We start from the raw sequence: 264,646 nt of genomic DNA on the forward strand, positions 1-264,646 counted from the left end.
ACAAGGAAAATAAGCTGTCATGAGAAGAAAAATGGATGGAATGGAAATAAACAGCTTTGTCCACTACAGATGGTGACACAGAATAGTTCAAGGGCATGGGAGAAGCAGCAGATTTGGTGAAAAAGGATGAATTCAAATAAGCATGCTCACATACGCTTATACATTCAGGAATGTGTGTGCCCTGCTGGACACATCCATTCTCCCTCAGCCTCACCAGAGCAGTGGACAATTATCTTCTTTCTTGGCTAGTCCAATATACACTCATTTATTTGCCTATGAAACTACTTACTTTTCTTCTGCATAGGGTAAAAAATGACTGGCAGGTATTGTTGCACTAAACTTCCTTTCATCCATCCATCCAGCCAGCCATCAGCCATCCATCCACCCACCCACCCACTCACCCATCCATCCATCCATCCATCCATCATCCATCTACCCATCCATCTACCTACCCACCCATCCATGCATCGTTTTCATCCATCCATCCATCCATGCATCCCTCCATCCATCCATCCAACAAAGGCTCTTCCTGTGGATGGATTACTTGAGCCAGGGTCTCTGAAGGCCACTTGCCTTAAATTATCCATCCTCAAGAGGAAGGCATGATATCAGAAAAGTGATAGCTAAGACAGAGACAGGAAGGGAAATCTAGGGAAGAATTGCAAAAGACACAGGATAAAGCAAGCCTACACTTAATGTCTGTGACTGGAAAAAGACACGACTCAGCAGACAGAAATGGGCTGTGGTGGGAGCAGAGAATCAGCGGATGTAGGGGCTGCATTGCTTGTTATAAGGGAAAAGGACAAACCAATGACTGTAGAATAGCTACGGTTAGAACACACGCTCTTTTTGTTACTCAGACTCTAAAATCTCATGTTTTCTTGTCCTGCAAACTAGGAATATAGTTAAAATTGTGTGTGTGTGTCTGTCTATGTGGTGGTGAATTGGGTTGAGGCTGGAAGTCCCTGGAATGGAGAGAGGTGGGCAGACTCCCCCTCTGTACCTGTTCACATTTCTCAGGACCCCAGTTTTCTACTCTGTGGCTTGGTTGTTGTGCTTGGATCAGCTCTGGAGCTGGAGGCCAGGGTGAGAAACAATGAGTGTTTCTCTAGAAAGAGGCTGCCAAGAAGCAGGTAAAATGTGAAGCTTCCAAAGAAAATTCCACATGTGGCAGCAGGAAGGAACCTGGCTGGATTTTTCACCAAAATGTCACTCCTGGTTAAGGATACTTCTTCTCTAAAACAAAGCCAGTAAGCAGGACTTCCCCCAAGGTCAGTCTCAGAAGCCAGGGTGCAACTTACCCACTATCCCCTCCCCCTCCAGGACCTGGAACATAGTCTGATTCCAGGGTGGGGGCACAGGCAGCTTGGAAATGCTGAGGAGTCCCTCTGCCACGTGCTTTTCTGGTGTCTCTTCTTGATGTTCTCAGCTTCCGGGAAGAGAGGCCTTGACAACAGACCTGGGCCTCGAAGATTCTGAGCGTCCCAATCTCACAAAGAAGAAATAAGGGCAACTTGCTGAGAGCCCAGTCCGCAGCCAGGGTTGATAGGCAGTGTGAGCCAGGCAAGTGGGGAGATATTTTCATGTTTTAGGACCTGAGGCTGGCATAGGACTCAAACAGAGAATGGTGGTGGTTTGTTTGCAAAGATCTAATTAGCCAGGCGGCAGGAAGGCAAAGGTAAGCACAGCAAAGTCAAGTGTCCGCAGGATCAACAGGTAGTTCATGAGTTGCAGGCGTGGGGTCCGGAAGTCTGCCCAGACCCGAGATGCCCCTCCTCCTGCCTTTCCTTTATATGAAAACAAATCAAATGCACCATAAATCACTCCATTTATTTCCAAGGATAACACACAGGCATGCAGACACACAGCAAAAGGACCAACGCGGATACAGCAAGATGATAACAAGGATGATTCTAGAAAAGAGGGAAGGGCCTGGAAGACACAGTAAAGAGATGTTAGCTCTACCCATGATGTTGATTTTTTCTAAACAAATAGCATGTATTTGTCCATTGTTACTTGATTATCAATCTTAAAAGATCTTTTTTTTTTAAAGATTTATTTATTTGTGCATACAAAGCTGGGGTACAGGCCAGAGGTGTGGGGGGTGAGAGGATTCACCAGAGATAGAGTGGGGAACAGAACAGGCAGACTGACCAAAGTACACTGCTGAGGGGAGCAGCAGGTGAGTCAGGAGAGGTCTGCTGCGCCATGTGGGTAGCTCCCTGGTGGCTGGGGGATTGAACTCATGATGCAGAGGCTATGGTTAGCTTCATAGGTTGCATCCTAATCCCTTGCGCCACCAGGGAGGCCCAAAAGATCTTAATCTTTAATGCAGTGGGAAGATGTCAAGCTGGGTAAAAACCATCTCATAAGGAAGGACAGCAAGGAACACATGCCTAGCACATCTAACGATGTGCCCCTCATCGTTAGAGGTATTTATGGTGCCAAGGAAGCCAGGTAATGATCTTGGGCTGGGGCACGTTGTGCTAAACCCTTTGTGTCATCTAAATTCAGCCTTAAGACCCTAGGACTTGAGCACTATTGACTCATCCCATTTACAGATGAGAAACTGAGCTCAGAGCGCTAAGTGAGGGCACTTGCCCAAGGCCAGGACGTTGCTGGTTGGGTTTCCAGGCCACTGCCTCTGCTTTTAACTACAATGTTATGCCACCTAACAGACTCCCTCACCTTCCACAATGTTAGGAACGGTGGCTGGGGAGAGAGGGAGGTGCAAGGGAGACAGGGGCCAGAGGAGAGGTGCTGGGGTGAGCTGCCAGACCCCCGAGGGCCGCGCTGGCTGTGGACCGGCTCTGCTGCGGCCGGAGCAGTGTTGCTCAGTGGCTGGGAGCCCAGGCTGGGGGTGGACTCGCCCCAACCCAGCTCTGCCACTTGGTAACCGGCAAACGACACGAGGAAGCCAGAAGCACCTGTTGCTCCTTCTCGATTCCATCTCCGCAGCGGCGGCCATGGCAGTGGTGGCTGCGGTTCATTGCCCACCACGGCTCTGTGCCTGGGAGCGCTACACCCTCGAGGCGACCTGCCCGGGCTGGTCACCCGGATCGAGGCTCAGGCAACCTCCCTGGGGGAACCTCCTTCCTCCATTGGGGACCCACTGCCCCTATTTGAGTGTCCCCGCCCCAGACTCAAGACAGCAGGAAGCCCACCAAGGTCAAGTTCCAAAAGGTGCTTTGCAATATTCACCTGCCTGCCTGTGTCACCAACCAAAGCAGAGCCTCCTGTTGGGGTAGGAGTGGGGGGCTGCAGTCCCTGGGGAGCCTCCTAGTGTCCCGCCAGGGGCCGGCCTCTTGTACCTGACTGGCAGCTCAGGAGGGGAGGGGCTTGGCTGTTCTGTTCCCTGGAGCCATGTACCTGGACCAGCGCCCCCCACACATGAGCACTCAGTTATTTTCATAGGAGAAAGAAGGGTGCTCAGTTATGTTTCAAGTGTGAGCAAATAAATGGAGACTTTTCTGAGCCCACACAAACTCCTTCTTTGGCGTTCTCCCACAAGAAGGCAAGTCTGAAGGCTGCTTTCTGGTTTATCTGAGGCACCTGCCGTCATCTCTGAAAGTGCCTCCACAGCACCACCTGCTCCCACTCGAGACAAACTGGCAGAGAAACTTGACAGTTCACGTGTTTATGTCCCTCCCATACCTTCTACATAAATGCACTGGAAAAAATTTTTTTCAAGATGAATTCCTGATTTACACACATGGCATGTTCTTGAGGAGAGTTAGAAATGCCGGGCGCGAAACCCTGATTTTGTGAAAATAATATGCAGGTGGGTTAAAATCACCAGAATTGAATTCATGAATTTTGCATCCACCTTCATCAGAGAAATGGTCTGCAGTATTCCTTATCTTATTTTTAAAGACTTTTTATTTATTTTTGCATAGAAGAACTGGGGTACAGGCCAGAGGTGTGGGGGGTGAGAGGATTCACCAGAGACAGAGTGGGGAACAGAACAGGAGGATCTACTGAAATACGCTGCTGAGGGGAGCAGCAGGCGAGACAGGAGAGGTCTGCTGCGCCATGAGGGTATGGGTAGCTCCCTGGCGGGGAGAGAACTCAGGCCACATCGATGACAGCACAGACACTTAACTCCTAGGCCGCCAGGGAGGCCCTCTGCAGTGTTCTTTTTCTGTGCTGTTTGTGTCACAACTTAGCAATAAGGTCTTGCAAATTTCATAAGATAAACTGGGAAGTTTCCATTCTCTTCTCTGATGCAGATGAATCTGAATTTTGGATGATCTGTTTCATGAAGGTCTGAAAAAACCTAGACCTAAAACTCCCTGGGCCTGGAAACTTTCTTTGAGAAGGAAACTTAGAGAAAATGGAGACAGCTCTTCAGAGTTCAAGTATTATGTGATTTTCTGCTTCTTTCAAGTCCATTTTAATATTTTAATGATTCCTTGGAAATGGCAAAGCATTCGTCTATCCAGATGTTTACTTTTATTAGCCTCGATGTTTCCGTAGAATCCTGTACTAATTTTGAAAACTCCAAGGCTGGGTCTTTTTCCCATTCCTAAGGGTTCTTTTTTTTGGCATAAAAAACAATTTTTCATGCATTTGTTCTTCATCTTTCCTTCCTTTTTAGATTGGTTTTTTAGAAACTGACTTTTCATTTTAATTTACAAAATTAAAAAATGCAATGAGATGCATATAAAATAAAATCGACCCTTTGAACCAGGTTCTGTGTTGGTCTGCGGCGTTAGGCCGGTTCACAGGACGGCGCCCCTCCCTGCCCTCCTCTCTGGAGTGCTAGTCAGGTTTCGGGGCTGAAACCCTTCCCCAGGACCCAGTGACTCCCCAGTCTCCAGCCCCCCATCCTCTCCCGCGCCTGCTCCCGGCACCGCGGAGACCAGGAAGCATGCCTGTTTTCCTTTCGTGTCTCGTTTATTCCACTGAGCTTCATGCCAGGGCTCCTCCGCGGGGCAGCCTGTGTCAGGGCGGATTCCACTGGTGGGGAGGCTGCCCGCCATCCCCCACGTGTCCATACCACCTTCTGTCTGTCATTTACCCGCCAGTGGGTGTGAGGGTTCTCTCCACCTTTCGTGCACGGTGCAGCGTGCTGCTGCCAGCACAGGTGTGCACAGGTGGAAGCTGACTTGCGCAGCCCCGTCTGCCGTGGGTGTGGGGGCAAAGAGAATTCCCCTTCTGGTTTCTGGGGAATCAGGATTAGGGGGCTCATTGGCTGGAAAAAGACATTATCTTCCATAGATGCAGCAAAGAAGCTCAGAGAGGCTGAGCAACCTACCTGAAGTCACACAGCCAGGAAGAGGAGGAGTCAAGATTCACACCCAGGGCTAGGGCCTGAGGCTCTGCCTCCCAGCCACCTGCCACTCTCTGCATCCCTGGCCAGAGCCTCTGAGGCTGCTAGTGGCTGCTCAGGGATGGGTCTGCCAGTGGCCCAAAGTGATCCTGGAGAGGGCTGCTGCTGGGGCTGGGGGAGCTGACGTGGGAACCTGAAACCCATTGTGTTCATTACCAATGAAAAGCAGATGTGATTTTAAATGTTGTGCTGCTGCTGCCAGTGCCGGGCAGAGCAGGCCCCTGCAAGCAGTCATACCAAATAAAACATATTATTTAGGAGTGATTGGAAGGCAGACAAGCTGAAAACATTGTGCACGGAGGGCTACTGCTATCTGCTCATGACCATCAAATCACTTCCCCAACTCGAACGTGGATTCACATTTAGGGCAATTTCCTCATGGGAGCGAGACTCCATGAGTGGGTGTGGGTTTGTGGACAAGCCATTTACTAGCTGAATGAATTCCAGCCTCTGAACGGGACTTGGCTGGGCTGGGCTCCCCCAATCCTGCCCCCAAGCTGCCTGTGGAGGGTTATCTCAGAAGCAGCTCCTTAGCACCCAGGCCTCATCTTCCCAGATTCTACTGGGATGAGAAAGGTGGGCAGAGCCTGGACCCCGAGCACTGGCTGGGCACCGACTTCGCATAATAACTAGCACACACTCCTCCTGGCCTGGGAGGAGCAAATCAGGAAACTGAGGCTCAGAGAGGCGCATATCCAAAGTCACACAGCTCCCCGAAGGAGCTCCTCAGTGCTAGAATGACGGACCTGGCTAGCAAGTGCAGGCTGTGTACTACCATATCCCCGGTGTAGACATTTAGGAGGAAGCAGCATGGCTCCGCCCAGGTGATGGCCTATGAGTTAGGGGGTTCCCAAGCCCTCTAAAGTCAAATCCTAGAAAGGTGCCTTAGAGCCCTCCATAAGGACACCGCAGCTGGGTTCTGAGACATGGCCATAGGGCGGGGATCTCTGCAGTGAGAGCTGGCACATATTTCTTATGCTGTGGGTTATGAGCAAGAAGAAGTTTACAGAGGCCAGGAGCCATCAGCCTGAGGTATCCCCTGCCAGGACAACAGTTGAGTGATGCTTAGAGAAGGGATGTGAGCACTGACCCAAGAGCCAGGCAGACATACAAGTGCCCCCAAGGGTCTGTGAGTTCACACTCTGGCAGGAAGCAGTGTGGCGCACAGATGTACACCATTAATCAGGGCTTATTGAGCACCCTGCACTGTGCTGAGCACATGGAGAGATTCACTGTCCCATCCTCACCAGAGTCCAACAGGGAGTGTGCTCACGAGAGCAAGCTAACTATCTTAACAAACACCCCCACAATACGAGCGCATTTCCTGCTCACCTCACAGTACATTTTGTGGCAGGGTGTCAGTTCAGGGCTCTGCTCCAAGACATCATTATAGCACACTCCAATTCAGGGCTGGGGCTCTGCTCCACGCAGTCACTCAGGGGTGCAGGGAATTTTAGGACTGCTAGAAGTGGTGGCATCACTTCCTCTTATAGTCCATTGGCCAAAACTCAGTCACATGGTGCCTGCAGGGACACTTGGGAAATGTAGTCCAGCTGAGAAGGGCTGCGGGACCAGGTGTTTGTTGGCCTGCTTCTTCCCTCATGGAAATGGTTGTGGTGCATGAGGAACAGGCCCTGTTATGGGTACTAGAATCCACAGGCTCAGCCCCCCAGAGGGCGAGCAGAAGGGGGAGGGAGAGACTTCTGGCGCTCTCTCAAGCTTTCTCCATAACCTTGAACTAAGCTCCACCTCCTCCCTGCTTCCGTGCTCCTGTGCCCTCCCTGCACTTGCCCACCTCGCCCCCACGCAGTGTCCCCTGGTCTGCAGGAGCTGGCCCCGATACGGTCTAGCCCTCTAGCTGCACCCCTCAAATTCCAATCCTGCTCAATTTTGCACACTTTTCAGAACGTGTTGTCTCTTGTCCCCACACGTATTAGTCCACTGGGGCCGCTGGAATAAAGGACCATGAGTGGGGTGGCTAAAGCAGTAGACATGTATTGCCTCAGTGCTGGAGTCCAGAAGTCTGAGATCAAGGTCTCCAAGGGCTGGTTCCTTCTGAGGGCTGGGAGGGAGGCCTGGCCTATACTCCTCCCCAGCGTCTGCCACTTTGCTGGCTCCCTGGCATTCTCCGGCCCATAGAAGCAAATTCCAGTCTCTGTCTTCATTGGCACGGCCTTCGCCCTGTGTGCATGTCCAGTCACGTTGGGCTGGGCGCCTCCCACTCCAGTGTCTTAACCCATTACATCTGCCAAGGCCCTCACTCCAACTAAGGTTGTATTCTAAGATACTGGGGTTTAAGATTTCTACACAGAAATCTGGGAGGGGGACATAACTCGACCCCTAATAACACCAGGCTTTGCCCAGCCGGTTCCCTCTGTCTGGAATTCACTTCCTCGAGTCATCCAGCATCCGGTTGCTTCTGGAAGTTAACACAAGCACCATCCTGGTGCAGGCCCTTCTGTAGCTGAGCTGGAGATGCCCCTCCATTTGGTGCCCCCCCTGTCGCACAGCCACGGGCCAGCACTCACTCTTCCACCAAGCTATCTGCTAGACGTCTCCCCAGCTCTGCTGGCTTGTCTTCTCAAGGCAAGGCCTGGCTGCTCGGCGTGTCCCGCGCCCTGACAGGAGGTGACCTTGGGTCTACACCCAGCAATGAATGCCTGAATCGGGAAGAGCAGAAAGATGAGGGGAAGAAGAGCAGGGAGGTGGTGCACCACTGACACTTGCGCCCCAGGGCCTGTCCGCCAGGAACCCCCTCTGTGGGGAGACTTCCATGGTCCCGTGGCTTCTGTAGAACCTCGAGGACTGACATGGTGTCTGAGGCTGGACTTTCCCCAGTGGATGATCAGGAAGCAGGGGGGATGGGGGACCGAGAAGAGTGTGTTTGGAGTTCCAGGGGCTCAGGGTGGTGGAGCTGGGGTGCACACACGGGGGACGCGGTGGGGGAGGGGACGTGGAGACCTGCAGGGCCAGCCCCAGCCTCCCGCAGGCGCACACCTTGGTCCTTAAACACTCTCCAAATAAATGTAGGCTATAAATCTGGTTTTGAAATAATAACAATAATGATAAATAAAAAAGGGGGGCGGATTGCAAGAGGGAGGGAAAGGGGCTCAGGCGGGCCCCTCCCCCGGACACCAAGGGGGGACAAGCACAAGGAAAAATTGAAATTAGTTGTGACAGCTGAAATTCTCCGCTCTGCAGACGACATGTGACAGGGTGCTTAAAAAAATAATAAGAAAAGGGAAAGTGGTTTGGGTCGCCCGTGCAAGGGGGAGAACGGGGGATTTCAAGTGACACAAGACGCATAATTCAAGCTTCTTAGATTGCAAAAGCTCTTCTTACCTAAGGGGCCTGCTGCCTTTATTTTTATCCAAATGGCTCAATTACCGCAAAGCCCCACAGAGAAAATTACGGATGTTTGCCTCTATTTTTCTCCTCTTGTCTCGACAACTGTAGATATTTTGTTTTCCTTCTTTCTCTTGCGCGCTCTCTCTCTCTCTCCCTCTCTCTCTCTCTGTCTCTCCCCCTTTGGTGGTTGGGGGTGAAGACAGAAGGGGGGTGTTCAGATGGGCTCAGGGGCCAGAGGCTTTTGAATTGCTCTGGCAATGCAAAGCTGGCATCACACACACACACACACACACACACACACACACACACACACACACACTGGCCTGTGTGTGTGTCCATCTGGACACCTGTCTGTCCACCTTCCACAGTTGTCCCCACTGCTCCTGTCCTTCGCCTGCCTCCTCTCTGGACTTGTCCCTCCCTGACCCCCCGCTCACTGCTCCAGTGGCAGCAGCTTCTTTGGGGTGCTTGTCCTCTGGTGGGCACCCCCTCCTTGTTCTCTTCTTTCATCTCCGCTATCTCCAAACCCTGCAATAGACACAGGGAGGCGCAGAGGTGCCCATTTTCCAACCTTCTCATTGGCTTCCATTTGTCATTTTCGGAATTGGCGCTCCAGGGGGGCCGGGCCCGGAGGCTGCTGCTCACACCTGCCCACTCTGCCAGGCGAGATTCTGCACCCCAGAACCTGCAGCGGGCTCCAGAGAAGTCTCTCTGGGAGGCTCTGTTGTGCCAGATAACAATGTCTGAGCACCGGGCCCCTGGACCCTCATGGAAGGGCACGGATGGGGAAGGAGTGACTGTTAGCCCTTTGCACGCATCGTGGGCCTCTGGGTGTGCTGCCCTCTGCCCGTCCACCCCAAGACTTTGAGCTCGATCACCCTCACCACCTCTGCCTGGGACGAGGCCATGCCCGGCAGTTCCGCTCTCCTCCCGGTCTCTTTCTATCCCTCCCACCAAGCCAGGCCCCTCCTTTGCCTAGAACCCCCTCTGGCTTAATAGTCTTGAGATAAATGCCAGCTCTTTTCCCCAGGAAGGTCTGCTGCGCCCCTCCAGCTCTATGGGGAATTCTCTCTAGCGAATTCTCTCTAGCGCCTCCCTGGCCAGGACCTTTGCAGCTGGGAGGTCCCACCGTGACTTGCCTCTCTCTCCACCCACCCAGCCCTCACGCAGCCTCAGCGTCTGGAGATGTCCCTTCCTCAAGGAACCTCTCAGCTCACTCCTTCCCCATCGGGCCAGGCCACCTTCAAAGCTTTCATGGCACATGGGGGTGATATAAAGGATATTGCCCAGTCCCAGGAAACAGGTTCAACTAGTCAGAACAGGTGCTGGCTGCACACACTCCACCCCCCACCCCTGCAGGCCCCCCAGACTGGGGAGGCCTAAACCCTTTAGCTGGTGGGTATGGGAGACATGCATGGTACGACCCGGGCTAGGGAAATGACACACGCATGTCCCAGGGGTTCATCCACTACTGCTTCGAGTGACCATCTACCTGCCTGCCCTGTCCTGCAGGTCTCCACCCTCACAGCGCTCTGTCTGATGTTCATGACCTTCAGGGCTGCAAGCCCCAGGTATGGGGAATGTACTTTTCAGTCCATGGTTGCACCCACAGGGTGGAGCACACAGTAGGTGCTGTTGACAGTGCTGACAATGGCTGTCACAACTGAAAGGCCCTTGCTGGGGACCCCTGCATCCTGCACCCGTGCATCCCCTGCTATGCCTGCATCTTCTGCTGTCTTTCTCCTGACCCCTACGTCTGCTCTTCCTGATGGGGTGCCCTCCTGCAGCCACATGGATCTTTCAGCTCCCTGGGAGGTCTGGAGCTGTCTTACCTCTGGGCCCCCACACTTGCTGTCCTTCTGCCCTCAGAGGCCTCTGCCTTCCTCTTTCTGGTCCACTGTTCCCTCTCTTCCAGCTCTCAGCCTTGGCTTAATCCAGTGTCAGGGTCGCAGTCACCCATGGCCTCAAGGTCACTGGCCTGGAACTGCTGAGCCAAACCAGGAAGCGTCCTGGGGTGCAGGGTCGGAAGGGGCCCGCCCGGCAGTCACTGGGCCCGGCTCTTCTGCAGGGTGATGGCTGTGGGGACCACCGCCCCCTGAGATGCATGCAACAGGAGGTGCCTGCAGAGCAGAGGGAGAAGTGTGCGGAGCCCTCTGGGAGTGGGCGTGAAGAGAGATGTTGGGGGAGCACAGCCCAGCCATCTCTAGGAAAGGTCATAAAACCCATAAATGGGACTGGCAACAGCCCCGGGTAGGACAAGGCTCCTACTGGTTCCGGGAAGGGGGCCCAGGAGCACAGCAGAGCACATGGGGGGCACAGGCACTCTGGATAGATTCCAGCCCCACATGCTGGGATGAGAAGTACCCACAGCCAGGGGCAGGGGTCCCCGCAGAGCTGGGACACAAGAGGGGAGCCGAGGTGCCGCCATGTGGAGCCAGATGTGGGGCTACAGCTAGTCTGTGGGTCTCAGCGTGGCCGCAGGGCCCCCAGGGCAGGGTCGGGAGAGTGCCCGCAGGTGGAAACCAGACTCCAGCTCTGAGTGTTAACACCTGAGCCTTCTCCCGCACCAAGGCTTCCAGTCTACCTGGTGAGTGGGTCCTGGGCAGAGCACTGGGAGCACAGGCAGGGAGCACTAGGCTGGAGGATTGGGGCTGGAGGGCCTGGGCTGGTCACAGCTACTACAGGCCCCGCCCCTGCCTTCTGCTGGGACGCGATGCACCGAGCTCCCCAGGCGCAGCCCCGTGCCCCGTGCCGGTCCTGCCTCCGATGTTTAAAGGCCGCGTCCTATGCAGCCGACCTTACTGCAGAGACTCAGTCTTTCCACCTGTGAACTAGGTGCTTGTGAAGATTCCAGACTGCCTGAGGTCTGTTTTGGAAGCCGCTTGCCCCAGAGCAAGCTGGGTGCTGGTGGTGGGGGCAGCAGTTACTAAGGTTTTTAATTGCAGCCTGGAGCTCGAACTTGGGCAGCCCTGGCGACATGAAGTCCCCCAGACAGGAAGGGCTGAACACACCCTCTGGGAGCCTGGGCTGGGTGGCTGAGGGTGGGGCAGCCCAGGCTTTGAAGAGCAAACTTGTAACAATCTGGTCCTGTCGCTCTTGGCTGGAAACCTCCCCGGCCTGCAGGAGCAGTTTCAAACACGTCTGCTGCAGGAGTCCTCCAAGAAGGCGCGCCCGGTTCACCGCGTGGCACCGGGAAAGCGTGGCTTCCCAGGCTGAGACCAGCGTGGGTGCCGGATGCAGGGTCTGTGTGGGGTACTCTGGTTTCCCTTCCTCCAGCATGCAGGGGCTCCTCTGAGAAATCCCTAGAACTCCAGGGAGCTCTGTTTGAGTCATTGGCCTAAAGCTCAAGCCCAAATGCCTGAGCAGAGTGTATAAAGTGACTCGTGGTGCAGCCACCTGTCACCCCACTCAACCTCACCTCCCCACCACCTGTGCCCTGAGCCATTCACAACAGCCCTGTGGCTGTCCTGCCCCCACTGCTCACGCCTCTGACGCACAGACTATTTATTTCCCCCCCTTGAATGCTCCTCCATGTGCTTCAAAACTCACCACCTCCTCCAGGAAGCCTTCCAAGACTGCTGTGGATGATGGCATCGTCCTCCCCGTCCTGACCAAACCTTGCTGAGTGCGTGTACCGCCTGCCTTACACGACCAAGGAATTGGCCAAGGAGGCAGTCCCATTACAGGACCCAGTGCTCCTGCCTTGGCCCCAGAGACAGGTTCAAATGGTAGCTCAGCTCACCTGCTGTGGTTCCCAGGGCACGTTCCAGCCCTGGCTGTGCTCGTTTTCCTCATTTGTAAAGCGGAAGTGCTGACAATGCCCATTCCGAGGACTCACGGGTGAAAGGGCTTGGCTGGATGCCTGCAGCAGGCCCGGGAAATCCAAGGGATGGAGGGGGGAGCAGGGCAATAGGGAGACCCTGCGCATCTGCCCTCAAGGAACTGACAGTCCAGGCAGGGGAGACATGGGGTGCGGGCGTGGACAGAACAGCAAGATAATGCAACACCCGCTAAATGCAGGCAGAGCCGGGAATTCATCTGGCCAAAGATGCTTGCTGACCACTGAAATGGAAGAACGGAACACGGAAGAAAAGAGCCCATGGGCTGCAGAGGTGGAGGGAGGCTTTTGGGGAGCAAGAGCCTGAGCTGGGATCTAGGGGGTGGGGAGGAGGTGGGTGAGCGAGGGGAAGGCGTCACGGCTGATGCTGCTGAAGCCAGAGGACAGGCCCGGCTGGCAGGGCAAAGAGGGAGCACCCCAGTTTCTGAAGAGAGGGCCTCCTATGACTCTAAGTGGCTACAAGCCCCTGGAGGCGGCTTCAGAATCATCTCATTGTCTCTCTCCTCTACTTTTCCTTGTTGTCTGGCTGTTTTCCATAATGAGCTCGTGTTACTTTGAAAATCAGAAAAAAGCAATTAAGTTATTTTCATTGGCAAGGCTTTTTCTTTTTCTTCTTAAATCATGGGCACAAAAGACAGTTAAAATAAAGTTTACAAAGAAAAAATAGAAGAGGCATCACAGCCTGGAGGCCGGGGGCGGCAATTTCCCGGGAACCTGGGAAGACGGAGTTATTTTGACAAAGGGTTCACTTTGACTTTGAGCTTCCAAAGATGAGGCCAAAAGGAAACTGGTAGAGGCGGGAGATGGGGTCATAAAAATAACCCACACCTTGCAGTGTGCAAAGGTGGGGCCGAGGAGGTGGGTGCTGGGCACCTCCTGGAAGCCAGTGGCCCCTTGGAACACCACGCCCCTCGGCTTGCTGAGAAGGGGAACCGGACTCGGGCTTCAAGTGTGCATCAGAGGTCCCGGAGCAGGAAGCGGGGCTTCCAGGCTGGGCTGCAGCCCCCTGAGCTCATGCGTGCCCACCTGTGCCAGCTGCGCCCCGGCACGCCCGCCTCTGGGGAAGCGGCAGGAGGCGGCTGCAGCCTGAGCCAGGCCGAGTGGTCCCCCGGAGCGGGAGGAGCGGGGGTGAGGGCTGGCCGCCCTCGAGACCACTGGCCTGACAGCTGCAAGCTGCCGCCTGGGCCTCCCTAATGGAGTCCTGAGACAGTGCACCGGTGACAGTTGAGCCCAGAGATAGCAGGGTGCGTCGGTGCCTGTGTGACAGAAGGGACAGGCCACCGGCAAACCTGTAATCCTCTGATTTCTGCGAGGTGGTGGCACTTAACCCCTGCCTCTCCAGGCTGGGCAGCGGCCTGCAGCAGGCGGCCAAGGGAGGGAGGGGTCCTGAGGAAGCAGAGCATGGAACGCGGCCCCGGCTCTTTCCATTCCAGGGCACGGGGCACGCTGCCGCCCGGCCAGTGCCCACTCGGGCCGTCGGCAGCAGAGGGAGAGCTCTCTGCTTCTGCTCCCCAACTCCTCCTCCACCTGGAAGCCTGGAGCATTTTTTGAAAAAGAGAAATCTTGTGAGAGTCCTTTGCTGCTCTCATCATTTCCAGGCACCCCCACTGCTCTCGGGGTCATGCCGCGCTCCTCCCTGGGGCCTGCAGCTCCTTATGCAGGCCTCCCGGCTTCTCCAGACTTGCCCTCTCCTCCAATCCAGCCCTGCCTCAGGCTTTTGCGTAAAGCCCCTGGGCCAGCTGTGATGTTGTACCCTCCAGCTCATCCTTCAGGTCTGTTTAACCCTCTCTGTTTCCTGAGACTGGGCCAGGGTCCCCGTGGGGCCCACCAACCTCACCTTTTGGGCTGCGACCTCCTGCAGGGGCGCAGGGCTGCAAGGTCCAGACAGCCACCTGCTCAGGAATTCCCAGCACCCGTGGAGGGAGACACTTCAATCATCTCATTTTCCCCAGGAAGTTAATGCCCAAGAGGAGTAGAGTTGGGATTTGAACCCAGGTCTGTGGGTGCTTCTGGAGCACCACAGCAGGCAGCCTCGGAGCTGGAGGGGAACTTTGAAGCCACAGTTCAAATCGCTCACAGGATGAATGAAGAAAGGGGAGACCTAGAGATGGGCAGAGACCCTCCCTGCACCCCCCACCGGCCCCCGGCCTGGGGTCCATAGCAAGCTGGGGAATTGGGAAAGGATCCTGGCCGAGTGGGGGTCCTCCACCCCCCACCCCCCGGTCTACACTGCCCCTTCCCTCCCGGTGGAACCTCCTGATGGGGAGACAGGCAGGGGGGCAGTGCAGTGCCCCCCCAGGCGCCCTTCCCCCAGGTCTGCTGGCGGTTGCTCAGCACAATTAGCCAACAAGTGGCTGTTTTGTGGAGTTACTGCTGATGTGTTTTAAGTGGCTTTCTGAGTGGGAAATGTTGGGTAGGAGAGGGAGGCAGACAAAGGGGAGCGAGTGCATTAGGTTTTATGGGTCTGTTTTGCACACATCTGACATCACTCTTTGAAGCAAGTTCTGTTCAGCCCTGGGAGAAGGATAAAGAGGCGAGCGGGAGAGCGCAGACAGGCAGGCGTGCTCGCCCGCTGCCCCGCACCGCCCGGCCTCCGAGTGCAGGCATAATGGCTGGAGACACTGGAGCGAACTGTCCGACAGATGGGGCCCGTCCTGCTCCGAAGGGGAGGCTCCCGCTGCGATGAAAGTCTTCAGGTGAAATAGAATAACTGAATTAGCCAACCATTGTGCGGTGAGAGGGTAATGCGTCTGCCTCTGCCTAATGGCCACCCAGCCCCGTGAATGAAACCTCTTCTGGTCTCGCAGACGATCCAAGGACAAAAGTCATGGACAGAGAGAAGGCAGAGGAGCGGGAGGAGGGAGCCCCCACCTGGGCTGTAGCGCGGACAAAGGGCTGTCTCCTTGCCAGCCTCATGCCCGGGGTATTGGCTCCAGTTTTGGTCAAATGAAGCGTGCTGGGAAGTAGCTGTGTAAGGAAGATGCTGGGGTGACGCAGGGGTCCTGGGGGCAGGGATGAGTGTGACCCCAGGCAGTAGAGACTGGGGCAGGTCTAGAGTTAAGGCCTTGCCCTAGTTTCAATTCAGTGCTGTCATCCTCACCAGTCCCCCTTCCTCTCCAGGACTTAGTTTCTGCTTCCATAAAGGGGGGCAGTTTGATTTAACCATTCATCCAGCCATCCATCCATCCCCCTACCCATCCACCCATCCATCTACCCACCCATCCATCCATTCATCCACCTGCCCATCCATCCATCCATCCACCCACCCACCCACCCACCCATCCATCCATCCATCCAGTCATCTATCCATCCATCCATCCATCAATCCATCCATCAATCCGTCAATCCATCCAGTCATCTGCCCATCCATCCATCCATCCATCCATCCATCCATCCATCCATCCCTCCATCCATCCAATCTACCCACTCACCCACCCACCCACCCATCCATTCCATCCATCCATCAGCCCATCCATCTGTCCATCATCCATCCATCCATCTATCCATCCATCTGCCCATCCATCCATCCATCCATCTATCCATCCATCCATCCATCCATCCATCCATCCATCCATCCATCCATCCATCCATCTACCTACCCACCCAATACACTATCCATCCACATGGACAGTCATTTGTTTAATAAGCATTGTTTTTGCAAAAGGAGTGAAATGTTTTACTTCGCCACACATACAGCTTTGAGTTCCAGAAGGTGCCATGTGTCTCCACCCTCCATCCCAGTGTCCACGGTGAACTCTCCTTGGAAACCTCCATTTCTCCATTTTGCTTATTGACATTTGTCTCCTTTCAAAGCCCATTTTGTATGTGTGGCATCTTTCCAGCTTTACTCATCTCTCTATGATTTACATATCATTTAATAAGTATTTTTAAGGCTCTGATTATGGGCCAGGCGTCTGCTAGGGGATGGGAATGCTGAAGTGAATGGGCAGCTCCCAGGCTAGCAGGGGGCAGGTGATACATGCAAAATCCAGGTAGAACCACTGACTATAGTGCTCCTTGGAGAAGCCGCACCAGCCTGTAGTGCACCTTGGCGGAAGGTCTGGAAGCCCAGGGTCTTGGGGAGGGGGTGTCCGGGGGGGCAGGGTGGAGAGGAGTGAGTGGTTCCAGAACTCTGAGCCCTGAAGGAAGCTGAGCCTCAGGTGGGCAGAGAGGGAAGAAAAGGAGTGTGGGTGGCAGAGGAGCAGAGAGAAGGCCCATGGGGGGATGGAGCCCTGAGGAGCGGGTGAGGATGCAGCATGGGCACGTGAGGCTGGGCAAAGGGACGGGACCCGGGGGTCTCAGTTCTCCAAGTCACAGCTGGAAACACCAGCGGTGATGGGGCGGGGAGGATGGGAGAAGTGTGGGATTCTTCTTGTCTGGGAGGAATCACCGGAGGAGGGAGTCAGTCTGGACTGGGAATCCAGTGGATGGTGAAAGTGTCCTCTTTTCATGAAAAGCAAGAATTTCATCAAGTCACCCAAACCTTCCTGCTGCCCCTGGTGCCCTCGGCGAGCAAGACAACAGGGACCCTAGTCCTAGAAGCTCAGGGAGCTGAATTCTGCTCACAACCATGAGGTCCTGGAAGACACTTCTGAGTTCCAGAAAGGAATGCTGTGCACCCAGCGCCCCGAGGGCAGAGGGCCAGTGGGCACCCTGACTCCTGGTCCCCCGGAGCTTTGAGATCATAATTGGCTGTTGTGTCAAGCTGCCGGGCTTGTCACCGCTCTGCAGCAGCAGCAGTGGTCACCCCACACTACTGCAGGGGGCGTGACAGGGAGGGGACACTGGGGGCTCTAGGAGGCCGGAAGTGCTCTAAGTCTGGGTATGGACGATGGTCACGTGGTTGCACGATCCAGTACAAATTCGTCAAGCTGTACCTGGAAGGTTTGTGCAATTCCCGTATGGCCCTTCCTTCTAAATTTAAAACCATTCCCTGGATCACGTGCTGGCTTTTACCCCAGCCTCCCTCCCTGCCCCGCACAGTTCTCTCACCTTTCAGGCATGGGGTGCACCTCCTGGAGCCTCAGGCCCGCCCTCTCCCCTCCCCACCACTAGTCCCTGCTTACATGAAATCTCAGTACCCAGGGGCATTTAGAAAGCAGAGGCCGCGGCGCTTGTCAAGTGAACGTTTTTCCAAAAGACAAATCGGAACACGTTGTCTCCATTCAAAATCCTCCAGGGGCCCAAGATCCTCTGTGACTGGCGAGCCCCCCACCCTCGGGCCACCCAGCTGCCACCCTGGCTCCTCCTGACCCCTGGGATCTATTGTGTTTGTTTTCTTTCAAAGAATTGCCCTTGCTGTTTCGAAGTCATGGGGAAGTTTCTGCACACAGGTGGGTCTCCCCACCTGCTTCTGTAAAGATTGAAAGTTGAACATGCACGCAGGCCCCCACACTGCTCTCCTGCTGTCCTGAGGACCCCCACTTCTCAGACCCTAACATGCATATGAAACCTTGCTTGAACGGAGATCCTGTGGGTAGGTTTGGGGGAATGGGCCCCAAGTCTGTGTTTCTTGCAAGTTCCTAGGGGACCCTCTCGGTCCAGGGACCCTGCCTGTGTAGGGAGTTTGGAGGGGCCTGCTTTTCCATCCCAGGCTGGGGTGCTGACAGGTCACAGGAGGACCAAGGAAAATTTGGACTCAGGGGCCCCCAGCTCTTGGTAAACTTCCTCCTTAAACAAAGGCTGCTGCTCTTCTTGGGGCCTGGGGGTCTGCGCACAGGGCGGCTCAGTGCCTCTGCTTCTGGCCTCCTTGCGATGTTACCCCTGGGCCAGAAGATCTGGTTTCTGCCTTGCATGGAGTCAAGGCAGGGAGACTCACCCTGGGGCAGCTGGGTGCAGCCTGGAGGCTGTGGGAGAGGCCACATGACCGGGTGCCACGAGGACAACCATCCTCGCAGGAAGGGGTGCAGAAACCAAAGACCTGAACAAGGAGGGAGCCCTGTGGGAAATCAGAGGCCTCCTTGAACTTGCTCTATGACCTTGAGGAGCCATCTTGGCCTCAGTTTCCCCATCTGGACTCAGTAACCCAAACTCCTGCAGGCTCATGCCCGGGACATTTTGCTGGGACGGTGGACAACCCCAGGGATGGCCCAGGGTGTGCACACGGACCCCTGCTCCGTGCGGTCAGGCGGGGGCTGGGGGAGGGGTCCTCTGCTGTCCCCATGGCCCACATGGGCTGTTTCCCACAGCACATTGATCCAGTGAAACCAGGGAGATGCATTACACCCGCTCCCGGGGTCAGGGGTTGGGCAGCCCAGCTGGTAAATCACCCCGAGGTGGTGTTTTAAAGCCCTGCCCTGTGTTTTGGCTCCTCGGGGCCTGGCTTGGGAGCAGCGAGGCTGCGGGAGCTGCTGAAGTCTGATCCGGCTCTGGGGGCCTGCGGGGCAAAGGGCTCCAGCCAAGGGAGGGGCAAACGGATCGATGGGAAACCGCCATGACCTCGTGACCTGAGAGGGCTTCAGACCCGTCTTAACATGTCCTAGTAAATCTGGGGTGGGCTTGCCTCCCCGGGGGCAGAGGGGATGGTGGGGACAGGGGCAAGGGGATGGCAAAGAAGGGGAAGCCAGGGACGGAGAGGCCGCTGCCCCAGCAGGTCGGGCCAGCATGTCCTGGTCGGCTGGGGTGCTCCGCTCTCCAATGTGGTCTTTCACCTGGGGTGCCCCAGGCTGGGGTTGGAGCGGACATGGGGTGTCTGCCTGTGCCCACTGTCAGCAGGTGGGCAGACCTGGCCCAGCTGGGGGTGTGGTGTTCAGCCCAGGGCTCTGCCTGTCACTAGCTGGGCTGCTGTAACCAGGTAGGCTCAGCCTTTCTGGACCTCTCCATCTACAAGGCTGGACAGGGTGACAGTGACCAGCTGGGTGGCACCACCCCACGCCCCAGGGGAGGCTGTTGCCACCATCCATCAGCCTTTCTGACGCTTCCCTCCAGCTGGCCCTGGACATGGGCCCCAGATCCTACTTGAAACTCCTCATTAGGAAAGGCCCATCTTCAATGGTTTCATGCCCGCTGTCTGATGCCTCCCAGGACAGAGAAAGGGAGCAGGCGCGGGGGATCTGGTTACAGGCGCCCCGGCCTTACCTGCCTCCTGGCTCCCGCAGGGCAGGGGCTGCACAAAGGGCAGAGTCACTGACCGCTTCGACAGTGACCAGATTGCAGGGGTTGGGAGGGGGCGCGGGCGCCTGTGTAGCCCTCTTGTCTTCCTCTGGGGCGGGTCATGGACAGGCTGCTCCCCCAGGGCACCCTTTTGTCCCAGGTCTCTGTGTCTGCAGCCCCAGGAGCCAGGACTGAGGCTGCTGCCCAGGCCCCCATGCCAGGGCTGGCCCCCGCTTCCCAGCAATCTGGCCCGGGACACAGATAAAGCTGCCTTTCAGAGCAGGGTGCACGTCACTGCAGGGGGCCTGAGGGGGGAGCCGTGGGGTCCTTGGAGTGGTAGACAAAGGTGCCTTGTTGGCAGGGCTCAGCGGGAACAGGGACCCCAATCCCCGGCAAGACCCTTCCCCTCTAGGGCTCTGCAGGGTGCACGAGGTCAGCTGCTCCCAGGAGCGGGGCCACGGGTGTCACTGAGCCCCCGGCACAGGCACAGGAGGGGCAGGAGGGTGGGGCGAGGGGTCTGGATCCTTGACAGCAGGACTCCTGGGTTTGGGGGGTGTCCTGCCTGGCTTTCCTCTCAACCACAAGAGACATCTGTTGCTTCCTGATGCTATTAGCATAAACCCAAGGCCCAGGAACCCCTGGCTCACTTGCCTGCCTCCCCACCCCTCCGTCTCTCTCCTCCCAGCTCACTCACTCCTTTGATTCCTTGAGCCTCAGGCCTTTGAGTGTGCTGTTCCCTCTGCCTGGAATGCCCTTCCCTGTGCTGGTTACATGGCTGCCAGTCACCAGCCTCGGAGACTGCCTGACTCCCCTATCCAAATGCTCCCACGTCCTGCTGACGGAGCTACGGATGGCTGGGTGGGCTCCCTGTGCACGGCTGTCCTCAGGGCTGCCCCTTAAGGCAGGGACTATTATTGAGCCCATTTTACAGATGAGGAAACTGAGACTCAGATGAAGTGACCGGTGCTAGGTCACCAAGCTACGGTTTTAGATCCCGGCTGTCTGAGTTCTGATGAAAACTTGTGAACACTGGGCTCCCCAAGAGTCCCCAGGCAGCCCCCCAACTCTGCCGTCGTCCCCAAGGAGGGTGGCAATATGGCCGCTGTGGGGCGAATCTGCACAGTCCTGGTCACCTGGTCTGCCCCAGGCCCCACAGGAGGGGATGAGGAAGGAACTGAGCCAACCCCAGGTCTCGCCCCCTGAGCATGCGGCCGCCTCCTCTCTCCAGGCCTGTGGCTTCCAAATCTCCACGGGCATCACAGGCATCCAGGCAGCTGGTTAAGCGGGTGTGTTTCTGGGTCCCGGATTGGGGGGGCTTCCTGTTTATCAGGAAACATCCCAGGCCCTGCCCTTGCTCCCAGGTGGCCGACAGAGTCCCACCACTTCACAAGTCCCAAAGGAAATCAGCCAGAGCCCTTTTGCTTGGGCCTGCCTGAGCGCGGCCAACGCGCAGACAAGTGGGCCGGGACCCGCCTAACGTTCTCTGGCTTGGGAGCCCCAGAGTCCCTGCGGAGGCCCCAGGAGGTTTACAAGAACACGGGGGTGTCCTGCTGTCTCGCAAGCCGGGAAAAGGTCATTGCAAAGAAAGGGAACCTGAAGTGGTCAGGTCCGAGCCCGGGTTTGAGGGACTGACCGACTTAGCTACACATGGTTTCCCAGGTATCGCCGAGGCTGGTGCAAGTACCTGCAGGGCGGCTGCAGCCTCCGGTCCTGGTCCCTTGGACGCCACCTGTTGAGCGGCCTCGGAAGGACTGAGCAGGTCAGCGAGTCCTCGTGGATCCTCATCCCAAAACACCCCAGTCCCTGCACCTTCTCCCGGCTTATTCCGGAAGTGATTCTCTGGTCTCCGAAGGCGCCTGAACTGGTCCTTTCCCCTCGAGGCCCTTCCTTTGCGCCTCTGATCAAGTCGGCACACACCCAAGACTTCCCGGGGCGCTGGCTAGAGTCACTCTCGTGGGTGCCATCTCCACCTCTGGTTCCACGCGACTCTCCGGTGTCTGGAAGAGCCGTGAGCGCGGCGGCTGCGTCCGGACCCGCGTGTTCTCTGAGAGAAGAGCGGGAGGCAGGAGCCGGGGCCCGCAGGCCGGAGCTCTGCTGCTTCTGTGGTTCGTTTGCATCATCTGCAAAGAGAACCCAAGCCCTTTGCTTTATATTGGGGAGACCAAGGCCCCAAAAGGCTAAGGGACCAGCTTCAAGTCACACAGCAAGTTAGTGGGAGAGTCAGCCTGGCAACTTCCAATGACGTCAAGACGCTCGGGGTCACAGGTGGTTGGAATTCCACCACAGGAGGCTCAGGACTTCCTGCCGAGTCCTTCCTACTGAGGTGCACGGGAAGCCATTAAAATAAAGGGCCCGTGTTAACGGGGCTGATGAGTCCCCAGGGCCTGGAAGGGAAGCTGGCACAGAGGGGCTGCTCAGTTTTTATTTTTGAAATGCGCACCAAGCATCATCCACAGCAGTGGGCAAGAGAGACAGACTTTGGGGTCATGGGGCTCATAGGCCATCAGAACTCCAGGGCCTGTGAGCCAGAAGGAAAACTGCTCGGGGAACCCCCTTTTCCAGGAGAAGTGGCTATCCTCATTCTCTTCGCTTTGCCTCAGTTTCACTGATCCGGGGTCAGATGGGTGATAGACTAAGTGCAGCTGGGGGCGTGTGAGGCATCAGGGAGTGGGAGGGACTGTGGCCAACATTGATGATGTAATTGTTTTCTTTTTTTCCAAGAACAATTGAGCCAGCCAATAGAAATCTCAGACATACTATGCGGCTGAGTTTGGCCAGTGGCTATGGGTTTGCCACTAGCCGTGTTCTGTACAGTAGTGGCTGGGGAGCCTGGAGATGGCGCGCTTCTGCATGAGTGTGTGACCTTGGACAAATCACTGGCTTCATTCTCCCCATCTGTGCTTAGAACTGGGTCTTGGTCACCCCTGAAGCTTTGTGCCAGGAAGCTGTTAGGAAACCAGGACAGACGCCAGCAGACAGTGGGGCTGCTGTGGCTTTAAAAGTGCCTGGATGGCTCTAGTGGCAGCAGTGAGCGGCGTGGCCACCTGCGGAGCCCTCCACAGCTGGGAAGATTAGTCTCTTCCACTAGACAACACCCATTACCATGTTCCAATAGCCATCACTTCCGCTAGGCAAGCTGCAGATGAGATATCGATTGCACTGACCCCAGGCCAGCCCTATCCCCAGCCTGAGAGGTGTGCAGATCAGCTCTGGACCTGGCCGGAGGCCGCCAGCGCCCGTCAGCCCGGTCCCTACTGCAGCTGGGAGCTTTGGGACCCAGATGAAGCTGACAGCACCCCAGCAGCTGGGCTGTGCAGGGCCTGGGCTCTGAGCACTCGGTTCATGTGTGCTTGGCTTTCAAGGAGGGTTGGGAGGGGGCGTTTCATCTGAGCAAAGGTGAAGGTGTGAGGGTACAAAGGACAGTCGCGTGGAGGTGGTGCAGGGCTGGGCACGGGGAGCGGGAAGAAGTGGGAGTCAAGGCTGCGGGAAGGCCTGAGGCCAGCATGGGGGTGGGCAGTAGGAGTTTAAGGGCCAGGAGGTGATGGAACTCAGCACCCCATTTACTCCTGGAGGCGTGGGCTTCCACCCCAGGCAACCTCCTGCTGACAGCTTCCCAGGGTCTGCGCCTCCTCCCTCTGCTCCAAAAGGAAACATGGTCTCCTCAGACCTGGCCCTGAGGGTGGGCTGTGTGAGGGCAGTGGTGGTGTCTGCCCGCTTGCCCGCTTTGCCCTACCACCCCGTGGCCCCCACAATGCGGGGCCGGGCACACTGCCCCCTGGGAGCAGGACTATCTTAGGGGAAATCAGACCAGGGCAAGGAGCAGAGGCAGGCGCAGCCCCCATTGGTGCACTCACTCACTGGCCCAGGGCAGCCCAGCGCTCTCCTCACACCGGCAGGAGACCCTCGTGGCCCCTGCTGCCAGGGCTGCACAGGGCGGCCCCGCAGGCTTTGAGCTTTGTCCACTTTGCCTGAAGTGTTCCCATCAATGCTGGAAAAGAAGGAAGGCATTCTCCTTTTTGTCTTTTAACCCTATGGTGTCTCTGTACCCCAGCGAACCTTCTGGGGAACTGGAATGTTCCCGAGCCTCACCTGAACAGTGGTTACTGTGTGTGCATGTGAGTGTGTGTATGTGCATATACACCATGTGGGAATGTGTACGTGTGACCCTGCATGTGCACAAATGTGCATGCAGCTATATGTGTGCACGGGTGTGTGTGCATGCTCATGGCTATGCGTGTGCACACAGGCATGTGCACATGTGTGGTGCACACAGGTGTATACTACATTGTGCCTGCCACATCAGCCCCATCTGCTGTCTTGGAACAGGAATGTTTTGCTTCTTCCAAGGAGGCAGGCGGGGCCTGGAAGGTGGGGACATGCTGGCTGGCTGTAGCTCAGACCCCTGCATGTCTCCTCAGTCCTAGAAAGTGAGAGGCCTAGGGTCCCTGCTTGGACTTTCCTGCCGAGGTCCAGGCTCCCAGTGACTGACTTCTTAGGAATTCCAGACAAGAAACCCCGCATCGTCTAGCTATGAGCCCCCACCCCCACCCATGAGGGTGGATTTAGAAATGATAACCTGATGGGGCAGAGACTCCCTCACTCAGCACAGCTGAGACCTCATGTGTCAGAGCACCTGCGCCACGTGGGCAACACAGCAGGGGGTGCCACAACCTGCTCCCTGCTCTCAGGATGCTCGCCATGTGCAAGGCGAACCCATCCTGGGAATTCAGGGGAAGCTGGGGGATGAAGACCTCAACCTCCAAGGCCGAGGGAGTGGCCCTGTCAGGACCCAGGCTCACTGGCTCAGAGGGTGTGCGGCCAGGGGCCCTGAGGTGCGTGGGCTGTGGGCCAAGTGCATGTTGTCCCAGTGGGCGGGGCAGGCTGCACGCTGTCCCAGTGGGCATCGGGACAATAAAGGGTGGGATGTCTAGCTTCGACTTGGTGTCTGGAACAGTGAATCCTGCTGGGCTCAGGGTGAGTAGGTCTCCGGGTGGGAAATGGCAGACAAGAGGCCTGGTCCCCCACCTTGATCCCCCTGCTAGAAGGGAGACAAGTTAGGAAACTGGACTATTTAATGAGGAGGGCTACCCGAGGAGGGGGAGACCTGTGAAGCTTGTGGGTGCTCTGATGCAGCCAGAAGTGGAGAGGGATAAAGAAGGTGTCCAAAGGGCAGCATTTTGCCCTGAAAGGTTATAAGACTTCCAGCCTCTGAAGGTGGATAAGCCTGGACTCACAGAAAGAACCCAGATGTGGATCCAGAGGATCTGAGTTTGAGACCCACACCCTACTCCTGTGCGAACTTAGGCCAGTTGCTTTACCTCTCTGAACTGCCATTCCCCTTTACTAAAAAAAAAAAAATCTTTTTAATTATGGGAAAATTTGTAAAAACAGATTATAATGAACACTAACTTATACACGTACCCCTACCCAACCCCTCTTTTAGGGAGGAGGGACATATTATGATTCCATCTCCAGGTGGAGAACAGGCTCAGGGATGAAGACCTAACCCAAGCTCTCCCAATGACGGAAGCAGCCAGGGTTTGGGACGGGCAATGGACGACTGCCTGGGGGTAATTCCCAGGCTGCAGAATGGAGATAGGAAACCCTGAGTGCAGTGATCTTGCTGAAATGAGAATACAGATGGAATTTGGGGAGGCTAAGGCAGCTGAAATATATGGTACTGATGATCAGAGGGAACTACTAAGAACTCCAGCCATCAGCACAGGTATCCAGTTGAGCCTTTGGTGAAGGTCTCTTCCAGCAGAGAGAAAGCCCATGAGGTTTCATAGTAACAACTTTCATGGAAAGAAAAATTGCCAGGAATTAAAAGCATCCCATCAAGAAAATTCTAGGCCCAGATGTCTTCACGGGTGAATTATATCTAGGAAAAATTACCAATTGCATACAACCTCTATTAAAAAATTGACAAGGTAGGGAAATGCTTATTATGCTGACACAAAAACTGTACAACGATATCAAAACAGATAAAGAAAATTATAGGCCCACATCGCCAATGAATATAGACAAAAAAATCTTTAGCAAAAATTTAGCAATACATTAAAAGGCTAATATAGCATGACCTAATGGTGTTTGTCCTGGGAGTGCAAAATTGCTTTAACATTTAGAAGACCAATTAATTTAATTCATCATATTATGATCATCTCAAAGGATGTCATAAAAGTATTTGCCAAAATTCAACACCCAACCATGATATTAACAAAAAATTCTAGGGCCTCCCTGGTGGCACAAGGATTTAGCACCACGCTATGAAGCAATCCGCAGCCTCTGCAGCACAAGTTCAATCCTGGCTCACATGGCGAAGCAGACCTCTCCTGTCTCACCCGCTGCTCCCCTCAGCAGTGTATTTCAGTCAGTCTCCCTGTTCTGTTCCCCATTCTGTCTTTGGTGAATCCTCTCATTCCCTTCCCCGCATCTCTGGCCTGTACCCCAGCTCTTGTATGCATAAATAAATAAATCTTAAAAAAAAAAAATTCTCAGCAAGCTAGGGATACAAGGGTCAATGTTTTCTACTTCAGATCAGAAATAAAGTAAAATGTCCCTACTCACCACGTTTTTGCCATATTTTATAGGTGATCCTAGACTGTGCGATAAAACAAGAAAAGCAAATATAAAAAAATTGGAAAGGAAGAAGTAAAACTGCCTTATTCATAGATTATATGCTTGTGCATGTAGAAAACCCAAAGAAATCAACAAAAAAACACAAGAACTAATAAGTGAATTCAGCAAGTTTACGAATAAAGATCATCAAATTGAATTTCTATGTACCTGCTATAAACAATTAGAAAATGAAATTTAAAAAAACAATTCCATTTAAGTCAAATAGAAACCATATGCTTTGGAACAAATTTAACATGAGATGTGTGAGATCTATGCTTTGAAAACTATAAAACATTGTAGAGGGAAATCAAATACAACCTAAAGAAATGGTGAGATATATACCATGTTCATGGATTGAAAACTTGATGTTATGATGGGCAATTCTAAAATTAAAGACTTAATGCAATCCCAATCAAACATCCCAGCAGGCTTCTGGGGAAGAAAGTGATGAGGTATTTTAAAAATGTAATGGAAAGGTAAAGGATCCCAAATGACCAAACAATCTTGAGAAAGAATAAGGCTAGAGAATTCATGCTGCCTAATTCAAGACTTTCTCTATAGCTAAACTATAATCAAGTCAGAGAATGTGTGGGCATATAGATCAATGGGGCAGGATAGAGTTCGGAAATAGGCTCATACTCATTTGATCAATTGATTTTCAATGAAGATGCTAAAGTAATTTAATAGGGAAAAGATAGAGGTGTTAACAAATGATGCTGAAACAGCTAGACATCAATATAAAAATGAACTTTAACCCTTAATCACAACCCACACAAAAAACAAACTCAAAAATGGATCAAGGGTCTAATTGTAAGTGCTAATAAAATGATTTCCAAGAAACAAGAAAGCTAAATGAACTGATGCCAAAAGACCTGTGCTACAAGAAGTGAGATGGGGAGAGGCTTTACCACGTGCAAACAGGATGATGAATGCCCCAGATGGCAGCACATGTGTGATCATCAAACACATTTTCTTATTTTAATCTTTTAAAAATAATATTTGATTCCCTAAAGTCAAAGTAACAGCAATGTTTTACGGGGGTTTTGTAGAAGTAATGCGTATGGCAGCCAAAGCACAAAAGGAAATGTTCTAAATTTATGCAGTTGTGAGATTCTTATACATGCAAAATGAACCGAAGGTAGACCGAGGTAAGCTAAAGAGATATATACACCCCAGAGAAACCACTAAAAGCCAAAAAAAAAAAAAAGAAAAAAAAAGTGTCACTACTAAACAGACACTCAAACCCAACAAAAGCCAGGACAATAACTTAGGATGTGGAAAAAGTAACAAACAGGGAAAGTTCAAGTTTAGAGGGTCTTAATGGAATGTTATGTCCTTGTTGAAAGTGAGTTTTTATTGATGTGCGGAACTGCTAAAATTTTTAAAGCAGATGTATAACAGCTACTTTAAAAAGAGTTTAATCTAGATAACGCTGCAAAAATACTTATAAGCATAGAAAAACAAAACTGAGAAGAAATATACTATATATAGGCAGTATTCGTAAGCAGGTGCTTGTTATTTCTAGAGGATTTTTCCTTTATAGTAAGATGCAGCGACCGCCGCAGCCAAAGACATCAACACAAACACCCCTGGGCTGAGTGAAGTCAAGAGTTTGGTTCTGGCTTGTCACTTGAGACCTTTGGCAAATCAATTTCCCTGCATCTCAGGTGCCCACTCTGCAAAATGGAGATAAAAGCGCCCACCTGGTAGTATTACTTAAGTGGTAAGTTGTTATGAGATCACTGGGGTATCACAGAGAATCCAGGTCAATAAGTGTTAGCTCCAAGCGCCTACCTGGAAGGGGCTGGGCTTCTCACCTCTCTCTCACTGCCTTGCTTCCTTCCGCCCATGTCCCCCCAGCATAGGACACCCAGCGAGGCTGGCCAGGTGCTCTTCCTAAGAGTGGCATTCTGATTGGCCCAGGTGAGGCAGTCATGGTCCAATCAGATGTGATCAAGGGGGCGGGGCCAAGGGACAAGCAGGTGGAGGAACTGTAGCTGGAACTTGCAGGCTGGAGGATGCCCCCCTAAATGCCCACTGCATCCTGTATTTCTTGTTTGCTTTGTTCCACTCATGTTTCTCATTCAGTTTCTTCCTCCTTTAAAAATTAGGCTACTTTTGGCTGTTCAAGCTGCTCAGCTGTGGTGGGGACGCCTTCTGAGGTCCTTCATGGCTGTCATTCTCAGGGCTCCCCGTGGCAGGACAAACTCCCAAGTATGTCACCCACACACTCCCTGCCTTCCCTGGCACGAGCCACTGGGCACGCCTGGAGGCAAAATCCCAGGCTGCTGGGCTAGGGTCTGACCCAGGCGGGCACTCTGGATTCCTTTTTTTTTTTTTTTTTGCTTGAGGAGGGAGGAGTGGATGTTTCCAGATAAACAGGTTGTCTGGCAAAAGGTGGCCTTCAGGAGCACTTAAATCAGACAACACAAAGGTTGGTCTAAGAAAAGCATGATTGACCACGCACGCGCGCGCGCACACACACACACACACACACACACTCTCGTCTTACCCTTCTCTGCAGAAATGAAGAAACAAAAAACTAATGTATCTTTTTTTAATTGTCATTTTACAGCTCCCCATTGTAGCTGCCCCCAACCTTCCCTTGGCTGACCGCTTTTGCAGGCTACAGGGGATCAGGGAACAAAGCTGGGGCCTGGCACCCCCACTACGCTGCCAGCCGGGAGAACAAGTCACAATTACAAATGATCACAACAATTAGCGCCGGTACTTGGGAGATGGGCGAAGTGAGGAGGCCCAGCTCCTCCTCATTGTCAGCCGGTCTATTTGGCGGTGACCTTGTTCTGGACGCGATGATATTCCTTCAGCCTGTAAAACAGAGTCAAAACAAAGAAAAATGTAAATTAACAATAACAACATGTACTCAGTTCAATTAATTCAGGCGGAACCGGGGTGGCGAGGGCAGCTGTTTGTTAAGATGTGTGTGAAGTTGTCTTTTTTTCTCCCTCTCTTTCCCTCTGCTACCCCGGCGCCTCCTGCCCTCCCAATCAGGAGAATGTAATTAATTTATCTTAGGAGGAAAGCATTGCTTGTCATTGTTGAAGACAAAGCGCTTAACTGGCAATGGGAGAATGAAGAGGCCATTATGAAAACCCGGTGTGTTCGGAGCCATTTAAAAGGGTTTATAGAGTCATAAAAACAAGCAGAGGCCGGAGGAGGCGGGAGGTGGTGGGGAGCGCGCCTGGGCGGTCAGGCTGGCTCCAGAGGCTCGCCCAGGCCTGGCTGGGGACCCGAGGCCGAGCCTGGGAGAGATGGAGGTTCTGTGTCCAGGGCATGAGGAGTCGGGGATGAGGGGACAGACAGGCCTTCCCAGCTGGGTGATGGCAGGCAAGGTGCTTAACCACTCCGGGCCTCTCTCTGGAGTTGCAAGTTTATGAATGAAGCAAGAGAAAGGAGCAGAGTCCCTGGAAATGGCTCAGGCTGGGGCAGCTGCTGCCAATGCCCGACGCCTTCGCCCCGTGCCCACGCCCAGTCACTTCTCTCCCCGCAGTGGGGGTCTGGGCTGTGTGTACCCTGATTTCCAGAGTCACGTGGAGACGAGCAGGGCCTGGATTTGAGCCCAGGGTGGAGTGATCTCAGATGACACGTGTGACCCCACTGGAGACGCCTGTGGCCAGGGTGGTCTCTAGCTAGACCCGCAGCTCAGGGACAGTAATGGGTGGGCCAGGTGACCCGCCCAGCTCCTTCCTGCCCCTCAGCACCTCCCTTCTAACCTGCGCAGGAAAGGGCTCCTCCCCGCCCTGGGGAGGGTGGGAGTGGGTGTCGGGGCGGGGAGGGAGGGCTGGGGCCTGTCTAGTGCTAGGTAGTGGACAGAGCACGCAGGCCCCGTCTGGGCGCCAGAGCTTCTTACCTGAGGGAGTTGATGTTGATGAAGCCGGTGGCGTCGATTGGCTCGTAGTCGCCCTGTACGTTCATGCTGTGGAGAGAGCACAGAAGCCTGTCAGCGTCTCCCAGCCCTGCCACCTGCATCCCCACCCAAGGTGCCTCGGCAGGAACAGTTCCAGCTCCAGACCCCACACATTGCCCTGGTCCAAACAATCCCTGCACTCTGGCTTTGCATTCTGTTTCTGTCCAATGCGGGCGCCTGGTCTGGGCCAGGCACTGTGCCAGGACGGGGCAGCAGGAAGCCCCATCCCTGCTACACAATGGGCAACCCCCAGGCGGGTCCTGGCTCAGCCAGTGCCAGCCTGGTGAGAGCCTCCCAGGCACCCAGCACCACTCTTTACTGAGTACACGCTGGGAGACTGCTTGGCCGGAAGGCGGTGCCCAGGAGTGTCCAGGAGGAGCTGCTGAGTGCCTGGCCTGAAGGCTCCAGAGCGGAGGGTATACACAAAAGCAAGCCTGCACTCTCCAGCTCTCAGGGCAGAGAGGCCTGGCATTCAGGGCCAGACCATCCTCCTTGTCACTTAAACCTTGAGACAATTAAACCATCCTCAAGTCAGGGTGCTCGCCCCAGCCAGCTGCTCAGGGGAAGTGCCTGCTGGGCCACCACCGACTCGGGCAGGTTCTCCCCGTCCAGCCATGCCTTCCAGAGCCAGCTTCTTTGGGGTTGTTCTCACCCAAGTGCCCTCGAAGCCCTTCCCAGCCCCAGACGGGCAAGTCCAGGCCCGAGTGCGCACCTTGGCTGCCCCCAGCAGAGGGCAGGGGCCAAGATTCCTGCTCTTGGACAGAAGTTGCCCTGCGTGGGGATCTAGGCATTGAGGCTGGTGCCTGGGAGAGCACACAGCTGGCACCTGGCATGCCGTGAACGCTATTTGTAGCGTCATTTCTTATTCAGGTACTTATTAAGCACCTGCTGCATGCCAGATGCTGGGGAGGCAAGAACAGCACTCGAGAGGGGGGCAGACGCAAAGCAGCCGTCACCCTCCACCAATCGTGACTATGCTGAGCCGTTGGAGTTCTGGGCACTGCGGCCTCAGATCTGACTCCACAAGGCCACTCTCGGGGCCTCTGTTTCTCACGGGCCCCTGTCCAGGTCCTGCCCTGAATCAACCCCTTGTCTTGTGTCTGGAGAACTCCAGCCCGGGGACAAGCCGTCTCAAGGTTCAAGTGACAAGGAGGCAGCCTGTCCCCTCAGGAGCCTCCTCCAGAGAGGTGAGGCTGGAGAGGGGAGGGCAGAGCCCCCGAGGCTGTGCCTCTGACTGGCTCTTTGTGGCCTGAAAAGACTTTTTAGAACAACCAATGGGGTGTCTGGGCCCCACCCCGCGACTTGGTCAGGACTCTGCCCCCCTGTCCATGCCCTCCCTGTGACCTTCGTGGCGCGGGAAGCTGGGGCTCCCACGCTCCCACCCTCCCTCTGCTCCACTCTGCTGGGCCTCCGAGGCAGGCGGCTGAAGCCACCAGAAGCCGGGCAGCGGGGGTCAGAAGGCCCCGCAGAGCTGCCCGCGGCTCCACGTGGGGTGGTGGGTGGACCCAACAGGCTTAACATGACGCCCTCCACATACCACCTGAACCTCAGACGAGGCTCGACCGTCCGGCTGACCCCTGTCCCAAGGCCCGGCCCGGGGGAGGGCCCGTGCTCAGCCCTCCCCATGCGCTCGGGCCCTCCCTGCAGCCCGCACACTCCAAACCAGCCCCCACGGCCCTCCCGGAGCCCCAGCAGCCCCTGCAAAGGGAGGCCCACGTGCAGGGCCACGCTGTCCCACGAGGCTGCCGAGGAGGCCCCGGAGGTGTTTCGCCGGGACCCAAAAACCTCTTTTGAAACCGTGGCCGGGGTGGGGGGAGGAGGTGGAAAAGAGTTTACAATGATTTTTTTTTACCTCCCCTGACGGTCTACAGAAAACCTCTGTGCTTTTATTTTTGTTCATTCGAGTGGCTCTGACCTGCTCTATAATTACGTTACTTTCTACCTACTGTGCCGCGGCATTTCCAGTTCTGCTACCTCTCGCGGCTTCCTCGCTGGGCCCTGTGAGGCTGTCACTCACGGGCTTTCAAGCCAGCGATGTAGAAATCAAAAAGAAAAGGGAAATGGTCGGAGACACAGTGAGAATAAATGCTCCTGCTTTTCTCTCTTTTTTTCTCCTTTCCCTTTTTACTTTATTCATTTAATCTCCCCGAGTGAGGCTGTAAGGCTTAATGAAGGGTTGGACAGATTATTAGAGGCTGCTGATTTGGAGGGGGAGGGAAGAAAGAGCCAGAAAGAGAAAGAGAGAAGATAATTTGACATTTACCCCGACTGATCTAAACTGATTCGGTTATATTTATGGCTTATAAAGTGTTTAGAAAGATTGAAGGAGGGTGGGGGGGGGAGCTCAACGTGGCGGGGAGAAGGGAAAGAGGAAAATAATATTGACTGCCAAACAGAGCTCGCACTTTAATTCCAACCGGCCTGTGGGAGGGAAGCGCCGGCCTCATCCCGGCTCCGCCAGGCCTGACTCTGGACTTGGTGGGGCTGTCTGTGCCCCGGGGGGCTGCCCCCACCTCTCGGTTGGCCAGGGGACCTCCAAAAAGGGGTGTCATCCTCCGTGAAGGCCACTTTCTCCTTCAGGAGGCCAAGGCCTGTGGAGCACTGTGGGGCACCTGCTGGGTTTGACCTTTGACCCAGCCCCCCAGGGCGCTCCTGCCTCTCCCAGCAGGAGGCCTGCTCAGCACCCTCGCCTGACCTTTCTCTCCTCCAGGGCAGCTCTCTGCCATGTCTTCCACACCCCCTTCCCCTCCCTGCTAGCCCCAGATGGCCAGCAGCGACCAGACAGTGCCGTCCACCTCAGAAAACTCATCCTCAGGAAGCCCAAGTCCCCACGCTAGATCCTTCCTGGCGCACACTCCCTCGCCTCAGTGACGGCCCCGCTGCTCATGCCAGAACAAATCAAGCAAAACCCGGTGATCTGGACTCTTCTGTCTCCCTGCACATCCAAGCCCCTTCGAGTCCCTCCCCAAATGTTTGTCAAATCCGTCTGCTTCTCTCCAGGCCCAGAACCCAGAGACCTGGTCCAGGCGCCAGCATGTCCCAGGGTCTGCGTTTCCACCCTCACCAGCCCCCTCCAAAGCACCCTCCGGGGCAGCCAGAGGAACACGGATCGGATCCTTTGCTGCCCTTTCAGGTCTGGCTCCAGGACTCGCCCCTGCTATTCTTGACACGCCTGGAATGTTCCGGGCTCTTCGAAAGCTCAGAAGCCGTGTGCATGGCACAAGCCTCTGGAAATGCTCCCGGGCCCATCCCACTGGGCACCTCCTTTCAGGCTTCCCTGCACCCGCGACTGCGCCCCGCAGCGTCCCGTCTTGCCCAGCAGCCGGGCCGCCTTTCCCGATTCGACATCCAGGCGACGGTGGCGCCAGCGTGTCTTTACGGAGAGGCCAGTCCGAAGGGACAGCGGACGTGAGGGCCCGTGCCTGGCCGGGGCAGGCTGGGGGCACCTACCTCACCAGCTCCTCGTTGTAGAGGGACAGCGGGGACTCCCGGCCGAGGATGTACACCTGGCCCTTGAAGACGGACACCTGCACTTTCCCTTCCACGCGCTCCTGGGACTTGGCGATGCACTGGCGGACAAATTCGCACTCAGGGCTGTGCCAGAAGCCTGCGGGAGGAGAGGAGCGCGCGGATGAGGACCCCCGAGCCCCAGGCCAGGCGTGGCAGGCGGAGGTGCAGGCAGACGTGCAGGGGCTGGCCTGCTGCCCGCGGGGAGCTCAGGCTGTGAGGAGCCGACACCGGGCGGGAGGCGGCCCCCACTCCGGGCTCGCACGGTCCAGGGCCCAGCACGGGCCGCCTGGTGCTGGCTTGCGGGTCGGGAAGACCAAATGTGTGGCCTTCTCTCTGGGCCTCGGTTTCCCCATCTGTTGAGTGGGGATGACCTGGGGTTCCCCTCGGGGCCTGGGCTCAGGGTGTCTGGCTGAGAGGACCCCCCCCTCCGGGTCCCCTTGGAAACCAGGGCACCATCCTTGACGTGCTGCTCGTATTTTACACATTAACCTCAGGCCCTGTGCTGAGTTTTCACCCTGATGAGCTCTTTGACCCTAAAGCGCCCTGGGAGAAAAGCCCCAGCCTCTCCGCCTCTGGGTGGGGCAGTGAGGGGCAGGGAGGTGGTCATCCCACGGCCTCGCTGGCCACAGCTGGTAGGGTTCTGCTTCCTTGTACAATCTGGGCGCTTTCCTGCCAGGGCTGGGTCACCCCCTCGCCCAGGCCAGCCCAGGCCCCGAGGCAGGAAAGGCTTGTACTGGCCGGCCGGCCCCTCGCAAGGCGCTCAGACCTGTAGTCTCTGCTGAGGGGCCAGCAGGTGGGCGCTGGCCAGGCTGGGGGAGGGGCAGCGCGGGGGTAGGGTTTCTCTGAAACGGAGCTGGGAAGGTGAGCCCACCTGGGCAGCTGGGGGGCCAGATGGTGCGTGATCTCCTGCCCCGATAAAGGGCCGGGTCAGCCCTGGGTCTTCGCCTATTGTTAGAGACCCAGGCCCCCAGGGGCACCTGCGGAGGCCCTCCGTGGGAAAGGGGAGCGGGCCTGCCCGGAGGGGTCCCGTGGCTGGCGGAGGCGGGGGAGGACTGGCCAGGTTGGTCCTCGCTCCGGCAGCCGCTACTGCACGTGGCAGCTGGGGCCTCTGTGTGCCTTAGCTTCCTCGTCTGCACAGCTGTCCAGAGGGGACCCAGAGCGGGTGAGGAAAGGGGGTGAGTAAGGTGACCCCCACGAGCACTTGCTGTCCCAGAGCCTGCTGAGCCTGAGCGCCCCTGCTTCAGCGGATCCCCAGCGAGGGGGCAGATGCCCCGCCCCACCCCGCGTCCAGGGCCAGGCCGCTTCCTGACTAAGTTGGGGTAATTACACCATTAGGTCCCCAGGCTGCAAGACAGGCAGGCGATGGAGCCAGAGATAGGGGCACAGAGACCCCGCAGGAGCACCTGGCCTGGCTGTATCTCTGGATCTCCTGCATCCACCGTGGGGGGGATCTTCGGCTCAGATTTCTTTCCCAGCAGACCTAACCTGGGGCAGGGGACAGTGAACCTGGCCTGATGCTTGGGGGAGACCCCGCACATCCTAGCCTGTGGATGCACTGGGGCTGGGGCCTGGGGCCGGCCCAGGGTCAACTCTGCACAGCCACCCTCTTCACATTATACCCTTTTTACTGCTGAAGAAACTGAGGGCACAGGCAAGGAGGTGAGCCACGCCTGTAAATGAGCTGCTTCCCTGGGCCCCTTCGTGCCACGCCTGTCCTTGACAAATACTCTCGCACTAGGAAACAGGAGTTACTATCTTCACGCTTCAGATGAGAAACCAAGGCTCAGGAGCTCAAGAACTGGCTCAACTCCTGGGTTGTGGCATTTGTGTCTCCCTATGGAGAGAAAAGGCATCAGTAGCCCCTCCGAGCTGTTGGGGGCACAGGCTGGCCCCGAGGCTGACCTTGACATCTCTGGGGCCTGGGCATTAGGGGCTGGGGAAGGTAGCTCCATGGGAGAAGCCCCCACGCCCCTGCTTCTTCCCCTTCTCACCCCGAGGTTCTGCTCCTCGTAAACCTGCAGACCACTAACTCTTGGGGCTCCAAGAACTCTGGTTATTGGCTGATGTCGCGTCTTCCCCCATTGTTCCCAGCAGCCACATGCCCTTCCCAGGGACAGACAGGTGTTCAAATACCACTGTCTTCTGCCAGTGCTCTTGCTCGGTGGGCTCATGGCTGAAGCGTGGTGTGGGTTAGAGTAGGAGCGCCCAGATGTGGGGGCTGTGGGGAGGGTGAGCACCTGCCCCAGGCAGACCCTCCCCCAGGGGGTCCCTAGCAGCTCCCCATTGAACAGCTGCGGCTCACCCTGCCCTCCGCAGCCAGGTGCTGAGCTGGGCACTGGTGGGTACTACCTGATCTGAACTGCCAAAGGGGCGGAAACCAAGGCCCAGGCAGGCGAGACTCTTGTCCTCCGTTTTAGGACTGATGAGCGAGGCTTTAAGCCCAGGAAGCCAGCGCCAGAAGTCAAGTTCTTGGCCTCTCCAGCAGATCCCAGGTGCTGGAGGGGTGGCGGGGAAAGAGGGTGATCCAGGGCAGGACGGCACCCGCAGGGGAGTCTGCGGGCCTAGAGTCTCCACACCAGAGTCCCTGGGCTCAGCCCTGCTTAGCCGCCCGCCCAGCCCTCCGGATGCCAAGACGGGTCACAGGGGCAGCAGGTTCACAAGGAAATGAAACCTCAGCGAGGAGGAGGGGACAAGGCGAGGGGCGTGGGGGCTTCTCCCAGGTCGCTGCTATTGTTATTATTAACTTTCTCCATGCCCCTGATCACCAGGCCCCAGAGGCCAGCCTCAGGGGCAGCCTGCACCCCAGCAGCCCAGAGGGGCTATCTGACGTCTCTCACGCTGGGGAGAAGTGCTGTGATCGGACAGTCCAGTCCCTTCACTCTGCCGCGGCCGCAGAGTTGCTGTGCCCAAGACCAGGGCACCAAAGCTTGATTTCCTATCATTTTCATGTTACAAGATGGTACTGTTGAAAAAAAAAAAAATCCCCCAACCACTTAAAAATGTGAAAGCTGCTCTTAGGTCCTGGACTGAAAGAAGAGATGAGGGGCCAGATGTGGGGGTCCTCTGTTTACAACATGAGGGATGGATTTGGAGTTGGGGCCTGGGTTCCGATGCTGCGGCCACAGGTAAGCTCACCTGTGAAACGGGCCCCACCCACGCCAGGTGCTAATGTCTCCTCCCGTCACACCTTGCGCGCTGGGCCTGCAGCCGCCGCTGGTGTCCGTGGAGGACCAGCCCATGCAGCACCCAGCCTGGGCCCAGGGTCTAGGTCAAGGGCCTCTTTCCCCTTTTTGGGGCCATTCATTGATAGCTCCAGGTTCTGCCTGGGGACAAACCCACTTCTGGTTGTGAGACTCTCCAAGCTCCCTCTGCTCTGAGCCTCAGTTTCCTCATCTGTCAGAGTTGCTGAGGGCAGGAAAGTTGGGCGGATGCCTTGGGGTGGTGCATGTCCCCCTGCAGGGCCTGGAGTCACACAGACTATGGGTGGGGGAGGCTGCCAACACCGGTGCGGGGGGAGCAGGCTGTGTCTCCCTATACACCCCATAAACTGGGGGATCCCAGCATCCCCTCCCCTCTCCCTCGTCTGTTCTTTCTGGGCTCCCTCCAACCTGCACCCCTCAGCACCCGAGGAGGATGGCGGTGGCTGGGGTGGCCGTGGGGGGGCAGCTTTGGGGTCTACGCACCCGTGTACACCAGCTCGGCGAATTTCAGACCCAGGCCCTGTTTGATTTTGCGCACTTCCCGATCCATGGTGAAGGCCTCGATGTCTAAATGAGCGTGGTAAAGGATCGTCCCTGCTGGGGTCTCGTAGATACCTAGCCATTTTTCCAGGCAGGGGGAAAAGGAGAAAAAAGAGAGAAACGCATGAAACCCAAACTGTCAGCAAATGACAAAAAAAAAAAAAATAATGACTCGTCTGACAGGAGACAAGCCGGTCGGACCCATTCACTCCCAGCTTGCTGCAAAATGCATCTGTCATTATGTTCATGCTGGGGCCACGACAGTCCACTCTGCGGCTTGTGGAGAAAATGTCTCGATGCCCCCCTTTGAAGAGGCCCTCAGACGTTGGAAAATGACAGGGTTTCGGAGCCGCTCCCCCTCCTTCCCAATGCATGCCCACCGGCCCGCGGCTGAAAACCTGTAATTAAACCGACGACGACGACGGTGGAGCCCAGGCCCCCAAATATCCCTTCCTCCTTCCACCAGGAGCCGGGAGGGGTGGCTGTGCACACACACGCACACGTGTACATGCGAGCACACGCGCGCCTGTGGCGCCGAGAGCTGCGGGCACCTGTGCCGACCCTACCGTACAGATGGGGAAACTGAGCCCCAAGGACTCGGGGCTCGCCAGACACGGAGCTTGGAAGTGGCCCCGAGCCCCTGGACACTCAGCAGAGCTCTCTGGCGCTGGGGGTCAGCCGGCCACACGGCCCCCACTTAGTGGGGTACGATGGTCTTGAGACATCCCCTCGCCGCCCCTCAAGCCCAGTTCCTCCATTTGCAATGTGATGCTTGGAACAGACATGCCGAAGTCGCTGGGGGATGCCTGGTCCCAAGCTCAGCCTGGTCCTAGGAGGAAGGGAGCACCGTGTAGACTTGGGGCTACCCAGGCACCACCAGGCAGGACCACCCTGTGCACAGGGCCTGATCCCCTCCCCCCAGCAGTGCGGCTCGAGAATCAGTCCAGGTGAGCACTGAGCTGACCCTGTCGTGATGGAGGGGTCCCCCCCTGAGATTGCCCCCCAGTCTGCCCTCACCCCCAGGCTCCTTTCTTCCCACCACATAGACCTCGGGTGAGGTCTGGAAATCCCGGCCCCTCCAGGCACGGGGATCAGAAATGTGCGAACTCACTATCCAAACCCGTGGCAGCCTTGGGCCGTAGCCCAGCACACAGAACAGACAGCCAAGCCCATCGTGGGGCCTGGCGGCCCCTCGCGAGCCCCCCGCCCCACCAAGTGGCTTTTCAAGGCCTGTCTGGTCCTCACACAAGCAGACAGGAGACTGAGGTACCAGGAGGGATGTGACGCCCAAGGCCAGCGCCACCAGCAGCCGGGCCTCTGCTCCAGGCAGTCTCTCAGGGCTTCTGGCAAAGGGACAAATTCTCCTCAGAGCAGGAAGGGAACATGCAAGTGGGAAGAAGAGTGGGGCTTTCGCTGTGACTCCCAGGGGTTCCCCACAACCCCATCCCCCGCAAAGCCCTGATATCCTGGTCTGGGGGATGGGGGCATTCACTTCAAAGCCCCACCCAGACACCAGGCACTGCCAAAATGCTTACAGGGCACTGAGCCAGAGCCTGTAGGCTGCCGGCGGGGGCCCGACTCTCCTGTTCTGCATTCAGCCGTGACTCTTTGGGGCAGGGATGGCCCCTCAAGCAGGAAAATACCAAGATCCCCAAGTTTAGGCAGGAGGCCCTAACCTTAACTCTCTGGGGAGTCCTCAGACCCTGCCCCCCGTCACCCCTCTAAACCAGTCCAAACGGGAGCCCTCATGCTTTCCTAAAGGGGTCTCAGAACCAGCAGGAGGAAGGGGATGATGGCGGGGAGATGGCTGGCTGGGGGGGAGCCAGGGCTGCCAGGAAAGGGAGGTGACGGGGAAAGCCCATGACAGGGGCCAGAACTCAGCACCAGGGACACCGGGGGGCACAGACAAGGGGCTCCAGATGACCCCGGGGTCACGGAGAAAGACAGCTCCGCAGTCTGTTTACAAAGACGTGCACGGAACATTCAGACAGATCTGCCCCCAGAATGGCAGCAGCAATGGCAGCGATAAAGAGGCAACTTTTCCACTCCCCTGAAACGTGCTCACCCAGGTTAGTTTCCCACCAGCCACTTAGAGCAACACACTGGCCAGGCCGAGCCACAGGCCGGCCCAGCAGGCAGCACTGCACTGGAACTTATCCGGTGGGAATCAGCCCTGCCCATAACTCGTTCTGCCACATTTTGGGAAAACTCAGAAACATACAAAACCAGTTCTTGTATTAAGAGACATTCACAGGGGGCCTCCCCTGTGGTACAGCGGTTGAGCGCTGGGTTGCGAAGCTGCCTGCAGCCTCTGCAGCGCCGGTTCAATCCCCGGCTGCTCCCCGGCCACCGGAGGAGGGTCCCACATGGCACGCAGACCTCTCCTGCCGCCCGCTGCTCCCCTCAGCAGTGTACTTTGGTCCTTCTGCCTGCTCTGCTCTCCCCTCTGGCTCTGGTGAATTCTCTCACCCTCCCGCGCTTCTGACTGTACCCAGTGCTTGTATAAATAAATAAATAAAATCTTTTTTTTTTTTTTTTTAAAAAAAAGAGAGACATTCAGAGGGCCTCCCTGGTGGCATGAGGGGTTAAGCACAGCACTATGAAGCTGTCCGCAGCCTCTGCAGCATGAGTTCGATCCCCGGCCAGGGAACTGACCCACGTGGCACAGCAGACCTCTCCTGTCCACCCGCTGCTCCCCTCAGCAGTGTATTTCGTCAGTCTGCCTGTTCTGCTTCCCACTTTGTCTCTGGTGAATCCTCTTACCCGCCTCCCTGCCCCTCTGGCCTGTACCCCAGTTCTTGTACTCATAAATAAATCTTAAAAGAAAAAAAAGAGAGACATTCACAGCAGCGCCATGCTGGTGGGTCAGCACCAGGAGCCCAGTTTCAGTTCATGGAGACCTGGAACATTTTGATTTCCTGTTCTCAGCTGGGCCAGCAGCAGGGCACAAGCTGAAGGGCCATGCCTAGGGACCAGCGATCCCATGTGACTTACACCTTTACAGAGAGTGCCCAGCTCAGCTTTGCTGTGTGGCCTTGGCCCATCTCTGCACCCTCTCTGAGCCCCAGGGACAGAAAAGAGGAAGGTTGCAGGCTTTGGCTACTTTTCCTTCTAACTTCCACTGAGACATGCCTGAAAGGGAAATCCTCGCCCCCCCGCCCCCAGAGACCTTACCGATGGTTTTATTTTGAGAACACTATAACCACCTCCAAAGCACGGCTGCCACCAGAGCCGGAGCTCGGGACGCGAGCAGAATGTGACCGGCCGCCTCTTCCTGAGCCTCAGAACCAGCCTCTCGGCTGCAAGGCAGCTGCAGGGAGAGTCGCATGAGGCTGGGAGAAAACATCGCAGCCATAAACACAAGGAACAATTAATATTCCTGCTCCTTTTCTTGGAAGGTGTTAAAGTTAATTGTGACTGATCAAAAAGCCTGTTTTCAGGTTGCTGTTGTGTTTGTGCGAGTGTGCGAGTGTGTGTGTGTGCACGTGCGCATTGCAAAAAGCCCCCCTCTCCTCTCCACGGGGGTCAGGGTAGGGGGTACAGATGAGTTCTGTGTGTTTCTTCTGCAAAAAAAAACCCGACTTTAAAAAAACTGGTGACAGAAACCTGATGCTAAAAGACTGGATTTGGGGCTTTTGACAGTCGGCATACAAACCACTGCGCAAAAAAGGAGGAAGTGACAGCTGAGGCTCCGAGTCGCCGGGGATGAGACAACAGACACCTTCAGAGTGACACGCACAGCGGCTCCAAGTGTCTATTTTCATCTCCCCGTGTTTACAGGGAAAAGACAGAGGTGTCAGCAGTTCTCCCCGGAGCAGCTTCAATCACACCATAATTACTGCCAAGCGGGGTGGGGGAGCAGGGCGAGGAACTGGGGGTGGCCGCATGGGGCGAGTGGACGGAGGAGGAAGAGGTGGGCACCAAAACAGCTGTGGCCGCTTAAATTCCTCCTCCTCTGTTCCAGGGCTGCCTGTAGTCGCTCCGAGTGACCCGGCAGAACTGTTCGATCCGCCCAGCAGCCGGGGTCCGGCGTGGGCTGGGGGTCAGGACTCCCGAGCCTTGGGGAAAGCAGTATCCAGAGGGCAGGTGTGGTTGGGCCAGAGAATGGAGGTGGGCTGGAGCCCCAGGACTCCCCTCGTGGGTACCAGGGCCAAGGGTGGAGGCGGTTGCCATGGTGACAGGAAGGCGCATCCGGGTGGGGCTTCAGCCATCCTCTATGCTTCGGGGGCCTTGTAGGCCCCACCCTGTGGATCACCCCTGGGCTCTGGGGTGCAATCCGCCCTTGCTTCACCGGCCTCCCTCCACTCTGTCTGGAATGTTCCCTCTGAGCAGCAGCTCTGAAAGGCCCAGACAGTGATGGGGAGGGGGGTGAGTCCTGTGCCTTCTCAGGCAGGAAGTGGAGGCACAGGAGGGGACGGGAAGATGGCCAGGGTGGAGGGCAGGGCAGGGCGGAAGAGTCGACTAAGACGGAAGTGGAGTGAGGAGGAGGTGGAGGGAGGCGAGAGGGAAGGAAGCAGGGAGTCAGCCAGAGAAGGGGCAAGTGGAGGAGGAGGAGGGGTAGAGACGCGGCAGCAGAGGTGAGACCCGGGGGCAGGGCTGGGAGGAGAGGAGCAGGCCGGCTGGAGGAGGAGGGAGGCCGAGGAGGACCCTCGTGCTGGCTCTTTCCCTGCTTCCCTCCTGCCTGCCTCACCGCCCCCCCTCTCCTCCCCACTGATTTCATTTACTTCACTTAATTAGCCCCCCTCCGGAGTTAAAAAGATAATGTGATAATGACGATGTCAACAGCCACAATACAGCGAAAGCTACTCCATCTGCAGCTTCCCCAGCCCCTGCCCCCTGACCCACGGCCCCTGGAGCTGCTGCCAGGCCGCCCCGGGCCCAGGGCACCAGCACTGCCCAACTCCCTGCCCCGCCCCCCCTGCCCCCGAAAAAAATAAAAACAAACGCTTAACGAATTCCACTTACGAGCTTTGTAAAATCAATATAAATGACATTTTCCCCGACACGACACGGAGTTCGGACAATAGCTCTTCCCTCAATATAAATGACAATTAACAGCTTCTCCCATTACCATGACTTAATCAAAACCTTGTCAAAGGGGGACTTTACAACGCCCTGATTCACTGCTCCCGCTCTCTCTCAAAATGAATTATTTGGACTGGGGGAAATAAAACAACATATCACCCTACAACGACAAAGAAACTTTCTTCTCTCCTCTTGCCCCAACCCAAGTAAGAAAATCATCTCCAATGGGACATGACAAGTTCACCTAGTCTGGCGCCACCTGGGACAACTGGAGTCTCAGAAAGGGAGGGCAGCTTGCCCAAGGCCACACAGCAAATTCTTGGAGTCAGAATCCTGATCGTCTTTCCCCAAGACCAAACACTCTCAGGACTAAATTCTAACTCTGGGGGTACGCGCAGGGCCTGGGCAGAGTGTAGTCTGCCCCAGGACACTCTGCCTGGGCAGGTGACACGTCAAGGGAGTCAGAACTGATTGTTTAGCTCGTGGCTCTGACCTTCAATGGCGTGACCCCCGGGTCTGGGAAGGAGCGGCAGGTCTACCACCCAGCACAGCACCCCTGCCTGGGTCAACAGCTCTCTGCTGCACCTGCCAACACATCCCAGAGATGAAGTCAAGCCTCAGGGAGGCTAAGTTGCTTTCTCAAAGGAAATAGTCCCAGGATGGCGGTCCAAGTCTGCGCCAAAGTCTTTTTTGACCGTTGACCCAGCTCTTCAGTGTGCCTCTCCCAGGTCTCCAGGGGCTCAGTGCTCATCACACCCAACCTACCACCTGGGGCGCCTCCTACCTTCTTTACCACTTCCCAGGCAATGTCTCTCCACATTCTACCAAGTTGAAGCCTGTTCTCTTGCTGCCTCCTCCAAGCTGTCTTCCCAGATAGCCCCGTTCAGGACGAGTTTGCTTGGCTCTCCCCACTAGCCATCGCCATTTCACAGAGTGACCCCAGGCCAGTCCTTATCTTTCCAATAAGGGAAGGCAATTCATTAGCACCAAGTGCCAATCCTGATTCATTGCTAGTGACTGTCTGCAGCCCTGAGACATACCCGTGATCAATTAGTGATGCCTGCACAGAGTTCAGGCTCTCAGCGTCTCTGGGTCAGTTCTGGTCCTGCCACTGATCCCCCCCTACCCCCCCTGTGACTTCCAGCCTTGGTTTCCCCTCCTATGGAAGGAGGGTGCAGGCCTCCGGGTCCCCAAGGTCCTTCCCAGGTCTGCCTTGGAGGATTTACATTGTGCTGCCTCCAAGGGCAGACAGACAAAGGGACATTTAATCAACGTTAATAAAGGTAAGAGACAAAAATAAGTGAGGATAAAAGGGAGCAGCTAATTAGCAATATTGTTCTCACAAGGCCTTCCTGAGAGAGTTTCAATTAGCTTGTTTCTCTTGGATAATGGCTTCGCAAAGAGGAAAGAACCGGAGGAAAGAAGCCGCTACCCCCCACACCTTTCAAGATAGATCCAAACAGGTCAGAGCAGGAACGACGCCACCCTTCCCCCACACATCACACTTGGGGAAACCGAGGCACAGAGCGGCTACATTCCAGGTCATCGGGACAGAACCCAGCGTCCTGCCTCTTGCCGGCATCCTCTCAAACGACTGACCCCTGGCCGTCCGCTCTCTGGGCATTAGCACCGTAGCCCCCAAGTCCCGAAGGACAAGGCTACAGCTGCTCCCCGGCCTGCTTTGATTCGACTGTGCCATCTTTAGGTTGACCCGGAAAGCGACCGGAATGCCTTCTAAAATGGGGAACCCCGACACCACCACAAGGACTAAAATCTTCAGGTGCCCGATTCAGGGGCGCTACCTGCTCTGTCTCGGAGCTCCTGAAGAGCACAGCCTCCTGGTCACAGGGCGGCCGCACGAAGGGGACATGGGGGAGGGCGTGGTCAGGGTGATGAGGAACCGACACAGGGAACCCAGGCTCTTGTCACCACCAGGAGACAGAGGCACCTGCTCAGGGACCAGCCTCTCCTCTCGTACCCATGCGGCCCAGCCTAGGCCCCACAGCCACGCCATGCCAAGACCGTGTCCCGTGCCACACCTGACCTGAGGGCAGGCACACAGCGCCCACGCCAGGCAGGATGCCCGCCCAGCCCACCGGCCCTCCTCCTCAATGCAGGCTTAATGACCACGAAATCAGGCCTGCATGGTCTGCCTCCAGACCCGGCCGACCCGCCCAGGGTGCAGGGGCCCTGACCTCCAGGTCTGGCCCTGCCCTCTCCTCTCCCCCGAGCGCCTCCTGGACCCCCACGCCTCCCGTTCTCAGGACCACTGCTCCATAGTGCCCTTGGGAGTCGGTGGCAAAGGGTCCCTTATCCTCCTGAGCAGGAGGGGCACTGTATCCGGCAGGATGCAAGGACTAGCCGAGAGTCACCCACGAAGCAGCAACACTGGAGTGGGGGGGCACGCCCCCAAGGCTGGGGAGCAGACTCACCTCGGGACTTCATCCCAATGAAGCGGTTCTCCACGATGTCGATGCGACCCACGCCATGCTTGCCCCTGTAGGGAGGACGGTCACTTAGAGTGAGGGTGACCACGGGCTTGAAGCCGAATCTGCCCCCACTGGGCTCTCAGCGGCAGGCCGTGCCCACCCGGAGCCACGCACAGGGATCGAGACACAGAGGACATCCGAGCCAGGTCAGCTGGTTCCGTGTCTCAGCAGGGAAACTGAGGCCCAGAGAGGGAAGGGATGGCCTGGGTCATGGTGACTTCAACTTGCCACTTTCGCCGGCCTGGCCCTGGGCCTGGCGGGGCGCTGGCCCTCCCCACTGCTCATCTTCCCTGCCATGCTGGTCTCAGACCCCTCCAAGGCCTTGCAAGCCCGACTCGACAGTCCCCAGGGCAGTAGCCCCTGGAGCTGTGACCTGCCAGGGCCGAGGGCCACCAGCCTCTCCCCAAATTCAGGGGCTGAGCCAATATTGCCTGTGGGACCCAGGCCAGAGCCTGCCCTGGAGGGTGACCCCCTTAGGGGCAGAAGTGGGGGGGTGCGGACACTCACGCGACTTCATTCAGGTACATGAAGAGCTCCAGGGACGTGCGGTGGGTGGTGCCATCCTTGTTGGTCACCTTCACGGGGACCCCTAGGGCGGGAGGAGAGGGCGGTGGGCCCGAGCCGAGCGAGACGCCTGCGCCGGCCTCCCCCTCCCCGTCCCTCCCGCAGCAACGCCTTAAATGGATGTGACAGATATGGAGTCCAAGTGACTCCGTGAAAGGTTGAGGCCTGCTCAGGGGAGAGAAGGGGCGAGGAAGCCCCCCAGAATGAAAGGGAAAATGCAATAAAAACGCTCTCCCCCACCCTCCCCATTCTCTTTGCCCCTTTTGCATTTAGGGGCTGTGAAATTGGAACCAGGCCCTGAACTAATTGAATTTCACGCTCCACCATTGTCTTATGCCCGGAGCGCCTTCTGTCCCACCAGCTACCCAGGGGCCGCCTGGCCGAGGTGCGGCTGAGCTCACACACACGCATGCACACACACACACACACACACTCACACACGCACGCACGCAGGCACGCACACAGCCCCGCCACGGCTGTCAGGCCGGCCCCGAGTCCTGGCCCCGCACCCGGGCCCGCACGCCGCCGTCGGGCTGATGGGCGTGAAACGGGGCCGGGAGTGGCCGGCGAGGCGGCGGAGGCACCCGTGAATCCTGAGCGGCGGGGTCTGGGGTGGCAGGAGGGCAGGAGGGAGGAGACGTGGCTGCTGGGGCCGGGAAGGGCCGAGTCCAGGGGGGTGGCGGGAGGGGGGCGGTGGGTGGGTTCGGGGTTGACTCTGAATAGCAAGGGGCACTTTCTCGAGCGGTGTGAAATGAGCAATAAATGTATTAGGGGCTAACAAGAGAGCTGTAACAGTGACAAAGAAAAGCTGTTCAAAGTTGGCGACTAATCCCCCACCCATCTGCCCGGCTCATTACCATGTAGCCGGCGATCGGGTGCCAATCAGGCCTCAATAGCGGCTTTATTAGCCAGGCGCCGCTCGGAGGGCTGCGCTCACGGCGCTGTCAGCCTGGCCATTCTTAACCCCCATTTCCAGGGGGTTTATAACTTGGTTGTAAATTGCTATTAAATGTAAGTCTGTCCAATAATGAACCTTAAGCCCCCCTCGCCACCCCCCGCCTGTCCCCACTCCCTTTCTCTCCCTCCCGGTCCTATTATGGCCGTGCTGGGGCCGTGGGGGGGCCTGGCCCAGAGAGGGCTGACATTGTTGGTGCTGCTGCTGGAGAAAGCCGTAGCCTTTAAAATAGTTAATAATTAGATTAAAACTTCAAATAAATTAACTAGTGGGTGAATGGGAGTGGATGGGACAGTTCCTCCCGTCTGTTTTTTTCCAGACAGCCCCGGATCATTAAAATGGATCAGTTCCCTCGCCGGCTCAGCCCATGCCAGGGGCTGCGCTGTCCCTGGAGCCCGTGTCCAGGACCCTCCGCTGCCTCAGACCGGCACCGCTCCCCGGGAGCTGCTGGGGCGGGGGTTGGGTCTGCGCCCCCCATCTTTTGAGAGATGTGCCCAGGACCAGGCACTTAGTGCTGAGCTAGCTTTAGGAGCCTCAGATCAAGGGCCCTTTAAAGGTCGCCAAGTGGTGTGAAACTCAAGGGTTTCAACAGATGAGGGGCGCAGTGGAGAGGCCCAGGCTGTTGGGGCAGACCCGGGAGAGCTGGCCCAAGAGCTCTGCACGAGTGCCCGCACCAACGCCATCCTGCCTGCGGCCCCTGTTGGCGGCTGGTGGACCTGAGGGACCCCGGGGGCTGGAGTGGACGCCAAGGTCCTTGCCTGCTCTCGGTCCCCTCTCAGCCCCTCAGCACCCCACCCTCCAGGAAACTCCGATTTCTGCAGCCTCATGGAAAGGTTCCCTCTTGGGTACCTTGGGCCCTCACGCTGAGCCTGCCCTCCTGGTACAGATATGCCTGGCCTTGCCCTCCACCCTCCAGGGCAGGCTGGCGGCTGGGCACTCAGGCCAGGCCAGCAAACACTTGATAGTAGCAAAGACGAGGCGGTCAGGGCACCCACCCGCCGCCACACCACCCGCAAGAGAGGCAGCAGCCCTGACCCGGGTGGAGATGGGGGTGGAATACTGAGCAGCCGACTGAGGACCCAGTGAGGTGTGGGCCTGTGGGGTCCCGGCCCTCTGAGGCCAGCTCTCTCTCGGGCTGCTGGTGCCAGAGCCCAGTGCCAGGTGGCTGCTTCCCACGCAGACCTCCTGTGCTCCAAAATGCCGCCCGTGGGTGCTCTCTGATGCCGTTTATAGATGAGGAAACTGAGACTCAGGAAGTCCCCAAAGTCCCAAAGCTGTGGGCAAGCCCAGGGCCGGGAGGCTCTCCCTCAGAACCTGGTGTTTATGAACTGGGGGCTGGGCGGCCCGGGTGCCACCCAAGCCCAGGGGCTTCCATGGACGGCGCCATGGGCCAGGGCGACTGGGAACCCCAGAAGCTACTGCCTACAGGCTGGCCGTCAGAAATGCAGCTGGAAGCGGCTGCCCAGGCTCCTAGGTGGGGTCCCGAGAGTTCCCCCAGGTCCCAACAGGTGGGCACCTACCTTTCTTGAACTCAATCTCCAGGATGTCAGGGCTGTTGGGGGCTTTGGCTGGGTCCTGGGTCTTTGTGTAGAGACCTGGAGGAGCTTGGTTCTGACAAGAAAGAGGAAGAGTTTGGAGGATGGGGTGCTAGGCCAGCCCCTAGTCCCCTGTACCCCACCCCCTGCAGAGGTCTGCCCCCTCTCTCTGGGACCAGGGGGATGCAGGCCCTTGGCGCCAGCTGGCACCGTCCAGCGGGCCTCCCCGCCCCCAGCCCGGCACCAGCCCTGCTTGCCAGGGGCCTGGGAAACAAAAGACTCAAGAAAATCAGACAATTTTTCCCCTCAACTTGATCTCATCTTTTTCTTCGACGCCCCCACAGCTGGAGGTAGAATAGCAGGAGAGGAGCAAGTCAGGCAGGAAAAGTGCGACTTCGGAGGAGCGAGGCGGCGCCTTCCGCGGGCTTCCCCGGCGCGGGCGCACCGCTCTCGCAGGCGCCGGGAATTGGGGTTTATTCTGCACTGACCGCAAAGCTAATGACTACGCGTGACCCCAGCAGGTGCTCCTGCGAGCCAAGCCGTCCCCGGGGTCCCCGAGGTTAATACTCAGCCGGAGGAAAGAGAAGAGCAAAGCAAAAACCCATTTGAAAACGCACCCACCTTTATGTATATTTTTTCTGGGGCGTGTTGGAAAATGGGCCTCGCGTCTGGATGCGGCGGTGGTGGAGGCCCCCCGGCGGCTCTCCAAACCCCTCCCGCCTCCTGGGCCGAGGCTCCCTGGGCTGCCTGGGGGCCCGGCCATGCCAGGTCCTGGGCCTCTTAGGCCTCGCTCTTCCAGCCCTTCCTGTGGGCACCCCGGCCCCACCGTTGGGGTCCTCCTGCTGACAATCCCATGCCATGCAGTCCCTTAGATCCTCACCTTCAAAACCCTGCCAGCATTCACCTGTCACGCTGCCTTCTCCGCAGCCCCGTCTGGACAGAAGGTCAAGCACGGTTACCCCATTGAGGACATGAGGAAAGAGGCTGAGGGGGAGGGCTGGGTTCTGCATGGCCTGGACCGCCTGGCACAGGGTGGGGGACCCATGGGCCCATCCACAACTCTATGTTGGGTTTAGAGGTGAAAAGTACCGTCGAAGCCAGGACCCACAGACCTGTGGGGCCTTGGGGCAAGCGGTTTTGCCTTCTGGAGCCTCAGTTTCCTCATCTGTAAAATGGGGTCAGTGGTACATGCCCTTGACCGTTGTACAATTTAAGGGTCTGGAGGTTTTTACGTATCTCATGGGGCATGAGGCAGGTGCAAGCTGCCACCTGCTCTTCCCTGGGGACAGACCTCTGCTGGCCCCCAGGGAAGCCCCTCCAGAGCCATGCGGGCATCACCTGCGGTCACTTTGCCTGTCGTCTCTACTTTAGGGGGAGCAGCAGCCCTGAAAACCTGCACCCCGAGAAATCCCTCAGTGCTGGCTCTTCCTAGTCATGCTTCTGGGTGCAGAAGGGGCCCGTGATGCCCTTGCACCCTGCAGTGCGGCCAGCTGCAGCCCCTCTCCATTTCCACTTGTGGGGCAGGAACAAAGACACTGACCGGGGGATGTGGTGGGCCTGGCAGGCCCCAGCCTGATGCCTCCAGGGACCAGGTGGAAGACCGAGAGGCAGAAGAAGCAGATTGTTCAAATCATACTGCCCATCCCCACCAGGGTGGCAGCCGGCCCAGGGGCGCTGGACTCCCTGTCTAGTGCTCTTTCCATCACCCCGTGCTGCTTCCCAGCTGCCTCAGTAGCCTGAGGGATGAGCAACTGCATGAGGGAGTGGCCAGAGGCGGCCACTGGGCTGGGCTGGGGGTGGGGGGTCACCACAGGGGCTGGCTTCAGAGAAACACCTGGCTGCCCGTACCCCATAGGCCCTGGCAACACGGAACCTCCTGGGCAGAGGCTCCAGGGCCATCCCCAGCCAAAGGCAAAGTGTGCCCGGACTTGGGAACTCTGCTGGGCTCCTGGGTCTCTTTTTACCGCCCAGGTAAGAAGCACTAGGCCTGCCCTCCACCTGAGCCTCCTCCCAGCTCCACCTGCCCGGCGCCCCACGCTGGCCACTCTCCCGACACCGCTCAAGAGCTCCGCACGCGGGGTGGACACAGTCGGGAGGAGAGCGAAGGTGGGAGACCCGCGGGCCAGGGTCCCACACGCCACCCCACCCACCCCACCGTGGCCGTCAGAGGCAGCTGGAGACGCTTCCGACACCCTGACAGCACCGATTAAATAAAATAACTAAATAGAAATAAAATGACATTTGCTTTGCATTCCGAGGTGGCTGGGCGCCTGCCTCCTCTTTACTCTCCCTCCTAAAAGCCCAGTTCAAATGACAAATAGTTTGTTGCCGAGTATCAATACCGCCTATTTATCCATCCCAGCGGGAGGGCTCACTTCCAATGTCACGCGGGGAGGGGGCGCGGGGGAGGGAGGGGAGAGAGGGACGAAAAGGAGGGCGGGGTGGGGGTGGCGGGAGAGTTGGAAAGAAAGCACGAAACAGGGCCAAGAAGGAGAAATTGGAAGCAAATGGCCCATGAACTAAACCATGATGTAGAGGCATGATCGATGCCGCAAATGGTTTATTCATCCATCAGATATGGCGGCCGGGACTGAATGAACTCTTTCACCGGGGGCCGTATGAAGTTAAAGCAAGTAAATTTCTATCTTTCTTCGCATTAGCTGCCTCATTGCCCTTCAATCAGCCCTCACGGAGGCAGAAAATGGCTCCGCCATCTGCCTGCAAACCCTCCTTTCGGCAGGTCTCGGGGCTTTTTTTGGAGAGGGGGAGGGGGCACGGGGTCCCTTAAGCTGTCTCCCCAGTTCCCCTAGGGGCCCGCGCTGCGGGGTGGTGTCCCCAGCATAGCGGTGGCACCCTGGGCCTCCCTGGGCCGCGCTGGCGCTGCAGCCTCAGAGGACAACTTCCCCCTGGGCGGGCCAGAGATGCAAGGGAGGGTCCCGGAGTGCAGCCTAGGCCCCCTCAGCGGGCAGGCTGGGAAAGCAGGGCCAGAGTGGCCAGACCTGGAGTCCCTCTGCCTGGCCCCACACTTACTGAGAATGATGTCTCCCTGGACTCACGCAGCCTGGCGTTTCCTGTTTGATGTCAGGGGCCCTCCCTTCCTCCCCAGGAATCTTATGTGACCTGAGGGACCCCCTCAGGTCCCCTTATGTGACCCTCCCGCAACCCCTGCCAGGACACGGGCCAAACCCTTCTGACGCCCCAGGAGGTGCTATGGTTTCCCACTGTTTGCGTGAAGCACTGGAGGCTCAGAGAGGTTAGGTAACTTGCCCCAGGTTGCACAGCAATAGGAAAGAGAGTCACGATTTAGAACCAGGTTTCCCCTCTCTGGGGCTAGCTGTCTGGCCTTGACAGGGTGCCACAACCCTGCCACAGACACTCCTTGCATAGCCAAGGAGCCCAAGAGGGCAGGGGGCCTGCCCTGTCACACGGTGGTCTGCACGCCTTCCCACAGAGGGGCGATTTCCCCTCTGCCCCCCAGTCCTGTGTACACGCCAGCTGCTGGAGAAGGGGAGAGGGTGGTTTCCCAGGAGGTGGGGTCTAGAGGCTGGGAGGACACCCCACCTGGAAGCCACTCTGCAGGGCTCAGAGTCCCCGCCCCCCAGGCGCTGAGTGACTGGCTAATTAGGGGTGGTTGGCCTGAGTGCCAGGGGCCAGCGGAGCATGAACTGGAAGAACCTGTGGGCAGCAGGCAGCAGCCCCGCGGGGCCATCAGCCCCCAGGGGGCCAGGGAGCCATGCTCTTGAGCGATGCGGTTGGGGAGGGGGCAGTGGGAGATCCACAGAGGCCAGAGGGTCGGCTCCTGAGATGGGGCGGCCCAGGCACCAGCCCTGCTCTCCCGCTGAGCAGCTGGCACCCTGGGATGACTCAGTTCTCAGGGCCTTGGTTTCCTCACCCGAAAATTAAGATGTGCACAGCTAGAGACCAAGGAAAGTCGGCCGGGAAGAGGCTGATCAGTCTGGCCCCCCAAACTAGCACAAGTCATTGTCTTCCACCAAGAGGCCCGGGTCCTTTGGGGCGCCATCCCTGGGCTCCCGACGGGCCTCCAGCTCTTCCCACTGTCCCCCAAACCACCCGGGCATCCTCTCCTCCATCTGGATCCCCCAGGCCCAGCTGTCTGAGTGCCCCCACCCCAGCACACTTCTTCCCAAATGTCAGACAGCAGCCCACCCCACCCCCAAACCAGCCGCTGGGGTATGGGCTGAGCCAGGGAATGAGACACATTCCCTCAGGGACAAAGAGATTTTTCTCTTCCCAGGATAGAGTTCGCCCTGCCTCCCCCACTCCACGGTGGGCAGCGGGACAGACAAAGGGAAACCCCCCGGGGACAGAAACCCTAAACTTGGAGCAGGACAGAGGGCCAACCTGCGAGGCTGCAAACCGGGGATGAGGGCGCTGCCTTGGGCGTGGAGCGTGAACCCAGACAAATGGGTCCTGGGCTCCGGCCTGGGCCACCACCCCCTTGTCGGAGGCCTGGGAGCCGGTGGGCACAGGCGGGTCCTCCCACAAGTGTCTCATCTGCCTAATTGCTTCTTTATTGTCAGCACCCACACTCCCCCGCCCCGAAACATCTCCGTCCCCTATTCATCCCGACAGCAATTAGAAAAAGAGGGCCAGGGAAGGGGGGAGGGGGGTGGCTCTCAAAAAGCAGCGCAGTGGCAGGCAGAGGGGCCCGTGGGGCGGGTGGGGAGCACAGGCGGGGCTGGCCCCAGCCCCGGGCCGGCCCCCCGTGAAATCTCAAATTAGTCTACAAACACCCCGGCGGGTCCTGGTGCGGAGCAGCAGCGGCCGCCCAGGCGGGTGGAGGAAGTGGGGCTTACCTTGGGGTTCTCCAGGATCCCCGCCTCGTAGCTGCAGGGAGGAGGGCAAACAGGGGTCAGTAGGGGGGACCCAGATTCGCCCTGCACCTCCCACCCCCCAACACGGGTCCAGTCTGCCCTTTCCTCTCTGCAAGGCAACTGCGGCCAACCCCCCCCCCCCCCGGAACATTCTGGATCCACCAGAGTCGGCTGTGGGAGCTGCAGGTTGCAAGAGAGAGCTGGGGCCAACCCCCAGTCTGCCAGGGCACAGCCCGGGGCTCCACGGCCGGCCGGGGCCCCTCCGTCCACGCCGTTCCCTCCGCTTTGCAGCCCCCCACGCCCTGGGCCCTGCCTGGCTCCTCCTCATCCTCAAGGTGTTCCTCTCAAATGTGACCTCCACAGAGAAGCCCTCTCCGATACCCCAGCCGAGACTGGGTGCCCGCCATGGCCCCCACCCCTGGCACCCAGCAGCTCTTGAACGAGACTGAAGTCACTGGGTGGGAGGTGGCCTGGCCCCTCGGCTCGGGGCGGGGACCATGGCGTCAGCCCCCACGCAGCCGGGGGTCGGCAGGCGGCGGCCTCTTACCTGATGTGCATCAGGTTCTCATCCATGCTCCACGGGCTCTTGGGGGTGACCGGGATGGGGATTCCGTGTTGCTGCAGGTGAAGGTGACACGGGCAGGTGTGAGGCAGCTGAGACAGAGCTGGGCCACCTGCAGACAGCCCCAAGCTCCACCCTGCCTGGGGGGGGACCTGGACCACCCTGGCCTCCTCCCCTCTCCTGGGCCACCTGGGGAGGGAGGGGGGCCCCACTACCGGGACCTTGTGTCCCAGTGACTGAAGTTGGCCTTGGAGTTTCCTTCCAGAAGACTCTCTGAGCCCACACTTTGAGTGTGCCTGGCACTGGGCTAAGGGTCCCCCAGCACCACTGGCTGGCCCCACCTCAACCTGATGAGCTGGGCTGCAGCAGACTCAACCAAGACACCCCACCCACGTGGGTGCCCGGTGTTGGCCTGGGCAGGAGAGACACCCACGAGCAGGTCCAGCTCACAGCCTGGCTGACCAGCCATGGGGGCACGGTCTGGGAGCCGCCTTTCTCCCGCTGCTGGGCACAGCTGCCACACACATCACTCTGTAACCCCCAAAGGGCAGAGCCCAGGCTGACTCCGTCTTCCTCGGTGGTTCTGGTTGGAGTCTGCTTTGGAATGACCCGCTCCATTGCTCAGGGCGGGTATCTGCCCACACACAGAGCCAGCGCCCGAGGGACTGTGGGTGCCCCTTTGGGGGCCCACCTTACCAGCTGCCTCCGCAGCCTCTCGGCTGACCCAGGGACGGGACCCTCCAGCACTACATTCTGCCTCTCCCTCCCGCACTCACTGCACGAAGGCAGCCTGGCCTGGCTCCTGGTAAGCCGGGAGGCCCCCACTCTGCCTCCCAGGCCCTTGGTGCCCCAGAACCTCACTGGGCCAGCCCCACTGCCTCATCCAGCCTCTGGTGATGGGGTTCCCGGCTCAGCTCTCATCCTAGAAACTTCCTCCAGGGAGCCCGTGTGTCCTTCATCAGCACTTTAAAATTTCAAAACAAATGAGGCTAAAACCCTCTGGGATTTTCTTTTTTCAAATTTTACCAGGAGACTCTTTATAAGGAACAGCCCGTGGCGTACTCTAGACTCTGTCTGCTCTGCAATTTAAACCACATGGGCGAAGGGCAGCCCCTATGTAGAGGCTGCTCAACACTAGGGGAGCAATTTATCCCCTCAAAGTTGCCCAGAGTCAAATCCACACGCTGGCCCCGTGTTCTCTCCAGGTGGTGAGCCAGGTGTGACCCTAACAGGGTCAGAGAGGGGCGCTGACACCCCCCCATTGCTCCGTGGCGGAGGGCCAGGAAAACCAGCAGGCCTTGGAGCCTTTGTTTTGGGGCTGGTTTGGAAACTTCTGCTTCCACTGGAGCCAGGAGAGGAGAAAGCAGGGCCGGGGAGGGGCCCGGGTGGCAGCCTCTCCACCAGACATTTCTGTTGCCCCACCCCTCTCCGTTCAAGGGTCCCCCAACCGCACCAGCACAGATCAGGGCAACTGAGGACAGGCCATAACACCAGCCCCGGGGTGTAGGGGGCCCTGAATTGCTTCCCAGCACCCTGCCTTGTCACACGGCCCTAAAAAATTAATTACAGTGACAATAGGATGGGGTGAGGCCAAGGTTTTCCCTTGGATGATCGACTTGGCGGGGGGTGGGGGGGGCGCAGTGGAAAGTAAAGCAAATGCACAATTTTTTCGACTCTCCCGGCGCCTCCTGGCCTTGGCGACTCACCGGTCTTGAAAGCAGGGGTTTTCAAAGCCCCATTGATTTTTGTCTCAGCTGAATCAGATCCTGCCTGGCTCTGATTTTTGGACAAAGCCTTGCTGCTGCTCAGTTATTCTGGTCATTTCCTGGGTGCAGAAACACTGCCTCCCGCCTCCAACGCGCTCCGTTTCCCGGGGCTCGACTCTGAGGCCAGACTCCCAGGGAGGGTAGGCGCCCAGGGGTGTGGCGGGGGGGACCCAGACTCTTGTTCTCAGCCCAGATTTCCTGTTCTTGAGCTTATTCGACATAGATGCACCCCCCAAAACTGGGAAGGAGAGACAATTGCTGGGGAAACCGCTTTTGTTGGGGGTTGACGGAAACGCCACTAACAGAGGGGTCACCCCGGTCCCGGCCCCCTCTCCAAGCAGGGCTGCTGGAGGAGAATGTAGGCGGGGCGGGGGCTCCAATTCATTATTCTTAAAGATGAAATGTGCTTCATTTTCTGTATCATCAAGGAGATGAAGGGGGGGCACCTTGCCAACCCAGCTCTCTTAATCGCTCTGCTATTTGACAATTTGTTTGGCAACATATGGGCTTGCTCTTGTAAACTCCCCTCTTAATAATAAAACAACAGATGGTGGTGCGGGCCTTTCCTCCCAGCTCTCCAGGTCTTAATGGGATGCTGGCGGCAGGGGCAGGGCCGTGTCCCCCCGCGTCCCCCCGCGTCCCCTACCACGCGGCACCTCGGCTGCAGGGCGCGCTCACAGCCAGCCCTGGCGACAGCTATTTAAAAACCTGAGCAATTTTCTGCTGTGTGCACCGGCTTGCTTTTCCCTGTCTGATTGATTGAGGCTGTTTGTCAAGGGCTGCCATCGAGTCGCTAAAAAGAAAGGTACCCTGGGGAGCCGCTAAGGATCTTGATGCAAAACTTCTAATATGTTTTATTGCAACTTGTACTTCAAAAGGGCTGGCGGGACAAAAAAAAAGCCTTTGTCTGGTGCTGCTGCCGACCTTCTACCTGTTCCTGGGGGAGCTCTCGGGGGATGAGGAGCGGCCAGGTAACTGGGGGAGGGGCGGGGAAGGTCGCTCACACCCCTGGCAGTCTCCGGTGAGGCCTGCGCTGAGGTGGCAGGAGAGCAGGATAATGGAGGCACAGGGAGCCCGGTGCCCTCGGGCTCTGGGCTGGGGACCCCGGAGATGCTCTGCCCACGCAGGCAGCACGCACAGCTCCGCGGCCGGACGCCACCAGGGGCAGCCGGGCCAAGGCTCAGGCCCTCGTGGCCTGGGGGATCAGGCCCAGCCTGGTGCCACTGAGCCACAGCCGTTGTGGGGGTGTGGCGGGAGGGCAGCAGGAGGGGTGGGGTCCTACCTTGGCATACTCCATTAGGTCGTTGCGGCCCTGGAAGCGGTTGTAGAATTCGGGCATCCTCCAGGGAGCGATGACCTGGACGCGGGACAAGGAGTCAAAGGAGGAGCCCAGTTGCAGAGCTAGGTGCTCTGTTGAGGGGCCCAAGGCCCTGATGACCCCTTGGGGGTCTCCTGCTGTGTTCCTGGAGAGGATGCAGGTCGCGAATGGCAGGGAGCCCCACCGGGCAGGAGACGGCTGTGGAAGGCCCAGGCTCCACGGGGGAATGGCCACGTGGCTCCAGCTGGGTCCCCCTCTGGGCCTCTGTCTCTGCCACTGAGACCTGAGGCTTTGAACTAGTCAGGCCTCAGGTTCTCACAAGCGCCACCAGCCAAAGCCCACCAGGGGCTGAGGGAAGGTCCGTGCTATGCTCCAGACGGTGGGGCAGAGAGCAGCATGTGTGCCCAAACCACTCCCTGGCTCCCTCCCTCATGTCCAGAACAGCTCTGCACAGGGAGGGGGTTCACGGGTCCAAGCCTGAGCGAGGGGATGGAGTTTACCCCACTGGGGCCCCACCAGCTCCAGAGGGTCAGAGACCAGGCCGCAAGAAAATGAGCCCCTGCTCAGCCCTGGAGCCCACCGTGCCAGGCCCTGCCTCTGCCACCAGGACCCCCAGTGCACGGGATGGGGTCAGCTGGGGCAGAAGGCCTCTGGCCTCATCCCGGCTCCTGGAGACCCAGCTTGGGCCCCGGCCCTGGCCCATCCTTCCACCCAAGATTTGGCCTCCACAGACAGAGACCAGAAGTGGGACCCCCGTGTGGCCGCAGGCTTGACCGGCCTGGGGCCCAGGGCCCGGCATGGGCGTTCAGGCAGCGAGGACAAGCGTGCCCGTGGCTTTATGTGGATGGATGTTGGCGGATACCATTTGGGTGCTCAGGGGTCAATAAAGTATGTTATTAAAACTATGTCACCTGCTGCTGTTGATCTTATTTCTTTTACATGGTCCCTAGAAATCATGCATTTACCCCTGGGGCTCGCACTTGGTGTGCCCTACACGGCCCCGCTCAGCCCATGCACCTGCCAGCCAGGCTGGAGGTGAGGGCCATGCCGTGAGGGCAGGGAGGGGCCTCGAGGGGCCTGTGGGGGGTAGAGGTGGGTGGTGGCTGGGAGGGGGTGGTGGGGGGTGATGGGGGGGTGGGGGGTGGTGGGTGGGTGGAGGGTAGTACATGGGTGGGCAGGTGGATGGACACGGGCCCAGGCTCAGGCCCACCACAGGCAGCAGGGGCAGCAGCTGCAGGTGGCTGGCCCTGGCATGTGCTCTCTGGGCAGGATGCCAGGCAGGGGCGTTGCTTCCCCAAGACCCTGGAGATCCCCATTCCGAAAGGAGATGCTGGGGCCAGGACTTTGTCAGTTGGGGGTAGGGTGAGGACCTAGCTGCGGGGGAACCTCTGCTGACACCAAGTGGGGCTGGAAGGGCCGTGATCAGCTTAGAAACTGGCAGCCACATCCCCGGAGAAGGCGGGCATGGCTGAAGGGCGGCACTGCTTGTCGGGCCGAGGAAGCAGAAATGGCCGGCAGGTGGCGACGCGCCCCTGCGGCGGGTGGGAGCGAAGGGAAGGAAGGCACCACCCACCACGAGAAGACTGAGGAGTGGCGTCCCAGTCCATAGAACCTTCCAGAACCCCATGCCCCACCCAACAGGGGACTCAGCACCCAGTGCTCATACCCAGAGATGGGCAGCAACGTCTTACCTTAATCTGAGGGGCCAGAGAGTAGCAGGTGAGCTCAAACCGAATCTGGTCGTTGCCCTGGAACACAGAGCGGGAGCTGGTCAGGAGCTGGTCAGGGCAGGCCGGGGCTGGCCAGGGGCTGTGCGGCCATGGCCAGCACACAGAGGGAGCTCAGGCAGGCCCCGATATGGTCCAGCAGCCCCCCCAAGGACTGGGACCTCTGCTGATCCCAGATGAAAACTGTGGTGAGGAAACAGCTCTGCCCACAGGGGCGGTCAGAACCAGGCCCAGGACAGGTCCAAGCACTGAACTGGGCAGTGTGGGCCCCCAGGTGTGTGTCCACCTGTAAGGTCTCACCAAGCCTCAGTTTCCCCAGCTGTACAAAGGCTGGTTGCGGGGAATGGGAAGAGCCAGCTGACCCCTGGGGCCTGGGTGCCTCGCTGTCCCCTGCAGAGAAGGGCCCCGTCCTGGGTATAGAGCCTGGCCTGGGCAGCCCTGCCCCACCGCCATCTGCGGTGCCTCCGCCGTAGTAGGGACGGCCGTCACCCCACCGGCCGTCACCCCAGGCCCGGGTGCGGGGAGGAGGCCCCGGACAGCGCAGCCCGGCCCAGAGACAATGGCCGGATCGGCCGCCACCAGCAAGCAGGCCCGGAGGCTTAAGCGCCGCGGAAATAACAGAGGGGCCTCTCGCCTACTGTGAGCACTGCAGGCGCAGCCGGGCGCCGTGGGAATGACATGTTATTTTCCAGAGTCTTGTCAGGCGAGGTGGAAATACAGGTTTCAGCCCGGCTATGTGGAGCCGGTGGTGGAGGGCGGGGGTCGAGACTGCTCCTCACCACCGGGTCTCCTGGGGCCTGGGCCGTGCCCGGCCAGCACCCACCCCTTGCACTCTGCCCTTCCGTGGGCACCTACTGGGCACTGCGCCTACTGGGCGCTGGCTGTCTGGGGAGAGCGGGCAGGCGACACCCCCATCTCAGAGCTCACACCTGGAGGCTCCCTGATTCTCTGCGGCAGCCCCCGAGAGAGAGGTTCTATGAGTGTCCCCAGTGAATGGGTGGGAAGTGAAGTACGTGGTCTAGTGGGGCTGTCCTCGCTGCTTCTCCCCATGGCTTCAAGGTCCCTCAACACAAAGGGGCTGTGCCTCCTTGGCGGGGGGCAGGCTGGGCTGGTGCCGCCCACCCTCACCTGCCACGGGGATGCCCATTTGCTCCCAAGTCAGAGGCCCTCGTTCACACCCTGCCCCAGACCAGAGCCGAGGCCCGGCCGGTCCTCAGCCCTTCTCAGCGCCTGGCAGCTCCCCGGGGTGGGGGTGTCATGTCCACACCCACATGCGTGCCACGTGCAGATGTGTGTGAGTGCGGGCGCAGCGCCCACCAGGACTAGAGGGGCTGGGGTCTCCCATCTGCTCCGGGTTAGTCTATACAGATGGCACCACTTACAAAACTCCCCACGCCCCTGCCAGAGTCTCAGGCTCATATTTCCAGGCCCTTCTTCCAAAACTGGGGGGAGGAGGTCCTGGAAGGCTCACCCCAGCTTCTTTGCAGCTCTCTGCCTGTTGCGGCAGGGCTTTGGGGCGACCCCAGCGCCAACTCAGCCCCAGCTGCTGCCCGGCTGGGCCCTGGGAGGAGCCTGCAGGCCTTTGCACCGTCTGTTCCTGCATCCTGAGTGCCTGACCCCTTCTGTCCCCCCACCCCATGTCTCAGTGTCCCCATTTCTGCCCCCTGCTGGAGGCCGCCGAGCCCCTGTACCTGTCAGGCTGGTGACTCAGCAAACTCACAAGGCCTTACCTGTGCCGGGGCCCACAGAGGCCCTGGTTCCCCCGACTCAGGAGAGGGAAACTTCCCAAGGCCAGAGCCTCAGGACTGGCCACGCTGGGGCCTCCCCCTCCTCAGTGAGGAACACCCCCCCAAGATCTGCTCACACCCCAGGCCTTTCTCTTGGTGTGAACGGCCCTACCAGCCCTGCCTCTGAGGTTGCCAGCAGCCCTGGTCCTGCCTCCATCCACCTCCTGCGTGTGCCCTGACCCCCCGCCACCCAGACTCCAGGCCCCGCTTCCAACTCCACTGATCAGGACCCCACCCCAGCTCCTGGTTCTCCTCGCTCACAGGCTCAGTGCTAGGAACGTGTCTCTGGAGGTCGCTGGGCGATTCCCCAGGTTCTGCAAGTCAAGGTAACTACCCCTCAAACCCCCCGACCCCCTGACTGGGAAGCCCCAGGTTTTGGGTCTGGCCATGTCTCCTTTAGACACTCGTGTGAGCGATAGGGGCACCCCCAGTCCCAGCAGCCGCACACCCTAGCCCAGGAGGAGCAGGCAGGGGACACAGGACCTCGGGGCCTCCTTCCCTGCACTTCCTCTGCAAGCAGCCCTGAGACCGCAAGCCCAAGCCTTTGCTGCCCTCTCGCGGCCAACCCGGCAGCACACGCAGCGGCTACCAGCTCTTTCCAGCTCCAAGTGGACTGCTGGGGAGTGGGGTCCAGAGGGTTGAGGTCGTCTCCTTATGAACCCCAAGAACTAGCCAAGCCATAGCCACCATACGCCCACTCACTCCAGCGGCTGTGAATGTGACCCACCCTGTCCCGAGAGTGCCACCAGAGGGAGCTTCTTGGGGGACGAGCTCTTCTAGAACACCCATCTCCAGACCTGGGCTGGAATCGCTACGGGAGTGGGGAGCTCACCGCTCCCCTCGCACATCATGGACCAGCCCTTTACACCTGCTACCAGCCACTGAGCGGGAGCCCAAGTGGATGAGTGAGTGAATGGACGTGGAACTGGGGTGGGGTCCCCTCTTCGCCATCGTGAGTGGGGCCTAGTCCCTGCCAGCGCCCTGGCCAGCAGGAGTGAGCGCCCCTGCTCCAGAGGTGCAGGGCCTGCGGATGGGGGCTGGCGAGCTGCGGGCTAGGCCATCCTGTGTGGTGGCCATGCACCCAAGAGCCCTGGACTGGCCAGTCCCTCTGTTGACTGACTGTCCGCAGCATCGGCAGGAGCCTCGCTCCCTGACCACAGCCTCGCGCAGGCCTCGTGCCTCCTGCCCACAGGGCCTCCCAGTCTGCACTATACACAAACCTGCAAGTGGAGGGTGTTATGAGGTGAAGCATGTCCCCCCAAAAGTTCACTTGAAGCTCTAGCTCTCAGTATCTCTGAATGGCACCTTATTTGGAAATGGAGTCTTTACAGAGGTACTCAAGTGAAAGAGGGTGGCAGGGGGGCCTGATCCAGCAGGCTGATGGCCTTGTGAAGAGGAGAAATTGGACCCTGAGACAGAGGAAGGGGTGGGGGCCGCAGAGAGAAGACATGGTGCATGTGCGGAGCAATGCACGTACAGCCAAGGAGGCCTGAGCTGCCTGGATCGGCTCTTCCCTGGGGCCTTCAGAGGAATGCAGCCCCGCCCACACCTTGGCCTTGGCTTTCTGGCTTCCAGCCCTGGAAACTAACACAGGGTGTTACCCCATTTTGCACTTGAAGTGAGGCTGGGGGAGGGAAGGGATTTGCTCAAAGGCATGCTCAGGGCAACTGCTGGGGTTCACCTCCTCTGCTAACTTGGCCCCCCCCCCCCAGCCCTCCGCTCGAGGCATGGTGACTCACACTGTGACCTTGGCCAGTGGCGATGTCCCTGAGTCCAAAACTCACATCCACCTTTGGGGTGACTGTTCCCATCACAGCAGTACAGACATCCAGAGCTCACCGCACCAGGGCTCCCTATCCCTGACGCTCACCACTCCCACTGCCCCTCTTATCCACACCCAACCGGTGGCCCAGCCACTGAGCAGTTCTGGGCTCAGCCTCCTGGTGCTCAATGACATCCAGCACCTGGCTGCTGCACGCCCTTCACCTGCCGGCTCCTCCCTCTGTCCAGCCCACTGGGCCCATCTGTCTCCTCACCTTTCCTGTGGCTCCATGAGACACATACTTGGCTCCCTCCCGCTTGGCAATCTCCACTTGTTTGCGGGCAATGCAGGGCCTGGCAAGAGAGGTGCCCAGGAGGTAGCGGTCTTCGTACAGCGCGCTGGACTGGACAGCGGGCCAGATGAACTCCTCCACAAACTCCTTGCTGACATCCTCGATGAACACCTACGGGGAGAGGAGCCCATGGGAGAGGGCCTCAGCCAGGGGGGCTGTATTCTGATAGAGCCGCAGGGGCCTCAAATGACCTGCTTCTAAGGCAGACATGGCTAATGGATCCCAGCAAGCTGTGCCTCCACAGTTCTTGCCACACCTGCGGTAGACATCACTAATCCATCCTAGCACATACCATTATGTGCACCCATGGCAGACACTGAGAATCAATCCAGCACATACCACTGTTCTCCCTCCTGTGCTACGGCAGACATTGCGAGTCAGTCCCAGTACTCCATCCAGCTGAAACTGGATGTGTCCTTAAATCCCTCCCAGAACAGTGTGCTGGACCCAACTCATGTGCTGGCTGAAGCACATTCTCATCTTCAACACTCAAGTGTCCCGACACTTCTGGGCTCCTGCTCAGATAACTCCTCCTCACCTGACCAGTTTATATGATGGCCCCTGTGGTGGGGCGGACTTGGGCCTTTACTCCCTCACATGTTCATCTGAACCTGCTGACTGAGCCCTTTCTCAGTGTTGGGTGTGTTTTTAGGTCTGGAAACCCAGAGGAGTCCTGCAGAGGGAACCAGTTCGACTAGACGTGCAGGCTGGTGACCTCTCTCACCATCCCTGTTCCCCCAGGTGTCCCTGTAGGAGCAGCTCACACTTCACACCCCAGTGGCCCCACACAGCACAGGGCCTGCCTGCCACATGATCAGATGCTCAGTGGGGGCACTGCACTCAGACTTTTTATTCGGTTGAATGGCTGGAAGGATGGGGTGGATGACAGAAATAAGAGGGATGAACTGGATGGTGATAAATACATGGATGGATGGATGGATGCATGCATGACAGTTGGGTGGAGTCTGGATGGATGGATGGATGGATGGATGGGTGGATGGATGGATGGATGGATATGGGTGAGAGGGTGGTTGGTTGAATGGATGATGGTCGGATGGATGAGGGAGTGGAAGGGCAGATGGACAGAGATAAAACTGGGCGGGTGGACAAGTGGGTGGGATGGATGGATGGATGGATGGAGAGGTGATCAGTGACTGGGTGGAAGAGCAGTTAGGGGAGGCAGGAAGACAATGGCATTCACACACCCCAAAACGGGGGGAGTTGGTCTATAGTCTAGAAAGCAAGAGAACTTATTGGAAGAAATGCAAGGGATAAGGAAGAGGGAACCCCTCCCTGTGTCAAAACCCCACTTTCAGCCCCAAGCCCTGCCTCCCACTTGGTACCTTTTTGGCCCCAAGCTTCAGCGCCTTCTTCCTGGCTTCCTCAAAATCTTCCTTCTGGCCGATGTTGGCCTGGGAAGCAGAAGCAGAGAGGCCCAGTCAGCACAGAGGCAGGAAGAAGAGGGCGAGAAGCCCCCAGGGGGAGCCCTGGGCAAGCCCCATTCACACACACACACACACACACACACACACACACACACACACACACACAGATGCCCACAGGCGGCTGGGCTTGTGGTCAGGAGAACGCGCAGTGGGTCTGGGGATACTGGACTTCTCCCTGGGCTCACGCTTGAGCCCGGGCTGGTCGGAATCTCTGTGGCCTGGAGGGCTGGCGGTGCCAGCTGTGCTCACTGAGTCTGGATGCAACATTTCTTGGCATTGCCTTGAAGGTCTGTTTTCCCCTGAATCCCTTGAGCTCTTCCCACCAACACCCCCAAAGTCAGGACAAAGGTTGGCTTGTCAGGAACTGCCTGACCCCCTCCCCCACCTCCATAGCCAAGGGCAGCGACTTGACTTTCCCCAGGAATCCCAGCCACTGAGACCAGGGCTGGGCCGGCACTGCCCAGGTCCTCACTACTGGAGCCCTGACCTCTGGCCCCCCAGCCCCCCGACTTGTCAGGGGCGAGTTTCTGCTGCTGCACTCTGGCCTGCTGCCCAGACGGGGGCCCTGCCTTCTGGCAGCAGACCCGCTCAGCTCAGCAGACTCGGGAACCCGCCCGGGGCCCAGCCGCAGGTGCTTCTCTGCAGTCAGCAGCTTTTTTATCTGCCCAGGGGTGGCTGAGGCCCAGGCAGCCAGATGTGTGATCTGGGGCATGGCAGGCCTGAGGGAGGGCTGGATCGTCACTTCCAGATGGGGAGACAGGGCAAGGAAAGAAGTCTCCCTGAAGATGGGCTTGGAGAGGGTGTGGCTGGCGTGCAGGGGGACCGCGGGCGGGATGGCAGCAGGACTGGCAGGTAGGAAGGCAGGCAGGCCGGTGCCTCCTCACCAGATAGGCGATGACGTCATAGCCTTGCTCCTTCAGCCACACCAGGATGCAGGAGGTGTCCAGGCCGCCACTGTAGGCCAGGACCACGGAGCCTTTGCTGGACATCTCGTCTGGGCGGAGGTGAGGGAGAATGTGAGTGCCCTGAGCCAGCCCATCCCCACCAGGGCAGTGGACAGCGTAAGCCCTGGGATGGGTCTGTGGGGAACTGGATCGGAGCTTCCTGCAGCCACACGCTGGGGCACCGGGAATGCTGACAAGGGTTTGGGCTGGGTGGAGGAAGGGCTGTCTTGGAGGGAGCCCCCACCCACTAGGAATGCCTGGGCTGAGCTGCTGGCCCCCAGGCCAGCACACCTGCCCTTGCAGAGCTCACAAGGGCCAGACATGGCCCTGTGGCCTCGCGCACAGTCCTGCCTGCCCGCTGTGGCCCTGTGGGGCCTGCATTGCTGAGCCTGCTGGGGACGGACACGGGGCTTAGTGGGGTCAGTGGCTGGCTGGAGTACCAGAGCGGCGCCCCCCTGGAGCCCCATCCAAACCCCACACATTGGGATTTTCACATGGAAGCCCCTGTGAGGAGACCCTGAGCACCCACTGAAATCAACTGAAAATGCTCCACTGAGAGGCGCTCGGGGACAAGCGGTGGGTGGGGAAACTGAGGCCCAGAGAGGGAAGGAAAGAGGCAAAGGTAGATCCTTCCCCGGGGACATGGACCGGGGTCCGTCACTGTGCAGCTGGGACAGATGTGTCCTGCCCTTCCCTCTCTCAACTACAGTGAAGCTTCTAGAAGCACCAGGGCCTCCATCAGCTTGCCCTGCAGCTCCCCGTGTGCAATGTCTTCCCCTGAACACGCAGCTCCCTGACGCTGCCTGGACACGCGTGGTCTGAGGGCAGATCCTGCTACAGGGCCCACTCTGCCGAAGAGGAAACCGAGGGTTGGAGGTGAGGTCACTTGGAAGGGGAGAACGCTTCCTGCAGCAGTGAGGGGGGATTCTGATGGGCACCCGCAGCTATCCCCTCCACCGGGCCACCTGCCAGATTCTGCCCCTCCCCACCCGGCCAGCTGGGCTCTGGTGACTCAGCAGGACTTGGCCCTGGAGCCCCCAGAAGGGTCTGTGGGAACCGCGGCCAGGCAACAGGGCCCCCAGGACACAGGGAGGGAGGGGGAGCTGGAGGACTGAGGCAGGGAGCGGTACCTGGGATGGGAGGTGGGGTCCTTGCTTCTGGAAGCTGCCTTGGCGGCTCAGCAAACAACTCTGCAAAAACAAAGGCTGCTCAGTGGCCTGCAGGGCGGCTGGGGTGCAGCCAGTGACCTGGACCAGCCTTCCAGGCCCCCCACCACCTGAGCAGCTCTCCGGCTTGCGTGGCAAGCTGGCCTCCTGGCCTCCGGTCCTGCATGTTGGGGGACAAGAGGGCTGGTGGCACACGCAGGGGGGGTGGGCTGTGCATGCTGTCGCAAAGGTTAACGACGGCCCAGATGAGGGGTCACGGACAGTGAACGACGCCTACTTCAATGCCCAGGTTCATAGGTGTCAGCGTGTGTCTACACCCCAAGCCCACCCCAACCCCATGTGAGCCCTCGCCTGGCAAGGCTACTCCAGAGACCAGGAGCGTACTTGGGTTCAGGAGCCCTCTGGACCCTGCCTGGCTGCTGGGATTCAGACTCACGGGGTGAGGGACCAGGCTCTGGACCCCGCAGGCACCTCAGACACCCGGGGTGGAGGCGGGCTAGAGACGGGGCAGGTGACGTGGCCCAAGGTTTGCCCAGTTCTTACAGTCACCCACTCTGCCGCCTCCCTAAGGGACCTGGAGCCGAGGGAGGGTCCCAGACTGTGGGAGGGGAAGTTCCATGGAGGCAACCCCGCTGCGCCTGCTCTGCTCCGGGGATCCCCCACACTGGTCCCCCACACTGTCTGAGGTTGTCCCATCACCACACATGACCCTCCTGTGCCCCTGTCCATGGGACAGGGACAACCTCACACAGTGCCCAGAATGTGGCTGGCGCTCAGAACAGCAGGCTGAGTCCACCGTCTGGAGATCAGCCCTCACTTGTGCGAAGAGAGAATTTAAATCCTTTCCAAGCCCGGGATTCCAGGCATGCTCTCAGCCGGAGCCAGCCAGCCACCAGCCTGCAGGGCTGCACGCACGGGTGCCACTGAGACCTCAGCCTCTGGGCCCGGGGAAGGAATGTGGGCCCCTGGGAGTGCGTGCCTGAGTACACAAGGGTGCCTGCATGCACTTGCACACATGCAGTGCCTGCCTGTGCACACACATGTGCCTGCAAGCACACAAGTGAGTGTGCGTGTCTGGCCTTCTGCTGCCCAGGGTTGAGGAAGGAGGCCATCGGACTCTGCTCAGCTCCTGTGCCCCCAGCACTTTTTCCTCAGCCCCCAAGGTCCCTGGGTGCCATGACGAGGCTGAAGTCTGGGCAGAATCAAAATGAAACGGAGGCCTCAGTTTGAGGGAGGTAGAGAGGGAAGAGCAGCTACACAGTGTGGGAGCACTGGACTCGGGCAAACTCAGCTGTCCATTTGCAAAATGGGGAGAGAACAGGCCCCACAGTGACCCTGGGAGAGAGGCGCCAAGTCCCCTCACCACCGCCACTGCTGACCCGGGCAAGTCTCGATGTCACCATCCACACAACGGTCCCAAAGCTCTCGCGGTTCTGACACTCAGGACACTGGGCTTCCTGCCCAAGGAGGCATCTAGCAGGACTCAGCTGCCCCCTGCCCTAGACTTGTCCCATCACACCCTCCAGACTGCACCCTGGCACGTGCCCAACCAGACTTCACCAGAAAAGGGACACCTGGGAGAAGGTGGCCCCATGCCAGGATGCATGCCAGCCTTAGTTGGCAAGGCAGTCAGAGCCGGCCAGCAGCTTCCAGGAACATGCCAGGCCAGCCTGGGTGCTCACTTAATGCTAAGGAAACCCAAGGTGGCTCTGAAAATCTTAGCTGGAACAATGATAAAAGCAGAGATTCCATTCAGGGCCACATGAGCATTTCAAGGCGGGGACTGTTATTACCCCTTTACGGACCTACAGGTGAACCTGAGGCTCAGGGAAGTTCCCAACTTGCCCATCACAAGCTTGCAGGTGGCAGTGCCAGGCTGGAACCTGGGCTGACTGTAGACCATAGGCTCTCTCCTCTCTAGGCCTGTACCCTCTCCTCCAGGAGATGCCAGAGCCTCTCCTCCTGGCTTTAAGCATCTTCCAGAAATCAAAATCCCCAGTGAATCACCACCAATCACTATTCCATTTCTCTATCTATCAGGGCTACCCCCATGTGGATGCTTCTCTGCACCCTCCCCGAGATTCTAACTCAGTTGAAAAAATCCACTTAGACCACAAAATTTCTTTCCCCTTTGGATTTCCTCATCCTAGAATTGGCCACCTATCTCGTCTGTGTCTGATAGAGCAAGGTTGCAATTTTGCACTTTGACCAGGAGATGTTGCTCTGCATTCATCTGACCTCTTGCTTCACAGACTCAGCTCTTTCCAGGTGCACATCTCCCAGGGTGACACAGGCAGGGGAGGGATTTTCTTCCCAAGTGACAGGTGAGGAAGCTGCCTAGGGGGCTGCCTAGGCTACACTCACTGAACGGCTGTGGGATTCCTGAGGTCTGAGAATCTCATCAGGAACACTGGGCTCTCTTGGGGACACAGACGCTCCAGCAAACGTTTTCCACCCAGGGTTGGGGGTCATTTGGGAGTCTGCGTGGCTAAGGAAGGTTGAGTCTCCAGTTTTGACAAAAGGCCCTGAGGTAGGGAGGGAAAGGGAATCTCGCTAGGCTTCCTGAGAAATTTGCTTATGGAGTTTGAGCATTCTCCTCAAAACTCTGAAACATCTCTGCGAGCTGGGTCTAGCCCAGCCTGGGGAGGGTGCCTGCCCCACAGGCGGCAAGTGCAGCAACCAGCGCTTTAGCCCCTGAGTTCCCCAGTTATCTCTTTTCATGAGCCCAGAGGCAAGGCGTGAGCCTCGGGCTGTGTGCCGTCAAGCGAAGGCATCTGGCTGTTCTGGCCGGGAGCCCAGAACCCATGGGGCAAAGATGAGATGGGGCAGGACAAAGCGCTTGCACAGCAGATGAGTCTGGGCCTCCCCTGCCTTCTCCAATCAGGCAAAGGGCCTGATCCCCCACTTTGAATCTAGCCCCTGGGCCCTGAGTCTGGGGATATGGTTACTATCAGAACCAACTGGTCCCACAAGCTCAGAGAAGGCAGGCAGCCGATGGGGGCACGGCTGAGTACCCAGAGGAGCTGTGCAGAGCGTGGGGGCCTCCCTCCTGCACCCTACCCCTCGCCCGGGCCCAGCTGCAGGTGGGAGCAGGATCATCACTCAGCCACCTGCGGGGAGCAGAGCTGGAATTGCTTTTTCAACAGAGGGTACAGGTGGCTCCACCTGGCACAGGACCCCCATCCCGCCGCCACCCCGTGGCTCCCCTGACCTGGCTGGAGCGGGGTAGGGACCCTGGTGAGCTGGAGGTGGGGTTCAGAGTGGAGACCTCTGCAGTTCCAAGCCATCGCCAAAGACCCCGTCCACTTATGGCATCTCCTGCCTTGTCTCCTTCCCCCACCCCTAGCTAGGGAGGGTGGGCAGGAGTCCCAGTGCGGCCAGGTGGGGCACTCCCAGTTGATGACCCAGGCTTGGCTCTCAAGAGTCTACAGGCCCTTCTAGAATCTTTCTTGAGCCCTGAGCCACCGCCTGCTCTGACAGACGGAGCAACTGAGGCTGGGGGCTGGTGACCGCTCTGTAGCTTAGGTGGGCTGAGCCCAGCACCTGCCGCCTCCTGTCAGCAGCACCTGGCTGGGGTGGGAGGGGTCAGAGCCAGTTCCTATTTGAGCCATCTTTGGGGGGAAGAACAGGTTTGGTCCTGCCTGAGATGCGAATCCAGATCCCGCTCCGGGGAGACACCCCACTCCGCAGACGGGGAACACCGAACAGGCACCTCCCCTGCAAGACCCTGGGCGGGATGGGCGGATTTTCCTCCATTTCACAATGACCCTCCGGCCCGAGGGCGCCGCACTGGAGGGGCCAAAGGCAGCAGCAGCCCAGCCCTCGGCCATTTCCTGCGGCCCCGCCCAGGGCGCAGGGAGCCGGGCAGCCGGGAAGGGAGCGCGGGAGGGCCCGGGGCCAGTTCCCTGGGGGCGGGGAGGGCCTGGGGGGGTGTTTGGGGGGGAAGGGGCAGAGCCGGACTGCTGACGCCCCTGCAGGTGGGGGAGACCAGTCGCCCCAAGCCGGGGTCCCCAGCCCACATGCCCGGGTAAACTGAGGCTGGGCCCGGCGCACCCAACCCGGGGCGAGCGCGGAGGCGGGGCTGGAGCTCCCGGCCCCGCGGAGGGGAGGGGGGGCTGGGGGGCCAGGGAGGGGCGGGGGACACCGGGCCCGGCGCTGTCACCCCGGGGAGGGGCTCGCGCCCGGGCGGGCTGGATCCCGGGGAACCCCGAGGGGACCTCGGCCCGACCCGCCCGGCCCCCAGCAGTAGGAGCCCCGAGGGGGCCCCCTGCCCTCGCGCCCAGGCCCCATCTGGGGCGCGGCCCCCCGGGGCCACCCCCGCCCCTCCCCACCTGCCACGCGGAGGCCGCCGCGCCCCGCGCTCGGGGAGGCCGGGAGGGCACGAGGCGGAGCGGGCGCGGCCTGGGCCTCGGCGGCCGGGGGGCGGGGGGGGCCTTACCGGTCTCTGGGCGCGGCGGCGGGCAGCGGAGCAGGGCCGGTTGCCGCGCGCAGCCCGGGTTATAATCGCAGCGCCGGGGGGGGCCGGCACCCCGACACGTGGGGTGGGGAAGGCGCGTGACAGGCCCCGCCCCGGCCCGGCCCCCTCGCTGAGCCGCTCAGCGCCCGGGGCTACCTGCGGGGGGCGGGCCTGGGGGGCCCCTCCTCGCCCCGCCCCTCCCGCCCCGCCCCCGCCGGACCCGCGCCCCCCCAGACTCCCCAGGGCGCTAGGCGGGGCGGGGCGGAGCGCGGGGCGGGACTCCCGCCCTGGCCGCGGGCGGCGGCTCTTCAGAGGAGCCCGGGCTGAGGGCGGGCCGCGGCCACTGGCCGGCGACCAGCGGGTCCTCCGCAGACTCGGCCTGGCCGGGGAGCCGGAGCCCCCTGCGCACCTCGCGGCCCTTCCCCAAGCGGCCCCTGCGCTGGCCGCGGAGCCCGGGCCCAGGGTGGGGCGAGAGATCCCAGCCGGGGGCCACGCTGGAAAGTCCAGTCTCGCCCCTGTGTCCAGGGCCGGCCTCCGGCTGACTCACCAGAGCCTGGCGCCTCGCCAGCCCCTTGGGCTCCCCGCGACAGTGAACAGCAGACCCGCTGCCTGCGCGCCCCTCGGTCTTCCGGCAAGGTTGGGGTGCACAGGGGGAGCTTTGCTTGCAGAACAGGAGCTGTGACCCCACTCTGGCCTTTAGAAGCTTCCTTCCAGCTGCCTTTACGGGCCCCAAGTCACCACTCACTACAACCACAGCCGGTAAAGCAGCAGGTCCCGTGGGGTTCGCAGCGGCCATGGTGAGGGCGGCCGTCCAGATCCTCCCAGCCCCGAAGCCAGGACGTGGTGTAACGCTTGGGCTGCCCCTCTCCCTGTCCTATAACAGTGGGAGCCTTGAGTTGTCACTGCTGGAGAAAATTTGGGGGGTGCCAAGGGGGAGTCGTGTGGCAGGCCCCTTCCTGTACTGGGAGCCACCTGAGAAAGGGACCCAAGGGGAGGGGCCAGGTTGCTGGCTGAGCGACCCCCAGCCCCCTGACAGCCAGTGGGGCTCACACTCCCGTCTGCCCACTCGAGCTCATGGGTGTCAGTCAGAAGCTGCGAGTCCTTTAGGGAGAGAAAAGGCTCTGACCAGTTTCAAGCTAAGTCATATTTTAAAGTCCCTGGAAGCCCTTAGTCTCTGGCCCCCAAACCCCAGCAGTGGGCGTTGATGGCAGGGGCTCCTGTGACCCGTGAGGTGACTGTGGGTGACTTGAGGGGTGGAAGGGATGGCAGCTGTCTCAGCCCCATCACGGGGCCACCTCCCGGCCTCTCTGCCTTCCTCCCCAGCGGGGAGTGAGGAACAGCTGCAAAATAAGACACAGCAGCAGACCTGCAGCCTCAGTTTCCCCAGCTGTTGAACTACCCCTGGCTGAGTCCTCATTTGCTGGGTCCTCATTTCTTCCTTCTCACTGCCTCCGGAGGAAATTGGGGAGCAGACGGCTCAGTGGCTTGGGACCACTTCCTTGGAGTTACTACAAAGGAAGTGGAGAGGGAAGCAGAGGCAGTAAGACCTGATGATTCCCCCAGAATCTCTCCAGTTAGTAGTGGCTCCAGTACCATTAGAAAGACGCCCCATTACCCAGACCTTAGAAAGGGGGTGAGGTGAGGGATGAGCCCCTGCCAGTCTAGGAGGGGGCTTGGGATGGAAGAGGATGTAGGGTCAGCACCCCCTAAGCATCTGGGGGTGCCTGGGCCCTGTTCATAGCCCTTCTGATTCCCACCGAGTCACCTTTATTCTCCTTACATTCATGGAAGCCCCCAGGCCCACCCTGTGCTACTTCCATCCCCACTGTGCAGACAGGAGCTGGCAGCGAGGGCTCCTCCCCAGGCCTGCGCCGCAGGTCAGTGGCCGAGGGGACTAGGGAGCCATCTCTGAAGCTCTGGCCAGACCCTCGGCTGCAGCTGAGTTGAGTTGGTGGAGGAGACAGCGCCTCAGTCCCAGGGCCTCAGGCTGTGGCCGTGTGACTCCCTGCTGTAGAAATGGCTCCAGCCCAGGGGATTGTCTCTTCCTGACACACAGACACTGGTGACATGAGGGACAGTGAGGTCACAGCTCTTTTGAGAAGAAAACAGGGGCCTGACTGCCAGCAGGGCCCTCCCACTGAGCAGCAAGGAGATGACTGCCAGAGGCAGAGATCAAGGTGAGGGTGGCCTGGCTGACTCCAGGGTGAGCCGCCTCCTGCTTGCACCCCTTCCTCTGCTAGGTGTACATCTCCCTCGTGTTCCCGCCCTTATCCTGCAGAGTGCCCTGGGGCCCAGGCCTGGGACACAGTGAGAGGGGATCCCCCACCTGGGGCCGAGCGAACTTGGTCTTTGTCTCTCACCCACACCTCAAGAGGCCTGCGTACCTGCCAAGTGAACGACCACTTCTAAAAGCACAGCAGCACCCAAGCCTGGCTGGAGGGAGAAACTGAGGCACTGGAGTTTGAGGTGTTCCAACTGATATCCAGAGTCGGCCCCTTTCTCCCACCTCCCCCACCTCCCGGCCCCCACACTGATCTACCACCTTCTGCTGCAGAGAATGTAGCCTCCTCCATGGTTTCTCTACTTCCCCAGGCCTGCTGCCCGTCCTCTCTCCATCCGACAGCTTGGATCAGAACACATCACTCCCTTCTTCCAACCTGGCAATGGCTATTCCCCTGCCCTACGCATTTCCAGTTGTTCTAGCAAGTTCAGTTGCAGACTTTACTTTCTTTCTCCACTGAATTACGTTGGCACCTCGGTTGGTAATTAGTCGACCATGGAAGTGTGGCTCTGTTTCAGGTGTCCCTGTGTGTTGCACTGATCTGGTTATTTACCGTAACGCTCACGCCACACCATTGCTTATTATGGTTTTATGCTAAGTCTTGGAGTCAGATAGTGTATATCTTCCAAGCTTGTTGTTTCAAAATTGCTTCAGCCAATCCAGAGCCTTTGCATTTCCATATACAGAGTAGAAACAAAGGGTCAGTTCATAGGAAAAAGGCTGCCAGGAACTTGGTTGGGGTTGCATTGCATCCCCTTAGTCTAGAATCCTGATCCATACACCATCTAACAATACTGAGCATTTCTGCCCTTGCTCATGGCATGCCACTCCATTTATTCATATCTTCTGAAATTTCCAGCATTTATTAAAACCTAAAACTGTGTATTCAAAAGAATTCATTGCTGCTTACATGAACCACGAGAAAGAAAACCAAGTAGGTCTGTCTGCAGGAGTTGCCTCTTGAAATGACCTTCATTTGTCATAAATGTGACTTTTGTTTTAAGACTTTTAGAGAGAATTCTATCTCTAAGACAGTGTTGAAACATATGCTCTTGTGGGTCACAACACAGCTCCTTTGATTGATGTGAAATCCCAGGTAAGACTCTTAGAAGGACAGAGACTTGCAGGACCTAGAGCTAGAAGAGCTGGCCTGTTCCCAGGTCCCCGCAGGTGATAAGGTGCTCCAAATGGACCAGGTGGGGTTGGGGAAGGATGTGTAGTTACTGTGGCACAGGCCTGGGGTCTGTAGCATCAGGGTGAACAAAGTCACTTCTCATTCTAGAAGAGATGGGATTTCTTGAGGTCACAGGTGTGGCTGCTCCAGTGCCTGGCTTTGAGATAGATACTTTGTTGCTTACCTAGGATGACCTGTTGGGTAGAGGTCTATTCAGGCAAAAGCCCAAGTCTTATTTTAGAGAAAATCTGGCAGGTGGGAGGTATGAAGGTCCTCAGTGTCAATATGAATGCCAGAAGATCTGTCTTGACCCGGATGCCTGAGTAATCAATGTGTTACAGTTGAAGGACATGGCTGTCTTTCATTTAATGTATTTCCAAGTAATTTTTTTTAAGACTTATTTATTTATATAAGAATCAGGGTATAGGCCAGATGTGTGGGAGTGTGAGAGGATTTACCAGAGACAGAGCGGGGAGCAGAACAGGCAGACTAACTGAAATACACTGCGAGGGGAGCAGCAGGCGAGACAGGAGAGGTCTGCCGCACCATGTGGGTATCTCCCCAGCCGGCAGGGATCGAACCTGTGCTGCAGAGGCTGCAGCGGACAGCTTCACAGCACGGCACTCAACTGCCTGTGCCACCAGGGAGGCTCTCTAAGTAGTTTTTTAAAATTCAATACTATTGTAAATAATATTTTAAATTTCATTTTCCAATGCGTTGTTTCTATGTGGACATTAACACTCTCTGTGAATAAACAGTTACACTTTTCCCTTTGTTATCTTCGTGCCTTTTTTTTTCTTGCCTGATTGCAATGGCCCAGGTCCTGGGACCGTGGAATAACTGTCATTGCTGTGTTCGCCATCTTAGGGAAAAGTCTCCCCCACATCAATCCCTTGTCATTTGCTCGTTCTCATGTTGACATCCAGTAGGTGCTCAAAGGTTCCAGCAACAAAACAGAGGCATGTGCGGCTGGGGTCTCCTGCTCCCTACTGCTGGCTGAGCTGAGTCCACTGTTGCCTGTCACCTGTGCCTTGCAGGGCACCCGTCAGCTGTCAGCTGTCTTCCTGCGGTGTGACCGCTCCCCTCCCCCACCCTCCACCTGCGGCAGGGCTCAGTTGGCTTTGACTGTGATGGGCTCTTGTCTGAACTGCTGAAGGGCAGCTTGATGGACGTGATCTCATTCAACCCCCAGCTCCCGTGCACCTGACCTGGAGGAGACCCCTCCTGAGCTCCATGTCTCTGCGCCAGTCAAGGGCTCTATACCCACTGCTCGTGGAGGGGCCTGGGTCTGTAGAGACCCTGACGCCTTGCCCTGCAACCGCCTCATGGCACTGCCCTGGGCTGGACGCCATCCCCAGGAACAGAGAGTGTCCTCCAGGCTGGGCCCCAGGTTGCGAGTCCCAGCCCAGAGAGAACACAGAGTCCAGTTGCTGGATTCTTGGAAAAAGCCGCATCAGGGAGTTTAATGAGTGACCCCACAGGGCTGTTTTCCACCCCTGATGTTTCAGAACACCCCAGAGGTCAGGTGCCACCAGGGGCTGGGCGGCTGGATGGGGCCCTGGCCAATGACAGCGGCAGCTGGAAAAGCCAGAGTGAAAAACACCCTCCGGAGCTGGTCTGGGCCACGGCTGCCTTGAGAGGCAGCTCTGCTCCCAGGGCCTCCTGTGCATGTGTGCAGGGGCGGGGAGCGCTGCCAGGAGGCCAGGCTGGAGCCCAGGTGCTGCAGGACTCTGGGCCAGCGCTGCTTTCACCCAGCTCCATTTCATGCCTCAACCAGGAAAAGGAAGGGAAAGCAGGAGGGGAAAGAGGTCGGACTGAATGTCACGGCCCCCCTAGACGGCCTCTTCTTCCCCCCTGACCCCCGCCCCCCGCCCGCCTCCTCCCCTCTTCTCTGTCCTGGGAGAGTGGAGGCAGGTGGGCCTGGAGGCTTGGGCCTCTGATCCCTGTAGTCAGCAGACGAGGGGGGAGTCTTTCTCCTTCCCGCAAGCCGTGTGAGCTCGGACAAGTGGCTCCCCTCCTGGGGTCCCGCTCCCTCCTCTGCGCGGTGGGCACACCTCGCGCGCCTCTGGAGCTCCCGGGAGAATTAAATAAACTCAGGTCCATCAAGCACCAGACTTTTAGGGAATGAGAAGGTTTTACAAGCAGGAAGGGCCGGGGGAGGCTGGGGAGGGTGGGCAGGACTGAACAGGCATGAAAAGTTGCCCAGCTTCCCCTCTGCAGGTCTCGCCTCTGCAGCAGCCCCGGGGGCTGAGCCGCAACTGGGCTGCGGAGTCTCCGGCTCCATAAAAAATTAACAGGACTCAAGGCTCAAGTTGCGGCCCATGTCCCTGGGGTTGCACAAAAAGGTGAGGCGTGCTCAGCCCGAGGAAGGGCCTCCCAGGCGGGTGTGGACAGATGAGGTCTGGAGGGGGGTGAGGAGGACCTGGGGAGCGCTTCCCCCCACTTCCCCAGCCAGCCTGAAACCCAGCATCAGAGACAAGCAGGGCTGTAAGTGGCTTTGCCAGGGCGAATAACAGCTCCCACCTGTTTCCTTAAAGCCTGCAGGCTAAGGATGGTTTTTGCATTTGTAATGGTGGGGGAAAAAAAGAATATTTCATGGCAAGGGAAAATCACATGAACTGTAGGTGTCCGGGAATCCAGTTTCTGGGCCGTGCTCATGGCCCTGTGCTTGGCTGTGGCCGCTCGCGCTCTGCCAAGGCCAGGGACGTGGCTCCGCGGGACTAGGTCTTTGCAAAGCCTGAAACCCTCCCTCTCTGGTCCGTCACAAGTGCAGGCCCCTGACTCGAAAGAAATCAGCTTTAAAAGTGGACGTATCCTGGGGGGAAACGAATTGGAGCTTCAGGTGGGAGTCACCATTCAGGCCATGACTGGGGGGGTCCCTTCTTTGAGTCTCCTTTTCCCACCTGTAAAATGGGCACAGTGATTTCCCTCCGTTACCCCAGTGTTGCCAGGAGGCCCCCCTCGCATTGGCACCCACCCTGCAATGGGCAACTGCTCAGCGTCTCCCGTGCGCAGGAGAGAAGGAGGTTGCTGAGGGAAGGTGGTGAGGGTCACCCTCCTCCCAAAGCCACGTGCAAAAGAGACAGCCTCTTCCTGCCCGGGCCGTGTCCCCGCAGCAGGTGACAGGACAGTGGCCGAGGCAGGGGCCAGTCTGGGGGGGAGGGCAGGGACCGGAGGCGGGGAGGGGACGTGCGCTGCGCTTCTGCTGAGCTTTGCTGCGCCTGCTGCCCCGAGGCTCGGCCCAGCCCAGCACATGGACACACGCGCGTGCTCACGCGGGTGCTCTGATGGTGTCCCTCACCGGCTCACTCCGTCAAAGCCAAAGTCCCTCCGGTGACCCAAGGGCTCCCCCTGGCCCACCCCTCTTACTTTCTGATGGCACCCCCGTCTCCCGCTAGACCTCCGCCAGCGAGCGCTGTCCTGCCCGAGGTCTCTGGCATTTGCTGTTCCCTCTGCCAGGACCGGCCTCCCTGCAGATGTCTGCCCAGCTTTCTCCCTCGCCTCCTCTGTCCCCCTCACCAGCCCCTAACCCCGCCCCCACCACCCAACTTGGTGCTTCCCCCAACGCCTCACTAGCTCTGGGTGCACACTTGACTCCCCATTCCCCTGCTGGTTAAGCCCTTGGCCACTAGAATGTGAGCTCTCCAGCGCGAGGGTGAGGCCCTCTGCCCGCCACGGGACTGCTGAACTCAAGGAATTCGTGAGAAATAACAGGAACTACCTTGGCCTTCGCGTATGGCTGCCAGGTTGGACCTGTCAGGCTCTTTATTTCCCTCACAATCCTGGGGAGGAGCCTATTGGCATATTCATATTTTTGGATGAGGAAACTGAACCCAGAGAGGTGACCGGGTTCCCCTGATCCTAAGGAGCTGTGGCCCCTACCCGCAGCCCCCTGATCCTAAGGAGCTGTGGCCCCTACCTGCAGCCCCCTGATCCTAAGGAGCTGTGGCCCCTACCCGCAGCCCCCTGATCCTAAGGAGCTGTGGCCCCTACCCGCAGGCCCCTCCTGACTACAGCCCTGTGAGCAAAGCAGAAGAACTGGATGAAGAAATCAGGTTGGGTAAAAACAAATGTTTTTATAGTGGACACGTGCACACATGGGCTTCAGGATGAGGGCGCCAGCGTGGGCGGGTGACCACTTCTGCTGTGGCACAGGGCAGCGGCTGCCGCGCCCCTGGGGCAGGGGGCAACCTCGGAGCAGCTGCTGGGCGGACCTGCAGGCTTCCCTCCAGCCCTGCCGCTGACTCTGTCGCTTTGGGTCAACTTCTGACCCCAGCCTGAAGCTCTGCGGCCTGGGGTGGGGGTGGGTTGAGGGAGAGCACCGTCCTGGTTGTCCTGAGGTCAAGGCTGCCTGCGTGCGCACAGGGTCCTGTTTGCCGAAGGTCTCAGTGACGCACGGGAGCGGGAGATGACCTCGCTTGCCACAGCTAGTAGTGTGGACCAGGGCAGGGCCACCCGGTCCTGCTCCGTCCCTCCAGCCTGGGTGGTGGGGCCTGGGTGGGCTCCTCCCTGCGCCCCATCCATAGAGGTAGCAACCCCACAACTCCTGCACACGACGCCCCCCTCAGTAGGGGTAGGGGGACACGGCGATGAGCAGGACGTGGACGCTCTGGTGGCGCGGCGCCACGGCGCGCACGGTCATCCGGTAGAGGCCTGCGCGGGTGAGCGCGCGGCGGGTGTAGACGGCGCCCAGGCCGGCGCGCAGAGGGCGCAGCCCAAAGGGGCTGCGCGGGTCGGACTCCAGCACGCTGAGCTCCGTGCGGTTGGCAGGGACGCCAGCCTCGGAGAAGGCGGCCAGGCGGGCCACGTCGTGGTGGGCGCGCACGCCCAGCGGCAGCGGCAGCAGCTTGTACTGCAGCGTGGACGGGCCGCCGGCGCGGCAGTCCTGCGAGCAGCGGCGGAAGCATGTCCTGCGGGGGGACAAGCGCCCACCGGGTTACCCCAGCGAGGACCGGCCGCAAAAGCCCATCTCAACTCCCCTGGGCACCCCCGCGCTGCCAGACCCCACCCCGGTCCCTACACGCTTGTCTGCCAGCGCCACCGTGAGCCCACTTCAGAGAGGCACAAACTGAGGCCAGATTCGTGCCCCTTCCCGTGGGAGTGGGGCCCTCAGCAGGCTCTCCCCGCTCCTGCCCCGGGGCAGAGGGCACAGGGCTGACAAAACTTGGAGGGGGATTTGCAAGGGGTTGGGGTGTAAAGGGTACTCGCTCCCTGACCCCAGCCCGCACAGGCAAGTCCCCCGCTCCCCGCCAGCAGACGCTCTCCCTAGGAGCCGCTCAGCTGGCGCCGGGGTGGGCAGGGCCGCCTCTGTTCTTCTGTGTATCTGGGCCTGGGCCCTGGTCTTGGGTTCTGAGAGGCGTTTGTGTCTCTGCGGGTTCCTGTCCCGGGTTCATGCCTGTGCTATGTATCCGGCTCCCAGCCCCCACCCCGCCCCCCGGTTCTCTTCCCATCCCTGCCTCGCCCGGCCCAGGGCTCAGGAGATGAGTGTCTGGCGAGCTCACACCCGCACTGGCTGAAGGAAGCGCTGGTCTTGCGGGCACGTGGCCCTGCGGCACGGAGGCCTGTCCGGCTCTGGCGGGGCGGCCCCACCCGTCCACGAGGGCTCTGCCGAGCCATGGCCGTCCTGGACTGGGGGTCTGGCTACACGAGGGCCAGAGCATCCGCCGCCCAGCCCCGGGGTAGCACGGCCACCCTGCCCCAGGCCTGCCCCGCAGGGCCCCTCACCCTGGGCTGGAGCCTTGCCGGTAGGTGGCAGGACACGGGGTGTCCACACACTGGTAGCTGCCGCGGGTGTTGAAGCACATCTGGCCGGGCTCGCACTGGATGCCGTCCTCCTCGCACTCGTTGATGTCTGGGGCCGGGGAGAAGGGGTGAAAAGATGGAGCCCAGGGAGGGGCCGCAGGCAGAGGGAATGCGTGTTGGGGGGTAAGTGGGCAGGAAATGCCTTCAGAGCCCCAGCGAGGTGGGCAGTCCTTCCTTTATCCTCAGCAACCCTGACCCCTGAAGCCCCAGCCAGGGGCCCCTAGCACCCCCGTGTCTCCCCCAGGCATGGCGGTGGGCGCCCCAGGGGCCTCTTGAGCCCAGAGCTGGGTTGGAGCGCCTGGGAGAGAGGAGGGCTGCCCCGGGCCCAGGGGACCCACTGCCCCTGGACAGAGCTTCTGACCACTGTCCGCCCCGACAGAAGCCACATTATCCCGAGGACAGTCGTGGAGCCCTGTGGCAGCAGCGGGGATGGAGACGGGACGGCAGCTCGTTTCGCACTTTGGGGGGTGGGAGCATGGCGACCCCCGCCCCTGAGCACGGGGCAGCAGTGCACTCAACCTGGGACTGAGGTGGGTGGACATGACCACTACCCCCGCAGCAGCTGTGAGCCTGCTCCTTGTCCACCTCCACGTGCCTCCTCCAGCCACGGGAGGCCCAGAGAGGTGATGGGCCCAGCGGGGATGGGCCTGCCCGTGCCATCTCTGAGCTCCCGCTACAGTACTGGGGTGGTCACTTAGCCCCTCTCAGCTCCTATGTGGCCCTGCCTCCCCAGGGGTGTCGAGGGGGCTGGGGAGAGCAGAGGGTGCAGGATGCACTCGCTCACCCTGGCAGTTCTTTCCGCTGGGGAGCAGGCGGTAGCCGGCAGGGCACAGGCACCGGTAGCTGCCCTCGGTGTTCCGGCAGGCGTGCTGGCACAGGCGCCTCGCCCGGCACTCGTCCAGGTCTGGCCGGCACGGGGTGGAGGGACCGGCAGATACTTGCTGAGTCACAGGCGCCCAGGTAGCCACACACCTGCCCTCGGGGCTCGGGGCAGGCCAGGGACGTTCCCTGCTGGGCAGCCCACACCTTCCCCCACCCTGCCCCACCCCACCTTGGAGTCAGGGAGCTGGGGGGAGCCCGGGCTTATTGAGAATGGGGGTCCTGCCCCGCTCACCTCATGTCCCCCAAGGCATGCAGGGGGAACGCACAGGCCCCTCTGCCCAGGCAGGAGTGCTGAAGCCGGCCTGCCCCAGGCTACTGCCCCTCACCCCACCAGGAACCCAGCACCACCCTCCGCAGGGCCAGGGGCCGCCCCAGCTCCCCACCCGTCTCCACCAGTCACTTTCTCCTGGAACATTCTCCCTCACTTCTGAAATCTCCCTCCCTCCCTGACTGTTCACCAATGAGCGCCAAGGAGGGCTCCTTTAAGTTGGTTTTGGGGGACTTTTGCCCAGGGACCCCCTCCGACCAAGTGCCCGAAGTCAAAGGGTTTGGGAAAAACTCCACGCCATCTCGGAAGCCCTTTTGCCCGTTAGCACAGCCGGATCCCTGTAGCCCGCCTGTGGGCTCGGGGGTTCTGCACCTGACGTGGTGCCAAACCCTGGCCCGGGAGCCCGAACTGACACAACGGGCGTGTCCCCCGGGGGGGTGGCTGGGGCACGGCCTTACCTGTGCACACGCCGTTCTGCCGGATGAAGCCCGAGGGGCACCAGGCCCGTCCCGCACCGCCCAGGGCTCTGGAGCTTGGCCGGAGGGAGACCCAGGCACGGTAGGAGCCTCCCGGGACAGGGCCTCGGGGCCGCAGCCAGGGCAGCAAGGGGCCCCGGTAGCTGACAGTGGTCACATTCTCTCCGTTTGCCTCCAGCGGGATGCAGGTCTTGCCATCGGGGAGGAGGGTCTGGCCCGGGGGGCACAGGCAGCGGTAGGTGCCCTGGAGGTTGTGGCACTGGTGGGTGCAGGGCCGGGGCAGCTGCAGGCACTCATTGATATCTGAAAAGGGCAGGGGGGAGGCGCTGAGGGAGGCGGGGGAGCCGCCTCTGCGCCTGCTCTGGCCTTCTCTCCCACTCTCTGGTCTCCCCAGGATGCAGCAGCCTCCGCTTCAAACCTGCCCTCTCTTGGACCAGCCCAGACTCAGCATTTGCTCAGCCCCTCCCTCAGCCTTTGCGGCAGATCCATTCTACCCAAGCCTCTCGGGGGCCCCCCCAAGCCTCCCCCTGCACCCAGGAGCACAGGGAGGGTGACCTTGCAGGGTGGCAGGGAGGTTGGGCACCGTTAGGCAGGGGCCCGGCGGGTGGAGGTGCACCCTCAGCGTCGCCTGCTGTTCAGGTCAATCACGAAATCAACGTTATCCTTGGCACAACCGCTCGCTAACGGCGGGGGTCCCGGCCAGGGAGTGGGGCGCCTACCCAGGCAGGGCAGCCCGGGGCCCTGGGCCCGGTAGCCCCTGAGGCAGCGGCAGCGGTGTCCGCCTGGGGTGTTCTCGCACTGCTGGTTGTGGTGACACTCGTCCGACTGCTCCAGACACTCGTCCACATCTGGGGACAAGGCAGGAGAAGCCCCAGTCATGAAGTCACAGAATGACAGAGCGGGAAGGACGCGGGAGGCCACCGTCCGGAGTGGCACCAGGCCTCACCGCAGCCAGAGGCGGCTGCTTGAGAGCGGCGGGTGGAGAAGCGGCAGGGGCCGCCTCCAGGCTGGGCCATGAGCTGACACGGGCAGCCTGCCACCCCTGACCTGGTCCTCCTCCACGGAACAGGCGAGGCTCCCGAGGCCCCCCAAAGAGAAGACCCCGTCCCATGGGCATCCAAGTGGCTGGTGGCAAACCGGGCCTCAGAACCCCGGGCCAGCTATGGCTCGCTGTGCTCTGCTGAGAGACTCCTGTCCCTTCGTAGGCCCGGGGTCCGTGACGCTGCACCCCTCCCTTGACAAAAAGCCGCCCCTGGGCCCCCGCAGTAGGATAGTCCCACAGGGTGCCGGTCACCTTCACAGCTGGCCCCGTCGGCGGCCACCCGGAAGCCGGGCCTGCAGCCAGGGAGGCAGCGGTAGGTGCCCCGCAGGTTCACGCAGCGCTGTCCTTCTCGGCAAAGGTGGGCGCCCCACAAGCACTCGTCCACATCTGGGGGCACATGGGCGGGGGCGATGTGAGCACACGTGTCCTGTGTCACCCTGACTCTGGGCCCAGGCTTCCCCTGGGGCTCGGCGGGTCCCCGCCTGCCTGCTGGGTCTCTCTTCCCTTGACCCTGCCCCACAGCCCAGAGCCTGAGGGAGCCTTGGCCCGCAGTGGCTGACTTGAGGTGCAGGTGGTGTCCCTGGGGCTCCACTGGAGGGAGTGGAAGGGCAGAAAGGGGGGGATCAGTGTCCCAACAGTGTCCCAGGGCCAGATTTGTGGCCCAGCAGCTTTGCTGAGAGGACCAGGGGGCAGGAGGGCAGGGGGTGTCAGCTCGTCTCCATCCCCGTGGTTGGCGATGGCGTCCGAGTGGGGAGAGGCTTCTGGGCTGTGTCCAGGCTCAGCAGGGAGGAGGCCAGGAGCACGTGAGAGCCACGTCTGTCTGGGGAGCCCACCACCCCAGTATTCGAGCCTCCCCATCTGCCACCCTCAAAACAAGCTGTTCCCAGTGGGAAGGGGCGTCGGAGCCCTGGGGCCAGTGTCCAGTGTCCTTAGGCACCCACGAGGTGTGTGCCCGCGGCCAGGGTGCTGGTCCAGAAGCTCCCGGCACACTCCTGGGCCACGGCCAGCCTCTACCGGGGCTGCTCACCCCTGCAGCTCCTGTCGTCCTTGGCCAGCGTGAAGCCGGCCGGGCAGGCGCAGGAGAATGGCCGGGCGTGTTGTGGCAGGAGTGGGAGCAGGGGCTCGGGTCGTCTGAACACTCATCCCTGTCTGGGGGCGGGGAGTGCTGGTGCTCTGCCCGCACGGGCCCCGGCCAGTTGGCCAGAACCCACCATCCATCACTAAACGGAGAGGCCTCCCTCCTCCATGCCAGGGCGCGAAGAGGGCGCTCACCCACACAAAACACCCCCTCGGCGTCCAGTTCAAAGCCCTCGGGACAACCGGCTTCGTTCTCTTCTGCAAGGCAAAGGGGACCAGCCATCAGGACGTGGCACCGGGGCCAGCGCCGAGACTCGGAGCTCCCTCTGCCAGCTTGGCCAGGCTGCGCCCCCCGTCCCAGCTGGGTGCCCAGGCCCAGCCCTGAGCAGGCCAGTGCCCAGTGGACCACTGCCAGTCCAGGCCGCCAGGGCATCAGCTGTGTGATGTGCCTCCTGGTGTAAGTGCCCCCGGGGTTGGGGTGGGCTGGAGGCAGGAGAAATCATTAGCGAGCACAGAGCCGGAGGGGGCACCTGTTGAAACGTGCTCCTGAAACCCAGGGGCGACCCGGGGGAGGACATGGGCCGGCAGTAGCACTGAGAGGACATGTAGGATGGCTGGATATGGGCGGGGACTGGGCAGTGGCACGGGTGGGGTGGGGGGTGGGCAGGCTGCATTCTGGAGGTGCAAAGGAGACCAGACGTGCTAATGGTGAGGACAGCACCCTTGATACCGCAGCCGTGGGCACCGGGGGAGGGCTTTGGTGGCAGGCAATGCCCTGCCCATTTGGCTGATGGGCACACTGAGGCTCAGAGAAGGCCCCACGGCTGGGAGGTGGTAGGCTGGCCTGACCTTAAGCTGCCCTCTGCCTGCCTTCCCGTGTTCGAGGCTAAAAGCCCGTGGGGACCTCCGATAACAGTATCGGGTGCCCGGCCCGCAGCTCGGGAGAGAATATCTGGCATGTCCTCGTGAGCATGTCCAGCACTGGCTCCCGGCCCCCTGGAGGGGTGTGGCTGGACCACCCCTTCGGGGCTCTGGTGGGTTTGAACAGGAACCGTGAGTTTGAACTGGAGCTGCGTTCCTGCCGGGCGGAGGGTTGGAGCAAGGACGGGCCGCAGTGGGGGGATGGGAGGTGAGCTGTCTCTGTCCCCATCTGAGGCTCACGGTGAGGGGACAGGGTCACCTGGCTTTGAGTCAGGTGCTTCTGGGCCTCGTCAGGTGGGGCAGCGGGGTGGCCTGGGCTGGATAAAGGTGGGGGGGGCTCACCGGCTTGCAGGGCTGTGGTGAGCTGGAAGTGCAGGGCCTCGGCCTCGGGGTCGAAGTCGCTGTGGACGGCGGAGGCCCGCAGGTGCTGCACCAGCTGGGGCTGGGGCCCCCGGGCCGCGTCGTACCGGATGCTGTGGTTGCAGCGCAGGATTGCTGGGAGGCCGTCCTGCAGGAAGCCCTGAGTGGAGCCCACGAAGAGCTGGCCAGGCCCCGTCTGCACGTAGTGTTCCTGGAAGTCCTGAAGGAGCAGGGAGTCAGTGGGAGGGCATTTGGGTTTCGACTCCCAAGGACCTCCCAGAGCCCCCCTCGAGGGGTGTGTGGATGCTGGGGGAGGAGAGCCGGGGGGCTTTCCTGATCTTCCTCCACCAGCTGGGTGCCCTGCAGCGGGTCACTCCTCAGTGTCCCTGTGGGTAGGGTAGAGAACACCCATCCTAGAGAGGCTGGGCCCACAGCGTCCCTGCACTGCGCTGTGAGTCCTTCCCGAGTCCAAGGTCGGGCCACGCACGCCCCGGCCCCAGCAGCAGGGTCAGGAAGGACAGGGGACCCGGCTGCTCAGGCACAGTCGGGCAGGACATCTCAGTCTCTCCCACCCACCGCGCACTCCTCAGCTCCCGCCCCTCCCACCTGCACTTGGAGGTCTGCATCAGCCAGGCTCTCGGGGACGACGCCATTGACCTCCACGTCGAGGAGCAGGAAGCCGTCAGGATCCAGGCCCCGGGCCACCTGGGTCATGGTGAGTAGCTCTCCTGCAATTCATCCCCACCCGGCCCGGAGTCACCGCGGGGAGAGGCCCTGGGCGCAGGCCTCCGCCCCACCTGGCCCACCTGCGGGGAGACCCACTCACCTGTAGCAAACTCCACGTGCGACTCTTGCCGGAAGTTGCCACCCGTCAGGGAGTGGCCATTCAGGGTGTCCCCACTCTCTCCAGTCAGGGCCCAGTAGACGGGAGCGATGGTGGCCACAAGCACCCGCATCAGAGGCCCTGGCAGGGTGGGGTGTGGAGACGGCTGAGGGCTGGCTCCCGAGGGCAGCCACTGTCCTGCTCAAGGCCCCTCTGCGGCTCCCTAGTGCCCTGGGGAGAGCTCAGCCCCGTCCCTCCTGCCCCTCCCAGTCCAGGGATACCTGGGCCGGTTATTAGATCAGAGCCTGGGGAGTGGCGAAGGCAAATATCCACTTGATGGAATCGTGACAATAACAAAATACATTCACACGAAGACCTGCATGTAGCTTCTTGATATTCAGCCAGTTCAACAAACACCGAGGCTGTCGGGCGACCTCAGAGCCCAGGGCTGCACGCACCTATCACGGCTTATTTGCTGGACTCAGTTGATAATCAACCAAGTCTCCTTCCAGAAGAGCCGCAGAGGAAGGGCCGTTTGTAACCACTGACTGACAAAGAGCCAGAATTGCTCCAGGGCCTTCGGGTGATGCCAGACCCTCCTCTCAGGGCCAGGGGGCTTCGAGCTGGGGTCAGAGTGGCCTGGCTCCCCGGCTCCACTGCCAGCTGGTGGGGGCGGGGGGCGGATCCAGGCTCCGGGAACAAGGGGCCCATGGGGGCAGAGCCTCTGGACCTCGGTGCGGGTTTTGACCAGACAGAGCGGGGCCCGCCGGGCTCAGGGCCAGGCTCCCCTGAGCCTGGCAGCACATCTGGGCAGAGTCTCCGGTCACCTCCCTGCTGCCTGCGCTCCCAGCGGCGCCCATACCCGGGCTGTGCACACAACGGCAGCCAGTCCAGACTGTCAGTGCCACCCTCACCTGCGGGGCATGCAGGGACCCCTGCGGCCAGGTCTGCGACATCTCTCCAGAACGTTCCATTTGCTCAGGACACACCATGCTATGAACTTGTTTGCAAGTGGCCACGCCTCCTAGCCCATTTTATTCTCCACATATCTCCCTCTCTGTGCCTCCAGTAACCCCTTCATTTTTCGAGCTGCTCTAAACTGGGCAAAGCCTCACAGCGATCAGTGGTTTCAGGTAGCATTGTCTGACTGTCTGGCTCCCAACGCAGCTATGTTGTGCGGGGGAGTGGGGGGGTTGGGAAGGGGGAGGAAGGGTGAGCACCTAAACTTCTCGGACTGGAGTTCAGCTGTTGGAGATGCTGGGTTTCCTCTGGGGTAAGGTCCCAGGGGAGCCTCGAACATGGGCTTTGCTCCTCCCGGGTCCAGCCCTGGTTGGAGGCCCCCAGGCTAAGACCACGCTCTGGCCCCACTTACCCACGTTGGCAGGGATGTGGCTGATGCTGCTCCGGACGGTGGTGCGCCCAGAACGCGCCTCCTGCTGCACGCTGGTGTTGAGGGCGGCCACGCCAAGTTCCTGGCCGTTAATCACCCCTATCATGCTGCCCCAGCTCCCCCGGGGCTCCCCTGTGAGGAAGGAAAAGAACAAGAGTGACACGGGTCGCCTCAGTATACATAGGGACCTTACCTTCCCGGTTGCCAAGGGTTAAACAGACTCAGAGGAGTGAGTGAGTTGCCCAAGGGCACACCACTAATGGTGATGGACTCAAGGCCAGGGGACCCTGGTGCAGAGCAGATGGGAGGCTTTCGAGAAGAGCCTGCCCTGGGATGAGGGCACCAGCCTCTAATTTTACTTCTGCCATCACCTCCCCTGGAATCGCGGCAAGTCAGGCCCCAGGCCACACCTGAGTTGCTTTATCTGTCAAGTAAGGAGGTGGGACCCCAGAGGGTCAAGGACCTGCTGGGTTCTGAAATGCCAGGAGCCCATGATGGCAGGGGCTGGCATGTGGGCAGAGCCAGGGCACCACGCCAGGTTTGGGATGCTGCTGCCCGAAGCCCCCCATTCCATCAGTGTCCTGGCTCCAGCTGCTCTGCAGCTGGCCAGCTGGGGGAGGGGCGGGTGGCTGGATTTCCAGCAGCCACAGGCTGTCTGCAGGCAGACGCTGTCCAGGCACAGTCAGACGGACGCGTGCCCAGGGGTTGCTTCCTCTGGCTAATGGACCAGCTGTCTCCTCTGGACAGATGGCATTCCAGTGGGCAAGAGACAGATGCTAGCCTGGCTCTCTCTGCTCACCAGCGCTCGGGGGAAATTAACAACAAATTGCCCATGATCTGTCAAAAAAAATAACATAAAACATACAACTGCCAGGATCCTAAGTGGGTAAATCAGGGGGCAGGCTAGCTTTGGGTTCCAGGAAGCATGCCATTTCCTGCAGCCTGTGGCTGGGTTTGATGAGATTTTATACCCATCTGGGTTGTCTCTTGTCAATATCTGCTACTCTGGGGAGGACTAACAACTATGGGTTTATGGGAAGGACAGGAGAAGGCCATGAACTGACCGCCGGAGTCGGGAGCTGCGGAAAAGCAGCCTGCTCTGCACAGCTTTAGGAGGAGACAGGAATTTGGAGGCCAGGAATGACAAGCTATGGTCTGCTTTCTCAGATGGGGTGACCCAGCAGCCTCTCTCCTCCCACAAGGCCCGGATGCATCCCACCCCGTTCCCAGCTGACCGGAAAGGAGGGAGAAAAGACCAGTTTGTCGTTAGTGCCTCAAAACCTCTGACGACCTTTTCCTAGCAATGCCCCTTGGAGAAAGTAGCTCCAGAAAGCAGGCAGGTTATACAAGGACACGTATCAGCCACGGTGAAGGTGCCAGAGGCATCGGGGACCATGTTGTTACTTAAGGAAGCAATTACGTTAAAAAACGTAAAGAGGATTTGATGGAACGATGTGAAATGAAAGGGCGACGTGGAAGCACCCAGGAAGCTGTGGGCCACCGACCAGCAGCCTGGCGGGCCACGTTCAGGGCGAGAGCTCGTCCGTAGGGTTTTCACAAAACCCCAGGGGATCGTAGGAGTCCAGAAAGAGGACATGTGTCCTAGCCAGGTAATCTGGAAGAGCCAGGCGTAGCCTCTCAAAGCCTCCGTTTCCCCAGCCGTCAAGGGCAGGGTAGATTAGACAGTCTCCCCACGGTCAGCCTCAGTCTGTGACTCCAAGCAGAGACTATTGGAGCTGGCAGGGGCAGGCGCCAGACCCCCCACAGGCGACCCACAAACCCCCATCACGCAGGAGACCCCTCCTCTGTGCCTGTCTGTACCTCTCACGGCCAGGACCGCCTGGGCGGTGGCCGAGCCCAGGGGATTGTGAGCGACGCACTCGTAGGCCCCCGAGTCCCCGACCTCGGCGTGCTCCAGCCACAGGCTCCCGTCCGGTAGGGTGCGCAGCCGCCGGCTGGCCCGCAGGGGCTGTCCCGCCCGCAGCCACTGGATGGTGGGCGCCGGCTCCCCCTCGGCCTGGCAAGGCAGGGCCACCGTGTCTCCCGAGCTCACCGTCACGTCCTGTGGTTCCACCTGGAAGACCGGGGCACCTGTGGGAGGCCCGGGCAACTTTTAGGGACACCAAGCGGCCCACATTCACTCAGACAGGTCGGAAAGCAGAGGCAGAGGTGAAGAGGGGACCCCGAGGCCGCTGCCACCTGGAGGCCGCTGCTGGCGTTTCCTGCCGGGCTCTGTGCTCGCAAGCCCACCTCGGCTGCTTCCGGCGGTGTTTTCACTCCACACGGAGCGGGACGCCCTCCCCGCGGCAGGAGATAGTCACAGTTAGGGGCTGCTTGCTCCTCCGTGGTTCAGATCTAGGGAGATTTGCTTCCCCGCACCCCACCTGTGCAAACCACTGACTGAAACGTCCCGTGCATGACTGTAGGTGCCTTTAGGGCCTTGCAACAAAGAGGGACTGGCCAGAACTGCCTCTACTGTCACCAGAGGGGCGGGCGGGGGCTCCGTCTCTTCTGGCGAGTGATTCCCACCAGATGTCTCCCAACTTTCAGTCTTCTCATCTGAAAGTTGCTAGTTCCTGCCCACCTACGACTCCAGAAGCCCCGGTACAGCTAAAGCGACAAAGATGGACAGGCCCAGGCCTGGCGACCACCGCGGGGGGACGCCGCCAATCTGTGCAGCCGCTGTGGGAGACTAAACACAGACTCGGGGGCTGAAACGTCGATTGTCTCAGGGTTCTGGGGCCAGAAGTCCAAAGCCAGTTGTTTCCCAGGCTGAGGTGGAGATGCTAGACGCCCCCCGCCCCACCCCAGGCCACCTGCCTCTCCCGGCTTCTGGAGGCTCCTGGCATTCCAGCCTGAGCCTGGTCACCCCATTCTCTGCCTTCAGCTCCACATTATACCCCCCACCCCCTTCCCTCGCTCTCTTGTCGGAACTTCCGTGATAACATTTAGGGCTCACCCAAGATAAGCCAGGATAACTCCCTGATCTCATCCTTAACTTATTCACATCTGCAAAGACGATTTTTCCAGACATGATTGGATTTACGGGCTCTGGAGGCCGCCAGGATGTGCTCCTGTCTGGGGGAGCCACTCGTCAGCCCTCAAGGTCAGCGTCTTCCGCAGCTGGGCCGCGGTGTCCTCCCTGACCCGCTCCCGGTCGAGTGCCTACCAGAGCTGAGCACACAGCGCCACCAGAGCCACACGGGAGAGGGTCGCTGCCCGCCACTGCCCCAAGCTGGAGACTCGCCCGGGGAGACTTCGTGAACTAATGAGGGCCTGTCCTCTGGTGGGGAGGGACAGCCGTGGGAGTGCACAGGCTGATTCCACGTGCAGCCTCCCAGATGATGCCCACACGCAGCCGGCGCTGGAGCACACAGGCTAACTTCCCGTTTAGATACAGGTCAAAATCAGCCCGGTGCAAGGGGTCGGCGGGGCCAGGGGGAGAGGCCGGTCGGCTCGCCCGGAAATCAAGTGTAAAACTTGGAATCGTCAGAGCCGGCTCGTGGTCACTGCGCTCTCAGCGACGGCTCTGCCTTTTAAATAAGCAGGCCCCGGCCCGGCTGTTGGATCCCCGTGTGCACACTGGGTGTGTGTGTGTCCCGAGCCAACACCTGCACGCGCCTTCCAGGTCGCGGCTCTGCTTCTCTGCCACCGTGGCCGGGACAGCCTCAGGCGGCGCCCGAGTGCCCGCGCGGTCCTGCCCGGGGCCAGGGAGGGGCGGCGGACTCACTCTGCAGCACGAGGAGCACCACTCTCTCCACGGCGCCCAGCTCGCTCCGCGCCAGGCACTGGTACCGTCCCGCGTCGTCCCTCTGCGGCAGGCACGGGAGGAGCGTGGTCAGGACGCGGGCTGGGACCAGACACGGAGAGGGGCGGCGGGAGCAAGACCATCCAGCAGGGAGGGACTCAGAGCGTCCACCAGCCCGTGGTGGACACAGAGGGCCTGGACACACCTTCAGGGCAGCTCTGGGCCTGACCCCACCCCCCGCCCCTGCAGGCTGATTGCTATCCCCCATGGCACATTATTAGGGGTCCTGTGGAAAAGGGCTCCGTGTCCAGGAGGTTTGGGAAACAGCCATGGGCCCGGGGGCAGAGCTGCGGTTTCCTAAGCTTTCTGTGCTGGCATGCTGCGCCCCATCTCCTGAGGGGAGGCAGTTTGCAGTGATTCCCCAGCTTCGGTGAGAGGGGGCTGTCCTCACGGCAGCCAGGACCCGATGACTCGGGGAGAACTAGCCCAGAGGAGCTGGGGGCAGCAGGGGCCAGTCCATGCCCAGACGGGGACAGCCTGGAGGCTGCTCGCAGGGGAACTTCAGGGGCAGCAGGGCACATAGGGAAGAGAAGATCTGGGGCTCAGACCAATAGGGGGACAGTCCCAGCCCCACCACTTACCAGATGCACCCCACGGCTAGGAATTGCCAGTCCTCCCCATCTCTAACTTGGGGAGCACCGTAAGGACCGGGCTCAGCATTCTATGAATCGCACTTGCTAAGTGGAGCCCACGGACACTGAGCTCACAGCGCCCGGGGTCACACAGCCCAACAGCTGCTCCAGACGGGTCCCCATCAGGTCAGATCCAGGGCCCATGTGAGCCTCACAGGCCCAGCTCTGGACAGCACAGCCCACCGGGGGGACGCAGTGGGAAGCTGTGTGGGGGCTGCTCGTTTCCGGCAACTGCATGGACTGGCTGAGAACTGACCTGGGCACAGCCTGCCGTGGGCACTCACCAGCATGGGCCTTTGGGAGCCTGTTTTCACCTGTAAAGTGGGGCCCGCTCACCTGTCTACCCTGGCCTGTCACACACAACATTTATCAGGTTGCCCAGGAATGAGTTTCTCTTAACTACCTTGCACAGGGCATCTCGCTGATCTCTACCTATGAGGTAGAAATAACTGTTAGCCCCACTGAATGGGTGATGAGGTGGAGGCGCAGGGATGCTAAGTGACCGCCTGAGGTCACCCTAGTGAGTGGGGGGAGTCTCTAGCTTACAGGCAGGAAGTGCCTGGGAAACTAGAGGCTGGTGCCACATAAAGAGTGGTCAGAGACACCAGGGGCCATCTGGCGGCCTTGCCTCTGTCCTGCGGATGGTCAGTGAGCCATTCTGTAGCCGGTGCCGGAGGCGGCTGCCCCGCAGAGGAAGGCCATCCTTGAGCCAGCGGATGTCGGGCGCCGGGTCTCCTCGGACCACACAGTCCAGCCGGACGCTGCCCCCTACAGGTTCCACCAGGTAGGAGAAAGCCTCTCCCTGCAGGACGGGAGCCTCTGCATGAGAGGACATCAGACAAGGGGTCAGAAAGGAGGGTCCGTCAGGCTTAGTCCTCATCAGCCCAACCCCCCCAATGCCTGCCCTCCAGACCCCGGGGTCTAGAACCTCCTGCTGGCTCAGCATGGCTTTGTAGAGTCATTGCTTTTGTGTGTGGGTCAGTGAAACAGACTGGCTGTGGCTGCCAGAAACACTGCACTGAGAAAGAGCCTAGAGGGAATAGTGCTGTGATTGATTAGTGATTGATTAGTGATGCCTGAGATGGGCACAGGAGGGATGGCAGGGAGATGAGCAGCATATATTCATGCTCATGGATCCCATCTGCAGACAGCCTGCCAGTACTTGGGAAAACAAGGACCACTGACCATCAGGACACCTCTGTGGGACACAGCAATAATGAAGACATCCCTGATCCTCGTTTCATTCAGATCTTAAACCATTCTTGGATGCCCTGTGCTGGTTTCCATGCCTGCTGGTTTCCTGAGTTTGAATCTACCAAGATGCCCTGGTGCCCTGGGCTGCTCAGCCCACATCATACATCCTGAAGCTGAGCATGCTACACCAGCGTGTCACCATGGCCCTTGGCAGAGCAGAGCTGTGGCCACCAAGGCAGACTAGCGAGCTTCACACTTTTTTTGCCGGGCACCCTGGCTCCCTTGCCTGCCTCACATACTGGCACCACCAGCAGAGGGTAGTGTTGCAGGCCAAGGGGTCAGCTGTCAGTTCTACCTGCAGCTGCGTCCTCTGGGGAGTCGCACCCCAGAGAGGCTGGCTTGCTGAGTGGGGAGTGGAAGCTGGGACTTGGTGTTTTATAAAGTCCCCCGAGGACCCTCATGCACAGCCAGGGAAGGTTCAGAGGTCAGGAGGCCAGTTTCATAGAAACAGCAGGTCAGCAGAGGTCCGGAGAAAGGCCACAGGCCAGCCTTACCCTTCACGTGGACGAAGCTGACCGCCTGCACGCGGCCCACTCTGTTCTCGGCCCAGCAGACGTAGGTCCCGCTGTCCTCTCTGGTCACGGCCACCCGCTGCAGTGTGCTGCCCCCATCCTGTTCAGACACCCCCTCTGTGGCACAGAGAGACACACCGGGGCCTCTGAGCCCAGGCTGTCCAGGATCCCCTGTCCTGAAAGCTTAACTCAGGCCTGGGTATCCTGCAGGTGCTTAATAAAGACACAGGTAACAGGTGTCCTTCTCCCTGGGTGGAAGTCTGAGCAGGGGCAGAGGGAGACCCAGCCTGCGGTCACCCTGGGTCCACTCCATGGGTGTGGTGAGCGACTGCAGTGGTCCGTGGGCCTGTTCACACAGGACGCTCAAGGAAGCGGTGCCACATCCTACAGATGTGAGCCACTGATGGACTTTGTTGTGGGCTGGCCACACCCGGCCCCGGAGCAGGGGCGGCTGGTCGCTGAGGCAGCGTTTACATTGGGGGGCGGGCCCAGAGGAAATGCATGAGCTCACCCTGCCTCAGGACCTGTTATCTCCACTTGAGGTGAAGAGGCTGAGTGGGGAGGCTGAGTCCCCCGCCCCGGGATCCCCCGAGGAGGTGGTGGGTATGCGAAGGTGGCATCTGCACACACTTCGCAGCACCTGGAAGTGGTTAGGAGGGACCTGGCAATTTATCAGCTCAGCAGATACTTCTCAGCACTTACTGCATACCCTGCAGACCCTGGCCTCCCTAACCACCACCCAGGGCCCAGGTAGAAGGACAGAGCCCCTTCAAAGGGGCTGGCCAAGGGGGGCACAATGGGAGCTCCAGGCTGGAGCACAGGCTCCTCCGCCTTGAAGTCTCCAGGGTGAATCTCTTCTGCAAGTGGCTTCTTGTCAGATCTGGCATGTGACTTGGGCCCTGTCCCAAGACATGGCCGACTCTGGAGACCTGGGCCCCGTGGGGCTGGCCGACACCCTGTCCCTCTCGCCAAGCTGGATCTCCCCAGCTGCCCGCCCTCCTCCAGCCCCCCGCACCCGCCCCGAGCAAGCCCAGACCCGTGACGAGCCGGTCATTGATGGTCCAGCCGATGCGGGGGGGTGGGCTGCCCCGGGCGGCGCAGCGAAGCCACAGCCTGTCCCCGAGGCGCAGGCTGCGGTCCCCAGGCAGCGTGGTGAAGACGGGCAGTGCCAGGATGGTGAGGTGAATGCGGCGGCGGGCGCGGCCCACGGCGTTTTCAGCGGTGCAGGTGTAGGTGCCGGCGTCCTGGCTCTGTGGGCCAATGAGCGTGGACCTGAGAGCTGCCAACCCCGCGTGGTGCCTGGGTCCCTGCAGGTTCTCATGGCCCCCCCAGAGAGGCAGATGGCGCCACTTCACCCGGTCCCGGCAACCCCGCAGACTTCACGGGCTCTGCACCATCCAGGCCCTGACGGAGCACCTGTGGGTGCCGGCCCTGTGCTCAGGCTGGGCCTGTACAGGGTGTTCACGGGTGCAGTGTCTGACTTGGGGCTCTCTGAGAGTTGGTGCAAGGCCGGTGTGCTCCCCAACACACCATCTAACTGGGGGCAGTTAGACTGGTTGAGAACCTGGTGCAGTTTGGGGACCCAAAGTCATGGCCATTCCCCTGAACCCCCACATCCCCTCCAGGGAGGGGCTCCCCCCACGCCAGGGAGCTCTAGCCCTGAAGGTCTGGATGCAGAGCTTGCCTCTGCCCTTGGTAACAGGTGTCTCTGGGAAACTGGGTACAGTCTGAGCCTCGATTTCCTCATCTGTATGCCGGGACAGTAACACCTGCCTTCCCAAATTCCTGGGGCTCAGAGGGTGCCCGGGGCGCTGGTGGGAGTGTGGCCGAGGGGTGGACATTGCGGTGGCTGCCGTGGCTGCCCTGGGCCCGGCTCACCTCCGAGTCCTTCAGCAGCAGCTCCCCGGAAGGCTGGATGGTGAACTTCCCCCCGGTGCCGGACACGGGCTGGCCATCTTTTTCCCAGGTGATGTCCGGCTGGGGACTGCCGCTGGCCGTGCAGGGCAAGAGCGCATGGGAGCCTTCGGTGGTGGACAGGTCAGCGAGGCCAGTCTCGATCATGGGGGGCACTGTGGGGGTGGGAAGCCCACTCAGGCATTGGGCTGGAGTGGGCTGCCTCTGCCCCAGTGTTCTGGCCCTTGGCACTCCCCCAGATCCTTCCTCCACCCCCATTGGCAACCCCCCAACTCGCTGGTCATAGATCACAGACTATTGCCAGTGGCTGGACAGCGCGCCCCCACTGCACACGCGGGCCTGTGCGCTCGAGCACATGCTCACACCAAGGCTCTGGGGCAGGGCTTTCCTGAACAGCCATGCCGGGCCCTGGGACCAGGGGCATAGCAGTAGTCCCTCGAGCGGCCTCCTCTGAGGGGGGCCGCGCTGGGCAGCGTGCAGGGCACTGGCTGGGTGGGCTCCTGTCCAGCCTTCAGTGCCCCCAGTGACGCTCCAGGTACAGGGAAGAGGGGCACATGGGACAAGGGGCTCCGGAGAAGGCGTGCAGCCGGGAGTCCCTGGGAGCCCACAGCTGTCCACGGGATGGCCACCAAAGCAGGTCGCTGGGGTCCCAGCAGGACCGGCCCACACGAGCATCCCCGGACACTTGCAGATGTTTAGCCACAGGCCTCCCTTCTCTTTGTTCAGACTGAGGGAGGACACGTTTAACTGCGTGTCCTGCAGGCGTGGGGAGTGGCCTCTGTCCCTGGGGAGTTGAAATGAGCGCGGGACGACAGCTCGGACAGCCCGGGCACAGAGAAGAGGCGGGGAGGGCGGTGGCGGAAGCCACACCTCGGGTGCAAAATGAGAATGTTTTTCCTTCATTTCCTTCCAGAACCACGAGCTGCCCCAGGGCAGGGGTGGATGCAGGGTCAGGCCGGCCTGGGCCCAGAGCTGGGCAGTGAAGGGAGAGCCCGCCAGGAGCCCGGAGACCCCCCCAACACCACCCAGTCTCCTGGGACCCCTCCCCCCAGGGCCCCTCCCCGCACCCTGCACCACCAGCCGTGTCTTCCCCAGGGCGCTGCCCGCACTGTTCTGGGCGATGCACAGGTAGTTGCCGGCGTCGTCCGGGCTGACGCGCACGAGCTGCAGGTGCCCGCTGCGCAGGACCTGCACGCCGGCTCCTGGATTCGGCGAAAGGAAATGGGGTGACTAGCAGGGCCTCGGGGAGGGCGGGAGGGCGGCTTGGGCCGCTCTGGTCCGCGGCTGTGGTCACAGGGTGACAGTGTGGGCCCAGTCGAGGGGCCCCATCCCCAACCTCCTGCCCCCCACGCACTCCCAGTTCTGGGGAGGGGTGAGGGGGAGGGAGGGCAGGTCAGTGGGGCGGGCAGGTGATGTGCGGGGGTGGGGGGCCGGCCTGGAGCTTTCAGAGAGTGCGGGAGATTCCGGGGCAGGAGGGACACCAGGCCCAGCCACTCTCCTCCCTCACTTACCGGCCGCGACGCTGAGCCCCTCCTTCTGCCAGGTGACGCTCGGCCGGGGGACGCCCAGGGCCTCGCAGGGCAGCAGCACCTCCTCCTCAGCCACCGCCCGGACCACGCTGGGCAGGGGCTTCACCACGGGGGAGGCTGCGAAGGAGCAAGACTGCACAGGTGCCCAGAACACCCGTAGCACCAGACTCCTCCAACCGAGGGCCTCCGAGCACCAGTGGGGCCTCAGAGGAGGCTGGTGGTTCTGCTGACTCTTTCTCCCCATGAGGGAGCAGGCCGAGGAGCAGGTCTGGGCATCTGGACCAGGGTTCTCACTGCCCCCAACCCAAGGGTGAGAGCTGGGCCGGAGGCCTCTACCTTGCACGGTGAGGGCCACGTGCTTATGGGCGACGCCTGCGGAGTTCCGGGCGGTGCAGGTGTAGCGGCCGGCGTGGATGGGCAGGGCCTGTCTGATTTCCAGGGCGCCTGTGCATGGGAAGGGGGTGTGGAGCAGCATGAGGGGCCCAGGGACAAGGCTCCTATACACCCCACCCTGGTGTCTCCCGTCCAGGCCATCCTGACCACTTGTGAGCAGCTGTGGGGCTCAGACAGGGTGGCGGCCTGGGTTCTGCTCCCTGCCCAGAGCATAGCCACAGGCAAGTCCCTTCTACTCTCGGGCCTCAGTTTCCCTGTCTGTACAATGACATATCAGGCTCCCCCTTACTTACCTGAAGGCAAGACACGGTAGCCACTCCCCCGCACACCCAGCCGGGTGCCCGCCTTGCTCCAGGACACAACAGGGGCTGGCACACCTGAGCTATGGCACGTGAGCACCACGGGCGCCATCTTGGTCACAGTGAAGTCCGTCTGGTCATCAGCAATGGTGGGGGGCACTGAAATGCAAGACAAGGCTTAAGGCTCGGCCGAAATCCACTGGGGTGCACATGGCCACTGGGCCAGGCAGACACCAACTAGAAACAGACTGAGCAAAAGGTGATGTTAGTGAGGAGGTGTCAGGGAGGGGGCAGCAGAGAGGGCGGTCACCTTTGCTTCCTCAGCAGCTATTTTTTGCTGGGCTTGGGGGACAGTTAGGGGCTGCTTTCTGCAGTGCCCCCAGCCAAGAGAGAGCTGAGTGCGAGCTCAGGGGAGGCAGCCCACGCTTCCAGGGGAAGTGGCATTGAACCTGCCACCTAAAGGAAAAGCAGGTATTGACCAGATGAAGGGAACAGTGTTCATGGCAGAGGGAACGGCATGTGCGAAAGCTCTGAGGTGAGGAACAAGATGCTGAGTGGCATGACTGGACCCCAGAATGAGGCAGGCTGTGGGGTGGGCTGAACCTGGGTAGGGTCAGCATGGCCAGGGGACACGCAACTGCAGGGGTCCAAGTGGCACCTTGCACTCTCTCCTGAGAGCAGCGGGCAGCAGGAAGGATTTTAATCCGGGTGACTACAAGATCACACTTGGGTTTAGAACATTCTAGATTAAGCAGAGACTTCACCTGTGAGCTCCTACATGTTGGGAGCTATGCTAGGGCCGGGGTAATGTCGGTGTAGGTAGGTGGGGCACAGAGAGGGCCTCGGAGGAGGTGGCCCGAGAAGCGCAGGAAGGTTGAGAGGGGACAGTCAAGTCCTTGCAGACAGAGAGAGGGCCCGGGGTGGGGGAGGTGCACCCCAGCCCCCCTCCACCCCGCTGCCTGCCCAACTCACTGTGAACAGTCACCAGGAAGAGGCTGCGGGCCTCGCCCACCTCGTTGCTCACCACACACTCAAACTGAGCTGAGTCCTGGGGCCCGGGGTTCGTGAGGAGCAGGGCATTGGAGGGTAGGAGCCTGGCACAGACAGACAGACGTGAGGCTGCTAAGTGGCTAGCCTCCCACTGGGGAATCTGGGTGGGGGGGAGTGTCTCACAACCCTTTCCCCAGCCTGCATCTGGCCCCCAAGCCTGGTTCTAGAAGTTTCTAGAAATTTCTACCCACAAAGGTCTAGATGTTGAGAGTGTGGGCAATTTCAGTTTCCCTCGTTTCTCTAGCGCCCGCCTGAGTTTGCAGTGACCATGTATGGTCACTTCCATGTAGCAGCCACACCCAGATCCCTGGTCGCGATACCCGGTTAACTGAGCGCCTGCTTTAGACAGGGCCCAGCTACCCGGCACTGGCACTGGGTCGCCACGCAGAGCCATGAGTTAGCGGATAAATTAACTCCTTTAGCTCCAGCGCTCGCTTCCTGATCAGCTGTGTCTGAGAAAGCAGGAGCCGGAGGGTTTCCGTTCTTTTGGCTGTGAGTCTCAAACGCCCCTGCCAGGCAGCTCAGGGGAGTCCCTCTTGGCCCCAAGTTTGGGAAGACCCCAGCACATCGGTCTCACTTCTGGCCCAGCTTGCCCTCAGAGGAATGCGCACCCCTCCCGCCTCAAAGACCCCCAGGCCTCTGCAAGGGCCAGCTCAGTACCGGTAGGCACCCTGCTGCAGACGGAAGTCCAGTTTCTGTCCGTCCTTCTGCCAGACCACGAGGGGCTTGGGGGAGCCGCTGGCCTCACAGGGCAGCGACGCAGGGGTGTGTGCAGTCAGCGTCAGGTTGGAGGAGCTGGGGACGATGGTTGGAGGCTCTGGGGAGAGTCCGGAATTGGGAGCAGGGTGTCAGGGGCTCTCCCTGAGGCTGTGCCCAGAGGCGGAGCCATCCCCAAGAAAGCAGGGGAGAGCAGCCAGAGAAACTCCCGGAAGGAAACCGCCAAGAGGCTCTCAAAGCTGGGGTGAGAGGCATCTCCGTCCCCTCTTGCCCCTTCTCCTAGAAAGAGGCCTCTGGGCTAATTCCCGACGTGCCAGCCCGAGGCCAAGGCCAAGGCGCTGCTGCACCTCCCAGGTGACCCGCTGGGGCGGGAGGAGCACAGCGGAACACCCGCTCCGTGATTCCGAATGGCATCCTTTCAAACGGCTCCATCGGTGCTGGTGCCACCACCCACTCAGCGGCGCAGCACGGCGGGTAGCACACGCAGCGCGGGGAAGAAGTGAGCCTGCAGCTTTGCTGTGCGCGTGCTCAGTATTTCACTAGCGGACTTCACGGTTGCAGACATTGCCCTTGGCGCCCGTCAGCTCGGACGACCCAGAAACTAAGCAGGATCTGGCCCAGACAGGGTGCTGGATGCCGCAGGCAGGGAACGCCCTTCCCCACGTCCACCTACCGAAGACCTGGAGGTCATGGCCTTGCCGATCGGAGCCTGCAGAGTTGGACGCCAGGCAGAGGTAGTGGCCGGCGTCCTGGGCGAGGACCGGCTGGATCCTCAGGGAACCCTCTGGCAGCACCTGCAACCTGGGGTGGAGGGAGGGGTTGCCATGGAGACCTGCACACCAGTGAGGCCCCAAGAAGGACTGAACCCCTAGTGGCATCTCTAGCAAACCTGGCCTGCGCTCCACCCTCCCAGCAAGAGGGTACGAACTCAGGTGTCCTGCGCCGTGTGGCCAAGGCTGGGGTGGTCACAGCTACAGGCAGCTCCCAACCCCAACCCAATCAGAATGAGCGGGGCTGCTTCTGATCTCCTGTGCCCCCCACGGGTGCAGCGTCTCCCCAAGAGTCAGCACAGTGGACTCTGTTGTTTTGGAGAATGGCCCCTAGATCTGAGAGCTGCCCCTTCCCAAGGGCCAGGGCTGGGCGGCTTAACTCCTGATCGGACCGGGGATGAACACATGCCCCAGGCCGAGCCAGCGGGATGCTCTGCCCTGGGAGTCTGGGGTGGGGACTCACAGGCAGCTCTCTAGGCTCTGAGGGTGCCTGAATCTGAAGGAGGAGCTCTAATGAGGGGGACGGGATGGGGGATTTCTCATGGTCACAGAGAAAGAAGGGGTAGAAAACTGGTCGGAGAGCGCGTGGCAAGCCCCCAGGGCTGACTTCTGTCTCGTCACGCGCTGCCTGACGCGGGCTGGGTGCCGGGGAGCCCACATCAAAGGGGCCAGGCCGCCCCCACGGAGGCGCCTTCGTCTCACAGATCCCAGTCAATTTAGGCAGCGGGTCAGTTGGGGCTGAGTCATGTCTTCCTTCTCTCCTGTCTGGTCTCTTCTGATCGTTCCCACGCGAACGATCTGAGCGCAGCAATAAGCAGCAAACCCGTGAGATCCTAGCCCCCCCCAAGGTCCCAGTCAAAGCAGGACCCAGCCACACGCTCTCTGCCCCGCCCACAGCCTCCTGCGGCCCGGTGTGCGGGGTGACCCCCGGCTCGCGCGAGCCAGAAACCCTTGTTTCACCGAAGCTCCTTGCGGATTACGGCGAAGGGCACCTTATAATCATAAGGACTCCAAGAACCCAGCCTTGACGGCAATAAGCTGAGGCCAGAGGGAGGGAGGGGGAGCTGCAGAGGGGCAAGAAGCCCCCCAACCCCGTAACAGAGATTAGCGTAGGGACCACAGTCAAAACCAGACAGATGGACAGGTGGACCGGCAGAGGGCTCCCGGGCTCTCGGCACCCTTGGCCGGCGGGCACCCTGTCCCGGGGCTCCCAGGGGCCCCTGTCCTGATGAGACGTCTCCTTTCTGCCCCACCTGCCCGAGAGGATTTGTTTCCAGCTTGCAGACGTAGCCCTGAAGCCCCCCCCAATGCCCACCTGGGGTTCTCAGGATCCAGGGGGGCTCCGTCCTTCCGCCAGCTCAGCAGGGGCAGAGGGGTGCCATCTGCCTGGCAGGGCAGCAGGGCTGTCTGGTTGACAGAGGCGTTCACCGCGGGTGGTCCCGGCCGGATGGTGGGCACCGCTGGAGAGGGCGAGAGGGCGTGGGCGCGGGAGCCTGTCGCTCTAAGGGGGTCGGGGCGGTGGGGCGGCGCCACTCACTGTGGATCTCCACGTGGAAGGCCACGCTGGTGCTGCCCGCGGCGTTGCGGGCCGTGCAGCCGTAGTCCCCGCCGTCGGCCAGGCTCAGGGCCTGCAGCCGGAGGAACCTGCCTCCCTCTGGGAACTGGGTGTGCGCGTCCGCCTGCGGCGTGAGGAGGCAGAGATGACCACCAGGTCACAGTCCAGGCTGCTGCAGGGAGGGGGGATTCCCCTCTCTGGAGCCCTAGGGTCAGAGACCCCATCCGCACCCGGCCAGGCCAGGCCAGGTAGACTGGCTGGGGGAGCCGGGAACCGGAGGGGCCTCTGCCCCTTTCTGGGTTGACCTGCAGCCCCGAACTTGACACACACAGAGGCCCCCCAAGGAAATGGACCTGCATGGGAGGGAATGAACGCCTGGGAGCTCTGCAGAGGGGGCTTGTGATCAGACCAAGAGACCTACAGCCCTGGTTGTGTAGCACAGAGAGGAGCAGTAACTGAGCCCGGGCCACGCAGCAGCCAACTGCAGCTCGAAGGGACTGTGGAAAAGCAGCGTGGGAAGACCTGGGTGCAGACCTTAGTCTGGCCTCCGTGTCTCCCCGCAGCTAAGGTGACCTAATAGGGTGACCGTAATAAGAGGGGTGAGGGAGGTCAGGGGAGGGGGTTTGCAAAGTGCTGGCACTGAGCAGGCCCTCTGCCCCTGGGGTCCCATCACGGTCTGGGGTCTGGGAGGGACAAAGGCTGGGCCCCCGGGTCCCCAGCTCAGCCCCCACCTGCAGCAGGACGCCATCTCGGTGCCACTCGATCTCAGGTGCTGGTTCTGCCTCCACGGAGCATTCCAGAACCAGCTCCCCTGGTGCCAGGCCAACCACAGAGCGGGGGCCTCGGGGCCCGATAACATTTGGGGGAGCTGTCAGGAGCAGAGGGCATGAGAAACAGATCCACCCCTGCAGGTCCAGTCCTGCTTCCCTCTCCTACCTCTGCTCCGGCAGCCCCTACCTTGAACTCTGACCCGGAAACTCTTCTCAGCTTCACCAGCTGGATTCTGGGCCAGGCAAGTGTATAGTCCGGCATCGCCCACCTGGGGATGGAGCAGGGTGACCAGCTGTTCCTGCCCCAGCCTGCCCACTGCCCCATCTGGTTTCCTTTACAAGTAAGAGTCCAGGATCCAGACGCAGGTCTACTGAGTCTGCCTTCCCACCTTCCAACCCACCTGCCCCCCCCCCATGACAGTGCTTCTCTAGGCCCCCCTCATCCTTGCTTCAGAGGTGGGGCAAAGCCTGCCTCCTCCAGGAAGTCCCCTCTCACGGCACCAGCCCTCCTCTGGCCAGGCTGGTTTCCCCATCAGCCTTGACTCTGACTTGGTGGGTCATCTCTGCATCCTCACCCTGCATGAAGTTGGAGCTCAGCCAAATCTTGCCAAGTGCTGCCTGGTCCCTCCGGCCCTCCCCCAGCCTCATCCCACAGGGGGTAGGGCAGAAGCACCTGCACAGCGTCCACCCGCAGCACCCGGCCAGCCCTGTTGCCATTCTCTGTCCAGCTCAGGGCCTGCCCATCCTTATGCCAGGTGATGTTGGGCTGGGGGGTGCCCTGGGCATCACAGGGGAGCTCCAAGGGGGTGCCGGGGGTCAGTGATAGCTCTGCAGGCTGGCCTGAGTCCTTGATGTGGGGGGGATCTGCAAGACACCCCACTGTGGGTCAGCCATGGAGGCTGTGCCCAGAGAGCTGAGAGCTGGGGCTTACTTGCACCCCGTACCCTCCAGATGCCGGGTGCTGACAGCCTAGGGAGGTGGTGGGGGTGGTGCTGGATGGATTGAGCCTGTATTTGGGACATGATTATTTGAAACCAGCTGAGACACAGTGGGGAGGGGAACCACCATCGACACAAGCTTGTCTAATCTACAGCTCATCACTTAAAACATTTTGAGCTGGAAACTTAGGACCCTGCCCCCCAGATGTCAGGGTCGTGATGCTGTTTACATGGCTCGGGAGACTGGACAGGGGAGCATAGCCCCCAGAACAGGAAGCCACCAGGCGCCCCTGCCCAGGAGCAAGGTCAGGGAACCTTACCCCAGCCCCCCTCCCCAGAGACATCCCTGACATGCGGGGCAGGGGTGGGGGCGGGGAGCTCACTTCCCCATTGCCTTCTCCACCGCCCGAGAGGCCCACCCTGCCCTCCCTGGGCCAGCGGGAACGCGCTGAGGGCGGGCACCCACCCATCACGGTCAGCTGGAAGTGCCTCCTGGCCTCGCCCGCCTCGTTCACGGCCACGCAGGAGTAGGTCCCCGAGTCACTGGGTCCCACCGCCTCCAGCTGCAGACCAGGACCCTGCTCCAGACTCTGGGACAACCAGGGCTCCCCATCCTTCAGCCACGACACGAGGGGCAGGGGGCTGCCCTGGGCTTCACAGGGGAGGACCAGCGGAGAGCCCCGCACCACTGCCACATCTTCCTCTAACTCCACCGGCTCCAGGACAGGCGGCTCTGTGCAGGCGAGAGTGGACAGGCGCCATCTCATCCCATGCCAGGCGGCCCTCACCCCTGCGCCTTGGCACAGGCTGTTCCTACTGGCCAGAACGCCCTTCTGGACAATTTCTTCTCATCTCTAGTCCTTGGCTTGGACCTCACCTCCTCCAGGAAGTCTTCCCTGAGCTCCCACGCCAGGTGAGATGCCTCCTCTGTGATCCCACAGCACCCTCCTTCCCCTGGCACCTCTCGTCTCCTTACAGAGCTGTTTCTCTGAACTGCCCTGGTGGCGGGGTCCACTCTGCTCCCATCCGGAGCCTGGGTGTCCCTGGCACACCACGTGTCCGACGACTGCTCGTGAGATGAATGAATGAGCAGCCGAGGGAATCAGGTTGAGGAGCCACAGGGGCCCCCAAGGCTCTGCGTCCCACCCCGAAGGCCAGCGGACCCACGAGGCGCCCCGCGTACCGTGCACCCGCAAGCTGAAGTTCCTGTTGGTCACGCCGGCCGGGCTCGCAGCCACGCAGGTGAAGGTGCCAGAATCTGCCAGCTGCACCGGGGAGATCCTGAACCCCTCAAGAGTGGAGGGGAGGACGAGAGAGGGGAGAGGGGCCGGTCAGTGGCAGGTCCTGTCCTTCTCCAGGGATCATCCTGTCTCCCAGCCGCTTGCTGGAGTGGCTGAAATGCGCCCCAGCCCAGCCTCTGCTTCCTCCTTCCCGGTTCCTGGTGCCCACACTCCTGGTGCCCCTGTCTGCCTCCTTCTCTAAACCACCTCGCCCGCTGCTTTCCTGAGGCTCTGGTGCCTGTGGGGCTCCCCAGAGCAGTCCCCACCCACTGTCTGCCCCACTCTCCTTTCTGTAGGCCCTCTTTTCCCCCTGACCTCTCCTCCTGTGCTGCTCATCAATGACCGCGGTGATCTTTACTCAGCCCCTGCCACACATGCCAGGACCCTTAGAGCTGACCTAACGAGCAGCTGGGCGCAGTCCACAGAGCTGTGCCCCACGTGCCATTTCACTTTCACATCTGTTTGTCTTCTATCCCTCCCCGGTGCCCGGAGGGCAGGCGCTCTGTAAGTGTGGCTGACGTGTGAAGACTTTGCTCAGGCACCTCCTTCCAGGAAGCCCTCCCTGATTTCCCCCAGCCAGGGTCAGGCTGAGTCCAGTGCAACCAGATGTCGTCACTGGGATCACTGAGCTCCCCCAGCGTCATTTGGGGGGGGGGGTCTTCTCCTCCTCCCTGTCACAAATGCCCATGTGTTTATCTTATTCTCATTCTAAACACCATCCAGGTATGTTTTTAAACCTGAGCTGCCTGAAGAGCGTGTCTGCAGGTGTGTGCCCCCGGCCAGCCGGGCCCGGACTCCACCCCCTACCTGAGGGTGCGGCCGTGGCCATGGAGGTGGGTGCGCTGGGACAGCGGAAGGGGCAGGCCGTCCTTGAGCCAGCTCACACGGATGGGCGGGGAGCCCCGAACCGGGCATGCCATGGTCACCAGCTCCCCTGGCCTGCTCACGAGGGTCCCCGAACCCTCGGCCCCTTGCTCGATGGTGGGAGGAACTGGGGGTGCACGGAGAATAAAGCAGGCAGTGAGGGGGTGAGCGCGGGGACAGGGAAGTTCTGGGAGGTGGTTGTTGAGGCCAGACTTTGGCCACAACCGGCCGTCATGGAGGGGAGCCACATGCCCCCCACCCGAGGAGGAAGCCTGCGCTGCGGGCACGGCCCCCAGGGACCCTCTTCTCATCTCCCTCTCCCCGACTCCCTGGCTGCACCCCCAGAGTGGCTGTGCCTCTAGTCTGAGCAGGGGGCACTGGGCCCAGAGAGGGCAGACCAGGCCCCACTCAGCTCACGGCGTGGCCAGGCCGGGGCTCGGAGCAGGTCTCCCGCCGCCCGGCCACTCTCCGGCCGCTCTCACCCAGCACGCTGACGGCGTGCAGCCGGGCGTCCTCCCCGGCCGCGTTGTGGGCCACGCAGGTGTAGGCGCCCGAGTCAGAGGCCCTCAGGCCCTTCAGCACCAGGGAGCTTCTGTCCAGGTAGAACCTGGAAGGGGGAGCACAGGCCGTGAGGATTCACGGGCGCTGCTGGGGCAGGGGAGGGCGTGGGCCAGCCTTACCGGAGGTGGGGGCCCGCGCGCTCTTCCAGGGGGCCCCCGTCCTTCAGCCAGGCCACGTCGGGTGGCGGCTGCCCGTCGGCCTCGCAGTCCAGCCGCACCTCCTGCCCCTCCAGCACGCTGTGTTCCTGTGTGGTGCCCGAGCTCCGAATCTGGGGGGCCACTGTGGCAGGGGCAGTGGTGAGAGGGGGCGCTGGCAGGGGCTGGCGTGGGGATGGGGCGCCAGGGGCGCGGGGGTGGGAGGGCACAGACATACCCAGCACAGCCACCACGAAGTCCTTGCGGACCTCGGCCTGGGCGCTCTCTGCCACACACGTGTAGGTGCCAGCCTGGGTGGGCTGTAGGCGACTCAGCTGGAGGCGGCCCCCCCGGGAGACCACGCCGTGCACCACGCTGCTCTCTGTGGGGCAGAGGGGCGTGCCAGCCTGCAGCTGCACAGACCCGCCCCCCGGCCCCCAGGAGCAAGGGTCACCTGGCTCCCAGGGCAATGTCCCTCCCCCAGGCCAAGAGGGAAAGATCCCAGGAAGCCTCGAGTACCCCACCCCTTCTTGTGCTCAGGGGGAAACTGAGTCTCTTTCCAGTGTCATCATGGTCCGCCGCAGCCTGGTCTGTCTGCTGGCTCTACTTCCTTCCACTGGGACGTTCTTCCCAAAGGACCCCACCCCACAGTGTTCAGCGGGCCCTGAAGCGCCCTCTTGCCACATGGAGCCTGCGCTGGAGTCCAGCGTGGATCTACTGCCCTCGCCGGGGCCAGTGGGGCTGGCACCACAGGGCTCTTCAGCTGATGGCCAGGTAGGGGGGAGGGAGAGAGTGGGGCTGGGACAAAGGCCTGGATGGGGTCAGTGACTGTGGGGCCAGGTCGCAGCTAAGTGACCACAGCTACCAGAGTGGGAGCAGCTGTGGGGGCCAGTGCCAAGCCCGGGGTCGGCCAGCAGGCCCTCAGCTCCCACATAGCGCTTCATCCTCGTGGGAGCCGGTGGGAGCACACGCAGCGGGGGCCCTGAAGCCCCCAGAGCAATTCCTGATGTTGGGGCTTTTAGGGCCACATTGACAGAGAAATGGGGCATGGGACCAGCACCACATTGCCAGCTGTTGATTTTGCCAAGAACAGTTACAGCCAACAATGCCCCCCTCTTTCACCATTACTCCATTCAATAAAGGGGTATCAACACTCAAAAGACAAGGCTGCACATACTCACCAACGGGCATTCTGTCCTTCAGCCAGGTCACAGTGGGCGCAGGGACCCCCGTCACATCACAGGCCAGGACCAGGGGGCTTCCAGCCACCTGGCTCACCAACTCCGTCTCGGGGTTCTCAAATGTTGGGGATACTACAGGAGGGAAGCCAGATCCCCAGAACCTAAGACTCCTCCTGCTACTTCCTTCCTCTTGGGTAGAGTTGGGTACCCTAGAAGGTCTCCCCTGGGCTTAGGAGCCAACATTTGTGCTCAGCCACTAATGGTGACCCAGGCTGTTTTACTCACAAATGTAAACACAACCAGCAGCTGGCTGTTTCAGACATGGACATTTGAAATATGTAATGTTTCAAAACATTTACAAAGCAGAGCCTAAGAGGATGTGCTCAGCACAAAGATGTTTCTCGTGTGGCTAACATACACAGTCTGCAGCCTGTGCCCAGGCAGGCATCACTAATCAATCCCAATGCTCTTGCTCAGCCAGGATGAAGTGGTGCACTTCAGGCAGCCATTACCGGTGTAACAGAGAAGGCTGGGCTCAGGCTGAAATACCTTTGCCCTCAGGGACCCAATAATCCCCCTTCTCCAGCTCCTGCCCTTGCATCCTTGGCCTCCCGAGTGTGGCAAGGGGTCCCTTGGAAAGGCTCTCGCCAGCTCCCAGCTTACCCTGGACGGTGAGAATGAAGGTCCGCATGGCCTCCCCGGCCACATTGCTGACTTTACAGCTGTAGAGACCTTTATCTGACACCTGGGACAGAGAGCATGTGGGGAATATATACATGGGGAGGGAGAGGGGAGCCTAGGGGTTCCCCCAAACACACAGGTCCCAGAACCTTCCAGAGCAGTGATTCCCAGACCTGCACATCCTGCCTGAGAAGCCAGGGGGAAAAGGGAGCCGCTGACCTTTCCCAAGAACCTGGAGAGGCAGGAGGCTGATGGAAAGGGAGTGTACAGGCCCTGGAAGACTCCCCTTCCCCCAAACCAGCCATCCTGTGGGCTAAGCTGGAGGAAAAGGCTCCTTGTTCTGGGTGGGCCAGGAGAGAGGAGGCCAGGATGGACCCACCCAGCAAACATCTCGCCCCAGGGAGTGAGGGCGAGAGACCCCTAGAAAGCCATCACCAGAAGGGCCTGGATAAACCCCTAGATCCAGGAAAACTGAGGTCAGTGGGGGGCACGTGCTCAAGGTCATTCTGTGGGTGGAAGCTCTAGAGGCTGCTCATCAACTCAGCCAGGAGTCTGGTAGGCCCTGGAGGCAGTAGCCCCTGCCCTGGGTGCCCCCTCACTGCCCCACCCAGGGTCACTGGGACCAGGAGGCATATCCCTACAGCTACCTGGGCCACTAGGCTGCTCACCTGGGTGTCCAGGATCTCCAGCTTCTGCCCACCTGGAAGCACCTGGGTCCGCTGTGCCGGGACAAGGGGCTGCCTGTCCTTGAACCAGGTCACAGCTGGCTCAGGGAGCGAGTCTGTCTCACAGCTCAGCACAGCCTTGTCCCCTGCCTGCACTAGAACCGCATCCTGGGGACCACCGGGGGCCTGCCTGAAAGTGGGGGGAACTGGGCCAGAGACAGGGGAGTGAGTTGTAGAGGCCGCAGATTAACAGCCCACAGGGGTCACGTGTGGACCTCACCCCAGGGGAGGGCACAGATCCAGGGAGTTCAGGCCAGCCCACCAAGAACCTGCTGGGTGACCTGGGAAAAGCAAAGCCTCCTGCCCTCTCTGGGCCTCAGCCTCTTCTGCGGGGAGATGCTCTGACAGCTCCCCCAGCTCTTCCCTCTGCGGGGCAGGCCCCAGCTGGGTTAGTGCCCTCTCTGGGGCTCCCACCACCCCATCTCCTCCAGCAAACCAATATAGAAGCCCCCACCCTGGCTGTGAGCCCACGGAGTGGTGGCCGGCTAGGAGGAAACTTCCCGTGAGTCCTGGCTCATATGTCTTGGGCCAGCTTGTCCCCAAAGGACTGGGAAGAGCTTGCGACCCCAAACAAACTCCATGCTAAGAATCTCAGCTGGGACAGGTTCCTCAGCTTCAGAACTCCAGGCACAGCGCTGAGAGCTCACAGCCGTCCTTTCACCCGGAGACCCTTGGCACCATGTGGGTGGGAAACCTGAGGCTCGGGGTGGGGGGCACTTGCCCGAGGTCACAGAGCAAATGTGTGCAGGGCTGAGTGCCCAGCCCGAGTGTGTGCAGCTCTGCAGACCAGGATCTCCGCCACCCGGACGGGGTCGCTGCAGGGCAGCTGTGCTGCCCAGGGGTGCGGAGCTGAGGCTGATGGCAGGGGCGGGGACGGGATGTGAGGTTGGGGGCAGGACGTACCCAGCACGCTGAGCTGCACCAGCCTCTGGTCTCGGCCGGCGGCGTTGAGGGCCTCACATACGTATGTCCCGGAGTCGGATGGCTGTACCCGAGCCAGCTGCAGTGTGTGGGTGCCTGCGGGGGGGAGGGAGGGAGCCGCCCCTCGCACCAGCCAACAGGCCTGGCCTAAAGCCCCCAGCCTGGCCCCAGGTTAGGGGAAGCCATGTGGCCCTTCATAGAACCTCAGAGCTGGGCCCCTCGCCTCAGTTCACCCACCAGGCAGGAGGAAGACCTCCGCTCCCAGGGAGAGGGCCCGGCCGTCCTTGTACCACGTGACCTCTGGGTTCGGGTGGGCGCGGACGTCGCAGGGGAGGGACACGCTGCTGTTGTGGATGCTGGAGACCTGCTCCGAATCTGGGCCTGCGATTCGTGGCGGGACTTCCCCACGGCCACCAGAGCAGAGAGAGCCGCGTGAGGACGCACCCCAGCAGAGGGCAGAGAGCCAGGGAGCGGGCCAGGCCCGACGAGCCCGGGCGCTGCACCTCGCACGCCCTGGAACAACGTGGCCAAAGAAGGCAGGACCTCCCGCGGATGGGAACGGGGCTGGGCCATCGGGGGCGAGTCCCTTCCCAGGCCACTCAGCGGTGGGGCAAGAGCCAGCATATAAAATGGGTTTCCGTTCTAGATCTGAGTGCCAACACTGTCGCCCCTCTGCCCCGGAGGTCACTGCTCCCCACATCTGGAGGCACAGGTAGAGAGTGCGACCCCACAGGTCACCCTCTGACTTTAGGAAGCCGCGGGCCCAGGGAGCGCAGCAGCCCAAGCCAGGCACACTGCGGCGGCCCCAGAACGTGCCGTAAGGCCCATGACCAGGGCCCCCCGATGTTGCCATCCCAGGATGTGGCTGGTGCCAAGACTGGATGCCTGAGCTCTGAGCGCGGACCCCAGGGCCCCAGACACTCGGTACCCCAGGGCCCAGAACACCTGCCCCTCCTGGCTGGGTCCCCAGGGCCTGGGGCCAGCTCACCTTGTACCCTGAGGGTGAAGAGCTTCTCCGCAGAACCCGCCAGGTTCTCAGCCACACACATGTAGCTGGCAGTGTCGGCCGCCTCCGCCGTGGAAACCTGTGGGCACAGGGAGCAGGTGTCTGCCAGGTGCCCGGCCTGGTGGGCCCAGCTCACTCTGGTGAGGCCCACTGTGGGGCTCCTCCCTCCCACCCCAGCTGCAGCGGGCGCAGGGAGCTCAGAAGCCGCGATGCTGTGCTTGTAAGAAACACAGGCTTCAGCCCCTCGAACGCCAGGACCCTGCCTCTGCACAGCAGGTCTTGCCCACATCCCTGCTCGCAGCTTCCAGAAGCCGGGGCTCCCTGGCGTTGAGAGTGATGTGGGTGTCTCCTGCTATCGGACTGAGGCGACTTTTGGAAGCACCTAAGGGTGGGGGCTAGTTGCCAGGGGGACCAGCCATGTGATTAGAAGGCTGGAATGTCCAGACCAATCAGGCCAAGCAGATGGGCTTGGGAGAGCTTCTGGGCTGGTGAACACGCGGAGATTTGGGGAGCAGGGTGCACCTGGGCAGGATGTCTGTGTCGCTTCCTATACCCCACCCACATGTCACCCTCCACCTGGCTGTTATAGCCTTTGTAATAAATCAGTTATCTAGTTAATTAAGATATCTTGTTAATTAAACAAACCCAAGAAGGGGGGCTCAGGAACTCCTTTTTACAGCCAGTTGGTTAGAAGCACAGGTGGCAACTGGGCCTGTGATGGGCACCTGAGTCACAGGAAAGTCGTGGGAGCCTCCAATCTGGTGCACAGAAGCTCAGGTGACAGCCTGGGCTCACAGTGGCACCTGGTGTGTGTGGGGGGGTGCTGGAGAGCTTAGAGACTGAGCCCTCAAGCTGTGGAATCAGGTGTTACCTCTGGGTAGACGGGGGCAGAATTGAGTCACCCTTCAGTGTCTGAGAACTGCTCATTGGAATGGGGTGTCTACCCAGACACCCCCCTAGAATTAGGTCCAAGAACTCCCTAGAAGGTCTCCTTTGTCTACATGGAGCAGCCCTTAGTGGGCTCTGCTCTGTGCATGCACCCCCACATCCATCTAGGGTGTTCTGTGGCACAGGGGAGTGAGGATAGTGCTGGTGAGTCTGTGGTGAACAGCCGCTCTCCACCCCCTGTGGGGCTGCTCCACGCTGTTGGCCTTCAGGGGCTCGGCATTGGCCACGGGTGCTGCCAGGGGTCCCAGCACAACTCCTCAGGTGTCAGGGGCTCTGGGTGGGGCGTGTGGGTGCGCCTTCAGGCATAGCGCTGCCTGCCCTCCAGCGAGGCACCCCCTCGGGCTGCTTGGGGAGCGGAGTGGGACCCCAGGTGCTCCAGGACGATTTCAGGCAAAGAGCCTCATGCGCCACAGACGATGGCGGCTCCTCGGTTCCCAGACAAACCACACAGGCCCCCCCAGCCCTGGCCTTGGGCCCTGACCTGCAAGACTTGCCCATCCTCCAGGACCTGCAGCCGGGGGTTTGGGGAGAAAGGCAGCCCGTTCTGGAGCCACGAGATGGAGGGCACGGGGCTGCCCAGGGCCGGGCACCGCAGGCTGACAGTGCTGCTGGCGTTGACGGTCACCTCCTCCACCAGCTCCTCCGTGTCTCCCGGGATCACAGGTGGGGCTGGGGTGGGGGACAGCAGGGTGAGGAGCGGGGGCCTCCTGGGAAAGGTGCCCATTGGGAGGGCATGGGGGCGAGAGCGGCCCTCAGTGCCAGGAGCAGGCTGGGACTCCCGTGCCCTGCTCACCAAGCCCCCCAGCCCCAACGCAGACCCCGACGCACAGAGAGGGTGGAGACCGACGACAGGTCACACAGCAGGACGTGGCCCATGTGGCATTGGTGCCCAGCCCTGCCAGGTTTCAGAGCCCAGGCTGTGACCCCCTTATTATCACCCTCCCAGGACCTCCAGGGCGCTCAGGGGAGGTGCTGGGGGCCTTAGGCCGAGACCCCAACCCCGGGGCCACTCACTCAGCACCAGCAGCTCGTAGTGCAGCCAGTCCTCGCCCACCTCATTGGAGGCCTTGCAGGAGTACCTCCCGGTGTCCTCAGCGCGCACCAGGGGGATCTGCAGGACCCGGCCCCCTGCAGGGACAGAGGCCTGAGCCAGGGCCAGGAGAGGCACCTGCCCTGAAGGGGGCCTGGGTCGCATCAAGGACACCTGGTGTCCCCCGCAAATATTTAAGGTGGCGAAAAGAAAACCAAAATCGCATGTGCCATGAGCTTTGACCCCAGGCGGCCCTCGAGGGGAGTTGGGGGAGTGTCATCAACATGTGGGGTCACAAGTCTTCTGAGCTGCTCAGCAAAGACCCGGCTCCCTCCAGTAATTGCTGAGCTTTGGGGGACTATTCCAGGACATGGCCAGTCTCGGAGGTGGCCTGGCCCTCATTTTCTAGAAGGTTCCAGCTATGTCAGAAAGGTGCCCAGGCCTGGAGAGGCCACCCGAGTCACACAGCAAGCAGCACGGAGCACCGAGAAAGGTGCCGAGCTGGCCCACACTGGTTTGGGGGTGCCCTGTCCCCGCCTGCAAACTCCCCACTTCTGCACGTCCCTGCCTACCTTGCAGGATGGACACCCCGTCTGTGGCCACCAGGGGCTGGTCCTCCCTGTACCAGGTGAGCTTGGGGGGCGGCACCGCGTTGGTGTCGCAGTAGAGGTAGACGGGGTTGTTCTCCACGATCTCCCGGTACTCCGTCACCCCACCCCGGGCCTCCTCCTCCTGGGACAGGATCTCAAAGCCTGCACTGGCGTCACCCACCTTCTGAAACATGGGGGGCACTGGGTGGAGGAGACAAAGCCATCAGGACACACTGCTGGGGGAGGGGACCCCACCACTGCAGCCAAATCCCCTTCCCCCTTGAAGGCAGTTTCACCAGCGTGCGCTGGGCAGCTTCTCTGCCCGGCACTGGGGTGAGGCCCCTGCCCTCTCAGGCACACATCTGAGGGCCTCAGAGACTCCTTGGGACACTCTGACAAGCTTCTGCGAACCTGCTGCCCCAGCGCAGGGCGCATGGCCCGCCTCTCCAACCGCAGGGCCGCGAGGCCCCTGACGCGATGGCCCACATTTTCCAAGGGCCCAGGGGTGCAGGGACGGGCCGGTCACAAATTCAGTCGTGCCTACCCAGGAGTCTGGGGCCAGAGGACAAAGTGGAAGCATATGAACACCCCAGAACAGAGTCCTTCTGCCAGGACACCCCAGAAGCACCCCTCAGCGAAACCTGGCTCTGGCACTCATCCCTGAACTCCAGTTGAGGCCTCCAGAAGAGGCCATCAGCCTCTTCCCTCCCTCCTCTTCCCTCCTCTCCCTGCCTCCTTCCCTCCTCCTCCCAGAGGTCAGAGCCCGGTTCCCCTCTGTCCATGGGAGAGGTCCCCTGGGGCGGGTGACTGGCGGGGGAAGTGGGGACCGAGTGCAGCTGCTGCAGTCCCTCGAGGTCCTTCTTGCTGCGGACCCACTAGGGAGCTCTCAAGGGCTCTTTGCTCCTCTCTGCACCCAGTGAAGTAGGGGCGCTATTAAAGCACCCTCAGGGGCGCCTAAAGCACCGTCCTGTCCATGGGGTCTTGGCGCGGGGGTCTTTCTAAGACGGCACCTTAAGCCAGGGGAGCAACCACAATGTTGGCAGCTTTGGGGGCTGCAGAGCAGATGGCGGATGGGGCAGGAGCTGCCAGGCCAGGGTGCTGTGAGCCCCCACCCGCCCCCCTTGGCCCCACCGTCCAGCACCCCCAGACCACTCATCGGCCACCCCGTCCCGGGCCTAAAGACTGATGCGCCACGCCTGCTGGCCCGCCCTGCCCCTGCGGGGCCCTGCCCCCGGCGCACCCTGGATGAGCACGCTGAAGTCCTGCTCGTCCTCCCCGGCCGCGTTGGAGGCCACGCACAGGTATCGGCCCGAGTCCGACAGGCGCGTGGGCTGGATCTGCAGCAGCCGCCCTTCGCCCAGGACGTGGAGCCGCTGGTCGGGGGCCACCGGCTGCGGGGAGGAGGGGGCGCGGGGTTCAGATGAGGGAGGGGCAGAAGGCGCCAGGGGAGGAGAGCCCTGACTTAAAACCCGCCGCCAAGCGACAGCGCCTGACGGCCTTGAGCAGCCAGATCCGGGGCCTTGAACATCGGGAGAGAACGAGATGGGCGCGTGGTTTAACGTCTATGAGGCGGTCTCCTGCCAAGAGCTGGATTTCTTATAAAAAAAATAAAGGGTGGGCGGGTGCAGGTCACCTCTGGGGCCAGTGCTCTAATGTCATTGTACTTCGGGGAAAAGGTCAACTCATTTAATCCCCACAACCCTGCGAGATCCTCCCCCGGCCGCGGCTCCCCTCACGCCTTCGGCTCTCTTCCACTGTCCCCTTTGCCCTTCAGAAGCCACGCCTTGCTGCTTCGTGTTCTGCAGGCGCCTCGTACTAGTCACCGCTGGTATAAGCCACTCTCTCCCGGTTTTGTGAGTGTTTTGCTGTGTCGGCGCGTCTGCTATGTGTACTCTGATGCTGGCCTGCCAGCCTGGCTTGCTTCTCTGACACCCTTCCCTCCAGCAACTTCCATTTTACTGTCTTTCCTATGGCTGAGAAGTGCTCCCAAGTGGGACAGACCCCTCCTCTGGACCCAGTCCTCTGCCAGGGGGCGCTTGGGTGGCCCCCAGGGCCTAGCTATTGTCACTAGTGCTGCAGTGGACACATGGAGCATAGAATTTTGGGGCTGGTGGTTCATGTTCTTTGGACAGATGTGGGCTAGTTGCTTGGCTGCCTTTTCTAGAAGGTTCTGGGCAGAATGGGGGAGCCAGAGATAAGGGCCCGAGGTGGCCGCGGCATTGGCGCTCACCTGTCCATCCTTGTACCAGCTGATGGTGGGCGGAGGTGCGGCCCAGCACTCACACTCCAGGGTCAAAGTGCTGTTGACCTTGGTCTTCACTTCCTTCACGCTGACCTCCCCCAAGGGGTCGTCTTTAGAGATGGAAGGAGGGACTGAAAACACAAGGAGGGGTCTGAACAACAGGTGTGGGGAAGGGGCACGGAGACCCTGTGCTCACTACTTCCAAGGCTATCCCAGAATTGGGGGGCTCCCGAGTGTGGAGGAACAGGGACCCTGGAAAGTGACCCGCTCCTGAGGCCGCTCACTTAGGGGAAAGGGTGATAGTGAAGGTTACAGACAGGTCAGGTCTGGAGCAGGGTGACCTCTGGGAGACCTTTCAGAGAGGTTCCAGGTCTTCAATTCTGGGGCTTTTGGGTGTACCCCAATACAAGTGGCAGAAGGAAAACAGGACTGGCATGGGTCTCGGTGCCCATGTGAGCTCCACCCTCACTTACACTTTCCTCCCTGTGTCCTCAGACCTAAAAGGAAGACCCTGGGGTGTCATCTGGGCACAGGGGAGCCCTGCAGGCCCCGACTCACTGAGGACCTCCACGTGGTAGTGCTTCACGGCCTCCCCAAGCTCGTTGGTGACCACACAGGTGTACTGGCCAGCGTCCTCCTTCTGGGCATTCAGGATCTGCAGCCCATGGGTGCCTGCTTGGGGGGCAGGGGCCAAGGTCTCCCTCAGGCATGAGCTCAGACTCCCCGATCCCCTCCTCTGTGTCGCCTGCCCCCGTACCCTCAGGGGGCATCACCTGGAAGCAGCTGAATGTTGTCAGAGGCCTCAAATGGGGCCCCGTCCTTCATCCAGGTGATGGTGGGGGCGGGGAAGGCCAGCGCCTCGCAGATCAGAGAAATGGGGTTGTTGATGGTGACCGTCACCTCCTCATCCCCAATGTTCTCGGTCACTCCCAGGATAGTGGGAACTACTGTGGAGGGGGGCAGGAGGGCACCCCCGGTCAGGGCATCTGAGGAAGGCTCAGAGCCTTGGGTGCTCCTGCTGTTTTCATTACCCAGATGGGAGACTGAGGCTCACAGCAGCCCTTGCTTGGGGCTGCCAGACGTGAATTCTGGGGGACCCCGTGCCCAGGGAAAGCTTCCTCCATTTCCAAAAAATTCCACTGGGGCCTTCTTAGCCCCGAGGTACCCGCCCTGAGTTGGGGCAGGTGGAGTTCTGGGGTCCGCTGCTCTCCAGTGTCCTAAGGCTTCCCCTTTTGGCCCCAGGGGACTCTTCCCTTCCACCACCTGTGTCTACAAACAGGTTTTACTACACCTGCTACTACACCTGCCCTTCTCATGGCCTAGATCCCTGTGTCTCCAGCCGAACAGGACAGTTGTCGGTGCAGCACTGACCACAGGAGAGGACAGCCTGGGTGAGCCTGCCTTGGGCCTGGAGCTACCTCCTCGCCTCTCTGGGCCTCAGAGCGTCCACAGTGACTTGGGGTGGGGAGGTTCCCAACCACTCACAAGGCCTGGCCCATGACAGATGTTCTACCAATATCACCGCTGTTACTGCTGGACTGGGGGAAGTGAGAGAAAAAGTCCTGGAGCGCCTTATGGGGAGCTGCCTCAGGAGTTGGTCACCTTAGCTTTCCCCCGTACCAGCATCTTCAGTGGCCAGCACTTACCCAGGATGCTAAGCTGCAAGTGCTTGGTCTTCTCGCCCACAGCATTGGCTGCAATGCAGGAGTAGTGGCCAGCACTGGACAGGTTGGCCTGCAGGACCTGCAGGAGGGCTCCATCTGGAGAAATGTGGTGGGCGTCTCCACCAGCTAGGGGCCTGCCATCTTTGAACCACGTGACCGTGGGCTGCGGGTGGCCTGCACACGTATGAGAGAGGCAGGGAAGACAATCCCATAGGTTTTGACCAGGTGGGCACAGAGGTGCTCCAGCATGGAACTGGAACATGGATTCTCTGTCTTTGTCCAGAAATAGGGCAGTAGGGCAAGAAGCCCTCTGTCCAAGGAGTGGACAGAGATGAGGTAGACAAGAGAGCAAGGCAAGTTCTTCATCCCATCCCCCCACCTACCATCTATCCATCCATCCCCCCAACCCCCCATCCCTCCATCCCTCCATCCATCCCTCCATCCATTCCTTCAACCATCCATCCACACAGCCTCCTATGCATCCATATACCCATCGATTCAACCACAAATTTATCCAACCATCCATCCATCCATCCATGCATCCATCCATCCATCCATCCATTCATCCACCCACCCATCTGCCCCAGTCCATAAGCATTAATGGGCTCCTTCTCCACCAAGCACTGGGGAAACCATGGAGACAAGGTAGCCCTTGGATCCTCCAGCAGCCCAGAACCCAGCTGAGGTACACAGATGTCACAAGGCCACTGAGGGCCAGTGCGGTCAGTGCTGCGATAGGGAAGCACTGAGGCCCAGCAGAGGTGGCCCCTCGGTCCAAGGGGTAAACCAAGGACTCCTTCTGGAGAGTCTGGAAGCTGAGGTCTGTAGTCAGGCGAGGAGCAGGGAAGAGTATTGGGAAGCAGAGAGATGAGTGCAAAAATTTCGGGGGCCATGGTGCTGGGTTCAGGATGGAGGAGGCCTCCGTGGGGAGCAGCAGGGCTGTGGACAAGCAGGCCGGACCCGCAGGGCTCCAGTCCCCCCCTTTGCTGCGCCCGTCCTGTGTGGCCCTTACCTGCGGCATTGCACGTCAGGTGGGCTGTCTGTCCCTCGGGGACCTTGATGGCCTCCTCCAGGCCCTCATTCTCGATACTAGGAGGAACTGGGAGAAGCAGGGAGGACTGTTACTGACCAGAGTTGGCCCACTCGGCCTGAAAAACCACAGAGCAGAAGGCCGAGGGTCCAGGGCGTCTCTCTTCAGTGCCTCAGTTTCCCCTCATGACTGCTTCCATGGGAAAGCAAGTTTAACGAAGATTGGCTGCTGACTCAGGGGAATACCGGAGCCCTGGGAGAAGGCCCTGGACAGAGGAAGGCCAGCAACTGGGTGGCGCCTCCCACATGGGCTTAGGCCCAGCTGCATCTGGGAAGCCCCATGGCAGCCTCAGAGCAGAGGTTTCTGGCGAGGCAAAGACAATAAGGCTTGACCGCTCCCTCCTTCCTGTACACCTGGTACAGCCGGCGCCCCTAGTCCTGGGCCCGCTCCCTGAAGCTCTCAGGAAGGGGACACTGGTGGTGTGCCCCGGGATTAGCTGTGCCATACCCAAGACCTCCACGCTGAAGTTCCTCCGCGCCTCCCCAGCCTCATTGCTCGCCAGGCAAGAGTAGAGGCCTCTGTCTGGCTCCTGCGCTCGGGTCATCTTCAGCATCCAGCCACCTGGGGAGAGCGGGGAGCTGGGGTCCAAGCCTGGCTACGAGCAGCCTCCGTCCCAAGCTGCCCAGCGGGAGGAGGAGCACCAGATGTGTGTGTGCCGCCCAGGGCTCCACTCCTCAGACGGGGACACCGAGGGTGAACGGATGGAACCCCGGGACATCAGGCATGCCCCAGGGGAAACTGAGGACCCTGTTCTAGTAGTACAGCTCTGTCACCTGGCCACCCCCAGTTCTGGGGATTGGCCAGGGTTAAAGAAGAGCAGGGGGCAGTGCTGCCCTGGCCCAGGTCAGACCCCAGGCTAATCTGATGGGCTCTGTGAAAGCCACCTCTCTGAGGCCAGCTCCTCTCTGCGGAAGCCGGAGGTCTCCTAAGACCAGCCCAAGATTTCACAGGACACATTGTGCTGCTGTTCCTGCCCAGAGCAGGCATCACTAATTGATTGCCGCCTTCTCTTCTGCCAGACCCATGTGCAGTCCTTGAGTCCATATGCTCACGATGCCTTGGGCGGCCCACCGAATGCTCAGACATGGTGCACAAGGGCAAACTTATCTGCTACCCCAACTTTGTCTGTATAGAACAACCAATAGGTCATGGAGGCGGAACTTCAGTGGACCCTGAAGTCCTCGCAAGATTTGGATGGAACACTGGCTCACAGTCTCGGTTTCCCCACTTACATACCAGCAAGAACCATCACAAACCACCTCTGGGAGGCGGTTTCCTATTTAAAGAAGGTGCTTAGATCAGCCTCTCCAAGCCTGCTGCTGCTCTGTGGGACGTTTCATAAGGGCCATGAGAATTTTTGCTGCAGGAATCATCAGTACCTTGACAAGGCAAGTGGTCACTGGAAATCTCTAGAAGGGGAGCAGAGTAGGAAGCCTTTCCAAAATTACTTAAATCCAGTTTTTTCCCTGGAGCACATCACCTGACCAGTATTCACCCTCCCGGCACCTGTATTTTGGGGTACATTTGAAATGGTTCCAACCAGACTTGGCAACTCAGGGTCAGTGAGCGGAGGCAGAGGTCAGACCTGACAGCCACACGCCCCCTGGTGGGCACCTTACCTGCCAAGAGGTAGGTGTCCTCCCCGGGGCTGATGGGCTCCTCCCCTCGGAACCAGCGGACCCCTGGGGGCGGGGTGCCAGTGGCCTCACAGAGCAGCGTCAAGGGACTGTGCAAGGCCACTGTGATGTTGCTCAGGGGGTCCAAGTCGCCAACAAACTCTGGGGGCACTAGACACAGAGAAGAAATCACATCCAGGTGCAGACAGGGGTGCTCCCCCCACACGCTGACCTCCCTGCCTGAGGACCTCCACCCCACTTGACAGAATCTGTGGGGCAGAAGTGACAAGATGGAAGCTGTTCCCCCTGACGGGAGATTGGACTTTGGTGTGAGGCAGACACCTTGGGCCTCAGTTTCCCCAGCACCTCCAGGGCGTGCCAGGAGGATTCAACCAGAATGTTTGAAGACTTAGCACAGTGCCTGGCAGGTGCTGAGCGAATGAGACTAGAATTAGAGCAAAAGCGACCGCGGCCGAGTTCCCGAGATGCACGTCACGGTGTGGAGGACAGTGGTTTCTAGAGGAGCCATTCAAAAGAGCAGCCACGTGCCTCCCCACAGGGACAACCGGGAGAGGTGAGGGATCCCAGCAAGGCCAGGGGCAAGGTGAGGGGGCTTCCCTAAAGTGACCCCTGCCCCACTCTCCCATCTCACCTCTTACCAGGCCTGCCTCCACCCCAAACTGCACTAGTTACACTATAGGCAGCGTCGGAGCTCAATAAACGGCCGAATGGTGAGGCTGCTCCAGCCGTCCTGCACACAGTCACCCCTCCGGGCCCTCTGCTCCCTCTGCTTGGCGTGCTTTCCCCTCACCGCAGCACCAGCTTAACTCCTACTCTACTTTGACATTTTAGCCAAAAGGCCACCTCCTCCAGGAGGCTGCCCTGGTTTCCCTTAACAGCGTTCATGGTCAATCTGATCTCTCCCAGGCCTCGGGATTCCCGTCTCACATATGAATTACATAGGATAGTGCAGAACAGGGTAATGGACCATGAGGGAAGGAGGGAGGGAAATCAGGGCTCACTGGAGGCAGTCCTGATTTTGAGAGCCGTGTTGCTGACAGCCCCCCTCAGCAGTCCTGACCGCAGGAAGAGGAGACCCCAGGAACACCACACAGATCACGCTCTCCTGCGGACTGTGCTGGAGGTGGAACCAGCCTTGCCCTCTCCAGCCACCCCTCCCGGCCCCCCTTGGCAGTCTGCTGGTCCTCACCCAGTACAGAGAGTGAGAACCTCCTCTCAGCCCTGCCAGCCACGTTCTCAGCCACGCAGCTGTAGTGCCCAGCGTGGGCCGCCTGGGCCCGCACCACATGCAGGCTCTGGCCCTGGTTCTGCAGCTGCAGGCCAGACTCGGCCCCCAACGGCTGGTCATCCCGTTGCCATGTCACCCTGGGTGGGGGATTCCCTGTGGCGCTGCATTCCAGAGTGGTCTCTCCATCCTCGACCACGGACACATCTGTGTGGGGCTCCCGGGGGGCAGTGATCTGAGGAGGGACTGGAGAGTGGGCAGAAGACAGGTCAGGGAAAGCCGCTGCCACATGTCACATGCCACGTCCCCACTGCCATGGTGGGTGCCCCCTCCCAGGTCTGCTCCCCCCACCACCCTTGGCCAGGTGACCTGACTTCTCTGGGCCTCCGCTCCCCACTTCTATAATGGGTCATAAGAGTACCCCGCAGCCCCTCTCCCACACCCTGCGTTCTGGGACTCTGAGGGTGGCGGGGGGCACTGCTATTTGGCGCAAGCTCATAGAACAGCCCCTCCGATCTGGGAGGGGTTTCCTTCCTCAGAAAACAGCTCTCTGGATCTCAAACAGGCGTGGGGATTGGTTGGGGTTGGGGATTATTCCATGGGACGGTTTCTCCCCAAGATGCCAAACTGCACCTTTCTTGGTTTTACTTTCTAGAGTGATCCTATAAGGTGGAGCTGCTCCGTGCCGCTGCCGCGGGACAGGCAAACGCAGCGCCAGGGCATCTGCCCCCTATCGGGACCCCTCGTCACGTCCTTCCCTTCCCAGCCAGCCCAAGAAGTGCTTCTTTCCTCGGGGCCGTGGGGTGACATGGCATCATGTCGCCCCTCCTAGGAAGCTGACTGGGAGAGGAGTTTGCAAAATGCCAGGAACCTAAGAGAACTGTCTCCCGGGGGGCGGGTTCTGCCTGCTGGGGTGCCCGGTTGTCCGCCCTTCCAGCCCCTTCCACCCGGGTCAGGTCCTCCCTGCCCGGCTCACCATGCACCTCCAGCTGCTGGTCCTGGCTGCTACTCCCCGCCACGTTGCTGCACTCACAGGTGTACGTTCCCTCCTGCGCCTGCCGGGCGTGGCCCAGGTACAGCAGCCTCCCCACGGCCGACACCTGCCCGAGGTCAGCTCCCTCCCCGGGCAGCGACTGACCTGGATGCAGCGAGAAAGAAGTCCCTGGTCCCTGGTCCTCCCACCTGGAGCATCCGCCCTCCGACCCGCCCCGGCCATCTCCTGCTCGCCCTTCAGGTGAGACGTCACCTCCACCAAGTCTGACCCTGGCACCCCCTTCTGAACTCCGACAACCCCCAAGGTTCTCCCCACCACAGGTCTGCCTGCAGCCATCCCCTCTGAATGCTGCCCTGGTCTGGGCCCCCAGGAGGGCCGGCCCCACCTCAGTTTCCCTCAGGGACCTTTAGCGGCTCCCCGGGGCCCAGCACAGAGCAGGACTCGACGAGGCTCCTGAATGAAGGGCCCCCCCGACCCGGCCATCTAGCTGCAGCGCCCAAGCCGCGGGACGCGAGGAGGGTCTGAGGTAGGGTCTGCAGGCCCCGCATGAAACCCGAACATCTGTCCTTCTGCGCATGCTCCAAGCGGATTGGAGCTCTGAGCCTGTGGGGGGGTCAGCCGGCCACTAAGACCCACGTGCAGGTCTCCGTCTCACCTCTCTGCTGTCCACGCCCTAGGCCCTTCTGGCTGCTCCAGGGTTTATTCCCAGTTCACCCCCACTCACCCCATGAGCTCCCCACATCTGTTTGACCGCCCACTTGATATCCAACGGATGTCTCCAAGTTGCTATGCCCCCAGCCCCAGGCGTGCCCCAGCTCTGCTCTGCAGCTGTGCCCTTTTGTGATGGCAGCACCGCTTCTCAGGCCCCAGCGCCCCAGACAGTCCCACCAGCGCCCTCCTGCACCCGCCCAGCCCAGGCCTCCTCCTGCTCCCGCTGCCCCCTCTCCGGGTCTAGCCTCGGCACAGCTGGCAACAGGAAGCGGCGGGCGCGTGAACGGGGTTCTGCCCTCCTGTGCGCACAGCCCTGCCCTTCTCGCTGGAGGGAAAAGCCAGGGACCCAAACCAAAGCCTCCCACCCAGCCCCACCGCCTGCTGACCGTCTGTTCTGTCCCCCTGCCCCCTCTGCTCCAGGCTACTGGCCTCTTCGCTGTTTTTCAAACACTTGCTCCTCCCTGTCTCAGGCCCTTTACACCTGAGCTGGCCGGATGCTTGCCCCAGGAGAGCCTTCACCTTCTTAAAGTCGGCTTGGTCAGCTGTCCCGGCCACTCAGCTTAGAATCGCAGCTCCCCACCCCCCCACCCCGCACATCTTTACCCCTTTGCCTGGCTTTATTTTTCTCCAAAGCACTTGTCCCCTAAGGTACCAAGCGATTTCCTGACTTTTCTTTTATCTGACTGCCCCGCTCCCCCGCTGTACCCTCAGCATCTAGCATAGGGGAGTGGAGAGACTCCCCATAAATACTGGGTAATAAATGAAGTCCAAATCTGAATTGAACATCCATTTGGACCAGGTCCTGTCTTGGAATTCAGTAAGATGGTGCCTCACAGCGCCCACCTGCTCCTGGAGGAGAGGACTAAGGACTGAGATGGTGACATGACAAGTTACTACACGGCTAGGTCAAGGAGGCCTCACCTAGCCTGGGGTGGGAGTCAGGGAGGGCTTCCTGGAAGAAGTGACACCTGAGGCCTGACCCAGCTCTCACTGACTGGGAAGGGATGAGGGCAAGGGCCTGCAGACTGGGGCACTGTGCAGAGAGGGCTGAGGGAGCATTCCTTCTGTACCCAGCACCCCACTCCCAAGGAGTGTAAGTGCACCCACCCCCTCTCAGCTAAGCGCTGGGGCGGGGTGGGGGGGCACAGTGAGGTCAGGGAGCAGCCTCCTTGTGAGGGGCAATAGGGTGGGGCTGGCAAGGGCACCGATCCTACCGTCCTTCTTCCAGGAGATCTTGGGGAAGGGGACACCCCAGCACTCGCAGGACATCCTGGCAGGGTGCCCCTCCATCACGGTCAGGGTGAGGGGCTCCCGAGAGGGGAACACTGGAGCGGCTGGGTAAGAGCAAAGAGGGGGTGAGGGGTCTGGGGTGGGACAGGAGTGAGGTGAGGGCAGGTGGAGGAAGACTGCTCCCGGGACCCAGTGGAGGCAGCACCCCTCCCTCTGCACCCCAGGGCCTAGGAGCCAGCCCTGCAGCGTCTGGGAAGGCGCCCCAGCCCGGCCCGCGAGACCTTACCCCAGACATTGAGGTTGTAGTGCTTCTCCGAGCGGCCTGCCTGGTTCAGCGCCTCGCAGGTGTAGCGGCCCGCATCGCCCACCTCCGCTCTGTGCACCTGGCCGGGGGCAGATGCCACCCTCAGCCCCAGGAGCAGGGCAGCAAGGAGACAGGCCTCCTCTGGCACCCGTGAGACCCGGGCAGATCACTTTACCCCGCCAAGTCCCAGCATCCCCACCAGGAATGCCCAGAGAAGTTTCCAGAAGACAGCACCCGTGTGTCCAACACAGTCCAGACACATGGAACGGGCTCCCTAAATGGCAGCCCTGCCAGCTTCACCCCACTTCTCATCCACCCAGCCCTGCTAAGGGCGGTGGGTCCCACGCTACCTTTAATCTGCTCCCAGGCTCTTTGGAAGGAGAAAAAGCCAGAAAAGAAGGTGGAAGATGAAGAATGGGGTGGAGGGGACCCTGTCCTTGGGGGTTAGATCCTAACATAGGGGGTATTGGAGCACGACCATCCTGTGACTTTGAAGACTGAAGGGACAGAGGGGGCAGGCACCCCAGACAGAGGGAACCAAAGAGCAGTGCTAGAGTTGGAATGACCATATCACAAAATGTCAAGGGGGAGGAGGAGCAGCGGGCTGCCCTGGGAGGTTGTCCCCAGCGCTGGAGAGGTACCTGGCATGGATGAGTTATTCTCTGGGGACCTGGCAGACATTGCCCAGTCACCCCGGGGTCCACGTGTTTACACAAGAGACCCGAGGGTACATGGTCAGGACGCCCACAGTGGCCCGGCCAGGAGAAGGAGCTGGAATTTACATCCAGACTGATCCCGAGGCCCTGCCCCTAATCCGCCCCTGCAGGCCTGATGCCCTGGGAGGACCTTTGCTGCCCAAAGGCAAGGAGGCTTTGGAGCAGAAGCGGAAACAGGTGGGCGAGAGCTGCTCAGCTGTGTGGGTGCCAAGCGGTGCCGAGGGTGAGTCCTGGGTGATGGGCCAGGGTTGTGCCTGGAGACTAGGGCTGGAGGGGCTTGCAGGCCATGCTGAGCCAAATGGGTACTCTTGGGGGTCACCCACAGGCCCCGTGCCCAGGGCCCCGCTGTGCCTGGGCGAAGGCCTCGGGAGGGAGCACACCTCCAGCAAGGCCTTGTCTGCAGAGAGGCGGACGCCGGGCCGAGGGTCCAGCGGGCGGCCGTCCTTCCTCCAGCTCAGCACGGGCGGGGGCACGGCGTGGCTCCGACACTCCAGGGCCACCGACTCGTTGGTCAGCACAGACACGTTCCGCTCTTCTCCTTGGATGCTGGGGGGCACTGCGGGAGGGGCAGGAGGCGCTGTCTTGGGCATATTGCAGGGACCCAGCAGGTCAGGGCCAAGGCCTGGGTAAGAGCCAGCCTCTTCCAGCAGCCGGAACAAACCAGGGGGTGGGGGCCACTCCCAGCCTGGCCTCCCCTCCTTGACCTTCCCTGACCTGCTTCAAAAGGAGGTGCCGGCCTGTTTGTGATGGGGGCTCACATCCCAGCTGAGCCCATGTGAAGGCAGCCACAGTCCCAAGCTGGTGCCTCCCACGCCCAGTCACCCCTCTCCTTTTGGAGGTGAGCGGGCTGCCCCAGTCCCACCCTCGAAAGCCACTGACCTGGACCAGACGACCGCCCACGGGGGCCTGAGACTCACCGTGGACTTGTAGGGTGACTTCCTGGCGGTCCTCGCCCACGGCGTTCACGGCCACGCAGGTGTAGCTGCCAGAGTCAGACACCCGGGCACTGGCCAAGGTGAGGACCCGGCCCCCAGGGAAGACCTGTGCCCCGGCCGGAAGCCTGTGTGAGGTGTGCCCCAAAGGCGGCACCCACACCTTCGCGGGAGGGCCCTGCTGCCAGGCTACTGGGGCGGCCTGCCCCACCCCAGCACCCCCACAATCCAGTGGGCCCATGAGCTGCCCCAGATCTTGGGGCCTGCCCCGGCCAGCGGACAAGGACATAGTGACACTGACCACCCGCAGGAGCAGCACTGTCCACGTTAGAATGGACTGGGCAAACTAGAATGCGTTGAAGTTGGCTCCACTGCTTATTTTTACTCATCTCAATGAGGCTACTAGAAAGTTCTAAACAGTGTGACTGCCTCACATGCGTGGTGTGCAAGCTTCGGGGCCCAGCACGGCTTCAGACCATCACCTGCGCGGCACCCACCATCCTCCTGCAGCCCACCGCCCAGCTGTGCTCCCACACCCTGGCCTCTGCGTCGCACCGACTGAGGCACAGGGCGTGAACCAGGGCACCCAGCCCTGCTGACCTGGAGGCCAGAGGTCCCGGCAGCGGACACGGGGTTGCCGTCCTTCAGCCACATCAGCGTGGGGCTGGGGGCTCCGCTGGCATTGCAGGTCAGCCGCACCGGGGCATTGAGCAGCACGGGGCCCGGCAGGCTAGGGGGCAGCATGATGCGTGGGGGAGCTGCAGGGGGGTGACACCGGAGCAGGCTGAGCCCCACAGTGGGCGGTGCAGGCCCTGCAGGGCCACAGCACGTGGCTCCAAACCAAAGCACCGGGAAAGTGCTCCCTACACAGGCCCCCACTCCAGGCCTCCTGGCTCAGCCCTCCCTGGCAACACCACCCCGAGGCCCTCCACGTGGGAGATGAGGCTCAGAGAGGGCAGGTCACCAGCCCAAGGTTGACCAGCTAGGCAGTGGCGAGGCCGTCCTTGACCTTGGGTCTTCTGGTTGGCATGGGGTCATATCATGGGGAGGGAGTGGGTGACAAGGGCTGAGGACCCCTGGACAGAGTCTGTTGCCCCCCTCAGAAGTATCAGATGCAGCTTTACCCTGTCGGCATCCCCTTGGGCAGGAGACGGCTGGGAGAGTCGACTGCACCAGGGAAGCAGGAGCACGACGCTCACAGCCAGCCCTACCCAGCCACACCCCGCTCCAAGGAGCAAGCCTGACCTGGCCAGCCCCACCTGGCCGCCAGCACCAGCCTGGCCGCCTCTTGTTTCATAAGCTCCGGGCCAGGCATCCTTTCCATTTCCAGGATTCCTCCATCCTCTGCGACCTCAGGCCAGGGCAGGCGGTCTCCATAAGGGCACCCGGCTCTCCAAGATGCCTCCCAGACCCCCCAGGCCAGGTCAGCACCCTGGTTCCAGGCACCCAGTGGGACCTCACCTATACTAACTCCGCTCACAACTGTCAGGCAACAGAGCTCTGGGTAGTAGCTCATTCCTGTCCCTTCCACTGCACTGAGATTCTTGGGTCTGTCTTATTTGGGCTGCGGCCCCGGGGCACTGCCTCAATAACTGTGGCTGGCTGAAGACGGAGAGATGGAGGACTGGATGGCTGAGCGGGAGGATGGACAGATGAGCAGGTGGATGGATGGGCAGAGGACTGGCAGGGTGGTTGGATCAGTGGATGGACAGTGGGGTATTTTCATGGGTGGGTGGGTCGGTGGGTGGATGGGTGGATGGATGGATGGACAGAGAGACTAACAGACAGATGGGTGGAGCCTCAACTTTTTGAACAAAGACCCCCAGTCCCAGGCGGCTCACCATTGACCCGCAGGCCATACTGCAGCTCTGTGCTGCCCACTACATTGGCTGCCACACAGCGGTAACTCCCAGTATCAGAAAACTGGGCTCGCTCAATGAGGAGGACCCTCCCATCTGCCGACACCGTCACTCCCTCCTGGGCAGAGACAGGCTGGCGGCCCTTGAACCAGGAAATATCTGGGGAAGAAGAGAAAAGAGATGCGAGGGGTCTTGCCAGTCCTCCTGCCCGGAGAGCAGGCAGCAGAGAGCAGCTTCGGGGCTGGCCACACGAGGGCCATTATTCCAGGCTCCCCTGGGGAGAGGACAACTTCTCCAGGCCTCGCCACCCCAGGCAGAGCACCCCACAGTAGCAGGGGAGCTAGTGGGCCCTCCTGTCCTCCCAGCGCTCATGCCTACGCCCATGCTCCCAGCCCCTCCTCAACTGCTGATCTGGGGGGCCCAGATGGAGGGTGAGTAGAGGCCCTGGTCCTCACCCCCACCCCCTGGGGAGCCTTGGGGAGCAGCAGACTCCGGGCAGACGTCCTGCAGCTTCAGCACAGGCCCTGGCAGTGACTGGCATGTAGCAGGCATTGGAAGAACCAGGGGATTTTTCTCCCCATTTTTGCCTACAGCCAGAGAAGGACCTGGGTCTGGGGGCCCTCGTTCAATGGCCACAGGCACTGGGGAGGTGGCTCTCAGTCCAGGGGGGCCTTACCGGGGGAGGGCACACCCGAAGCCAGACACTCCAGGGCCACCGAGGCGTTTTCCAGCACTGCCTTGTTGGTGGGGACCGGTTCGATGTTGGGGGGCACTGGGGGCGACAAGGAGAGCCCTGGCTTGGTGGGGTGGGCTCTGGGGTGCCCCCCTCCCTAGCCTCTCATGGGGCCCTGGGCAACGCAACACCCCAAATAGCTCGTGTCTCCTCCTCAGAGACACTGGCCACAACCTTCACCACAACCACACAGAGGCCGCGAACAGCAGCCTCCAGCACCGCGCCCCCCGGCCCTGAGCGCAGGCGGCCAGAGCAGGCAAGGGGCGCCTCCAACTCTGGGCCCCTTGGCGGGTTGGGAGGTGGTGCCGCCACCTTGGGAAGAGCTCTGGACGGTTCTCAAGAGACTAAAAACAGAAAGATCACATGATCCAGCGACCCCACTTCTGGTTATCTGAGGAGCACGGAAGCTTCGGCTCAGAATGTGCCCCGCGGGGTGTGGCGCCTGCTCCGCAGCGGGGCGGGAGCAGCCGCGGCCCGCCACAGCCCGCGAGAGACCAGGGAACCGGGAGGGGCCAGCCGCGGGCGCTCAGCTGCCAGGCAGAGGCGTCAAGGTCATTTGCAGCAAATGGAAGGAACTCCAGGGAGTTCGGGAAATGGAGTCAGCCAGAGACAAAGAGCGGGAGGGGTCCTGTGTAGGGGGTCTCGAAACAAAGCGGGTGAGCAGACGCAGCCAAGTGAAACTGGACACTGCTGACCAGGGCACCCGCGGCCAGCGGGCGCTGGGGTGAGGGAGGGTGGCGGGACTTGGTCCCTGCACTTGCTTTCTGATTCTTAAAGACAAGGGGCGAGGGCAGGGACGTGGGGACCCGGCAGGGATACAGCGAGCAGCGGGGGTGTGACTGCGGGAGGGATACCCCTGGAAGCGGCACGGAAGCCTGGCTTTGGACTTCTGAAGGAAGCGTGTGGCTGGGAATTTAAAGCCCGGCTCCGTCCCTGACGCCCAAGGCAGCCGCGGCCTCGAGAGCCACCTCCCGTCCCTCCTCACCCAGGACCTTGAGAGCCAGGTCCCTCCTGCTCTCGCCGGCCAGGTTAGTGGCGATGCAAGTGTAGACGCCCTCGTCCCTCAGGTCCACCTTTTCAATCTGGAGACAGAGGAAGCAGGGGGCAGAGTTCGCCGTGGGGATGGGGGTACAGGGGGCCTAGAGCTTGGGGCAGTCAGGTCAATCCTGGGACATGGGAGCACGACGCGCTGGGGGAGGCGAGGCGTGGGGACCAGCTGGCTCTGGGTCACCCACTCAGAGTCCAGGGGACCCCTCTGATCCTGTGCCCATCCCCGTCCCCCTCATTTCTCCCTCTGATAGCTGAAGTTCCTGGGGTCCTAGGCTAGACTAAGGGTCCCACTGAGAACCCAGGTTAAGTGGGCTCCGTGTTCATCTTCCTTCCCATATCCAGACTGCCAGGACCCTACTTGGAGTCTCCAGGCCCCTAAAGGCAGCCCCTTCGCCTGTACCCAACTGCCCCGCCAGGCTTGGCCCCCGCATGTACCTGCAGGCTCCCCCCCGAGGCTGCCAGGGCTACTCCATCCTTCCACCAGCGGAGGCTTGGAGCAGGCACCCCTGTCCCTTCACATCGGAGAGTGACGGGCTGCAGGAAAGGGGCCGTGACATTCTCACCCCCGACAATGACCACCGAAGGGAGCTCTGGGCGGGAGACAGGGTGAGCTTGGGTCAGGCTCAGGAAGGGTGCACAGGACATGCAGCAACCCCTCGTGCCTGGGGAGGCGGCATCTGTCCTCCTGCCTCCTCCTGCCCCACTCTGCCCTCCCAGATACTGGCTTGGGAGAAAGAGCACCACACTCAGGCCAGCAGAGCAGACCTTTCCCTTTTAAATGCTCCCAACCATCCATCCATCCATCCATCCATCCATCCATCCATCCGCCCGTCCATCCATCCATCCATCCGCCCGTCCATCCGCACATCCATCCATCCATCCGTCCATCCATCCATCCATCCATCCGTCCATCCATCCATCCATCCATCCATCCGCCCGTCCATCCGCACATCCATCCATCCATCCGTCCATCCATCCATCCATCCATCCATCCATCCAACCGCCCGTCCATCCGCACATCCATCCATCCATCCGTCCATCCATCCATCCATCCGTCCATCCTTCCATCCATCCATCCATCCGTCCATCCATCCATCCATCCATCCATCCATCCATCCATCCATCCGCCCACCCGTCCATCTGCACGTCCATCCATCCATCCGTCCGTCCGTCCATCCATCTGTGCACTGAGCATCCACTCTGTGCCCCAGGCTCCCTCTGGCGCAGGGACACGGCAGAGAAAGGTGGCCACTGTGCTGCACACTCAGAGCTCCCAGAGCTGGGTAGTACAGATTAGAACTGTGGTGGAATCAAGGAGGGATTCCTGGAGGAAGCACCAATTCTAGGACAGACCTGAAAGGTAGGGAGGAGCCAGACAGGCAAAGAGGAAGCCAGGGAAGCTTCCAGGCAGCAGAAGAGCAGGCGCAGATGAGAGAGGCTGATGTTGGACGAAGATGGTCAGGGTGGTCAGCAAGAAGAGAGCAAGTAGAGAGAGGGAGGCTTGGGGGAGCGAGGGCCTGGACTGCACAGACAGCAAGGGTGGTGAGCAGCTGAGACCAGCTTCCCATGTGTCCCTTTGGGGAGACCTCCCCAGGTCGGAGGGCCAGATGGTCATGCCCTCTGACCCGACCCTCCCCGGCGTCCCAGGCACGCCCTCACCGTGCACGGACAACTCCACCTCGGCCCCGGCAGTGCCCGCCTCGTTGGTGGCCTGGCAGGAGAAGAGGCCGGCATGGCCCAGCTGTACGTGGTCAATCTGCAGTGTGGTCCCTTGGGGGCCCACCTGCACCCCAGCCAGCTCCTCCACTGGGCGGCCGTTCTGTAGCCACCTAAAGTGGGTGGGGAGGGGGACAGGTCAGCCGAGGCCAAGGCTGCAGGACTAGCCAGGAGGGCCACATGGTCTCTGACCTCATGGCCTCATCCACAGTCCTGGGAGGAGGAAGCCTCTCCCATCCCCACCCACCCCAAAGTATGGCCTTCCCCCCATTCCTGGCCTCCGCCACCCCATACGCACTGGATAGTGGGCACTGGGGAGCCGGAGGCCTGGCAGGGGAGTTCCAGGGGCTGTCCCACGAGGGCGGTCACCTGGCCCAAGCCTTCAGCCACCAGCAGCTGTGGGGGCACTGCAGGCAGAGCATCGGTGCTTAGAGCTGAGCACGGCGCGGCCAGAGGACCTCCCAAGCCTCAGGCTCCTGAGCAAGGCCGCAGCCTCACTCGCCTCAAGTCCCCCATCAATGGCCCCTCCTCCAGGAAGCCTCTGGGACCACTCAAGGCGGGACGGCACACCTGCCCCTCTGCCCGCCTCCCACAGGCGCGGCCTGCTCTTTCCATGTCTGTGGCCCTGGAAGACTCGGGGCTCAGGAGTCCCTGTCCCCTGCTATCCCCAGCACCACACAGGACTGGCCCAGAGTTAAACATGGCATGGGGGGAACAGGCCAGGGTCCCACCCCCATCCCCGCGGCCGGCGCCCATAGCCCCATGTTGGGCTTTGGGGAGTTCTCCGTAAATATCTGGCCACTCCTGGAAGGCAGAGCGGTGGCCTCCATCATGGGTGACCTGGTAGGGGCCCCACCCCCTCTGCGTGCTGAGGGTCCCCCGACCCAGGACTCAGACCATACAGGACACTGCGCATTTCTCTGCCACCTTCCATGCCGGCAGGGGCCGGGGGGCCCGAGCCCAGTGGGTGTGGGGATGGGGGGGTGCGGCCCAGGTGAGGGCGGCAGGTGGGGCTCACCCTGCACCTCCACAGAGTACCGCAGCACAGCCTCCCCGGCGGGGCTGGTGGCCACGCAGCTGTACAGGCCGCCCGCTGCCTTGTCCAGGCGCTCCAGCCTCAGCGCGCCGCCCGCCTGCAGCCGCGTGCTGTTGCTCTCGGCCACGGGCAGCCCCTCGTGCTGCCAGGAGAGGGTGGGGGGCGGGTGGCCTCGGGCCACGCACTCCAGGGCCAGGGGCCTCCCCGCCACAGCCTTCACGGCGCGCGGCCCGCCTCCTGCTCCCTCGATGCTGGGCGGCACTGGGGGGGGACGGGGCTGCTCAGGGGGGCCTGCTCAGCCCCGCGCCCCCCGACGTGAGCCACCCTCCCTCTCCTCCATCGGCCGAAACCCCCTGTTCCGGCACCCCCCGCCCCCGACGCGCTCATGGCTAAGTGGGGACGCGGGGTCGAGTCCCGGGGCAGCTGATCCAACGAGCAGAAGCGGTGAGGGGCCGGGCCGGGCTCACAGGGAGCCGTCAGTTCAGAGCCACTAATTCCTAGCGAGGCCACAGGGTCTGGGCGTGGGTTGTGGAGAGTCTCGGGCCAGAGAGACCTGGATTCTCTGCTGCTCCGCCTCAGCCTGGGCAGCCCCCACCCTGGCCGCAGGGCCCGGCTTGTCTGAAGGAGACTGGACCCTTCAATGTGCCCAGCTCCTTAGTGCCGTTCCTGTCCCACCCCGCTGGCCTGGGCTCTAAACAGACGGCCCTGTGTCCTCTGGCCTGGCGAGGCCACCACGGCCGACACCCCCCACCCCCCGCTGCCCCAGCTGCTGCCCCGGCCACTCACCATACACCTGCAGCCTCTTGGCCCTCTCCGCGAGCCCCGCCGGGTTGCTGGCCCGGCAGGTATAGACGCCTGCGTCCGAGCCCTGGGCCCTCCCCAGCTGCAACTGCCGGCCCCCCCTGGAGTAGACGGCCTCGGCGCTGGGGGGCAGTGGCACCCCGTCCTTGAACCAGGCGATGTCCGGAGCTGGCACGCCTCGGGCCTCGCACAGGAAGCGCGCGGGCTGGCCCTCCACGACGGCCACCTCGCCCGTCTCGTTGGAGCCCCAGATGGTGGGAGGTGCTGAGAAGGACAGAGGGGTCACGGGGGCCCCCAGGGGCCGGCGGCCACCTCCAGGTGTCACGCACAGGCTGCTACCACGGGGTGGGGGAGGGAGGGTGGGGGAGGGAGGGTGGGGCCCGGGACAGACGGGAGAGGCCAGCCTGGTCATCCCCAGTGACCTCATGGTGGAAGCTGGGGGGGCCGCAGGCTGGGGCTCTGCACCCCGCTGGCCTGGACTGCACGCAGCCTCCTTCTGTAGAGAGCACACGGGCGCAGCGCCCTCTGCACGCAGCTTCAGTTCCCACCCATCCGGGCCAGGGGCCCTGGTTCTGCCCCCAAGCGGAGACAGTGAACAGCCTTTCGATGAGCGCGTCTCTCGGTGTGGAGGAAAGGGGCTTGATTTAGAGAAAAAGTCGAAGGAGGCGCCGCCCCGACTGGCCTCAGAGACGGTGAACGCTTGCGAAGCTGAGACGGGCCCCAGGGGGCTTGGAACAAGCGGGGCTCCCTCAGCCCCGCCCCATCCCCCCAGCTTGACGCGGAGGGACCCCTCTCTGCCCCCATCCCCCTCCAAGGCGGTGGGCAGCAGCCGGCGAGGTGGGGGGCAGCGGGGGGCATGCAGAGGCAGGAGCGCACCGTGGACGCTGAGCTGGAAGTCCTTGGCCTGCTGGCCGGCTGGGCTGAAGGCCACACACTGGTACCGTCCCTCGTCGCCCAAGTGGCTGCTGGCGATCCTGAGGACCTGGCCGTCCTCCTGGAGCTGGACGCGAGGGTCTCCCGGAAGGACAGGCCTGAAAAGGTGGTCGCGAGGTGCGGCCAGTGAGTGAAGGCGCCCGCGGGGGCAGGGATGAGGGGGCAGCTGCTCTAGGGACGATGAGCCCATCCCCATGTGGAATATTATTTAGTCCCAAAAAGGAATGAGGCCCCTGCAGGCCGGCGAGGGGGAGCAGGCCCGAAGGCCCCGTGCCTGCGCGGAGGGCTGCAGGGCTGGGGGGGACACGGCTGCTGGTGCCTCCTGGAACGTGAGGGAGCTGGTGGCCGTGGGACGCCGCGCCAGACCCGCTGAATTCACACCTGAGAGTCGTCCATTTCATGTCGTGTGAATTTTATCCCCCCGCAAAAAGAGGACCCGAGTGATGAGAAAACCCCGCCAGGAGAGAGCAGGGTGATCCCGGGGAGCGGGGTGGGGGTGCGCCCCTGCCCTCCGCCTGTGCCCTGGGGGTCGCAGGCGATGCCTGACACCTCCCCCCAACACACACGGCCCACGGGGGAGGGGAGGCACTCACTGCCCGTCCTTGGTCCACTCCATCTGGGGCATGGGGACCCCCGAGGCCCGGCACGCCAGCTGCACCTCCGCCCCAGCCCGGCCCAGCACCTCCTGGGCAGCCCCGGCGCCGAGCACGGAAGGTGGGACTGGGGGCGAGAAGGGGAAGGGATTCCTCACACCCTGCCAGCCCCGTGCAGGACCCGGGCTGGGCACTCTTCACTCCTCCCATCCTTCAGGGAAGCTCCCCCCACACACCCCGGTTGGCTCGGGCCTGCCCTCTGCTGTCTGGGCTGCCTGTGCAACCGTTAGAGCTCACAGTGAGGTGCTTGGCTAGTGTCTGCCCAGAGAGCTCAGGGAGGACGGGGGCTCTGTGGGGGGCCCCTCTCTGCTCTGCTCTCCCCTTCCCCAGCCACCTAAAAAGTGAGAGGATGCAGGGCTGGGGGGGCGGGGGCTCAGGCCTCACTCACTGAGCACAAGGAGATCAAAGTCCTTCTGGGCGGTCCCGGCCTGGTTCTCTGCCCGGCAGGAGTAGAGGCCAGAATCGCCCTCCTGGATCCTGGGGAAGTGGAGGGCACCCAGGAAGCGGTGACTGCCTAGGTGGGGGATCTGGGCAGAAGAGGCCAGAGGGAGCTGGTGAGCGGGATCTGGCCACCTCCGGCATCCGCGATGAGAAACCGAGGCCAGGGAGCTGGCTGGCGACCGCAACCCTGAGGTTCCAGCTCCGAGAACAGTGTGGTGCCCTCTCCACCAGGCAGGCCCCCAGACTTCATCATGGGACCACAATCCTCCACTTCCCTGAGCCCCAATGACACCATCACGTATCTCCCCCACATCTTGACACATGTGGAAACCTGATCTGAATGCCACCCACCCCCCACCGGCCCTGGGGACACCCACCGGCTGCCCATCTTTGAGCCACACGACCTCAGGGGCTGGAAAGCCACTTGCATCACACTCCAGTGTCAGGGGCTGCCCGGCCATGCCCGTCACGTTGACTCTGTGCTCGTCCTCCCGGATACTGGGGGCCACTTGGGGACAAAGAGAAGCAGAGGTGCTGCCCCTCCCCCGGAGAACCACAGTTGCCTGGATTCGGGCCACTTTCCCTGGTCTGGACAGATGGCCCCAGCCCCTGCCCTCTCCCAGATTTGGGGTCCCAGGACACAGGTCCAGCCCCTAATCTGGCTACAAGGAGTCCTCGATGTGGACCTGGACTGCACCCCAGGACCTCGGCAGCCTTGCCCCCCACAGGCCCCAAGGGAGCTGCCACCCAGGGCGTCCTGGAGTGCGTGGGGGTGTGGGCCAGCCCTGCCCCAGCTCTGGGGCCCCTGCTCACCGAGGACCACCAGCTTGGCTGTCCTGGACGCAGAGCCCGCCTCGTTGGTGGCCCGGCACTCGTAGTCGCCGCTGTCGCTGGGGGACACTGAGGCCAGGAACAGGGAGCCCTCGTCCAGCACCGCCAGGCCGGGGCGGCCGTGCAGGGGCTCCGAGGACGGGCCCTTCCGCCACGTGACCTGAGGCTTGGGCGTCCCTGGCAGGTGCAGGGAATCAGCATGAACACCCCCTTCCGACTCCTCACCCTTGCTGCCCCCCCATGATGGTCCTCGCTCCTGCAGAGCCCCCCACGCCACCCCCAGGGCCAGCACTTCTGCGGGGCTGCCTGGAGGGGCCCTGGGGCTTGAACCCTGGATTCCTGAGCCCAGACTGGCTGTAACCAGAGCTACAGCGGGACTCAGCGCTGTCGCCCAAAATCACCCTCCATACCCGACTCCCCCAGGGACCATGACCTGCCAGTCACAGTCGGGGGCCACTGCAGGAGAAGACAGTTGGGGCTCCCCACTGGGGAACAGGGGCACCCACATCCTGGGCACTGGCTCGGTGCTTGGTCCTTTAGCCCTGAGCCCTCTAGGCCCGAGGTCACTTGGCAGGTGAATCCCAGCACCCCCCGGCAGCTCCCTGCCTGGTGAGGAGGGAGGCCAAGGGCGGCCAGGGCAAGGCCATGTTTATTGGCAGGGAGGGGTTGGGTTATGCTGAGACTGGAGTCGGCCCAGAGGACAGGCCGGATGGGCCAGGGATGGAGTGGGGTCCTGGGCAGCCTCCGGGCACCAAGGACAGGAAACCAGGGCCTGGCTGGGTCCCACCTCCCAAGAGGGAGCAGCTGCCTGCTGACACGAGCAACCGACACGAGGTGGCGCCACGATCAAGGGCTGAAATCTCAGGCCCTCTGGGCAGCTGTGCACACTGGCACCCTTGGGGATCCTGAGCAGGTGCCTGCCTCAACCTGTCTCTCTCTGTGTCCTGCTCTGGGCCCTGTGGCACCAGGAAGCATAGCTGAGACGAGTCAGCTCTCCCGGCTCCTGCCAGGCTTTTTGTCACCTGCCACTTGCTCAGAAACCCAGCCTTCTAGAAGTCTCCATCCATGCCTAGGGAGGGGGCTCATCTTCCTAGTCGGGGAAGAGCCCAAAGCCCAAAGAAGCAACTCAGGCAGGCAGCAGGTCTGCGGGACAGGAAGGCAGACCCCTGCCCAGGGCCCTGCTGGACCAGGCACAGAACGGGACCGGAACAGCAGCCCTGTGGGGCGCCTGGTGTGTCCCCACTATGGAGGGGGACACAGAGGCTCTGAGAGGAGGTATAAGCTGCCCCAAGTGCCAGATCCTGGAAGTGCTGCGGCTGGGCGACTGGGCTGGATTTCCCAGGACACAGGAGTTTGGCCCCTGGGAGAAAGTACAGGAATTGGGGCCCACTGAGCCCCGATCCACAGGACCTTTGGACCTCCCACGGCGCCGGCTGTTACAACTCAAGGACCAGAGTCAGACCACAGCACCCTGGTGAGTCCCCCAGCTGTGTGACCGCGGCAAGCGTCCCAGCCCCTCTGGGCCGCCCCTAACAAGAGGACATAAGCTGACACTCATGCTACGGGGCGCTGACGGGGTGAGATGCCTGGTGCTCCTGGGCACGCGTGGCACCTGTCACCCTCGGGTGCTGCCCGGTGCATGGCCCTGCCCCGCGGCCTCTGGTCCAGCTTCACCTCTGGCGGGGCACGGCAGGCTGGCGTTCTCTCCCGCCACTCTCTGCAGCAGGCCACTGGTCTCGTTGGCTCCCCAGTGCGGCGGCTCTGGAGGGAGGGAGGCCCGATGCTTGGTGCCCATGCTCCAGGGACTTGCGGTCAGCCGCAGGCCACGGAACAGCAGCCGGGGCCACACGGGGTCCGCGGGCTCAGGAGGCCGATGGGGCTCTCAGCCTCCCAGGGCCAGGGCTGTGCTGCCCTGGGCGTCCCTCCCGGTAGTGGCTTCCCAACATAACAGTGAAATGCTAGCACCACTGGTCCAGAACTTTCCACATGCCACAGCTGTACACACACGCTCACCTGACCCCTCGCACCTTTTAGACCCACTTGGCAGGTGAGAATGCTGGGGGTGGAAGGTATAGATGATGGGCTTCCTGTCCAGCTGACGGGTGGAAGAAGCTGGACCTGGGCCCAGGCACCTGCTCTACAATCGCTGACCCCAGTGACCCCCCAGGACCTCTGTCCACCCCAGAGGCTGACAGAGGCTCCCTGACACCACCTGGGGCTGGGGCTGTGAGGCAGCTTGAAGAGGTCAAGCAAGGCCCCAAGGACAGACAAGCATCTCAGAAGCCTGGGCTGTTGTGGGGTTGGGGTGGGCGGAGGTGAGTTCTGGGGTTTAGGGGACACTCACCCAGCACCCTGAGCTCCAGCTCCCAGTCATCCTGCCCGGCACTGCTGGAGGCTTCGCAGCGGTACACCCCTGCATCAGAGGCCTGCACGGCTGCAAAGTAGACTGAGCCCCCGCCCTGCAGGGTCATCCCGTCCTTGGACCACTCCAGCTGGGGTTCAGGGGTGCCCTCGGCCACACAATTCAGGTCCACAGCTTCTCCTGCCAGCACCTTCCAGACCCTTGGGCCCTTCTGCACCTGAGGGGGCACTGACAGGGCCAGGGAGAGGGTTGTTAAGGTCGGGGTCCCCAGGTGGGGCTCACAGAGAGGGCCTGGCTGGCTGCAGCGGTCCCCATACCCCTGGAAGTCACCAGGCAGCATAAGTCATCCTGGGAACAATTAAAGCCTTGTTTTGTGGAGAAAAGAGAATACACCCCTTGTGGGTCCCCCGAAAGTGAGCAGAATCTGGCTTTTCAACTGAACACATGCCCTCATCAAAGGATTGTTCCCCATTTTGCTCTCCCTGCTCCCCCGCCCACCTTTCCCCATACACCAAACACCCCCAGAGAATCACCCACTGGGGATCACCTACTCCGCACTGGATGGGGAAACTGAGGCCCAAGGGGCAGAGGGAAAGCTCAGTGGCACCGCAAGGCTGGGTGGCAGTGCTCGTGCAGGTTTGAACCCCAGCTCTGCCCTCATGGCCCCAGGGCCCTGCACAGGCTGAGCCTCAGTTTCCCTCCTCATTGAGCCACCAGGATAATCTGAGAAGCGGCACTAAGGCCGCCAGCTCGGAGTCTGGCCCCGTGGGGCACCGTGAGCTGTGGCTGATGCATTCTGGTCGCCCACTCTGCTCTCGCCCTCCCCAGAGCTGGGGGAGGAGGGGAGAGGGTGGGGGAGCGTGGGGGCGTGGGGGAGGGCGGGGCAGACAGGAGGAGGACCGTGGAGCACAGGGGAAGGACTGGAGCAGGGTGAGGAGGCCGGGTGGAGGAAGGGGTTTCCGTTCTTTCCCGGTGGTGTTTCCCGGGCACTTCCCCATCCCCCATCTGCCCTTGTCTTCCCCGAGGCGGCTGATGCCATGTCCATTTGGCAGATGAAGATACCGAGGCAGGGAGAGGCTGTGTGACTTGGCCAGAGTGCGCGTTCCCTCAGCAGGCAGCCGCGGGAGCAGGCCAGCCTGGGTCCGCGTGACCAGGATCCGGGCTCCAGCCCACTGGGAGGTAAGACCGTCGGTGGGAGTGTGACCCCGGAAGGGAGAGGCCCCTCGGCACAGGCACACGGGGGCACGCACAGCCTGCCCTTGCTGAGAACAAGTGCCAGAGCCGGATGTCATCAGTGGGAGGCGGGCACTGCTGTGGCCCCACTGAGAGCGGAGGAAGTGGAGGCTCAGAGAGCCCAAGCCACTGGCCTGAGGTCACACAGCCCTTGGGTGGCAGAGTCGGGATTCCGCCCAGCCCAGGCCGTCTCGGAGTCCCTCACACGTTCCTGCAAACCACAGCAAACCCTTGGCCCCGCCTTCTCCAAGCCTCAGACTGTCCCCCTGTGAAAGGGGGCGCTGGCTTGCATCGGGGGTGGCCTTCTCTGCAAAGGGCCAGATAGTGAATACCCCAAGCTGTGCAGGCCAGATGGTCTCTGTGTCAACTGTTCCACCCGGCCGCCACAGCGGACAGCAGCCAGAGCCAGCCGTGGGACAACCGCGTGGCTGGGTGCCAGTAACGTGTATTTATGGACACAGGCATGTGAATTTCACACCATGTCACATGTTGCAAAATATTGACTTTCTTCCCCCGGTCATTTAAGAACGTAGACACCATGCCCGGCGCCTGGGCCAAATGCTAGCAGCGGTGGACCAGATGTGGCTGAGGCCGTGGGTGGCTGACCACGGTCTTCAGGGCTCCTGGGCCCTTGAGGATGACCAGCACCCTGCCCCTCTGTGCAGAGCCCACTGGCCGGCTCCCAGGACTGGGGCCCGACGCCTGGGGAAATGGCCACTCTAGGCCCAGCCGGGCTGGGCACCTGGACCACAGCTGGGTGGGCGTGGTGCTGGCCCAGGGAAGGGGCTTCCTGGGCAGTAGCCGCTCCTATCCGTGTGCCCAGGGCCTGTCTGCGTGGGCACCGTGGGGGGCCTCTCTGGGGGCCACACACCTCCTCATGCCGCCAGGCCCTGGGCTCCATGGCCGGCTCACAGGGCAGAGAGACCCTCAGACCCACCCTCCATGGCTGCCCCCATGAGACCCTCATAACCCTCAAGTTCCTCCCCCTAGAGCCACACTGGGCCCTGCTCTTTATTCTCAGGGGGCCACCAGCAAGGCCCTACCTTGCACCCTGAGGACGTAGTGCCGAGAGGTAGACCCCGCGGGGTTGCTGGCTGTGCATCTGTAGAGACCGCTGTCGCCGACCTGGGCCTGGGCCAGACGCAGGGAACCCGACTGGAGGAGGCCACGCCTGTGGAAGGCACTGGTGAGACCCCAACCCACCCCAGCCCCTGTTTGAAAAGGCCTCAAGCCCACCTGGAATCAGCTGCCTCTCCCAGAAAGCCTTCCAGGATTTAAGCAGGGACCAGGGCCCGCCCATCCTCCCTGCCCATTCCCCACTTCCGCAAATCCCCAGGCAGGACCAGGTCCCGGCACCACTGAGCACTGGACCAGGAGTTCCCTGGGTTGGGTTCAAGTCCAAACTCAGCCCTTCGCTGGGTGAAGGAAGTACCTTCACCTGTTCGAGCCTCTGCTTCTTCGTCTGTCAAATGGGCAGAGTGAAATTAAGTACCTGGAGTGAGTGCAGATCCCATGAGGTCACCAGCACCTGGTCACCCGTGGCTCCTGCAGACCACTGCCAGCAGGCCCTTCCCCTGAACTCACCCCTGGCCTGTGAGGGGGCTGAGGCCCCTCTCCTGGCTCCAGGGGAGGAGCTGCCAGCCCAGAGGAGCTCTCAGTTCTGTGCGAGACTCTGAATCTGGTGTTTACTGGCGTCTGTGGTCTAGCCCCTCGCCCGTGGCCTCCCCAGTCCAGCCCACCTTGCTCAATCACCTGCTGAATCAGACTGCACGGGGACCCAGGACACCGGCCAGGCTCCTGCAGCTGCACTGGACCCCCAGGAGCCCCTGTGGACATGATGTCACTGGCCCGTATGTCTGACTCTGAGCAGCCCGTCCTGTACAACAGGGAGGGCAGATTCGGCCACTGGCCTTAGCTGGCCTGAAGCACAAGCGGCAAGCATGGGGGTGAGAGACCCCCAGGGTCGGCCCTCAGCTCTGTGCTCACCAGGTTACAGCTGGTCTAGAGTCCTATGAACCTGGGCTCCAGACCCCTTTCTCTGACCCCCCGTTTCCTTCTCTGCAAAATGGGGAGGATGGTAGCCCCATCTCCCAGGCAGCTGCAAGCAAAGGGCAGGGCATGCACTTATCAAACAGGTAAATGATGGCAGCAACTCGCTCCCAGGAGCTACCAGCTGTGCCTTGCTGTCTGTGTCCCCATCTGTGAAAGGGGTAATAAGCCCCTGTGCAGCAAACCCCTCTTCCTGTTTGTCCCACGCATCCAGCAGGCACTTGGGGCCAGTCCTCTGAGGATAGTTGTGAATGATACACTGGACCTCCTGGGCCCAACCCTGTTCTGCCACATGCCTGCTGTGTGGGTCTGCGCCTGTCACTTAACCTTTCTGTGCCCCAATTGTCTCATTTTGGAAAAATGTGGCAATCATAGTGCTCATCCTCATCCGGTTGTCTGAGAACTGAGTGACCTCATTCCCAGCCCAGGGCCTGGAGCAGAGAGGTACTCAGCAAAGGCCAGCTGTTACCACGGTGACAACAGAACACCCATAAACAATTGCAGTGCAGTTATGCATGACTTAAAACATTTCTATAAAAGGCCCGGGGTTATGTGTATCTGTTAGATTCATTCTTCACTGCTGTATAGTATTCCCATGAAGGTGCATACCACAATGTATGAATCATCTCCCTTTTGGTGGCCATGTAAACATTTAGATTTTCCCTTTTTCTATCTCCCTCCCGCCTTCCTTCTACCCTCCCTCTTTCTTTCCCCATCAGTATCCTCTGCACACTGCTGCACATGCCCCGTGCACAGGGGCGGAACTCTGGGCCACTGACTCACATACATCAGCTCTCACAGGTGGAGTCCACCATTCCTGCACTGCAGGGGAGGGCTTCTCATCAGAATCTGTTATTTGTGAACCATGCATATTCTGGAGCCCCATGCTGATTCAAGGGCAGACCTGAGATATGAGCAAGGCCTCATGTGGCCCTGAGCCAGTGATCAGGAGGCCACCCCTTAGGAACACTAGCCAGGGACACAGGCAGCACCCCTGTCCAAGAAGCAGCACTTTGGCACAGACATGGAGTGGGGGGTTTTCAGGACAGCTGGCCCTCCATGAGCCGCCATTCTGCCTCTTGCCAGCTGACCTTGGGCCAAGGACTTCCCCTGTCTGAACTTGGCACCCTCATCTTGAGTGACTGCAGCTGGCACACACGATGTGGCACGGTGCTGACAAAACCCACGGTGCCTGGGACAGATTGCATCCTCAATAACCAGCGCTGTGGTTACTAAGAACCCCAGCCCTGTCCCAGCCCCCGAGCAGCTGGGAACAGGGAGCAGGTCGCTTGTCCTTCACGGTGGAGGCAAAGCCCTGCTCGGGTCCTGGTTTGTCCTAGTGACGACCGGTAAACCTCCCCCCGGGGCCGGCCCCTGGCTGGAGTGTTCTCGCCTGCAGCTAAGTGCAGCAGTGTCGCCGCGCACCAAGCAGGGCCAGGGCATCGTGAGCCCGGGACGCGGCTCCCTCCTGGGACTTGACTACAAGCCTCAGCTGGAAACAGGGATGACAAGGGTCAGCGCACAGCGGGCTGGACTGGAACCAGCGCTCTGGATCTGCAGTTCAATTCTGCTATCAATACTCTGTGCAACCTCTGGCAAGGGAGACGACCTCTCTGAACCCCAATTTCCCCGTATTTGAAAAGGCAGCTCTGGACTCCTTTATCTCAGAGGCTGCCTTCTGGTTCTGAGAACTCTAGAGACCGTAGAAACCCTCACCCTTCCTTCACCAAGACGTCAAGAAGGTAAGAAGAGCCTCTGGGGAAAAAAGATGTTTCCAAAGTAGAAAAAATGCTCAACAGTCAAAGTAGCCAGGTTGTCCTTCCCGTGAGCAGTCCCTCGAAAGGGGTGCTGCCTGCTACATCACAAGGGAAGATATGGAAAGGGGAGAGCCTTGCCGAAGGACTGGCTGGTGCCCGCCCCCAGAGCCAGCGTCTGCTCCCAATGCTGTTCACGTCACGGCTCTGCTTTAACCCTCTGTGGCCACCGCTGCTCGCTGAACAAAGCCCAAGCCCACAGCACCGGTGCGGGGGCCTGCATGGACTTTTCCCTGCCCCCACCCCACCACGGTCAGGCCCCCCTGGGCAGCGTCACCCACTGTTCATTCTCAGAAAGGCCAGGCCCACCTCACCCCGAGTCCTTCGCACATGCTGTTCATTCTCCCTGGGACACTCCTCCACCTCGCATTCACCTCCATAACACCTGCTCAGCCTTCAACACTTCGACGCCACCTCCTCTAGGAAGGCTTTCCTGGTGCCCCAAGGTGCAGTCTAAGGACTCCCACAGCTGCCTGCATTTACCCCCACGGCAGCCCTCAATGCACTGGCTTGTGCCCACGTGTCACCCACAGGCTCCAGGAGGGCCTCGTCATTTTGTTTGATTTGGCATCCCCAGAACCTCATCCAAACGTGGCCCAGAGCAGCCAGCAACCCTATGAGCCTTAGGAAGAAGGTAAAGCAGCAGAGGGGGGTCTGGCTGCACAGGAACTGAGGGTCTGAGGGTCTCCAGGGCACCATTCTGCCAGCCCCCACCCCCAGCTCTCCCTCCACATTCCCAGAGGCTCCAAGGAGGCTTGGGGCTGCAGCTGGGGTGGGGGTACCGGGGGGAGGGAGTGGGGGAGCACTGTCTGTGCGTGGGGGCGTAATTAGTAGCAGCCGCTCCGTCGTGGCGTGAGCAGCAGATGGCTGCGCGTGGCGCCCAGACGAGAACGCCGAGAGGTTCACGGGGAATTTCCTGTTTACAACATCCATCAAGTTCCAGCCTTCCTGTTGCTGCGAGGTCCACACAGCCATGCAGCTGGGGGCAGGACGGGGGCGCCCCAAGTGGGACCAGCTACCTGGCTGGGACCCACAGCTCCCTGGACTCCAAGGGGGACCTGCCTGCCCGGAGACCCTAGGGCGTCTGATGGAAAGTGCTCGTCATACAAATCCCCGGCCCACAGTAGGTGCTCAATAAATACTTGGCAGCAGGTTCCAGCTGTCTCTGCACCAGCACAAGCCCCTTCCCACCTTTGTTCACACTGTTTCCTGCCCCCACCCCCATCGCAATGCCGCCCTCTGGCCTGCAGGCCCCTCGGGCAACACAGGCCCAGCCCTTCCAGGAAGCTCTAAATACAGGCAGGCAGGCAGGCGTCCCTGCTCTGAGCTGCCCGGGGCCTGCGTCCCTCACGGCCATGTGTTTACTGAGCATTGGGTCCAGCGAGCCCCAGGAGGGGGGCAGGAGACGCAGAGGCTGTCTCCAGCTACCAGCCTGCCAGAGGGCTTCCTGCCCTGCCCTGCCACTGGGGCCTGGGGCAGGAGTCTAAGTTGGGGAGGGGCAGGGATCCCCCCACAGAACCCATCAGCCACCAATGGCCACTCTGACCCTCGTCACCTTGCTGGGCCTCATCCACACCTTGGACCCTCTCTAGGGAGCCCCAGGTGGAAACCGGAGAATTTAGGAAGACGGGCTCCCTCCCAGCCAAAGAGCCCGGCACTATGTCTACGGAGAGGGAAAGACCCTGTCCTGCGAGTCCACCCTGCACGTTCTCGCCTGAGCCCCCAACAGCCACCCCTGAAAGGCAGGAGGCTTCTATTCCCATCGCCCCATTTGCAGAGGAAGAAACTGAGGCCCAGGGACATGAAGTGCCGCGGTGCACGGCCACCCGGCTGGCCCAGGCAGAACTGGGCTCCTGGCTGTCACGGTGGCCTAGTGTCCAGTTCTGAAGCCCAGTTTGCTTGAATGTTCTCTGGAAAGATCCCAGGCCAGCGACCAGCAAGGGTGGCCAGGACCCGCCGAGGTAAAGACCAGGCCGCCGCAGGCGCGGGAGCATCCTTTCTCCCAGAGTGCCCGCTGCAGGCCTCCTCTTCTGCTCTGGGCTGAGGGAAGAGGGGTGCTCCGCCCCCGCCACTCCCGTCCCCTATCTCCCCTCCGCTGCCCCGGAAGCTGCTGGATTTGGCGCCATGTGGGACCCTGGCCGGCTGCCCCCGGAGCCGGAGCCCAGGCCAGGAGCGCTCACAGCTGTTCCAGCTACATGAGAACCACAAACAAACACTGCTGCCTGGAAACCACCTCGCCCAGCACCCCTGGCCGAGTCCTCGCGTGGAGCCGCTCTCGCCACCACCCCGGCCCAGCCCCTCCTTTTGTCACAGGGGAGAGCCGAGGCCTGAGCGGGGAAGAGACTTGCTCATGTTCAACCTTCACTCAGCAAGTGGGGGGCGAGGCCGGGAGGGGCCGGGGCTGCTGCTGCCTGACCTCACACGCGGCCGGGGCTGCGTCCTCGCTCCCCCGTGCAATTTCAGCACAGCGTGCACGCGAGGTTGCTCGGGCAGTCCTGGGGGCTCTGACTTTGAATTCAGAACCCAGATGGGGCTTTTCACAAACAAACCTGTCCCAGGGGGTGAGAGGCCCCAGGGACCACTCCAGCCCGTGGCCTCGCGTCTGCTTTCGGGACTACCCACCCCGCCCAGGACGCGACCCAGAAGATGAGGGAGGCACTTGTGCAAGGGTGTTCCCACGGCCCGCTCGCTGCCGCCGAAACCGGCAACAGAGAGCGTGCCCCGAACCGAGGCGCAGCCGGCACGGGGAGGCACCCTGGGGTGCCACTCTGCCCTTCACGGTGAAAAGCAAATGCCAGGGGCCAAGAGAAAACAAGAAAGTGGGCAAATGGGGGGAAATAGCGATAACACGAGCTGAACAGAAGCCGCGCTAAGTGTAACCCCGTGAAGCGCCCACCAGGACGAGCGGAAGGAGTTGTGCCCACGGCTGAGGCCCGCGCGGCTCCTCAGGCGCCTGCCCACCAGGCCTGCTGACTGGGCGGAGCGTCCCTGAGAACGCACAGTACTCCAGACCCTCCACCGCGGGGCCGCCTGCCGTGGCCCAGAGCCTGCGGCGGGTGTGGGTGTGAGCTGTGCCCGGTCCGTGCTGCTGTGCCCACGTGTTCATGCGTGCGCATGTCCGTGTGTCTGTGTGTGTCCATAGCGTGCGTGTTGGGGTCAGGACCCCAGGCCTCCACCCGCCACGTTCTCCTGTTTCCGCCTCCCTGGCCTGGGCACCCTCACCCCGCCCCCAACAGGGTGGCGGCTCTCGACCCCAACCAGCTCTGAGTTGCCTGCAGCTCGGCGAGCACAGGAGGCTCAGGGAAGACAGTGGGGTGACCATGGGGCCCCCCACAGGGGAGGCTGCTCCCCAGGTGGAGGAAGCACAAGACCCATGGTGACGGGGGAGGAGGGAAGCTGGTGAGGCAGCCCCCAAGCTCCTCATCTGGGTCAGTTCTCAAACTTCCAGAACAGCAGCCGTGAAGCCTGCCTGGGGACGCCCTCCGAGAAAGAGGAGGAGGAGGAAGAGGAGAGGTGAGGGGAAGTGGGGGCGGGGGGAGCAGACAGCAGTATGTCCACCCCCGGCCCCCCAGGACCTGCCCCCACTCGGTGTGTTTTCCTTGTTTTGTTTTTATTTTCAATTTCCATTTTCTGGCAGAAAGACGCTGGGGCCAAGGGGAGCCGGCTGTCTGTGGGAAAATCGAGCTTTGCTCTTGCGGGGAAGTTGCCAGCATGTTCAGGGGAGACCCAGAGAACCCCCAAAGGACCCCAGGCACCCACGGCCTGAGAATGACATCGAAACAGCATCAAAATAGCATCAAAATTCAGGGAGGTTATTCACAACCACCAGCTTGTGTCCATCACAGATAGGCAGAGAGAAGGACGGGGCGGCAGAGCCACACGGTGGCACGGAGCTCAGCCACAGGGAACAGTGGGGGGTCGCGGGGGCCTGTGGCTGGCAAGGAGCCACCAGCTGTGGCTGCACTTGCGGGAAGGCGGTGTCAGAATGGAGGTGAAGATGCACTGCTTGGGGGGGAGTGAGGGGCAGAAATGGGGGGTGGCTGCCTATGGGGTTGGGGGGAGTGATGGAAATGTCCTAAATTGGTTGTGACGGCTGCACCCCAAACACACACAGAGTCACGTGTGCCTGGATTATCTCCCAATAAAGCTCTCGTGTTTTAAAAAGTGCACGAAGCTTGAAGGAGGTAACAGATGGGATGAGGATGGTATTTCCAAGCTGGATGCGATCCTCGCCGGCGGACAGCGGCAGCAGGAAGATGCTATCAAGGGGGCCGCTTCCCAGCACTAGGGACCGCCCCACGTGGCCCGCTGTCCCTGGGCCTCGACAGCAGCGTCCAGGTCACGCCACGCACCCCAGGAGCCAGCCCGGGCCCAGCGTCCGGGGCTCCAGCGTCTGTGGCTACACCCACCCGCCATATTTTCCTCCTCATTTAGATAAACTCCTGGAACCTCATAAATCTGGAGAAGGCAGGAGGCCAGCAAGGAGCGACAGGGTGCGGGAGAAGGGGCAGAAAACCCTGGAATTGCGAAAGCAGAGCCGGCAAATTTATGGCTCCCGGCTGACCCATTAGCGCATCACAACAAGGAGGGGTGAACAAATGGGACCCGCGTCCCGATTCGGCAACAAGCCGTAAATAAACAAGGAGCCGCTGGCCGCCGCCCAGCCGAGCGGCGAGGCCCAAGCTCCCCGGGGATGTGCGGGTCCCTCGGCCACCCACCATCACCCCTACCCACAACCTGGAGAGCAGCGACCCCCACGGCGCCTGGCGGTGGGGGCAGGGCAGGCCTGGCACGGCGCGGGACCCAGCTGCACCGGGGGTGCAGGTTTCAGGTCTGGAAGGGCTCCCTGAACAGCTGTTCTGAGACCAGAGTCCCACGTGTGGGTGTCGGGTGGGGGTGGAGGGAGGTGCTTGGCCGGCCGCTCCCAGACTTTTTTGGTCTGGATCGACTCAAAGACCTCGCCAGGGCTGATGTCACCGTCCAGAGCCGAGTCCCCCACCCCCCCCGCTCAGGGTCAAGGGTCCCAGGAGTTTGGACGCTTTCTAGTCTGAAACTAGCACCCCCATCCTCCGCCTGGGGGTACAGCCTGCCTTTGAGGGAAGCCCCAGGCTGCCCCTCCCTGTGCATCCACTCCCAACATCCGTGTTTGGGCAGAGCTGAGTCAGAAAGCTCCCCCAACCCCCCCCCCCGCCCCCTCCACCCCCACCTCCACCTGCTCTCCAGACCAGGTGAGGCCTCAGGCACGTCACTGTCGGGACAATGACCCAACCAAGGCTGCGCGTCTCTCGCCGGGCACCACAGCAGCCTCCCCGCCTGCAGGTCCGCCCAGCTCAGACGAGGCTGCCGCGGTGTCCAAACATGAAGAGATTTCCGAGGCCTCACTCTCAACAACAGCACCCTTAGGCATCCCCTGAGAGGCTTCCAGGCCCAGGGCACATGTGAGTACGTGGAATCAAATGCACGTTCCACTGGGGGTGTGGACTGGACCCCACACACCCCGGGAGTTTGCACCAGGTCCCTCACACGCCAGGAGGCGCCCACGCTCCCTCACGCCTGCTGGTCACCAGCCACCTTGAGGCCAGTTTCCCTCCAACCCCAAGCTCTGCTTCCCTGCCCCGAGGTAGTGCAGACTGGGGTTACCTGTCAGTGACGGGAGGCACAGGGCGGGAGTCCTTGGTCCAGGTGACCAGTGGGGGTGGGGAGCCCTGGGCCTCGCAGTCCAGGGTCACCTCGTCGCCGGCCTTGGCCACGACTCTCAGCGGCTCGTCAGTGTCCTGGGACCCATTCACCCGGATCCTGGGTTTGGCTGTTGGCGGAAGCGAGCAGGGACTGTGAGCCGGACGGCGGCACTGGGCGGCACCCGGGAAGCAGCAGCGGCCCTGCCCGCCCACAAGGGGCACAAGGGGCAGTGGGTTATAGTGGGGGGAGGGCGGGGCGGGGCTCGTCCCTCGGTCCCCCACACAGAAGGTTCTTGCTTTGATGACAGCGACAGCAGAGCACACCCCCATTTGTCCCACAGACCGTGCCCCTCTTGCGTCTGCCCATCCTGCTGCCCCCTCCCCAGAGGCATCCGCAGGTTACATGCACCCGCGCTCTCCTGGCCCTCTCCCCCCGATCATCCCACTTATCAGATGAGGCACCCCCGGTCCTCTCCTCTGAGTGGGGTCCACACTCATCCAGCACATTGCTGCTCTCCCGTGTGAAGCTGACAGCTGAGCCCCACCGCACCCCCCACCCCAGGGCCGCCCCTCCTCAGGCAGCTAGGATGGCAGACCCACATGGCCTCCACGTGTCCCCTGCAGCCACTGGGTCGGGGAGGAACTCTCATACCCAATATACATACATATATATATATATATAGCAACATAGAAATACTGGATATAAGGATACGTGATTGGAAAAGACTGGCTATCCTTTCATCCACTCAACCAGACAGTTCCTGAGAGCGAGGGCCTGCGGTGTAAGCTGAGGAGCAGCAGCTAAGGAGACAGGTCCTGCCTGTGTACCCACCGCACTCAGGGCTCACTTAACCCCAGTTGTGATGGGTGCTATGAAGGATTCTTCCAGAAAGTTGATAGCAAGGGAATCTGACCCACCCTGAGGGCTCGGGGAGAGCTCAGCTTGGACGGCTGGGCCAAGGGGCAGGGAAAGGACATTTCCAAACTAAAGAACCTGCCTGTGCAAAGGCCCTGAGGCAGGATGGACTGAGGAAAAAGTTGAAATTGGCCTGGGGGGCTCAGAGTGGGGAGAGGCAAGGAAGGGAGGAGACATAGGCAAGGCGGGGCTGCCAGGTCGGGGGAGTCCAGTGTAGGGCCTGTGTCTTTCCAAGCTTGTCCACGTGATGCCCCCCTGCCCCCTGCCCATCTGGCTATAAAGGGCTGAGCTAGAACCACTCTGGGCACCCACAGTTCTCGGACAGTGCTCCCAGGGAGGACACCGTGGGTCTATGTGCCCTCAGGCAGGAAGAATTAGAGGCAAGTTTGGCCAGGGTGCAAGGAGATGCAGGAAGGGCAGATGGCCACACCTCTGCCCCACGCCCCCGAGCCCCCCTCTCAGGACGGGGCGGCATCACTCACTGTTGACAGAGAGCTGCATCTCCTGGCTGGAGAAGCCCACAGCATTGGTGGCCGTGCAGACATAGGTCCCTGCGTCCTGGACAGAGGGCTGGGTGATGACCAGGGTGCCGTGTTTGCTCACATTGTAGTGGGGACCCCTGGAGCTCAGGACGCTGGATTCCTAGGGTAGACCCATGCTGACTTCAGCAGAGCACACCCACAGTGGTTGGCATCACCGCCCTCCCAGGATGCACTGGACACCCCCTCTGGAGATGCTGTAGTCACAGGCTCTGCCTACCTTGGTCCAGGTGATGGTGGGGTTGGGGACACCTGAGGTGACACAGGGGAGAGAGACTGGAACCCCTTCATTGGTGACATGGTAGGTGGCAGTGGGCTGGATCCTAGGTGGCACTTTTAAAAACAAACCAGTTTTATTAACCAAGGCTCATAGCTGCATTAGTCACAATAGCTGGAATCGGGAAACAATCCTACTGTCTGTCAATGGGTGACGGGTAAACAAGATGTGGAATATTACTCAGCCATCAAAAGGGGAAAAGAGATACCTGTTACAGCACGGCAGGCATTTTGATGCTACATGAAATAAGTCAGACTCTGAAGGACAAATGCAAAGGACCTAGAGGGGTCAAATTTATGGAGGCAGGAAGTAGAATGAGGGGTGGGGGCGAGGGTGGGAGGGAGTAAGTGTTGAATGGGAACAAAGTTCCAGTAGGGGAAGCTGGATAGTTCTGCAGGGTGGGGGTGGCGGCCCAGGCATGCCAAGGGACTCGGTGGCGCCTACCCGCACACTTGAGTGCTCAATGTGGGACACTTTATGTCTATCTTACTACAAGTAAACCTAGAACAATTTCTGCAGAAGAACACAAACGTCACCACACCGACAGCCGCCACCGGGCTGAATCGTGCTCCAGGCAGAGGGCAGCCCCGGGGCCAGGCCCTGGGACCTCGGCTCAGGGACTTGGGTAAATCACTTCATCTTCTGGTGCCTACACGCCTTGATCAGCAGAGAAGCTAATTAGCCCCGTTCCCTGCCCACTCTCTGGGGATGGAGAGATGGGAAATGGCAGAGAAGAGTATTCACAGCGCGCAGCGAACTTGAAAACAAGGGCCAAATCCATGCCAGCACCATCCAGATTCACAGATGGCAACGGGGATCTCTGGGGGGTGGGGGGCGGCGCTGGTAGGGGGGCAGGGTGTGGAGAAGTAAGGAGAGGAAATCGGAAACCACGGGCTCTGCCTGTACCACCCCAGGCTCCCTCGGGAGGTGGGGTCAGAACACCCTCTGGATTCTCTCAGGCAGCCCAAGCAAGTCAATGAACGTTTGCTGAATGGATATGAATGAGCCAAGAGAGGGGCTTGTTCACACCAGCAGAAGAGGTAATGCAGGCACCAAGTGAAGTCAGGGGAGGCTCTGCAGGGCAGCCCGGCTTGCTGATCCCACCCTCTTGGTCACTGACTCCCCTCTCGGACCCTCAGCTTCCCGAACATGAGAGCGAGGAGCCTTTGAAGGCCCCACCTCTTAGACAAGCCATGAGGACATAGAGAAACACACACATAAGCACACTCGCTGGGCAGCCCTGATCACCACTGAGGTCAGAGGGCCAGGAGACAGGACGTCTGGGTCCTAGGCCCTGCCTCCTCTGAATTTCAGTTTTTCTCTACAAAACGGGGAAACGGGTGTTCTCCCTCCTCATCCCCCAGGGTTTTATGAGACCAACAAAGTAAGGGGGAGCAGCATACTTAATAAATTACAAAATATGACCAAGCTGAGTTGAAACTTTACCTCACATGCAAAGCATGTGGGTGCAGGAAACGGGGCTGGGTGGGTGCAGGGAACGGGGCTCTGCAGCACATGGGTGGGAGAGCAGGCGGCTGGATGCCCAAACAGGCCTGAGAGGGGCCATCTCTGTGACTCAGAACCGAATTCCACACGACGGGACTTAGTCTGCGTCATATGGCCCCAGTTTGTTCGTTAAGTACTTACGGGTACGTGTGTACAAGGAAGTTATAGACAGGCAGGTAGATAAAAAGACAGATGTATGTAAGAATTTATATATGATTTCATAGAGTGTTAGAGAGTATGTAAAAAGTAATTTATATACAATTTGTATACTGAATATATAATTTATATAAAATGTATTATATATAGCGTGTGTGCATGTATATGCAACCTCTCATGTGTATAAAGTTTGAAAGACACACGCCAGGGCCTCCCCAGTGGCACAGCTGGTCGAGCGCCGCACTATGAAGCTGTCCACAGCCTCTGAGGTGTGAGTTCGATTCCCTGGCGGCCAGGAAGAAACCCACATGGTGCGGCAGACCTCTCCTGCCTCGCCCGCTGCTCCTCTAGGCAGTGTCTTCAGTCAGTCTGCCTGTTCTGCTCCCCACTCTGTCTCTGGTGAATTCTCTCTCCCTCCCGCGCCTCTGACCTGTATCCCAGTTCTTGAATAAATAAATAAATCTTTAAAAAAAATATATAAATGAAATTTAAAAATATTAAAAAATAAAAAGAAAGATACACACCAAATGCAAAGTTACTCTGGTTATTCTAAGCTGCTGGTATTATGGTGGTATTTTTTTTAACTTGTTTAGGCTCTAACTTTTCCACTGTGAATATGGACTATTTTTTCAACTTTTAAAAACCAAGGTATTCAAGATCAAGTGTGTCCGTGGCCTTCCCCGTGCCGTGGCACCCTGCCCCGCGGGGCCAGGACTCACCCTGGACGACCAGTAGCACGTTCTTGTGCTGAGAGCCGGCCGGGTTGCTGACGACGCAGCTGTACCTGCCAGCATCCTCCCGCAGCGCCTGGTCAAGGTGGAGGCTGCCGTCCGCCCAGACCACAGGCCGGCCGCCAGCGGGGAGCTGCGGAGGACAGAGAAGCCCCAGCTTGGACCCTGGGCCTACTTAGAGGCCGCTGGGAGAGCCCAGCAAGCACACTACGCCGGGCCAGCAGGGGGCGGGCTGGACGGACAGGGCTTGGGGGCAGGGGAGGCACTGGGGGTGGGGTTCAGGCCAGAACACCCGGTCCCCACCCCGCTGGCCTAGACCCCTGCACACCCCACCGCCCCCACCCCCCACCCCCCCCCCACCCCCCTTCACACACACACGCACACGCACACACACGCACACACCCAGGGCCCAATGGCCAAAGGGAGCCCCTCCTGGGAGTGCAGGGCGGGGAGACACAGAGGAGTTAAATGGAACCAATGAGGGTTTTTTAAACTCAAAATAAAGACTTAAACAACGACTTGGCCTCTGCCCTGCCGCCCGGAGATTCTGATTTAATAGGAAAGGTTGAGGCCTCAGGATAATTTTAAACTCCTTGGGAGACTCGAGAGCACCCGAGTTTGAGAAGCGTGAGGGAAGCAGCCAGAAGTGGGGTGCAGGCAGACTTAGGGCTTGCACGCCCTGGTGTGCACCCAGTGAACCCCGCCCCAGCACACGGTCCCCAGCCGAGGCCCTCCCGCTGACGCCCGCATCCACACCCGGCCGGGCGACGGGTGCGCTCGGCACATTATTAGAGAAGGTTCTGGAAGGAGGCAGGACAGAGAGGGAGGAAGGAAGGAAGGAGACATTCCCAAGCAGGGCCCAGACGCCCCTGCCCACTGCACCCCGGGGGCCCCTTACTCACGGGCCCACCGGCCCTGAGCCAGCGCCTCTCCGGGAGGGGCCTCCCGGCCAGGATGATGCAGGGCAGGGACACGGGCTGGCCCTCCAGCACCCGGACCGTGGAGGCGCTGCTGGCGATCTGGGGGGGCTCTGGGGAGAGGAGATGGTGTGTCTGCCACATAGAGCCCCCACATCCCCTGGCCCCCAGGGTACCAACGCAAACTCCAAGAGTGGGGTTCCAAGAGAGTCAAAGGGCACACTTCCCAGAGCCCGCCACCCAGTGAGGGGTCCAGCTGCCCCTCGTGGAGAACCTGGCCCCCGGGACAGGTGGGCAGCCCTGGGGGAGGCCTCCCTGAGGTGCTCCCGCCTCCCGCCCCCAGATCACCCTCGCACCATGTCCAGTCACGACGAGCCGGGCCTCAGCCTGGACTTTCCCAAAGACGTTTTGCGCCTCGCAGATATACAGGGCCTGGTCTTCAGAGGCCACACCTGCGGGCAGGAGAGAGGCAGGCCTGGCCTTGGGGCGCCCGGCCCCTGGGGGGCAAAGAGGCTGGCCCTGCTGGGTGAGGCAGGCGGGCTGGCCTGCAGAGGGGAGGGGTGCCCGCCAGGCCTCGTGGGGCGAGAGGCTCAGCCTGCCCACCTGCAGAACGGGGGGTAATTGAGGTGACCAGTGATGACGGGGTCACACTTGGGCAACGTGGCGGGAGCCGCACTGAGCGCCGTCACCCCCACCATACCCCTCAGCGGCCTGTCGATAAGCCAGGCGGCGGCTGTGGTTCGTCCATTATCAGGACACGTCAGAGGGCCACGTGATGGGCCGCAGTCAGACAAACGTGGCCCACGGTCAGTGCTGGGGTGCAGGACCCACCCCCGGCCACCCAGCCAGGAGCCAGGGACTCCCCCGACCGCCCCCCAGCTCCAGTCTCTTACTTTCAAAGAACAGCATTCCTGAATCACGCTGCCTGGTCCTGCTGCCCAGCCTGGACCCCAGGGGCTGACCGTCTCCACGGCGCCAGGTGACTTTGGGGGCGGGCGACCGGTGGCCCGGCAGGCCAGAAGGGCGCTCCTCCCCAGCTCCACAGTGACATCCCGGGGGGCCTCCGTCAGCTGGGGGGCGTCTGCAGGACGTGACCCGTCAGCCACGCCCGGCAGCGACCTGCGGCCCCCGGCGCCTGCCCCAGGCCCCCTCCCCTCCTATCACAGAGAAAGCCTGTGTTCCAGCCTCGCCCTCATCGGCTCTGGGCTGACTCAAGTCCAGGGCTCCGGGGCCACCCTGACCTGCGCCCGCATCCACACCCGGCCGGAGGAAGGAGCCAGGATGGAGAGGGAGGAAGGAGACATTCCCAAGCAGGGCCCAGGCGCACCTGCCCACTGCACCCCGGGAGATCTCTCCGGGCGAGGCGAGGGAGCTGCCCGCAGGCACCCTGCCCTGCATGGCCAGCAGGGACCCCGCTCTGCCCGCCAAGGGGGAGACACCCCCAGGAGCCCACCCCCAGTCAGACAATCCACAAACGGTGCACGAGGGTGTGCCCAGTGCACCTCGCCCTCCGTCCCCCCACTCAACAGCAGGCAGTGGGTGCTTCCTCCAAAGCTTCTTGCTAAGGCTCATCTTCCCTTGTAGCCAGGGGAGGAAACAACTTATTCCCCCAAACAGAAACATGTGATTCTTTCTGCCCCTTGACAGGTCGGGACCTCCGTGCAGGCCCAGGCCATGTTCCTGGCCCCCGCAGGCTTGGGGTGCTGTCCTCAGGGACCCCCCAAGCTTGGGGTGCTGTCCGTGGGGTCCCCTCAGGCCTGAAGCACTGTCCTCGGGGAGCCCCCAGGCCCAGGACATTGTCCTCGGGCCCCTGCCCCAGACTCACGACCAGGAAGCTCCCAGGCCTTTTTTCACCCGTTGCCCCCAGCACCGAGGAAAGCCCCCACCTCTCTGCTCTGGTCTCTCTAGAAATCCCTCTCCATCCAAACGATGACATCAAATTTCCCTCCTGGCCTCAAGGATCAGGGGAGTTCCAGGGAGACAGACACATCTTGGAAAATCACTGCAGGAGGAAGACGGCCTTGGCCGGGCCTGCAGACACCACCCACACGCCTCGGGTCTGGCAGCCGCAGAGACCTGGGACCCCAGAAGCCTGCACTCCCTCAGCCGGGGTCACTGGTGCAGACGCTGACCCATGGTAGCGAGCAAGCCACACGTCTGGGCGGGGGCAGCGAGACCAGGGCCTGCTGCGGGAGGCAAGAGACGGAGCTCTCGGAGCAGGAGTCCATGGACGCCTCCGAGACAGCAGCTGCTACCGCAACCCCCTTACAGATGAGGAAACTGAGGGTGGGCGGCTAAGAGACTGTCCAGGGGTGCGCTTGACGGCCACGGTCGAGCTGGGCTCAGAGTCCAGGTCCGGCCGCTCTGAGCCCCAGGCTCCCCCCGCCCAGCCTTCTCTCCCCAGGCACCTGGGGACAAGTTGGCCGCGACGCCAGCCAAAGCCTCACCCTCCTCTGCTGTCCTCTGTGAAACCCAAAGAGCCAAGTTCCCAAATCTGGGACCCACCCAGAAAGCTGACACTTGGCCTTCTGCACATCCACCCCCCCTCTTCATCTGGAGTGCCCCCCAAAAGGTGAACCTCTTCTCCGGAGCTGAAGGCGCACTGGTTCCTGGCCCCTTGACATACAGATGGGACAGAGCCCGAGGCCCCGACACAGCACGCAGGGCCTGGTCACCGGTGCCCGTGTGTTGGAGGAAGGAATGATGCCCTACACAAGTGAGGCCTGGGGCCCCAACCCGGAGGTGGCACTGTCCGCAGGGCCAGGCCCTCCCACCTCGCCGCTGCAGCCAGGCTGCTGCCTCCCTGGGGAGCCACTTGGCCGTCCCAGACAAGCACATTCTCGATTCTCTGCGCGTCCCCAGAACCCTCAGCACCTGTCCCTCCAGCTTGGCCACAGCGGACCCTCAGAGCCCCAGTCTGTCCTGGCTCTGCACACCAAGGAAGTGTGCGTAGCTTCCAAGCAATGTCAGTGCCCAGGACCCAGGCCCGGGACTTAGACGAGATCATGGCAATCGCAGCCCAGGCCCTGCACCAGCCGAGGAGAATCCAGACCCCCCCTTTTAATTATACACTCCAGAGGCCAGACCCTGGCCCAGCAGGCTGTGCTTGAGTGCAGGGCCCTCCCAGCAGCCAGGGAGGGAAGGCACGGCCAGCCCCACTTCACAGTGGGGACCAAGGGCTGGTGACTCAACCCAAGCACCCAGGTGGTGAGTGATGGCGACCAGACTGGAACTCGCTCTCTGGAGCACAATCCCCGGGACTGGCCCCAACTGCCCAGCCTACCAGAGGGCCCGGTGAGCCCCGTCTCCTGAGCCCGCCCCTCTCGCCTGCTTGCACCAGGTGGTCCTTGTGACCAATAGGATAGACTTAGCAGGTCCCTTTCAGACCGGCTGGTTGTGAAGACTTCAGCTTCCATCTGGGATGTCCTCCCGCTCCCCCTCCCCTCTCTCTCTCCCCTTCCCCCCCACCCCTCGCTCTAGGAGAAGCCCACGAGGTGAGGTTCCTGCCAACAGCCGCATGTGTGAGCTTCGGGAGGACGCCGGCCCAGTTGAGCCTTCAGATGACACAGCCCCCACCAACATATCACCCGTAGCCCATGAGAGCCCCGTGGTGGTCAGAGCCGCGCAGCCGAGTCACTCCTGGAACCCCAACCCCAGGACAGGAGACAAGAGACGCTTCCAGGGACAAAGTTCTGGGGCGGTTTGTCCCACAGCACCCACTGCACCCTCCTGGCTTCCCCTGTGCTGCCTGCGCTGGAAACATCCCTGGCCATGCTCACGCCTGGCCAGAGGCCGGGCACTGCACGGGGCAGGGGCAGGATCACACTCACATCCAACCTCCAGCCGAACCTCCGCGGAGGCGTCACCCAGGTCGTTGACTGCACGGCAGGTGTAGACCCCGGCATCCCTCTCCCGGGTGGTCGGGATCCACAGCGTCCCCGAGCTGGAGCCCTCGGGGGCTAGGATCATCTCAAGACCCCCTGGACAAAGATGAGAAAGCACCAGCGGTCGCCATGGGGTCACGGTCTCGGGCCGCTGCAGCCTGGGCTCTGGACCAGGGGCTCCGAACCCCTCAAGGCTGGGCCTGGGAGGGCGCCCCCAGAGCCAGGCCCCTAGGTGGTTAATGGCATGGTCTGGGGATGGCGGGTGGGGGTGGTTGTATGGACTTGATGCTGCTGAACTGGGCTCCTAAAAATGGTGAAGATGGTGAAGTTCACAGCAGGCGTATTTTGCCACAACTAACTGTATCTTTAGGTCCGCACCCCGTCAGGTCCGGATGGAAGCGTCCCAGAGCCCCGGGAGTGAGGCCCCGGCCTGTCCCCTACACGTGGCACGCTCATCACCCAGCCACGCCTTGCCTGGGCCTCCCGCCAGGTCCCACCCTCCGCCCAGGTCCAGGTGGAGGCTCTGGGCCCAGGGTCACCCATGGTGATCACACTCCTGCCTGCCCCCCCACACCTGCCCTCAGGCACCCTCAATGGCAGAAATGCGTCCAGTGCTGCTACTGCGCTGAGTTACCCCCTGCCTGTCTCAAGGTCAAGGTCAAGGTGAAGCTAACCAGGCAGCTAATGGAGAGACTGTGTCCAGGAGGGAGAAGCATGACTGGTGACCCTGGCTGGTTCTTGGGGAGCCCCGTGTCGGCTCCTGGAACCACCTTGTTCCTACAATTCTTGGGGCTCAGATAACCCCTCATCGCCGCCCCCACCACCAGGGCCTCTCAGTGCATCCTCACGGCCAGCCTGCCTTCGCCTGTCCCCATTTTCCTGAGCAAGCAGGCTAGCGGCCCCCAGCCGTGTGCCTCAGGTCAGGGGGCGCAGGGGGCACTGAGCGCAAACCTGGGTCTACTCTCAATCCCCCTCCTCACCACCCAGTCGTGCACGTCAGCTGTGGATGCTGGCGGGTGGGGGACTGCTGGGGGCCAGTTCTCCCTGCCACCCGATTCAGGGTGCCCCCCGTGACTTTCTGGAAGCTGATTCTGCAGGCTACCCCATGTACCTCGATACCAGATGACTCGGGGCGGGGGTGCCCCAGACACGTCACACACCAGCACAGCCTCCTCCCCGACAGCTGCCAGCACCACGGCGTTCACAGCAGAGACCTTCGGCGGGTCTGCATGGGGATCGGGGGGTGGGGGGGGGAATTAGGGACCAGCCCATGGACGCCCTGGGCTGGGGGATGGTGGGAGGCAGGTCCCCCACCAATCAGGAACAGCTCCCCCAGGAACGCCCAGGTACAGCTCATTTCTTAAATCTTCCCACTCAGGACCTCAAGGTAAGGCTATCATTTCGGCAGCCAACCCCGCCTGCTTTGTTCCTCATCGACCTTGTCCTGAAGCCCAAATCCTACAAGGCTCTGAACAGCCCTGCCTGGAAGGGCCGCCCGCCCCACCCCATGGACTCCAGCCTCCTCGTAACCCCTGGAGCACCCCAGACTCGAGCTGTCCTCTGGGCCTTTGCCCTCTGCCTGGAGTGCCGCTCCTATCCCTCTCTGGCAAGGGCCACTCCTCGCAGGCCTGGGCTGGTCCCAAGTGTTACAGGTACGAGCCTCAAAAGTCTGAACTAGAGCTTCTAGCGAGTACTTACAGGGACTCCTGGTCACCTCCTGCTCAACCAGCTGATGCCCCCACCCCCACACACACCCTGAACCTGAGTCGTGTGCCTGAGTCGTGTGCCTGCTGGCTCTGAGCCTCCCATTAGATGTAAGCCCCCCCGGACAGGGGACCCCCTCTCTGGACAGCAACCACATGTCCACTGTGTGCTCCAGGGGCTGCCCTAGAGCAGCACACCGTAAACACCTGGGGACAAGCCAGTGGGATGTAGGGAGGGGGTCCATACCTGAGTAGTAGAGGGTGACGGTCTCCTCATCTGTGCCAAGCTCATTAGCTGCCTGGCAGCTGTAATTCCCGGCATCCTCTGGGGCCACTTCCTGAATGATCAGGGTTCCCTGGGCATCCACACGGACCCTGGAGTGGTGCCATGAAATAGCATGTTCAACAGCAGGGGTGGGGGAGGCCAGGCCAGGCCCTCATTCTGTTACCCCAGGTATCACTAGTAACAAATTCATCAACATCATCAGGACAGCCGCGCGATGCTGACTGCTCTGCGCCCGCTGTGTGCCCAGCACTTGACATTTTCATGTGCTAGACTCAGAAAGGCAAAGCGACTTTCCAAAGGTCACACAGCCTGAGCAAAGGCAGGACTTGAGCACAGGTCTGTCGGATGCGGAGCTGGAGCTCCTGACCCCTGAGCCTGCACGAGGCATCGTTACTCTCCTGACCCAGGAGTCCTTGTCCACCTGTCCCCGTCCAGAGTTCCTGCCCTGGACCCCTCACCTGCTGTCCTCTTGCAGGGCGCGACCCTCACGGCTCCAGGAGATGTGGGGTGCAGGGTACCCCGACGCCGAGCAGCTAACTCTCACCTCCACACCCTGGGAGAAGCGCTGGGACCTGGTGCGGATGCTGACCTTTGGGGCCTCTGTAGTCGGGGTGAACAGGCAGGATCAGCCCTCAGAGTGGCCCTGTTGCCCTCCACGCCCCTGACCGGGCCCCTGCCCCTGCCACAGCCCCAGACAGCAGAGATCAGGAAGCAAAGGCTCTGAAGGACCTGGATCCCCTGAGTGGCTTCCCCGGGCAGGGTTGACCAGATGGTCACCTGGGCACATCCCCAGCCACACAAGGAGCTGGTTTCTTGCCAACCCCAGGCCCCTGGAGCTCTGCTCTGGCTGAGCATCTCAAAGGGTTTAGGGAAACATCAGGCAGATGCCAGGGCTGGGGACGGCTGTCACCTCCAGTGACCTGGGGCAGACCCAATGCCCTAGTATTGACTCCACACTTAGCCTCTAAAAGCTCTAGTTCAGACTTGCGAGGCTCGAACAGACCCCACGCCCATCTCACCTAGGAATGGGGAGCACCCCTTCTGCACTGGAGGCAGAGCCTCTAGAGGCCTCGGAACCCTCCTTAACACACCCAGGCAATAGCCAGCGTCACTGACCGAGAGAACACTTGTTCTCTCTGTGCGCATGGAAGGAGCTTCCAGGGAGGGGGCGCTGTCTAAATCCTGCATAAATCCTGAGCCACACCCAGGTGCTACAACCCCAGACAGGTGCCTTCCACTCCCCTCCGGTGGGTGCTGCCAAGCACTTCTGATCTCTGGGCTTTCAGAAGCTTCCAGACTTCCATCCCTGTCCTACCAATTGGGGAGGAGGGAAGTCAGTGCTTAGTGGCCCAACATGATGGAATGGGCTCAGCCTACAGCAGTAGAGATTTAGGTCAGAGATTAGGACGAACTTCCCAGCCTCTAAACTTATGTTAGAACCTTATGCTAGAACCTTCTAGCTCAGAAGGTTCAGGAATCACCAAAAGAGCCAACATTGCCTGACAAAGCTGATGTCTGGGCGGAGGGCCAGGGGGCCGGGGGGCTAGAGGGACGGGCTTTGTGTTGAACTGGGGGGGCCAGCAGCAGCCCAAAGAGACTCACCGCGCACCAGAAGCCAGACAGACGCCCTGGTGACCCCGTTGGCGTTGCTGGCCACGCACTGGTAGCGCCCGCCATCGCTGGGAACCACACCGCTGACCTCCAGGGACAGGTTGGCCAGCTGGGTGACTCTGCCCACGGAGCCCGACAGGACTCGCCAGTCCCGGACCCACGTCAGGTTGTAGGGGAACTCGTCCAGGACCCAGCAAGACAGGACGGCGGTCTCCCCCGGGGACACGGTCACATTGGGCGCAGGCACCAGCTGTGGTGGGGGGTCTGCGGGGACACAGCAGGCACTGAGGGGTGCTCGCCTCACAGTGTAAGCCCCTCCCTGTAACCCTCGCGAGGCCCACAGAGCAGCCAGGCAGCATCTGCTCAGCTTCCTGGCTGCCCGGCGCCGCCCTGAGCCCCCACACGCCATCGACACCCGCCCAGGGCTGCTGGGCGCATGCTGCGCTTTCCGCACGACAGCGACAGCCAGCCGCGAGCTCCAGCAAGGACACCGCCCTTGCACAGGCTCCGCTCCGAGCCAGTCACGCTCCACGGGGAGCGAAGCCTCAGAAGCAGCCTGGAGGGGAGGGAGGCGCACAGAGCTGTTCTCTGTCCACCGGGGGCTGTGCCTAGAGCCAGACCTGGACCATGACTCCCAAGGAGGGGCCTGCTGTCCCCACAGGGAAATGTCCTAGGAAGTGACAGCGTCAGGGGCCGGCTTCCTAACTCAGACACGGGCCTGAGAACCTGCGGGATGAGGGGGACCCACCCATGCTGGGGGCCGGTGACCATGACACCCCCAGACGTGTGCACAGGAAGGCGCCTGACGCCAGCCCCCAGCAGCGGTGTGGGAACCCGCTAGAAGGGAGACTCAGGGCAGAGGGCAATTGAGCTCTGGACAAAATGAAACAGCCATTAGGGCGCCCTGTCCACTACACGAGGTGTGAGCCTAGAAACTTGCTCAACAGGAAAACGGGGGGAGGCCCCCTGCCTGGGAGCCCGGCTGCTGGCGGGCCACAGCGTCAGGCCGAGAACAGCCAGGCGGTGGAAACCTGCGTGATCCTATCCTGTGGTGGTTAAATTGCACAAAGATAAAGGTCAGAAAGGAAATGATCAAAACGCCACCGGCATCTCGGGTGGGGGACAGGCCGCCCCCAGCTTTGGTTCGTTGGTTTATGTTTTCCGGTGTTCCTCCCGGGACACGTGTGACCTGGGGTGAGACCGAGAAAGTGGAGGGGCTGGTCCCCCCCTTGCTGGGTTCCTCGGCTTCTCCTCAAGACAACTTGGGTTTAGCATTTTCAGGGAGAAGCAGCTGCACTGGGAGCCGCCCGTGGGGCTCCTGGCTTCCCGAGCTGGACGGACGGGGCATCGGGGTGAGGACCCGGAGGCACGAAGGACCAGACCTTAAGAAGGACCCTGGCCCCGAGAGCCCCGGGGCAGGGGCGTGTGGGGAGGGCGTGGCAAAGCCCGGAAGAACAGACTGAGAAGTCAGCCTGGGCTCGAGCCAGGTGGGGGCGCCACAGCCTGAGCCAGGGTTCTCACCCTTTCACCCGCTGAGACCCCCCAGGCCACTTCTGGGGGAGACACTTCAAGTGGGGCCCAGCAGGCAGGTGGCATGAGGGCAGCCAGAGTCCAGACCATGGGCGGCCCCAGCTGAGGTGGCTGGCCTGCTCCCCCACAGAAGGAGAACCCCCCAGGACAGCCTGGAGGGAAGAATCGGGGGTGGGGGGAGAGAAAGAGGGAGGAGGGACAGACCTGTGATGACGACCTGGGCCTGGGCCCGTCCGGTGCCCGCCCGGCTGACGGCCATGCACACGTATGTGCCTTCCTCGGCCTTGGAGGCCCGCGGGATCTCCCAGCTGCTGTTTCCCGACTCCCTGAAACACAGCAGGGGGAGACGTGTCATCACACAGACCCCAGGCAGGGACCCCAGCCTCGTCCAGCCTCAGGCTCGGGCCCCTGAATCCTGTCCAGCAGGGAGCCCCGCAGCCGCCTGGACACTGGTGCGGAGGCCGTCCAGGGCACGCAGTTGCCACCATGCGCTGTGTGCCGCTCAGCAAGCCCCTGGCCCTCTCTGAGCCTTCAACTTCCACTCATAAGGGGAAGGGTCTCGGGGAACCCTTCCTGCCCTGACCCCCACGGAGCCGGGCCCTGCCTGGACTGAGTTTTCCAGAAGCCAGGGAAGACCTTTGGCTCCTTTGGGGGTGATGGTCCAGACTCTCCACCCTTGGCCACTGGGAGGTGCGCACAAGGACAATATGACCAAGACCAAGTTCCCTTTCACACCGTCCTCCTCAGGGCCCCCCAGGGCCTCAGGACCCCAGGAGCCCGGAAGCTGGGGGCGAAGCCGGCCACCAGGCACTCACTGGAGGTGCCTCTCCTCGCCCAGCCGGACTCCGTCCCGCCGCAGCTGCAGCCGGAAGGGGAGGTCGCTGTGCACGGAGCAGGAGACCAGTAGGGGCTGGTGCAGGTAGCCATGGATCCTGGGGGGCATGCTGACGAGGGGGGTGCCTGGAGACAAGGACAGCACTCAGAACTCTTCCCTGCTGCCCGCTGCCCGCCCTCACCGCCCGCGACACAGACCCACAGGAGACCCCAGCCGGGAGGTAGCGGCTCCAGCCCTGGCCGCACCGTGGGTGGTGGCCAAGAGCAGGCGGCCTCACCTCTCTCGGCCTCAGTTTCCACCTGTGCAACTGGGGGTAACCGTGAAGCTGACCTCATCATGGAGCCGGGGGGCTGAGGGGTGGCGGGGCCTGCACCTGGCAGATGCACGAGGCACGGCCAGCACAGCCATTAAGCTCACATGTTTTCACGGACCGTGGGAAGGCGGGCCAAGACCGAGGGGGTCTGTGCCAGTGGCTCGATGGTCTGGGAGAGAGGCGCTGGACCGGCCTCGAAATCCAGTGAATGCTACCCCGACCGGACTCTCCAGGGGAAGGGTGGGGCATGCAACGGCTCCTCTTTACCCAAAGATGGTGAAGAAGCCTTTCCTCATTTCAAAATAAGCATCGTTGGCGCATGAGAGCGAGTACAAAATTCACACACATTTTTGAGATAAAATAAGAGACTTCAATGAAAGCTCACAGCTTGTGATGAGCCCCTGGGGGCCCCCATCAGACACGCTCGCCTCCCCCTTGCCTGACCCTGCTCATGGGGTGACACATTCTCTTTCCTGAGTTATTAGAATGACTTCGGTTGTCAGAAGACGCGTGAGAACTCCCTGGCGGGGTCGGTCTCACCCGTTGGTGCCTCGCTGGGTGATCACGGGCTCAGCCCTGGCCTCGCCCTCTTCCCTACTCCCCACCAGAGGGGAGAAGGGCCGGGCAGAGCTGCTCCTGGGATGAGACAACGCGCCAGACCTCCTCGGAGCACAGGGCTGGGCGTGGGAGGCCGGCTGGTGACATCATGCTCCGGCTCCCTGCCACGTCCCCGGGGAGAGGGGTGTCGGAGCGACCAGCCACGTCCGCAGCTGCATGCGAGGCTGCCACCGCTCACCCACGCATGCTGGAAGCCTCTGTCTGGCCAGCTCAGGCTCCCTCCTGAGCGAGCTGAAAGGGCCCCGGGCCCCCAAGCCCAGCCCCCACCCCCCCCCACCACCCAGGTCTCCAAATCCAGAGCCTCCAGCTATAAGCCACCTGCTGTAAGCCGAACTCCCAGCCGCTCAGACCTGGAAGGTAGTGGCGGAAGCAAAACCCACACCACATGCCCCCTCTACACACTTTACTAAGAGCTGAGATGGAGACTAAAGCTCAGAGCGACACCCCGAACTCTCGGACCCTCGTGACAGAACAGGGAAGCTGCTCCTCCTGCTGGAAGCCCTTCCTGAGAATTACTCTTCAAAGCTGTAAAGGCCGAGGGAGGAGGGCCCACAGGAGAGTGGGAGCCAGGAGGCTAGAAAGAAGGGGTCCCCAGATGACCCACCCTGCCTCCCAGCCCTTCCTGCTCAGGTCCTCAAAGTCCCCCCATCACCAAGGGCACCCTAGTGCTTCCCCTGCTTCCCTATTTGAGGTGCATAGAGGATGCCCTGGCTGAGCTCTCCAGCCAAGAGGATGCTGGGATGTCAGCGACACGCACCTCCGTGAGCCCCTCCCAGGCTACCCCCAGCGGAAGGGGAGAGGGCAGAAGGAAGGAAGCCCAGCGAGGAGGCCAGATGGCCAGAGAACTCAGGCCCCCCTGCTAGAACCAGAGGCAGATCTGGGGAGACAAGGACTGCCCTGCCCTCGGGAGCTTCCAGCCAGATGGAACCCCGTGAAAGCTGCACAACCACGATGGCACCGCAGACAAGGCCTGCACTGGGGGTGCTTGAGGGTGACTCGATGATGATGAGAGTGACTATGAGGATGAAGGAGCACCCACACACCCGTGCTGCGTCTACACCTGTGGCCGACACAGAGGGACGCTGGACGCACAGGGGGATGGATGGACAAGGGATGGGTGGGTGCGCAGATGGAGGAACAGCTGAATGAGGGTGTGGACGGGTAGATAGATGGATGGGTGGATGGATGGATGGGTGGATGGATGGATGGGTGGATGGATGGATGGGTGGATGGATGGATGGGTGGATGGATGGATGGGTGGTTGGATGGATGGGTGGTTGGATGGATGGGTGGTTGGATGGGTAGATGTGTAGATAGACAGAAAGATGGATGGATGGTTGAGAGTATGGAAGGACAAATGGATACATAATTATGTGAGTGGATGGATGGGTGGGTGGGTGGGTGGGTCATGGATGGAAGGATGCGTGGGTGGGTGGGGTAGGTGGACAAATGGATGAATTTTAGATGTATACACGGAAGGATAAATGAATGAATGACGATGGATGGTGGATGGCCAGATGGGCGCACGCAGGTGGGGGCAGCACACATGGATACATGGATAACCGGATACATGGCTGGATAATGGATGGGTGGAGAGACGACGGTGTTAAATCCTTGAGCTGAGAACGACACCGGAAGCATCTCAGTGTTTAGCAGAGAATCTTTCATAACTTGCTGCCCACAGAAGTTTAATGCGCAGGTATTTCCCAATCGAATACAATCAGGAGAGGCTTCCAGGAGAAAAGAGCCTCTGAGTGAACCAGGGAGCTGAGGGTCACAAGAGCAAGTCACTCACCTGGGGCCACCCCACTGTAGGAAACTCCAGAGACACGGAGGAGGGGGTTCCCCTCATGGTCCTGGCCCTTCACCTTGAGGTAGAAGCGCTCCCGGGGAGCATGGAAGGGTGGGCCGCCCCACAGCTGATGGGTGGATCCGTTGGCGAGGGGGCTCATGGGCAACGTCAGGAGGGACTGCCCCGAGCTGTGGGCGAGCTCCACCGAGTCCAGGCTGCCGGGTCCCTGCAGGCCCGTGGAGTTGATCACCAGCGAGATGGGCACCCCTGCAGAGGGAGGGGCACGGAAGCAGCTGCTGGCATCTGTGTTGGGCTCCACGAGTGTCCCCCAGCAGGGCCCCCAGGACATTGGGAGACCCAGCCTGCCCAGCTCTCCTTCCCGCCTCCCCGGCCAGCCCTGGCAGGAGGGGTGCGGCCTGCCGGCTGCTGTCCACGGTCCTGAAGAGACCGTCCCGCAACCCAGGGCTTCCCCAGACACCGTCACCTCCACCCTGCAGACTGGGTGTGGCGGTAGAACTGGGCAGAGCATTTCCCTCCCACCCACCCTCCACCCCCACTCTGGAGCCTGCTCTGCGACAGCCTGGATGAGACGCTCAAGCTCGCGGGGGGACTCTGCCTCCTGCTCATCCCTCCTCTCCTTGGTTTCCTTTGATTTTGTTTTCTATCTGGTTGAAAATGCACTTCTCACACTACACCAGAAAGGAGAGAACAGAAATTGGGCCTCACAACTTCCTCAGCTGATTTCAAAGCAAAAGTCCACTCTCTCCCTTTTCAGACAGTTATTAATATTTTTCCTTCCAAGACCATAAACTAGGGACCAGTGGGTAGGGTTGGTGCGGTCCATGAAACGTTTTAAAATGTTTGAAGAAAGGCCAAGCCATCCGGGAAGGGCACATGCAAATCTAGAAGTCCGTTCTCCTGACACCCGGCGTGTGGGCATGGGCCCCACTCCCGCGCCGCGACGGTCAGCAGCAGAGAGCTGAGCCTGCGCCTCCGGCCCCAGAGCACTACAGGGCAGCCTCAGCCTCCCCCGCTCCTGAGCCCCCAGCACTGAGGCCAAGGGTCAGTCGCTATTTATCATTTGCAACTGTCCTGCGGTTTCTCTTTTCCCCCCGTATGTCTTGGACCCACATTTTTATCAAAAGCAGAGACCCAAAGGGTCCCCCGTGGCCCCTTCACTCTTCACCCTTCCACAGGGCTGGCCCTGAGGACAGTTCAGAATCAGCCCCCCACTCCCTTCACCTGGAATCCTTCCTCTCTTGGTTTTTGGGTGAGACCCACAGGCCTCTGCCTCTCCCCGGTTCTGCTACTGGCAAAACAAACACGAAGGGAGCAGGCAGCCCCTTTCACTGCTGGCCCTGGCAGGGAGGCCAACCAGGGCTGACAAGAGTGGCAAATGTTAGAGGGCATTGGAGGGAAGCGCACAGGACCATTTTCTATCACGATTCAGTGGTCCAGAGTTAGCCTGACCTGGTCCAGACCCTTCCCCCTCTCGCTTCTGAGCTGATTGCAGCAAAATCCTCCAACTGGCCCCATGGCGAGGAGCCCTGTTTTCCAGACTATGAGTTGGGACCCCAGTCTGGCTACCAGATGGCATTCTCTGGCATGGAGCTCGGGCAACCTGAGCCAGGATCCCCGCCTGCCCAGGGCCCACCCTTCCCCAGAGGTACCCACGATGGGACACAGAGGCCACCTCGGACACCAGTGGGTGACTTCCACCCAGAAAACTGACCCTGTGCCTCCAACTCAACTCCCTCCCCAGGCAACCACCCCCAGCAAGGCTCCGGGACATCTGACTGTCCATGGCCTCTCTCCTTTGGAGGCAGACTTCGTTCTCTTCAGGAGGAGACAGCTCACTGGATGACCGCTGATAACCGCTGGACAACTGAAGTGGGTGTGACAGATGAGCCAGGAAAACTAAGTGGGGGAGATGTGAGCATGGGAGCAAGGGAGGCAGCATGAGGTACTGGGGCCTCTGGGAGCAGAGGGGGTGTTTGCCTGTGAACGGTCTCCAGGTCAGTTGGGGACGGAGCTCAGCCCACTGTGGCCTGGGGGTCCGATCTCTGCAGGGCTGGCCCTGACTCACAGTCTACCCCCAGCATGCCCAGCACTTCCCAAATGCAGCCCATCTCTCCAGAGGCTGCTCCTCGGCAGCCCCAGGCTGGAGCCCGTACCTTCCAGGGGCCATTCGATGGTGTGGTTGAGGTCCAGAGAGGGCTGAGGGGAGAAGCCGGCTCGGAAGTTGATGTCGCTGATGCCCGTGATCCTCACGGAATGGCGGCCGCTGCTGTAGACCTAGCATGGGCCAGGCCCGGTCACAGGGCGTCCCGCCCCAGCAGCCCCCTCCAGGAAGGAGCCGGACAACCTTACCTGTCCGGAGCTGCCTCCCTGTTGCCTGCCTTTCCAGCCCCCCTCAGCCTGTCGGTCTCCTGCCGTCTAACCCCTGTCTTCCCCACTGGCGTCAGAACTCTTGGCTCAGAGATGCAGAGTTGGAGGGGCAGGGTCAATGCTGTGCTTCACTGGGCTGCTGACTCAGTGCCCGACACCCAGTAGGTGCTGTGTTTGCCCGATTAGCGGGAGCTCATGTGCTTTCAAGACAGCCACCTGCCCCATCCCGGGAGGCTCTGTCAAGAGCCATGCCTGTCCCTACTCCCTGGCCTCTAGCACCTTGCAGGCCAGAGCAGGCCCTGTTCCTGTGCCACCCTATCCCTCTGAGCCACCTCCACCCGGGTCACCCTTGCTTTTGTGCATTTGTCATAGGAAAGGGTTCTGATCACAAGCCAATTGCATCACCTACTTCTGGACCCTCAAGTTCTTTCTCCAAGTCCTTTGTAACTAACCCTGAGCCACTCCACCTCCTCTTACTGGTACAAAGCTGAATATCCTTCTGTTCTTGACCCTTTACTTCTATTGCTATGACCACATACCATCCCACAGCTTCCAGGGCCCCCAGCTCCCCAGGGTAGACAAGGGGGAGATGATGGCTGTTCAGTGAAGTCAGACTGCCCACCTCTGACCCCCAGAATCCCTGCCGCCTACCTTGATGGACCACAGTCCAGGATGCTCAGGCTTAAAGGCCACGACCTTGGCCGAGTCAGGGATATTGAGGAGCACATTAAGGCCCTCGTCCTTCTTCAAGATCCGCCCTGTAAAAGCCACACAGACTGCTCAGTCTCTGATCCTCTCCTGGGAGTGGCAGAGGCCACACCCTGTCCCCAGGAACCCAACACTCTCCAAGCACCAGCCTCAGACTCCCTAGAGAAATCAGTGAGAGGACTTGGGCGGCGCTCAAGGCTCCACCTGTGCTGCACACCACCTCACCACTCCCGGGTAGAGGGACGGGGCAGGCTATATACTTGGCCTCCAGGCCTGGCTGCTTGTCGCATCCTCGGAGCATGGTGGAGCCAGGTGCCCAGGTCCAAATTGCTGACCCTGGCAAGTCGCTCCATCGCCGGAGCCCAAGCCCCCACCCATAGTGTGCCACTGATTCTTGCCCCACTGACCCTCTAGGCCACCATGGGGACCCACCAAGACCACACAGGAGACCCCCCATAAGCCTTGTGTCCCCTCCCTCAGCTGCTCCCACTATCCCTGCTTCCTCCCCCTCATGGGGGCCTCATGGCCCTCCTCTTGCCACCCCTGCCCCCCTCCTTGCTTCCAACCCCCTGCCACCCGGGTCTCTCTCTGCCCCACCCAGCTCAGTCTCGAGCCCTGAGGACCTACCCAGCGGGTCCCGGACTTGGATCTCAGGCCCTGGGCCGCTCAAGGAGATGGTGACCTCCTTCAGGCTGGGGTCAAAAGGGATGTTCCACAGGTGCTCGCCTTCCTCCTCGTGGTCCGTGGACAGCAGGTGCACCTTGGAGGCCTGGAGTGCTGACTCCACCCACTTCAGTACCTACGAGGCAAGTGTAAGAAGCTGGCTAGCAGGTACCACCAGGCCTGACTGGGTCTGGTCCACCCAAGGCAGGTCCCTAACAGGCTGCCAGCTGCGTGCAGAACCAAGTCTCCCCGGGGGGTTAGCATACAGGTCACCCAAGGCCACGCCAGGCCCCTGCCCCACTCCACGCCCCATCCTCGCATTGTTACTCTCCTGGCCTGTGGCACCTGAACTGAAGCCCCCAGAGGGCTCAGAGTGGAGGGGAGGAACAGGGTGTCCGCTCCTGGGAGGACTCTTCCCTGCTCCTCATCTGGGCAACTACTATGGCACCTGTCACTCGCTCTAGGACGCACCGCGAGGCCCTCTACACACAGATGAGCCCGGGAGACCCCAAGTCTCCCCCAGACCACACAGATCACCATCATGAGACTCACACCAGGATGGGCCCCTGCGGTGAAGACAGCCCCGTCCTGCGCCTTCACCATGTCGAGAAGGTTTGAGCCCTTGGTTCCTATGATTGCTTATTCGTGAAGCTTACACGCTTTGGGGAGGTAACACTGAAAAACAGGTAACTGGGGAGGGCTCTCTTCCAGAATCCCAGACCACTGAGACCTGCCTTTCAACTGTGATTTTAGGGGGTTCTTGAGCGCCCTCAAAGACAGCCCCCCTTCAGTGTCTGGGCCCCATGTTAACCACCCTGGATTCAGTCTAAGATGGCATCTCGTTGAGCACAAATTAACTCAGTTTCCCCAAATCTTTGCCAAGGCCCTCAAGACCCCATGTTCTGGGTTCATCTGTTCAACCTGCCCCAAGGCCCGGTGCCCTTGACCTGCTGGGCTGGACCCCCAAACCTCCCTAGGCCACGCATACACATTGTCTTGGCAGAAATGCTTAGCCTATGCCAGGCTGCATGCTCAGCACTTTACAAATATTATCTTTTTTAATTCACAAGGATCAGAGAGGTAAAGTGATTTGCACAATGTCACACAGCAGAAGCTTGAATGGCAGGGGCAGGACTGGAGCACAGGTCTGCTGGGTGCCGGAGCCAGGGCGTCTCCAATCCAAACAGTCTATCCCCTGCTGGACACTCTTTTGCAGCAATTTGCACCTCATTATTCAAGCCTATTAGATCCAGGCCTGCCTTCCCTACTGACCTGGAAACTCCATGACTGTGCCCGGGGCTCAGTGACTGGCGCCGAATGTTCAAGAGACGAGATTGTTCGCTGCAAGTGATACATCAGGGCACACGCCTCCCAAACGGGGTGTCAGGTTCACCCCGGGTTCACCTCCCAGATGTTTCATTCAATTCCAACCCCCAACTCCCTAATCACACCTCCTCCTTTGCAAGAACAGAGCCTCCCAGTTTCAGGGAGACAAGCAGGGGGGAGAGAGTGGAGGGCGCCCTCCAGTCTGAACCGGTTTCCTGGCCGAGTTACTGCAAGCAGCGCCCTGCGCAGCCTCAAGCCAGAACAACACGAAGCGTGAAGCTCACTGGCTGGCGAGGCCCTACCATCACCCCGGGGAGCACCCCAGCGCCTTGAGAACCAGGGATCAGCTACACCTTCTCAGTGGGAGGATCCTGAAGCCAAAAAGGTCAGCGAGGAAATCTGCAGTTCCTAGGTTTTCAGTGGGTGCAACCATCTGTCTTATGATTTTGAAGCTGTTTAAGAATCTCATAGGATAAAGCAAAAAAAGTAAAGATGCTGCTGCCTCTGAGTCTCCCAACCCCCAGCAGTGGAAGGGGACACAGCAGGTATTTTATGCAGACAAGTGTAACACTGCAGGTGAGTTCGGATCCCAGCGCGTTCTAAAGGCCACGCCCCACTACAGCTCCTTGGAGAAATGGTTGACTCCAGGGCCAGGGCGGGTGATTTAGGAGAACCCAGCTCCCTAGTGGCTCAGGGGTTGAAGTCTCAGCGCTACCAAGCTATAGCCAGCCACTGCGGCCTGAGTTCAATGCCCGGCCAGGGAGCTACCCACCGGGCACAGCAGACCTCACCTGTCTCCCCGCTGCTCCCCTCAGCAGTGAATCCTCTCACCTCCCCTGCCCCCCGTACCTCTGGCCTACACCCTAGTTCTTGTATGCATAAATAAATCTTAAAAAAATAAAGGAGAACCCAGGGCAAGGAAGCTCTCAGACCAAGGAGTTATAACGAAAGGACACAGAGCCAGTGGAAGGCGTGCCCATCAGCTAAATTCGGAATGGCCTCAGCCCCCAAAGAAGGATGCCTGCGACCCGTGGGGCACATCGAATGCTAAATCCGCGTGTCCGTTCTGACACTCAAGAAAGAAACCACACTTCTCCACGACCAACCCCACTGCCCAGCGGGGCGGCCTCTTCCTCAGAGAGAGACACGCGCGGGCGCTCCGCCTCCTCCTCGGGAATCGCTTCCCAGCAAGCCCGAGTCCTCCCTGTGGAGGTACAAGCTCTTCTCCGGGGAAGGACGCCCGCCAGCAAATGTGGAAGGAATGAGGCAACTAGGAAATCATCGTGCTCAACCCTTAAGGAATCAATTGTGTCAAGCGAGGCTCCTCGACGGGGGCTGGGAGGTTGGCGGGAGCTGGAGGCGCAGCGTCCACCGTCCCCCACACACCACTTGAGTCATCGAGGGAAAACATGGGCTTATCACGCCGAGAGCGGCTGTCACCGCCTCCGCCGGCCATCAAACTTTTCATCAGTAACTGCAGACGGACATGATTTGTCGCCAGGGCTGACGCCAGGGCAGATACGCGGCACCGGCCAGGAAATGTTCCTGCGAAGTGCCAGCCAGCTCCCCGGCCGGGGGAGCCGGGGACAAGGGAGACATGACACCGTCGGGGGACGGTGAGAGGCAGCTCGGTCACGGGACACTGGTGGCATGAACACACGCCGGCCGCAGGCCGGAGAGACAGGGCGACCCTAGCAAATGCCCGGGCCCTCCTTCAGTCCCGATTTGACAAAAACTGGAATAAGAGACACTTTGAGGACAGCTGGGGACATCTGAATATGGACCCACGCTAGATGATGCTAGAAGTCGCCATTAAATGGATTAGGTGAACTAAGGAGCAGGGGGGAGGGGGGAGGGGCGGGACAAAGGAGTTTTGGTGGAGGGCGAGTGATGCATGTACACGTAGAGAGGGGTGAAGTGTACACCCCAAATTATACATTGTCTATGTAAATGACTGGCAAAGTAATTTTAAAAGAATATAGTATGTAGGGCCTCCCTGGTGGCACAGGGGTTCAAGACAGCGCTACCCACAGGGCGCAGCAGACCTCTCCTGTCTCCCCGCTGCTCCCCTCAGCAGTGGATTTCAGTAGATCTGCCTGTTCTGCTCCCCGTTCTGTCTCTGGTGAGTCCTCTCACCCCTCCCACCACACATCTGGCCCGCATCCCCGTTCTTGTATGCATAAATAAACAAAATAAATCTTAAAAAAAGAATATAGTATGCATATAACATAGGAAAAAATTTATTAGATGATACTGTAGAGTATGTTGGAGATTATAATTTTTTAAATGCTAGATTATGGGTAAGGTCTCAGAAGTCAGCAAAAAGTATAAAAGGGAGATGAAACAGGCGGAGAAAAAATATTGATTGCTAAATCTAGCTGGTACATATGTTCTTTTTACTTTTCTATAGTTTCGAAACTTTTTGTACTAGCCCTTAAAGCAAAAGACATTTTAACAGAACAAGTATGCTATGGTTTTAATACGTATGCGAACAAGCAAGGTGCTATCCTGAAGCTCGCTAACTCTAGTCAACTGGAAGAGGCGTCCTGGAATACCATTAGAAGAAGAAATACAAAGAAATACAAAGCTTAGAAAAAGCTCTGCAGTTGACTAGCAATGTCTGCCACGGACCTGGGCATAGACAGTGGTGCCTTGTGTGCTACATATCAACCATCCTTGTTCTAAACTCTAAATCATGGTCCAGCTCTGGTCAGCATGTGCTCTTCCATAGAAGGGAAAAGAGGGAATTGGAAGAATCATTTAGATTTAGACAATGAATATGTGCTGCCCAGAGTGAGCTAAAACATGTGTGCCTAGCTATTACAGCTAAATTTCAGTTATCACCAGATAAGAATTCAGTGCTCTGAATACTCATCTGTTTTCACACTTGGAGAGACTTCAGACTTGTGTTTTGCCTAGCTTTCTAAGTAATGTTTCTCTTGAAAAGGTCCTGCCTGCCAAGGAATGGGGACATGGGGTGGACTGGAAGCAGTCAAGGCCCTCAGCTGGGGAGCTAGACAGAAGCTGGGAAAGTAAGTGAGGCAACTCCCCCACTGCAAAGCCACAGCTCTGTGACCACCATTTCTCTGGGGCCAGGCGTAAGGAGGAAATCCTATTGGCGCAAAGCTTCCAGGAGGTGGTGGCAGCACCAGCTGAAAATTACCCAGACAAGTCACACGCACTACTGTGTTGCAACTGTCATTACAAGCTTGTTCTAGGATGTTCTGATGGAGGGGCAATGCCCAGGAGTTCGGGCTACTGAACCACAGAAAGGCTGAGACCGACAGAATGCCTGTGACCCCAACAGGAGACGGACGCCCACAGAGCATGTGCTGTGAGCACATCACTCGGCCACCAGGGAGAGTGGGGTGTCTGGCCCTCTGGCCCACAGTAAGGCCAGATCCCCATAGGTCCACGCTGGGGCACAAAGGCTTGGGGGCCCTGCAGTGCCCCCAGGCTCAGAGCGGAATCTGGGAGCCTTCCTAGCCGAGAGCCTTCATCCAGCGAGCTCAGTGTTTGTTTGGAGAAGGCGATTACTTCCAGATGTTAGCGGGCTGGGACCGGGGAGGGGGGGACAGGGAGCCAGCAATGCATTGGGGCTCATCTGTCTGTGGCTGATGGGGAAGGAATGAAGGATCTGGCACTGCTATCCTGGCCAGATGGCTGCCGCTGGGCCTCCACCAGATAAATCATCCCCTGAGGCTCCTTCCAGGACACTTGACAGCCAGGGTGACGGGGAGGCAAGAGGGGGAGCGGGGTGGGGAGGGAGGCTGAATGGGCCTCAGAGCTGCAGGTCAGAAAACTGCAGGCTGATCTGGGGACCCAGCGATGGAGAGCGAGCACTGACCCTCACCCACAGGACAACACTGGGCACCGTCCCTGCTTCCACCCTCCTGGAGAACTTCCCCAAGAGTTTTCACTCTTTCAGGGGCTTCGCTTGAGACAGGGGCATGTCCTGGGCTCTGCTCCTGTGCCCAGGGGCTGGAGTCATGGCCGCCATGAGGCCTTACCACGGGTGCCCGGGTGCCTGGCCTGCTCCATGCCATCCCTCTTGCCCTCGGCCCCGTCTCACTAGGCCACCACTCTCCTGACCCAAACAGCGCACACACAAGGAAGGGGAGGCCCAGAGAGGGCCAGCGCTCCCTCAAGGCCATACAGCAGGAGGTGGCTGAGCCAGGTTGCTCCACCACCCTGCCCCCAGCTGGGAAGGGTCCAGGCTGACATCATCTCGGAGCTGGGCCTCCTGATCTGTTAATCAGAACCACCTGGTGGGACCTCCCCTCCCCCACGCCTGGGCAGGCGGGTCACCTTGTCCCACGTTGATGCACAGAATCTGGACAAGCTCTGGGCCTGCTGGTGTCGCACAGGGGCAGGATCTCAGCCCCAGAATGAGATTTCCCAGGACTCGGGAAGGCTGCAGGGTGATGGGCTCTGTCTGCCTTTCCAACCGGTTCCACTGGGGCTGGGGTTCTTGATCGAAATTGCACACCTCCCCTGCCTGCCGTGGATGGCAAAAGTCCCTAATCACTCCAGCCGGGCATGGGGATGGGTTAGGGGGCACCGCCAACCTCCTTCAGTACCGGAGAACCCCAAAGGTTCCATGAGGCCAAGCCCACAAGAGAGAAGTGCTAAATGCTCACAAGACCAAGTCTGGTGCCGCTCTCCCAGCACCCTCGGCCCTGGCATGCAGCAGGTGCGCCCCGGATGCGGGACGTGCACAGTGTGGTCGCGCCTGCCACACCAGATGGACCCAGGAGCACTCTGGGGGCCGGTGCAGCTCCTGAGGGGTCCCTCTCCCAGCTGGAGCCCCCAGGGCTCTGGAGAAGATCATTCCTCTCCTGCGGGATGACCAAGCCCTGGCTGCCCCAACCACTTTCCCAGGCTTGTCAAGTGAATGTCTGGACATCTGGAAGGAGCCAGGTCCAAGCATTAAGCTAATAAAAGGCAGAGCTTCATGTCCAGGAAGTGGAGGGATCCAGGCCCCCACTCGGCGGCCAGTCCTGGTCAGTGGATGTCCACTGAGTCAGGCTCTCTGGGCAGGAGCCGAGGATCCGCCCAGGTTCCCTGCCTCCAGCAGCATCTGGGGCACCAGAGCCCCACACCTGGGTAGGCTGTCGTCTGCCATTGCCCAGCCAACCCCATCAGACCTACCCAGCAGGCACCCAGGTCCCCTGCAGCTGCCCAGATGGGTCTCCCCACCGAAACAAGCACCAAGTCGCCCTCCGCGCCCAACTGCCTCCCACCGCTCTGGGGCGGCCGGGTGCCAGAGTTGGCGGACATGCCAAGAAAGAAAGTTGAATGTGTCACTGGGAACCATAAACGCCATCTGTCAGCACAGCGTTAAGGCTCGCTAATCTAAACACAGCCCTGGAGACCAGAATCTTCCATGCACAAAGATACAACACGCGAAACCTCTCCCAGGGGCCACTGGGGGGCTGGCTCAGGGCCGGAACGGTGCAGGGATGTTGCCTCCCTCACTTCCCTCTTCCCAGACCCTCAGGCACTGGGGACTCGAGTCCCCCCTCTCACCAGCTATTTACGAAGCACCTGCTACTGCTGGTGGCCGCGCCAGGTGCTGGGAAGACAGTAGTGCATGGAACCCACTCCAGTCCGCCCCCGGGGAGCTCACAGCCGACTGGCATTAAATAATCACACACTTGTAAAATTATAATCATGGAGAGCGCAGAGTGGATGTGAAAGGGGGGTTCATCTTGACAAGCCTTCCCTGAGGGGGCACGTTTCAGCTAAGACTGGGAAGATGAGAGGGAGATGAGGAGGCAGAATAGGGAAAAACAGCACCTGAGCAAAGGCCCTGGGGCAGGAAAAAATATGGCACGTTGAAGAAACATCAGTGAGGCCAACGGGGCAGTGGCGAGGGGGTGTGGGGACGTGGGCAAGGGAGGGGCCGGCGTGGGCCAGAGAGGCAGAGGGGGCAGATAAGGGCCTCCAGGGGACAATGGAGGGATCTGTTGATCCAATTTGTTCTAGAAGGATCCAATGGTATGCAGGAGTCAGCCTCAAGAAAACTGCTCACAGCTTCCCAGCGACGCCCGGGGCTTCCTGACAGCCTGACATCAGCTCAGGAGGTGTTTGCACCACGGAAATGGGCGTCCCTCCACCTGCCAGGGTGGCTGTAAACCATCTGCCCGCTTGTCCCTGGGAAGCCCTCTGGCCGCTGGTAGGAACGGGCCCATGGGGTAGAGGGGAAGGTGGGGGGAGTGGTAGGAGAGACAGAGCCCTGAGCCCAGTGGAGCCCCAGGGTGGGGGGAGGCAGGCAGGCACCTGGTCAGCGCCACGCAGGTTTTACTGTCCCAGCAACGCAGCCTGAACCTGATGGCTCCTCATGCTCCTCCACCCACCTGGGGTCCCCTGACTCTGGGGTGACACTCACCCCACCCCCCACTTCTGCCAAACTTTTGCCTGACCCATCTGGCAACCTGGCCCAGCTGTGGAAGCGGGGCCCAGCCCCGGCACTTCTTCTAGCCCCGGCCTCCTTACCTGCAAAATCAGAAAACCAGCACCCCCCAGGGATGCAGGGAGGTCAGGAAGCTCACCTCGGTCACCTGCTGCTTGTCCAGGTGGAACACCTGCCCGGAGCTGGTGGCGGCAATGTCCTCGTAGGCCAGGTAGCCGGGATGCGTGCGGTCACCACAGTCCCCGGTCAGCACGAAGACCACCTGCAAGAGCACGCACAGCCTGGCCCCAGCCTCCGGGCGCCCCCTGGGGGCGCGTGGCAGGGCTGGAAGCAGCCCCACGTCTGGGCTCACGTCGCGCCTGGGCTCGGGACACGTCCGTCTCCTGGGATGGGTGTGGGCCAGGGCTCCGCGCGCCGGGAGCGTGGCAGGAGCTGGGTGAGTGGGGGCTGTTACTAAATGCACAGCGGGGAAGGGCTGGAGGCCTGCCCAGCTCTGGGGGCCCGGGGGCGCAGGGTGAGAGGAACCTCAGAAGAACCGTTTGTGTCACATGGGGACAGACGAGTCCCCGCCCTGGATCCTCACCCAAGGGTGTCAAATGGATGACCCTTCTCCCCTCCCTGCACCTTTCCTCTCCTGGCTGAGAGTCAGACACCGGGGTGGTGGGGAGACGGTGAGGCGCAGCCGGGAAGGAGCGGAGGGGCGGGGCAGGCGGGCCAGGCGGCAGCGTGGGGGGACGAGGGTGTGTGGTCCCCTGGGAGTCCCCGAGAGTACTCCGGGGGGCCGGACCCGAGGCTGGGGGAGGAGCAGGCGCCTCCGCGCTCCAGGTGGGGCCCGGGCACCCCACAGCCTCCTCAGGACCCCGCACGGCCCCAGCGCGGGCTCACCTGCGACTGCTTCAGCTGCAGGAGCCGCAGCAGCTCCTCCGTGCGGTGGTGGTCCTTGGCGCGGGCGTCCGAGAAGACGTAGATGAAGGAGCCGGGGTTGGCCACCTCCACGGCGGCCTTGATGGCCCCCACGCTCATCTCCGGGCAGTCGCCGCCACCCTGGGGGACAGGAGCAGCGTCCTTGAGGTGCAACCCGCGAACCAAGGGGAGGCCAGCGCCCCGGGAGCCACCCGGGTCCTGCCCACTCGGGGAGGCCGGGACCCAGCCCCGCTTTCGCTGGGACACAGGCCGCCCCCTGAAACTAGAGACAGCCTCGCTCTCTAAGCCACGGCCGGGGTGACTGGGCCTGCCACGCAGACTGGTGGGGAGGCAGACTCCAGCGCACAAGCGCGCCTGCGATGCATGCTCAAGGAGGCACCAGAGCCTGGGAGAGGGGACACTCCCCCAGGAAGCCCCGCGCAGCCAAGACTGGGGGAGAAGGGGCGGCCATGGGCAGGAGAGAGGGGTGAGGCAGAGGGAAGCACTGGGTCACCTTCCCGAACCCTCTCTGAGCTCTCCCTGGAATGGATCCCACATCAACACACACTCCGGGCTCCCTGCCCCCAAACAACAGGAGCCCCCTGCGGGGGACAGACCCTGATGAGGGCAGGGCCCCTGGAGGGGGCAGGTCCCCGGAGGGGTACAGGCCCCACGGAGGGGGGCAGACCGGTCTCGCACAGGTTTCTCACCTGCCAGCCCCAGGACTGGTGCCTGGAAGCTTTCCAGCCAGTGCCCCCGCCCTGGTGCACCATCCCTCAGAGGAGCCTCCTGCGTCTGCCTGTGCAGGCCCCTTTCCCAGCCCTGCAGGACCTGCCAACATGTGACCTGAGCCAACATGTGGGGCTCCTGACCCCAGGGAGCTGGTGGTCTCGTGGGCGGGGAGGAGGGCGAAGCCTGCTGGCCACGGGGTGTCTGACCCAAATCTGGGCCTGGTTTAAGGGGCCTGAACAGACCCATCACCCCCTCCCTCATCTGCACTCACCTCCAATCACCCTTTGCGCCCTTGCTAAATAGCCCCTGTGTGTGCCAGCACGGGGGCTCCTGGGGGTACCTGGTTAGCTGAACAAAGCAGGGGCAGTTACAAAGCACAGACGCTCAGGGGCCAAGCTGGGCTGTGGGCCAAGGCAGAGCGGGCTTGGGGGAGGGGGTTGTTGGAAGAAGCTGCCATCCCAGCCCCAGGCCCTAGGCGGGGCGCAGGCCTTGGCCCAATGAGGGCGGGGAGCACTGCTGGCACGGCCCACCTGCACGTAGAGCTCTCTCAGCTCCCTCTGGAACACCGCCGGGTCCGCAGTCAGGGTCACAGGGCCAATGTCTGTCGGGGAGAGAGAGGAGCAGGTGGCAGGACTCCCGGGCACAGGGTCCACGGACTGGGGCGTGTCACAGGGGTGCTGCAGAGGTGAGAGCCCAGGCCGGGCCCCAGAGACCCCCACAGAAGCAGGGTGTGCACCAGCAGCCTCTGGGCTGGCCAGGGTCATATCTGGAAGAGGGGTCACTACTGGGTCTCAGGCCCTGTCCAAACCGGGGTGAGAGGTCCAGGGGTGCTCAGAGTCAGGGCATCTCCCCCTCATCTGACTAGGACCCCCCAGGATCCTCCCTGGAGCAGCCTGCCCTCCCTCGGTCAATGAGGGAGGAATTCTGGGAAGGAACAGAGACGCAGAGAAGTCATCTTATTGAGCCACACAGAACCGCCCAGCCCCAGATCACCAATAAGAGTAAAATATCCTGGAAACTCCATCCACACACGAGCTCATGCTAACAGCACATCTCAAGAGAATTAGAAGACCAAGGCTGACGCCACCCAAGGCCCGCAGGACGCCAGCAATGGCGGGCCACCCCTCCCAGCCTTGGAAAGCCATGGACGTTTCTAGAAGACCCCACGGGTGCACAGCCATCTCACCCCTGGGTGTTCATTCAGAAGTGAAGACCCGCAGCCACCAGAGACGTGTGTCCACAAGTGTCCCTGCTGCATCCTCAGCGCTGGAGCTGCAGGCGGCCGGCATGTGAGCACCAGGGAGCAGCGACCCGGCTGGGGCTCCTCCGGAACCAGACACGCTCACGAGGAAACAGAACGAGCTGGGAGCCAGGCTCCCTCGTGCTGCTCACAGACGCCAGGCACTTGGGTGCTCCGCTGCCATTTACTTATTTATTTTAAAGCATTTATTTTTTAAAGGTTTATTTATTTACGCATACAAGAGCTGGGGTACAGGCCAGGAGTGCCGGGGGGTGAGAGGATTCAACAGAGACAGAGTAGAGAGCAGAACAGGCAGATCTACTGAAACACGCTGCAGAGGGGAGCAGCGGGCGTGTCAGAAGAGGTCTGCTGTGCCGTGTGGGTAGCTCCCTGGTCAGACCCATGTGGGTCAGCTCCTATCTGCAGAGGCTGCGGATAGACTGATAGCCCTGTCGTTAGCCCCTGCGCCACCAGGGAGGCCCCTCCGCTGCCATTTTGAGGAAGCTCTGCCACAGGCAAGGTTGATTTCAGGTGAAACGAGTCAGAACAGAGGTTGTCTGGGGGGCGGGGGGTGTCTTGGAGGGATGCAGGGAGCCTGCGGGAGAGAAGCTCCACATTGCCGTCTGTGGGGGTTTGCAGGCGGAGCCGTTTGTCAGAGTTCACGGCAGAGATGTGTGCATTTCAATGTATGTAAATTTCATCTTATGAAAAAGAACCATAAAAAATGATCATCCCAGGGGATGGGGGAGGGTGGGAGGAGGAAGAGAGGCAGCAGGAATGGGAGCATTTTTCCCATCTTTGGGGGTGCTGGGCGATGGGTGCAGGGACTCCTGCTACTATTCTGCTTGCTTCACTTGTGTCTGAAATGTTCCCTGATAAAAAGCTGGGTTTCCAGCAGCCAGACGGAAAGGCGCGGCCTTTGTGAGGCCAGGCCGCCAGGGCCTGCCCGAGGAGTGAGAATTTCAGCCCAAAGCGGGAGGAAGCGCAGTGGCCACATGAATGTGGGCACAGTGGGCGTCCTGCAAGTTGCGTGGACATCAGATTTCTTAGGATAATATTTCACCAGAGTCCTTGGGGGACTCTTTTTCGTTCAGGGATTCTAAATCCCCATCACCCTCAAAGAATCCCCACACTTGGCAGCTAGTGTTTAGGCCTCGTCCCTCTTAGACGGATGCCTGAGGAACCAGCCAGCACTCACCAAGGAAGAGCCTGGACCCCAGCTTTTCTGAACCCCTCACCCCCCCGGGGGCCCTGGACCTTGTGAGTTTATTCAGCAGGTCCGACACCCCCTTCCTCGCCTGCTCTGGCAAACCCCCACCCCCACCCCTGCGGTCCCTATCTCTGAACTCTGCGGTCGTGAGTGCAGGAATCAGCCCTTGGCCTCAGACAGAGCTGAGTGGTGTTCTGGCTTCAGCCTTCACCGCTCTGGGCCTCTCACTCACTGTCCCCTGCACAGTTTGTAAACTGAGGCACAGAGCACACCATCCGCCACCCCAGACACCTGCTAGGCTCAGACCTCGCACGGAGCAAAGGCTCAGGCTGGGAGCTTGTCCCTCCCTGGGCCGCCCCCAGGCACAGCGGGGACAGCCTGGCTCCAATGTGGGGGCCTCTTGCTCTAGTTTGACTGAGAAGAGCAATAAGTTTACTCAACTTTGGTTGTTTCATATTAACAGTGTTCGTAAGAATAATGTTCATGGTAAAGAGAGAGAGATTCTTGGCCTGACGTTTACTGAGCACTAAGTACCTGGAGCTTTGAAGCCGCTTCCTGTCCCTTTGCTCCAAGAATCTGCCCTGGCAGTGGTCCAAGTCTTACCCGCATTTACAGAGAAAATGGAAGCCCAGAGAGGTTAAGCCGCTTGCCCAAAGACACGCAGCCAGTGAGTGGCAGGGCTAGGACAGGTGCCTCCGCTTGTACGACTTCAGGATGTGCAACTGCTTCCTGGGAACTGCACACAGAAATCCCTGACAGGCAGAAAAAGAAGGGAATTCTACCAGCAGGAGCCCTTTTCATTTTTGTATATAACCTTCAAAACTTTCATGCATCTTTATAAATATATAGGCGTATCTCACGTAGATGCGTGCTATTTTAAGCAGATTTTCTATTGAAGCATAAATAACACACTATTTTTAACCTGATTCCTTTCACTGAACCTCAGATTGTGAACATCTTCCCAGAAGGTCAAACACTCCTCTCAAGATCATTTTTAATGGTTACAAAGTATTTCCTTTGGGTAAGTGTCTAATAATGGACTTGCCCGACCCTCCCTGTTTTGTTTCCATTTTTTTTCATGAACGCTGCTGTTAGGAACATCTTCAGATCCATAGCATTTCAGCACTTACGCATTTCAGTTCAGTAGTTTCCTGGGGATCCTTCCCACAAGTGGGATTGCTGGCTCCAAGGTGAGGGTGTCTGTAAAGACTCTGGGCGCTCACCACTGCGCCCCCTCCCTGTGGCTGCCTCTGATCTTCCCACCTGCCAAGGCCACAGACCCGGCCTGAGCCTGGCTTGACTCACGGCTCCGCTTCATTGCGAGCGGCTGCTCGTGGGCTGCAAACCCAGCGCAGCCTCTGCCGCGCCCAGTCCTGTGTCCGGTGGGCCCGTCCCCACCCCACCCCCATCGTGGTCTGCAGCAGCGCCAGCCGACCCCAGGGGTTCCTAATTCCACCGCTAGGCTGACCACATTCTCTCCCTCACGCAGCAACGTGAGAAAATCAAGTCAGGGAGGTGGTGGGCTGTCATAAGTCCAATGTACCCCACCCGGCAGGGATGCTTGATGCTATGCCATGTGCTTCCTACTTGGGGCATGGGGGGCGCTGGGGTGGGAGGGCAGTAACAGTGAGAGGAAGTCGATTCTGGTCAAGGTTCTGCTTGGCAGGACTGGTCGGTCACCCGTGGCCACTCCCTCTGTTTTCCATTTCCTTTCCTTCCTTTCTTCTAGCAGTCGTTTTCTGATTCTTTTTTCTTAAGATGTATTTATTCATGCATACAAGAATGGGGTTCAGACCAGAGGAGCGGGAGGGTGAGAGGACTCACCAGAGACAGAGTGGGGAGCAGAGCAGTTAGACTGATGAAATCCACTGCTGAGGGGAGCAGCAGGTGAGTCAGGAGGGGTCTGCTGCGCCCTGGGGGCAGCTCCCTGGCTGGGGATCAAACGCGTGCTGCAGAGGCTGCGGACAGCTTCACAGCGCTGCACTCAACTGCCTGCGCCACCAGGAAAGGCCCCATTTTCTGTTTCTTCACATTCTACTGGATGCAGGAACCCTGCATGGGTGGCCCTGTGCTGGAGGCAGGAGGATGCCAGATTCCCTCTCGGGTCTGGCCTCCTGTGGCCAGTGTTGTTCTGGGAGCTCGCACTCTCTGGGAAAGCCAACAATTCCTCTAGAACATCTCGCAATCCTGCCCGCCCCCCTCAGCCAGGCTCCCCAGCCGTGACCTCCTCATCCAGCCTCTTCGTGTCCCAAGCACTCAGCCACCCCACGCCGGGTCCAGGGGGCATGTGGCTAACACAGCACCCAGGACCTTCAGGAGCCGGGGGGAACCCCAGGGCGGGTGATCCCTGCAGGGGCGGTCGAGGCTGACCACTGGGTCAGTTTGCCGCGGATTCCTACAAACCAAGAACGGGGCGCTCATCTCTGAAGGGCACAAGACCTGAAACCAAGGCTATGTTCCTGCTGAAGGCCAGAGAGGAGAATCCTTTCCTGGCCCTGTTCTGCTTCTAGAGACGCCTGCGTTCCTTGGCCCCTTCCTCCAACTTCAAAGCTGGCAACGTGGCACCTTCACCACCCCCACCACACCCCGCCCCGCCCACCTGACTTCTGCGATCACAGCCCCTTTGCCCCGGTTCTCCTGCCCCCTCATGTGGGACCCTTGTCCCAGTGGCCCGGGGACGATCCCTGCTGTCCACCTCAAGACCCCTGTCTTAATCTCATCTGCAAAGTCCCTTTTGACACATCAGGTGAAGTACTTATGTGCATCAGGGTGTGGCCATCTTGAGGTGTGGTGGTGATGGTGGTTGTGATGGTGGTGAGGATGGTGGTGGTGAAGACGGTGATGTTTGTGGAGCTGGTGCTCATGATGCTGACCAACAGCCTCTCTGCACTGAGCGTGGATTCTTTTACCTGCTTGAGCTCAGTCCTGTTAAATCTCCTGTTACAACTGAGGATGCTGAGACCTGAGGAAGGTCTTGGCGAAGGCCACACAGCTAGTAAGTGGCACTAAGGTCTGTGCCCATTTCCTGGGGCCACCAGAGCAAAATATCACAAACTGGATGACTTTCGACAACAGAAATTTATTCTCTCACAATTCTGAAGGCCAGAAGTTCAAGATCAAGGTGCCAGCGGGCCGCGCTCCATCTCAAACGAAGGGAGAGCGTGTTCAGGCTGCCTTCCTGGTGTTCCCTGGCTCGCAGACACGTCATCGCTCCAATTCTGTCCTCACAGCCTCAGCATCTTCTCCTGCCTCTGTCTCTGGGTCTCTTCTCGCAAGGACATCAATCACACTGGATTAACAGCCCAGGATGACCTCATCTTAACTAATTACATCTCTAATGACCCTACTTCCAAATAAGGTCACATTCTGAGGTTCCAAGAAAGACATAAATTTCGTGAGGACACTGTTTAACCTAGAACAGTGTCCAAATCCACATGTTTGGCTCCACGGTCTATGCCCTTTGCCAGCGGTTGTGCTGCCTCCAGAAACGGGGGTGAGGATGAGGTGTCGGGTGGGGAGGCACCAGGTTTTGTTCTATGTGATAATATCAGTTTGCTCAGGAAAACCTCACGGCAACCTAGGAAGTCTATTACGGATGTCCCCGCTTTACAGATGAGGAATCAAGGCCCAGGGAGGTAAAGCAACTTGTCCAAAGCCTTCCAACAGGGAAGCAGCAAACTGGGACTCAGACCCAAGTCAGCGGGACCCGTCAAGCTCTGGCCCGTGCACAAAGCTGCAGATTCTCAGAACATGTCCCCCAGACCCATTCCTGTCCCCGAAGAGGGAGTAAGGTTTGTGACTTGCTAAACAGCTGGGCAGATGTGGCGTGCAGTCCCTGGGAGCCGGGCCCACTGCCCACAGGGAGGTCAAGTCCGTGACCTTGGCTCCCCCTGTGCCGCCTGGAGCATATGAGCCCCGAAGGCTGGCCCAGCGTCATCCTGCCACAGGAGTTTTTTCCACTCAACAAGAAGAGGACGCAGCGTCTCTGGGTGCGGCAAGGATCACGCACAGATGAAGCCTCACGCGGGTGGGACGCTAACCCCTCACCCAGCCTCATGTGTCCCAGGGGTCAGTCAAGGGCACTAGGGGTTCAACCTCAGAAAGACCTCATGTTAAGGACTTTTTGGGGGTCTTTTCTTGTTCCCTTTCTCAAAAACTGGGGTCTTGAATCCTAAGGCTGATTCTGGATGCATACACACCCCCCTCCAGCTTCAGTGACACGAGGCAGGGTCCCACCATCTGCCACCATCGTGGGAAATTGTGTCCCTTTGCCTGACCTCATTCTCCCATTTCTTAAGGGCTGGAAGAAATGGGATCTAGCCCAGCAGAATCCCAGCACCCTCTGGGCCTGAGACTGGCGGAGCGTGATTCCCCTGAAGACACTCCAAAGCACAGACTTGGCAGAACCAGAACCAAATGGGCAAGCGATTGTCCAAAGGGCCCAAATGCCCCAGAAACTTCCTCTGCCTCTGCCAAGTCTCCTGGGGGTCTCTTCCTGAGGGTCCTTTGCGCTGAGCACCTGGGGGTGTTCCAGGTCTTTGCTGAGTGTCTGCGCCAGCCAGGTGCCACCGTCTGCAGGGACCCTGCCTGCCTGCAGCTCCAGAGCCCCTGCACCTGCGGGGTGCCCTTCATGCCCCCTACAGGCCCCCCACCCGCCCAGCTTCTCTCTACCTCAACGCAAATGTCACTCCTGTCTTCCCACCCCTTTGTAAGAGAGACCAGGCTGTGGGTAATGAATCTGGCCCTTTTCCGGGGTCCAGCTGGACTGAAGTTACCCCACCAAGCTGCCCTTTACCTGGTGATCCCTGAGAATCAGATGGGTTCTGTCGGGGATCCCTGGGGAGTAAGTGGGCCCTAGCGCACCCAGCCCACCCCTGCCCCTTCCTGCGGCCTCCGGTCCTTACACCCACTGCATCGACACCCTGCTGCTGCTCCTGCTTCTCCACGCCGCCTGCCTCTCTCCTGGCACCCCTGCCCTGCACAGACCTACATCTGGAAAGCTGCCCTTTGATGAGGTGCCAGCAATGACGGGACCGCCTCGCTTGGCTCCCAGCTCCCCGGCAGCTCACACCTCCCGGCCTCCAGGCAGACAAGGACGGGCCTCAGGGCTGCGTTTCCCCTTTGGAGTGAGGACTGATTCTGTCTGTGTCACGGTGAGGGGCTGATGGACAGCAATGTGCTCCAGGTGATAGGATCCCCCCCCCCACACACACACACCCCAGAGTGTGCAGTCGGAGGCCAAGTCGCCCCAGCTCACAGGCGATTCTTCAAAGTGAACCCCTCTGCTCTGCCGGCCTGCAGCCCGGCCCCTGCCCACAGAACCCCTCTTCCCTGAGGGAAGCTGCCGGCAGCCTGGACATACAAGCAAGATGCTCAAACTTGGCAAGACTAAGTACGACTCATTTCTCCCCTATCAAATGAGAAAGAAAGAGCAGAGTGATGCCCCAATGGCAGCCTGACCACAGTCTCGTGCCCTCCCAGAAAGGCGGGGTGCAGGCACCCGGGCAGAGAGGGCAGTTCCAGGACATCTCTCAAAACTGAAAATGTCAGACCTCCCTGGTGGCGCAAGGGTTAAGCACCGCACTATGAATCAATCCACAGCCTCTGCAGCAAGAGTTCCATCCCCAGCTGGCCAGGGAGCAAGCCACATGGCGAGGCAGATCTCTCCTGTCTCGCCCGCTGCTCCCCTCAGCAGTGTATTTCGGTCAGTCTGCCTGTTCTGTTCCCCGCTCTCACCCTCCTGCATCTCTGGCCTGTACCCCAGCTCTTGTATGCAGAAATAAATAAATCTTAAAAAAAAAAGATCCATTCTGTAGCATCTTACATGACCACCAAAAACAGTAGGTGAGCTCAACTTCTTGATGCGGAAAGATCCATGATATATTATGTGGGGGGGAAAGCAAGTTGCAAAACAGTATTTCTAGTATAATCCATTCTTTCCTTCATAAATGAAGTGTATATATGCGTGAATAAATCACACACACATATACACATACACACAGGGTCGGGAAGGACACAAAATTATTCAGTGTTTGCATCTCTTGAGATTAGTACTATTAGAATATTTTACTGCATTACTAATTTTGCAATTTCTGGAAGAAACTTAATCATTTGAGTTATTAACCATAAGAGCTAAGCCCTGATGTCAAAACTTGACAAAGGACTCCAGTGGCTGATCACACAATTGAAAGGAAAAATGCGAGATTCCTAAACAGAGAGCTGACAAATAGAATCCAGCTGTCTATTCCAGAAAAATCCACCATGATCCAGCAGGGCTGATGTAAGCAGAATGAGGGAATGGTTAAAAATGAAGGAGTCACATTAGCAGGTCAACAGAAGGAAGATCTTATGACGATCTCACTGAAGCCAGACAGTCACTTGCTCAAAGTCACCACCCTTCCCTCTTGGGGGTTTGTTTTAGAGGCTTTTTACTCTTAATAAATTAGGGATCTAAAAAAAAAATCTTTTTTTACCTGATAAAGAGCCAGCACTGTGCAACAGGATCCATTCAGAAGCAAGACAGGGAGGCAGGGAGGGCTGTGAGCACCCTGTTATTTAGTCCTGGTCTGACAGTTCTAGCTGATAAATACCAACAAATAAGACACCCCAAACAAGTGAAAGTGTTGACTGGAAAAGAGGAGGCAGAGTCATCATTTGGACAGGCTGGGGTTGTTAGAAAGCTCAAGACCTTGTCCCCCCAAATTAGAGCTGGTTAAGAAAAAAGTCAGTAAGAAAATTTGGAGCAAGATCAATATATGAGAATGAATTGTTTTCCAACATACTAGCAATACTCATTTGCAAAAAATGTAATGGAAAAAAATCCTGGTCAAAATAGTAACCAAAACCAAAATATTTAGAAAAATCTTTAAAAGAAATGGGTGGAACCTATAAGGAAAAACAACTGATAAATCTTCACAAAGGGAAATTAATTTGAGGACAAAGAAGGAGACCTGCCCCCTGGGGTGGAAACATTTGCATTTTTTAATGATAATTCTTCCCCAAATCAAGACTTAACATGGTTGCAAGCAAAATCACAGTAGGAATTTTTTGGAAGTTGACAAAGTTTTCTGTATTTCAACTGGAAGAATAAATCCTCAACAATCTTTTGAAAATGAAGAGGGATAAAAGGAATGTGAGTGTGAATAAGTCACTTTGGAAATGAGTGAAACTGGAAGACTAAAGGCAAAGGGACTGTGGTCCAGTTGATAGTCACTTTCCAGATGGTTGCAGGTCAGCAACGCTAAAGCTGCAATGCGTGAGCGCTGGCGCCAGCAACTGAGTGGGTGGGTGGGTGGGTGGCAGAGGGAGCATTTTAAATGGTGCATGGAGGATGGTGCTTGGTGGGTGGTGGGTGGTGTATGGTAGGTGGTGGGTGGTATATGGTGGATGGTACATGGTGGATGGTACAAGGCAAGAGCCAGTTTGTCACTGCTGGAGTGGGAGGGAGGTTACAGGTAGGCAAGGGTAGGAAGTTAGAAAGAGTCTAGTGGTAATAAATTAGAGTCAGAGACATCAATATGAACTCACATTCAGCTTGCTATAGATATGGATGGTCACACATAGAAACGTTTACAGATGTAGCTACACTCACGGCCTATATATCCAACATATCTCCTTGTTTTATCAGCAAAGAGTCTGGAAGCAATGACAGTACAGGCCAGCTCACCAAGAACTCAGAACCTAATCTCTAGCACCATTTTTCAATAAAAGGAATGAGGGCTCCTGGGAATAATGCCTATTTTGGGGAGTGGGGCAGGACATACATGAGTCCAGAGCATCTTATAGTTCCAGGAAGTAAGAAAGTCTTAAAAAACAATATGTGCAATTGGGTCAAAGACACACAGCAGCCAACTGAGAACTTCCAATGCCCAAAGGTAGAAAAAACTGAGCAACGAACAGCATTAGATTATAGCTCAATGTCTAAGCAACATCCACGAGTCCTGACTGATTTGTATATACATGATTGAATAAATAAATACATACATAAGTAAATGGGGAAGGTGAGAGACAACTCTCTCATGGGGAAGAATTCCAGATAGCTGACAGCCTCTCTAAGCTCATGCGAATGGAGCACGAGTCCCCATTTAAGTGTAGGCTATGCACAGCCTCTCTTCCAAAAGCACAGTGTGGAAATGGACAAAGAATAACTTTGAGGGCCTCCCCAGTGGCGCAGCGGTTGAGCACTGGGTTGTGAAGCTGCCCACGGCTTCTGCAGCACTGGTTCAATCCCCAGCCGCAGGCAAGGGTCCCACATGGCGCACAGACCTCTCCTGCCACGCCCGCTGCTCCCCTCAGCAGTGTACTTCGTCAGTCTGCCTATTCTGTTCCCCGCTCTGGCTCTGGTGAATCCTCTCACCCTCCCGCGCTTCTGACTGTACCCAGTGCTTGTGTAAATAAATAAATAAATAAATAAATAAATAAATAAATAAATAAATCTTTTTTTTTTAAAAAGTGCATCCTTTAAAAAAAAAAAAAGAATAACTTTGAGGTGGAGACACCTGACAACCTCAACCATTTTTCAAGGTCAAGATCAACATCAAAGTCACTGTTGATGTCCAGAGCACATGCTCTTGACAGGATGGATAGATGAGAATGGCCTCCTCCTTCTGGGTCTTCGGCCCCAGACACATTACCCAGCCTAACTGGAGAAAAGCATGCAACAAACCATGATTGCAGAACAGATCCAGACAGTCCTCATCACATTGTCAAGGTCACTAAGAACAGTCAAGGAGACTGTCCCAACCAAGAGAACCTCAGACATGACCACAGATGGCACGTGGAAGCCTGGGTGGGACCCTAGTGCAGGAAAGAATATTAAGGGGAGACTGAGGAAATTGAAATAAATTACAGACTTTGCTTCATAGTAAGTGCTCACACTAGTTTGTTCATTGTGGTCAATGTCTGTGTATACAGTGCTGTGAGATGACAGTAGTAGGGGAGACTGGTGGTGGGAGATGGAAACTTTTTATGTGATCTTCACAATAATTCTAGAAATCTAAAACTGCTCTAAAATGAATAGTTCCTTGTGTAGAGATTCCTCAACCTACTAAACATGGAGCTTCCATATGATCCAGCAATTCCACTCCTAGGTATTTACCTAAAGGAACCAGAAACATTAATTTAAAAGGGCACCTGCACCCCCTGTTTTTACTGCAGCACTATTTACAATAGGTGAGCTATGGAAACAACCCAAATGCCCAAAAATAGATGACTGGATCAAGAAGACGTGGTACAGGGACCTCCCTGGTGGTGCAGGCGGTTGAGCGCTGCACTGTGGGGCTGCCCTCAGCCTCTGCGGCACGGGTTCGATCCCGGCCGGCCGGCAAGAATCCCACATGGCATAGCAGACCTCTCCTGTCTTGCCCGCTGCTCCCCTCAGCAGTGTATTTCATCAGTCTGCCTGTTCTCTTCCCCGTTCTGTCTCTGGTGAATCCTCTCACCCTCCCGTGCATCTGGCCCGTACCCCGGTTCTTGTATAAAATAAATAAAATCTTTAAAAAAAAAAAAGATGTGGTACATATACACAATGGAATATTACTCCACAATCAAAAAAGATAAACACATGCAATTTGCACCAACATGGATGGAGCTGGAAGGGATCATGCTCAGTGAAATAAGCCAGAAAGAAAAAGAAGAAAAATACCGATGGTCTCACTCATAGCAGGAATTTAGAAAACCTAAATAAGGGACCAGGAAAAAGACTAATTATAATAAAGTAAAAACCAAAATCAACAAGCAACTATAAACCAGAGATACACTATGCGGGAGGGGAAGAAAGGAGGGATTAGGGTCAAAACAAGGGGGGGTGGGAATTCTATCAGATGAAAATGCAAACATTGTGCAAAAATGAAAAATGATGTCAAAAAATATATAAAATAAAAAAATAAAATGAATAGTGCCTTAATTTCTTTAAATATCAACAGATGGTGGATGGATAAAGTAGATGTGGTGTGTGTGAACATAGAGGAATATTACTCAGCCATGAAAACATAGAAAATCCTGGTATTTGAGACCACTTGGATGAACTTGAGGGCATTATACTAAGTGACATAAGTCAGGCAAATCAAGACAAACAACGTCACTTTTATGTGGAATTGGAAAAAGTCAAACTCAAAAACAGGGTTGAATGTTAGTTAGCCGGGGTGGGGAGAAATGTTGGTCAAGGGTATAAATTTCCAGTTATGAGATTAACAAATTCTGGGAATTCATAAACAGCATGGTGATTTTAACACTTGAAAGCTGCTAAGAGGGTAGATCTTAAAAAAAGAAATAATTATGTGACAGGATGGAGGTGTGAGTTAGGGCTACTGGTAGTTACCATTTTGCAGAATAGAAGTGTATCAAATCCATACCCTGTGTACGTAAACTTACCCAATATTATGTGCCAATTCAATCGCAATAAAGTTGGGGAGTTTCAAGTATATATACATATAGATGGAAGGATTTGCCCTCAATATATTTTTAAAGATCAATAATAGATACAATGTGTTCCTGCCACAAGAAACGTTATAAAATGGAACTGAACAGAAAGCCTAGATAAATTCACATTAGATAAAGTAATTTGGTATAAAGGCAGCAGCCAAATGAGTAAAAAAAGGACTGTTCAATAAAATATACGGAACAATTAATTTTCTCATTCTGGAAGAATCAAGTTAGTGTTTTGCACTATGCACCAATTTCTTTTAAATTTCAAGTTAAAGAATGAAGTATGGAGCGAGAGAGAGAAAGCAAATGAAAAAAACCTAGAACATATTGTACCTAGCTGATTTTGTGATAGGGAAAAAAATCTTCCTCAGCCCATAACTGAAGAAATTTCCGAGCAGAAAAGGTCGACAGATATCATTACCTAGACATTTAAAACTTCAGAAGACCAGACACCAAAGTCCTCACACTGATAAGAAAACCAATAAAAAGGAAGAATGAGCAAAAGTACCAGCAATTTGCAAAAGAAGAAATTCACTCAGAAAAGATCCAGAGAGCACTTGACATCATACTGAAGGAAGCCCACTAGCAATTACATCAGGAAGCTATTTTTTCCAGCTTTTTGAGTTAGGAAAAAAAAATGTTCTTATCCTAATTCCCAGTGTCGTGACAGCTGCACTGAAATGGGCCCCTCCGATGCTTCTGGTAGAAGTTTAAATTTGCAGAACATTCTGGAAAACAATTTTAAGGGTCGCCCACCCACTCAGTGTGTTGAAAATGGTCTAGGAATTCCATTTCCAGAAACTTAATCCAACAGAAAAACCAATCAAAGATGCAAACAAAAATGTACACGAGAGCGCTTTTTTGCAACATTTTTTTGGCAACAACCTAATTTTCGGCCAAAATGAAGCCATTAGAAAAATCCTAATTTTCCAGTTTGGGAACATGCCACTTTTTTCATTTAAAAACTTTAAAACCTATTTCTAAAGCCCAGGTTCTGTCTGAGCTCCAAATAGGTGGGGTCCAGAATGGCCAATATTTGCCCTGCGGAGACTGGTCCTTGAGCTTCAGGGGGCTTTCCTTTAAGAAACCCCCTGGGATGAGGGGGGAGGGGGCAGGGAAAGTCAACTAAATCCCTGTCTCTCAAGCTCCTCGTCCACCCAAAGGGAATTCCATTGGCTGATTCAAAAGACACGGGCAGAGCTAAAGCGCAGCTCCTGTCTCTGCCCAGGAAGCGTCAGGGGCTGCTCACAGCCATAGAAGGAAATCTCAGTGCCCGAGACACTGCGGATCCAGATCCGGGGCCTCTCCCAAGCCTCTCCATGCCCCCCACCCCCCTCACATCTGTCCCCACGTGTCAGCCCCCAGACTGTCCTCCAGACACTACCCACTGAGCTCCTGCGCCCAGGGGACGCTGCCCCCTGAATCCCCAGCACCCAGCCTGAGCTGGGCAAACGGTGCACACCTCACGGGCCTTCCTTCATGCCCCACAAGTCCCAGTCCACGCTTCCTCCTGGTGACGGCCAGACGCGGGCCCCTAAGCCCACAGGGACTGTCTCTGCTCTCTGCCTGGCCTGTTTCCAGCAGGTTGTCGGCGCCTGGGTGTGGAATTGGGGAGAAGGACGGGGGTTATGTGTCCCGATGGGAGGAGAGAGGAGAGGAAAGGTCTGGAAGGAGGGCTTCAAGGTTGACAGCCGAGAGGGACAGTGAGGACCCCCCTAAGGAGCCCCGCCTGGGCCCCGGGACGCTATGTCCAGCTCTCCAACAGGCTGCGCCCCTGCCCTGCAGTGCAGCCAAGCGTTTCGAGAAAATATGGGTTATGAATCAGAAATTACATCAACCTGGCAGGTGGCCTTGGGTAAGTCTCATCCATGTCCTGAGCCTCAGTTTCTCCAAATGGAAGGGGAGGGGAATTAGATGAGCTCTAGGCTCCCGCAAGGTGAAATCTCTGGAAGCCTGAAGATGACCCCGAAAGGGAGGGAGAGAGGCGGGCAGAGGGGAGCGCGACCTTTGCTCGAGCTGAAGCCCCGGGACACACACATCTTCAGGACCCCCTTAACCGTGTTGCCCCCAGCCCCAGGGGGTGGGGTCTAGACCTCTGGCTCCTGGACTTTGAGACCAGAAATCCTGGAAGCAGAGGGTCCCCCAGCCCCTGTGCCCAAACGCAGCCTGGGGTCCAGCCCAGCCCAGCCCTGCGGCTCCACTCTGCTGTGATGCTGATCGGGAAGGCCAGTCCTCAGGAAGGGCTCCCGCTCATGGAGCCCGGGCAGTACTTTCCAGAACCATTTTACAAGGAGCCTGTCGTCTCCATACTATCTTTCGGCTTCATTAAACTATGCAGCGTGGAGGGGTGCACAGCCAGCCCGGGCGCCAGGGTCTAGCAGGGGGGACCGTCAACCAGCGAACTGTCTCCCTGCTTTGCTGCGTGAAATTTCCATGAGAAAATACTGGGAAGAAAGCGGCCCCGACGCTCAGAAGTGGGGAGTCTGCAGCTTCTCAGCAGCCTTCTCCCTGAAAACCCCCGGCGGGGTCTCCCAGACACCCCCCTCACGGCCAAGCCCCTAGCGCTGCGCCCAAGGAAAGGGCTCCAGGGACTAGGGGCGCCGCCTGCGGGGTTGGGGGCGGGGCGGGACTGGCCAGCGGGGGACAGGTGAGGGGGTCCCCCCCACCCCCCGCCGCTGGGGGCAGGTCTGGCCTGCGGGGTCCGGGCTGGGACTGGGTTCCAGGAATTACGAAAAGTCAAAAAGCAAACCCGGGCCAGGCTCCTCGCTCTGGTTCCAGGTCTCGCCCCGCGGAGCGCCTGTCCCCGCCTGTCCCCGCGTTTCAGAGCCCGAAGGCGGGGCGGGAGGGGTGAGCCCCGTTGCTGAGGCCGCCGGCCGGGCCGGGAGGGGAGCGCGGCCGGCCGGGAGCCCCGGGAGCGGGGCGGCCCCGGGAGGCCTGCGGGGCCCTCGGGGAGCAGCGGGCGAGGGCACCGGGGAGCGGGGCGGCCCCGCCCGGGCTGGCGGGGCGGGCAGGTGGCGCGGGCCGCGCGGGGCGGGCCGGGGCGCTACCTGGGTCGTGGAAGGGCACCAGCGCGTAGTTGGAGACGGCGCGGCCGTCCAGGCTGCGCTCCAGGATGCGCGAGGCGCCGTCGATCACCTGCAGCAGGTCGTCCCACATGGAGCCGGTCACGTCGAAGACGAAGGCCAGGGTGGCGTCCCCGGGGGTCGCGGCCAGCCGGGTCGGGGTCCGGGGCGCGCCGGCCCCCGCCGCCCAGAGCGCCAGCAGCAGCCGCAGGAGGCGCGCGGCGGGCATCGTGCTGGGAGCGGCCGGAGAGCCCGCGGGTCGCGTCGGCAGCCGGTCCTGGGCGCGCCGCCTGCTCGGGACAGGGGCTCGCGCGGGGTCCCCCTGCTGGGAGCCCGAGGCGGGCCCTGGAGCCCACCCCGCTCGCTCGGGGTCACGCCCGCCCCCTCCACTCCCCCCTGGTGACTCAAACTCTCCCGCCCCGCCGGCCGGCCGCGCCGTCCAGACCCGAGGTTAGGGGAGGACGCGGGCGAGCTGGGGCGCGGCCCAGCGGCGGGATGGGATGGGGGTGCGCGGGGCGCAGCGACACCTGCGCCTCCGCCTCGGCCCGCGGGGGGAGGGAGCGCCCGGCGACCCCCGCCCCAGACCTGGGCACGAGGGCCCTGTCTTTAGGGACTCGCTGCACTCAGCCTGCCCCCGAGACTTCTCTCTCTCTCTCACTTTTTTGTGGGGATCACATGGTAATTACTGTGGTATAACCAAGCCCTGTAAGCTGAGCACCTACTGTGTGCTAAGCCTTGAGCAGTTACTCGCTCCTTGAATGCTTGCTGTGCTCCCCGAGGGCGGCAGGAACCTCCAGCCCATTTGACAGATGAGCAGAAAGAGCCTCAGCCGGGTGGGCACCTGCCTGGCTGCTCGGCTCTCCAGTGGAGACGGGTCAGAGGCCAGAGCTGGTGTGACCCCAAAGCCCCGGCTCTGCTGCCTCCCTCAGCGTCACCAGACACTGTCACGGGTCGTGGATGAGACTCCCAAGGATGGGGACCACCCTCTGCGCGCCCACCCCACCCCATCCCTGGATTGCAGGTGAAGGTGGGGGACACAGATGAGGTGCCGCCCGTGGTTGCCCTTCGCTCCCCAACGGTGCTTCTCCTGCCACCACTGCTCATGGCGGGCTGTGTGGGGGGGTCTTTCTACTAAAGCCTTCTCTCCCCCTGCTGGCCTGCAGGCCCTCGAGGGCAGGGCTGTCTTGGGTCCCCAAGTCACACTCCAGTACCCAACCTGGCACCTGGCACACGGGGAGGGCGGGAGAGGGGGGGGTGGCTCACTGAGGCTGCTTGAATAATTGAAGAGACAGCTTTCGTGGGCCTGCCTGTTTAGGGGGCCATGACTGAGAGGAAGCCTGCTCCCCTCTCCTCTCGGTCCCTCCCCTAGAAATAGTATGAGCCCAGGACAGGGTGGGCAGCCTGGACACAGCCAGTGAGGGCACTGGGTCTGTGCTGCGGGCAGGGTGATTTCTCCAGCTCCTGCCCCTCCAGAGTCCCTCACCCCACACCTCCTGCCCCTCCTTGCAGTCGCAGCTCACACCCCGCCATGAGGCTTCTTTGGCCTCTTGCCCTATAACTCTATTGTACAACCCTTTGAGTTGAAGGTCACTACTCTCTATCACCAGTGTCCTCTCCGTAGGGCTGCCCTCCCACCCCGGCAGTGACTGTGGCAGCAGGACCGGTGCCGGGCCCTTGGCAGGTGCCCAAGGAAGGGTTGCCATCGGAATGGACCAGAAGGTGTCAGAGAATCTGGTAGCTGGGCACTGGCCGGAGGAGGGGAGCACATGTCCTCAAGGACCCAGTTCTAGACCAAGGGTCAGGCTCTGGCAGGAGGAGGGCCGGGCCTCTGGTGGCAGCCGAGCTCACGGGAAGAGTCACCTGCGCGGCCGACCAAGGGCTCTTTCAATCTCCCCGGGCTAAGGCTGATTGGCCCAGGAGTCTGGGCAGGGCTGGGCCAGCCGCTGGAGAGGGAGAGAGGCCCCAGCTGTGGAACGCAAAAGCGAACAGGAGCCAGGAACCAGGCAGGGCTCCCAGCTGGTGACAATTCAGGCACGGGGCACGGGGCCTTGGGACAGAGGGGGCCTTCGGGCCTTCAGTCCACAGCACTGACTGCGCCTGCACTGGGTGTCAGGCCCTCTGCACACGCGGCTGCGGGCGGTGAACGTAAAGACACGTACCCTGCGTGCTTCCTGCCCTGGGGAGAAGAGGCCACAAACAAGTAATTCTAAGTCAATGAGATAAGTGCTAATGGAGGAATTACCAAGAGCTTTGGGAGCCCAGAGGAAGGACTGGAGGAAGCTCAGGGGTCAGAGGAGGCCACGGAGTCGGCCTGATGAGGCTTACAGAGGCAGAGAGGAAGGGCATCGGAGGAGCGGGAACAGCATGTGCAAAGGCCAGGACCCGCTGCTGACCCCGGGCGAGCGGAAGGTGGTGGAGGAGGAGACAAAGGCCAGATCACCAAGGCTCCTCTCCAGGCCGCAGAGGGTGGGGCTTCTCCAAAGGCTGGGGAGCCTTAGAGGGTGTCAGGTCAGTTTGCGTTTCAGAAAGGTGACATGGCGGAAGTTCAGAGGGACCCGCAAGAAGCCATGCCCCCTCCCCGCGCACGTAAGTGCTGGTCCCAGAAAGTAAGGGGTTTCTCCCTGGCCTGATCCTCAGGGTGCGTGGGATCATGGCTTTGGGTCCTGAAATAGCTGTCACCTTGAGCAAGGCCCTCCCCATCTCTGGCCCTGGGTCTCCCCGTTTGCAGAATTATTTGAAATGGAGGGGCTCACAAGATGACCCCAAATGGTTCTTGGGCCTCACCAGGCTGCAACCACCTCCAGGGGGCCCTGGAGACGAGGAAGGACTCAGGAGAATGTCTGAGTTCTTGGTGGCAAAGTCTCCCCCAGCTGCCATGGAAGGGGCATTCGACAGGCACCCGTCATCCCATCCTGGGGGTCAGGGGTCCTGCCCCAAGCCTGGACACCCCAACCAGGTGACCAAGGCTGTCTGAGTGAGCCAGGCCCGAGCTGCCCGCCAGAGCACAACCGAGCTCATCCATCAGTTTCCACCCCTCCACCTCGGCTTTCCAAGCCACCTGGGAACACATACTTTTAAACTTAAGATAATCCACATTTTTCCCCCATTTCCAGAAGCAGTGGTCTCGGTGGAGCCATTTGTCTCCTGACATACCACGTGTGTACCCTGGCGAGCTCCCCGGGCCTGGCCCGGCCACTTGACAGGAGAATGCGGTGCTGCTGTTCTCCCCACCAGACAGCCTCGGCATGGAGACTCTGCCCTGTTGTGTCTCCTTGGGGAACCCAAGACCAGCTGAGGGGCCGGATCAGAACCCAGGGCTCTGGACATTCGGCCTGTCAGAGGAAAGTGGCCCCTTCCTAACAGCAGGGCTGCCCATGCCCCTCCCTAGATACACGTCTCCTGCCCCTGGTCCCTTCTCTCCCCTGTCTCACCCAGCCCTCTTGCCTCTGCTCGTTTCCCCAAAAGAATCAAAATACTGGGCCTCCCTGGTGGCACAGGGGTTAAGTCTCAGCGCTATCGAGTAACCTGCAGCCACTGCAGCACGAGTTCGATCCCCAGCCAGGGAGCTACCTACATGGTGCAGCAGACCTCTCCTGTTTCCTGGCTGCTCCCCTCTGCAGTGCATTTCAGTAGATCTGCCTGTTCTGCAACCCACTCTGTCTCAGGTGAGTCCTCTCAGCCCCTGCACCTCTGGCTGCACCCCAGCTCTTGTATGCATAAATAAATAAATCTTTAAAAAAAAAAAGAGTCAAAATACTAACAGAAATAATAACAAATACTAACAGAGGCATTACATGACCTGCTGGGAAGTGTCTCCAAATGCAGCGGTAATTACGACGGCGTGATATGGGCAAGAGGGAAGGCCAACATTTACTCTTCCCATAACAGATGAGGAAACTGAGGCTCAGAGAGGGGGTGGCCTGTGTCCAGGCTGGCTTCAGCCTCCAAGTCTGCCTTTTCCCGGTGCCTGTGAGCCAGCACTACACACCGCCCCAGAAATATGAGGGTCCCCGGCCAGCAGGACTTCTAGAGCCTATGGGGAGCGTGAGCAGCTCCTCAGCCTGGACTCAGGCTCAGGTTTCAGATACAAAACCTCGTAAAGCCACATCCTACCCATATTGACCCAAACTGCCGGGCAGCCTGAGGGAGAGAAACAGGCACGCAGACAGGCAGGCACATCTGCCCGTCCTTCTACAGACACCTGCCAAGGGCTGAGACTCAGGGATTCTCTCAAAGCCTTGTTTCTCCCTCCTAGGGAGGAGATGAGGCGCTAAGTGAGGGCCCGGGAGGACAGGGCCCACAGGGACACTGGGAACTGACAGATAATCTGGGCAGATGGAGCTACTGAGGACCAGGAAGAGCTGGGAGTCAACCTCTGAGCAACTGTGCGGAGCAGGGTCCAAGCCGCAGGGCGCTTGAGTGATTTACGGCTGGACCCAGGTCCCGGTGGAGGCGGCCTCCAAGTCACATGCACCACCAGGAATGGTTTGAGGCCATCCCAAGAAATACTTGAGCAGCCCCAGGGACATGGAACCATTGCCCAGCCCCTGTTTTCGAGCACAAACAAGCAGATGAGTGATGTGTCAACAGCTCTAGACCCACTCCCCCCACTGGCCTGGCCCAAGTCGCCGGGACAGGGCCCATGTGCCACCGAGCCCCAGATGCTGTCACCAGCCGGGGTCAGCACTCACGACTTGTGCTGAGTCCTATGCCTTGTTGTCACTGGTGGCCATTAAGAATGACATGCAGTCATTTTGTCCACTTTGGTACACCTTATTGGTTTCTTACATGCAGCCTCCCCCCAACTTCTTGAAAAGTCTGGCTCCCCCCTGACTTTCTGGTTCAGGGGTCTACTCTTCTTCTACATGACTTGGGGAAGTCACCCCAATCTCTCCAAGGGGAAGCCTGATGGCCTAGGTCAGCCCTGCCGCCCTCTCCTTACCCGTGATGGGGCTGGAATGGCATCTGAGGTCGTCCTGGCCCACAGGAGGCAAGGGAAGGTGTGCTGGTGTTTCCCTAAAGAGACACACACTCAGAGGCAATACATGACCTGCTGGGAAGTGTCTCCAAATGCAGCGGTAATTAAGACGGTGTGATATGGGCAAGAGGGAAGGTGAACGGACAGAGAGACCTGACCAGACAGCCCGGAAGCAGGTGTGCACCTACATGTGCAACTGATCCTTGACCCAGGTGCCAATGGAGAAAGGGAACCTTTTTCAATGAGCTGGACGTCTGGAAGGAAAAACAATGAAGCCAGATCCCTGCCTCACACCATACACAAAACAATTACCTTGAGATGATTCACAGGCTTAAATGTAAAAGCGAAACTATAAAACGGCTAGAAAAAGAGTCATCAGGAAGAAAGGGCCCCTCTACCTCCACTCAGTGGGGTCTTGTCTGCATAGGAACCCCAGGACTTTGCAGCGGAATCAATGAGGCCAGCCTGGCGGAAGAGGGAGAAGAGCCGGGGCCGCCCCCTGCCTGCTTTCACATCCTACGCAGCCAGGCATTTCTCATCATCGAGTCGATGGCACGGCCTTCTCATTTTGCAACCAAGGGCCTTCTCGCTGAGAGGAACCTGTTTGCTCCTGTCCCTCCCCGGGCTCCCCCCTCCCTCCATCTCTAACACAACTGTCTCTACCAGGCAGCAACGCAAATACCACACACACCAGTCTTCGCGATCAGTTTAAGGAATTATCAAGCAAACTTGTTTTTATACCGAATTTCTCCTTATGTGCCTACTCTGGCTCCACCCTCTGGGCAGTGGGCTGAGGAAAGAGCTGGGGTTGTTTCTACAGAAAGTGACCCCCGGGGAAGTGTTCCCAAAGGATAGAGGCCCCAAACCCCAGCACAATAGGAGGAGCTCAAGAAATCAGGCGTTGAGTGAATGAAGGGCTAGAACAAGAAGTCCAAACGCTTTCATTCATCGTTTTATAAGCCCACAAGCTTAATGCATCCAATTAAGGCACCACAAGTCGTATCCCAGTTCCTCAGTCATTCCCCCTGAGGGTTGGAAAACATGGACAGCCCTGGTGTTGGGAACACATTACAGCCTGGGGTTTTATAAGGCTCCACCTGGCCCATGTGGCTCCCCTCCTGGTGGGTCATTACAAACCACCCCACCCCCAGAGCAAGCAGCAAAGATGAAGGAAGGGATTTGTTCCAGAAGGTCCCCACGAGACAGCACTTGGCTGGACAAGACGTCCTCGCCCTTCCCATCAGCACATCAGCTTGGCCTGTTCAGCAGACCAATTCCTGTCAACCAGGAGGTTCTGAGCGACTGTCTCCAAGGTAATGAAAGGGAAGCCTGTCAGCCAAGTGAAAGCACTGGGAAGCATTTAGAGGTGCCAGGTCAAGAAGAGGCAGGCAGTGGGGAATCCGAGGGGGCAGCGCCATGACAGTAACCTGGCAGCTCCTCAAAAAATGTAAACATCAAATTGCCATGTGGTGCAGGAGTCCCGCTCCTAGGTACATACCCCAAAGAACTGAAAACAGGTGTTTGGAAAAAAACAGGAGTGCACACAGTCGCTTATTCACAGGGGTGGAAGCAACCCAGGTGTCCACCACTGAGGAGGGGATAGCCGGTGCCACAACTGCCTCTTAGCTGTAGAAAGGAATCAAGTCCTGATGCACACATCAGTGAGGCCAAAACCTCCAAAATAAATGCTAAGAGAAAGAAGCCAGACACCAAAGGCCACACATCATGTGAGTCTGCTCATCTGGAATCACATAAGTGGAATCTAGAAATGTCCAGAATATGAAATAGGCAAATTGAGAGAGAGAAAAAGCAGGTTAGTGGTTGCCTGGGGCCAGCAGAGTTGGGGTGGGGAGGTGACTGCTTAGGGGATAGGGGGTTTTCATTTGGGGTGATGAAAATGTTCTGAACTAGATAGAGGTGATATTTGCATAGCATTGAGAATGGGCTAAATGTCACCAAACTGTACATGTGAAGATAATTTAAATGGTAAATTTTATTTTGTGTGTCTTTTCCCACAACAAAAAAATATTTAAAGATGTGGGGTGTGGGGCAGGGCAAGTGGAAAACCAACCAGTCTCAGAGGTTGGCAACCTCAAGGCCGGTGGGGCCTCTCTCTGCCTCTGACGCAGCTGAGACGGCCCCGCAGTCGGGGCGATGGATTCGCCTGCCGCCAGGACCCCCTTTAATGTCTGAGGTAAGCGGCTCCTTTAAGGTCTCGACAATTCAATTTACCCCCAGGAACCTCCACCAAAGACTCCATAGTGTCACCGAGATGATGTCAATCTAGGAAACAGATCGATCCCAACAATCGAGCTGTGACAGCTGACCTTTGATTAAAGGAGAGAATTGCAAAAGGAATCAGATCAAAAAGCTTAAATTAATGGTGCCTGGAGCCGCTTCCCAAGAAATCCCATTTGGAAAATCTGAAGAAGAGAAATGATGTGCCACAGCCCAGACATCGGGCTGTGACCTTCTTAGAGGAGAGGAGTTGTTTGCCAAGTGACAAGATTTATGGGAAGGATGGCCCCATTACAAAGGCGCTCTGATGCCTCTCATGTGACACGCAGCAGAAGCGCCCGCATCCCAGGAACAAAGCAGTTAGAGGCTGTTGCACAAACACACAGAACTGACCCTGCCGTGTGCATTTGTTGTGAATTTGGGTACCCCAAATGCTAAAAAGCCAGTGAGTAGATTTCCCGTCCTCGCTGGCATCTGAGGCAGGGGTACGGTGATTTTGGGTGCAGAATCAGAACCACAAAGAAGCTGGTGGTCTCTGGGTGGCAGTGGCAGCCAGAGGAAGCTCCCAGCATGGCAGGGGCCGTGGCGGGACCCTGACATGGGCTGCAGTGGCTATCGGGACTTGTTTCCACTGGGTTGTCACCAAGCATCATCTCTGACTCAAATATGAGCGCCGCATAGCAGCGATTACATCAGCAAAAGTTCACTTCCGTGGGCAACAGTGGAGAACACTGCCCTGCCCCTTCTGGTAAAGACTGCACCCGCCTGCCTCCAGCCAGAGCAGTCATGTGACGGAGTCTGAATGAATCATTGTCCATCCCTCCAGCTGCAGCGATTGGGCGAGGGCTGGGCATGTGACCTGAGCAGAGCCAATCAACATCCTTCCCTGGGAGGTTTCTACTGGACAATTTCTCTTGCATCTGGGGAGGTGGGACTCATAGTCTGGGAAGGGGGCAGACCAGAAGTCATGGTCCCCGGCTCCAGGGAGGAGACCACCTGCAACAGGAGGGAATGATGCCAGGGACCCGGGGTGGGGGGGAGAGCAGTGCTGCCGCCCTCCACGTTTAGGTGGCGATTAGTGAATTGATAAGTTCTCTTGTCTTGCAAGGGCTCCTTAAGGTGGGGTCTGGTTGCTGCCGTTAGTAACAACGATCCTAAATGCTGAAGGTGCAGAAATGTTGCTTTACTCATCAGATGGTACTGTGGGCCTGTCTTTTCAGATAGCAACTAACTTACAGTTAAAAGGGGCAAAAAACACCCTTGGCAGGGCCGTCCAATACCGGCATTTGCGGGACATCTTCCTGATGCCAGTCCTGGGCTAGGCGCTTTCTGGGTATGTGAAATGACCTGGCATCCAGCAAGCACTCAACGGCTGCTGAATACAACAAGCTGTTACTCCCATTGATCCTGCTATTTCCTCCCCATTTGCAAAAAAAAAAAAAAAAAAAAGGGATTGGGAAGAAAGAGCAAAGGGGGAGGAGAGAAGAAGGGACAAGGTTGGTATTGGGCTTGGTATTGGGGACAATGTTTCCCCGTTTTGTCCAAACCTCTCTGATTAAGACCCCACCCTAAGTCGTTCCTCCTGGCTCTGATCTTCAAAAGGGAAAATCGTGTTTTTTGATGTAACCCGAAAAGCCTGCCCACCGAGGGAGCTGACGACCTGTTCTTGGAGGCAGCAAGCCGCTTCCAATGCGGAACTTTGATAATCAAGGAGTTCCTGAATTCTAACGTGTCATGTTCTTGCCAAGTTTCCCCTGCTGGCATGAGGAGCACGATTCTGTGCCTTCTGGCCTGGAATAAGAGAAAACCTACCCCCCTCCAGTTCCTGCAGGGTGTCCCCGAAATAACTGCATTGGACGAGACAGTGTGGACTCTGCCTGACCTTCAGGTCCAGCTCAGCACTACAGCACAGCCTGAAGAAGCACAAGTCCAACTCGAAGTCTTCAAAGAGTCGGGAAAGGAAAGCCAGTGTTTCCTGAAGACATGGGATATTGGCAAAGGGGCAATGCTCCCTCATAATACCCAACTCGACTTCCTAAGACCCCCTTCAGCCCGTCTGCCCCAAGCCCGCTCGGCCTTGCCGCTCCGCTCGCAAGTTCTCTTCTCCTCTCTGTCCAGCTCTCCTCTCCCTTCTACACTGAATTTTTTCCCCTCTTTCTGAGAGCAATGAGCTTTTTTCATGCAAATTAATTTAGCCTTTTTTAGACTAGTCCCAACTTCACCAGTTCACCAACCTCATCAGTCCTCAAACGTTCAGGGAAAGCAACAAAATATTCAGCAGGAGGGCCTCCCTGGTGGCGCAAGGGGTTAAGCACCACATTAGGAAGCTGTCCGCAGCCTCTGCAGCACAAGTTCCATCCTGGCCGGCCAGGGAGCTACCCACATGGCACAGCAGACCTCTCCTGTCTCGCCCGCTGCTCCCCTCAGCAGTGTACTTCATCAGTCTGCCTGTTCTGCTCCCCACTCTGTCTCTGGTGAATCCTCTCACCCTCCCACACCTCTGGCCTGCACCCCAGCTCTTGTATGCATAAATAAATAAATCTTAAAAAAATATATTCAGTAGGAGATCAGGGAGGGGGAAAGGCAGTGAATATGCCAATGACCACTATGTTCCCTCCCAATAACATCCCGAGAAAACCACAAGGACGAGCGAGGGCTGGACATGGGTGTGTTTGGGTGTAGACAACCTACATCTACAACTCCAGCTTTCACCATGGATCCTCCTCAGAGGGACTGGTGGGTTTCAAACCCATGTGTCTCCCTCACGACGCGGCATTGACACCACTGCCGTTATGAGGACTCAGCATCCTGGTCACCGAGAAAAAATTAATCACAAGAGGCCTTTTGGAGGCTAACATCTACTTTGTAAGAGTTTACGCTCCCAGTTGAAGACAGCTGCTCGCGGGGTTGGTCACAGACCAGAGCGTCGGTCCATGGAAAGAAAAGGACTTTTTCCTGTGACTTTAGGGCGGGGCTGTTCAAAGTGTCCAGCCCTGCCCACTGATATCACTTCTTTGGGTCGTACTTTTTGTCGTACGCTCGGGCCCGGCAGTGTTACGCATGTTATTTTATTCAACTGTAAAAAGCCAAACAAGTCACCGGACTCAGGAGTTGGAGCTCCTCCGAGGGGCCTGCAGGTGCTCCCGCTAGGATCACGGGGGGTCTGGTGGACTCTGGGGTGGCAATGAGGGTGGACTACCCGGAGGGGCATGGAGGAAGGGGGCATGGGAGGAGCCCTCTGGCGCTGCTGCCTGGGCAGCTGCTTCTGCTTGGGAGGAAACAGACACCTTACTAGTAGCATCATTCCATTCCATCTCATTCCACGGGGAACAGTGTCTTGTCATCCCGGCCCCCTGCGAGATGGGGTGCTCCCTGAGCTGTCACGTGGTGCGATGACAGTGAGCCCAGGTTCAACCCCATTTTACAGCTCCAGACCTGCCCGGGAGGGGCCCTGGGGTCCTGCCCAGGCTCCCCACCTCCATTCCTGTGCCCTGGCGTCCCCTCTCCAGCACACCCCGGCTCCTGGCTCCACCGGTCCAGGCCCTGCCCACCCCAGCCGGCCTCTCAGCGGCTTCTCCCACCAGACTCAGCGCGCGCCCCACCCCTACTTGCTCTGCGCCCTGGTGGATCCGGCCGCCTCCAGCCCCACAAACCTCACCTCCCCACGCCTCAGGCATCAGGGGAGGAGAGAGCAGTGGCGACTGACCACTGCCCAGACCTAGATGGCTCACCGCCGCCTCGGACCTCCTGCCTCCGGCAGACGGCGGGCCACCCCTGGAGACCCTGCCCAGCCACCGGGGCGGCGACACCGGGACCGGCCTCCAGGGGGCGCAGCCGCGAGCAGGCCATGAGATCGCAGGGTCACCAGGCTGGAACCGGCGGGATGTTAGGGGGGCGGCCCACGGAGAGGAGGCTCAGGCCGCCTTCCCGGGATCCCACAAGGAGGCCGGGGCTGCGCGCTGCGGGAGAGTGGCCCGGGTCTTTCTAGACAAGGAGAATGCTTCGCGGGCTGGGCGAGGCGCCTGCCTTTAGCGCTGCTCCATCCTCCTGCCCCCACTTGGGCAATTTCCTATAATCCTCCCTCCGGCACCAGAGGGGCAGGGGACCCGGGAAGCTGGCAGGAAGGAGGTGGGCACAGCAGGACAGGGGTCGGCAGGGTGTCCCCCAAGCTCCTTCTCTGCCCCAGCCAGCTCTGAACTAGGCTCTAGGAGATAAGATTTAGGGAGATGCTTTAAACATGCAGACGCGAATTGGGGCGGGGGTGACAGGTGGAAGCTCCCCGTGGGGAGAAACAGACAGGGCCCTGCAGGGAGGTTCTGGGCTGTCAGACCAGGAAGGGCAGGCACCCTGGTGAGTCGGGTGACCCGGGTGGGGCGGGAGAGGTAGGTCGGGGCCTGAACCCACAGGAAGCCGCCCAGGGCAGGCAGGGCCAGGACAGGCCGGGTCGTGGGAACCTCAGCCTGACCCAGAGCAAGGGACACGCGCCCTGGTTTGGCCCCAGAGGCAGGCGCTGTGCCGTGTCCCTGCGCGTCCTCCAAGCTGCCTGGGGGGCACCGGCGCCGCCTCCAGCCATAGCCACCGGGCTCCCCGGGACCTCCCAGATCCCTGTTTGCTGAGGCCTGCCCTGTGCTCTTTACTCCCCAGCTTCGTGGGGAGGGGTATGTGCCTGCAAACCACCCCCCAGGGTTCCTTATGACTGGAAAGGCCCTCGCAGGGAATCACTCTCTTGAAGGCATCCCAGTCGATCGTAAATATGCGCAGCTCGTAAAATGCACACCACGCTTTGTTCATCAGCAACAGCAACGAGATGTGAACAATCACTTTTCTTGGGACAAGTGTGAGGTGCTGGAGGTGCATGGTTGGCTGCAAAGATCCCGGGGAACATGGTGTCGTTCCTGCTGGGAGCGGGCCTTGCAATCTGAGGCCGAGTTCGGGGCAGGGCGCCCGGGTGCTGAGTCCCCCGCGCCTCGGACAGCAGGCGCAGGTGTGGGCTACCTTGCTGCTGCTTGGTAGGGACTGCTGGGGCCGCGGCAGGATTTGCTCTAAGGCCTTTCGTGGCAGAGCTGGGTGGTTGGGCTGTGGTGCTGGGGGCGGGGGGCGGGTGTAGGCCTGCAGGTCGGGTCTGGTTCCGGATCCTGGACCCCTAACCCGGGCCTCCCCACCTTGCCGCTGCTTCCCGCTCTGGTGTGCGTGCGGGCGTGAGGCCTTCTTGCATCCTCCCTCCAGACCCCGCCTGAGCCGGCCCCTGGGCCCCGGGCCGTTTGCTTGGCCCTGGAGGGTCGGCACCATCTTTGAGCCTCCCTGCTCAGTGCTGCCTCTGCCCAGGGGGGCCAGGCTGGCCTCCAGCTTCCTCTCGCAGGTGGGGGTGGGCCGCTGAGTCCCCTCCCACAGTGGGCTCTGAAGCGCCCCCTGGGTAGGCAGGCAGCGCTTCCTTCTAACCTCAGCTGCTTCTAATATCAAAGCTGTTAACCTGCACCTCTTGCTCGGGCAGGAGCCTTTGGCCTAGAGCAATAACGAGTTTCGTTTCTTGTTTCTTCGTCAAGCTCGGGAGCGCTTCTGGTCACCCCTCCCCAAACGCCCAGCTCCTGAGCAGTACTTGGCTGGATAGGGAGGGGGCCCCACCACACCCCTCCACGCGGCGAGCGACAAACCTGGCGTCGTCGGTCGTTGGTGCCTGCGTCCCGGTGCAGAAGTCGCGTCCAGGCGAAGGAACGACGGGCCGGGCCCTGGGCACTGGGAAGCAGCACCCAGCAGGCCGCCCACAGCGCAGACAGCTCCCCGGGCCTCAAGGCGCGGCCCCAGACCAGCCGCAGGCTTGACCCCGGAAACCTTAGAAATGCTGACCCTTGGCCCCGCCCAGACCTCCCCGCCCAGAGACCCAGGAGGGCGCTGGCAGGCCCGGGTCCAGCCAGCCTCCAGGCCACTCCACACGGCAATTGGCTCGGCTGTCTAGCCCAATCCTTGCCACACCTTCCCACCCTTAAAGACCCCCAAGGGACCCTGGAGATGGGCGGGGCAGGGGTGGCGATACCCGGTGGCACAGGGTGAGGCGCCCCCTCCGAGAGCTGGCCTCCCAGACACTCTTGGAATGTTCTAGCTTAGTCACTGCTCCCAGGTTCTCACCTGGCACCTCCTTTCTCTCTGGGGAACCCAGCAGACAACACCCAAAGCAGGAGAGAGGGCGTCACAGGAGGAAGAAAAAACCTAAAATGGAAGGAAAACGAAGGAGACAAAGCAACAGGTCCACACGGGGAGACAGACAAGTCAGGAAGCGATTTTAATCTGGTGACACAGACGACATACAGGAGGGGCAGGGGCCGGGCATGCGACGGGGGCCCCCCACACCGGCGGCAGGGTCTGCCGCTGCCGAGACGCACACCAGCCCACGAGACAGGACGCACCCCAAGAGGCCCGCAGGGGCGGGAAAGGCAGATCAGGCGCCTCCCCAGCAGACACTGCCTTCTTTTTCCTTTTGGGTTAAGAGTTGCCCTAATTTCTTCCCAAAGCTGCGCGTGCCACGTGGGGGCATCACATGCAGACGGCTGTGCGGGTCCCTCACTCTGCTGTTACGCCCTTGTCTGCTCCCCAAGACGCCCTGGAGGGGGCAGGCTGAGCGAACCTGGCTCCCGCCTGCCCGGAGGAGAAACTGAGTCCCAACACACAGAAGTGACCCGCCCCGAGCCGGGGAGAAGCTGGCCAGTCAGATGGGCCCGGGGTCTCCCTGGCGTTAGAGGGCCCAGGAGAGCGGGCACGGGCAGGCAGGGGTGGGGGGTGGGCGGTGGGGACCTACTTGTACCCCCGGGAGTGGACAGTCTGAGCCTAGATCCAAGACAGAAGATGGGACCAGCTGTTTATTCAACAAAAGCCTTTTATTCATTCAAAAATCAACCATTGGGTTTATTCCGCAGATATTAAAAAAGGGGTGAGGGGCAAGACTTCCTATCACAGTGCCCTTATGCTAATTAACTTGCTAGCCCTGGGGGAGACCTAGAAGAGGGGCACCCGGGAGACATACTGACATTAATGTGGGGCAGAGGCCTGGGTGAAATCGGGGCGCCCCCCTCCGGGGCCCACCTGCACCTGGCTTCCCCCAAGTGCACTGTGACCTCTTCCGCCCCAGGATGCCTTTGCAGCTCACCACCACCAGGGGGCGCGCTGTGCTGCCGTGGCGCCCAGGCTCTCGGCTGGGAACCAGGTAGCTTTCCACTTGGGGCAGGGAGGCGCTCTCCAGGGAGAGGCTGCTCCCCTAGGGGCCTGGGCACCCAACCTCCTCCCGCCCCCCAGAGAAGAGAGGATGTCCCTGCAAGCCTAGACGCGTGTATGATATAAGAAGTTGGCTGTCAAACCGCAAAGCCTTCCAGGAGAAGAGGTCACGCCTGCGTCACTCTGAATGGTGTCTGGTTAAATACTGGAGACTCCTGACATTCTCCTAGGTCCCGTCAACACGGAGTGGAGAGCACGGGAAGAGGCCAGCGCCACTGCAGACGGCCCGAAGCTGGACCTCCTCCTGGGCCCAGGCAGCGAGAATGTGCAGAGGGGCTAAGGCCTGGCTTCTGGGGGGTCTGCAAGCCCTCAAGAGAGCCGATCTGATCGGCAGGGTTCCAGGGGGCACAGGGCTGGGGAGCAAGGCCCACGCCGCTCAGACCCCGAGGCTGCGCAGCGAGAGACCCGGGGACAGCAGGAGACAGAGCTGCCCCTGCCCAGCAACCTCGGGCACACGCGGCCAGTGTCCAGCACCCTGCCAGGAAGAAGGGCCCCTGCTGGCAGCCTTGGGTGACCCAGGCACTGGTCAAAGGTGTGTCTGAGGCTTGGGCCAGTGTGTCAGCTGCTAAGGCCAAAGGCCACAGCCCTGGATCCAAACCGAAAGGCGGAAGGGCAAGGAGGCAGGGGGAAGGCGCTGCACACAGACCTCCGCAGGCGTTGGAATGGCTGCGCCCGCATGCTTAGCCCTGGGCACTCCTCAGCCGCGAGTCCCCTCCCTGTCCCCACAGGCCTGCATGGCTCCAAGTCCCCAGAAGTAAAATCTGCACAGGCAGAGGCTAGAGAAGGGACTGGGGAGGCCCCACCTGCTCCCCGCTACCCAAGTGGTCAAGTTCATCTCCCTCCTGGGGGTCCTGGGTCAGGGCCAGGCGGAGGAGCCACAGGATCTGGTGGGCAGCAGCCTGAGCAGGAAGCTGTCAGAGCCCACCCTTCCGAGTCACCTATGAAAATGGGCCTGCTCCCCGTCCACAGAATCCGGCGGGTGGAGGGGGGGGCTTGCAGCAGAGGCAGAGCGCAGCCAAAGTCTCTGCAGTGCAAGAAGAGGGAGCCGGATGGGGGTGGCCGAGCACTGCAGCCCGCGGGAATGACACGACCCCTGGGGCAGAGCTGCTCTCTGGTGGAGGGTCTGTGGGGTGGGGGCTCGTTAACAGGCACCCCTGCCTCCTGGGGAAGTGCAAAGTGGAGGTCAAGGGCAATGCAAGCAGGACCCAGGGCCAGCTCTCCTCTCCTAGGGACCAGGGGGAGATGCCAGGCTGCTGAATTTACAGAGAAAGCAGGGATTCTAGACACAGGTGTGACCCTGGACAACCTGGGGGGGCTGCTCCCCATCACAGAAGCCTTCCCAAGGGTGGACTAGTGCTGGGCCAAAAAGACAGCTCAAGAGTCCAGGAGGGACCAGGGGGCACCGCAGGGAGGGCCAAGGTGTCATCTACATACCACCAGCTGGGGTTCAGTGTCCCTGAAGGCCCGTGCGGGGGAAGAGGGGTGACTTGGGCCCCTTGGCAGTGAGGGTCTGGCAGACTTGGTCACAGAAGCACAAGCTGCAGCAGACCCAGCATGTTAGAGGCCTTCTGATACAGCCAGCGGGTCCCGGCCCAGCCTCAAGGGTAGCTGGGCCTGGAAGGCAGGGGGTGCCCACACCCCAAAGCAAAGCCTGGGCCTTCCTGGTGGAGGTTCTGTCTCAGGCAGACAGAGCTAGAAGCTTGGGGTGGGGACTGCCCCAGAAGCTGCCTCTACCAGCAGCTAAGACAGAGATGGGGCAGAAGGTGGCTGTGTTGTCCACGGGACGGGCAGACAGAAGGCAGGAGAGCAGAGGGCAGGAGACCCAGCGGCTGTTTTCAAAACCCCCCCAGGAGAGAAGTGGCCTGGCCCTCTGCTCACGTGCTTGCAGAGACACCCCTTCCCTTGCCCTTTGCTACTGTAACCAGCCCCCCGTCCTGGCTCCTGGCCACAGGACAAGCCTCTGCAAACTTCATGCTGTGGAAAACACCAAAGCCAGCGCCGAGGGACAGAAAGAGGTGCCCTGTCTGTCCTCGGGGAAGATGCTGTGGGCGCGGGGGCGGGCACAGGGCGGGAGCAGAGAGAAGGGGTTCAAGGTGGAGGCATTCGGGCTGGAGGGAACAGTGCATCAGCCATTTAAGAAACCCACCTTCCCCTCTCCAACATCAAGCATGGCATCTGGAAAGAAAACAAAAAACACAAAAAAAGAAGTTTTTTGGCTTCTTGGCCACTGCAGGCCACCATCCTCCCAAGCGCGGGCAGGTGGGTGAAGGCGTGCACATGTAAACGGTGGGCCCCGCATCCCTGGGAGCTGAGGACACACGAGGCAGCAGCAATAGTTAACAACCAATAAATAAGATATCAATTACATATGTATAAAAAAAAACCTCACTTTCCCCACAAAAAGCACAATACTGTTATCACAAAAAAAATCATCCATCAGAATTAATCATCCTAGCCACGCAGGTGGTTTTGCTGCTAAGACGACGAATAGTGTTGATCATTATTTGGGGCTCCCCAGACACCCCAGCCCACCCGCACCTGAGGCCGTGACTTCCCGTGGCCTCTCTGGCTACCGAAGGACGAGGCAGAGTTCTCGGGACCCGGACCCGAGGCCTTCTCCCCATCTGTCAGTCCATATCTTTAGGACAGAAGGTAGTTGGTTTTTTTTTTTTCCGTTTACAATGTCTGTTTGAAATAAAAAAAACAAAAGCACGCGCGCGAGAGCGGGAGGAACGCCTGCCGGGGCAGCAAGTCCTTGGCTGTGCAGGGCTGGAGCCGCTCCCTTCCCAGTGGCGCTTTCCGCGCAAGCAGAGGTGGTTGGCGATTGGAGCCGGTGGCTTCAGGCGGCATGGGGTGCAGGGCAGGGGCGAGGAGGGCCAGACCGCACAGCTGGAGGGCTGCCCGGCGGGGTGTGGAGGGTGAGGGAGGCCGGTGGACACAGGAGGGCGGTGTCCCTTGAGGAGGTGGTCTCAAGGCAGGGAGGAGGTGAGAGGTTCCCAGGTATCTGGAAGACACAGGGATGGGCCGGTTAGGAGCTGGCGGGGCACAGGGCCAGGGGGCACTATGAGCAGAGCTCCTGGACAGGCACTCAGACTCTCATGTACCCACTTAGCACTTTAGTATTTAATTTTAAGGGAGACTTGCTACTCAGAAAATAAGAAGGGAGGGGGCAACTTTGGTGTCCAGGATCGGGGGACTGGTTGAATAAATTAGGATGGATTCAGAGGATTAAAAACCTGGAGGCCATCAAAAACAATGCAAGGAATGGCCCATAAGCACGCGGGCCCAGGCTCCACAGCACCAGCCGCTAGGGAAATGCACATCAGGCCCACGATGCACGTTGGATCCACGAGTCACACCTGCTCGGATGGCCACAGTAAATATCCGGAAGATAGTAAGTGTTGGTGAGGGGATGGAGAACCTGGAGCCCTTTCCACAGCCCACAAGAAGGTCAAAGGGGGGCTTCCCCTGGCGGCACAGCGGTTGAGCGCTGGGATACGAGGCTGCCTGCAGCCTCTGCAGCGCCGGTTCGATCCTCAGCCACCAGCAGGGGTCCCACATGGCACACAGACCTCTCCTGCCGCCCGCTGCTCCCCTTAGCAGAGTATTCCGTCAGTCTGCCTGTTCTGTTTCCCGCTCTGGCTCTGGTGAATTCTCTCACCCTCCCGCGCTTCTGACTGTACCCAGTGCTTGTATAAATAAATAATCTTTAAAATAAAAAAAAAAGGTCAAAGGGTACAGCTGCCGTGGAAAACAGGTAGCTCCTCAAAAAGTCACACGTACAGTTATGCCATGACCCAGCAAGACTCCCTCAGCGACGTTCAGGGCCATGAGGGGCCTCTGTGCCAGGTGGTCCCAACAGGTTGTGGCATGGAGCCCAGGAGAGGTGGGGGGGGGGCTGTAGCACCTGGTAATTACACTCAGTGACCATCACACAGCGAGGAAATGACCTGACAGTTTCAGATTGGATCCTGTCATCACTGCTTCAGTCTACTTTGATTAATGGGTGTATAAAGGGATCAGATGTCTTGAATTTGCTTCACAATAACCTGGTGAGGTGGCTGTGGGGGAGGGCACAGATGGTACAAGATGGGCTGTGAATTGCTGGTTGTGAACCTGGGAAAGGGGCCTGGAGCTAATACTAGTCTCTCTACCAGAGCCTGTGAATAGGAAGATTTCCTTTTTATAACCCGCTCCAAAATTTCCAGCAACCTAAGTGTCTCCTGGTTAAGCTATGGCCCAGCCCTATGACGGAATACTATGCAGTTGATAAAAAGGATGGCCTCAAACAACATTTACTGCTGTAGGAAACAGGCACAATCTCAGTTCCCCGAATGATTCCGTGAATTACAGAACGGTAGTTTACCTAAGATTAATAATGCATCAGGAGTCTGAAAAGGCAACCACATCACAAAGATGATGGAACAGAAACTGGATGTGGACACTATCGAGTGCCTACCAGGAAAAGTCTGGGGAAAGGAAGGAGATGGTCAGAAGAGCTACGGAAAGATGGATCTGGTCACTCTGAAAAGCAGATCAGGAAATAAGGCCACACTTTCCCAGCTGCCGCGGGGCTGGTGAGGGGGCTCTACATGCCCGCACGGGTCGTTTTTAGTAACGTCAGTGTGGACGCAACGGGATATGAACATTAGAACAGCAAAACACATGAAAAGCCTCTTTTCTGAGTATCGAATCTCCAAAAGAAAAAAAAAATCAACATTTCCTGTAAGTTATTCATTAGGAAAAACACAACAGGAAACAACATATGCTCACAAACTCATACAGCAGAGGAAATAGATACATACAGATTAATAGAAAATGGTGAGAGGAAAACAAATAGGGTGATTCAAGATTTTTCCCGTGCTTAAAAGAGAGTAATTACACCACGTGACTTTTTCTTGTGAGGGTGTACCCGAATCTGGGTTTGCCCCAATTTTCCCCACGACCCGGAGGAGACAAAGCAGCATGCCATGTGACAGCTGCCACTGAGGCCATGAGAAATAATCCACAAAAGGGGCTGAGAAATCAGACCATGGACCAGCGTGCGCACAATGTCCACAGTGATTACGCTTGGGTTATAGATAAGGTTGTTGCTTTTGTTTTCATTTTTTTTAAAGATTTATTTATTTATTTATACAAGCACTGGGTACAGTCAGAAGCGAGGGATGGCAAGAGAATTCACCAGAGCCAGAGCGGGGAACAGAACAGGCAGACTGTCGAAGTACACTGCTGAGGGGAGCAGCGGGCGCAGCAGGAGAGGTCTGTGCGCCATGTGGGACCCTCGCCGGCGGCCGTGGATGGAACCGGCACTGCAGAGGCTGCGGGCAGCTTCTCAGCCCAGTACTCAACCGCTGCGCCACCGGGGGAAGCCCAAGGTGTTATTTTTTTAAATAAATGTTTCATGAGGTTTTCCTTCTCAACATATTTTCACTGTCTCTTCCATGAAAAAGGATTTCCTGTGCAAAATAACAATAAGAGAAGGGCCTCCCTGGTGGCACAGGGGTTAAAGTCTCAATGCTATCAAGCTATCACCAGCCACTGCGGCCTGAGTTCAATCCCCAGCCAGGGAGCTGCCCACATGGCATAGCAGGCCTCTCCTGTCTCACCCGCTGCTCCCCTCAGCAGTGTATTTCAGTAGATCTGCCTGTTCTGCTCCCCACTCTGTCTCTGGTGAATCCTCCCCCCACTTCCCACACCCAGCTCTTATATGCATAAATAAAAGAAAAATAAAAAAAAAAAGAAATGCAAGCTGAAATGACAACACGTGGTCATTACACATCTGCCAAGGCCACTCTGCCGATGCCGACGCCAACAAGGACACGGGCGTCCTCCCATGCACACTCGGGGAGCCTGGAACGGTGTGGCCCTTGGAAGGGCTGATCAATACTATCTACGAAAGGTGAATAGAAGCAGGACTCACACGGCCACAGGGCAGGCCTCCTGTCCACCAGGACACACGCAGGGCGTTTACGGCTACAAGGGTCCTCGGGGCCTCACGCCCATCCCTCCCAGCCCGCGCAGGGGACACAAGAGGGAAGAGGCAGAAGAGGAAGGACAGTGGAGAAGGCAAAAAGGAAGACAGCTCCCTGCTGGCCAGAGGGGCCGCTGCCAGCTGCTCTCCGTAGTGGGGCAGAAAGACTCCGCGTTTGAGCTACTGCTAAGAGCACCAGGCCTCAGGCCTCCCACGGCCATTCAGAGAAGGAAGGAGAAGGCCCCTCCCGGCCCCTCTCCTCAGTCCAGGGAAGCGTCTATTCAAATTTCAGGCTGAACCTGAGGGATATAAAAATGACAAAAACTGAGGGGCTCTGGCTGTTGAGAAGGTCGCCCTTCCCAGCTCTGCCAGCACCAGGCAGACCTCAGATCCCCCTGGGAAAGTCTGAGCCTTAGGCCAAGCCTAGGTGTCCTGGGGCTGATTTCCCCGTCCCGTCCCCCAGCCCGCGTGCCCTGACACCCCAGCACAGGCCAACGTGCCCACACGCCCCCCGGCCCGCCCCCGCCCGCGTGCCCCACTCACCGGGCACGGCCGGGACTATACCAGCCCGTCATAGAGGGACAACGCCTGCACGATGGAGGGGTCCGCCTTGGAGCCTTCCTGGAACTCCTGCAGCGTGAGCTTCCCGTCGGCGTTCTGCAAGCAGAGAAGGGCGGCTGAGGCGGAGGCACAGCCGGTCCCCTGGGCTGGGGGTCTCGGGCTTCTCCAGGCCCAGGGCTGGTCCCAAGGGTGCTTCCTTGATTGTCAGGGGAAGGGACGCAGCTGGCAGGAAAGCTGCTTGGGGCAGAGCCGGACACTCCGGGCTGGGTGACCTTGGGCATGTGACCCACCTCCCTATGCCGGGTCCCTCCTCTGGGGACTGGGGGTTGCTGCCTGGCTTCCCTCGGGCACCAGGCTGCGCACCCCTGAGCGCAAGCTGTGGAGAGAGCTCTGCAGCGTGCCATCCATGGGCCACCGCTGTCACCACTAATTCCCCTAAGTGTGCTAATCCCAAGGGCTACGGCCCGACAGCCTGGCTCACGCTTGGAAGGCATTAGCTGTTCCTGGAGCAGGTCTACCAGGGAGGCCGAAGGAAGCGGGTGCAGCTCAAACAGAGGGACTTGGGCCAGGCCCTGTGGGTTGGGGGGCGAGGGGGGTGGAGTTGGGCAGAATCCCAGCCCTGGGGGTATCATTTCTCAAGGAGGCTGAGAAAGGAAAAGGCCTCAGGGACCACCCATGGGGGGCCTCGCACAGCTGCCCTAAGAGGGTGCAGCTGTCACCTCACTTTACCAGGGAGGAAACTGCAGCCCAGTCAGCTACACGGGGTTCCAGGGGGCGAGGGGAACCAGAAGCTACACCCAGACTGGTCCCGGAGGAGCCTTTGTTTCCAAAATAAGGGAGGTAGAAGCTGAGGTGCGGGGGATTGAGAAGGGTGGCCTTGGCAGCGCTGAATCGATTCAATAACAGAGCGTCACCCCGGGAGGAGGCTGCAGGCTTTGCCTCCCGCTCTCGACACATCTTTTGATTGTTACCAGGAGACCAGCAGCCGGGCCTCCCTGACATGCGCTCAGCTCTCTTTGTAATTAACCAAGCACAGGCTTCAAGTTCAAAGCTTTCAGAGCAGCTGCTCATCCCGACAGAATGTAAGATCAGCCTCGGTCACGGCGACACGCACGCCACACAGCTTCCCCCACCTCCCAGCGCAGCCCATTTGAAACAAAGTTACTTGGATTATAAAAAAATAAATAATTGGGGTGAAAAGAGCGGGTTCTGGGCCTGGGGTCGGTGCATGGAATTCAGCGGGCCCGGGAACTCGGATGGGGAAAATGAGGTCTTTCTTTTCGCCGACTTCTAATTGGAACTGAGCTTTTCTATCCCTGGTGAACCGAGGTGGAGGCGCCTAACGGAACCAGCAGCACCTGTGACTGTGTCAAGCGCACACAGTTGTCATGACAACCTCCCGGGCCTGCTGTGGGCATCACCCCACTCGGCCCCACTTCCAGCCACGGCTCTCAGACCCACTGCCACGTCCACAGTTCACGTCACAAAGCAGCCCCCAGCCCCACATCACAAATGCGCCGCTGGGTGCCTGGGGGTGGGGTGACATCCATCTGGGAACCTGCACCCCTAAATCACAGTCAGTGTTGTGAACCAATGTGACCTCAATTTTAAAAACAAGGTGTTGGGAAACTCAGATAAAACTGTGATGTCCACGAGGATGGCTGCCGCGGGGCACGTCACACCAGGCCCACTGGGGCGCCCCCACCCCTCACCGCCCCGGTCCCAGGTCCAGCCTCGCCCCTGCCGCACCTTGTCCATCATGGCGAAGATCCTGTCCACCCGCTTCTCAGGGGTGTTCTCCTCCTCGGGGAGCTCCACGGTGTTCCCCTGCCGGGGACAGGCAGGTGGGGCCAGGCTACGGCACGCTGGTCCGGGGGTTCGCGGGCTGAATTTTGCTCCCCCGGCCGATGCTGATTCAGATGTGGCCCACCTCTCCCTCCCACACCCCACAACACCAGCTTGGCCACTCGGCTCTGGAACACCCCACCCGGCCCCAGCCCCAGGCGACCCAAGCAGTCGCCCGGAAAGGACAGCGGCCACGCACGGTGCTCCCTCCGGGCCATGTCCGCCGTCTACTGGGGACGCCCCAGGCCTCACCACCATCTGGTAAATGGCGTCCACAATGTCCAGCATCTCGTTCCTGGTGATGTAGCCGTCGTTGTCCAGGTCATAGAGCTTGAAGGCCCCTGCGGTCAAGCAGCCAGGGCGAGTGACCCTGAGCCCAGGGCAGAAGCCCCCCGCGTCCCTCCCCCCTGCACCTCCGCACACCCCCGGTGACCCACAGCCCCGTTCCTCATGCAGCCAGGAGTAGCTCCATCAGGGACGCACACACTTGCAACAGGGTCAGAAGCAAAGACACTCAGAGGAGGGGCGCTGGGTCTGTACCGGAGGCCTGGGGGCTGGAGGCCAGCGGGGACGGGCTGGGCCAGGAGGGGTCCCCTTGCTCCCCACCAGCCAGCCTCCGCCCCTGCCCCCGCACCACCCTGGGTCCCACTATGGTCAACTCAGACAATAAAAGAACATGCTCAGGGAGAAGGAAAGAAAGCTTTTATCTGAATAAAACCCTCTTTCGGTTTGAAAAAGAAAAAAGAAAATGCAGGGCAGGGCTCCCTTGGGGAGCTGGGGCCCCCCATTACCATCTCCCCTGCGGGCTCCCTTTCTCACCCTGTCCCGTGACCCCCACATGATGCGCGGGCTCCCCTCTGACTCTCTCCCGCCCCTGGGGCCTCACGTGCTGCTCCCCAGCCTGGACACGCTTCCCTCCCGCCTCCCCGCCCGGCCCAGCCCAGCTCTTTCCTACCGGGGTCAGCCTCTCTCCTGCCGCTCACACCAGCCTCTTCCTGCCTGCCTGGGCTGCGTTGGGGGGCATCTTTTGAATAATGCCCCCCCCAAGGGCAGACAGCCAGGAGAGCCAGGGCCTGTCCATCTGAGTCACTGTGGACGCAGCCTCCGGCCCGGCACTGATGACAGGTGGGTGAGCGAGCGAGTGAGTAATGGCCCAGTCACCCAACCAGTGGGCGCCAGTAGTGGCCCGGGGTTGGATGTAAGTCTCTTAGCCCATGCACACTGCCCACACGCCCAGCCCTGCGCCTGCCTGAAAACCACCTCTGCTCCTGCCCCTGTCCACCCACCTAAGTGGCCTGGCTCCTCCCGCTCAGCCGCCTCCGTGCTCCCGGGGCTGGACGGCTGTGTCCCTCTCAGCCCGCACAGAAAGCCTGGCCCAGCTGTGTGGCCACAGGAGCTCACCAGGCAGCACCTGCCCCAGCAGCTCCGGCTGACACCTGCCAGGTGACACCTGCCTGGCGGGGCTGGGGCTGCCTCCCTTCAGCCTGACGCTGCCCAGCACCCCAAGGCACCCATGGGGGACTCACACCGCAGCTTCTCATCCAGGGTCCCCCTCGAGGTGACCGACAGCGCCTGGATGAACTCGGAGAACTCGATCCGCCCGTCCTGACAGGAGACAGAGGCAGGGAGGCGGGGTCAGCGCCGGGCCACCTGTGCAGACTGGACCTCGGCAGTGGGGGCAGCGGCACCCGTGGCCACACACCCACGGCCGACGGGCACTCAGGGGTGAGGGCGGGAGCAAAGGACGGTGGGGAGAGGTGCTAGGAGGGGGCAGGTCAGGCAGGAGAGACAGGGAGGCAGGTGAGGCCAAGGGAGACTCAAGACTCCACACCCGTGAAGGGACAGATGACACCACCGCCGAGCTCCGGTCCGGGCAGGAAAGAGCCCCAGAGACCCTTCCTTCCTCCCTGACCTGGAGCCACAGGCGCAGGCTTGTGAGGAGGGCAGGGGCTCTAAAGACGGTCTCAAATTTCCTCATTAGTTTTGCAAATGAGGAAACAGGCCTGAGAGGCCTTGGCTCTTTCCGCCCACAGGGCCGGTCAGCCTGGGGTCCTGGGGGCAAAGCCAGTGGACAGCCTGGGACGTGGCGCCAAGGTCAATAAGCCCTGAACGGTGCACCACCAAGTGCCGGGGCAGCCGTGGACAGGGCCACCTGGACAGGCCTCAGAAGCCTGATGCTCAGTGTTAGAAGCCAGGCTCAAAGGACTGAACCCCCTGAAACTCAGTTTCCCCATGTGCAAGACAGGGCTTGGAAGGACACACCCGCAGGGACTTGCACGGCCTCACTGAAAACAGTCCCGTAGAGGGGGCGCTTGGTGAGCAGCCAGGGACAATCCTGACGTCACCCCCGGGGCACCTGTGTTCTGTGCTTACAGGAAAAGGCCACAGCGTGTGTGTGCACACGTGTGCGTGTGCGTATGTGCAGGCATGCGTCTCTGCCGGCCAGGTGTGAGTCTAGGCACTGGATACACGTGTGTGACTGTGGCGATGTGCACGTGTGTTTCAGAAGGTACATGTCACACGCACGCCTGTGAGTGTGCGAGCGCGTGCACGCGTGTGCGTGCTCCCTCCCAGCAGGGAACAGCAGCAGGAGGGAGTGGGTGTGGAGACGCTCGGGTGCCCGCGGGAGCTGAGCGCACAGCTGCCGGGGTGGGGGTGGGGTACACCAGCGAGCCCCCTCCATTCCCCCGCTCACCTTGTTTTCATCAAAGACGTTGAAAACAAAGGTGGCAAATTTGGTGGGGTCTCCAAACGGGAAGAACTGCTTGTAGATCTTCTGGAAGCCGGCTGCGTCCAGCTGCCCACTGGGGCAATCCTTGATGAAGCCTTTGTACCTGACGGGAATGGACCGGGCGATGAGGATTCAGGAGGCGCCACAGCAGCCACCTGTCAGGGGACCCTGCTCGCTGCCCCCGAATCCTGGAGGCCTGACCCGAGAGTGCCTCACGGGGTCACAGCGTAGACCTGGAATCACAGGCCTGGACCCATGTCAACTCGCCCCCACCAGCTGCGTGACCTCGGACAGGTGACCTTGGACAGGTGACGGCCCCTCCAAACCTCATCTGCATAAGGAGGATAAGCGTCGCCATGGGAACCAATCCAGAGCCCGCGCCTGGGGCCTTGGTGATCAGTCTGTGCTCCACACGGGGGTCGAAAACTGATGGGAACAGCCTGCCTGAACAAGGGCTTCTGCACGAGACACCCCGCCTCCCCATCTCCACTCAGCCCCCTGCACTACGTTGCCAAGAGGGCTGGGGGTGCTGGTGGCAACGGTGGGCAGAGCCACCATATGGGGCTGGCAGCTGGCTCCTCCCACAGGCCCGCACCCACCCCCATCTGCACCCCCAGCCCCGGTTCCCAGGGAGGTGTGTGCAGACCTGGAGCGGTACAAGATGGGGTGGGGGACCTTGGCTGCACCTCACCTGCACTCCCCGTGCCCGGCCAGGGCCCTGCAGATGCCTGGGGGCTGGTGGCAATGCAGCCTCGCAGTTCAAATCCCAGCCCGTGCCTGTGCGCTGGGCAACCCCAGACAAGCACCCTCATCTCTCCAAGCCAGGCTCATCCTCTCTAAAAGGGGAGCACTCCCCACCCCCCGAGTCAGAGTCAGGGGAGATGCTGGCGCCACACACTCGGCACGGGCTGGCTGAGAAGCCACGAGAACACGAGCTGCGCCCGGCAGGCTGAGGTGTGCGGCACCATCCCTGTGCCCAGTGAGGGGGTCTCAAGCACCCCTTTCCCTTCCCCCAATATGCCCCTCGGTTCCCTCGGGTGTGTAAGTGGTATGGACCAGCCCAAGGTTCCAACCCCGGGCAGTGTGGACACCGGGCTGCGTGACTCTCCACGGGGCCCTGTTCCGTCTAGGCTCAGGTAGCAGCACCGAGCTGAGCCTTCGTGGACGGGCCCTGCCCCGGCTGCGGCAGCCTCGGGTTAGGGCACCCGTGACCCCGGCTGCCCCTCTGCGGCCCTCCTCAGCGCCTCCTCGCTGGGTGCTGGGGGCACGTGTCCTCACAGCAGGGCCAGGGCGCTCAGCCAAGGAGCAGGAGCACTTGGGTGCGTGAGCTCAGGCCCCGGGCCAGTGTGGTCCTGGGCAAGAGGGGCGTGGGGCTGGCTGCAGGGCTCAGTGGCTGTGCGGAGGCCTGTCCCGCAGTCCCCGCCCTGGACGCTGCCAGAGGAGCCTCAGGCCCACGCCCCTGCCCACTCATTTCTCCACTGTGGATTCTCAAAGATCACAAACAATAAGAAGGAGTAAACAAAAGGCCTCCGGTGGGGTGCGGTGGAGAGCTGCCAGCCCTGAGCACAGCCATGTGGGCCCCAGCGTGGGCCCTGCAGCCTTGGGGGGGCGCGTGGGAAGGCACAGCGGGAACCTTCAGGGGGGCCTGCCCAGTTACCCCCTAGAGCCTGTCACTATGGGATCTCAGCCTCCTCCTGCCGACCCCCCACCCCACTGCCAATAGCCCACGCCCAGCCACACATTCTAGAACCTGCCAGGCCTCTGCCAGTGAGGTACCTGGCTGATCCATTCATTACCAGGCACCCCAATGGCACGTCCTCCAGAAAGCAGCTCCAGGCCCACCCTTCCCCCGGGCCCTGTGACTTCTGTACACACTCGCCCCCACGTCCCCAGCACGGCACGGACCGTGGAGAGAAAGTCCAAAGTCTGGTCTCTTCTCCCGGGCCCCAAGGACCCTGGCCAGGGCCTGAGGCTCCCCGTGGGTAGCTGGGGAACCGCGGATGGGTCCCACCTGCCTGGGGCACTGATGAGGGGTGGGGCCCAGAGAGGGAGAGACTGGCCAAGGTCACCCAGTCAGCTCCAAGCAGAGACAGGGCTCAGCCCCAGCGCTCCTGCCTCCCAGGTCCCCGCCGCAGCCCCTCCAGCAAGCCGCCCTGCCTCCGCCCCCACAGACACGCATGGTAACACGGCGGCCACCCGAACACTGCATCACCCCATGGGCCATCAGGAGGGGGCCACCCTGCCTCCGTGGAGCAGAGAGGGCGAGGTCTGAACGGCCCCAGACACCCCAGTGGTCCCCAGACCCCCAGCTCGCTGCTGTCCAGGGTCAGGACTTCATGTGCGGTCAGTCCTGCGGGGTGGCCCGTGTCCCCACAGCTGGCTGAGCGGGGACACCTGCACGGACACCCCCAGGCACACGCCCTGCCCCCATCCTCATGGCGAAGTTCACACCAGGAGGAGTGAGACACGGACCCCCCCCCACCCCACCTCGCCCTGGCAGGGCCTCTCCCAGCCCCTCCTTCTCACCTCCAGACTTGCTGTCGCCAGGAAGCAGCCTGGCGCTATGCCCGCGATGTGGGCATTGTGCCCCAGTCCTGTGCCCAGTGAGGGGGTCTCAAGCACCCCTTTCCCTTCCCCCCATATGCCCCTCGGTTCCCTCGGGTGTGGTAAGTGGCACAGACCAGCGCAGGGTTCCAACCCCGGGCAGTGTGGACACCGGGCTGGGGGACTCTCCACGGGGCCCTGTTCCGCATACGCTCGGTGAGCAGCACCCCAGGCTCCACTTGCTAGATGCCTGTGGCTCCGTGTCCCCCAAACACGGCCAAATATCTGCCCAGCTGCGGCAGCCTCGGGGACACCTGTGTCCCCCAGGAGACTCTGGGCACCGTGAGCCCTCAGTCTCCGCTGCCCTCAGCGCCCAGCACTGGGCAGGCGCACAGTAGGTACTCAGAAGAGACTGAACAAATGTGGCGCGTACGTGCGTGAGGGACGCCCACTCGCCAAGCAGCTGCAATGTGCAAAATCCCACTCGGCTTCCACCCTCCGAGGGCCCAGAGCCAGCCCAGCGCTGCCCTCGGTGCCCCAGAGGGCCGGCCCGGAGGGTTTTCCAGAACGCAGTGCTACGGGTTCCCACGGAACCAACCCTGGGACCCTGCGTGAAGCGGGCCCTGCGTCGTCTCCACCGACTCCCTCGGTGCCAAGGGTTAAGGGCCGCCGCGGCTTCTTCTGCAGCATGAAAGGTGGAAAATAAATAGACGGAGAAATAATAAAGCACAACCCCAGCTGCAATCACACACGCAGCTGGGCCGCGGCAGCCTTGGCATCATCGCCCCATTATCTTTTCAAACAACTCCCTCCGCGTGGCAGTCCCCTCCCAGAGCTCCCCGAGGCCTGACTTCAGAGCATCCTGGAGGAGGGTCCCAGCACGTCGGAGAGGACAAAGCCAAGTCCTGTTCCCTCCGCGCTTCCCCCACCGCCACGGCCTTCAGCTTCGTGGGGTTTCCCGGACCAGGAGCCCGCAGGCCTGAGCTGGGGCCTCGGAGACACGGCGGCCCCGAGCCTCAGTCTCGTCCGTCACCTGTAAGATGGGGCCGCTCTGTGTGGGCCTCACAACTGTGCCAGCCCGCGGGGTGGGGCGGGGCGAGGCCGCCTCCTGACCAGCCCCGTCCTCACCCGGCAGCAGCGGCGGGGAGGGCCCCGGGTTGACAGCGGCCCCGGCAAGGCGCCTGCATAGCCCCTGTGACACCACGATTTTGTGCCAACACTGCTGGGTTATTTGGTTACAGCAAAGGAAGAAAAGCATTTCAGAAAACTTGGAGAAACAGAGACTGGAAGGGGAAAAAAAACCCCGCTACCCACAATGCCACACACCAGCCCCAGCTCTGTCTGGCCCCCCCCCACCCCCACCCCCGCTTTGTTTATGTCCTGGGAGGGGGCTGAGCTCCCTGGGGGTCAGGTCCCCTTTGTTCTCATGCCTTCAGGGGCTGGGACCTGCTGCGGCTCATGAACCAGCCCCACTGTGGGCACCAGCCTTCCCTTGCCGTGCAGAACTGAGCCTGTCAAGAGCCAGGGCCGGGGCCACTGCACACCCACACCGGCCCCCCCTCTCCAAGCCTCCAGGCTCCCCACTCTGCCAAATACAGACAAGCGCCCGCGGCCCAGGGCCGCCTGCAGCTCAGACCGTGCTGCGGGCATCCAGAGTGGAGCCTGGCACGGGAGGACGCCCAGTTGGTGCTGGCTGGGGTATCACATCCTGGGCCAGCACCTCTGCTCCTGACAACTGGGGCCTGGGCTCTCTGGACCTGGGCCCTGATCCACACCAAGGCCTGAGTTCTAATCCTGGCTCTGCCACTCGCTGCGCAGCCTGGGGTAAATCACAGACTCACACCCGAGCCCGGGCCTTGCTTCCCCTGCGTGCAGCAGCCACGGGACGCCAGCACAAAACAAGACGAGCCTGATGGTGCTGGAGAAAGGGGCAACGCCCCTCCAGGGCCGGCACTGGACGCCGACACCTGGGCAGAGGGAACGGCAAGGCAGAAAGGTGCCTGGCACTGTGAGGGACACCACGAGGCTGGTGCCAGTGAGCTGGGGAGAAATCAGGTCAGAGACGCGGGGACCCGAGGGAGGAGCTTTACCCAGCACAGTAGGGAGCACGAGGAAGCAAGGAGAGAGGGGGAGGGGGAGGGAACTCAGGAGGGAGCTGGATGCACCCAGGAACGTGGCAGGTGACAGGAAACCTGTCCCCTGTGGCCCTCTGCTCTCAGCATGTCCCTCCCTCTGCTTCCCCGCTCCAGCCCCGGAGAGTTTCATTCTGAAGAGTTTGCAGCCCTGAAGGCTGGGCTCAGAAGCGCCTGGAGGCTGGACTAGGAGGCCCCATTTCTCCCAAGGGCGGGCGGGCAGGCATCCGTGCATTCCCCCGCTGCCCGTGTGCTGAGGGATGCTTGGAAAATAGCACTGGGAGGCCGTGGTGAGGAAGCGTCTCTGAAAGTGGGCAGGGCATCTGGGGGCAGGTGTCATCCCAGGCAAAGGGCCAGGGTGGGGGGATGGAGAGAAGAGCGGTCAGGACTGGCCCGGCAGCTGGGGGTTAGGCCAGGCCTTAGTATGCCAGCAGCAATGGCACCAGCTGCCCAGAGCGTGGGAGCGGAGGGAGAGGCAAATCCAGAGCCCTGTATCTGTGATCCATCACCCATGTCTGCCATGGCACCTGGTCCAGCTTTGCCCTGGGGGCTACAGCCATTCTAGACCCAGGTAGGCTGGAGGGAGGCACTGAGTGAATGACCCCACTACCCCACGAACACAACCCAAAATGAGCCAAAAAGCATCTCTTTGGGGTCTACAGCACTTCTCACCAAGAAAAGATCACTTCCAGGCTTTATAAGCTCCCTGGAGGGAGTCCCCCCCAGCAGGAGGCCAGGGTCTGGGTTTTACTGAGGGGGCCTCAACAACGTCTCTGTGCCCTGGCCCCTTTCTGGCACCCCACGGCTCCCAGCCTGTGCCCAGGCCTCAGCCCTGCCTCTGTCCTTGCCATTCCCCGAGCTGAGGACACGTCCCAGCTGAGTCCCTGCCCAGTCGTAGCTCAGCAGTGAGCGTGATGAGCGAATGAAAGGCTCCGCCCATCTGGGCCTCAGTTTCCCCATCCACCTAGTAAGAGGTGGCCCTCAGGCGCAGGGCCGTGCTGACGAGAGCTTGGGTGTTATTGTCAAGCATCGGCAGAGAGAGCCTTCCCGACACTGTTTCAAACGCTGTATGTGGCTCTTTTTTTTTTTTTTTTTTTTAGTTCATGCAGTCTTCGCAATATTCCCATAAAGTGTGACTGTCACCCTCCCTCACGTTCTAGGTGGGGAAACAGGCAGCAGAAGCCCAGCCAATCGTGGGGACTCAGGGCTCAAGCCCACCCGGCCTCCTGCCTCTCCAGGAGAAGGGCCGGTGTGAGCAGGGAGGGTCTGGGGCTCAGGGGCCTGGTCTAGCAGATGTCACAAGGGGCCTCCCTCTGAGCATGCCCAGGGAGGGTCTGCAGCAGTGAGGGACACACTTCCGCCTCTGCCTGCCCGGCACAGACCAGGGGACGGCTCTGCTCCCTTTCCCTTCTGCAGCCTCCAGGCCCCAGCCCTGGGGGAGGTGCCACCATCAGGAGCAGCCACAGTCATGGCCAGAGTGGGGGATGTGCTCTCCCCAGTGACTCTAGCCACTGGGCCCCCACCCTCCTTAGGAGACACTGGGCTGCCTTCCAGCCCAGAAACTCCTATGTGTCCAGAACATTCACCTACCGGATTAGTAGATGCAAGAGCTCAGCTGCCAGGGTCTCGCTGGCAGGTCACCCCGAGCCTGCTGCCTGCCCGCTACGGACCAGGGTGCCCCAAGCTTGTCTGTATTTATTCATACATACAAGAACCAGGGTACAGGCCAGAGGTGCGGGAGGGTGAGAGGATTTACCAGAGACAGAGTGGGGAGCAGAACAGGCAGACTGACTGAAATACACTGCTGAGGGGAGCAGCGAGCGAGACAGGAGAGGTCTGCCGCACCATGTGGGTATCTCCGCGGCCGGCCGGGATCGAACCCGCGCTGCAGAGGCTGCAGACAGCCTCATAGCGCTGCACTCAACCCCCTGCACCACCAGGGGAGGCCCATCATGGGAATTTTGTTCGACAAAGACCCTTCTAGCTGCTGCACAAGACAAGGGAAGATTATGTACAGGTGGGGAATCCAGGAAGGCTTCATGGAGGAGGTGACTTAGGTGAGCCTTTGGGAGGCTAGAGCTCAGATAGCCCGGAAAGGCAAAGCAGGTATTTCAGGGGGCAGGAGCAGATAGACAGGGCCCAGGAAGGAAGACTTTGGTGTTCTAGGAGGGAGAGCACAGGAATGAAGACCTAGAAGCAGGAATGTTTCTGGAACACTCACCTGGGGAGGTGAAATGGAAAATGAGGTTGGCAGGCCAGGCCCACATTGGTCCTAGGATGTGGGGGAGGAGGAAGTGGTGGCAACCGCTCCCTCTACATATGCTCCGCTTGCCTGGTGCACCCTGCGCTGCCCATTAGCTGGGTGTCCAGCAAGGGGCCAGCAGAGCTGAAGGGCAACCGCAGCTCTTGCCCCCTGCAGCCTGGGGACTCCGCCCCTGCCTCCCTCGGAGTTCCCTTAGCCTCCTGGCCTAGGTCCTTGCTGGGCTCCCACGCCTGACTGTGTGATGAGGACACATAGTAAGGCCTCAGTTCTCCGTCTGGACAGTAGACAGAAGACCCCAGGCAACAGCTGTCACCACTGGGTCACTATCTTTACAGGAAAGGTCTTCCCGATGTGTCCTCAATCCTGTATACGTGTGGGGAAACTGAGGCTCCAGGGTTATGTCACCTGAGGTTACTCAGATGGAAAGGCAAGGCCAGGCCTCTAGACTCCATTTCTAAGCCGCCAACTTTTACTAGAAGTTCTCCAAGCTCGCCTCCTTGCACACGTACCCCCGTCTCCACTCTGCCTGTCCTCCCTGTGTGAACCTCTGCTGTGCTCCACATTCCACACAGGCAGACAATATGCCACACTCTGTGCCCCAGCCCAGGGCAGGCATCACTAATCCATTACCAACCTCACTAACCCCCACTGCTCCTTGCCACGCAGCCTCAGAATCCTTCCTAACACAGCACTCCAGGCAGTGCCACCATGAACTGATATGAGCTGCATCCAAGAGGAAACCTATTTGCCATCTTTGAGCTAATCTAATGGCTCATCTAGCAGGAGAAGCAGCTGCGCCCCAAGGAGGAGAAGAAACTTCTCAAGGTCACTGGATGACTGAATGACAAAGCTGGGCCGGGGACACAGTCTCCCGACTAGTTTCTGATCCCAAACCCTCCCTTTGGTGGGCAGGGCCTGGAATGTGCCACACAGGGCCAGGGGGCACCAACCCCACAACAACACCCCACCCCCAGCCAGTACGGAATCTACAGCAATCCCTCCCTTGACTAATGGGTCTGAACAAAGGCTGCAGGGTTGAGGGTGGTGGGGTGGGGGGATTTGTGGCTGGGCCTCTCTCACAGGCCTGCCCAGGGCCCCATCCCACCAGCACAAAAGCAACACCCTAGCCCTACCCCCAAAACAATGTGGGGAAAAGCAGTTACTCACCACTGCTGCACCTCCTTCTCGGTAACTGCAAGAGAAAACAGAAAAGAGGCCTTTTAGCTCAGGGAGGTGTCCCAGGGAACAGGCAGACTCGGGGCCCCCTCCTGCTCACCCCACCCCACCCTACGCACCGGCTTGCCCATGTCAGGCACCAGCTGATGCTGAACAAGAAAATGCCCCAGGGAACAGCCCCCAGCCAGCTCTGTGCCCGGCACCCTGCAGGGGACAGCAGATCCATCCCCTGCCCACAGCCACCCCGGCTGCTTCAAGGACTGCCAGGACCACCTCATATGTGCGGGGGGTGGAGGGGCCGGGAGAGCATGGTCAGGGAGGGTGTGAGTTTCTTGGGGATTCAGCCACCCCATGCCATGCAGGGTCCCCGCTGGGGAGGGAAGCAGCTCTCAGCCCTCGCAGCACCCAGCACTCCATTCCTCCAGCCACTCGCAGTGGACCTCCCAGCTAGACAGGCCAGGCCAGACGGAGCTGCCAACCAAGAGCAAAGGAAGCCACGCAAAGCGGCCTAGTGGCCAGCCAGGCCCAGCAGCCCTTCCCCGCTGGCCGTGAAGGCAACCAAGACAGCGGCACTTCTGAAAAGCACCGAAAAGGCTCAAGTTGGAACCAAACCAATGTTCTCTCTAAAACCACTGAGCGAGAAGCTGTGTGGGCCACCTCCGAGGCCACACTCACTCCCTGCAAGGTGACCCCGGGAAAGTGCCCGGCTTCCCAGCCCTCAGCCTCCAGGTTCCACAGCAGGGAGGAGGGAGTCAGCCCTGCAGCTCGAGTGGACCCGGGAACCTGAGCCCCACGGGTGTGAGACATGGGGTGCCGGCACGGGGTGGGGGTGCATGGACAGGAGGTGGGTGCTAGGTGGAGGTCGGGTGCAGAAAGGAATTAGATCCCTGGGGTGTGGGAAGAGAGGCCCTGAATCTTTGTGCCTCATCAGACTTGAGGAAACCACGTCTCAAAGACTGGTCAAAGCCAGCTGTAACAGCCATCCCGCACCGGTGCCCTTGGGGTACCCCGATCTGCACCCCGTGCTCTGGCCCAGCTGATACGGCTCTGAGCGAAGACAGTGTTATTCTGTCCTGGCTCTGTGTGGGGAAACTGAGGCACACAGGGCCAGGACAAGCAGTAGGGTGAGATCGGAACTCTTCTGGGGCTCAGCAGCCCGACCCACAGCCTCGAACCCGGTGGTCAGACACCTGGGCCGGGAGGGCCCTCCCACAACCTCAGGTCAGATGGTGAGGGACAGCCCTGCCCTGAGCAGGCCGCTCGCCAGAGTGCCAGGCCTTGGTGGGCGGGAGAGACCAGGGACCCAAACAGCCTGGCCTGCTGGAGAAAAACACAATTTCCAAGAACCTGGCAGAGGGCAGGGGTGGGAAGGAGTCAGGCCAGGGGGGCCGAGGTACAGGACAGCGTCATAGATCAGGCAAAACTCGGGGTTTGCCGGGGCTCAGCCAGCGCCCCAGCTTACTAGCCACGTGTCCCTGCGGAGGGCGCTGCCCCTGAGTCTGCTTCCTCATCTGCAAAATGGGCTTGTCCTGAAGACCAAGGTGCTCGGTGCTAAACACCTGACCGAGAATCCGCAGGCAGGTGTGGTCCCCCAAATCCATGAGAAGACTGAGGTTCAGACAGGTTGCTGACCTTGCCTGAAACGGCAGGACCAGGGGGCCAGGCTGTGCCTCCAGAGCCCAGGATGGACGCCCTGTTGGGTGCCCCCCCCCAGGTCAGCCAGTGAGCTGCACGACCTCGTGTGACCTTGGCATTGTGTGGCATATGCAGGAACTGGCCGGCAGGTCCACTGGGGGCCTTGAGGTTGCGGGGGTTCACAGAGTCAGAGGCTTCCATGGAACCCTGGCCTCCTCTGACCCCCACACAATCCCCAGGGCTTCTCTGGCCCTGGCCTTCCGTTGCCTCCTCACCGCCTGAGCCCCCAGGACGCAGCAGCCATGAGCTGGAGGGAGGGTGAGTTCCCCCTCCCCACTAGCATGGTCCTGGGTGATCATTCTAGTGGGTTAAGCAGCCCCCCACCCTGCCCGGCCCCCCAGGATGTGCGCTGGGTGGGAGACAAGCCCTCCCCAATGCTTCAAGCAGCTCATTAACCTTTAGGAAGCCTATGAGGCCGTCGGGGTCCCTGGCACCGTGCCGGGCAAGCAGCACCTCACCGCTCACTGCCTGGTCTCGGAGGGTCTCGGAGGGGGGTGACAGCAGACAGCTCCCCGGGGGGCGGGTCACCTGCCTCCAGCCCCTCCCCCAGGGCCAGGCAGGCCGGCGTCGGAATCCCTGTCCCGCTTACCAGCAAGCACCCCAACCTAGAGTGGGGGAGGTGAGCAGAGGCAGGAACCCCAAGGCCACAGGCAGAAGGAGGTCTCTGCCCCCCCGGGGCAGCTCCGAGACCCGCATCCCCAGCATCCTGCCCGTTTCTAGAAGCTCAGCCATCCCACACCGCCTCGGAGAGCCTTCCCGCGCCACCTGTCCCGTGAGCACTCGGCCGCTTCTCTCAGTCAGCTCGCTTCCCACCCCCCGGTCCACCCCCGCGTCAGTCCAGACCATCGCGTCCCTCAACTAGCAGGGGCGTGGCGAGTCCCATCTTCCCCACACACAACACAACCGCTAAAGAGGATTGTCCTCCGTCAAACTGGCGCCCCCAGGTGTCCACTCCGCCCCCACCCCGCCACGGGCCCCTGACTGGATGCAGCGAGGACGAGCAGGCCACGGAGTGCTCCTGCCCGGAAGAGCTAACCCGAGCGCGATCCTGAAGCAGATGAAACTGCAACGTGGGGCCTTCCACAGACCCACCGGCGCTTCGGTCAGCCCGCGCCAGGAAAGGTAAGGCGAGGCCGGGAATTGTTCTAGAAAGAGACGCGAGAGACAAAGGCCGCCAGTGTGCCCTGGTCTGACTTTCAGCCCAGCTCCGAGGTGCCGGGGAGCCGCTCCAGGGGCTGGCTGGGCACCAAAGGCCCTGATGGACTCGCTGGCACGGAGGTTATGTGGGACAGTGTCCTTCTTTATAAAGAGGTGCCCTGAAATTTTTAGGGGGGACGTTCACCCCTAATGCCTGCAGCTTCTTGGAGAGGCTCACAAAGACACGCGCACATGCTTAGGAAGAGCGAGGACGACAAAGAGCAAACACGACAAAGCGCGGCCGGCTGGCCAGTCGAGGAGAAGACGCCCCGGGGTGCGCTGCGCTGGTGTTTCAATGTTTCTCTGGATTTTTCCAAATAAAAACCTGGGGAGCCGGTGGCGCAGCGGTTGAGCGCTGGGTTGCGAAGCTGCCCGCGGCCTCTGCAGCGCCGGTTCGATCCCCGGCTGCTCCTCGGCCACCAGAGGAGGGTCCCACATGGCGCGCAGACCTCTCCTGCCGCCCGCTGCTCCCCTCAGCAGTGTCCTTCGGTCCTTCTGCCTGCTCTGCTCCCCGCTCTGGCTCTGGTGAATTCTCTCACCCTCCCGCGCTTCTGACTGTACCCAGTGCGTGTATAAACAAACAAACAAATAAATAAAAAACTTTAAAAAAAAAAAAAACCTGGGGAGGGGGAGGTTTGTACTCATGAGTCCTCAAGCTGCGCACCCCTGCCGCGAGTGCCAGCAGGACTGGGGGCCAGCCCAGGTCTTGGCTGATTACCACGGGCCCTGGAAGGGAAGAGGGACTGGGGTGCAATTATGGGGTCCTTCTGCACTGACCTCTGCCCAGATACTGGGGTGACATTCCCAGGATTGGGCTCCAGGCTGGGTCCCATCTCCCCTTCTCCCAGAGCCTCCACCCAAGCGCGAAATTAACAAGCGTCCAACCATGCCGCCGTCACGCGTGGTGGGTCCACTCTGGGCGCTCTGGGCCAGAGGGCCGGGGCTCAGGACCCAGCAGGAAGGAGGGCCATCCTCAGTGCAACCAGCTCCTTCCTGGCTACACCCCAACCTCGTGACCCTCCCGCCCCTCTAACAGGTCAGCCTCCTGGCTGATGTTACTGTTTCCTGGCCTGTCGTTACTGTTCCATCTGCCCAGAACACCCACACTCACCTTCCACCCGGGACCCCACACACATCAGATCCTGGGAGGGACCCTGCCTCGCCCCCTAGCAGCTCTGCTCCCGCGTGGCTTCACACAGAGTCTGTCACCCACAAGCTCAACAGCAGGTCGGGGCGCTGCCTGCGGCCAGGGGAGCAGACCCAGGGTGGAGAGCACAGTCCAGAGAAAGTGCTCTGTCTGTGTGACCTTGGCGATGACACTCCGCTGGGCCCTGGCTGGCTCGTCTGTAAAATGGGACAGGTGCCAGCCCGGCTGGCGGGAGGACGTGGCCAAGGCGTGGTGTGACGTCTGGCTCCCACAAATGCTCAACAGAAGCGACTTCTTTTCTCGCCCTCCTGTCTGGATGCTGAGTTCTCAGAGGCCAACATGCTTCTCCCAGCACCAGCCTTGCAGCCCAGCCCCAGATCCTGCTCCCCGGAGGCAGAGAACAAGCCCTGGCTGGGTCCTCCGTGTCCCCAGCAGCACACCCTAAGGCTCGTTTCTCACCCGACAGGTGGCTCTAGACGATTTGCAAACAAGCTGCCTTTCTCTAGCAGGCTCCAGATGGGGGAGGTGGGGGGTAGGGGGGCAGGCTCACCCCCACACTAGGATTAGAACCAGATTGGGGCTTTATGTGGTCAGAATGTTGGGGAGATCCCGGTGGGCACCCTGTCTCGGCTACTTGTAGGCTGGGTTACTCCACACAGGTTACTTTACCTCTCTGAGCCTAGAGCTCAAATTCCTACCTGGCAGGGCTGTCAGGAGGGTTCTTGAGAGGCAGAGAGAACATTCCTGGCTTAGAGCAGGCTCAGAGCCAGGAGCAGAGCGAGGCGCCCGCTCCATGCCCCACCCTTGGCCTCAGGAGTCTGGCTAGGGAGATGGGCCTGGCGTGCCCTGCGGTGGAAGCAGGAAGCCCATCGAGCCCCCCACACTACACCCCAAAGCACTAGAATGCCCCAAGGCCGCCCCTGCTCCTCCTCCCTCCACGCAGCTCTCAGCTGCCAGCAGGGAACAGGAGAGCCGGTCCCTGGAGCCCAGAATAAATGTTGAGTCTGATTTTGATTTCCCTAAAGCAAAATACCTCTTCCTGACTGACGCTCAGCTCAGACACGGCGGGCCCGAGCTGTGGGCAGACTAGGAGCGCCAGGTCTCCCGCCTCCTTCCGCCCCCCAGCCCTCTTCCATCTCTGGGGAGAGAGAGCGTGGCCTCAGTCTCCCCAGCCACGAGGCCTCACAGGCCTTGGTTTGCTGAACACAAAGAGAAAGCGGGGCTGTGGGGATCTGGCCACCAAACCCCATTAGTCCTCACCCCTTCGACCCCTGTCCGCTTCCAGCACAGCAGTCCCCCAGGCAGGCCTCTCCGCCATCTGGGGTCCTCCTAGTCCCCTCTTCACTGCTGGGGGTTGAGGGGGCGTGTGCACCTGCACCCTCACTCCCAGCCCCTCCCCCTCTGCTCCTCTCAGGTCACCCCAGGGGGGTCCCGCAGCTCCTCGGTCCAAAGGGATGCCCTCGCGAGACCAGACCTCCCTCTCCTGGGCCCCATCCTGGGAACACCCCTCTTCCTGCCCTCCCCAGCAGTCCCCAGCTCACCGGCTGCAAACCAGCCCCGCTGCCTGGAAAACATGAGAACGAGCCCCTGTCCAGGGCTGGCCAATGACGGTCCCCACCCCGTCCTGCAGAGCCTCCCCCACCCCTGCAGCCTCCCTCCCCTCCACTCCCCAGCAGCTGCCAACATTCCTAATTTGGTCAAGTCTCTCCCCAGTCAGAGCCCTCCTCCTGGCCCTCAGGTCCAAGTTCAAAGGTCAGCATAAGCCCCGCCTTTCCGCCATGACCCCTGCCCGCCTCATAGCTCCAACACCAAGAGCTGGGTTCCAGCCTGCAGCACCCAAAGCCTTCCCGCACTGTCTCCCCAAAATGGAAGGTGCTCTTTCCCCTCCCCGGGCAGCAACAGCGGAGCGGGGGGAGGACCCGGACCCCTCTGAGGGCGGGGTCACCCTCTCCCCGGGGACGCCCCTCACCAGGAGGGTCAGGACCCTGCAAGGCGGTGGCAGAGCAAGCTGATCTCAGATTCCAGGGTTCTACTGCTCCCTTGCTGTGCAACCTGTCACGTTCCCTGTCTGAGCCTCAGTTTCCCCATCTGTGAAAGGGGCAGAGGCTCCTGCTCACAGCAGACCTTGTCTGGTTGTGACAACTGTGAAGTGCCGTGCACGGGAGGAGCCAGGGCCTGCAGGTCCGGCCACAGCCCCAGGCTCGGTGGCAGACGCCTGGTTCCCAGGAGCCACACGCCTGCTCCCCCAGCACAAGTCACTGCTCCGGGCGTCACAGCCTGGAAACACTTCCAGCAGGCCCCTGGAAGTGCACGGGGCTCTGCGGCCCCCACGGCCTCCGCACCCCTGAAGAGACCCGCAGGTGACAAGTCACTGAGAAGTCAGAGCAGAGCGTCCCCCATGGCGGAGCCCCCAGGCTCCACAACCTCCACGCACCGGGTGCCCTTGGACCAGCCATGGGGCTGCCCCGCAGATCAGATGCAGCCCAGCAACAAGGACCCCAGCTGGGCTATCACTCCAGGCCTCTGCAGGGCGGGAGCCAGGCAGGCGGGATGCCCTCGCGAGACCAGACCTGCCCCCGCCCCGCCCCGCGCTGGCCCGCCTCCCGCCCGGCTCCCGCGCCCTCTGGCCCAGCCCTGACCAGGGCCCGGACCCTGCCAGCCCTCAGGGGCCCCTCCATTCTGGGGGTGGCAGCGGCCAGCCTGCTCAACGCTCTCCTACCCACACTGCCTGAGACGCCAGGCCCACTGCAGCCACAGGCACGCTGGACTGGGCCTCCCGCGCAGGCTCCCCGGGGACCCAAGGGATCAGGCTGCTGCCACAGGGCTCCCGAGGGCGCGGCCCAAGCCTCCGGCCTCCCAGGGTTCCCGCTCACGGTCAAGAGCAGGCATGGGGTCGGGCACTGCTACGGGGTGGCCCTGCTGGCCGGGCTCTGGTTTCCTCCCGGGTCCCGGGCCTCGTCTCCTCCCCTGACACACCCGCCCCCAGACCCCTACAGCCCCCGTGGAGCCCCTCCCCTCGGCACTCAGAGGGCCGGGCCGCAGAGGGCAGCTGAGCAGTCTTGGGGCTACGGCTTCTGCAGAGAGGCCCTCCTGGGGCATGGAGGGGTCTTCAGCGCACCCACAGGCCTGACTCTGGAACGCAGAGGGCATGGCGGCTGGTTCCAGGCCGCAGAGGCCAGTCTCAGGCCAAGGCTGGCCCCCTGAGCCCCTGGCTAACGGGGCCTGTTCTTTGCTACCCTGAGCGCAGGCCCAGCCGAACTGCTGTGGCCTCAGAAGTCAGGTTCTCGCCCACCAAAAGCCTCTGTGCAAACGTGTCCACCGCCTTCTCAGTCGATGCCCTGAGCTGTGGTCTCCCCTCCATCACGGGGCTGCTATGGCAGCCAATGAATGGACGGGCCAGCATCTGGAGGGCGCTGGACGTGGCAGCAACGCCGTCACCAGGATCACATGATATTAGAACAAAACGACGGGGTCTCTGCACCACTGGCAGGGCTGCAGCGGGGTCTAGGCCAAGATGAGAACCCCTCTGGGATGCCTTCGAGCCATTCACGTCCCACTAACCCCTTGGCGCCTCAGGTTCCTCCCGAGCCCCAAACGCCCCACTGACCGACTCATGTGCTGCGCCAGCCCGCTTCGCTGATGGAGAAACTGCGGCTGATGAAGCAACCAGAGAGGCAAAGGCACCGGGTCGAGGTTGCACAGCAGAGGTGGGGAGTGGAGACTGAAGCTCAGTCCACCTGGCTAAGTCAGACTCAAGGCTTTAGCCTGGACACGGTCATCCCCAGCCCCAAGGGGCTCCCCACCACGTCTCCCCAGCCACAACACTTGCTGAGCCCCTGCTGGGTGCCAGGCACGGGGGAGCGTGAGGCTGGAGGAGTGAGCGCAGCGGGCACAGCAGCCCCTGCCCATTGCAGCTCCTCTGGGTGGCATCTTGCCTGAAGAGCCGGGTTCCAGGTGCCATATTTCTCCTGGGCTCCAGGTCCCTTCTCCCTTTCAGATCTAACAAATAAAGCCTGAATCAGGCCTCCCTGGTGGCCTAGCGGTAAAGTCTCAGCACTACCACCTCGATGGCCCACCACGATGCTGCTCCATGTTTTCACCACCTGAGTTTGAGCCCCAGCTCCCTAGGGAGGTGACCCACATGGCGCAGCAGACCCTCCTGTCTCCCTGCGGCTCCCCGCAGCAGTGTGTCAGTGGATCTGCCTGTTCTGCTCCCCACTCTGTCTCTGGTGAATCCTCTCATCCCCTGCATCTCTGGCCTACACCCCAGTTCTTCCAAATAAATAAATCTTTAAAAAAAAAAACACAAAAAAAAAACCAGCAAATAAAGCCTGAATCGTCGTAACTGATTCCCCTCTCCAAGCCTCACGCTTCCACCTGACAAATGAGCTGAGAATGTTCCCTCGGGCCAGCTCACAGGCAGGCAGGTGATGGTCCTGGAGCAGGGGACCTTGTGGTCAGGTCCGGGGCACCCAAAGGGGAGAGGCCTGTGTCCCCCGGGACCAGAGGGCAGAGTCCCAGGCAGCCACCAGACACCAGAGACAAGGGCCCACTCAAATCTTTGTTCTGGTTCAAATATTCCTGCATTCCGTCGCGTCTGGGCCGCAGCAATTCCTCGAGCGAGGGTCTGCACAGCTCGGGAGGCCCAGGCGCGGGAGGGGGAGCCACCTGCCAGGAGCACAGAGCCTCTGCGGCCAAGCCGGGCTTACAACCAGGCCTGCGTGACCCCAGGACTTGGAGAAGGGGGTGTAGAAAGCATCACATGAGTGCGCGCGGGAGGTGACCTCTTTTCCATCGGGCCCGACACCTGAACCGGGGCATGTGGCCCTTCACAATGGCACAGTCTGGCTCCTCTGACTCCCCCGCTAGGGCCTGGGCCTGGAAGCCGGAGGCTCACGGCCTGGCTCCACTCACGGCCCTACCACACCCAGCTGTGCAACACCGGGCCAGTTGGCCCACCTCTCCGATTCCGGCGTCCCTGCAGAAGACTGAGCTCGGCAAGAGCTTCCCCGTGAACAGAGTAGACGGGAGGACCTGGGTGAGCAGCGAACAAGGCAGCCCCGTGCGCCCTCCTGGAAGCCACGGGACGTGGTGGTTCCCGGTGGAAAGCAGAGGCGCTCGCTTTGATTTTCTCTTTTTTTTTTTTAAGATTTATTATTATTATTTTTTATTTATTTATACAAGCACTGGGTACAGTCAGAAGCGCGGGAGGGTGAGAGAATTCACCAGAGCCAGAGCGGGGAGCAGAGCAGGCAGAAGGACCGAAGCACACTGCTGAGGGGAGCAGCGGGCGGCAGGAGAGGTCTGCGCGCCATGTGGGACCCTCCTCCGGTGGCCGGGGAGCAGCCGGGGATCGAACCGGCGCCCCCAGAGGCTGCGGGCAGCTTCGCAACCCAGCGCTCAACCGCTGCGCCACCGAAGAGGCCCTCTCTTTGATTTTCTGAAACACAAAATTATCTCTGGTGGATAAATGGATTACCCTGCGGTGGCTACACCAGAATTCATCCTCCCTCTCTCTCTCTCTCTCTCTCTCACACACACACACACACACACACACACACACACACACACACGGCAAGACCCCTGCATGAAGTCATCACTACTGCTGGGCTGAGTCTTCCAGAAGGACGGGTCCTGGAGGAAAGAGCCACGACCTCCACCTCCCCGGAGTCTGGGGGTGCGGGTGCTCTCGGGACTCCGGCTGGAGTAACTCCCGCACATTCAGAGCAGGCCAAGGGCTCAGGAACCCAAGACCCCGCCGGGCCCGACAATGGGCGGACTGGGGCACAGGTCGGCCCTACAGGGTCTCTGGTTTGAGTCCTTCTCTAGCCCTGCATGACCCCAGGAAACTGAGCCCGCCCTCTGGGCCTCGGGCTCCTCATCTGTGAGTGGACGGCGGTGGTGACACCACCTTCCCTACCAGGTACTGCTTCACCCCTCCACCCCCAGGCTCCCCAACAACCGACTCTAAGACTCTGAGACTCCGATGGGCCAGGCCCTGGGCTGGACCCTGGGAGCCAGCAGTGACCCAGACTCATGTCCTGTCCCCGCGTGTGGGTCCCCTGTGTAACAGGGGAGACGGACCTAACAAATGACCACGCAGCTGCCATGACGCCGTGGTCGGGAGGGCAGTGAGGGCGGGGAATAGTGTAAGGCAGGTGCCCGGCCTGGTCGGGGCTCAGGCGCACTCCTTGGCGGAAGGGAGCTCAGGCTGACGTGCAGGGATGAGCAGGCCCAGCAGGTCAGGAGGGCTTCCTGGAGGAGGCATCAGGCAGAGAGCTCAGAGAAGACTCAGCACAAGGGGAGGTCAGGGGACCAGAGGAAGGACAAAGCACTGGCCAGAGGAAGGGCCTCAGAGTCAACGACTGCTACTGCTGCGATGAAGGTCGCGGCACCCAAAGACAAGGCAGGGTGGGCGCCCGGCTGGGAGAGTGTAGCACGGAGCTGTGGGACAGTCTCCTCCTCCTACCCACACTGTCCAAGGGCCCGTGGCCCCCAGAGCCCTGATCGGTCCCCAGTGCTGGGAGGGGTAGGACACGCTGGGCTGGTCTCTGTCGGGCTCAGACCTGAGAGCCACATCAGCCGCAGCCTTAATGTCAAGATGACCAGAGCAGGCAGTGTCAGAAGGAGGGTGAGCCCGGCTCACCCTGGATGGTGGAAGTCCAGACAGTGGGAGCAGACGGAGCTGGCGCTGACCGGGACGCAGACCAGGCAGGGGCCAAACCCGGAGTGGGAACCAGAAGCCCCATCTCCACGGCCAGCGCCCTCCCCTCGCCCCAAGCCCACACCTTCCTGCCCCCTCCTGAGAGTCACCTGCCAGCCCCCAGGGCCGGGTCGCACCCTAGCAGAGCCGCCGGAAAGGCTGCAGCGGGGCCCAGAGGGCTGGCTCTCCTGGAGCTGGGCCAGCAGCGGGAGCCCCAGGCCCCGGGGCCGCCTCCCTGCAGGTTCTGGCCCCAGCACCAGCCCCGAGTCTGCTCCTTTAAGAACTGTGGGCGAAGGCTGGCCCTGACCTGCCTTCCCCGCGCGGGGAGGCACATCACAGTCCTGGGTGACTCATCGCAGCCCGTGTGGTCCTGGGCAGCAGGAGGACAGGGCAGTGGGACTCAGAGCGGCAAGGTGGCCCGGGCACAGAGCGGCCCAGCCACACGCCCACCGGCCTGGCCGCACCACAGGCTGGATGCTGACCTTGACCACAACACCTGCCCGCGCTCCCGCAGCCAAGGCGGGAGCCCATCTCCCCAGTGCCCGGTGGCTCCTCTGGTTCCCAAGACTGGCTCCAGAGGGGGCCCTGGCCTGTGAGGAGGCTGCCACTCCGGGGGGCCAGCCCTTCTACCGCCACACTCAGCCACTCCATACGTTCCAAGTCCCCCGAGTTGTGCCACCTGACGCCTCCGGACCCAGAACACGCCGCTCCTTCTGCCAAAAACACTCCCAACATCCCCTGTAAGCTACTCCCCCAGCCCCAACCAAAAACTCTGCCCTTCTCAACTCCTACTCCTCTCTCAGTCAAGGCTACCAAATTCAGCAAATAAAACTACAGGCCCAGTTCAATTCCAACCACAGGTAAACAGCAGGCAATCATTTAGTATGCCTGGCAGCCCTACCCTTGGAACGCAACTGAAAACGCCTCCTCCCGGAAGCCCTCCAAGATGCACTCCCGGAACACCGTGCCAAGCCCTGTCTGGATGTTTGTCCTGGCCCGATATCCTCCAACTGTGAAAGCCAGGAGGAGCAGAGATCCATCTGTCCACTGCCTGTGTCCCTGCACCCACGGGCCTGGCACGAGCAGCCGTCTCACGAATGCTTTCTGCTCCAGGGAGTGCGGGCCTGGCCTGACACAGGCGCCCAGCCTCCAGCTCTGCTCTGCCAGAAGGCCCCTCACAGCCCCCGAAGCCACAGAGCCAAGCGTGGGGACGTGAATCGGGCGAGGACAGCGAGCAAGCTTCTCGCTGCTATTTTGATGGCTGCTGCTAGTATTAAGATCATGTTCCACGCGGCCCAGCCAGGGCTCCTGCAGGCATCCTGGGACAGTAACCACCTAATGTGGCCCTGTGGGCCACCGGGCCAGAGGGGAAGCGGCCCACAGGCAGGTGGGGCGCCCAGCGGCTGGCTGTGCGCTCGCTCCTGTCTGCCCAGCACACGCACTGGGAGCTTTGAACAGAAGGGAAGCGTTTGCTTTCCCCCACAGCGCCAAAAATAGCCCCATCTCCCGCCTTTGAACAGCGATCTTTTGGTTCCTACAGAGGCAGGATCAGGAGGGGCTGGGAGGAGGGGCCGGGTTGGCTGGCGGCTTGGAGAGGAGAGGGGCCCGGTGTCCATGCTGACCTGTTGAGGCCCAGCACCCCTCAGGGAGCCCCCCACTAGACAACACAACCCCATCACTCAGCCCGGGTGGTCAGGGCCAGGGTGGGGGTCGACCCTCAGAGATGGGCGAGGGAGCTGGACTCACTGGCCAGCGGTGCAATCACGTGTTTGTGTTCTCACCCGTTCTTTTTTTTAAAGATTTGTTTTATTTATTTATTTACGCATACAAGAACTGGGGTGTAGGACAGAGGTGTGGGGTGAGAGGATTCACCAGAGACAGAGTGGGGAGTCGAAGAGGCAGATCTACTGAAATCCACTGCTGAGGGGAGCAGCGGGGAGACAGGAGAGGTCTGCTGTGCCATGTGGGTAGCTCCCTGGCCAGGGATCGAACTCAGGCCGCAGCGGCTGGCGATAGCTTGACAGCACTGAGACTTAACCCCTGCGCCACCAGGGAGGCCCACCTTCTCACCCATTCTAACCACGGGCTGGGTGCTGCCCTAGAAGCTGAGGTGACAGCGCTGGCCTCCCGGTGAGACCAGGGGTCCCTTGGGCACCCACAGCTGCAAAAGGGTAGGTTCAACGCGCCCTGGCCCCCGGTCATGAAGGTCACAGTTGGGCCGCATCCCATGGGAGGGGCCCCTGGGCGCTGGTACAAGCTGAGTGGGGCCAGGGTGGTCCTGCCAGGGTCAGAGGCACGAGGCAAGGGAGGCAGAGGAAAAGCTCTGACCCCTGAGTGGCCCCAGCTCAGGGCGTGACCGTGTGCTCCACCCGCGAGAGGTCCTCTGTGGCGCTGCCCCATTTTATTTTAGCGTCCTCTGTGGCGCTGCCCCTGGGACCCCACGGAGGGGTTCAAACAGCCTCTACACCAGCCTTCCCCACTCAGTCCAGCCACGACCCGGGCGGGGTGTCCACGTGCCCCTGTCACAGACGTAAGGGGGGTCAATGAGGGGTCTGGCCCCGGTCCCAGAGCAGAGGGGGCGTGCACCAGGCCCGCGGGCCCCTGAGCAGGAGACCCTGACGCCACGGTGCCCACAATGACAACAGGGCTCTGCCCTGTCCCTGCCCCCAGCCCGCGGGGAGAAAGCAGAGGCCCGGCGCGCGCTGGCCAGGGCTGGGGAGCGGGGCGCACGGCGTGAACCCGGCGCGTCTGCCTCCCAACGCAGGCCCCTGTATGGCTCCCACAGCAGCTTCCTAGTTTCCAAAAAGAAAGAGGCCACTTTGTCCCCCGAAGGCCAGAGCAGTGGGGGAGCCGGGGAAGCTGGAGCGCCTGGGCGCCTGCCTCCTTGCTGCAAACCCGAGAGCCTGGAATAAAAAACAGCGGCTGCTATTTCTGCCTTGGGTTAAACATTCCTCAAAGCCACATTCCTCCCACCCTCCTCCTCCTCCCCTGCAGGGATTCCAGAGCGCAGTGGCCAGGACCAACCGCCAGCTTCCCGGGGGCCCCCTCCAGAGGGGGAGTGCCGCGCCAGGAGCTGCCCATACCGCCCCACTCCCAGGCCGGCTCACCTGGTGGGAGCACCGCCTCCCGCGGGGCACCCGGGGCTGAGGAAAGACGACACCCCGTCTCAGGGAGCGCAGGAGGGAACCCGGACTGCAGCCGGGCGGCCACGGTCACAGCAGGTGGGGCTGCGCCCAGGAGCCGGGACTCTGACCCCCAGCGACCCCTGCCCCTCAGAGCACCCTGCCCAGCAGGGGGCCAGACAGAGCCACTCAAGGACACGCAGCAGGAGGTCCAAAGGCCAACTCCATGCACCCAGGCCGGGCGGCACGAACCCAAGCCCACCAGGCCGGCTGCGGGTCTCCAGGCCCCTCCATCACTGCCCCTGAGCCCGCATGGCAGCTGCGAGGACGCAGACGCGCTGGGCTGGGCAGGGCAGTGCACCCAGGGTGCTCTCGGTTGCCCAGCCTCATCCTCTGGTGGGCACCGCCAACTCCCAGCCCCCCCACAGGGTCCCCAGGAGACGCCTGCACTGCACAGGGGTGCATGGCGCCTGCGCGCAGGGGTGAGGAGGACTCTGTGAGGTCAGCACTGGGGACCCGGTTAGCACCCGGTTCTCTGCTAGGAGGGACAGAGCTGAGAAAGCTGGGCCTGGGCGGCCACCCAGGGCATAACCCGACCAAGGTTCCCGGGCCACCTCCACAGCCTCCGCCCTGCCTCCCCAGGGAGAGGATGGCCCCCCAGGACCTCCCAGGACACGGAACATCGTGAGCCCCTGAGGTTCCGGAGTTCACAACTGGAAGGCCCCAACCCACTGCACCATCCAGCCTCACGGCCAGCCCAGGAACCCAGGATGCCTGGCCAGTGTCAGACGCTCTGGCCGCCCCTAGCGAGGGAGCACCAGGCGGGCGTGCAGGAGGGCAGTGGCCATGGCAAGACAGAGCCGAGCCTGAGCCTGGCTTGGCGCTGACCACCTGGGAGGTCTCAGGCACGCGCCCGAGGCTGCCCGGGGTTTCTCTGGTCATCTGTAAAACAGGCACGGCAGGCTCACCCCTGGGATGGTGGTGCGTCCTCAAGGGGGACCTCTGGCCCCGGGTAAGAAGGAGCCATCGTGGTTGTCACCCCTCCCGGTGACACCCGCACCCCCGCTGCCCAGGGCAGATGGGCCCGGGGCCCGCCGGGGCAGGCAGGAGGCCTGAGACGTGGCAGCTGCGTCTCAGGCGCAGGTGGCTGAGCGATCCGCTTCTGAGATTCCCAGCCTGTCTGTGCCTCCCACCCAGGGGTCCCTTCCCCGTGCACAGCTGCACTTACAACCTGCAGGCACAGCAACACACGGGCGTGTGCACAGACGTGTGGCTCACCCACCCCTGCCACGCACCGCAGCCCCGGCCCTCACGCCCAGCACCTGCCACCTGGAAGGGGCTGGCACAGGAGCCCTGCACCCACCCCCCCCGCCCACCCCCCTGGCACCCCCACGCTTCCCGCACCCACTCACCAGCTCCCTCTGAGCCCCGTGTTCCCAACTATAAACAAGGACCACAGGGCCTGGGAGGACTGCCAAGGTCAGCGTCTAGTGTTCCCTGCGGCCGGTCGGAGGGAGATTGCACTGACCAGCCCTGCGGAAGTCTCCCATCTGGCGATCCGCCCACTGACCAGAAAGGGAAACTGAGTCACCCGAGGGCCTGCAAGCTCTAACACCCCCATCCAGCAGCAAAGGCTCTGGGACCGAGGCCAGGAGGGTGTCTCTCAGGCCCTCCAATGCTGCATCCGCCCAGGACTCTATAATCCGGAATCCCCAGAGGCCCACCCTCCCCATCTCGGTGAGCCAGGAACCCAAGCAGGGTGACCCCAAATGATTCCACTACACACGGCTCAGGGCGTCCCCACGGGCCTCTCTCCCGATTTAGCCCAGGGTCAGCAGAGGGGCCAGTCGCTGCTGTCCACCACCATCTCCCACACGAGGCACCCAGAGCTCAGAGGGCGAGGAGCTCACCAGGTCACAGGCCACAAGCTGGCCCCGAGCCATGGACACTGCTGGAAATCCCAGCCCAAGTTCAAGTGACCCAGGAACTTGGCATGTTCATTTATGGCTCTCTCCAGCCTGGTAGGGAGCCCACACCTATGTGCTAAGCACTTCGTTTTGTATCAACAGCCAGAAAGACCCCACTTTTAAAGTACACAGGTTTCCCGCTTACGGGGGAGTTAGAGGACAAGCTGAACCCCAGCAGAAGAAACTTACAGTCCCCTCTTGAGTCAAGGGCCAACCGCAAGGGCCGGGTAGGTGACACCCCAACAGCACCCAGCAGCCGTCCATCCTGCCGGGACCTGCCAGGTGACTCCGGGAGACACTGGGACTTGATTTGTTCCTTTGGAAGAGGAAGGCGTTGGACTACACGATGCCTCCTCTCGCTCAGCGATCCTGGGATTCTACTTAATGGTAATCAAAGAAATGAATATTGAATCAGGAAGCTACTCTATTCCTTCCCCACGAAACTGACAAAAATTTAGAAAAACAATACTCGGTGCTGGCAAGAATGCAAGTCAGGGCCTCCCTGATGGTGCAAGGGGTTAAGACACAACCAATGAAGCTGTCCGCAGCCACTGTGGCACGAGTTCGATCCCCGGCCAGGGACCTGCCTACATGGCATGGCAGACCTCTCCTGTCTCCCCGCTGCTCCCCTCAGCAGTGGATTTCAGTCAGTCTGCCTGTTCTGTTCCCCGCTCTGTCTCTGGTGAATCCTCTCACCCCTCACACCGCTGGCCTGTACCCCAGATCTTGTATGCATAAATAAATAAATCTTAAAAAAAAAAAAGAATGCAAGTCAGCGGGCACTCACACGTCCCCTTCTGCTGAAAATGTAAATTGGAACATACTTTCTGGAGAGCAACTCGACAATTTTTCCATCAAAAGCCTTTTAAGATGTTCTCAGTCTTTGATTCCATAACCTCATTTCAGGAAATTTATCCTCAAGAAGAGATAGGCAAAGATTTAGCACAAAGATATTTGTCACGATATCGTTTATTTTAGAAAAAAAACCAAAGCAGCCTAAGTGGCCAATGGGGGGGATCCCATAATTAATCGCTGCACCCATCGGCTGCGCTATAAAACGTTGTGTTTTAGAAGCACAGTTAAGGGCATGGACATTCACAGCAGGTTTTAAAACGTCAAGAAAAATATATCATCTGAAATTTACAAGGTAATGAAACTTGGTACCAAATCCCGCTGAGTCTCCCCCCAAATGTCTGTCTAGACTCCATCTCTCACACCCTCCCGCAGTCACCCCAGCTCATCACCATGATCGCCACCCCCTCCCGTCGACTCTGAACTACAGACAAGAAGTCGCCAAATCCAAATCTCACACCCCTCTTTCCACAGCACCCCCACCTCCAAAAAAGTCTAAATCCCGAGCCACGGCCGTGGGGGCCCTTGCAGGGAGGTGACGTGGGCCCAGGCGGCCAGCCAGCTGCATCACCATGGTCTTCTCCAGGGGGACTCAGGCCTGGTCTGGGGAGCAGAGGCAGCTGGGTTCAGGCCCAAGGCCACGGCCAGGAGGAAGGGGTGGGGGGCGCGGGTGGCAGGAGCTGGTCACATTTAAGCTGGAGCTGGAGGAGGCAGAAGGAGCCAGAACACACAAGGAGGGGACTCTGACGCCCGCTGGCTCTGGGACACCCAAGGGCCAGCTGCCGCCCGCTGGGTTTAGACAGCCCCCAGAACCAGGCGCCCTGCTAAACCCTCCACCTGCCCCGACCCCGCACTAACTCTGGGGTCCCTGTGAGGCCCACTCTCCAAAGGAGGAGAGTGAAGCTCCGTGAGACAGGGCTTGCCACCCCAAGGAGAGAAGGGGAGAGACAGAGCCAGAAGCCCAGCACCGCTGGACCCCGAGCCCTGGTTCCCTCCCCGAGGCTCTGCTGCCGAAGAGCCCAGCTCCCTTTCTGCTCTGGACCCCAGGGCACTGAGCCGGCGGCACCCACGCTGGCAGGTGGCAAGGGTCAGAGGAACAGACGGGTGCTGAGAGGGCAAGCGACTAGCCCAAGGCCACAAAGCCCAAGGAGGGGGCCTCACCGGTGGTGCAGGGGTGAAGTCTCAGCACTATGAGGCTGTCCGCAGCCACTGCAGCCTGAGCTCCATCCCCAGCCAGGGAGCTGCCCACAGGGCGCAGCAGACCTCTCCTGTCTCCCCGCTGCTCCCCCAGCAGTGGATTTCATTGTATTCACCTGTTCTGCTCCCCACTCTGTCTCTGGTGGATCCTCTCACCCCCGCATCTCTGGCCTGCACCCAGCTCTTGTATGCATAAATAAATAAAAATAAATCTTTTTTTATATGTTTAATATATTTTATTTTATATAATTCTTACATCATTTTTCATTTTTGCACAGCGCATGCATTTGCATTTTGGTTACATTCCCCATACAATTGCACCCCCCTTATTTTGACCCTAATCCCTCCTCTCCCCCCGCCCCCGGAGTGTCTCTGGCTATAGTTGCTAATCAAAAATAAATCTTTAAAAAAAAAACAAAAACAGGGCCCGAGGAGGCCCCGGCCCCGGCTCGCCTTCCGACAGCAGCCCTGCTGCTTCTCGCCCCAGGGCCCCCCAAGAGTCGGGGTCCAACCTGCTTCCTCTTGCTGCGGCTACGTCCAGTGGGTCAGACAGCAGCCTCCTCGGCCTCACCCTGCTCATGGGACACAGGGGTTGCGGAAGCCACCTTCCTCCCGGGCCCTCCCCACCGGGTGACTGAGCCCTGGCCTGGCCGTGGGGCCCTCTGTGCCCCAAGACCCTCATTTGTCCCAAGATGGGTACCAGACACTGCCTCCCCCAAAGAGACATCTTGCCTCGCTCTGGTGGAGCAGAGACTCTTCATCCTACGGGGAGGAACAAAGCCAGAGGGGCCTGGGCACCCAGCGGTGACACCCAGCATCTCTCAACCCGACTCCTGCCCTGACTGGAGACCCCTTCTCGGCCCTGGGTGGCAGAGGTGTTAGCTGTGGCCACCCAAAGGCCCCTCCCCTGCACAAGCTCCCACAAGCCGGCCCGTCCTGGGCATCCAGAAAAGGCCAAAGAGACTCAAGGTTGGCAGGAAGGTCAAGGCAGAGTCTGCACTGACCAAGAACTGCAGGAGATGGTGACCGCCTCTGAGTCTGGACAGGGGCCCCCGGGGAGTGCTGCAAGCACCAGGGGGAGAGGGCAAGGAGGCGCGTGGGGGGCTCGCCTCTTGGGCTGGCTGGCCTGGACCCAGGAGCCCTGATGCGACCGTGGCCCAGACAGCCTGGCTGGCCTCCACTGAGGCCAGGAATGAGCACAGCTCTGTGCCCAGCACGAAAGGCAGAAGGAACACTCACCGGATGGTGGGGGGGGGCAGGGGGCGGGGAGCTGAAAAATGAACAAGTCGGGGGCAAGCATAAGAGCCTGCTGAGGGAGGGGAGCAGGCAAGCCAACCAAAGCACCCATGGGTGCCCGGAGCAAAGACCCAGGAAGTAGGAAAGTGGCCCTGGGAGAGAGGAAATTTGCCCACAAGATATGAGTTAAGCGCTGCTCCAGGTGAGCAGGGCCGTGCAGTCAACAGGATGAGCAGGACGGCTGTCCCCCAGCCTCGCCTGCCCCCCAGCCTCGCCTGCGCCTCGCCTGCCTCCCAGCCTCGCCTCCCTGACCAGCGCCCGCCACGCTGATCACCGGGAATCACCCTCCAGGAACCAGGTGCCAGGGACACCCATTTTGCAGATGAGGAAACCGAGGTCCAGTGAGGCCACGCGTGTCGGGCACACAGGGATGATGACAGCAGCCTCGTCCACACGGAGGAAGGCAGTGGGCCAGCTGCTGGCACCCCTCTGGGGGCCGGGCTGGGCGGGAGCCCCCACCTCTGGGGGGGCCCTGCTGGATGAGAACAGAGTGGGAAGGGAGAGGCTTGGGGGGCCTCTGACGATTTACAAGTCTTATCTGCAGAGGAGGAAAAGCATCTGCTGTGTGGTGTTAAACAGCGACCGAGGGGTGTGGGCAGGCTGGTCCAGATGTGCTTGGTGAGGGCCACACAGCTGGAGGGGTGGACCTGATGCTTCCTCGCACAGACCACCAGGGCGGTCTCCCCGGGAGTTGGGATCGCTGCTGAGCACAGTGGACCCCACGGAGGCAGGCGAGAGCACCTGGGCTTCCCTCTGGGCATGGAAGCTGAGGACACCTGGTGATGCTTACACATGCCAGCACCCCGAGACCCAGGTGTCGGGTCCCTGGGAACCAAGATCTGTGTGACAGACACATGTCAAGGACACAAATACCCAGGCCCAGTTCAGACCTTACAAATCAGAAATCTAGGAGGGCCAGGCTCAGGCGCCTGGGCTTTCAACACGCCCTTCCAGAGTCCTGACACGGGGTGTCCTCCTGGGCGCAACCCGTCCACCCCATGCACAGAATCCCCTGAACAGAGCACACCCCCTCCCACCAGAAGGAAGCTCACTTGGAACCCTAAAACAAGCTCTGGTTTTCTTGGCTCTCCCCGCCGCTTCGTTCAGCAAATATCGGTGCACCCCCTTGGCACCAACGCAAAGAACCGGACAGGTGCCAGCAGGGGGGCCGACACCAGCCAGCGAGCCCTGGCACCCCCTCCGCCGCTGCCCCAGCCCACCCCACAGAGCATGGCACAGCGGAAAAGTACCATTAACACTCCCTGATGAAACTGTTCCACGTCTCCAAAGGCCTTTAAAAATAGCCCAGGCCGCCCGGCAGCACGGGGGGGAGCGCCCCAAGCCGGTTTGACTCAACTTCTCCCAAATTTGACAGACCTGCCTGGAGACGGGGACCCCAGGGCCCCTCGCATCCAGAATCCTCCATCCCGGGCTTAGAGGAGAAAACAGAAAAGGACGCAAAGAAAAGCCCTTCTGATGCCCCGGGGAGCCCCAAGGTCTCTCAAGGGGCCTCGCTTTGGCACCACACAGATCCGAATTCAAGTCCTGGCATCGCCGATGACCAGCCGTGGCCCTGGGCACGCCCCCCACTGGGACAGCCTCCTGGGCCTTCGCTCCCTCTTCCGTAAACGGGGGTGGTGGCAGTGCCCACCCTGCCCAGGGTTGTGGCAAGGACACAAAGAGCTGGCCCGTGCTGCCCTCGGTGAGCAGGCAAGCTGGCCACGCTGGGCTCACGGCGCACCGAACCGCCCCCTGAGCCGGACAGCTGGGCAGCCCATGGCCACCGCTCGGTGAAGCTCCCAGCAGCTTGGCCGTGAGTGGCCTGCCTGCCTCCAGCCGTGCGCCACACCTGGATGGACTCGGAAGGAAGGCCCAGCAGCGCTCCCGAGACTGGCAAACTGGAAGGGCTGCCCACCGGCCCTGAAGCATGGATAAGCAGCAAGGACAGGTCCGTGGGTGCTCACAGCCTCGCCCCTCGAGGACCAGCCATGCATGGGGATGCGGCTCCGTGCTGCAGCCTCCCCTGGATGGGGGCCAGGGCCTCTCGGTGCTGAGCGCCCACTCAGGGAAGCCCCTTTTGTTTCAAGCACGTGGGGGCGAGGGGCACGGAGCCCAAGCGTGGGCCTGGACAGACCTGCAATGTGCCCGGAGGGCCGATGGGGGGAGGTTGTGCAATGCACCAGAAGCCGCCTCCCAGGCCTCCAGCGGCCGGCTGGCATCAAGCTGCTGCCTCCAGGGAGGATGCCAGAGGCAGGACCCTCCAGCCGCCCACGGCGGGGGTCAACCCCAGCCCGAGTCCTTCCAGACAGCGAGGCCAGCCTCCTCCCCAGGCACAAGCACGGAGCTGCGTGGTCAGGACCCGGGGCCGTTAACCCCTGGCGTGCCAGGGCATCTCCCCGGAGGCTGCCGGAAGGCTGAGGGCTGGTGCGGGGAGCCCAGAGGGGCCAGGGGCGGGGGGCTGTGAAGTTGGCCAAGTGGAGAGAGGCGCCCTGGCCCGGGTCAGGACAACTCCGCAGCCGTCAGACCCTCTTTTAGGGGTGCCCCACACAAACGTCTAAATGATGAGGCGCAGCCGATCACCCCCCGCTGGAGAAACCCGGCGCTCAACTTGGCCGAAGGATGGGAGGGGGCGGGGAGATGGGCGGGGGCCTCAGCCCGGGAACCCGACAGCCCGCGGGGCGCCCGGGACCCTCCGCGGCGCGAGCCCGGCTCACACGGGCGCCCCCACCCGCGGCGCGGCGACGGCTCGCGGGCGGCGCAGCGCGGTGCATGAATCACCCGCCGGCCGGGCCCTCGCCGGCGCCGGCGCCCCCAGCCCGGGCCGCGCCCTCGCGCCCGCACACCCGGCCCCTCCGAGGGCCCGCAGGGGGGCGCGGGCCGGGGCGTCCCTCCCGGCCGGGCTCGGCGGCTGACAGGCGCGCACGCCCGGGGGGACGGGGCGCCGGGAACAAAAGGCCCAGGTGTGGGGCCGGGGCGCCGCCCGGAGCGCCGAGGGGCGCGGGCGGAGGCCTGGGGGCGCGCGCGGGCCGGGGGCGCGCGGGGACCGGGGGGCGGGGGGGGGGGCGGGGTGGGGGGCGCACTCACAGTAGGTTTTCCTGGTCAGCTCCTCCACAACTTCGGGCTTCAACTTGCTGTTGGATTTCCCCATCCTCGGCGCCGCGGCCCCCGCCCCCCGGGCCGGACCCCGTCGGGGCGCCCAGCGGGAGCGGCTGGGCCGGGCCGGGCCGGGCCGGGGCGCGCGGCGGGCCGGCGGGCCGGGCTGGGCCGGGCCGGGGCCGCGCCTTTGTCTGCGCCGTGCCCGCGCGGCCCGGGCGCGGGGCTCCGGCGGGGGCTCCGGCGGGGCTCCGGCGGGGCGCGGGGCGCGGGGCTCGGCTCGCAGGCCCGGCCGTCGGGCCGCCGCCCTCTCCCGGCGCCGGGCGCGGAGCTGCGCAGGGCCGGGCGCCGCGGGCCGCGGTGGAGCCGCGGTCGTCCCTGGTTACTGGGCTGCGCGGCACATGCTCGCGGCTGCGCCCCGCTCGCCGCCGCCCCCGCCCCCCGCCCCCCGCCCGCGCCGCGCCAGGGGTGGACCCGGAGCCGCCACTCAGCGCCCGGCGCCGCCCCCGCCCGCCCGCCCGCCCGCCCGCCGCGCCGCGGCCCGCGAGCCCGGAGCCGGCGCGCGCCCCGGCGGGGGGGGGGGGCCCCGCCGGCCCCCGGGACCGAGCCCCGCGCCTCCCGCCCTCGCGCGTGGAGCGGGCGGGGGGGCGCGCGGAAGCGCCGACGCGGGCGAGGCCGGGCCCGCCCGAGACTCATTCATCCGGCCCGGGTCTGTGGGGCGCCGGGCACGCGCGGGGCGCGGGGCGGGGGGGCGCGGGGGGCTGCCTTGCGGGAAGGCACAGGTTGGGCCCGGGACCCCCACCTGCGGTGCGGGGAAGGTGACCTCCAGCCCGCGCGGAGGGAGGGGCCGGGAGGGGATGGAGGCCCTGAAGCCTGGGGGAAGCAGAGGCCAAAGGCCCGCGACTCCTTCCCCGGCGGGGCTCCCCAGGGCTGCGCGTCGAGGCCACAGAGGACGGGGTTCGCAACGGGTGTGGCCTCTCCCCGGGAGCTGCTGGGCCTCTGCTTTTTAAGGGAGGGGGTGACAGGGTCCACCAGCTCCGCACCTGCCTTTGGGCGTCTCTGGTCCTGGAGCTCCAGGTCCGAGCTCAGCTCCAAAGGGGGGCAAAGAAGAGGGGCTGCCCACCAGGCCTCCCACCTGCCCCAGGATGGGGGCCTGACCCCGGAGGGAAGAAGAGGCTGAGCCGCACCCCCAGGGGCAGAGACTAGCTCTCCGGCTTTGCCCCCAAACCCCGGCCACCTTCAGAAGAGGGTACAGTGGCACAGCAGGGAGGGCACAGGCTCAGGGGCCAGAGCCACATCCAGAGGGGGCGGATTCGGTTGACCCGGGAGTGGAACCCCCACCTGGGGGCTGACTCGGACGCTGTTGGAGCCCACAGTGAGGGTGCAGAGCTGGCCAGACCAGCCCGAGTGCCAGCCTGGGAGGAGAGGCCATCAGGACAGGGGCTGAGGGATGGCACTGCCCGCTGTCCGAGTCCCAAGTGCTGGGCACTGGGGGCACCACCAGGCCAATAGGGTTCATTTTCTCGGGGAGCTGATAGGATCCCCCACCCCTCTGTGCCCACCCCACAGTGGGCCCCAGATCACATGGGTGACATGCCATGCAGGAGACGGAGGGGGCTTTGGGGACACATACACAGAAACCTGTTGGGGGGGCAGTCAGGGAGGTTCCTGGGGTCTTCCCAGGGTCATTCAGCAAAGATTTCCTGAGCACCTACTATGTGCAGGCCGCAGAGGAAGTGGCACAGAGCTTGCGGTTCAGTGAAGGGAGAGCGGTGTATAACATATCAGCTGGAAAAATATCCAAGTGGGGGAGGGAAGAGCAGGGGGGAAGGGAGGGGGTTTGTAAAGTTGGGGGACCTCGGGGACAAGTTGCTATTCAAGGACCTGAAGGAGGAGCAACACTGCCCAGCCACCCATGGGTGGCCCGGAAAGGGGGCAGCACAGGGGGATTTAGAAGGCCAGGTAAGGCCTCCCTGGTGGCACAAGGGGTTAAGATGCAACCTGTGAAGCTGTCCGCAGCCCCTGCAGCACGAGTTCGATCCCCGGCCAGCCAGGGAGCTACCCACATGGCGCAGCAGAACTGACTCGCCCGCTGCTCCCCTCAGCAGTGTGCTTGTGTCAATCTGCCTGTTCTGCTCCCCACTCTGTCTCTGGTGAATCCTCTCACCCCCTACATCTCTGGCCTGCACCCCAGCTCTTGTATGCAAAAATAAATCTTTAAAAAAAAAAAAAAAAAAAAGGCCAGGTAGAGTGGAGAAATGACGGCAGATGTGGGCGCTGTTGGTATTTAGCTGGGCCCTGGGTTGCTGCCTGAAGCCCTGTCCCCAGGCAGGTGTCAATGGAACTGGGGACCAGTTCCCAGACCACCACCTGGTCTCCCCAGAGCCTGCCTGGACCCCAGGGTATCTGCCCCTGCCGGGCCTTCTCCTTGCCCCAGCCAGGTCAGAAGCCATGGAGGCCTGTGTGCCCCGCAGGGCCGTGCTCCGCCTCATCTCCCAGCTCCTGGAGAGCTCCTCCCGACTGCAGCACCCAGACCTGGTGTCAGGCGGAGACCCTCGCCCACACCTGCCGCGGAGCACTTGGCTTGCGCCAGCCCGAGGGGAGCTGGGCAGTGAGCATGGACACACACCAGGTCTCGAAGTTTCCTGTGTAATAAAAAGGAGACGTAGCTCGTTAATATTTTTAGCTAAATAATATATTGCTCTGATAATATTTGGGCTATCATGGGTTAAATTTATTATTAAAATTGATTCCCCTGTTTACATTTTTGTAAATGCCAACTGGAACAATTTTAATTGCTTATTTTTGCTTGTCTATGGGACAGAGCGGTCATGGAGGACCCTCAAATCATGGAAACGTCACCCCCCGAAGCCTTCCCACCGCCCTGAGGGCTGGGGGTCGCTCAGGTCACCCACCGGGCTGGTGGGGACACAGCTGGAGGTGGAGGGTGCCCAGAGGAGAGTCAGCTGCTGGGAGCCGGGTGGGGGTGTGAAATCTGATCCAGGGGAGTGGGAGCAGGAAGGAGGAGGGGTCCCCCGAGCCCCCAGCATGGAGCAGGACTCCCTGAGACCCAGGCCCTACCAAGTGTGGCTTTAGGCAAATCACTTCCCCTCCCATAAGCCACCTTCCCGTGGGGGGAGGGCATATAAGGGCCAGAATGTTTGGCAAGAGCACACGCCAAGGAGCTACAATCTTGAACCTTCGAAGAGGTTTCTAAGGTAACAAGGAAAAGCGGAGTCCCCAGCAGAAAGTCCGGAGAGGACGCAGACCAGGGGGACAGGAAGGCTGCCGTGTGGGTGAGCCCAAAACGTAAGACAGGCCAGGAAGAAGAAATCTGGGTCCACAACCACGCCCAGCATCGCCAAGGGCACAGCACCGGGTCCCGCGGGGGCCCTGCGAGGTGGCGCGGCCGTTCTGGAATCAGCCACAAGCTCGGAGTCGGCGATTTCACTTCCAGGGAGCGATCCCAGCAGCAGTGAGAGACGTGTGCACATGTTCCGCCCGGAAGATGCTTCTGCAGCAGCATTGAGAATGACAGCAAAAGGGAAGTGGCTTTTGCAGCCCAAAGGGGGTGCGGCCCCCCTGGTCTAGGTCCCCCAAGTGGGGCGCAGCCCCCGGGGCGGGAACCACAGAGAGCAGACCCCGGCGGGCGCCCGCTGCGAGGGAATCGTCATTTTAACTCAGTCGTATTTACTTCTCCAAATGATAGAAACGTGGTGAAAGGTAAATAACCCCGAATCCCCTGAGGGAGAGCCAGGGTTTGGGGGTATCTGTCTGGAGGGAGAAGGAATTCCCTGGTCGAGGGCTCTTAGGAGCCATCGCCTGTTGCAACCGCCATCCCGGCGAGTCCAGGGCACACAGCATCGCCAAGGCTCTGATAAGTCCTGCGACAAGCCAGCTGCTACAGTACCCCGCCCTCGCTGCCCACTGAGCACGTCCCCTGCCTGCAGCCAGCACTTGAGGAAGGAACAAGTGACCGTCGCGCCGCCAGCCCCTGGGAGAGGCCGCACAGGCCGGGGGAGGCGCGTTTTCCAGACAGCCGCGGGAACTTCAGGCTGTAGGGCTGGGCTCAGCGTCCGCGATGAGACCCCGGGTCTTTCCCACCCACCTGCCCGCCAGGGAGCAGCCTGCCTGGTTCGCTGGAGTAATTGCCAGCCACCCGCGCCAGCAGGGTTTGGCGAGGCCGGGCTGCGGGGGGCAAAGAGCCGCCAGCCTGTCCACACAGCACCCCCGCCACAGCCGCCCTCCCGGCCCTCCAGACAGCCTTGCTGGCTGGGGGCCCCTGGACGTGGCCAGTCGCACCTTGTCCAGAGAAGCGGGTGGGTCAGCCCTGGAGCCGACTGCATGCACCGGCCGTGTGGCCCGGGGCTGTCCCTTCAACTCCGGAACGCTGGCCCCTCATCGGGAGAGTGGGCTGCCGGGAAACGCCGCCTCCCCCAGCGGGGCCTGGAGAAGGGAGTCCTCAGGCCCCCGCGGCCCGCGAGGAATCAGCCTCCTCCCTGAGAACATGGCTGAGCTCACGGACGGCCCGTCAAGGACTTGCTGTCATTAGACATGGTTTGCTTCAAGTCTCTGTGTCCAAGAATCTCTGTGGCGTTACACGAGGACTTCGTTGTGACGATCACGCGTTTGTTTTAATAATGAGTATTGACAAAGGACACCCCGGGATAGTTAAAGTGTCTGTGGAGACCTCTCCTGTCTGCCCGCTGCTCCCCTCAGCAGTGTGTTTCAGTCAGTCTGCCTGTTCTGCTCCCCACTCTGTCTCTGGTGGATCCTCTCACCCCCCGTACCTCTGGCCTGTACCCCAGCTCCTGTATGCATAAATAAATAAATCTTTAAAAAAAAAAAGTGTCTATGGAAAGGCCCCTAAGCCCAGTCTGGATGCTGGTGCTGGGGGAGACCTGGGTCCGGGCCTCCCTGAGCCTTGGTTTCCTCATCTGTAAGTCAGGACAGAGGTCCCTGGGCCTGCGGCCTCAGTGTGGGGCATTGAGGGAGAGGCTGTCGCCGAGAGAGCCGGGCAAGCACCTTTGCAGATGTGAAGCAGGTGCCCAGCCAGGGCCTGGGACAAAGCCACCTCCTCAGGGGGCCCGGGCAGCAGGAGGGCTCAGCGCAGCTCCTGGCCCCCGGCCACAGGATAGTCCTCAGGCAGAGTGTTCCGTCCTCAGGTTCTCTCCAGGCAGGGTGAACTTGGGGTGCACCCTCATCTTCAGGGGAAGGCTTCCGTGCGGCCTCAAGTGAGGCTCTTCTCACAAGTGGGCAGCTGGCCTTGGCCTCCTTCTGTCCCCGCTCGCCTGAGCAGGTGGACACTGAGCTCACGGCGCTGCTTTCCTCGGTGGCAAGAGTGGAAGCCCCTGGGCCAGCTGCAGCCAGAGGGGGACTGGTTAGGCCAGGAGCCCATGGGCACCGACGGGAGGACGCCCGGGGAGGGGCCAGGCCCTCTGGTTCCAGGGCTGCCCGAGCCGGTGGCAGCTCACCCAGGAAGGGCAGGACCCAGCAACCTCCGGGAGGGGGTGGGCTCTACCTGCATCAACAGGGGGTGCCGGCCGCTTCCTTCCCCTTTGCAGCCTCTTCCTCAACACCTAGTCCTGGCAAGACTGTCTTGGGCCATGGGGCCGGGGCCACACTGTCTGGGATGGGCAGGTGCTGGCAAGCCTTCCACGGCTGCTTCCCATGGGGGATGGGGAATCCCCCCAAGGAAATGGAATTCTGTGGTTGTTCCCAGAAGAGTGGGGACTGGGTGTTTGGGGGCGGAGGGTGGATAACCAGGAACCGGGAGCCACGCTGGGCGGTCTCTATGGCCCAGACAGGCCTGCGTTCCCGCCCACTCACCAGCCGCAGACTGACCGCTGGGTTCCAAAGTCCAGTTGTGGGGGGACATCTGATTGGTCACGAGTCAGGTGTTTGCCCTGGTCCAATCAGCCTTGGCTGACAAGGGGGGCCTCGTAGCTATGGCGACGGAGGTGTACCCTCAGGGAAGGGGAGCTGGATGGACACCCCAAATACCCTCCAACACAGAATTCAAGAGTCCTCAGAGCCGGAGCCACTCCTTTGACACCCCCTGAGTCCAATGTGCTCCCCTTCCAGGGGAGGGGGCTGGGTCCTGAGGCTCCAGTGGGGGCCCAGTTGGCACCTCCAGAAGCCGGTGGGCCCTCCTGGGGTCAGTCTCAGACATGCTTACAGCAGGAGGGGAAGCAGCTTTTCTGGAGCCTGGAGCCCGGAGCCCATCACCACTCTGGGACCAGAGAGCTGCCCACCGCCCTTGGCTCAGGGCCAAGAAGCCGAGTCAGACGTGGGCCCCATCCCAGCCAGAACCAGAGCCAGAGCCGGAGCCAGAGCCGCAGGCAGGTCCCAAGGACAGCTGCTGGGAGAGCCCAACAGCCCCGGGCCTGGCCCAGCCAGCACATGCCCTGGTCCCCACAAGCCAGTTATCGCTGCCCAAGCAGGGCCCCGGGACAGAGGGCACATGTGTCCGGGCTGCGGCCTGCCTAGCCCCCCCAGGACAGAACTGGGGCAACCTTACGAGGGGTAGGTGGTGACTCAGTCTCTCCATCCCGCACCCCCACAAGTCCCCCCCTCGAGGGCAGCCAGGCAGGGCCCAGGCCCACACGTGAAGGACCTTCTGTCCCTAAGCCTCAATTTCCCTGTCTGTGCAGTGAGGGCCCATGTGCCCCCGCCGCCAGGGCAGTGCCAGCCTGTGACATCAGAGCGACCAAGGGAAGACGCAGGCGCCTTGCTCCCTGGAGTCCTGCCCTTCTGCTTTCAGGCTTGCATGTAGGTCCGCGGTGGCCGTGGCGGCGACTGCCCAGCACATCCTTGCTCTGCTTCCCGGGCGCCTGTGGCTGAGGCAGCAAGATCCAGAGAGGGTGAGGAGCTGGGCCCGGGTCACACAGCTGTGGAGGCGCCAGAGCCAGGTCTCTGTGCCCGGCTGCGAGCTCACCAGGCGGCACAAAAGCAGCTGGATTCTCCGTCCAGAGATGCGGACCCTGCAGAAACCCCCTCGCTCTCACGGCCCAGCAGTGCTGGCGGAGGGCAGGGGTCCAGGTGGCTTCAGGCGACCAAGGGCTTGTGTCTGTAGGATAAGTGACCCCTCCCCCCACACACACACTCGGCCTCCCCACACAGCTCCGGGGGGCTAGGAGGACCCCTGGCCCCACCCCCACCTTCTGCACATGGGGCCTGGCCACCCCCTTCCTGGGGTCCAGCAACCACTGAGCGGCCTGAGCGGCAGTGCCCGGCTGCCCGCCGCGGCCACGTGGCCAGGATCCCAGCAGGCCCGGGGGGAGCGATCCGCCTTGTTAATAACGCGTCTGAATCACCAGCGCGCGAGGCGCAGGAGGCGCTGCTGGGAGTGCGTGTGGGGGGCGGGGGCCTGGAGAGGCTCATTACACGGAGGCAAAACATGGCTCAGATCAGTGGGGCACCCGCCGATGGGTCTCGCGCGGCCTGGGCGGAGAAAAGGCAGGGGAGGCCGCCGCGGCCCGCCGAGGAGCAGGAGGCCCGGGAGCCTGGGTGCTCCTGCTGCGGCGAGGGAGCTTTCTCTCAAGATGCAACATCAGCTCGTCTTTCTCTCAAGATGCAACATCAGCTCGTCCCGGGCTCAGCCCCGGAAGGGGGGCGCTTCCAGGAACCTGAGAAGGGGTGCAGGAGAAGGCCGCCCCGTCCCGGCCCTCACCTTGGAGGGCTGTCGTGGAACAAGGGGAGGGGAGGGGCTCCTGCAGGTGAGGTCTGGGGCCGGGCTGTCTGCAGCAGGCTGAAGTCCCACCTGCTGCCAATGATAAATGAGGCCACCAGCAGCTTCTCAGAACTCCCCTCCGGCCCCGCCACGCCCCTGCCCTGCTTTCACGACACAGTTCCCGGACACAGTTCCCGGCCTCGAACCTGCCGTCTGGGACATGTGCTTCGGCGGCTTTTACAGAGACTTGCAGAGCCACCGCCGCAGCTCCAGGGCATTTTCTTCACCTCCCCAAACCCCAAGCCCGTAGGCAGCTCCCCTCCCAAGCGCCCTGGCCCAGGCCGGCCGGGACCGACTTCCTGTGCCCGCGAGGCGCCTCCACTGCACATGGGGACACGGGGCTGTCCCCCACCTTCCGGCACGAGGAGGGACGCTGACACGGACATGGGCGTGCACGTTTCCTGTGCACACTCACTCCCGCCCCTCCTGGCTGTGCCTCAGGACGGGACGGCCGGGCCTGTGTTAAGTGGACGCTATATCTCCGGGGGCGCTGCCCGAGGTCCCGGAGCACGCGTGATTTACACCCTCGGCGCCAGAGCCACCCCCCCCCCCGCCCCGCAGCCTCATGCCCTCGTCGGCGCTTGTGACGGCGCCTGTGCTGTGATACCCAGGCCTGGCACGAGGGAGCGCGTCACGCCGCCGACTCACGTCCGGTGATGCTGCCCCCGGCACCACCCGCTGCCCCCGGCCACTTCTCTGTGGACGTGCCTGTCCGGAGGCCACGACCATTCAATGTGGGGGCGAGTCCAGCAGGGCCCGGAAAACAGGCTCCACATGCAGAAGGACACGGTTGGACCCTCCCCTTACACTCGACACGAAAGTTAACTCAAAATGGGTCAAGGACTCATTAGAACTTGTTTTTTTTTTAAAGATTTATTTTTTTAGGCATACAAGAACTGGGGTACAGGCCAGAGGTGTGGGGGAGGGGGTGAGAGGGTTCACCAGAGACAGAGTGGGGGGCAGAACAGGCGGATCTACTGAAACACACTGCTGAGGGGAGCAGCGGGGAGACAGGAGAGGTCTGCTGTGCCATGCGGGTAGCTCCCTGGCTGGGGAATCGAACTCCTGCGGCAGAGGCTGTGGTTAGCTTCATTGTGCTGAGACTGAACCCCTTGTGCCACCTGGGAGGCGCCCCCTTAGAACTTAAACTATGAAAATCACAGAAGAAAACAGAGAAGAAAGCTTCACATCATTGGGGCCGGCAGCCTGCCAGGCAGGATCCCAGAAGCACAGAGAGCAGAAGAAAAAGCCAGGTGACTTCACCACATCTAACATCTTTGGGGCATCAAAGGAGACGAGCAGAGTGCAAAGGAAAGGCCGCAGAGGGAGAAAATCAACCATCTTTCTGAGGACGGGTTAATATCCAGAATGTGGACAGAATGTCTAAAACTCAACCCAAAAAACCCAACTCCAGACGGGCGGGGTACCGTGGGGGTGCGAGGCTAAGCACAACAAGCCAGGCACAAAAAGACAAATCCTGTGACCCCACCTCTCTGAAGCCCCTGGGGCGTTACATCACAGACAGAAAGCAGAATGTGGGTGCCAGCAGCGGGGGAGCGAGAAACAAGGAGGTGGTGGCGCCACGGGTCAGTTTTTTTTTTAATATTTTATTTTATATAATTCTTACATCGTTTTTCATTTTTGCACAATGTCTGCATTTTCATTTTGTTATATTCCCCGTACAACTGCACCCCCCCTTATTTTCACCCTAATCCTTCCTCTCCCCCCACCCCCGTAGTGTCTCTGGTTTATAGTTGCTTGTTGATTTTGATTTTTACTTTGTATTGATTAGTCTTTTTCCTGGTCCCTTATTTAAGTTTTCTAGATTCCTGCTATAAGCGAGACCATCCGGTATTTTTCTTTTTCTTTCTGGCTTATTTCGCTGAGCATGATCCCTTCCAGCGCCATCCATGTTGCTGCAAACTGCATGTGTTTATCTTTTTTGAATGCTGAGTAATATTCCATGGTGTATATGGACCACATCTTCTTGATCCAGTCATCTATTTTTGGGCATTTGGGTTGTTTCCAAAGCTTAGCTATTGTAAACAGTGCTGCTATAAACATAGGGGTGCAGGTGTCCACAGGCCAGGTTTGCAAGATGAAAATGAAGCTTTCACGTGCAACAAGGAAATACCCTTCACACTGCTGAACTGCATGCTTAAAAATGGTGGAGATGGGGCCTCTCTGGTGGCGAAGGGGTTGAAGTCTCAGCAAGACCAAGCTATCACCAGCCACTGCAGCCTGAGTTCGATCCCCAACCAGGGAGCTACCCCCATGGCGCAGCAGACCTCTCCTGTCTCCACGCTGCTCCCCTCAGCAGTGGATTTCAGTCGATCTGCTTGTTCTGTTCCCCACTCAGTCTCTGGTGGACCATCTCATCCCCTGCGCTCGTGCCTGCACCCCGGTTCTTGTATGCATAAATAAAAAATAAATCTTAAAAAAAACCCAAAATGGTGGAGATGACAAAGTTCAGGCTGTGTGTATTTCACCGTCATTAAAACTAAACTACACTAAACCCGGGCCAAGGATTTGAATAGACATTTCTCCGGAAAATGTCTGCAAGTTGCCAGAAAGCCAGCAAAGATGCTCGCCAGCGAACCAGCTGGTGAGGCCCTGAAACTTAGGGAAGCAAAGCAAGACCACAAGAGACCGCAGACCACAGCGGGATGGTTACAGTAAAAATAAAGTATCAAGTGTTGGTAAAGGAGACTGAGACAGATGGAGGCTGTGCAGAGCTGGCAGGAGGTGGTATGAATTCCTCAAGCAATTCAGAAATCACCAAAGGATACAGCGATCCCACCTCTGGGTATTAGCACCCCAAGGTGGAAAGCAGAGACTAGAGCGGACACTTGGACACCCATGTTCACAGCACCCAAAAGGTGGGAGCGGCCCGTGTTCATTGATGAGCGATAGAATAATTGGGAGGTGTGTGTGTGTGTGTGTGTGTGTGTGTGAGAGAGAGATTATTTCCCTTAAAATGGAATCAAGTTTTGATACATGCAGCAGCGTGAAATTGAAATTATAATGCCACTGAAATGCTTATTTGATTTTAAAGTGGGTTGCCTTTGATTGAGTAGGAAGAGTTGGCAAACCAGGACCTTATCAGATACATGATCTGGAAATATTTGCACCTTTTTGAACGATGTTTCTGGAAGCATGTAAGTTTTGTGATCAAGAGCAGTGTATGTTTTTCTCCTGTTGCCCATGCTGCGGGCCAACACCAGGTCGTGCAGGGCGGCCCACTGTAGTTTCAGGGGTGTGAGCCACTTTGGATTTTGGTTTGCAGCGTGAGGAGGTGGGGCTGCACGTTTATTTTCTGCATGTTTGGTTGTCCCAGCGTCACCGGTGGCACCTTTGCCGAAAGTCACTTGGCCATAAATGTCCAGGTTTAATTTTGGACTACATCTATCCTTATGCCAGGACACACACTCACACGCTTCCTAACGACAGCTTTGGACTCCGTTTGAAACTGAGAAGGGTTAAGTCCATTAACTTTGCAATGCACAATGCAAATTGTTCTTTTTCAGGACGGTTTTAGCGATTCTGGATCCCTCGCATTTGCACATGGAATTTAGGATCAGCTTGTGGATTTCTGCAAAGCCACCTGAGATTGCGATAGCAGTTGCACTGAACTTAGCAATCCATTTGGGAAGTACGGTCTCCTCAGAACATTGTCTTCTGATTCATGAATACGGAATGGCTTTCCATTTATCTAGATCTTTAATTTCTTTCAGTATTTTAATTTGCAGAGTTTAGCATCTAGCAAGTTTATTCCTCAGTATTCCTTTTGATGTCAATGTGTTTTGTTTTCACTTTTGCATTGTTCATTGCAAGTGTATAGAGATGATATTTATATATGGATTTTGCATCTTCCTCGCTTTTGTAGCTCTAACACAGCAGGCAGAGACTGTACAGGTCACTCTGGCTGAAGCAATGGCCAAGGCTGGAGACAAGACCAGCTGTAAGGCAGTGGCTGTGATCCAGAGGGGAGGGTGAGGGTGGCTGGCCATGGCCATGGCGGTAGGCCTAGCAGGTGGACTTGAACCACAGGGCTGGGATGAGGCGGGGGAAGGCAGGGACCTGTCAAGGAGAAGACCCCGATTTGGGGTCAGGACCCTCCAGGCACTGACCAGGGTTAGGGAGGGGGCGAGGCAACTTCACTTTGAAGATGTGGCTTTGACTTGGAAGAGACACGTTGGGGAGACATGTCCAGGTGAGACTGGACAGAGCCCCAAGGAGCCCAACACTGAAGGGACGGACACAGGAGGCTGACGGAGCAGCTGGGAAGAAAATGCCATCTCAGCTGTGGGGGGCACATGCAGAAGGGTGGGTACCATGCCATGGGAGCCAAGGGTATACTTTTTAAGAGAGGGGGGCCCCCCTGTGTCCCAGGCTACTAATGTCTAGGTCATAATGTTAGGGGGGAAAGGCTGTCCTAAAGCTAATTCCATATAGGCTTTGTGGACTCCACCCCCACCCCAGGCCAAAGCCAAAGACACTGGGAGCTCCACATCCCATCCCCACCCAAGGGAAGGTGGCTGGGACCTGAGGGTGGGGTTCAGTAGCCAGGTGGGTATAAAGCCAGGCACGTGGGCTTTGGAGGGGACCCCCTTTTTGGCTCTCCGCCAGCTCGCAGCGTCCGGCCAGCTCTGAGAGTGCCTTTGGGTTTCCAGGTCGGCGGATCGGGTAGGACGCATGAAAGACTTTATTTCCCTATTTTCTCCGAGTTGTCCATTTTCCTTATTTCCTTTTCCCTTGTCAATAAACCTTTATGAACCTTCTGTGTGTGTCTGCAGTGGAGTATTCATAAGTCCCTTGTAAGCGCGCGGGTGAGGACCCACAGCCAGGCAACCCGCTCAATATCGGGGCTGCCCTATAACAGTAAGAGGTTAGTGACGTTGCCCGGACACCAGACTGCAGAGTTGGGGGCCCTGGGAGGGAGGAAGCAGGCCCGAGGCCTGGTGTGTCCACAGCGCTGGGGAAGCTTTTTCACTTTCTCAATGGAAAACACTTGAATGGTGTTTAATAATGAGCCAGTTCAAGTGGATAGGGTGGGAGGGAAAGAAGTGGCTGGGGTCCTCTCCCTGCAGCGCACCCCAACACCACTGTCCCATCGTGCAATGGAGCCTGACAGATGCCTGGGTTGCTCCTGGGGCCCTGCACATCCTTGTGTGAAGAACCCCACCTCTCAGTGGGGCTCCCACCCAGGTGGGCCTGCAGGCAACAAGCTGTCCTGTGTGTGCGCCCCGCGGGCTGATTAGGACCCGCCCCCCTCACCTCCTACAGACCTACTTTAATGAGCAGGTGGCTCATTTTTTAAAAAAATATTTTATTTATGCATACAAGAACAGGGGTATTGGCCAGAGGTGCGGGGGTGGGGGAGGGGAGCAGCGGGAAGACAGCAGAGATCTGCCACGCCCTGAGGATCCATCTCAGGCTCAGGCTGCAGTGGTAAAGCTGAGACTTTAACCCCTGCACAACCAGGGAGGCCCCAGGTGGTTCATTTTTATGGAGGTCAGCATTCCCTTGCAAATGGGGAGCAAGGAACAGCTCTTAAGCAGGTCCCCCGACCCCCAAATTTGAGTTTCCAAACTGCTGTGTCAGCACAGGGGGGATAGAGGAATTCTCTGGAAGGCCCCACAGTGCCTGCAAGGGGGTTGGGGCTGCACCT

The 264,646-nt window shown here is 60.2% G+C and overlaps 4 protein-coding genes across 5 annotated transcripts; 1 reads left to right on the forward strand and 3 right to left on the reverse strand.

Annotated features, from left to right (window-relative positions):
* The first annotated feature begins 16,774 nt into the window (after positions 1–16,774).
* LOC129144912 (uncharacterized) lies at positions 16,775–21,932 on the forward strand. The gene is made up of 5 exons (XM_054689588.1): positions 16,775–16,782; positions 17,224–17,402; positions 17,806–17,851; positions 21,270–21,747; positions 21,876–21,932. Exons 1-5 carry the CDS (start codon positions 16,775–16,777, stop codon positions 21,930–21,932), a joined length of 768 nt encoding a protein of 255 aa, XP_054545563.1.
* A 6,826-nt stretch (positions 21,933–28,758) lies between these two features.
* On the reverse strand, positions 28,759–70,120 carry ASS1 (argininosuccinate synthase 1). The gene is made up of 16 exons (XM_037493611.1): positions 70,077–70,120; positions 65,603–65,662; positions 64,413–64,522; positions 63,427–63,495; positions 62,006–62,194; positions 58,147–58,203; positions 56,420–56,494; positions 53,357–53,427; positions 52,792–52,822; positions 47,960–48,050; positions 45,428–45,509; positions 44,864–44,928; positions 37,350–37,481; positions 33,607–33,763; positions 30,100–30,165; positions 28,759–29,057 (listed from the first exon to the last, which is right to left on the reverse strand). The coding sequence occupies exons 3-16, from the start codon at positions 64,515–64,517 to the stop codon at positions 29,012–29,014; spliced, it is 1,236 nt and encodes a 411-aa protein (XP_037349508.1). The 5' UTR covers positions 64,518–64,522; positions 65,603–65,662; positions 70,077–70,120; the 3' UTR covers positions 28,759–29,011.
* A 7,495-nt stretch (positions 70,121–77,615) lies between these two features.
* On the reverse strand, positions 77,616–195,501 carry HMCN2 (hemicentin 2). The gene is given in 100 exon segments (XM_037491448.2): positions 77,616–78,459; positions 79,274–79,400; positions 80,136–80,255; positions 80,960–81,280; positions 81,697–81,825; positions 82,272–82,406; positions 83,047–83,106; positions 83,109–83,168; positions 83,292–83,354; positions 84,360–84,597; positions 84,984–85,105; positions 85,204–85,341; positions 86,573–86,722; positions 88,412–88,681; positions 90,321–90,402; positions 91,659–91,849; positions 92,779–92,913; positions 93,833–94,046; positions 94,675–94,865; positions 95,778–95,912; positions 96,222–96,356; positions 96,576–96,683; positions 96,926–97,090; positions 97,904–98,025; positions 98,642–98,798; positions 99,372–99,499; positions 100,784–100,928; positions 101,006–101,147; positions 101,755–101,891; positions 101,981–102,062; positions 102,467–102,657; positions 103,198–103,464; positions 103,915–104,012; positions 104,819–105,002; positions 105,358–105,482; positions 105,556–105,715; positions 105,809–105,952; positions 106,752–106,883; positions 107,415–107,496; positions 108,101–108,303; positions 109,061–109,174; positions 109,316–109,477; positions 110,067–110,163; positions 111,514–111,701; positions 112,047–112,160; positions 112,635–112,853; positions 113,893–114,043; positions 114,883–115,025; positions 115,453–115,566; positions 115,668–115,841; positions 116,541–116,732; positions 117,571–117,657; positions 118,096–118,209; positions 119,268–119,435; positions 120,475–120,756; positions 121,487–121,648; positions 123,430–123,549; positions 123,732–123,828; positions 124,846–125,021; positions 125,383–125,506; positions 125,998–126,155; positions 127,239–127,415; positions 127,933–128,028; positions 128,975–129,071; positions 129,475–129,629; positions 130,699–130,868; positions 131,054–131,162; positions 131,774–132,052; positions 132,578–132,856; positions 133,469–133,623; positions 134,119–134,245; positions 134,567–134,705; positions 134,997–135,127; positions 135,433–135,627; positions 137,125–137,211; positions 137,795–138,040; positions 140,089–140,216; positions 148,549–148,714; positions 149,985–150,144; positions 150,262–150,374; positions 152,700–152,844; positions 153,614–153,741; positions 153,985–154,080; positions 154,522–154,614; positions 154,617–154,709; positions 157,459–157,608; positions 158,624–158,737; positions 159,463–159,590; positions 159,960–160,101; positions 161,104–161,376; positions 162,847–162,968; positions 163,458–163,602; positions 166,204–166,467; positions 168,375–168,495; positions 169,240–169,346; positions 169,924–170,095; positions 177,840–177,962; positions 178,586–178,744; positions 179,866–179,936; positions 195,258–195,501. Coding segments are annotated over 100 exon segments (15,189 nt in total). The 3' UTR covers positions 77,616–78,113.
* Positions 195,502–208,549: 13,048 nt separating this feature from the next.
* On the reverse strand, positions 208,550–251,377 carry NCS1 (neuronal calcium sensor 1). Of its 2 annotated transcripts, XR_008549467.1 has the most exons (9): positions 251,235–251,334; positions 228,966–228,990; positions 220,824–220,962; positions 219,655–219,733; positions 218,381–218,469; positions 218,033–218,110; positions 216,266–216,379; positions 212,290–212,755; positions 208,550–211,926 (listed from the first exon to the last, which is right to left on the reverse strand). XR_008549467.1 is itself a non-coding variant. In XM_037491795.2 (8 exons), the coding sequence occupies exons 1-7, from the start codon at positions 251,296–251,298 to the stop codon at positions 216,281–216,283; spliced, it is 573 nt and encodes a 190-aa protein (XP_037347692.1). In that variant the 5' UTR covers positions 251,299–251,377; the 3' UTR covers positions 208,550–212,755; positions 216,266–216,280. The 2 variants fall into 2 exon arrangements, 1 of the variants encoding a protein (XP_037347692.1); XM_037491795.2 differs by having other exon boundaries at positions 208,550–212,755; positions 251,235–251,377.
* Between the last annotated feature and the right edge of the window lie 13,269 nt (positions 251,378–264,646).

Source organism: Talpa occidentalis, unplaced genomic scaffold (assembly GCF_014898055.3).
Source record: "Talpa occidentalis isolate TD23 unplaced genomic scaffold, MPIMG_talOcc4v2.1 talOcc4.7, whole genome shotgun sequence".
NCBI classification, from domain to species: domain Eukaryota; kingdom Metazoa; phylum Chordata; class Mammalia; order Eulipotyphla; family Talpidae; genus Talpa; species Talpa occidentalis.

Bases quoted from the DNA above. Each gene is read 5' to 3' on its own strand.
- LOC129144912 (XM_054689588.1), top strand. The intron at 17,852-21,269 runs GTGGGTCTCCCC...ATGGTTTCCCAG, and splicing joins GGGGAAGTTTCTGCACACAG to GTATCGCCGAGGCTGGTGCA. The intron at 21,748-21,875 runs GCCCTTTGCTTT...TCGGGGTCACAG, and splicing joins CATCTGCAAAGAGAACCCAA to GTGGTTGGAATTCCACCACA.
- ASS1 (XM_037493611.1), bottom strand. From the start codon at position 64,517: ATGTCCAGCAAAGGCTCCGTGGTCCTGGCCTACAGTGGCGGCCTGGAC. The intron at 62,195-63,426 runs GTACCAAGTGGG...CTCTCCCCGTAG, and splicing joins TGAAGCTTGGGGCCAAAAAG to GTGTTCATCGAGGATGTCAG. The intron at 44,929-45,427 runs GTGAGTGTCCGC...TCCTCCCTACAG, and splicing joins ATGTACCTGAATGAAGTCGC to GGGCAAGCATGGCGTGGGTC.
- NCS1 (XM_037491795.2), bottom strand. From the start codon at position 251,298: ATGGGGAAATCCAACAGCAAGTTGAAGCCCGAAGTTGTGGAGGAGCTG. The intron at 218,470-219,654 runs GTGAGTCCCCCA...GCTTGACCGCAG, and splicing joins CCTGGATGAGAAGCTGCGGT to GGGCCTTCAAGCTCTATGAC. The intron at 216,380-218,032 runs GTGCGGCAGGGG...CTCTGCTTGCAG, and splicing joins TCTTCGCCATGATGGACAAG to AACGCCGACGGGAAGCTCAC.